The 239,369-nt window shown below is 38.3% G+C and overlaps 3 protein-coding genes and 1 pseudogene across 6 annotated transcripts; 2 read left to right on the top strand and 2 right to left on the bottom strand.

Annotated features, from left to right (window-relative positions):
• The first annotated feature begins 404 nt into the window (after window positions 1–404).
• Hltf (helicase like transcription factor) lies at window positions 405–73,013 on the top strand. The gene is made up of 24 exons (XM_057756711.1): window positions 405–598; window positions 1,662–1,869; window positions 6,231–6,397; window positions 7,493–7,626; window positions 8,393–8,490; window positions 10,513–10,587; window positions 11,599–11,790; window positions 15,533–15,628; window positions 18,932–19,001; window positions 20,131–20,227; window positions 25,486–25,565; window positions 26,507–26,593; window positions 30,021–30,118; window positions 44,776–44,919; window positions 45,952–46,090; window positions 49,467–49,602; window positions 51,065–51,244; window positions 60,627–60,751; window positions 61,713–61,891; window positions 63,303–63,428; window positions 63,810–63,922; window positions 64,345–64,525; window positions 68,807–68,887; window positions 71,012–73,013. The coding sequence occupies exons 1-24, from the start codon at window positions 579–581 to the stop codon at window positions 71,162–71,164; spliced, it is 2,979 nt and encodes a 992-aa protein (XP_057612694.1). The 5' UTR covers window positions 405–578; the 3' UTR covers window positions 71,165–73,013.
• Window positions 73,014–73,854: 841 nt separating this feature from the next.
• Gyg1 (glycogenin 1) lies at window positions 73,855–106,404 on the bottom strand. 4 transcript variants are annotated; one of them, XM_057756714.1, is made up of 8 exons: window positions 106,290–106,397; window positions 104,116–104,246; window positions 101,133–101,307; window positions 100,738–100,900; window positions 89,706–89,832; window positions 78,181–78,400; window positions 76,098–76,148; window positions 73,856–75,838 (listed from the first exon to the last, which is right to left on the bottom strand). In XM_057756714.1, the coding sequence occupies exons 2-8, from the start codon at window positions 104,154–104,156 to the stop codon at window positions 75,665–75,667; spliced, it is 951 nt and encodes a 316-aa protein (XP_057612697.1). In that variant the 5' UTR covers window positions 104,157–104,246; window positions 106,290–106,397; the 3' UTR covers window positions 73,856–75,664. The 4 variants fall into 4 exon arrangements, with proteins under 4 accessions (XP_057612698.1, XP_057612697.1, XP_057612695.1 ...); XM_057756712.1 differs by having other exon boundaries at window positions 73,857–75,838; window positions 104,116–104,251; window positions 106,290–106,404; XM_057756715.1 differs by lacking the exon at window positions 104,116–104,246 and having other exon boundaries at window positions 73,855–75,838.
• A 73,982-nt stretch (window positions 106,405–180,386) lies between these two features.
• On the top strand, window positions 180,387–183,168 carry LOC130866046 (nucleoporin SEH1-like; annotated as a pseudogene).
• A 24,496-nt stretch (window positions 183,169–207,664) lies between these two features.
• Cpa3 (carboxypeptidase A3) lies at window positions 207,665–233,978 on the bottom strand. The gene is made up of 11 exons (XM_057757154.1): window positions 233,898–233,978; window positions 233,647–233,722; window positions 230,742–230,866; window positions 223,780–223,882; window positions 223,573–223,674; window positions 221,926–222,027; window positions 219,950–220,060; window positions 218,808–218,898; window positions 217,663–217,865; window positions 214,688–214,772; window positions 207,665–208,241 (listed from the first exon to the last, which is right to left on the bottom strand). The coding sequence occupies exons 1-11, from the start codon at window positions 233,963–233,965 to the stop codon at window positions 208,054–208,056; spliced, it is 1,254 nt and encodes a 417-aa protein (XP_057613137.1). The 5' UTR covers window positions 233,966–233,978; the 3' UTR covers window positions 207,665–208,053.
• Window positions 233,979–239,369: the final 5,391 nt, after the last annotated feature.

Genomic DNA, 239,369 nt, shown 5'->3' with positions numbered 1-239,369 from the left:
GGGGCAGAGAGATAGTGGGCATCCTACTCAGGACTGCTAGGAGAGACCCTGTTAGGCACTCCATTAGATAAGGCTGGCTAGGGAGAGTTGGACCTAAGGGGACATCCCTATAGTTTGGGGCCAGTGGTTGGAAGAAGTCTTTTATGTGGCATGGAACCTTAAGCTAGGTGGCTCACTTTAGAGGCCTCGAATTTTTCCCGCCCTTGGGTCGCAAAAAAAAAAAAAAAAAAAAAAAACCCCGGATGGAACGTCCCGGACATCCCATTGCCTTTAAATTGCAGATTGGGGCAGAGCTTCCTATCGTCCCATATTCTGATTGGTTGGTATTCACAGTTTCTTCGTTTCGATTGGACAATCGTAGTGCTGATCACAAAAACGTCACTGGCCTCTCGGCCTGTTGCTGGACTTAGTGGGTGTCGACTTCTAAATAAACCGGCGTCAGGGTCTCTCTCTGGGGTCGAGCCTCGCTGTTCGGGTTTGCTTCCTGGTGTCTGGGTCTCGAAACCTTGCGGAGATTTTTCAAGCGGCTTGAGAGGTCCGGGGCGCGCAGATATCCCGAGGTCTCCGCGCCCGGCGCCATGTCCTGGACGTCCAAGAGGTGAAGGGCTGAGGGGGTGGGGCGGGAGGCCGGTGGCACTGCGCGGTCTTGAAGTGAAACCTGCGCTCCCCTCCTGGGCCATAGGTGCAGCTCGTGTTCCTTCCGCGGGTCGGTTGCGGGTGTGGCTCGCGGAGACTTGGCCAACTCGGGAATTTGCTGCCCGCACTTCGGGAAATCTCCTTCACCGATTGTGGGGAATCCGAAGCTCCATCCAGTTGGCTACCCTCTGTGCTCTAGGCATTGTTAGGAATTTCTGTTTTAACATCTCCGAGACAGCCCGACTCTGGTGTCTCACAGTAATGTGCACAAGCGTGCTAACATACAGAAGAACTGAAAGGGAAACTCGCAAAGGATAGCTCCGTATGCTTTTAGAAGAATGACAACTTCTAGGAGGCTTCCAGCAAAATTTTAATCATCTTTAATGGTTTTCATGCCCATTCCTGCAATAATTATCCTTAAGATCGAAGTTACCTTTAAAATAATAAGCTGGTGCATAGGTTAGCCTTCTATGATATCTGAGTTAAATGTATTCTGTTCTGAAGGAGTAAAAGCAGTGTTATGTTGAAGATATTTTCACAGTCGAACCACCCTTCGACAGGAGGCAGGAGGCAGAGGCAGGCAGATACCTGATTTCAAGATCTGCCTGCCTGCCTGCCTGTTCTACAGAGTCTCGAAAAACCAAAGCTAACAAACAAAAAAAAAAACAAAGCATGTAACAATAATTATGTTTTTATAAATGTTTTCTTCATTAGTTGGCATTGAAAACTTTGACATGCAACTCTAGCTTCAGGTATCACATACATTTTAATGTAATATAGTTTTCACCAGAAAAGAATTTCCAATATTTAACAGGTCAGATTATCCTGGTAGCTTTCCTCACTCAGTTCTTTTTAGGCAAGGTAATTTTTAAGTTATATTTGCCACATAACAAATAAAATGGAAGGAAGTGATTGGCCTGAAATACTATTTGATTCTGTTCTTTGAGAAATACTTGCTTAAATCTGTGGTTTTAATGTCTGTCTTTTTTTTTAATTATTTTTTTTTATTTTTATTTTTTTTATAGGGATCCTGATGGGAAGTATTTGCAGTCTGTCCAGTATGGAACCCATGGAAATTTTCCAAGACTTTCATACCCAACTTTCTTTCCACGTTTTGAATCCCAAGACATTATCCCTCCAGATGACTTCCTAAATAGTGATGAAGAGCCAGATTGCGTTTTTTTTGGAATTTTGAGAGGTCAAGTTGTTGGACTACGCTATTACACAGGAGTAGTGAGTATGAAGAGATACTAAATAAAATTGTGGTATACTTAATGGTTTTAACAGTAAATTATATTAAATGGTGATATATACAATTAATGTTTTACTTTTTTTTTTTTTTTTTTGGTTTTTCGAGACAGGGTTTCTCTGTGGTTTTGGAGCCTGTCCTGGAACTAGCTCTTGTAGACCAGGCTGGTCTCGAACTCACAGAGATCCGCCTGCCTCTGCCTCCCAAGTGCTGGGATTAAGTGACTGAAATATGTCACTCAAAGGCTAGTCAGAAATACCTTTACCATCTTTGATTAATCTTTTACATTTTTGCCATGCTTACAGTATATAAAGCACTTTTGCCCACACTGTCATTGATCCTTATAATTCCCAAGGTACTCTTCCTTAATGGAAGATAGAGATGGCTAAAGAAGATCTAGATGGTTAAATGGTTTGCCCTAAGTGCGGAAAATATATGTTGAATTTAGAAAGTGACTTTGAATCCATCAGCTTTTACTAAATAAGTTAATTGTTTATTTTTGGGTTCTTTCCTTTATTTTTGTAATCAGAATAACTCTTGTTCTTTTTTTCCTATGTTTCTCTATTCTCCAAATTGAGTGTGTGTATGTGTGTGTGTGTGCGCGCATGTGCAAATGCCCACGTGTGTAGGAGAAAGGAAAAGGGACAGATTGAGAATATATATAATTTTTTTCTGGACAGTAATCTTCATTATGGTCATCTTTGTTATTTGGATAATATTTCTAATATCTAATTTTTTACGAGAAAATTTCAAGCATAAGATCAAAATAAGATTCAGAGATTAGCAAGTATTTTCTGTATTTGCTTTATTTTTTTCTTTGGTCTTTTGTGAAAAATAGTAAATGTATCATTTTATATTAGTATAATTCAGTATATATTTCTTTACAATGCAGTTTGGGGGCTGAAGAAACGACTCAGCAGTTAAGAGCTCTTGGCTGCTCTTACAGAGGACTAGAGTTCTTTTCTCAGCACTCATGGCTGGCAACTCACAACTCCCTTTAACTACAGTTTCAGAGGTCTATGCCTTCTTCTGACACACATGGGTACTCATACATAAGCCCCACAACATACACACATATCTAAAAATATAACACATATTTAAAAAAATTAGTTTTTACATTTCATCTTCATTGAAAGAATTAACAATTATATGTAATAAGTTATCAATAGTTGGATTCTATTGACTATTTAAAATGTCCTTATTTTTATCAGGATTAAAACAGGGTTGATATATTCTCTCTGGCTGTTATAGACTATAAGGCCCACTCTAGTTTACTGTTACAGATTTGTGTGTCAAAAACAAGGTCTGTTTTGCAGAATCTTGTTAGTTTTGTTACTTTTCCTTTTCCCTTGTATATTTACGTTAAAACTTGCTAAAAGATTTTTTGTAGTTGTTGTTGGGGGAGTGAGTTTGAGACAGGCTTTAACTTTATAGCCTACCCTGGCCTGGAACTCACTAAGTATTCAGGGTGACCTTGAACTCATAGTAAACTCATAAAGGTCCACTTGTCTCAGCCTTCTGAGGACTTGATGGTTTCAGAACATTTTTTTCAGTATGTATAAGCTGAATTAATCAGGGGAAACTTTGAGGGAATTCTGTGTTTCCCATTTGTCTTGCTTTTCATTCTCTGTATTTTTATGTTGGAACATCTCATGTTGTTTAGTAGTTGTAGGAGATGTGCTGTCCAGGAGATTACTTAGGGAAGAGCAATTATTTCTTGCGTTTTTATAAATTCATAATTTTCGTTTTCTGCTTGAGCGTTTGACTAAACATAAAGGGCTTGTTTCATGTTTATTCTCTGTGTCCTAATGCTGCGCAGCCTGTGCTTAGTGAAGATTTGATATCGGTGGGATTTCTTTTCCCACTAGCTGAATTATAATTGTTTTACCTGATGATTAAAAGATATTATTATTATCTTGAAAGTCTAATAGTTTCATTAAGATATTTGTTCTATAAATTTGTTTCCGACTATTTCAGAACAATTCTGTGATTATAATTTTAAATGTTTGCTTTATTCCAAAACTATTTCTTCTTTAGAAGCTCCATCTTCTCTCATTTAGTCCTCTCTCCGGCTTGCTCTGTTTGCTGTTACCTCTATACTCTCTATATCTGCTACTGACTCTGAATATTTTTACTATAATTTTTCATTTTTCTGTTTTCCCCTATCTTTTATTTTTCTTACCATGTTTTTCCAAATACTTTGTTTTTATTTGTGTTAATTTTACTCCAGTCTTGGCCCTTGAAATATTTTCTTTCCTCTCGTCCTGTTAGCAATCTATGCTTTCTTCTCTGGGATCTTACTGCTGTCTGGCTCTCACATCCCTTCATGAGTTGTTATATTTCAGGTTTGCACTATTTCAAAATTTATGTTGTTTTTCTAAAGTTTAATTTTGTGAAGGATTAGTTATAGGTATTGATCTCATAACAGTTACTCATTTTTATCTTAGAATAATCTCTGTAACACTAGTTAACTAATAAGAATATATGCTGATTAAATATTTAGCTCATTTTCCCACAGTATTGTATTTAGGTAATGCATTCATTATTTTAAAATAGATAAAATGCATTGAATTTTCATACCATAACTTACCTTATATGTTCTATAATTTTTTCTATAAATGTACATATATGAATTGAAATCATACATTAATAAAAATAAATTCAAACAGAAAGTGGTTAGTTACACCCATTACAGTTATGCCACTGTTGTACCTAAGGGTATTTCTTGCCTCTCAGTAATTATTCCAATTTGAATAGTTCACAGCTGGCTAAGACTGTTGATAACCCCACCACCACTACCACCCCCAGAAGCCTCCATAGCACCTTCCTGACCTGTGAAAGCTACTCAACAGGGAATAAGTCAGGACCAGCGTCATTTCTCCAGATCCTGTGGCCAGTGTGTGGTGTCTTCACACTTGTCTTACCATAAAATTCTGGAGGGCAGCCAAGAACCAAGACAATATCATGTATTATTTTGGGAGTTTCTTGAAGGCCAGAATCATATATCTGGCACTGAACTTTAAATTTGTCAACCTAGGGTTTCAGGTATGAGCATAGTTCCCTGTGTAGAGTAACTCTAATTAAACTCTTTTATATTGAAAAACATCACACACACACAGTATGTATATGTATGTGTGTGTATGTGTGTATGTATAATTTCTGTGTTATTTTCGTTTTCATACATCCATCATGTTAATTATGTCTCCCCTAAACCACCCTGTGCTCTACCCTCTCTCATCCCTCTCCCTAATTAAACTTCCTAGTTATTTCTCTTTTTCTCTTCATATCACCTGACTTCTTTCTCCCACTATTAAGCACCCCTTATTGTCCCTTTCCGGTTTCCTGGATTGTGCAGGAAAGACACAAGTATAAAGACTTGATAATAAGATCCATATATGATTTAGAACATGTAATATTTGTGTCTCTGGGTCTGGGTTACTTTACCCAATATAATGTTTTTCATATCCATCTCTTGACTTGCAAATTTCATTTTTCTTTATAACTAAATAAAATCCCATTTTATGCAGGTACCACATTTTCACTCTTTATCACTTGATGGACATATAGGTTATTTCCATGTCCTAGCTGTAATGAATAGAGTAAATATAAACATGTATGTGTGCATGTGTCTCTGACTCAATCATGTAGGGGCACATATATCCAAAGTTTAGCTATTTTGAAAAATGTAGGTAGTATTCTCTTCTTCAAGGTAGACTTACTGTACCTTTTAAATAAGTTTTCTTTCTTTCTTTCTTTTTTTTTTTTTTTTTAAAGACAGGGTTTTGCTGTAGCTTTGGGGACTGTTCTGTTCTGGAACTAGCTCTTGTAGACCAGGTTGGCCTTGAACTCACAGAGATCCAGAGATCCGCCTGCCTCTGCCTCCCATGTGCCACCACTGCCCAGCTAAAACTTACTAGCTTCTTAATGAATATAAATTAGAAAACTAGAGTAAAAGAATCATTTAAAAATATATACTTTAATATTTCTGGTTTGAGCTGGGCCTCTAGCTCATTGACAGATTGCTTTGTAGTCTTTACCAAGCCCTGGGTTCAATCCCCAACATAATATAAACTGGGGGTGGTAGCACATCTTGTAATCTCAGCACTCAGGAGATAGAGGCAGAATGATCAAAGTTCAGTACTGTGTTTAGTTCAAGATCATCTCTGGCTACATAGCACATTTGAGGCCAGTTTGATACACGAGACCCTGTCTCAAGCCAGCAAGCAAAATACAAGGAAAAACTAACAATAATGTATATGAATGGGTATTCTAGAAACAGTACAAGGAAATCAAACTATTACTGTTCATATCTACATTAGTATTATCTTCTCCTTATTTTTACTAGGTAAATAATAATGAAATGGTTTCTTTACAACGAGAGCCTAGTAATCCCTATGATAAGAATGCGATTAAAGTAAACAATGTGAATGGAGATCAGGTTGGTCATTTAAAGCGAAATCTTGCAGCTGCCTTGGCCTTTCTCATGGACAACAAATTGGTACAACTGGAAGGGTATGTGCTTTTAGAGTTTGTTTTAGTAATTGTGATTTTTAGTTCTCTTTGAATATATACACATTTCCTGGGCATCTGGAAGTGTCGTGGCACCATACTTTGGTGCACTTTCAGACATGTACAGTTTTCTTCTTTGTTTCCTATCTAGCTATCAAACAGTTGTACACTTATTTTCTTATTATTACCGTGGAGAAAAACAAACTTGAAAATCAAACTTGCAGTTGTTCTTAGCTTCCCGCCTCATACTCCTGCAGATTCTGCATGGAGGTATGCCTTACCAGAGGCACTTCTGATTGTGGGGTGTTTTTCCTGCTGTTTGAAACGGGGTTTTGCTGGTAGAACCTGGCCTTGTACTCCCAACCCGGCCTTAGCCTCCTGTGTACTAGAATTAGAAATGGGCACCATCATGCTTAGCTCACTTGCACATTTTAGAGTTTTCTTCATTTCATACTGGAAATAAAATCGAGATATTCTATATAATAATTTTCTCTCTGAATGCAGAACTTAGCAAGAATTGTCTTTTGGTAAATGATAGATCCGTCGATTGGGACTTAGGAAGTGACTGCCCTTTAGCGAGGGCATATGCTCTGCCAGCTCTTTTGCCATTTTGTTTCTCATTGTGAAAATTTCATTTTTCATTCTTGTTACTTGTTCTCCATTAGTGTTTGTGATCTTATTGTAAATATTTGGGATAGTTATATCCTAATCCTAATGCTTTGAATATTCATCCCACCTGATTTGGAAGATAAATGGTTAACATCGCCTTTGCTTTTTCCTTTATAAATTTTTAGTGAACATTAGATGCTAAAACTATCCTGTCCGTTATATGCATTATTTTGCTTATTTTGCACTCTTGCATGTAAGTTGTCTTTTGTGAACTACTTTATCCTATCATCTCAAGTTTTTTTGACATCCTGTTATAAAAACACCTTTTTTTTCCTGATTGTTGATTTTGTTTCTCTTTCTGTTTTTCAGATTTGCTTAAATAATCCCTTTTTGTTTTAAATTTTTGTGTTTGAGTGATATATTGAATATATTCAGAATTAGTATAAAAATAACTTTCAGTTTTTTGTTTTTTTTCCTTTACTATAATAGAGTAGTTCCTTTTGGTGCAAATAATGCTTTTACCATGCCTCTTCATATGACTTTTTGGGGAAAAGAAGAAAATAGAAAAGTGGTTTTAGATCAGTTGAAGAAACATGGATTTAAACTGGCTTCCACATTGAAAGGTAAGTTTGATACTGTGAGGTTCAGGGATTGTAAAGTAATTTGTCTCTTTTAGTTTGGTTGACTAATGTAATGTCTGCAAAATACTTTAAATTATAACTCCTTTTTTTAGAATCTTTTGAAGAATTGCTGACGTTTCCTTTTATATTTCTATTGAAATGATAGATTCTGAGAAATATATCAATGTGTTTATTTTGTTACTGTCTAGCCATCATAGATTACTCATACAACATGAGATAGTTAATCTTATGGGTCCACCATTATATGTCCAAATCAGAACTTCATGTTTGTAATATAGATTCATCCATACACCAAAAAAAAAAAAAAAGCACACAAGGAGGGTTAATGTCCCCTATTTAATTTTCCCCAATATTAACCTAATTCTTTATTTTAAACATTTATTTTTAATAAGTTTTTTTAACAAAAGGAATTGTTTAGTAGGGAGTGAAAAGGAATTTGCTGTTCTCTTAGAATTTATTCAAATAATATGCAATTATTTTTAAAACGTAATTTTTTTTTCTTTTGTGAATGATTTAGTATTTATCTTTATTTTTTTAGCTTTAGGGATATATTTCAGTAGTAGATCATTTATATACTTTTTTATATTCTTTGCAGTTCTGGGACTATCCATACTAGGCAATTATTCTGACACTGAGCTACAACCCCAGGACTATGGGATTTTTAAATACTGTTTGGTATTTACATTTGTTCTGGTGCTTAATTTCTTCTTATTTGCTCATTTTATTTTTTTCTTTTTGGAAACTGTAGATTTAGGATTGAGTTTGGAGAATAGTTTGGTCTCTGGAAGATCTGGACCAAGATATAATATGCCAGCTCATGTTGCAGTACAGATGACAGCTGAACAGGTAAGCTTTCTGTTGTTTGTTCATTTTTATCTTGAGTCAAGGTCTCATGTAGAATTACCTCAAAATCATTTTTGTCTTAGTTGGGGTTTCTGTTGCTGTGAAGAGATACTATGACCACAGAAACTCTTAAAAAGGAAAATATTTAATTGGGAGGCTTACAGTTTACGAGTTCAGTCCATGGTAGAACATGGTGGCATGCAGGAAGACAGGCAACTGGAAGTGGTCTCTCACTGGGCATGGCTTGAGCCTGTATGAGAACTTAAAGCCTGCCTCCACTATGGTACGTACTCCAACACGGCCACACCGCCTACTAGTGCCACTCTCTTTGGGGGCCAATTTCTTTCAAACCACCACAGCTGTGTGGCTGAGAATGGCCTTGAACTCCTGGTCTTCCTGCCTCTGACTCAAATATTGGGATTAGAGGTTTGTCATCATACCTGCCTCAGGTATGTTTTTATCTTGTACTGTATGTAAATTTTTAGTGATAAAGGTTGCTGCTTAAAAGAATAAGATAAATATGTATGAGCTGGTATTAGTCATCTTTAGTTATGTTGTTAAAATTATAATGAAAACTACTGTATAGCGTATAGAATGTAGATACTTATTTACAAACATAATCTTAAAAAGCAGTGATAAGAATTATACTCATCCCTTTTAATTCACAGAAACTGGAACCATCCAATCACACACATACACACACACACACACACACACACACATACAGTACTTTTTGTATAGGATCACTGCATATCTCATATTTTAAACAATTTCTAAATTATATTATCTGCTATAAATATAAAAAGATGTGTAGTAGTTAGACTATTGTTTAGGGAATAGTGACAAGGGAAGTCTATGTAGAGAGGCTTAGTACAGACATAAACATTGCATGACACAATATTTTTGATTAATTACATCTATGAAAAGGAGGATGGGTTCACATTTATGCAGTTATACATACAGAAAATTATAGATACATTATATAGGTAATATTTTTGTATTTAAATTTTCAGAATGTCCCAGTGGTAACAAAAACACTAGAATGTGAGAAGTATTCTCGCTCCTCAGTAAGATTGCAAATTCAGTATTCAATAATTTAAAGTCTTTGATGTTATTATTTGATGTAATTATTTTGCCTAATTTGTAATCCAGGATGTTGTTAAACCAAGTTACTCTGAAAAAATGTATATGATGTTTGTTAATGTTAATATAAATAATTTGGACGATAACATTAAGACATTTTTATGACTGTCCAGCAGTGGTTTTAGACTAAAGCATTCAAACATTTTATATCTGTTTATCTACTAGATGTATTCTTTTTATTTCCCAAATACAATTTTCCTGAATGTTGAAAGGACATGAGCTTGTGCATGGTGGGCAAATTGTAAGCCACTTCTATTAAGCTGGCATGATGCTTTCTAGATGACTGCTATGTATTCATATGTTAATTTGTAAAGACACACAGTGTAAATTGCTTTAAACTGAACTAGATGAATTTAAATGATCAGCTAAAGTAGCCTAATATTGGATTTACCCTAACAGGATATTCTAATAAGTTTGCCAAAATAGTTTAAATGCTAGCAGAATCATAGAGTTCTAATGGGAGAGAGAAAATTGGCAATTTAACTTCTTTCATGTTCTAGATTCATGAAAATAAGACACAGGCAATAGTTCTCTGCCTAAACATGCAAGGTCATTTGTGCACATGTCATAGGACTTAAACTTTACTACTGTCCTTTCAGTATCTTTAGGATTAGGCCTTGTAGAGGGTTGGGCCAATGTTCTCTCAGCAGGCTATATCTATGGTCCTTTGTAGCTCTTTTGTATATTTATCTGAAATGAGTACATTTACTTCTATAGAAGAATCACCTTGTAATGCTTTTCAGTGAGTGATTTACTATCTCAGGTACTTATTTTATGTATGCTTCATCATTTGACTTATTTGGTGTTAATGATTTGAAACCTATAGATTACCTGTAATTTTCACTTTGTTTTTAATCAGCATTTATTATTTTTAAACTGTAGCTCAAAACGGAATTTGACAAATTATTTGAGGATTTAAAAGAAGATGCCAAAACTAATGAGATGGAGCCAGCGGAGGTACAGAACCTATGTATTTTTTAAAAATTGCTTTATATGGTATATAAAGTTTTATAATGACTTTGCTTTTCAAGTGTGCAATATACTTTGAGCTTAACCATATTCATAACCCATTATCTTCTCATTTCTCTCCTGAGTATTTCCATGGAGTGTTTTTCTGTTTTTCATGTCAGAAAGAATATGTTTATATTATGTATATATGGATATTTGCATACACACACCCAATCCCAGTATGAAAGAAAATAATGTGATGTGCGTCTGACTTTCTTTCTAGGCCTGGTCTTTATCACAAAATAAGAATGATCCAGTTCCATCTATTTTTCTGTAACACACATAAGTTTGTGCTTTAAGGCTGAATAAAAGTGCACGATGCAAATATGCTTCATTTTTTCCATCTCTTCCTTTATTGACAAATGCCAGATTAAACTTGTAAGAGCTCACTCACAGTGGATTATGTTTCCTAGGTACCTTCATATTGATTTTGATAGTGGCTGCACTAGCTTACATTTCCACTAGCATTGTAGAAACATTCCCTTTTTCCTAAGTCCTTGTGAACATTTTTCTGTTTGTTTAAAATTATACCTCTTCTCACAACAGTGAGATGGATTCCTAGTGCGTAGCTAAGGACATTGGGCACTGTTTCACATGTATATTGGCTATCTGTATTTTGCTTTTTTGGAAATGCCTGTTTTCTTCATTTCCTCATTTGTGGATAGACAGTTTCAATTTCAGAAAAGGATTCCAGAAACTCAAGAAATTATTTCTGGAGCTGACTCATTGAAAGCAGTTAATGGACTGCCAAGATAGTTTAGAAATTGGGGCAGTCTCTTTTTTAGGGTTGATATATTGAAAATATAAATAACTTAAAAATATAAACCAATATTTCATGTGTATTGAATTATTACCGTCTTAGTAATTTATACATTTAATATTATAAGAAAATAACTCAGGTTCTACATATGAAAAGGGTAAAGACTGACGATATTTTTCTTTATGACATTGCATTTGTAGGCTATTGGAACCCCATTGCTTCCACACCAAAAACAAGCTCTGGCTTGGATGATTTCACGAGAGAACAGTAAAGAACTTCCACCATTCTGGGAACAACGAAATGACTTATATTATAACACAATAACAAATTTCTCTGTAAAGCAACGACCAGAAAATGTTCATGGAGGAATTTTAGCTGATGATATGGGTTTGGTAATTTTTTTTGTTTTTACTTCAGTTAAGAAAATCTTACTTTGCAATTACAATTTTCTAAAAAGAAATTGTAAAATGGAAAGATGGGTGCCAATTTAGGACTGGAGTTTGCTTTCAATGTAGATGAAAGATACATATAAGTATTTTTTTTTAAGTATAGACTTCTAGGAAACCAACAGATGGATCAAAGAACAAAAAATAGTTAAAAATGAGTAATAAAATACAGTAACATTAATGAGTGTATAAGTGTATATTCCCAATTTTCTTTACTTATCAGAATTCAGTCCAACCTACCTTTCATACGGCTTTTAAAAAGTAAATGATAGCGTGTAGAAGGAACTGCAGGCTGTTTCCCGCTGCCCGGGAGGGCTCCTGGCCACCGCCTAGCTTTACCCAAAATAATTACACGGAAACTGTATTCTTTAAAAACACTGCCTGGTCCATTATATCTAGCCTCTTCTTGGCTAACTCTCATATCTTGCTTAACCCATTTCTAATAATCTGTGTAGCACAACGAGGTAGTGTCTTACCGGAAAAGATTCAGCATGTCTGACCTGGCAGCTGGCTCCGTTGCGTCTGTCTCAGAGAGGAGAGGCATGGCGACTGCCTAACTTCCCTTCTTCCTAGCGTTCTGTTCTGTCTACTCCACCCACCTATGTTCTGACCGATCAGGCCAAGCAGTTTCTTTATTAATTAACCAATGAAAGCAACAGATAGACAAATGACCTTCCCACATCAATAGTGAGTTTAGTCCCCATCATTGCAAAAAATAGTAGAACGTAAAGAAAGGCGCAGTTATTTCAGCTGAGGAGCTTGCACCTCATTTTGTGCTTTAAGAAAGAAAACCTTTGGTATTGGTAGTAATGTCGACAACAAGAGAGAAGCAATAGTCTCACAACCTTCTTACAACCTATTTAACTATACTGGCCTATTTGTTTCTTATTCTGCTTCTGCTGCAGACCTGCATCCTCAGCTACCAGAGAATGAAATCATCTTCAAGGACTATGCGGGTGACCCAATAGACTTTGAGGTTATCTGGTTGGAGGGCCTACCACCAGGCTAAGCTAGAACAAGTTAGCTGTCCCTACAGGTTCCTTTCCTACTAGAATATGAATACTGGCCTCATCTTATGACTTTATGTATGACCCCACCTTCGGTGTCACCAGGTTTGCTGAGAAATTTAGAAATAGTAATGCAGGTTCTGAGAAGTTTGACCTGAGTCATTGGACAGGTTAGACAGGAGCCATGAGATGTCAGGTGGTAGGTAGCACAAGAAACAAGACAGGTATCATGACAAGTTAGACTGGAGCCATGACAGGAGCCATGTGATAGAAGTGGACACAGGGAGTGGGACAGGGATGGGACAAGACCAATAGGCCTGATAAGGTAGACATAGGAAGAGGACAGAAAACGGTGTTGCCAGTGCGTAGAGCAGTCTTACATGCATCACAAAAAAGTGGTAAGCGGAAGACAGAGTTAGACCCCATTGATCAGCTTCTGCTTAGGTGCTCCTGGGGCTTCCCAAATAGAGTGAGGCCATGATGGGCAGTGACACTGACATGACCAGGTCACTTTCCTAGCAGTATCCATCCCCGTTCATAGGACTGTATTCCTGCTAACACTGAGGTTCCTCACTCAGAATCTAACAGCAGGACCAAACCTTGACTCCTCTGACCCCTGGCAGTTTTCTTACCTCCTCTTTACTTTCTTCCCTTTCTCTATCCTGCAGATAAATCTGGGCCTCATCTCTGTTAGACATGCATCCTACATACACGCCTACATATTTAACTCTCCATTCCTTGCTGTCTTTAGTAACAGTTTTGTTTTTGTGTTTTTTTTTTCCCCGTGGGAGGAAAGAAGATAATGTTATTTGAAATCATATTCCAGTTCAAACACTGGGTATGCAGTGGAGCACAGTACATATTTGTGACTGGGTACCATAGCCGTTCCTGTGGCTTTCGTCATAGAGCTTTCACTTTGAGCTCTCTAACTTTACAGTGTCAGGCATTAAATTAAATAGTTTTGAAAAATTTAAAAGGAACAGTAGATAAAATCTTAGAAGTAGCATATTTTAAAGATAATTCACATATTAGTTTTCATAATAATAATAGCAGCTTTTATGAGAATGCTGTCACTGTTTAGTTTTGCAAGTTGTTTTGATGTGTAGGTGCAGAAAGTGGCAACTGACTGTTAAATTGTGGCATTATTTAGTATGTTGGGATTGTGTTGCCTTTTTTCCTTACAGATAGTAATGTATTATTAGTTGCTTTTCTTATCTCTATGATACCATTTCTAACTTTAGAGAGGAATTTTATTTTATTTTTTGACTTTCAGTTCTGAAGATACAGTCTGTCATGGGGAAGATAAAGGGGCAGGAATTTAAGTGGTGGGCATCTTGTGCCTGTAGTCAAGAGGCAGACATGCATGCAGATGATAACCCCAGTCTATGGAATGGTGCCACACACAGTTACAGTGGCTGGCTCCTCCTACCTCATTTACCTAGTCTAGAAATTTTATTATGATTATATCTCAGAGGTTTGTCTTCCAGGAGATTGTAGTTCCTGTCAAGTTTACAATTAGTATTAATCTCATAAGTATTTTAAAAGCTCTTAAGATGATATCCTTTTAAGATGAAATACTAAAATCCAAGTATTTATTCATTAAAGGTACTAACCACTAGGCAATGATACTAACTTTATTATCATTACAATTCATCTATTCATGTTGCATATTGAATGTTTTACCTGTAAATGATTTTTTGAAGAGGCTTGCCCTTTGGAACATGCTAATGGTACATCTGCCACATATAGTGCATTTCATCATGAGTGTTGCCCCTAATCTTATGAGCAAAGAATTATATTCTTGGCAGTTGCTTTAGTCATACTATAATGCACAAGTTTTGTAACATTTTAATGTATTATTGAAAATTGAATTAACCCTTACAACAAATACTGTTGTTTTCCTTAAAGACAATGCCTTACACCTTACATTGATTACTTTCATCAAAATTCATCCTAGACACTTAGTCATTAACAATGACAGTTGTTCATTCTTTCAAGTAAAAATAGTATATGAATATATGCAAATATGCACGTAACAACAATTAATGAAAAAAAGAGGCCATGAATTTGAAAGGAAGATTTGAGCGGAGAAGATGATCTGATTATAATCTCAAAAATGGCTATGTAGCAGTGCCTGAGGACTGACAGTAAGATTCTTCTTTGGCCTCCATACGTATGTATACTCACACATGCACCTACACACACATAAATAATTTTGATCTTGCATTCTCCTGAAAGGGTATGAGGGTACCAGATTTTGGGGACTACTTTAAAATTACTACTTGTATTTCTGTGTTACTAACTATGAATACTACTATTGAAAGTAATGAAAGTGATTGTCATCATCTGCATATTAGAATTTTCATTATCTTTACTCTGAGGTTCAGTTAAAGCTATTGATATTAGTTTCATGATAAAATGATAGTTCAATGTAGAGTGTTCATCATTCAATAAAATGACATTTCTCTGCTGCTTATAGTCAAACATCTAGTAACTTATGTTAGAAGAAAAATGTTTTTAACTAAGTGAAATATTTATTTTTCATTAACAGTTATATTGTTTAATAATCATACATGCTGTGACTTTGACTGATACTATTTTATTACTTTAAAATATGTTTTGAAATGTTTTCTGGATGGATTTTAGAATCTGACCATTTGTCTTTGAAAAATATTTTGAAGGGCAAAACTCTTACTGCTATTGCAGTGATTCTGACCAACTTTGCTGATGGCCAGCCTCTTCTTAGTAACAGAAGTGAGAAGAATCATCCAAGAAAGGTAAAGAAAGTGTGTGCTAGGAAGGCTGCTTTACCATAGACATTTCTATATCATTAAAAGTAGTTGACACCTGATTAGTAATAGCTGATTGTTTTGAGGTGTGATTAATGATTTTTAAACCACTCATAAGTTTTCTTGAGGGATGAATGTTTTTAATCCCAGTACTCAAGGGGCTGAAGCAGATCTCTGAATTTGAGACCAGTCTAGTCTCCAAAGTGAGTTCCAGGTCAGTCAAGGAATACATAGTAAGAGTTTAGTTCAAAACAACAGAAATAAGCCGGGCGGTGGTGGCGCACGCCTTTAATCCCAGCACTTGGGAGGCAGAGGCAGGCGGATCTCTGTGAGTTCGAGACCAGCCTGGTCTAGAAGAGCTAGTTCCAGGACAGGCTCCAAAACCACAGAGAAACCCTGTCTCGAAAAACCAAAAAAAAAAAAAAAAAAAAAAAAAAACAACAGAAATAAAACAAGCAAATTAAAAAACCCCAAATATACAAATAAACAACCAAAAAGAGTATAAGTACCATATTTGTCTTAGTTCTGTTTCTGTGAAGAGCACGATGACCCGGTTTACTTAGCAAAAAACCATATTATAGTTCAGAGGGTTAGTCCATTATCACCATGGTGATCACGGTGGGGAGCATGGAAGTATGCAGGCAGGCATGGCAGTAAAACAGTAGCTGAGAGCTCGTTAGTGCTGGTAGATGGGAGGGAGAGCAAGAGCTAGAGCAAGAGAGTGAGAGAGGGGGGGAGGGGGAGGGAGAGAGACAGAGCAAGAGAGAGGGAGAGAGAGAGGGAGAGGGAGGGAAAGTACAAAAGAGAAATTAGAAATAAACAGTTATTCCAGTTCTCAACTGAAAATCCTCAAAGCCTGAATCAGAAAACAGCACAAAGATGCTTTCTGTATTTTACTTTTCATGTACACTAGTTTTCCTTAGACCTTATTATTTTTAATTTTTTTTACTTTTACTGCTAGGATCTCAGATATATTTATTTGTTTGCTTTTGTGTTGATTTTGCTATGAATACTACTGCTGTATCTATGGGAATAGCTATGGGAATTCCAGAAAAGAGAGTATGGTAAGGCAGCCTAATGGTAGCTCCAGAATCTTGGTTTTAAAATTTAGTGTGGGAGCGTTTTACTCTAATGTCAATCTCATGTCATGAGTTTTTTTTTTCCACACTAACATGTATAATTGAAAGCCTTTTTTGTGTGTGTGTGCATCTGTGTGTTTGTGTTCATTTGGAAAGATTAAGGCCAACTAATTTTTACTTTTTTAGTATAGTGGGAGCTTTTCCTACTTTAAGCAAATATCAGTATGTACAATTAGCTAACTAGGCAGGTTTTTTTTTTTTATTTTTTGTAATGTTTATACAAGATTTTCCTACCTCTCTTCCCACCCAACTTCATATTCTTTCTCTCAAAATGAAACAAAAAACGTAAAAAATGGAACAAGCATGGATTGGTGCAAGAAAAAGAGTAAGAGAAGAAAAAGATACTTAAACAAAACACTGATAAAAGCACATAAAAACATGACGTCCATTTTGTGTTAGCCAGCTGTTTCTGAGCATGGGGCCTGTCCTGCGATGTGGTTTATATACCTAATTTCACTTTCTTGGAATAAACAACTGATTTTCTTTTTCCTAACAGGAATGAATTGCAAACAGTTTCTTATATAGGGTGGGACTTTGTGCCTATTTCCTCCCCCCCATGCTGGGATTCTGTCTGACTCGAATGTGTGCAGGTCTGATGTGTGCTGTCACACTTTCTGAGTTCACAATGTGCATCAGCATTGTGTCTGGAAGATGCTGTTTCCTTGGAGTTATCTGACTCTTAAGTTGTTCTGCCTACTCTTCTACATAGACTCTGACCCTTGAGCTGAGAGGTTTGATAAAAACATCTCTTTGCCTGTTGTGCAACTCTTGGACATCAGAGAAACCACAATCCCTTCCCTGAAAGATAGATGGGTATTATCACAGAACCTTTCTTTTTGAGGCACTAATATTAGTAAAGCCACATTGTCTTCAAGACATTTTTAAGTCTGATATAACAGATATATGCCCTCTAACCTACATGAAAAGTTGTGTGTGTGTGTGTGTGTGTGTGTTTCTCCTGTTTGTTGGGAGCCCTTGATGTGAGTCAGCATATGACTGAGGATCTATATCTTGCTTTTAATGCTATTTGTGTTGGCACTTTCTCTAGCAGTAAACTGCTGTATATAAGCCAAAAAATAAAAGGAATAAAAAAAGAAATAAAAAAACATCTCATTTGGAGCTGAATCCTTCAAAATCTTTCACTTCTGTATGTTTACAAGTTGTATCTGTTTATTACCATCTATTGCAAGAACAAACTTCTCTCCAATGAGAATTGTGGAACACACTGATCTATGAGTGTAGCAGTGTGCCGTTAGGAGTTGTTTTATCGCTGTGTTCATGTGTCAGAATGACAGCAGTAGGTTTTCCCCTTGTCTCAGGTTCTGGGCTACTTCAGCAGTGCCAAGCATGGGTTCTGTTGTTGTAATAAGAGCGGCAGGGCTGCGTCCCCGGCACCCGGCCGCCCGCATGGCTAGCTTATGCCCCGAAATAATTGCACGGAAACTGTATTCTTTTAAACACTGCCTGGCCCATTAGTTCCGGCCTCTTATTGGCTAGCTCTTTCATATTGATCTAACCCATTTCTAATATTCTGTGTAGCCCCACGAGCTGGCTTACCAGGGAGGATCTTAACCTGCGTCTGTCTGGAGTGGGAGAATCATGGCGACTCACTGACTCGGCTTCTTTCTCCCAGCATTCTCTTCTGTTTACTCCACCCACCTAAGAGTTGCCTATCAAATGGGCCTAGGCAGTTTCTTTATTACTTAACCAATGAAACAACAGATAGAAAGATGACCCACCTCCATCATTCTGTCTCATGGAGTAGGTCTTAAATCCAATGTTAAAAAGTGGTTGGTTACTCTAATAACATTTGTACTGTCATTGTACTAGTATATTTTGTAAGTGTGTCATTATTGTAGCTCGCAGTGCTCAAAACTAGATAATAGTGATGATTCCTTTTCTACTCTGCTAGTGTGCATAGATCTTCCAGCTCCACAAACACTAATCATAGGTGTGAAGCTTCTCATCATTTTCAGTTTTTGCGATACTGGTGAAAAAAATTTAAATCTGTGTATATTTTTACCTCTATTTTCATCATTTTTAAAATAGTGAGAAATCTGTCAGAAATCTGTCAGCATTTTTAAGTAGACTTCATTATGTAAAGCAATAAAAAAAACTGATATTCCGTTGAAGAAAATGCCTTTTTACATAGGAACACAAGGACGAGACTGTTAAACTCAGAGGAAGTAATACCAACAACGAGGCCGATGGACTAAGCACAGGTGAGTTTTAATTGTGAATATGGATGTTTTTCTCACCTAAGATAATTCTGTTTTGGGTTTTGTAATATATAAACATTTAGGGTCTATTTTTCTAAAGAATGTTGTGAGGACTGGTAATTAGAAAAGTTTTTGTCAAAGTAACTGATTGGTTATTAGTATAAAACCAGTTAGAAAGGTTAGGGAAAATGTTTTTGAGAGAAAAATTTCTCCAAAGAACAACTTAAAGAAAAGAATAATAATATTTTGTTTTAGAACTTCATTGTATTTGAAAGCTAGAAAGAAATTAGAACCAACTCTGTAATCAAAGAAGGGAAGAGATCTGTGATGTTAGCAGTCATGACCTTTATACTTTAATTTTTGAAGCCAGATTGAAGTAGAGCAAGGCTAAAAATATTGTAGATTAGTGTGAAGAACAATAAAGGATAGAAAACATTCTTTGAGAGTAGAATTGAGTATAATTTTTGCTTTTTTATGGTAAGATATTTGGATATAGGGGTTAGAATAGTCCGTAAGCTTGTGGGAGAAAGTGAGAACTCAAGAATAATTACATAAGTTAGCATTCTTAAGCTTGATAGAATACATAAGCAAGTGGTGGTGGGTGAGAGGTAGGAAAATGGACTTATAATAGATAATGGCATCAAATTTTCATTGAAAATTAATGAAGTGCTCTGGGAAGAAAATGAGTTTGAATTTAGGCCAACAGTAGTGTATTACAGAACCTGGGAGGACTAAACAGTGATAATATATTTGAAAATATAAATTCATATTAGTATTTTATTAGGGTCTATTAGTGTCTTTCTGTTTACCCTTCTCTCCTATGTACATGTGTGTGGGAGTGTGTATGTATATAGTTTTTGTTTTTTTGCTTGTTTTTTTTTAATACAGAAGTAAATTTAGCCTCTGGGTTGGTCACTGACTATGGAAAAAGATATTTTTATTGCTTCATAAAAAATTGAAGGTATATCCCAGTGGGAAAATACTAGTTTAGGAAAAATGCCGAAAGAGTACCAGGAGCTTGAAAGGAGTAAAGTTATTAAAGCTTAATGTTGATTATGGAAAATCTAAGCTTTTTGGAGAGATGGTGCTATTTTAAAACAGCTTATTTACTCTGTGTGTTTCTTTGAAATAGAGTCATTCATATGTGGCGAAGAACCCATTATTTCAGAAGATATTCAGGAGATGAATAAGTTTCTCATATCAGAAGTGTCTAGCTTTTGCCCTAAAAGGTAAAGTGTCGGAGTTTAGCTACATGGCATGTTTGCTACACTCTTCCTCTGCATTCTTGTACGAGAAAGAGATGAGTACTATATTTCAGTTATAGTTTACTTCAAATACATTTCCTAATTGCAGATTACTAAATTACAATGACAGTATAGTGTTATTTTAAAAATGAAACATAATCTTACTCTATAAAAAATAATTTAATTCTTAAATCATGCTGCCAGTCTTTTCCTGCTTTTTATTTTAAAAGTAAAGTAATATTAATCTATACAATAAGTGGTTTATTTTTAACCATCGCTACCACTTTTCCCTTATTTCTTTCTTTTCCTTTCTCTCCTCTCTCTTCCTTTCCTTCCTTCCTCCCTTCCCTTTCTTCCTTTCTTTTTTTTGGGGGGGGGGGGTTCAAGATGGGGTTTCTCTGTGTAGCTTTGGAGCCTGTTCTGGAACTCTCACTGTAGACCAGGTTGACCTCTAACTCACAGAGATCCACCTGCCTCTGTGTTCCAAGTGCTGAGATTAAAGGCAATTGCCACAACTGCCTGGCCACTTGGTGAGGTTTTTTTTTTTTTTGACCTAGATTTTCTTGTGAAACATTAAGAGTCTTCCTTTGACTTTTGGGGATGCAGAAAGGAAAGCTTTTTGAAGGATGTGTTTGGAGGATTTAACACAGCTTTCTTTGCTTTGTTCAAAAAATTATTTGTGGAGCATTAACACAGACTAGAATCTAGGGAGAATTTGGGTAAAAGATACCATTCCTGTTTGATAATACGTTGAATCTGTTGACTTTATAAATTTCATTTACCCTCTCAACTAGGTGTAGGTACCAGACTTTTGTTATATAGTGTTTTCTCCCATCAGTGTACATGGATGTGATTTTGTGTCTAAATCTCTACTAGTAATTTCTCAGCAGCAGTCACAAAATATGGTGTACTTGATGATTCTGTCATTAATTCCCCTCATGAACTGAACTCAAAGCCATTACTTACTAGTTTTCTTTTTATTTAAGTTTTTTTCATTTTATTATTTATTATTACACATAAGTGCATGGCCATTGTATGTCTGTGTGCCACATTCATACCCAGTGCTCAAGGAAGCCAGAAGAAGGCATCTAATCTCTTGGAACTGAAGTTACAGACCTGTATGAACCTCCATGTGTGGGGAATTGAATCTAGGTCTTCTGGAAGACGAGCCAGTGCTCTTAATCTCTGAATTTAGCCTCATTTCCTTCTTATGTAAATGCCAAATCTTAAATCTAAACTAGTCATAAGCCTGTGTAATATAGCACTGTTTCGTAGACTAGATCAGAAAAAAGGAAATAAATATATAACAAGGAAAATATGTACAAACAGCACCCAGAATATGTACTATATAGCCAATACAGACATGCTTACTTTTCAGAATGATAGTATTTTTAGATCTTTTGTATATAGTTACATTTATACTATCTCATTGGTTTTCTTCTTATCCCCATTTTCCAAGTGAGGAAAGAGACATAGTTCAGTGATTTGCATGAAGTCATAACAAGTTACTAATAAAATGAGAATTAGAATCTTGGTAGTCTAATTCCAAAGTCCTTTGTTCTAAAATGCTTACTACACAAGGTTTATGAAATAATCATGTTTTCCCTTTGATAAGAGTTGGATATTTTTCCTCTTATTCAATTTTCAAAGACTCTATCAAGATTTTTTTTATTGGTTTATATTATACATACTGGTAGGCTTCATAAAGGCATTATTTTCAATACCAGATACCTTGGCCATATTCATCCTCCATCTGCTTTTTTTCACCTCCCTCAAATCTCCTTTCTTCCAATATCTTTTTTGCTTTGATATTATATAAATATGTGTGGAGAATTTTGAGTATATATAGCTTTATGTGTCTTTGTTCAATTTAAGTTCCACAAAATGAGCGAAAACATTTACTTGTCTGAGTCTGGCTTATTCTTGGCATTTTCTTGTCATGATTCATTTTTCTTTATGGCTAACACCCTATTGTGTAGATGTAACATGTCTTTCTTTATTAATTTGGCTGTTGATGGGACATCCATACTAGGTGCATTCTTTAGCTCCTGTAAATAACGCAACAGTAAGCACTGATGTGCTTGCATCTCCATAGTGTGTTAACTCAGTCTTTTGGGTATATATGCAGGAGTGGTATACCTGGACCATGCAGTAGTTCTGTTTTTAGCTTTTTGGTGACCCATTATGACTTCAAAAATGGCTACACTAGTTTACAGTCTCAGAACAACATACAGGCTCTCATTTCCCTTGCATCCCCATCAGCATTTATTTGTTTTGTTTTTCCTATCTTTTTTTATAAATTCCTTATTCTTGAGAATTTCATACATGCACACAGTGAAATATACATGCCCCCTTTTTATTCCTTGTGGGAATTGAATTTTCTCCTCAATCTGTCCTTCCTCCTCCTCTTCTTTTCCTCCTCCCCTTCCCCTTCTTCCTCCTCTTGATAAACAACTAAGTCTGGTTAGTACTGCCCATAGGTTCATTGGTATGGGACCATCTATTGGAGGAAGAAAGACCTAACAGTAGCCACAATCTCAAAAAAGAATGGTTCCCTTTCTTCTAGCAATTATCAGCTTCTAGTAGCTCCTCTGAAAGGGTGGGGCCTGGAGAAAATGTCAACCTATGTCAGGGTTTTGACTGTCCTTATTGTGTGCCTGTAACCACAGTTGCAATGAGTTCATGAATTTGATAGCTGTGTCATGTCCTCTCCATCTACCAGCTCATTGTTTTTAGCTCCTCTTTCCCAACATTTCATGAACTTTATTGGAGAATAGGGGATGACGGAAGTCCTTAATCAGGGATATTGGAGCTAACCCTTAGTCTCTTATTTTTAGCACTTTGATCAATTGTAAATGTCTGTATTGACTTCAATCCACTGCAAAAAGAAGTTTCCCTCACTGAGATTAAGAACATCCCAAGACTATAGCTGTAAACAGATAGTTAGAAGGTAATTTGACAATATGCCATTTAGCAAAACAACAATAGGTCCTTTGAACTTCCCAGCCAGAGGCTTTTGATCAAGATTTATATTCCCTCTCCACATCTACCAGTATCCACTAATTCAGCAGGGAGCAATAGGGCTCCTTGAACTCCTCCCCCATGTTGACTGAATATTGAGAGGATTAGTGCAGACACACTGAATCTCTATCTATCTCTCTAAAGCTATTTGTATATGTTCACTTGCAGACTATTTGTAGTCACTTAGTGCATGCAGGTGCAGACTGTCTTAGAGTGGTCACTTGTGTCTGTCTATACAGGTGACTTTCTCTATGTGGTCACATACCTAAGTATAGGTACAGAATATTTCTGAGCCAACACTTGTATGAGTGTAGGTAACCATCCTACCTCTACACTGTTAAATGTTTTCTTTGCTGTTTGGATTGGTGTTTTCTGGTGATAGGAGAAGCTTTGTGATATTAAGCTTCCTATGTTGATTGATCTTTGTTTTGTTTGCCTTGTATCCAGAGGTTGTGCTTTGTGGGCATTGTAACTATAGAAGTATCTGTCAGTCTGTAGACACTAGAAACGGATGTCAGCAGGGTTTCCAGTGGCAGGTGCCCTAGTTAACTTTTTTTTCCATTCAAAACTTTACACTTCCTCCTCTCCTTCCATTCCCCTCCCACTCCCTCACTCACCCTCCTCCCTCTACCTCCCTCCTTAAGAGAGGGCAGGGAATCTTGCCCTGTGGGAAGTCCACCCCCCCCCCCACCACCACCACCATCCAGGCCTAGGAAGCTTTGCATCCAAATAGACTAGGGTCTCAAAAAGCCAGTACATGCAGTAGAAACAAGTCCCAATGCCTTTATCAGTGACTTCTCAGTCAGTCCCCATTGTCAGCCATATTCAGAGAGTCCGGTTTGATCGCATGCTCCTTCAGTCCTGGTCCAGCTGGATTTGGTGAGCTCCCATTAGAACAGGCACACTGTCTCAGTGGGTGGACCAACCCCTCATGGTCCAGACTTCCTTGCTCATCTTCTCCCTCCTTCTGCTCTTCAACTGGACCTTGGGGGCTCAGTCCATTGCTCTGATGAGGGACTTTGTCTCTATCTCCATCCTTCACCGGACGAAGATTCTTTGGTGATATTCGAGATAATCATCAGTGTGAAAGTGGGGTAAGGCCAGTTCAGGCACCCTCTACTCTGCTGCCCAAGGAAGGACCTAGCTGGGGACATCCCTTTGGACACCTGGGATCCCCTCTAGAACCACATGTCCTACTCTTAAAGAACTAGTGAATCTTAGTCTAGTTCATTGTTCAAACCCTATTTCTACTACTTAAGAAATTTCTACACTGTGCTCTTAGTTGGAGTCCCAACCCCCACTGAGTGATTCTTTCCTGGCTGGGTGGCCAGGGAGGAACAAGCTATCGTTCCCCCAACAAAGTGTTTTGCATTTCAGGACTCAGAATAGTCCCCTGACCCTTGTCCTGGGCCATACCGAATGGAGCTTTGCATCTATTTCCACCAAGTTGCTAGCAAAGCAAAGATCTTTTTAAATGACTAGATTGATACCTCTGCTCCAGCCAAATATGAATATGTGCTCCCCTGAACTGTAAATCTTCTCAGTGATGTGTACTTTCTGTAAAGGCTTATTTTTTGTATTGTCTTTCGATTCTGCCTATCTCTGATGATTTGTACAGATGTTATACAAATTGGCTGTACAGATGTCTGCCCTCCTTCCTTTCTTTTTCTTTCCTACATTATCTTGTACTAAGAGTAGGACTGTCTGAAGGTCTGTTTGTCCTAAGCTGGGTCCTCATCCTGTCTAGTTGTTCCCAGTCCTCTGGAGAACAGAGAATGCCCCAGTTGGGACTTGAGTATTTTAGAATCAACTCTGGACATTCCTTTCTGTCCACTCCTGAAGCTAGTGTTTTCCTGTCATCACTCCCCTCACAGGACAAGTGGCTCTAGCAGTCCTTGTTTCACTTCCTTGTGAATTTAACAGTCTGTATGTGGCTGTCATCTGCCATCTCTTTTTGGTTCTAATGTTCCATCAGTGTTTTAGTTGAACTACTGAATACTGAATTCTATGTGAATGACTTTTCAAATGTAATCTTAGTAGTACTAGATTTTACAAATGCATAAGGGGAAAAAAAAACTTTTAGCATATTTGACTTTTGCTTGGCAAATCAGAGACTTTTTTGAAAGAATTTTTATAAAGTGAATTGGAGTTAAACAGTTTCTGTATTGAATGTGTTAAACATATTGCTTTACTACATTTTATTTTGTATCTTTCAATTTCAGAAGAAAAATTTCTATCGAGTACACTGAAAGCAGTGATTTAGAGAAAATTGAAACTAGTGAACTGGCACAGAAAATGAAAGGTAATATGACTTGGTTTGACTCTGTCATATATTCTGATCTCCTAGTGTGTCCAGCTTTTTAAAATTAATTAATTAATTAATTAATATTTTAGATAAGCTAAAAAATGCACAGTCAGATACTAAAAGTAGAGTAAAAGGTAAGTGTATATTACATCACAGTGTTTACATAATCTGCGTGTGAAGATTTTTAAAATGAAGCAATCATTAATTGACATCTTAGTTTGAAAGGTTTTTATCAATAGTATAAAATTTGGCTGCTTTTGAATTCTTCCCTGCATTTGAAGAATTTATCATGTGTTAATGAATTAAGTGATTTAAATTCAACGAATAATTTCAAGTTAAAAATCTAGTGCTGAATATTTAATCCAACTTGAATCAAAACAGTCATTTTCTTCTACTTACAATATCTTGCATAAAACATTGTATTTTTACACAGGTTTGTACAAGCATGTACACACACAAATGCACACACACACACAAGTAATGAACAGGTTTGGAGTTCCTTCTTGGCAACATTCACATTAAGCACATGTAAAAGAATGAGTACTATTTATTTCCTTCATCTTTATGACATCCCTTATTTTCAACTCCTGTTGTCTTTCTGGTTAGCTGAGAAATACATTTGGAAAACAGCTTATCACCATTGGACTGATGTGGAATTTGGCTGCTTCATACTGATATAGCTTTCTTTCCTGAGAGTTGAATCTGTTTGCATTTATCTGTTCCTACTTTCTCTTCTTTTAAGAGAAGTAACTGCTGGGGTGTAATTACATCTTATCTTTGAGCTATAGTCCTACGCTTAGTGTCATAAATGGCATTGTTATTTACCAAATACTATTTTTATTTAATAATATAATCTTCCAAGTTGTAGAATACTGAAGGTGCTTAAGGAGGCAGAGTAAAGAATTTTATGATTCTGTGATTTTTTTTCTTCTTATCAGAATCATCTAAAGTTAAAGAAGATACAACATTTGCTCATGCACTTACTTCATGTGCCCCTGTAACAAAGAAGAAAATGTTGAAAAAGGGTCAGTAAGTCTAGTTTTCCACTCCCCCTACCCTGTTTTGTTCTAGTAAAGGAGCAGAGTCATTTATGATTGATTTAAAGCTTAACTTGGATGAATTTAAAGACCTAAATTTAGTATGATTATGATTTGCTTTTCATTTAAAAATGTCAATAAGCTTTATTATAATTTTTATTTTATTCATAGAAAAACAACATTGATTTATGAATATGGTGGAAAAAGATAGAATGAAGGATGGGTGTCTGAGAGAACTGTATCTCTGTGCCTTGGTTTCCATATACAGCACAAAATCTTATTTCTGTGGCTTATTGAGCAGTCATGGGAATGCAACGAATAAAAGATTTTTGATGTTAAATGATACAAGAAGATGAAGTATGATGACATAAAAGTACGCTTGCATGTAGTCTGTCTAAAAATGGTATATTTTACCCAGAGAGGCTAGGTAACAGGAAGGGCCTAAGGGGGACACTTGGATTTCCCAGGGAAGGGGAAATGGAGGAGATCTGGTTCGACTAGGCGGTAGGTGGGCGTAGGAATTTGAGGGATCGAGTTGGGAGGTGAGCAAAGAGGAGAGTTTTGAGAAAGATGACTGGAAATGGAGGCTTTATGGAGTCCAGTAGAAGCTTGATGCAGAAGAAACTTCCATGAGTCTACAAGAACGGCCCCAGCTAAGACTCCTGGCAGCAGTGGGTACATAGCCTGAATGGGCCATCACCTGTGACAACCCAGGTTGTCATCAGAGAGGCTTCATCCAGTGGCTGAATGGGGCTGATTTATAGACATGAGTCAAACATTGGGCAGAATTTGGGAGTTCTGCTGAGGAGAGGGAGGAGGGATTATATGAGTCAGGGGGGAATCCGGGACATCAGAAACCCCCAGAAACAGCTAGTCTGGCTGATAGGAATTCACAGAATCTGAACAAACAACTAGGGGCCTGCATGGGACCAACACAGGCCCTCTGCATATATTTGACAGTTTTTAGCTTGGTTTGTTTGTCTGTTGGACCCCTGGCAATGGGAGCAGGGCTGTCGTTGGTGCTTTGGGCTGGCTCTTGGGAACCTATTCCTCATGCTGAATTGCCTTGCCCAGCCTGAATACAAGGGGAGGTGCTTGTTCTTAGGGCAGCTTGATATGCAATGTTCTGCTGATGCTCAGGGGAGGCCTACTCCTTTCTGAGAGAATATGGAGGAGGGGGTAGATCAAGGTAGGGGGGTGTGACAGAAAGTAAAGTGGGGGGAGGGAGTGGGAGGAGAGGGAGGGGACGGTATGGTCTGGATGTAAAATAAATTAATTAATAACAAAGGTATGTTTTGAACCTGTATGGATTAGGGGTTAAGAATACATACTACTATTTTAGAGGGCCCAAATTCAGTTCCTAACACAAATGCTTTTAACCCCAACTCCACGGGATATAGCTACTTCTTTCTGACCTCTTCAGGCATACACACACACACACACACACACACACACACACTTACACACATCATATGCACACATATAATGAAACTTAAATCTAGAAAAAATTAGAGAAAAATCCATCCTGAACGTAGGCAGTTCCATTCCATGGGCAGGTTCTGGGCTTAGTAAGGAGAAAGGGAGCTGCACATTTATTTTTCTGTACGTCCTGACTTTGGATGTTGCCGCCTCTATAATGGGCAATATATTCTCAGTTTTAAGGCCAAATAATTTCTTTATTTGCTTTTGTAAGGTATTTTATCACAAAAACTAAGAGAAAATTGGTACTGAGGAATGGTGTTATTACTGTGCTAACCCTGACTGGTTTGTAAGCATTTAGTACTGGTTTATAGAATCAATGTGGAAGGTTTTGAAGCTATGGGCTACATACATTCTTTAGACAAGAGACTAATGGGCCATTTTGGTGGGAATTTGGAAGATCAGAATTCTGAGAGACGTGAGAATAGTAGGGAATTGGCCCATCAGCTTTCAAAGGACTCTCTTGTGAACTGGGCTGGGCTAGCGGCTTTTTGTGTTTTATTCTGGCAAAGAACCTGACTTCATTCAGTCTGTGACTTAACTGTTTGGATGTGGCTGAATTAAAAAGCATTGATTGACTGATTATTTGGCACAGTAATTTTAAGAAAGGGTAACATTTAGGCTGTGCGATGGTTACTGCTCACTGCTCTTACACAGGTTGACAGAGAAAACTGCAAGGGGGCAGAAAAGTAAGACAGACGTGCAGCTTGTCAAGGAAGGAGTAAGAATTTATAGTTGAGGACAGCAGAGATATGGAGAGAGGGACTGTAATTGTTACAGAGATTAACAGCATTGAAGAAGAACTTTGCAGCTGTACTGGGATATGAGAAGTACACAGAGGGCAAGAGCTTACCCATTGAAGGCTTCAGTTTGTAACAGGGCAGGTGAGTTAAAAGGAGAGAGCCAAGACACAATGCCACTGTTCTCTGCTCCACAGCTGCCACCCAGAATAGTGTTACGTCAGGGTCAGCCTTAAAAGTACACGGAAGTGGTTGCAGCTTTGATCCAAGGGATCAAGCTACATTTTGAGCTGACTACGTAACTTGAAAGTGTTGTCCATATGATGCATAAGGAAAGGTTCGTGGAGGCATGACAAGGTTTCAAAAGCTGCTGCGGCTGGAAAGTGTGTGGAAGGGCCAGACATCTTGGAGGGAGATGTGGGAGGCCTGTATGGCCTTGGGTAGAGTGGAAGTTCAAGATGTTGGAGATACTACAACCTTAGGATGTTTGAGAGAAAAGCTATAGGGGCTCACAGTTAAGAAATTTGCCTGAGTTTCACAAGAACCTTTGAAGTATTGAACAGTCCTGGGGCTAGCAGAAAGTCTGTGAGGAATTTTAGAAATGAAATTAAATGCATTTTGAGATGAGCATGAAAGTTCAGGGGCCAGGGTGCAATATTTTGACTTAAAGTGATGTGCTTGTATGTCAAGTTGACAGGAGATGGAATTGTGATAGTTAATCTTTGTCACTTTGCTTGGGGTTAGAATCACCATAAGAATACCCCTGGTTGTGTCTATGAAGGTGTTTCTGGAAAAGTTTAACTGTAGAAGGACAACTGATTGAATTGTCCGGTTATAGTCCTCTGATATTTCCTGATAAATAATTACTGCTTAATTATTGGCTATCTATCTATCTATCTATCTATCTATCTATCTATCTATCTATCTATCTATCTATCTATCTATCTATCTATCTATCGTGACAGGGTTTCTCTGTGTAGCTTTGGATGCCCTGGAACTCCCTCTGTAGACCAGGCTGCCCCCAAATCATAGAGATCTGTCTGCCTCCTCCCCCTCCCACACCCCGTGCCTATTTTCTCTTTTTCAGTTCTTCTGGATTTCTGTCTTCATAGATGATGATTGTTAGGACTGTATTTAGATGAATACCTCAGTATTTAAGAAAACAGGTAAAATCTACCAACTCCTTGTTCTTTTAGGAGCATCTGTGATGGAGGGGTTAAAGAAATGTGACACTGGAGAGAGGTCAAGAGCAACACTGATCATCTGTCCACTTTCTGTGCTGAGCAATTGGATTGTAAGTCTAATGCCTGTCTGCTTAAAGTGGGATATCATATTTGTCTGTAAGAAAGGATTGTTGGGAATACATATGACCTTCATTTCACTTTATATCTGTTAAGTGAATTATGTTTGCTGAACTGAGTGCTTTTTCTATCAAGGCTTGTATGAGTAACTTACTAATTGCTAATGTAGACTTTGACTTGCACTTCTGTTCCTTCCATTCTTGTTCCAAGAGGAACATGTTTCTAATTTAATACTCCTATCATATTTAAAAGTTGAATTTGGAAATTGTGAGAATTACACTAATAGAAACCTGTAATATAAAACAATGCATAGCATCACTTGTGTTCCTGTCTGCTTGGTTTGGTCTGAATTTCTTTTCACAGATTTTTCTCACTTGATCCTCACCATTTTCAGTTTCCAGGTGGCCAACCTGAGAGGTCGAACAACTTGACTAAGACCATTCGGTCAAGTGCGCCAGAGAGCTCAGTGTGGAAACATTTTGACCCCAGAGTTTCTTGTGTTGAGGCTAAAAAAAAACCAGAAAGGCATGTTTTTTCTCCCAGCAGATTGTTTTCCTTTTTAAGAACATTTCATTGGAATAGGATCTTTGTATGTTACTTTTAAGAAGCATCCTGTTTTTATGTCCTTGTTTCATTTTATAATGAAATAGGATCATTTTGGAAGCATGTGAATGTAAATATCACCGAGTGTGAGCTTTCATTCTTGCTTTCTTCAAGGTATCTGTCTCCTGTTCTGCCCTATCTCAGGAAGAGGAAGTCCTGCTCTTCATAAGGCAATTGCTTTAATTTGTCTTATTCCATTTTCCCCACTTCATTTCTCTGTTCTTTTCCACCATCTCTTGGTTATTCACTCCAGGTTTTTCATGAAAAATATTCAGGTCTTCATTTTATATACTTTCTTTTGATTGTGTCTCACCTCGAAATTATTGCATTCCTTCCCTGTTATAGATAAGCTCTTGGAGGTTGATGTCTTCTTTGTGCTCTTACTCACTGCATTGGCTTCTGCTTCCAGTTGTCAGAATTGCATTGGGATATCCCAGGTGACTCATCATACCTACTCTCTTCTTTTTGATATTATATTCCTCTTTTCTTCTTAATATATATATTTTTTCTTGATTACTTCTTAGGCATTGACTTAATGCATTTCTTCTTCACATTATGTTCTGTTCCCCTCTACAGCATGACATCATTTTGTTTTGGTTTATTTATTTTAAAATAAATTATTCTTTCTCTTGACTATCTGATGCTGTGAATACCATTGGTTAATAAAGAAACTGGCTTGGCCTTGTAGGGTAGAGTAGAGCTAGGTGGGGATAGCTAAACTGCATGCTGGGAGAAAGAAGGTGGAGTTGGAGAAGCTATGGAGCCACCGCTAGAGACAGACATGCTGAAACCTTACCTGTAGGCCATGAGTCTCATGGTAAAATATAAAATAATGGAGATGGGTTAATTTTAGATATAAGAGCTAGCTAGCAATACACTTAAGTAATTGGTCAAGCAGTGATTTAATTAATACAGTTTCTGTGTGATTATTTTGGGAGTCTGAGAAGCTGGGAAACAAACAATTTATGTATCATTTTTCTCTTGAGGCATATGGGTTGTGGTATTTTTTCCCCCTCTCTATTATTGTTCCAGTAAAACTATGGTCTTTTAGATGTGTGGTTTGCCTTGGCAAGAGCTGTAAGTGCATGCTTATAATAATCATATAGAACAGTGTTTGTCAACTTTCCTAATGCTGTGACTCTTCAATCACAAAATTATTTTTGCTGCTACTTCATAACTGTAATTTTGATATTGTTATGAATCATAATATATTTTCCAATGGTCTCAAGTGACCGCTGAGAAAGGGTCATTCAATTCCCAAAGGGGTCATAACCCCCAAATTGAGAGCTTTCTTTCATTCTGAGTTTTATTCTTTTCATAAATATATATTGTTCCATTTCATTGCCACCCATTTGTTTCAGATTTGTAATTAAAAATTCATTCTCAAATTGAATTTCTTCTCTACCAGGTTATAAAAAATATTCTCTATGTTTTTATCTTTATTTCAGATTCTCCCTAAGTTTGCATATTTTGGCTTTTCTATTTTATGTGTATTTCTTTAGTTTATTTAATCTGTTGTTGAGTCTCATTTGCTATGGAAACTCCCTTTGGGGAAACCTTTGTCCCCCATTGTTGTATGTTCTTGAGCTTCATTTTTTTCCCCTCATGCTGGAGAGTACTTTGCACTTTTTAAAATGGAGTCACTGTGTATAGAAAGCATTGCGAATTTCAGGTAGCACTTCACCCCATTTCCATCCTGAGCTCTGCTATTCTTTGTCTTCTGGGTCTCATCCTCTTTGTTCTTCTGACTTTCTGACCGCCACTGCTTGGCTTCTGACTACATGTACAGTTGTTCTTAGGAGCTCTGGAGTTAATTATAAAAAAACTTAATGAGATTCTTATTTACTCAGGAAGACCCAAGAATTACCGGAGTGCAGTCATCTTTGTTTTACTCTTTTCTCCACTGGAGTACTATAACCTTAACTTAGAAAAAGCATAGTGTGGTTCTTTATTGTTGGCAGGCTCAGTCCCCGAGCACTTTGTTTTTCTTATTGTACACGTTCTCTTTAAAGATACTTAAAGACATCTTCCTAGGTACATGTGTTATCTAACTGTAACTTCATTTTTTTTTTAGAGTATCAATGTATTTTTTTTAATTAATTAATTTATTTATTTATTAAAGATTTCTGCCTCCTCCCCGCCACTGCCTCCCATTTCCCTCCCCCTCCACCAATAAAGTCCCCCTCCCTTATCAGCCCTAAGAGCAATCAGGGTTCTCTGCCTTGTGGGAAGTCCAAGGACCACCCACCTCCATCCAGGTCTAGTAAGGTGAGCATCCAAACTGCCTAGGCTCCCACAAAGCCAGTATGTGCAGTAGGATCAAAAACCCATTGCCATTGTTCTTGAGTTCTCAGTAGTCCTAATTGTCCACTATGTTCAGTGAGTCCGGTTTTATCCCATGCTTTTTCAGACCCAGTCCAGCTGGCCTTGGTGAGTTCCCGAAAGAACATCCCCATTGTCTCAGTGTGTGGGTGCACCCCTCGCGGTCCTGAGTTCCTTGCTCGTGCTCTCTCTCCTTCTGCTCCTGATTTGGACCTTGAGATTTCAGTCCGGTGCTCCAATGTGAGTCTCTGTCTCTGTCTCCTTTCATCGCCTGATGAAGGTTAATATTCAGGAAGATGCCTATATGTTTTTCTTTGGGTTCACCTTCTTATTTAGCTTATCTAGGATCACGAATTATAGGCTCAATGTCCTTTATTTATGGCTAGAAACCAAATATGAGTGAGTACATCCCATGTTCTTCTTTTTGGGTCTGCCTTACCTCACTCAGGATAGTGTTTTCTATTTCTGTCCATTTGCATGCAAAATTCAAGAGGTCATTGTTTTTTACTGCTGAGTAGTACTCTAATATGTATATATTCCATACTTTCTTCATCCATTCTTCCATTGAAGGGCATCTAGCTTGTTTCCAGGTTCTGGCCATTACAAACAATGCTGCTATGAACATAGTTGAGCATATACTTTTGTTGTATGATAGGGCATCTCTTGGGTATATTCCTAAGAGTGGTATTGCTGGGTCCAGGGGTAGGTTGATCCCGAATTTCCTGAGAAACCACAACACTGCTTTCCAAAGTGGTTGCACAAGTTTGCATTCCCACCAGCAATGGATGAGTGTACCCCTTTCTCCACAACCTCTCCAGCAAAGGCTATCATTGGTGTTTTTTATTTTAGCCATTCTGACAGGTGTAAGATGGTATCTTAATGTTGTCTTGATTTGCATTTCCCTGATCGCTAAGGAAGTTGAGCATGACCTTAAGTGTCTTTTGGCCATTTGAATTTCTTCTGTTGAGAATTCTCTGTTCAGCTCAGTGCCCCTTTTATGACTGGGTTGATTAGCCTTTATGGTCTAGTTTCTTGAGTTCTTTATAGATTTTGGGGTTGGTGAAGATCTTCTCCTAGTCAGTGGGTTGCCTTTTTGTCTTAGTGACAGTGTCCTTTGCTTTACAGAAGCTTCTCAGTCTCAGGAGGTCCCATTTATTCAATGATGTCCTTAGTGTTTGTGCTGCTGGGGTTATACGTAGGAAGTGGTCACCTGTGCCCATGTGTTGTAGAGTACTCCCCACTTTCTCTTCTATCAGGTTCAGGGTGTTCAGACTGATATTGAGGTCTTTAATCCATTTGGATTTGAGTTTTGTGCATGGTGATAGATATGGATCTATTTTCATTCTTTTACAGATTGACATCCAGTTTTGCGAGCACAATTTGTTGAAGATGCTCTCTTTTTTCCATTGTATACTTTCAGCTCCTTTGTTGAAAATCAGGTGTTCATAAGTTTGTGGGCTAAAGTCCGGGTCCTCTATTCGATTCCATTGGTCAACTTCTCTGTTTTTATGCCAATACCAAGCTGTTTTCAATACTGTAGCTCTGTAATAGAGTTTGAAGTCAGGGATGGTAATGCCTCCAGACGATCCTTTATTGTGTAAGATTGTTTTGGCTAACCTGGGTTTTTTGTTTTTCCATATAAAGTTGATTATTGTCTTCTCAAGGTCTGTGAAGAATTTTGATGGGATTTTGATGGGGATTGCATTGAATCTATAGATTGCTTTTGGTAGAATTGCCATTTTTACTATGTTGATCCTCCCAGTCCAAGAGCAAGGGATCCTTCCATTTTCTGGCGTCCTCTTCAATTTCTTTCTTCAAAGACTTAAACTTAAAATTCTTGTCAAATAGATCTTTCACTTTCTTGGTCAGAGTTACCCCAAGATATTTTATGCTGTTTGTGGCTATCGTGAAAGGTGATTCTTCTCTGATTTCTCTCTCTGCTTCCTTATCCTTAGTGTATAGGAAGGCAACTGATTTTTTGGAGTTGATCTTGTGTCCTGCCACATTTAAAGGTGTTTATCAGCTGTAGGAGTTCTTTGGTAGAGTTTTTGGGGTCGCTTATGTATACTATCATATCATCTGCAAATAACGACAGCTTAACTTCTTCCTTTCCAATATGAATCACTTTGATCTCCTTATGTTGTCTTCTTGCTATTGCTAGAACTTCAAGCACTATATTGAGGAGGTATGGAGAGAGTGGACAGCCTTGTCATGTTCCTGATTTTAGTGGGATGGCTTTGAGTTTTTCTCCGTTTAATTTAATGTTAGCTGTCGGCTTGCTGTAAATAGCTTTTATTATATTTAGTTATGACCCTTGTATCCCTAATCTCTCCAAGACCTTTATCATAAAAAGGTGTTGAATTTTGTCAAATGTTTTATCAGCATCTAATGAAATGATCATATGGTTTTTTTCTTTCAGTTTATTTATATGGTGGATTACATTGATAGATTTGCGTATGTTGAACCAGCCCTGCATCTCTAGGGTGAAGCCTACTTGATCATAATGGATAATTTTTCTAATGTGTTCTTTGGTCGTTTGCCAGTATTTTATTGAGGATTTTTGCGTCGATGTTCATGAGTGAGATAGGCCTGTAATTCTCTTTGTTGGTTGATTCTTTGTGTGGTTTTGGTATCACAGTAACTGTAGCTTCACAGAAGTAATTTGGCAATGACTCTTCTGTTTCTATATTGTGAACATTAAGGAGTATAGGTATTAGGTCTTCTTGGAAGTTCTGGTAGAATTCTGCATTGAAACTATCTGGTCCTGGGCTTTTTTTTGGAAGGGAGATTTTGATAACAGTTTCTAATTCTTGTGCAACTATTTAGATCATTCACGTGGTCTTGGTTTAGGTTTGGTATATGGTACTTATCTAAAAAAATTATCATTTCTTTTGCATTTTCCAGTTTTGTGGCATACAGGCTTTTGTAGTAAGATCTAATGATTCTCTGAATTTCCTCTGTGTCTGTGGTTATGTTCCCCTTTTCATTTCTGATCTTATTTATTTGCGTGTTCTCTCTCTGTCGTTTAATTAGTTTGGATAAGGGTTTGTCAATCTAGTTGATTTTCTCCAAGAACCAGCTTTTTGTTTCATTGATTCTTTGGACTGTTTTCTGTGTTTCTATTTTGTTGATTTCAGCCCTCGGTTTGATTATTTCCAGTCTTCTACTCCTCCTAGGTGAGTCTGCTTCTTTTTTTTCTAGAGCTTTCAGGTGGGCTGTTAAGTCCCCAATGTATGCTTTCTCTGTTTTCTTTACTTATTTATTTATTTTTATTCTTTTTTAATTAAAATTTCCACCTGCTCCCCATTTCCCATTTCCCTCCCCTCCTCCCAAATATTGCCCTCCCCCCACTTCCCTCCCCCTATCCCCACTCCTCTTCTCCTCCCCCCACTCCATTCCCCCTCCCTCTCGATACTGAAGAGCAGTCCAATTTCCCTGCCCTGCGGGAAGACCAAGGTCCTTCTATCTACGTCCAGAAAGGTGAGCTTCCAAACAGGCTAAGCTCCCACAAAGCCAGTTCATGTATTAGGATCGAAACCTAGTGCCATTGTCCTTGGCTTCTCATCAGTCTTCATTGACCGCCATGCTCAGAGAGTCCGGAATCAACCCATGCTTATTCAGTCCCAGACCAGCTGGCCTTGGTGGGCTCCCAATAAATCAGTTCCACTGTCACAGTGGGTGGGTGCATCCCTCGTGGTCCTGATTTTTTGCTCATGTTCTCCCTCCTTCTGGTCCTCATTTGGACCTTAAGAGCTCAGACCGTTGCTCCAAATTGAGACTCTGTCTCTACCTCGATCCATCGCCAGATGAAGGTTCTAAGGTGATATGCAAGATATTCATCAGTATAGGATAGGGTCATTTCAGGTTCCTCTCCTTAGTTGCCCAAGGTACCAGCTGGGGACATATTCCTGGACACCTGCGAACCCCTCAAGAGTCAAGTCTCTTGCCAACCCTAAGATGGCTCCCTTAGATAGGATATATACTTCGCTGCTCCCGTATCCATCCTTCCTATATCCCAACCATCCCAATCCTCCGAGCTCCTCCCATCCTCCCCTTCTCATATTTCTCATCCCATTTCCCCTTTGCCCCATGCCACCTCACCCGCAAGTTCCCAGTTTTTGCCCTGGAATCTTGTCTACTTCACCCTCTCCATGCGGATGACTATATGATTTTCTTTGGGTTCACTTTCTTATTTAGCTTCTATAGGATCACACATTATATGCTTAATGTCTTTTATTTTATGGCTAGAAACCGATTATGAGTGAGTACATCCCATGTTCCTCTTTTTGAGTCTGGGATACCTCACTCAGGATAGTGTTTTCTATTTCCATCCATTTGCACGCAAAATTCGAGAAGTCATTGTTTTTTACTGCTGAGTAGTACTCTAATATGTATATATTCCACACTTTCTTCATCCATTCCTCCATTGAAGGGCATCTAGGTTGTTTCCAGGTTTTGGCTATTACAAACAATGCTGCTATGAACATAGTTGAACAGATACTTTTGTCATTTGATGTGGCATCTCTTGGGTATATTCCCAATAGTGGTATTACTGGATCTTGGGGTAGGTTGATCCCAAATTTCCTGAGAAATCGCCACACTGATTTCCAAAGTGGTTGCACAAGTTTGCATTCCCACCAGCAATGAATGAGTGTGCCTCTTTCTCCACAACCTCTCCAGCAAAGGCTATCATTGGTGTTCTTGATTTTAGCCATTCTGACAGGTGTAAGATGGTATCTCAAAGTTGTTTTAATTTGCATTTCCCTTATCGCTAAGGAGGTTGAGCATGACCTTAGGTGTCTTTTGGCCATTTGAATTTCTTCTGTTGAGAATTCTCTGTTCAGATCAGTGCCCCATTTTTTTATTGGGTTCATTAGCATTTTAAAGTTTAGTTTCTTGAGTTCTTTATATATTTTGGTGATCAGACCTTTGTCTGTTGCAGGGTTGGTGAAGATCTTCTCCCAGTCAGTGGGTTGCCTTTTTGTCTTAGTGACAGTGTCCTTTGCTTTACAGAAGCTACTCAGTTTCAGGAGGTCCCATTTATTCAATGTTGCCCTTAATGTCTGTGCTGCTGGGGATAAACGTAGGAAGTGATCTCCTGTACCCATATGTTGTAGAGTACTTCCCACTTTTTCTTCTATCAGGTTCAGTGTGTTCAGACTAATATTGAGGTCTTTAATCCATTTGGACTTGAGTTTTGTGCATGGTGATAGATATGGATCTATTTTCATTCTTCTACACGTTGACAACCAGTTCTGCCAGCACCATTTGTTGAAGATGCTTTCTTTTTTCCATTGAATACTTTTAGCTCCTTTATCAAAAATTAGGTGTTCATAAGTTTGTGGGTTAAAATCAGGGTCTTCTACTCGGTTCCATTGGTCGACTTCTCTGTTTTTATGCCAATACCAAACTGTTTTCAATACTGAGGCTCTGTAATAGAGTTTGAGGTCAGGGATGGTAATGCCTCCAGACGATCCTTTATTATATAAGATTGTTTTGGCTATCCTGGGTTTTTTGTTTCTCCATATAAAGTTGATTATTGTCCTCTCAAGATCTGTGAAGAATTTTGATGGGATTTTGATGGGGATTGCATTGAATCTATAAATTGCCCTTGGTAGAATTGCCATTTTTACTATGTTGATCCTCCCTATCCAAGAGCAAGGGCGATCCTTCCATTTTCTGGTATCCTCCTCAATTTCTTTCTTCATTGACTTAAAGTTCTTGTCAAATAGATCCTTTACTTCCTTGGTTAGGGTTACCCCAAGATATTTTATGCTATTTGTGGCTATCGTGAAGGGTGATGCTTCTCTGATTTCCATCTCTGCTTCCTTATCCTTTGTGTATAGGAGGGCAACTGATTTTTTGGAATTGATCTTGTATCCTGCAACGCTACTAAAGGTGTTTATCAGCTGAAGGAGTTCTTTGCTGGAGTTTTTGGGGTCGCTTATGTACACTATCATATCGTCTGCAAATAATGAAAGTTTAACTTCTTCCTTTCCGATTTGAATCCCTTTGATCCCCTTATGTTGTCTTATTGCTATTGCTAGAATTTCAAGCACTATATTAAAGAGGTATGGAGAGAGTGGACAACCTTGTCGTGTTCCTGATTTTAGTGGAATAGCTTTGAGTTTCTCTCCATTTAATTTGATGTTAGCTGACGGCTTGCTATAAATAGCTTTTATTATAGTTAGGAACGACCCTTGTATTCCTAATCTCTCTAAGACCTTTATCATAAAGGGATGTTGAATTTTGTCAAATGCTTTTTCAGCATCTAGTGAAATGATCATATGGTTTTTTTCTTTCAGTTTATTTATATGATGGATTACATTGATAGATTTTCGTATGTTGAACCAGCCCTGCATCTCTGGGATGAAGCCTACTTGATCATAATGGATAATTTTTCTGATGTGTTCTTGGATTCGGTTTGCCAGTATTTTATTGAGTATTTTTGCGTCGATGTTCATGAGTGAGATTGGCCTGTAGTTCTCTTTCTTGGTTGTGTCTTTGTGTGGTTTTGGTATCAGAGTAACTTCAGCTTCATAAAAGGAATTTGGCAATGACTTCTCTGTTTCAATATTGTGAAATACATTAAGGAGTATAGGTATTAGGTCTTCTTGGAAGTTCTGGTAGAATTCTGCATTGAAGCCATCTGGACCTGGGCTTTTTTTGGTGGGGAGGTTTTTTATAACAACTTCTAATTCTTCGCGACTAACAGGTCTATTTAGATTGTTCACCTGGTCCTGGTTTAACTTTGGTATATGGTACTTATCTAAAAAAGTGTCCATTTCTATAACATTTTCCAATTTTGTGGCATACAGATTTTTGTAGTAAGATCTAATGATTCTCTGAATTTCCTCTGAGTCTGTGGTTATGTCTCCCTTTTCGTTTCTGATTTTGTTAATTTGCGTATTCTCTCTCCGCCGTTTGATTAGTTTGGATAGGGGTTTATCAATCTTATTGATTTTCTCCATGAACCAGCTTTTTGTTTCATTGATTCTTTGGATTGTTTTCTGTGTTTCTATTTTGTTGATTTCAGCCCTCAATTTGATTATTTCCAGTCTTCTACTTCTCCTAGGTGAGTCTGCTTCTTTTTTTTCTAAAGCTTTCAGGTGGGCTATTAAGTCTCCAATGTGTGCTTTCTCCGTTTTCTTTAAGTGGGCACTTAATGCTATGAATTTTCCTCTTAGCACTGCTTTCATAGTGTCCCATAGGTTTGAGTATGTTGAGTCTTCGTTTTCATTGAATTCAAGAAAGACTTTAATTTCTTTCTTTATTTCTTCCTTGATCCAGGTGAGGTTCAGTAGTTGACTGTCCAGTTTCCATGAGTTCATAGGCTTTCTGGGGATAGCATTGTTGTTGAATTCTAACTTTAATCCATGGTGATCTGATAAGACACAGGTGGTTACCGATATTTTTTTGTAACTGTGTAAGTTTGCTTTGTTACCGAGTATGTGGTCTATTTTCGAGAAGGTTCCATGAGCTGCAGAGAAGAAGGTATATTCTTTCCTATTTGGGTGGAATGTTCTATAGATGTCTGTTAAGTCCATTTGATTCATTACCTCCCTTAATCCTCTTATTTCTCTGTTAGGTTTCTGTTTGATTGACCTGTCCGTTGGTGAGAGAGGAGTGTTGAAATCTCCTATTATTAGTGTGTGTGGTTTGATGACTGCCTTGAGTTTTAGTAACGTTTCTTTTACATAAGTGGGTGCTTTTATATTAGGGGCATATATATTCAGGATTGAGATTTCATCCTGGTGAATTGTTCCTGTTATGAGTAAAAAATGTCCATCTCCATCTCTTTTGATTGATTTTAGTTTGAAGTCAACTTTCTTAGAAATTAGTATGGCCACACCTGCTTGTTTCTTAGGTCCGTTTGCTTGATAAACCTTTTCCCAGCCCTTTACTCTGAGTAGATGTCTGTCTTTGTGGTTGAGGTGTGTTTCTTGTAAGCAGCAGAATGTTGGATCCTGTTTTCGTATCCAATCTCTTAGCCTGTGCCTCTTTATAGGTGAGTCCATTGATATTAAGTGATATTAATGACCAGTGGTTGTTAACTCCGGTCATTTTTCCTTTCTTTCTTTCTTTTCTTTGGTAGTAGAGTTTGTGTGTTTCCCTTCTTCAAGTTGTGCTGGTGAAGGGTCTTTAGATGTCTGAGTTATTGTGGGCATTGTTGGACTCCTTGGTTTGTGATTTTCCTTCAATTACTTTCTGAAGGGCTGGATTTGTGGCTACGTATTGTTTAAATTTGTTTTTATCCTGGAAAATTTTGTTTTCTCCATTTATAGTGAACGAAAGCTTGGCTGGGTATAGTAGTCTGGGCTTGCATCCATGGTCTCGTAGTTTCTGCAGTATATCTATCCAGGACCTTCTGGCTTTCATGGTTTCCATAGAGAAATCAGGTGTAAGTCTGATAGGTTTACCTTTATAGGTAACTTGACCTCTTTCCTTTGCAGCTCTTAATATTCTTTCTTTATTCTGTATGTTTTGTGTTTTGATTATTATATGACGAGGAGATGTTTTTTTTTGATCCAGTCGATTTGGTGTTCTGTATGCTTCTTGGACCTTCAAAGGAATATCTTTCTTAAGGTTGGGAAAGTTTTCTTCTATAATTTTATTAAATATATTTTCTGGACCATTGAGCTGTACTTCTTCTCCTTCTTCTATCCCTATTATTCTTAGGTTTGGTCTTTTTATTGTGTCCCAGATTTCCTGAATGTTTTGTGATGAGAATTTGTTGGTTATGCTGTTTTCTTTGATGAGAGTGTTTATTTTCTCTATGGTATCTTCAGTGTCTGAGATTCTTTCTTCTATCTCTTGTAATCTGTTGGTGGTACTTGTCTCTGTAGTTCCTGTTCGTTTATTCAAATTTTCCATCTCCATCCTTCCCTCGGTTTGTGTTTTCTTTATTACTTCCACTTCGTTCTTCAAGTCTTGAACCGTTTCCCTTACCTGTTTGATTACTTTTTCTTGTTTCTCTTGGTTTTCTTGGGTATCTTTGAGATATTTATTCATTTCCTCTACCTTTTTGTTTGTAATCTCTAATTGGTTGTGGCAGTTTTTCACCTCCTGTTTAAGGTCCTCTATTATTTTCATAAAATTCATTTTTGAGTCGAATTCTTCTAATTCTTCTGTATTAGGGTTTAGACTTCTCATTTCGGGATTCCTGGATCCTGGTGATGTCACGTTGCCTTTCAAGTTGTTGGGGGAATTCTTGCATTGGCGCCTGCCCATCTTTTCCTTCAAATGGAGCCAGGAGAGGCCTGATGTCTTGGACCAGTCTTTGCTGTGACTAACTCTCTAGGTGTATCTCCTCAGTGTAGGGGCAGGAACCGTTCCCTTCCAGGTGAACTCCTCAACACCAAAACATGGATGCGTGGTATTCCAATGACCCGCTTAAAGAAGGCCGAATACAAGGGGTCGGGCGGGGTCCAGTAGAACACAGGCGACACTGCAGTACAAGCTGGAGGTGCCTGCGCTCCCTTTCGGGGGTTGCTGAGGCCTGCCCGCTGCTCTGGTTGGGTAGCCTTAGTGTAGGGGCGTTTGTGCTCTCTACCGGGACCGTCCGCCCCAGGATAGTACACACTCACCCGTCCCGATGAAACTTCTTGGCACCTACACAGGAACTCCTGGATGCCCCAATGAGCCAGGGACTAATGGAAGTAGGGCGCAGGCAGAGCAGGTCCAGCAGATCACAGCAGAGACTGCAGCCCCAGCAGCAGGGGCCCGCTTTCCCTGGCGGGGACCTTGAGGCCTGCCCTCTGGTCAGGGACTCACTGCTCTGGGTTGGTAGCCTTAGTGAAATGGCAGGAAACTGTGCCACAGCTAAGGACCTTGCAGACAAGGCAGGTTTGGGGGTGGGGGTGGGGGCGGGTGTGTAGGAGAGCAAGCCCTGCAGCAGGAGCTGGGGGAGGGGTGTTTGTGCTCTCTACCGGGACAGTCCACCCCAGGATAGCACACACTCACCCGTCCCGATGAAACTTCTCGGCACCTACACAGGAACTCCTGGATGCCCCAATGAGCCAGGGACTAAGGGAAGTAGGGCGCAGGCAGAGCAGGTCCAGCAGATCACAGCAGAGACTGCAGCCCCAGCAGCAAGGGCCAGCTTTCCCTGGCGGGGACCTTGAGGCCTGCCCTCTGGTCAGGGACTCACTGCTCTGGGTTGGTAGCCTTAGTGAAATGGCAGGAAACTGTCTTTCTCTGTTTTCTTTAAGTGGGCACTTAGTGCTATGAACTTTCCTCTGAGCACTGCTTTCATCGTGTCCCATAGGTTTGAGTCTCTTTATTTTCATTAAATTCAAGGAAGACTTTAATTTCTTCCTTGACCCAGGTGTGGTCCAGTAGTTGATGTTCACTCACTGTAACTTTAAAATGCCTGTAGACATCTCTTACTTGCACCTGTATGCCAATGTTTTTGTTCTGTGCTATACTCTATGTCGTCTATAGTAGTGGTTTTCAACCTGTGGATTGAGACCCCTTTGGCAAACCTCTGTCTCCAAAAACATTTATACTATGATTTATAACAGCACCAAAATTACAGTTATGAAGTAGTTATGAAGTAGTTTTATGATTGGGGGTCATCATAACATGAGGAACTGTGTTAAAGGGCCGCAGCATTAGTAAAGCTGAGAACCACTGGTCTATAGTGACCAAATATCACAAATAATTTTCTTTCTCACTTCTTTTCTCTTTGAGTCTTTTTTTCTATACTTTCATCACTCAGTTCTTCCAGGCAGTCATCTGAAGTATAAGGACAACACTATCTTCTCTCTTTTCCTCATGGCCCATACTTAAGTCCTATGTCCTAAGCTTCCTTCCTGTTAACTTTTTTCTCTTATACATGTCCTTTCCATTATTTTCAAGCTTTTGTTATTCTGGTCTTAGAGCTTCAATTCTCACCTTTAAGAATTTGCCAGCTTTATCTCCATGGCATCTTCTTGCTAGTCCTGTCTTGTCCTTTCCTTCCCTCCCTCCCTGCCTGCTTCCTTGCTTCCTTCCTTTCTTTTCTAGCTCAAAATCATCTAAGTCTGTTGTTTACAAAGAAAGTTGTTGGACTTTTAATTTAAGATTAAAGACATGCTAGATATACCTTTAATCCAAGTGTTTGAGAGTCAGAGGCAGGAAGATTATAAGTTTGAGAGTAGCCTGGGCTACATAGTAATGAAATGGCTATATAAACAGACTATATAAATGAAATGGCTGCTCATTGGTAGGAAAGGCTAATTTGTGTAACATGTTTTATATGTTTATCAGTTTTACGGTTTGACACAATGTGATACTTATTAATGTAGTTATCATTACACTTTAATTTTATATTGTAGAAAAACTGATTTATGATATTTCTGCTGGCACAGCTCTTTGATATACATGCTTGTTGTCTGAGGTTTCTGTCCTGCCTAGTTCCCGCAGTCATTAAGTCTCAAAGAAATCACACAGAGGTCTACATTAGTTATATATAGATTGGCCTAGTAGCTCAGGCTTCTTATTAACTATTATAACCTATATTAGCCCATTATTCTTGTCTATGTTAACCATGGGGCTTGATACCTTTTTCGGTGAGGCAGTCACATCTTGCTGGCTCTGTGTCTGTATCATGCCCCACCTCTACTTCCTGCCTGGCTACTGGTCAATCACCATTTTATTAAAAATAATAAGTGACAAGATAAAAGACCATGCTAAACTTGATACTCATCTGCTTCTTCCTAAAATATCTATAATTTTCTTTTAGGACCAATTTGGACAACATATAAAATCAGAAGTGCACTTTAATTTTTATGTTTATTATGGTCCTGACCGTATTAGAGATCCCACCTTGCTTTCAAAACAGGATATTGTTTTGACTACTTATAATATTTTAACTCATGATTATGGAGTAAGTATGCTAATAAATTAAGCTTTAAAAATATTTATTATGTTTTAAAAATTGTGTGTGTCTGTGTGATAGTGAATGTTGGTGACTTTGGAGACCCCTGTAGCTGGCATTACAGATATTTCTGAGTTACCTGATGTGGATATTAGGAACAGAACTGGGGCCTTCTGCAGGAGCAGCAAATGCTTCTAACCAGTACACTGTCTCTCCAGGCCTACCTGGAGAATTTTTAAAGGTTGAATTTAATTGCTCTCCATCATGTTTCTAAATTATCCCCAAATTCATAGTATATGCTCTCCCCTTTCTCTGTTTGAAAATGATTAAGAATGTCTATAAGATAACATGTTGCAAAAAAGGGTTTTACTTACTTGATATACTAATTTGGAAATGTATGTCATTTAGGACATTTTAGGTTAAAATTTTAAATTTGGGTTATATCTAGTGTTTTATCACAATTTATATGCAAAAAGAACTTTTTTGTTTTTTTAGTGATGAGTATTATCAGTTTGAAAATAAACCTTTTGTTTATAGTAGTCATTAATTAAGTTCTCAACTCTTTTCATGAGCCTGTTATTTTCCTGAACAATTCCAGTTATTTTGGACATACTATATAGTTAAAATCTTAATCTTCTAGAAAGAACATTGCCATTTCTATAAAAGAAAGTAAGGTTGTGACATTGAAAAATTCCTTACAAGGGATGTTTTTTCTATCACTGAATCTGGTGCAAAATTGTTCTCTGTATTATACATGACTCAGTAGATTTCTAAGCTTGGAGTAGGAGCTAGCTGCTTCTTAGTGGTACTTTGAGAAACATATTTAGTATCTTGTTCTTTGGTGCTCTTAGCTGTAAAATGAATGTAATATTCTAGACTTGTGGGCTTCACTAATTGTCTTTGGAGTACTTAACAGTACCAGGTACCTAGTAAGAATTGATAGGAGAGATCAGAACTACTATTATTTAACAAACATTTATGTATTATGTTATTTTCCTGTGCTTTTTGAAACCTCTTTGTAATACGAAACCTCAATTTCAGACTAAAAATGATAGTCCATTACATAGCATAAAATGGCTAAGAGTAATTCTGGATGAAGGACATGCCATACGAAATCCAAATGCTCAACAAACAAAAGCTGTACTTGACTTAGAGGCAGAAAGAAGATGGGTATTGACAGGTAATTATAGCATTCCTTTTTTTCTTTCATATAAATTTTATGTGTCTGTATATTCATATGTATGTGCGCATATATATGTGTGCAAGTGCGCATCCAACTGGTGGGCCTTCCTGTGGAAGCTTGATGGCTGTATCAGGTACCTTTTGGATCATTCTTTACCTATTCATTGAGGCATGGTCTCTTAGTTGAATCCAGAGCTCACAATACTCCTAGGCTAGCTATCCAAATAATTTTGGGAATTCTGTATTCATCCCACGCATGGGCATTACAGGCAGGCTGCTATGCACACACAGAATTTAGGTGGATTCTGTGGGTCCAACTCCATCCATCATAGTTGTGTCCAAGCACTTTATCTGCTGAGCTACCTTGCAGCTCTCATTTTTTTATATTAGTTTTTAAATTGATGCCTAAATATTATATTCATAACCTTAATGTGATAATGATAGATCATTGTATCATGTTCAAATTAGGGTATGTATGTGCATTATTTGTTTTTCTATTGTTAATCTTACTACTGTGCAATGTAACAGCAGAACTTATTTTTTCTGCCATGCTGTACCTTAATAACCATTGAGGAATCTTTCCCCTTCTTTCTCCTCCACTTTTCTCCTCAGTCTGTGGTAACCACTATTTTCTTTTAGTCTCTAAGAGGTCAATTTCAGGTTTTTTTGTTTGTTTTTTTTTAAATTACACTTGTGTGTTTAGATTAGATGACAACCTTGGTTGTTGGTATTCACCTGTCTCTTTGCTTAGGATAGAGTTTACAGCATATGCCAGGTTAGCTGGTCTGTGAGCATCTAGGAATTCTCCTGTCTCTGCCTCTCATTTTGCATTTTGTTGTTGGATCCCTGAGTTCACAAATACATGCTGCTGTGTCTACCTTTATATGGTTCCTGGGCATTTGAGTGAACTTTGCTACTGTTTCTTTTTTTCTTTGATGATTATTTTTAATTGAAAAAAAAAATTTCTGCCTCCTCCCAGCCTCCCATTTCCCTCCCACTCCTCTCCCCCTCCCCCCACTCCTCTCCCCCTCTCTCTCCAGTCCAGAGAGCAGTCAGGGTTCCCTGCACTGTGTGAAGTCCAAGGTCCTCCCCCCTCCATCCAGGTCTAGGAAGGTGAGCATCCAAACTGGCTAGGCTCCCACAAAGCCAGAACGTGCAGTAGGATCAAAACCCAGTGCCATTGTCCTTGGCTTCTCATCAGCCCTCATTGTCCGCCATATTCATAGAGTCCGGTTTTATCCCATGTTTTTCAGTCCCAGTCTAGCTGGCCTTGGTGAGCTCCCAGTAGATCAGTCCCACTGTCTCAGTGGGTGGGTACACCCCTCACGGTCCTGACTTCCTTGCTCATGTTCTCCCTCCTTCTGCTCCTCATTGGGACCTTGGGAGCTCCTTCCGGTGCTCCAGTGTGGGTCTCTGTCTCTATCTCCATCCATTGCTAGATGAAGGTTCTATGGTGATATGCAAGATATTCATCGGTATGGCTATAGGACAGGGCCATTTCAGGTTCCCTATCCTCCGCTGCCCAAGGAACTAACTGGGGCCATCTCCCTGGGCACCTGGGAGACCCTCTAGGTTCAATTCTCTTGCCAACCCTAAGATGGCTCCCTTAATTAAGATATATACTTCCCTGCTCCCATATCCACCCTTCCTCCATCCCAACCATCCCATTTCCCCAAGTTCCCCCCATCCTCCCCTTCTTACTTTTCTCTCTCCATCTCCCCTTACCCCCATCCCCCCCGCCAAGATCCCAATTTTTTGCCCGGCAATCTTTTCTACTTCCAATATCCAGGAGGATAACTATATGTTTTTCTTTCGGTTCACCTTCTTATTTAGCTTCTTTGGGATTACAAATTATAGGCTCAATGTCCTTTATTTATGGCTAGAAACCAATTATGAGTGAGTACATCCCATGTTCATCTTTTTGGGTCTGGGTTACCACGCTCAGGATACTGTTTTCTATTTCCATCCATTTGCATGCAAAATTCAAGATGTCATTGTTTTTTACCGTTGAGTAGTACTCTAATATGTACATATTCCACACTTTCTTCATCCTTTTTTCCTTTGAAGGACATCTAGGTTGTTTCCAGGTTCTGGCTATTACAAATAATGCTGCTATGAACATAGTTGAACAAATGCTTTTTATATACCAGTGATGACCATAGTTTTACAAAATAGTGCTACTAAAGGTTATTTGCTGTTGCTTGAGTATAATCTTAATTGTCAACAATTTCCTGAAATGCGTTGCTTTACTGTGTCTGATTTTTCCAGTACTATTTTGATGGTCAAATTAATGATTTACGTAAAGAGACAGACAAAAATCTATCAAGTAACAAACCTTTGAATCATGGATAATCCCCTTTTCTTGGTCCTCTCTTAGCTATTCTTACAATTAATTATCTTAGGTGTGCCTACCCATGGAGGCAATGCATTCTACCTTGGCGTCCATTACGACCAATATTCTTTTCTTTAAAAACTTAGAAATGAGGAAATGAAGGGTGCATGAATGCTCAGACATAAGCATTGGAGAAACTAGGGCTGTTAATCAGCAGAGTGGTCTCCTCAATGGAGGAAATAAATACCTGTTTTCCACCAAGATGGTTGGGAGTTAATGCTGTAAATAACCTGGTGATCTTTTCTGTAGAGCCAGACCTCACCTAAATCCCTCAGAATGTTTATTCTAGACTCTCCCTCTCTAGCCCTTTCTCTTTAGCTTTGTTTCTCAGCCAATAAGAACCATCCTTACTAGAGATGTCACATGTGGTTTATAGCCTGCTGACCTCCATCTCTTTCAGAGACCACACCAGATCCTAGGTCCTTAAAGCTATAGAACCCATCTTCATGGTCACATGTATTTTGTAAAAGAGTTTCAGTATACTCACTCTTTAAATTTCATTGTGCACGTGTGGGTGGGATGGTTGTTATCAGGAAACTGCTTTCCAAAATTATACTGTATTTAAATTTGTCTAAAATAAACTACCTGGTATCAGACTCCAGAAGTTTTGACCCAACACTGCCTAAGTCTTACTGACCCAAGTTTCATTCTTACCTCACCCTGGTTGTTTTCCTGCCGGCCATGGTGCTTGCAGGGACCAACATACACCAACACCAAATTATGTGAAAAAAGAAATCAAGACTGAGGAGATGGCTCAGTGGTCCAACATTACCCATGTGATGACCTGAGTTATTGTGTGCCTAGTACAGTGGTCAATTTCAACTACCGTTTGTCTCATTGGGCCAGGGGAATATTCTGCCTAAAGAGCTATAACTCAGTGGTAGAGTTCTTACTTAGCATGTGTGATCCCTAGTACCACAAAATCAATTTAATATTTAAGAGTTATAATGGTTTCCTGTTTTGTTTCTTTTTTTTTTTTTAGGTACTCCTATCCAAAATTCTTTAAAGGACTTGTGGTCTCTACTGTCCTTTTTAAAACTTAAACCATTTATTGATAGAGAATGGTGGCATAGAACTATACAACGTCCTGTTACAACAGGAGATGAGGGAGGACTTAGGTAAGTGAGTTTATGACAGCAGATAGCAGATATAGTAGCTACAGTACTGCAAACAGTTGCCACTTCCATTACCATTTTCATTTCACTTTCAACTTTAGTCTCCAAAACACATGAGTATGAGTGTCACTGCCTCTTAGAACCTAGTAACTTGTGTCTGGGGACACAAGATTTCTGTTTTGTGTACTTTTTCCCTATTAGCAAAACTGAAAGGAAAGGCAGACCTTTAGTTCTCATTATTTGTGACTGTTACCTCAAAGCCATCACAAAAACATTTAACAGTGATAGAAAAAGTTATATCCTTTGATGGTTCACTATGCATTATATTTTGATAACTTACAATACTTTTTTAGAGGTATTTTGTTTGGTATATAGTATATAGTGATCTCAAGATTTAAGGAACATTGCATATAGTTGATTGAGTGGGTACAGATAAAGGCAGAGTAAAGGAACGAAAACACTGATGGGTATTTTCCCACATACTTGGCTGCCCTGTTCCTAGAGCATTGATCGTCTCAATAGGATCTGGTACTCAATGGTGGGTCATAGTGTCAGTATAAAGGGGGTGGTCAGCATGGAAAAAAATAGAGATGTAATAGAGAATTATGAAAAATACCAGAGTACATTCTCTAAGTAAAGATATATGATGTATATGTATTGAATATTTATTTCTATTATGGGCAGATACCATCAAAATGTTTCTGATTCTGAGTTAAAGTGAAAATGATTCAAAATTGAAACTGTTATCTTAGGTGTCAAAACTGGTCACACAATTCCTGAGAACTATTTATGCTCTACTTATTCTCAGTTAAAAATTGTGTATTTTATTATTATGGGTAATATTCTAACTGGTCTCTTTTTTAAAATTTTGACACTGAGGAAAAAATAGCAAGATTACAGAGCCAAGAAAGACATTTTCCCCTCTTCTGAGTTTGCATACTTTTATTTTTTAGTTATTCATTAATTTATGAAAACTTCATTTGGATTCCATTTTATACCTTTACTTTTTATATTACATTAGATGGGATTTTTTTAACTCATGAGAACAGGATTACTTTGGATAACAGAATATAGGATCTTACTTACTTCTGTCTGCACTCTATTTAATAAAGTACCTTAGACTTCATAGCAGCTGCTTAGTAAGAATGCAAATATTGTACATTAAGTGGTGTACTTGATAAGAAAGTAGTTGAGGAATAAGAGTGTCAATGATGACAACAAAACCAGAAAAGCTTTGGAAAGTAAGTACATAGTATAGGATTATTAGTATTGTGTTGGTACAATTTCAGTACTTTTTTGTAATAATTTTTTATTTATAAAATATTCTTCTGACTAAAAGCCTAAATAAAGGATTAAAAACATTTAATTTATTAAAATTATAAATCAATAAATTCTTGTTTTCTGTTCTTTTTTGCTCAACTGATTTATAGATAGTTACATAATTTTTTTCTTTTACTTTGACTAGACGTTTACGGTCCTTAATTAAAAGTATTACACTTCGAAGAACAAAGACAAGCAAAATTAAGGGGAAACCTGTTTTGGAATTACCAGAAAGGAAAGTATTTATTCAGCATGTTTCACTTTCAGAAGAAGAGAGAAAGATTTATCAGTCTGTTAAAAATGAAGGCAAAGCTGTCATTGGAAGGTATGGAAACAGATTGCCATGTTAAATTTTTGTTTTTTTCTTTCTTTTTTAGCTTCTTATTAGCTGAATTACAGTTTTTTAGACATTTTAGCTATAAAGTCTGAAACGTATTAAAAACTATTTTCCTCCTGTGACTTATGATTTAAATTTTTCTTTTAAAATATAGTTGAATTGAATGAAACAATAGTATAATTTATCATGTAATTAATTTCTTGGGCTCACTTATATTGATTTCTGTCAGTGATGAAGAGCTTGCTCACTTCCATTTCCTAATATTTTTTTTGATATACTCCTGAACCACATCTTACTTTGGGCGGTTTTGTTTGTTTGTTTTATTTTGCTTTGCTTTTTTGGGTTTTTGTTTTGTTTTGTTTTTGTTTTTCTCTCTCTTTATCTATCATCTATCTGTCTGTCATCTGTCTGTCTATCTATCTACCTACCTACCTACCTACCTATCTCTATCAACTTTTCAGTGTAGTCTTCCCTTACTGGCCTACAGTAAGTCACTTTAGTACTTCTTGATTCCTTCCCTCTGCCTCCCTCACCTCCTATAAAACTTAATATTTTAAATTGCCTGCTTTATTTTATCAAAAATATAAACTCATTTTAATCTATTTGTATTTCTGTATATTAGCTACTTTTGCTTGAAATAGTTTGAGAAGAAATTTCACTTAGCACTGCTAAGATTTGGAACTTGGAAATCTCCTTAATTTTTTTTTCTTTAGCTTTCTTATTAAATCTGCTTTGTGCCTACCTCATTAAAGTGCCTCTGTTATGAAGAGTCCCCAGTTTACAGTCCTCTTTTGTCTTTGTCTGATTCTGATCTCTGTCGGCAATTGACAGCAGATAATGATGTTGCTTGAACTAGAATTATTCACCTTCTGATTCCTAATTCTTTTTGTCATCATTTCCTATTCTTAGATTTCTACACTTTGTTGTAAGTCACGCTAACATATCACCCATGTTTATAACACTACACAGAATACCAACCTACACTAAGAAAACCTTACTTTTTCAAAGATGGTTGCAAATTCAAATTGTTTACTTTAACTTTTTACCATCTTACTCTGTAGATACCCTCGCCTCACAGTGCTCTGGTTATGTTTTTTAGTTTCTTCTCAAAGATTTGGGATCAGCATTAGGAAGAGAAATTAATACTGAAAAGTGGTGCCTATAAGTCAGATCATTGCTTTGATAAACCTGGTCAAGTGATTTGTAAACCTTTGAATTTGTGAAAGGAATGTTAAGGAATTTGAAACTTTGGGCTAGAAAAGCTAGAATTGTTCTAAGCAGAGTGTAATGAGTGAACCATTCTGGTGGGAATTTGAATAAGATTGCTGAAAGAAATGTGAACAGTGGAGGCTCAGCTCATGAAATTACAGAAAGGAGTAAGTCACTTGGTGTGCTATTCTTTTTTTTTGCAGCAGTGAAATCTAGTAACAAAAACAACTTAAGGGAAAGGATTACTTTGGCTCACAGTTGGAAGTTACTGTCTACCACTACAGGGGAAGTCACAGTGGCAACAGCTCTGGGCAACTTGTCACATTGTTGCGTCTGCATACATAACCAATGCTTGCACTCCATTTTCTTTTCTTTCTTAAATCCAATTCAGGATCCCAGCCTGTGGATTAGTGTTTACCCACACTGAATTTATCTTCCACACAGTTTAACCTAATTAATATAATCTCCCATACACATACCCCTATAAGCCCAGATGAACTCTAGGTACTTGGCAGGGAGATGTGGGATTTAGTGTTTGCCCTGCTGGGTTTTGGTCTTTCTTTGGTCTAGTTTTTCCTCCCTTGGCAATGGAACTCTTTAGTCTGTGCCATTATATGCTTGAAGTATGTAACTCTTTTTTTTTCATATTACAGAGGCTCATGGTTAAATTATTGCTTGGGATTGAGAAGAGACTGTGTACTTAAACTTTCAAAGTGTTAGAACTGCTAAGACTGTGGAGACTTTTGAAGTTGGACTGAGGTCATTTTTTTCAAGATGTAGCTTTAATAAAACTACTTTTTTATTTGTTTTATTATAATGTAATTTGATCATTTCGCCTTCCTTTTACTCCCTCCAAAGCTCCAAGATAATCCTCCTTGCTATTTCTGGTTTTTTTTATTGTGTTTTTTTCACTTTACATACTAATCCCAGTTTCTACTCCCTCCCCTCCTCCTTCCTATTCCTTCCACCTTCTCCTCACCCTTAGCCCATCCACTCAGGGTAAAGCTTCCCATGGGGAATGAACAAAGTCTGGCATATCAATTTGAGACAGGACCAAGGCCCTCCCCACTATATTTAGGCTGAGCAAGATAGCCCTCCAAAAAGAATGAGCTACAAAAAGCTAGTTCACGCACTAGGCATAAATCCTGGTACCCCTGCCAGTGGCTTCACAGACTGACCCAGCCATGCCACTGTCACCCACATTCAGAGGGCCCAGTTTGGTCCTATGTTGTTTGCTCCTCTGTGAGTCTAGAGTCAGTGAGCTCCCATTAGCTCGCGTAAATGATTTCATTGGGTATTTCATTGGGTAGTCCCATCACGCTCTTGACCACTTCGCTCATATTATTGCTCCTCCCTCTCTCTGACTAGACTTTGGGAGCATAGCCCCAGATGTCTGCATCTACATCTGTCAGTTGCTGGATGAAGGTTCTATGATGACAATTAAGATAGTTATCAATTTGATTATAGGGGAAGGCCAGTTCAGGCAACCTCTCCACTATTGCTTAGGGTCTTAGCTGGGGTCATCCTTGTAGGTTCCTAGGAATTTCTCTAGTGCCAAGTTTTTTGTTAACCCCATAATGACTCACTCAAGATATCTCTTTCCTTCCTCTATCTCTCTGATGTGGGAGTGTCATATCAATCTGTTGATTTCATTGGTTAAGTAATAAAGAAACTGCTTGGCCCTCATAGGTTAAAACATAGGTGGGTGAAATAAACAGAATAGAATGCTGGGAGAAAGAGAAAGTGAGCTCAGATGCAGGGCAGCTCCTCTGAGAGACAGACGCCATGCTGTCTTCTCCAGAGCAGACACGATAAAGCTCTGACCCAGGATGGACATAGGCTAGAATCTTCCCGATAAGCGCACCTTGGGGTGCTACATACATGAACAAAAATGGGCCAAGCAGTGTTTAAAAGAATAGAGTTTGTGTGTCTTTATTTTGGGACATAAGCTAGCCAGGCAACCATGAGCCGGGCTGTGGGAAGAGGCCCACAGCTCCCTACTACAGATGGCACCCAACGTGGGGCACTAAATCTACAAAAAGCCTAAAAAAGCTTGAAAAAAAATACAGTAAAGCATGTTTTCTTGGTAGCAACAATTTCTTGGGTCTGCTCTGCTTGCTAGAAGCAAGTAAGCGCTCTCATCTAAGAGAGGCTTCCTGACTCAGCTTTAGCTCCCTACTACATCTCTCTGTTCTTTCCTCATCTCGACCATCCCTTTCCCTCATGTTCTCCCCTACCCTTTTCTTCTCCCACTGCCCTTCCACTCTCCCTTTTTCCCCACCCCCACACTCCCAATTTTCTCAGGAGAGTTTTACCTACTTCCCCTTCCCAGGGCGATCCATGTATATTGCTTTTAGGGTTCTCCTTGTTACCTAGTTTCTCTGGGGTTGTGACTATAGGCTGGTTATCCTTGGCTTTTCATCTATCTAGTATCCACTTATGAGTGAGTACATACCATGTTTATCTTTATGGATCTGGATACCTCACTCAGGATGTTTTTTTTTCCTTAGTTCCATCCATTTGCATGCAGATTTCAAGACGTCATGTTTTTTAACCATTGAGTAGTATTTCATTGTGTAACTATCACATTTTCTTTTTCCATTCTTTTTTTTTATTTATTTATTTTTATTGAAAAAAAAATTTCCGCCTCCTCCCCGCCTCCCATTTCCCTCCCCCTCCTCCCACCCCTCTCCCCCTCCCCCCACTCCTCTTCTCCTCCCTCTCCAGTCCCAGGAGCAGTCAGGGTTCCCTGCCCTGTGGAAAGTCCAAGGTCCTCCCTCCTCCATCCAGCTTTTTCCATTCTTTAATTGAAGGCATCTAGGTTGTTTTCAGGTTCTGGCTATTACAAATAATGCTGCTGTGAACATAGTTGAACAAAATGTCCTTGTCGTATTATTGTGCATCCTTTGGTTATATGCCCAAGTGTGGTATTGCTAGGTCTTGAGGTAGGTTGATTCCCAATTTTCTTAGAAATCACCATATTGATTTCCAAAATGGCTGTACAATTTTGCACTCCTACCAGTGATGGAAGAGTATTCCCCTTACTCTGCATCCTCTCCATTATAAGATATCATCGGTGTTTTTGAACTTAGTCATTCTGACTGGTGTAAGATGGTATCTCAGAATTGTTTTGATTTGCATTTCCCTGATGGCTAAGTATGTTGAGTAGTTCTTCAAATGTCTTTCAGCCATTTGAAATTCTTCTGTTGCAAATTCTGTTTAGAGCTATACCCTATTATTTAGTTGGATTATTTGGAATTTTGCTGTCTAAAATCTTGAATTTATATATTTTGAAGATCAGTCCTCTGTCTGATGTGGGGTTGGTAAAGATCTTTTCCCATTCAGTAGGCTGTCATTTTGTCTTATTGGCAGTGTCCTTTGCTTTACAGAGGTTTCTCAGTTTCAGAAGGTGCCATTTATTTATTGTTGCTTTCAGTGTCTGTGCTACTGGTATTGTATTATATGTAGGAAGTGGTCTCCTGTGCCCATGTGTTCAAGTCTGCTTCTCATTTTCTTTTCTATGAGATTCAGTGTGACTGGTATTTATCTTGCTGTCTTTGACCCATTTGAACTTGAGTTTTGTGCATAAGGATAGATACGGATCTATTTGCGTTCTTTTACCTATTGCCAGTTATGCCAGCACCATTTGTTGAGGATGCTTTCTTTTTTTCATTGTATAATTTTAGGTTCTTTGTCAAAAATCAGGTGTTCATTTGTGATTGGTTTAATATCATCGTCTTCCATTTGATTCCATTGGTCCACCTGTCTGTTTTTATGCCAATTACCAAGTTGTTTTCATTACTGTAACTCTATAATAGAGCTTGATGTCAGGAATGGTCAGGCCTCCAGAAGTTACTTTATTGTACAGAAATATTTTGGCTGTCCTGGGTTTTTTGCTTTTGTATATGAAGTTGAATATTGCTCTTTCAAGGTCTGTGAGGTGCTGGGAATTTTGATAGGGATTGCATTGAATCTATAGATAGCTTTTGGTAGGATTGCCACTTTTATTGTGGTACTCCTACCTATACAAGAGCATGGAAAATCTTTGCATTTTCTGGTATCTTCTTCAGTTTCCTTCTTCAAAGACAAAGTTCTTGTCAAACAGTTCTCTCATATCTTTGGTTGGTGTTACTCCAAGATATTTTATGTTATTTGTAGTTAATGTAAATGGTAATGTTTCTCTGATTTTGTTCTTGGCCTTTTTATCTATTGTATGTAGGAGGGCTCCAATCTATTTATTTATTTATTTATTTATTTATTTATTTATTTATTTATTTATTTGAATGGATCTTGTATCCTGCCACATTACTAAAAGTGTTTATCAGCAGTAGAAGTTCTCTCTGCAAATAGTGGAAGTTTGACTTCTTCCTTTTCATTTTGTATTGCCTTTATCTCCTTTTGTTGTCTTATTGCTCAGCTAGAACTTCGAGTACTATATTGAGAAGATATTGAGAGAGTGAACAGCCTTGTTTTGTTCCTGAGTTTAGTAGAATTGCTTGAGTTTCTATCCATTTAATTTGATGTTGGCTGTCAGCTTGTTGCATATTGCTTTTTATAATGTTTAGATTCATTCCTTTATCCCTGGTCTCTCCAAGATCTTTATCATGAAGGGGCATTGGATTTTACCTAATGTTTTTTCGGCATCTAATAAAATGATCATTTTTTTCTTTCAGTTTGTTTATATGGTGGATTACATTGATAGATTTTTACATGTTGAACTTTCCCTACATTTCTGGGATAAAGCTAACTTGATTTTTCTTTTTTTGATGTATTCTTGGAATCAGTTTGCCAGGATTTTATTGAGTATTTTTACATCAATGGTTATGAGGGAAATAGTCTGTAATTTTCTTTCTTAGTTGAGTCTTTGTGTGGTTTGGGTTTCAAGGTAACTGTAGCCTCATAAAAAGAGTGAAGCAATGTTCCTTCTGTTTCTATTTGTGTGGAACAATTTGAGGAATATATGTATTAGCTCTTCCTTGAAGTTCTAGTAGATTTCTGCACTGAAACCATAGGGCCCTGGCCTTTTTTTGGTTGGGAGACATTTGATGAATGCTTTATTTCTTTAGGGGTAATAGGTCTATTTAAATTTCTCATCTGTTCTTTATTTAATTTTGTTATGTGGTAACTATCTAGAAAATCATACATTTCTTTTAGATTTTCCTATTTTGTTTAGTACACGTTTTTGAAGTATGACATAATGATTCTCTGAATTTCCGCAGTGTCTGTTATGTCCCCCTTTTCATTTCTGATTTTGTTAATTGGGATGTTCTCTCTCTGCCTTTTGATTAGTTTAGATAAGGGTTTGTGTATCTTGTTGATTATACTTAAAGATCTAGCTCCTTTTTAATAGTTTCTTGGTAATGTTTTCTTTGTGTCTGTTTTATTGATTTCACCCCACAATTTGATTAGTTCCTGTTATCTACTCCTCCTGGGTGAGTCTGCATCTTTTTGTTCTAGAGCTTTCAGGTGTGCTGTTATGTTTTTAGTGTGAGATTTCCCCAATTTCTTTATGTGGGCACTTAGTGCTATGAACTTTCCTCTGCTATGAACTTTCCTCTGCTTTCATAGTGTCCCATAGGTTTGGGTACGTTTGCCTTCATTTTCATTGAATTCTAGGAAGTCTTTAATTCCTTTCTTTATTTCTTCCTTGACCAAAGGGTGGTTTAATTAAGCACTGTTTAATTTCCAGTGTTTTTGGTTGACTTCTAACTTTAAACTATGGTGATCTGATGAGATACAGGGTGTTATTCCATTTTTTTTATATCTATTGACGTTTGCTTTGTTAACTGAGTAGGTAGTCAGTTTTAGAGAAGGTTCCATGAGGTGCTGAAAAGAAGTTATATTATTTTGTGTTTGGGTAAAATGTGCTATAGTTAAGTCCATTTGAGTCATGCCATCTGTTCTATTATTTCTCTGTTAAGTTCTTTTCTGGCAGTCCTGTCCAGCCGTGAGAGTGGGGTGTGGAAGTCTTCTAATATTAGTGTGTAGAGTTTGATGTGTGATTTAAGATTTAGTAATGTTTCTTTTACAAATGTGGGTGCTCCTCTATTTGGGAGATAGATGTTCAGTATTGAGATGTCTTCTTAATGAATTTTTCCTGTGATGAGTATGATGTTCCTTTTCTATCTCTTTTGATTGATTTTAATTTCTTTTTTGATAGATATTAAGATAGCTACATCGTCTTTTTTCTTAGGTCCATTTGGTTGGATAATTTTCTTTTTCCAACCCTTTCCTCTGTGGTAAGTCTGTCTTTGAGGTCGAGATGTGTTTCTTATATGCAACAAAAGGATGGATCCTATTTTTATATTCATTCTCTTAGCCTGTGTCTTTTTATAGGTGACTTGAGTCCATTGATATTAAGGTATATCAAAGCAACAGTCACCAAGAATACAGAACTGGGCTTTTTGGTGGTTGTTTTTTCTTTGTTGGGGATTCTCTGAGAGGGTGAGGTTTGGAGAGAGAGGAATGGGGCTTTTGCAGGAGTGAACTGGAAGTAAGTTCAAGTTGAATAATAGCACCATTTAAATCTTTGGATTCTATGTATGTACTCTACCTTGCACACACCTTTAAAATTTTTTTGCTCTATGTTTTGTTTTTTGTTTTATTTACTGTGTCTTTTAAATGTTTTTCATTTACCCTCTATTGGTATTGATTTATTTATGATTCTAAATAACTAATTTTTGTTTTCTCAGTCCCTTTCCTTTCATATGTCTTTGTCAGTAGGTTTAATGTGTCATGATTTGAATTAAAAATGCCCCCATAGGTAATAGTATCACTCCCCCTTTAAGGGAGTGATACTAGTAGGAGGTGTGGCTTTGTTGGAGTAGGTGTGGCCTTGCTGGAGGAAGTGTGTCACTGTGGAGGTAGGCGTTGAGGTCTCAGATGCTCAAGCCAGGCCCAGTGTTGAATGGAGAGAGGGTTCCCTTTGTTCTGTCGTAAATAATCACACAGAAATTGTAGTCATTAAAACACTATCTGGCCCATTAGATATAACTTTTTATTGGCTAATTTTTACATCTTAATTTAACCCATTTTCATTAATCTGTGTATTGTCACCTGACCATGGTTTACCAGTGTCGCTCCCAGGCAGGAGATCCATGGCGTCTGCCACACTGCCCTTCTTTCCAGCATTCAGTTTGGTCTACTCCACCTATCTAAGTTCTGCCCTATCAAAAGGTCAAGGCAGTTTTTTTTTTTTATTCAACCAATGAAAGCAACACATAAACAGAAGAACCTCCTATACTAGCCCAGTGTGGCACTCTCTTCCTTTTGTCTGCTGATCCAAATATAGAACTCTCGGGTACCTCTCCAGCACTATGTCTGCCTGCGTGCCACCATGCTTTCTGCCACAACAATGGACTAAACCTCTGAATTGTAAGTCAGCCACGATTAAATATTCATAGATTCTCTTCACAGCAATAGAAACCTCAACTAAGACATAGTGTGACTCTTCCTTTCTCTGGTGGCTTCCTTTTCTTTGTTATAATCAGGTTTGTCTTGGATCTCTGGTGTTGACATACTACATCTTGTAAAATTTCTTTATCTTTGCCATGAACTCATATTGTTTGCTGGAACTTGTTCCATTGATGATCTTAAATCATGGTGCTGCTCACAGTCCTAATTTTTATTTTTTCTGTGGTTATAATTTTTTCCGTTGAGTCTTCTTTTACTGCCTCCTTTGTGCTATGCTGGTATTCAATATCTGATTATCTTGTCTTCTTTCTGGAATAGCTGTTTGTCCAGATCATAAAGGTCCTAGCTATGTCCTAGGCCATGAAACAATACCCAATTTTTTTATTCATAAGATTAGTGTGAATCCTTCTAGGTTTTATTGATGTTTATGCAACAGAGATCAGAAAGCATTATAATTGCTTATAAAATTGAGGATTGTGCTACAGCCTCCCTTCCTCCATGTGTGTGTGTGTGTGTGTGTGTGTAAATTGTACTAGAAAGTTCACCCTATTTCTGTTTTCACATGAGAGGTACTAATTTCTTTTCATTGTGTATACACCTCTTACTTTGAAGAAACAGCTGAGGATATTGTCAGTGCTTATTGACATTTTCATAGCTGATTTTTTTTCTTGGTTTCATTAAACACAGGGTGGCTTTTGATTCTGTCCTCATTTAGAGATATTGACAATGTTTGACATTTTATCTCTAGGTATTTTACTGAAGGTACTGTCCTTGCGCACTATGCAGATGTCTTGGGTCTTCTGCTTAGATTGAGGCAGATTTGTTGTCATACTCATCTTCTAACAAATGGCATATCTTCGAGTGGTCCCTCTGGTAAGGACATGTGATTGGTTCATAACATTACATTTGCTAAATATTTTAGTCAGAAGGACAGATTTTTATATGACTTGAATTTGGTCTGTTACTTTGATATGCCTTGCTTTAATTAAGATTTTTAAAAATTACATCTTTATTTTATGTGTTTGTATATGAATATGCATGGGTGCATGGATGCATAATATGGAGGTCAGAGGACAACTTGCAAGAATCAGTTCTTTCTATACCATGTGGGTCCTGGGATTGAGTTCATGTTGTCAAGCATGGTGGCAGATGTCTTTACCTGCTCAGTCTTCTTTCTGACTCCAAAAATTTTTTTATGAATGAAAGGAAGTGTGATGTCTTTGCAGGATTTCCAGATTATTCAAACTGGTTCTTTCTCATATGTTGCTAGTGTATCAGATACTATTTTATGCTTGTGTGATGTGAGATTGCATCTTCTGAATTTTTCTTAGAATTCCAAATACATGACATGTTTTACAAATGCTAGAATAAAGATTAAAGATAATTAAGCAAAGTTCTTTATATAAGAGAAACTAGGCCAGGCAGTGTTGGCACACACCTTTAATCCCAGTACTCAGGAGGCAGAGGCAGGGAGATCTCTGTGAGTTCGAGGTTAGCCTAGTCTACTAGAGCTAGTTCCAGGATAGGCCCCAAAGCTACAGAAAAACCCTGTCTTAAAAAAAGAAAAAAGAAAAAGAAAATAAGAGGAACTATTCAAGTTACATTACAAAGTTTGTTCTACATGAATTTTTTTTTTTTTTTTTTTTTTTGGTTTTTTCGAGACAGGGTTTCTCTTAGCTTTGGTGCCCGTCCTGGAACTAGCTCTTGTAGACCAGGCTGGCCTTGAACTCCCAGAGATCCACCTGCCTCTGCCTCCCGAGTGCTGGGATTAAAGGCGTGCGCCACCACCGCCCGGCTCTACATGAATTTTTGAGCCTCTTTTTTTTCCTTCTAGGAAATGATACACCTGAAGAACTGAGAAAGACGTTAATAAGGAAGATGAGGTTAATTCTGAGCTCTGGTTCAGATGAAGAATGTGCAATTTGCCTGGATTCATTAGCATTTCCTGTGATAACACATTGTGCACATGTATTTTGTAAACCTTGTATTTGCCAGGTCATTCAGAATGAGCAGGTTAGTTTTTGTTCAGTATGTAGTCAGTGCTTGATAGAGTGATGTAACTTTCTTTGGTGTAGTAAAAGCCCAGCCTAGTTCAGGGAATTATAATGTATTCTAATTTTAATTTAATGTTGCACCTTTCACAGTTAATTATTTATGTTGTAATAGGTGATGTATATCATGAATTAAAGGCATTATTTTTTGGAGGTACTACCTTTTAGTCAGTAAATTTCAGATCCTTGTGTTCAATTAAATATGTTAATAAAATGAGACAGTGAATTTAAGTTTTATAGTAGCCATACGTTTTAAAAGGTAAAAAGTAACATGTTTATTTTAATTTAGTCTAATATATTTAAAGTAAACTATTTGTTTTATTTTTTTCTTAAACTAATTTCAAAATCTGGTGATCACTCTAATCTGGCTTAGGGACCCGTCTCAGGGATCTGATTGACACATATAGCTCTTTGCCCTGTTGAATGAAATAGGGCTAGATTCTTTTGAGGACAATGTTGGGAACTGAATGGCACCTTAAGCAATCTTTCAGCTAATGCAAACTAAAACTATTTCAAATTGATGTAGACCATGCATTTGGAAAAATGCACAAATTACAATTTTAAACTTGATTAAGAAGTAAACATAGCTGTATAAACTACTACCCGTACGTACTTTTCCCCCTAGTCGTTTATCTTCTCCTCCTAAAAGGTGGTTCTTTAAATAGATTTTTAATGTATAAGCTTTTGTATCTTTTTGATTTGCAGTGATATTGAATATCTAGTTAAGATGTAATCTCATCAGATCTTGCTTTGAGTGTACTTGTAGTATTTTAGTACTATGGAGTTCTCAAGCTATTATAAGCTTTGTAAACTAGTTTTATAAACTCTTACAGTGGTTCTCAACCTTTGTAATGCTGCAACCCTTTAATACAGTTCCATATGTTATGGTGACCCCAACCATAACATTATTTCGCTGCTACTTTATAACAGTAATTTTGGTAGTGTTGTGAATTGTAATGTAAATATCTGATATGCCAAACATGGTCACAACCCACAGATTGAGAACCACTGAATTAAGGACTTTTTCTTTTGGAGAACTACATGCGTGTTTACTGTATTATAGTTATGTTCAAGAAATTATTCATCACATTTTATTTAGCAGCAAATGATAATCAGTGCTCTGAGCTTCTGCCATTAGTCAGGATTGCACTCTTTTGCTCTGTCCTTTATATATGTCTCTTACAACAAGAAGACATGTTTGTATGTTTGGAGTTCAGGTACAGGTTGATCCCAAGTAGACGTATGTGACAAAAAGCCTGAATAAAATTAACCATAAGGAATGTAGAACTTTCTATACAATACAGAAAATTTAGAAAATTTATATCTCTATCCTTATGACAAGTGTGGTTCACTCTTTGTTCTTTTGTATATAGCCACATGCTAAATGCCCTTTATGCAGAAATAATATACATGGAGATAATTTATTGGAATGTCCTCCAGAAGAATCAGCATGTGACAGTGAGAAAAAATCCAATATGGAATGGACGTCCAGTTCAAAGGTAAAGTACCCGTGTGCAAATGTTCTGTTATTTCATATTTAATGAGGGAATATCACATAATTAAAATAGTTATTCTAATTCTGCTTTAAGCCTGTCATTGCATATTATTTTGTTGCTACTGACTTGTGTTTATATTTTGTGTTAAACTTAAGATAGAAAAGAAAGGGATTTGAATTATTATGGTATTTTTTCAGTCTCTGTTCTTTTACTTTTGCCTTTTAGTTAAAGTATATAAAAACCCTTTCAATGTTGGAATTTATTCAGTGAATGCTGCATTATGTGAACCTGATTAAAATTAGTGTTTGCTAATAAATTTTAAAAACTACAATATTTGGACTTACCTTACCAATTGAGATGGAATCTATTTTTTTTTTTTTCTAGATCAATGCTCTAATGCATGCTTTGATTGAATTACGGACAAAGAACCCCAACATAAAAAGTTTGGTTGTTTCTCAGTTTACCACTTTCCTGTCTTTAATAGAAACACCACTTAAGTAAGTTTAAGTGTGTTTTACTTCACATAGGAGGATTTTGCTCATGTGTATTGTTTGATACCAAAAATCAAGGTTTTAATATTTTACCAGGTTTAGTCATTTCATCTTTTTTAAATGATATTTAATGTAACCACAGAACTTCTCCTGTATATAATCTATTAAGTCCCGAATTAATCAGGAAGTAATTGACTTAGTATTTGATAGATGGCTAGATGCATAGTATTGCTTTATTGAGAAATGAATGAAGGAATGAATGTGTAGTCCCTGGGAAGGTGCTTATCTAACTTGTGCAAGGCTTGGGTTTGACTGGTCTTTTACCACATTAATTTAATTAGGGAAGAATTTGGTTTAACTATAATGTGTTCACTATTTAATACTTTTTATAGTATAGTATTACCTATCTGTTCTTTTTTCCCCATTAGAGCCTCAGGATTCATATTTACTCGTTTAGATGGTTCCATGACTCAAAAGAAAAGAGTTGAATCAATTCAGTGCTTTCAAAATACAGAAGCAGGATCTCCCACCATAATGCTGCTGTCCTTAAAAGCAGGTGGAGTTGGCTTGAATCTTTGTGCAGCTTCTCGGGTGTTCTTAATGGATCCAGTAAGTACTTATACAGACTTTGCAAAATGTTATCTCCCCACTCCCATTTCCAAACAAAAACAAAAAGAAAGAAAGAAAAAGAAACAAAACCTGTTTGGTTGACGCCTTTGTAGTTACAATGAATTGTGATAAAGGTAACATTATCCTTATTTGCAGTTGAGGAAACTGGTGCACAGAAAAGTAAACAGAATTAAACAATTTACCCAGTATCATACAGTACTCTGTAAGTCAGATTCTGTGTTCTTAAGTACTAGTCTGTGCATTTCTACTCTTCTGAATACATAAAACATGCCTGTGAAAGTGCTTTTAAGATTCAGTAAGCAGCAAATTAATAAGTTCTTTCTTAGTGTTGTATGATAGAGACATTGGGAATCTGACTATGAATCAGACATAGTGGCTCCTATTGTGGTGCTGCCTCTAACTTGCCTAAACATTAGGTCAAATGCAGTTTTAAACCTCTCTCTTCTGAGACTTAGGAGTTCCTGGAGGAGACTTAAAATGTATATTTTATACATGTATTCTAGCTGATTCAGGTTCAGCTGTCCATCAACATGTTCTGGGTAAGTTTTACTAGCTGATAGTGGTTGTATAATTCAGGCTGTAGAGATAAGAGAGCCACAATTTACTCTGCACTTTTTTCACAAAGACAAATAACCTGAGGTTGCATACATGTAGGAGTGTATTTTTGAGAATGTATAGAATGAACTCTTTAGATATAAGCACCATAGACTGGTTTTAATTTCTAATTTTCTCAGTATACTATGAGGGCCAGGCAGTCCTGTATAATTTCTATGCATTGATATATTTATGATTTATGATTTTGGCTTGCTTCTTGAAATAGCAGATTTATAAAATGGTAGCATGTAGACATTTTACGAAGATAAGAATATTAGTTATTCTGGTAAGGCTTCCTAGCTTGATGCATGCGTCATGACTTTTTCTTTTTTAAACTGTTTCCTTTTTGAGGATAACCTTCCCAGAGTCATGTTGTACCCACTTCCATGGGTGCAAATTACGGGTAGCAGTGGTGAATATTTCCTTAGTGCTGTGGTCAAATCCAAAGTTAAAACTAAAGGTTATTGTTTTGGAAATCTTGTATGCTATGTTATCCTAACTAATTCAGGTATAATCCTTTAATCCCAGCACTTGGGAGGCAGAGGCAGGCGGATCTCTGTGAGTTCAAGACCAACCTGATCTACAGAGAGAGTTCCCGGACAGGCTACCAAGCTATAGAGAAACCCTGTTTCAAAAAACAAAAAACAAAACAAACAAAAACAAAACAAAAAACAACAAAACAACAAAAGTTTATTTTTAGAACAGAGTATAAAATTGTTTTTCGTAAGTTGGCCACTGAAGTTATGGTTTAAAAAAAGTGTCCCAATGTTTTATAACTTTTGTAGTAGATTGATTTTTACTGAACTTGCCACACTTTTCAATGTCATTTCTAACTTAAAAGCAAAAGCTAACCCCCAGAAAAATAAGACTCAACAACAAAAACTTGATAATTTTTACCTATTCATAAAGCATTCTCTAAATGTTGGAGTAACATCATGAGTTACCTTCTTAATCATTACATGTGAGGATGAGTGCTGTGTGATTTATATTGTGAGATAATTTAGATCTCTTTTTTAAACTACATTTGTATTTCCAGTTTATCATTGTTCCTAAAATAAAATACAGGCAATAGGAAAAATTGATTTCATCTCTTGGTATAATAACTTAAAAATATCTGTGAAATACAAGTAATTCATAAAGTTTTTAGAAAATTATAGCTGATATATCCTGAAGTCAAACTTCTATACTGGAAAATATATTACTTAAGTCATCAGCAAATTGACAGAAAAAGTATTTTTTTTTTCTTAGTCCCCAGGGAATTTAGAAGAAAATGATACCTTAAACATGACCTCATCTACATATGATTGTTTCTATTTTCAGCTAGTACTTGCTGTGTTCCTTTACCCCCAAATACTGTTTTCAGGTTTATGTGTTATGTGTTTTGGTATGTGCCTGTGTAAGTGAGTATGTAGACCAGGGAATAATGTTGGCTGTCTTTTTCTTATTGCTGTCCATGTTACTCTCTCAAGATGGGATCTGTCATTGAACCTGGAAGTTGCATTTTGTCCAGGCTTGCTGACCAGTGAGCTAGAATCCACTTGTCTCTGTCCCCCAACATTGATACAAACACTCGGAGTCATGCCCAGCTTCTCTGGGGATGCTGGGGATTTCAACCCAGGTCCTCATGTTTCCACAGCAAGTTCTCATACTACTGAGCCACTCCTAGCTCTTGCTTTCATTTTTAAGAATCTTCAAATTTAACTTTTATTATTTATATTTATGTGTGTCTGTCTTCAATGTGCCTAGCAGGTACCTGAGGAATCCAGGCAGAAAGCTTCAGATATTCTGAAGCTGGACTTACTGGTGGTTTTGGAATGTCTGAATGGGGTGTTGAAAACTGCATTCCAATCATCTGAAAGAGCAGCAAGCACTTCAACCATTGACCTATCTCTCCAGTCCCCAAATTTAACCTTTTTATTTTGAGACAGGGTGGAGCTTGCCCTATGGGTCTTGAACTCATAGAGAGCTGCCTGCCTCTATCTCTAAAGGGTGTGTGCCACTGTGAGGAGCAATATACTGGTTATCTTGACAGCAATGTCTTTTTTTGGAGATTGTAATATATATATATATATATATATATATATATATTATACAATACATAAATTATACACACCACATAATTATATATAATTACATGATTATATATGATACCATATATAATTATATATGATAACTATGATATATATTTTAATATATTATATATAGTATCATTGCTTCTTTCCCTTTCCTCCCTCTAAACCTTCTCATGTACATGCTCTCTTTTCAATTCATGGCCTACTTCATTAATTGTTTTATAAACATATATGTATGTGTAAATTCCTAAGTGCATAAATACAATCTTCTCAGTCTGTATAATGTCATTTGGCTGTGTATTTTCAGAAATTACAGTTTGGTACTAGATAATCCGTTGCTGTGCTCTTCCCTGTGTAAGACTATTTTTTCCACTCTCAGAATACAAAGGACTGTAGTCCTTTGTGTCTGGTTGGGACCTCTTTCCTCATACATATTAGCATGTCAGAAGCTATACCCATAAAGTCTCACCAACATGACTACCTCTATCATTTGAAGCCATTTGGCTGCTACTGAAAAACTCTGTAGCTGGGTGTTCTTATTGCTTTATTTCATCATTTTTTTCAGCCTTAGAAAGAACTCATGCACTTTTATGTTTCAGTTTTGAAGTTCAGGTGATTCCACATACATATGTTTGCATCCACAAGTCTGAGAGCTTTTAGGACTTTTGACTACCCTTGAAACTTTTTTGTATTTGTGTTTCATCAGTGGGAAAAGAAAACCTGCAAGAGGAGACACTTTTTCATATGGTGGCCATTTAAGCTATCTGAGAGAATGTATAAAATCACAAGGTGTTCTGTTCAGCTGGCAGATCATTATGTTGCTGCCCCCATGCCTGCCAGGCCTTTGTTGGGCACAAGTTGAACATCTCTTTTTGAGATGCTCTAAAACTTGGATCTGTTCAAGGACTGACTCAAACTTAAGAAAGTTTTGGCCCTTGGGTTTTTGGTTTATGGATCTATGTAAACATTCTAAAAAATCTGAAAAATTGAATTTTAAAACACACAGGCCTTACACATTCAGGTATAGGTATAGGAGGTCCTTCTGTCAATTGTGTTGCTTTTATTGGTTAATAAACCGCCTTGGCCTAGTTGATAGTGCAGAATTTAGGTAGGTGGGGAAAATTAAACGGAATGCTAGGAGGAAGAAGGCAGGGTCAGAGAGTTGCCATGGAGCCACCAGAGTCAGACATGCTGAATCTTTCCCGGTAAGCCGTTGCCACGTGGCGATATACAGATTAATAGAAATGGGTTAAATCAAGATGTGAGAGTTAGCCAGTAAGAGGATAGAGCTAATGGGCCAAGTAGTGATTTAATTAATGCAATTTCTGTGTGGTTATTTCGGGGCTAAGCTAGCCAGGTGGCTGGGATGAACAAGGAGCCCACCGTCTCTGCCACAATAAGATGCTAAACTACTGCTTAAGTTAATGGAATGCAGTAGATGGGGAAAAGACTGCCTGTTTTCACAGTGATTAGGAAATAGCTTTCTTCCGGGTACATTTGTAATCTGTGTTTGCATTCAATTGGAAAAAGATGAATACAGCATACTGAGATGAATGACTGGCGCATAGCAGTAATCATATGGTCATCTCCCTAGGCCTGGAACCCTGCTGCAGAAGATCAGTGCTTTGACAGATGCCATCGGCTTGGCCAGAAGCAAGAGGTTATCATTACAAAAGTGAGTTTTTAAAGCTACCTATTTTAAAATTATGTTTGCTTTTTAAAATTAACACAAGTATATATAATATATTATTACCATGATTGAAGTAGGATTGTGGAGAAATATAAAACTCACCCTGTTTCCTACTCCATAGCTTCAAACATGTTCAAAGGTTTTTTTCTCTGTAGCTACATACATTCTTAGTCATGTATATATCTCAACATAAAAAAATGAAAAAAAATTGGATAATACTTTATCATTTATAATATATTCTTTCCCCTTAAACATGCATTGAAGACTTACTCTCTATATCCATTTAGAACGATACTTTCTGGGGTAATATGTACACAGTTTACCATTCCAGCTGTTATTTTAAACACAGAGTTTTTTGCATTAGGAATGCTATACGATATGCAGTCACCATTACCATCCATCTACAGATCTTCTCTGTTGTACCTAACCGAATCTTTCTATATTCACTTTATATTCCTTTACACTTCCCATTGCTCCCCATTACCCAGCCACTCAGAACTGTCATTCTGCTTTATATCTGTGATTCTTAATCTTCATTAGCATCTGCAGACAGATCATGAATAAACAGTCTTAAGCTTTGTAAAAACATCAGTGTTGTCTTCAGAGGTGCTGTACATACATATTTGTGCACATATACCAGTATTTCTTCAGGGTAGATTCACAAAATTATACTTGTGGATTTAGAATTGCTATTTAAATAACTTGAAGTTGTCTTCAGTATAGGCCATGGAATGACAAATAGGGTAGGCAGGTTGGCCAGTAAATCCTAGAAACTTGCCTGCTACCTCCCCAACATTGAGATTTTTAGCATATTGTTCCATGCCTGGCTTTTTAAATGTCGGTTTTGCACTTTGACTTATGTTCTACTGACTGAGTCTACAAAGTTAGATATCTGATAAAGAGTCTCATTAATGTTCATTTTGAAAATTTCATTAGTTATCACTATTATTATGAATAATAGTACACCATTATATCCCACTAGGTGAATATTGAACAGGATTTATTAAATTTATAATTCCTTTGATAACTGTCATCATTGGAATAAGAAATCTTTTTGAATAGACACATATTAAATGCAAATCTAGTTTTTAAAATGTATTTCAGTAAAGTTCTTTAATACATCTTTTTTTGTTTGCAGTAACTAGGACATTTTACATTAAAGTGTTTGTTAGGAATACTTTATTACTTCACACTAAACGCTTTTTTAGGAAGTTTCTAGTAGAGATCTTGACTAAGACTTGGACATGCCTTTTATTCCTAGGTGAAGATTTTATTACTTTTAAGATTTTTATCAGAAATGTTGAATTTTATCAAGTTTCTTAATTATCTCTTGCCATATTGGCATGTACTTTCTCATGTACATAAAGACTTTCATTGTGGAAACTTCATTTGACTCTTAATATAATGCTGAATTAATTCTGATAATATTCTAGCTACAGGAATACCTATATAATTTGTGTTATTTTTCTCACATAGTGATGTGGGGAGTGGTATAACTTCTGTGATTTTAGCCATTTTCTTTGTACAATAAAATGACATTGAATGAGAAAGGGAAGCCATGCTTAGCTCCTACAGATGTTTTAAATATCCTCATTGCATATTGAGAAAGGGAGAGAAAAAAATTATATATATATATATATTTTTTTTAATGTGAAATAATAAAGTATTCCTATAATACACTGTAAAATGTTCTAGTTGCTGCAATAAGAAAAAAAAAGCTAACCTTAAATAATGATATTTGAGCAGGGAGAGGAGCAGAGAAAAATGTAGAGCTCAATGAAAATCAATTAAAAAATAATAGTTGAAATAGCAATAAGTTCATTGTAAACTGACCTGAAGGATATATATGTATACACACACACACACAAGTACGTATGTTTATATAATCTTTTGACTTTTAAATGTGGGTATTGCTGAAATACATTCTTTTAAAGTGGTATGTTTATTCCTTATGACTTTAGTGGGCAGTGTTGTTAGCATGTTAATCCTTTGTGCAGCTCAGGAATAGTCTAATTTTCTTAGTAATATTTTTTAAAGAGAATAAAAAAAAACCTTTATTTTGTTACCTGAAAAGTTCTTAACCAACTTCATTCATTTTTCTTCTTGAAGTTCATTGTAAAGGATTCTGTCGAAGAAAATATGTTGAAAATACAAAACACAAAAAGAGAACTTGCAGCTGGTGCTTTTGGAACTAAAAAACCAGATGCTAATGAAGTGAAGCAAGCTAAAATAAATGAAATCAGAACTTTAGTTGATTTATAATTTGTATGACTTTTGTAAGGTCGGGTTGAACAGATGCCTAAGTTTTACACATGACAAATACAGATTTAAGAATGAGGTATAGAACATATTTTTTTCCATATGAAACATTTTTTCTATTAATAAAGTGGTATTACTGACATATCTCTTCTATATATGAATCTTTTTTTAAATGATAACTTTCAATAGCAATAAGGTCCATTGCAAAATGGCCTAAAGGAGGTTGTCAAAGAAGTTCTTTTGCTCTTCAGCTTTTCCTAATGCCTTTGCTAAGTATTTTCCTACATCTTTTCTGTATTCCACATCTTCATACTGAAGTGTGGTCATAGTTTATACTTTTGACCAGAAGGTTAGTTTTTCTTTGATGGAAATATTAGGTTATTCACCAAAGTCTTTAATTGGTGATTCAGTGGGTCTACCATTCTTGTAAATTATTAACAAGTATGTATACAAGACTATAAGAAAGATTTTATTGGATGTTCAAAAGCTGTAGTTATATCCATAACCAAACCTTAAATGGAAGACCAAAGTTCAAGGGAGCAAGTTAATCGCAATTCTTATAGCTTCATTGAATTATAATTTATATGTGGTTTGCAGAATGTCTTTAGAAAAAATTAGGGACCTCATCAAAGTTGTGTGTTCATTTTAATGAAGTGGTGCTACATTCATTATTTAAATGTAGTCATAGATCACAAGCCGTAAATAGTCTTGTAGAGGTGAAAGAACCAGTTCTACCCGGTTTGTTTGGAAAACTTAAATAACTTGATTTAAATAGATATGTCTATAAATTGTTTTTATTTGTGTAGGGCTTTTGGAAATAACTTCATAAATTTTTATAAAACAGAAGACTACTATTGTATGTGAGAGGTGTGATAATTAGGATGGAAGTTGGCTGGATGACCAAAAGTAATTTCAACCCTTAAAGACATCTCAATCCTGAATTTTGTAAAAATGGCTTTGTGTATTTTAAATCAGAATTTAATTTTGGAATTTCACTAACTGATCCACACATTTTTCTTAACCCTTTTTCTAATAAGAAAACTTACTAGTTGCCACAGAATTATAGATGACGTTGAGTCATCTTAAACAAATAAGCAGTCAGGTTATATAATTAGTCATTTTATTTTCCTGTGGATTCTTTGAAATCCAGATAAGAGATTACTAAGAAATTCTTCATTGTTTATGGTACAGACTGAAGAATATCTGAGATTTTACTTGTGCTACAAGAGACGTAACTGAAAGAGATGATAGGTACCCTTCCAAGGTGTATGGCATATAGCTCACCCACTACCTGCTATTGCTCCAAGGGAATAAAATTAGCCAGCAAGAATCTTCTTAGTTCTATTTCTCATAGTAACAGGTGAGGTAGGCATGGTTTTCAGGAAAACATTTCTATCGGGGTGTAAGTGGACTGGCCTGCTAGGGTTAGGAGCCCCATGGCAGATTTTCCACCTTGTAAGACTACAAATCCAGTCTCATTACATATGGAATTATGGTTCTGTAGTACCCACACAGTGAAATTAAGTATTAACTGTTTCTGGCCCAAACAAGAAAGAAACCCACCTTACCTATTTTAATTACAGATAAACTCAGGCTCAGAAGTGGAGGCAGTGTGCTGCTTACCCAGAAAACTACAGTGCTATGCTTTAAAATATATTCATAGCAATCAGGTTATCAAGTAATTTTTAGTATATTAAATGGCATTAATAAAAAGTTAATTCAAGATGTATAAACCACTGGAATGAAAATATTTATGAAATGCTATTTTATTACTTAGAAATATACTGAAAATATTGTATTTATAATTGTTTCAAACTGGATTTTTCTTTAAATTTAAACTCAATAAAAAGCTTAAAAAATTTACCTTCCTTGGTGTCATCATTTAGTGACTATTTTCTTTTTAACAAAAAAGTCTCACTTCTATAAACATGTTCATTGTACATTTTTTATTGAATCACTTAAAAGTACTGTTACTGTAATTTACTCATCACATGTAAGTTTTGTGCAACTATTGAAATTCTCCTTCAGATCTTAGTATATATTTGAAGTTTATATAAAATACACTGATCTGAAATACTGGGTTACATTTAATCTCATTTTAAGAACAATGGGGGTTATTATAATAACTATGTGTAATAAATTATAGATTTTGTCCTTAAAAACTAAACATTTAAGACTATAAATAATCCTATTTAGTTTATTACCAGTGAGTATATTGCTCACAAGGGGTTATTGATGTAAGGGCATATTGATCACTTCCATAAATGTCCACCTTATATTTTGAGTTACTGCCTCTTATATAATCTTATTATAAAATTTCAGGGGTTTGTTGGTATTTTGAAAGTTGAACTGTCTGGAAACAATTTTGTAAGATTTTTTTCAATAAGGTTTACTTAAGGCATTTTTGAAAGATGAAGATGATGAAAGATGAAGCCTCTTAAAGAAATGGTAGACTACTTGGTGACACTGCAGCCATGTGCCTTGATATACCTTATACTTACTGTGCTATGTACTGTTTCTAACTCAACGTCAACAGACTTCACTAAATACCCACTATGTAAAATCTAATCATCATATGAGCTTTTTTACCTTAAACCTTAACTTCTTACACTGTATTAAAAATAGACAATGAGGCCAAGCGGTGGTGGCACACACCTTTATTCCCAGTACTCAGGAGGCAGAGGCAGGCAGATCTTTGTGAGTTTCAGGCTAGCCTGGTCTACAGAGTGAGTTCTAGGACAGGCTTCAAAGCTACAGAAAAACCCTGTCCTCAAAACAAAACAAAAATAAAAATAATAATAAAGAACGACCAACAATTCAGTGCTTGATTTCACAGAATTTGATGTTTATAAATCTTTTCTAAATTAAAAAATATTTCCAGTCATATTTTTTCCTATACACTTTATTTGGATTACATATTGCTTGGCCACAAAAATAGAGGTGGTCTTCTGTTTATTTCTAGCAGACTCAGAAGCCAAAAAGGAAGAGATGCATATGACTTAGCCAAATTACCTTGAAGAGGTTTGTGATTCCATTATATGATCCGACGAGTGGCAGTCATTTCAGTCCTTTGGTAAATGTTTCTTTTACTAGAAGATCATAGCAACTCATCTACCAGTCCAAGTGTCTCAGATATTTTATCACTATTATAATTTAAATAAGTAAGTTAAGGATTTCTTGTTATAGCCTCTGAGTTGCTTCCTAGTCATTCTTGTCTTAAGGTATCCAAACCCTTGTATATTCATTCAGCCACACAGAGTATGAATGACTGATATCTACAAGATATTACAGAAAAGAAGATAAGGACCATCAAATCTTGTTTTTCCCTTTCATGTTCTCTTATTTTCTTCAGCTTAAATATATGTGATACCTTGTTTTGGTTATAAAAGATTATTTTCGGCCCCATGCTTCACAGCTTGCCACTCATTGCAGCCTACACTCTATTGGTGCTGTGGGTCATTGCTCTAGGGTGACTGAATGAATGCATAGATTCAGGCACCCAGAAGTCTAACAAACATATTTTTATTGTTTTTCTTTATAAAACGCTAGAGATCACTGGGTCCACGACTGAGTCAGATAATTCTGAAAGATTACAGAGTAAAATTACTGATATGGCCTCATAATTTTAAGGTTTTAAGAGTCAAGCTCTCTGAATACTCACCAAGGATATAATTATATTTATAATTATATTTATAATTATAATATTATAATATATAATATCTGTTACCATCACTGGAAAATAGATTTAAATGTCTTAGATAATTTTTAAAGCATATACCAGTGTGAAGGTTTGTAGTTTTCAAACTGAGCAATTGCACATATTTTGAAAAATTACTGAATGATTTTTTCCAAGGGTGAGGTAGAGAAGTACTTAAACAACCAAGATATGTCAATAAGTCTTTATTTATTTTATATAATGCCACCATAGGTAACCATCAGAGAGCACACTGTAATTTTCAAGTAGACAGAACTGGAAAAAAGGTGAGCCTGCATGCTGCCTTCAGGGTGCATAGAAAACTGGTGAACTAACAGTAGCTGGTAGGCTTATGAATCACTCCACAGTGTTAATAAAGGCTGCTTTAGCCTGGAAATAGAATTAGCTCTCTGGCAGGCTTTGGGCAACTCTAAACTGCAGGTCTAATGAAGGGAACAACAAGCAAATATGGGACAGTGTCATATCTTGTTTGAAGTGAGATAGATGGACAGTCAAGTTCTGCACCTCTTGGAGAACCATTGTAATAGCTTAATGCTGGCTTTCCTTTACCATACATGTGGGCAACTGAAGAATTAAAGAATTCCTGAAAAAGTCTAGGATTAAACAGCACTTATCCATGTACTTTATAATGTCTGACCAGTTGTCACCTTTTATCCTGCCCACCTTCATCTGAGGAGGTTTGTTGAAAGCCTCTAACAACTATAACAGACTTTTCAACCAGCTTCACATACTAAGTATCAGAAATGTGCCTAAGACGTGGATGTGTCCACAGGGAAATGGCAGTGCTTCTACTGTAGGTAAGTGTCAAGTTTTCTCTTGATGTTATCAAAAGAATCTGCTCCCATGTAATCAGCCTGGCCCTGTTCCCACCGTTCCTTCCTTTCTTCTGAGGACATAGAAGGCTGTGTTGTAGCTGGAGTTTCCCCAATGGACAGGTGTGACAAAGCTCTTGAGACATGCTCCTAGAAAAGAGAGTCATCAGAGGTACCTTAAGAGCTGAACTTCCGATGAACTTAAAGAATGCAATAAACAGAACATGAGAAAAGCCAAAATGAGTCATCATGCAAAAACTGAAAAGTATTACATGAAACAAACAAACAAAAAGACAAGAATACAAGGGCCAACATGATTTTTTTTTCCCCTAAAAAATGAAGACTTCTTGACTTGGTGAAAACATTGGGAGAACACAGTAATTAGGGTTAATGTTTAAGTTCTGCATACCTTTCTACAGAAGCCACAAGAGAAAGCCAGTGTATAGACCAAGTCTGAAAGCTGCAAACAGTTCAGTAAAAAGTGTAAGATGGACGGACAAGGGAACACAAATCTCAATAAATTCTTGATCCGTGTGGGCTTGGAAAGGTTGAGAACTTAAACAAAATGGTTCCTCAGATACTGTGCTTCACAGAGAACTTACCCAAGAGAGAGACAGTGCACACTCAACTCATTGTTTTTATGAAGGAAAGCTAAGTGGTTTGAGGCTGTACCAAATTTTCCTGTTCAAGCTTTCATGTGGATTGCAAGTTGCATCTATTCTTGCAGCATCTGATAATTTGCTTGGTTTTAGACAACTGTTTTTGTTTCCCATCTTCACCTTTTCTTGACTTAAAATTCTCAGCTCTTGTGTTGTAGAATGAAGGGGACATGCAGCAAATCTACTCTACCTTAAATTAGGTTTTTATTGCATATGGCTTGCCAATCAATTAAATGTACCGAAAAAGACAGTCTGTGCTGACATTCAAAAACCCTAAGCTGAGTTAGTACTGGAACTCTTACTGTAAGAAGAATGAATAAAAATAGGCAATGCTTTTAACAGAAAAAAAATGGTAGAATAATTTTTCTATACTTGGTACACTGGGATAAATGTTAGAACTGTGTGTAATATATTGAAACTCCCAAGATTTTAAAGGCTTTTTGCTGATGTGTAAAATTATAGATGAGTATTTAAATGTACTTAAACTCCAAGGAGTTTCGGTATAGGGTTTTTACTGACATGTGAAAAACCATTAATCCATGTACGGAAATGTTCTAAAGCTCCGAGGAGTTTAGGCACAGAGCAAAATCAGAGTGCAGGCAAAGCAAGAACATGGACATCAGATCAGCCTTGCCTTTGCCTTCTAATTGGGTGTTAAAGACATGGTCAGTTTATCATTTTCTACCTCACAGCCTTTAAGAGACACGTCCCTAAGGTCAATCTTATGGAGCTAACCAAATAGATTATTCAATTAAAAAAATTCTTTCCTCTTCTGCAATCAAATATTATACTTAATTATTGGCTCTAGAGATAAATTCTCATAGAGATTATAGTCGTTCAAACATGGGTTTGAGTCCTAGTTGTTACTATAACCTTTTACATGAGTAAAATTCCAGACTTCTCTAAACCTTATCATTTATCTACAAAGAGGGGGGATATTAACAGTAACTTTTCAGTTGAATGAACTGGTTGTATTAAGCAGAGAAGGAATTACTATGTTGCTAGCCAGTGCTGTGAATAGGTATTATGATACAGGACTGATTAAGAATATGCTATTTATTTCTCCTTTTCTGATGCCTATATTGGATACTACCTCATTTATTGATTTGGTTTTTTGATTTTGGTAACTTAATATGTAAAATAACATTCTTCATCTTCTTCCAATTCATCATGAAGAACAAACCTTTAAAGTACCTTTAAAATCAGAAAACATGCTAATGAAGGTGGTTATAATAAAATTTACAAGTGTCATGTCCCTCCCAGAAAGGGATCATTTCAAGATCTTATGAGAAGAAAACAGGAAATTAATAATCCTACAGTATTTATTATTTATTATGTATTTCTATTGTAATTTTCACACAAAATCCATTTTTCTAAGCAGGCAAATAAAAGATGTAGTTAAAAGTTTGAGGCTCTAAGTCATAAATGTAATATTCTCCTCCGCCTCTCCCACCCAGTGCTGGAAATGGAAGGTAGGGCTTTCACATACTGTGTAAACATTCCCTTACTAGGCTGCATGCCTAGCCTAAGCACTCTTTCTTTGTATAGATTTACAATATTAGGAATCATCTAACCATCAGAATTCTATAGTTACAATGTATGGATATATAGAAGAATTCTGAAAGCATGTATTTATTGAAATTTCCCACACAATCTACTTCTGCTTTTAGGTGTTGTTATCATTTCCAAGCTCTAAGATGGCCATAGCTTTCCCCCACACGGTCCTACCTCTACTTAAAATAATACTGAATTGCTGAATTCTATCAAAATATCAAATTTTAAAAGCACAGCGCTGAATTTCCTGAAATAAAAGTGAAAACAAACAGAACCTACCATCGTTAGATAGGAAGAGGCATCTTTGACAAGGCCATAGTGTTGGAGCAGAGGTAAAACACTGGTGGTGAAGATGTCCCACCACAGGTTTAGAAACTCTGGGTGACTCACACTTGGGTCTTGAGATTCATATTTGACACTTTTTGTTTGGGAACTGTAAGTGTAATTCCATGGCTTGATTTGTCCGAGGAAGTGCACAACTTTGGCATTTGCACCAAACCTGCCAAATAAACAGGTAGAAAGGGTGAATGGATTGTGAGCATCAGCACCTTTTTCTATATGTAGCCTCAGTTGTGCACCTTCCATCCCGTGGTAGCATTTGGAAAGAAAACTATACTGTAAGAATAGGAGACACTCTGATAATGCTCATGCTCAACCTCCCAGGAGCTGAGCTCTAAGGCACACACCCTAAAGAGATGTATTTGCAATAGCAGACATCACAATGTCATAACTGCATTGCTTCTAGTCAAACTAGAAGCAGTCCATATCCATGTTTGGTGAAGTTACTGAAGAGTAAGTATGCATTCTCCCCTTAATCAACAGGTAATCCCCTACCTCATACTAAACATGGTCCATTTGATTTTATTTGGTCAATAGAAGTCAAGTGATTGTCTTTCGAATGTGCTTGTTTGTGGTTACCCTCTCTGAGAAGTAAAAACTCCTGCCAGCAGAACCATGTTGTCTGTAGCCTGCCAGTTTACAGAAGAACTGGAAACATAGGATATCTTTGACAAATCTGTGGCCTGGCTCCAATTTCAACTGGGAATGAATGAGAGCTATCTCTTCTGACCTGCCCAAACATTAAGTAGTAAAATACTTGCTTACAGGGTAATGTAGTCTTCTGATATATGTGGAATATGTAGAGTTTGGGTATATATACATGTTGCATAATTATATCCGTGTACTCATACATTTCCTGAAGTATCATATCCCTTTGGTGAAAACTTTGAAAATCCTAGCATTTTAAAAATATATAGTACATTATTATCTAAAGTCACCCTACTATGTTGTGATGTTTCTTGAGTGTCAGGTATATTAAAACCCTGCAGACTGGGGCTGGAGATGGCTTAGAGGATAAAACAGGTACTATTCTTGGAAACGACCTGAGTTCAGTTCCCACAACAGATCACAACTGTTCTGTGAACATGGAAGAAAAGTAAAACTGACAAAGCTCTTCCTCGAGGTTTGCTTGCTTAGTCCACCTCATGCCTTTTTTGAAAACAGATGCATGATATCTCAAACTCTTTATTTTACATGTAGAGTCTTTTTTTTTCCATCCTTCTCTCCATCCCATCCATCTTCCCCACTCTATACTTAAATGGATAGAAATCCTAAGGTCCTAAATAAGTAACTATTATATCCCAAGCACTATGTTTGGTTTATGTCCACAACAGGCTTTTTTCCATGCATGAAGATGGGTCACATAAAAATAATCAGTATAAGAAAGCAAGTCAGGGCCACGAGGGCCACACTGACATTAAGAGCTACAGGAATTCCAAGGCAATATAGGTAGGCTTACGAAAGAGGCTTTTGCAGGAAGTAAGGATAGGACAACACCTGAGAAAAATAGGCAGGATTCAAGTAATCATTTTCAAATATTCCAGTGATGATGAGGATGAGGGATTCTGTCTCAGAGATCTGATACGTGTGTGTGCGTGCGTGTGTGCATGCGTGTGTGTGTGTGTGTGTGTGTTACAGAGGTGGTGACAAGCCCAGTCTAATCCTAACAGTAGAAACTATGCAAGAAAATTCACATAAGGAAGCATAGGTCTTATTATTTGCCACTTCTGATGCAACTTTCCTGCTTTAAGCCATAGCACTAATTTTATTTTTCTCTATTACTCAAGCCACTAAATCTCTTTTTTTTTTTTTTTTTTTTTTGGTTTTTCGAGACAGGGTTTCTCTGTGGCTTTGGAGCCTGTCCTGGAACTAGCTCTGTAGACCAGGCTGGTCTCGACTAAATCTCAACATACATACTAACATTTACATTTTCATTAACCTGTACCTCATATAAATGCCGTACTGTTATAACTTGGTAGCAAAGATGATTAAAATATACTGAAACATTAGGTAGTAACTATCCTTTCTAACCTACTTGTCCTGACAGTTGACAGCTGTAAGCCATTGGGAGTCAGCTGACACATTTTTGAAGTACATATGTTAGACTCTGTTTAGCATTTGCATCATACCTCATTTAATTTCTAAAACAACTATATAGGGAAACAAAGGCTTAAACTGTCAAGGCTCAATCGCATGGCTGGTGACTGAATAGGCTATCTGGTCTCAGAGCTATTCTAAGACCAGATAGCCTATTACAAGGCACTGTTTGTTAATTTGTTAATTCCCCACCTATGGACAGCCAATCTAAGCAGAAAAAGGAATATGTCAAGTGTAGTCAAGGATTCTGCAATAGAAGTAACCAGTAGGGAAATTACTTAGACTGTTACTTAGAAGGATGAAGTTTATAACAAAGTTTGGGGAGAAAGGAAAAATAATGGTGTATCTTAGGTCCACAGTGGCCCACAGATAGATTGTGTTCAGCATCAATCATCTAAGGCCTCCCCAGCTGCTCTCCTTATCTCAGTCTGTAAAATGGGACTTCAAGCTGCATGTGGAAAAAGGACGTAATGATCCAACCCATCCTCATAGACTCTCCAGTCCTCTGCTGTGGGCAAGAATGCGCATTCCAGTTTCAGGTCCTGCCCACAACCTCCCTGGATTCATGTTGGGGACTGTGGTCTTCCTCTTAAATGTCAACAGCAATGGCATTTGGAGTTAGCATAGGCCTGTGTTTAATTGTGGTCCATATTCACAAAGCCATGTTTCCCATACTCATCAGCTAAATTACTATTACCTTTTGTAATAAAAGATCCTCTTCCTTTATAATATTTTCACTTATTCTACCCTAATAGAGGAAAAAAAACTGAATCCAATGGATACTTGTTTTATAGACAAAGCAGTCTTAAATTCTTAATAAGCTTGTTTGAAGTAGATGCTAAGTAGATGCTAAGATACTAGATGAAGTAGATGCTTGTTTGAAGTAGATGCTAAGATACTAGCATCTTAGATACCTTTCTAATGCTGAGAACCTTTAATCTCATGTTGTAGTAGCCCCCAGCTATAAAATTATTTTCATTGCTCCCTCGTAACTGTAATTTTGCTACTGTTATGAATCGTAATATAAATATCTGATATGCATGATATCTGATATGTGACACTGTGAAAGGGTTCTTCAACTCCCAAGCCGGGTCTTGACTCACAGGTTGAGAACCACTGTTCTAAGGAGTCTGAGGTATGGGTGATACTGCCTTTCTGACCTGAGGTAATGAATTTCTTGTTACAAGAAGATAAACAGGATTGTGAAAAATAGCATGGCATAATGACCACAGTTTCTGGCAACAAAGCAATCAAAATGTAGGATTTGAGTAGCTTTCCTAAAATGCTAATTGGGGAAGATTATTTAAGGGAAGACAAGAAATAGCCCCTGAAGATTGAGGAGTTTGGAGTAGAGAAAAGCATGGAAGAAGGAAGAATGGTGAAAGACCTCACTGACAGCAGCCAATGATTTCTGTTATGACTTCAGCTGAGGCCAACCTTATTTTGGTGCAGTACGGAGTCAGGACTTACATACTTGAGTAGTTAGATGAACTGCCATATACATAATCACTATCAAAATGGATAGCAGTAGAGAGCAAGAACAAGAGAACATGTTAGAGATGATACCTGTGTTGGTCTGGGCCAACCTAAGGACTCGTGAAGAGTGATGGAGGCAGAGGGGTGAGAAGGCAATGCTAGATGGAAAGCAAACTGCAGCTCAGGAATGGAAATGAGAACAAACTTGGCAGTTTTATGTTAGACAGTCATAGCAGAGAATGTTCTTGGAAATCATGTAGGGCTATCTTGGTATGAGGAGAACTGTCTGGGTCCCACACGGGCCACAAAAGTTTAGGTGATCCTTCACCTATATTTTAGTATGCCCGCTACAGCAGAATATCCAAGGAGTCTAAAGGATTTATTTATCTGATAGTCTACTATATGAAAATAATGAGCAAAAGGTATCAAACTCTGGTCTGGTTTTCCAAGGTTTTAATTCATCTGCATACAAGTTTCAGATAATTTTTCATGTGTACATTATGGTTATGGGGGAATGACTTAGAAATCATTTCCTATCCTTTAGTCATTTGTAAAAATCCAACAGAATCATATCAAAATAAAATAAGAGTAAGGTTATAAGTAAAAGGAAAACTGTCAGTCTTTTGAGACTTAGGGGTATGGGAATTTCATTCAGTAGTAACTATGAGAACATAACACTCACTTGACTCCAGATTATGACAAGAACAATAAGGTGGTTTCCTGACATACCCTGGGTTTATACACAAAATCACCAGCTAGGAATTTAAAAAACAAGTTTGGTACAATTGTCTCTAAATTATTAAGAGCCGTTTATTCTGACCCAGTAAGGGGATTTGTATCAGCTTGCATGCATTTCTTAAAATAAGTATTCTAATTTTAACTTGATAGAATCTCTAAAGAGTCATCCAGATCACAAGACATAGTTTGAACCCAAGCCAGCAACAATAGTGCTTATGTTAGCTGTTGAAATAATCCCTGTGACCTGATGTTACCAAAAGATCAGATGGACAATATATGCCTATTTCAGTTCAGTAGTTGGTAACAGACCTGTTTAAAACAGAAAGGAACTAATCCAGAAGGGTACACCCAGTAGCAAATTTATCAGTCAACTTTTTATATGCAATGTTCTATGAGATACTAAAGATAAGAAAGCAGTATTTGCATGGCTCCTCTGGGAACACACCAAAGATACCAGGCATTCTCTTGCCCACTCTACAATGGCTCATCACCACTCATTCCCATGCCTGTTCAGATTCACAAATGTGGAGACAGTTGCACAGCAGCTCTTCCCTCCTACTGATGAATACTCCTTTCCTCTCACCCATCCACAATCAGGAGTCTGGCATCATGGCTCATGCCTGGAATCTCAACACTTAAGAGTGAGAAATTGAAGTGAATATTGTTACAAGTTCAAGTTCAGGGCCAACTTGATCTAGTACAAGTCTTTTTTAAAAAGTCACAGTCAAGTGTCCACTAGGTATGGTTAGTTCTGCAGAGCAGTGATGCACCAAGTACAATAGAGATGTGAAACATAGAAGCATTCCTGTCCCATCCTCAGACAGAGATACAAACTACAAACAATACGACATACTCAGTTTTTCCTTGCCTTCCAAATGAACCCTCTCAACAGTGTCCTAGAAGTCAGAACATCAGGACTCAATGCAGACTTCATAGCTTTGATTGAGCCTTGTCAGCTGCATTGCCTGAGACCAGCATTTCTCCACAAAATCTCATAATGTCAAGAGGAAGACTCTCCTGGGACAGCATGTCCTCCACCTCTACCAACTGACTGAACATTCATCAATCCATCTGGAGCTTGCACCCACCTACCAACATCCATACACACATACACAACCATTTCCCTCATGTTTTTGAGGATGAAGTGTGCTGGTCCACTCTGAGCACAACCTTTCTGAGTATACACTAGATCCCTTCCTCAAAGACATCACTCCCAGCTCTCTCCTCAAGTTCTCTGCTTTATTAAAGACATCCCTCCATATGCCTTTCCTGTTGCTGGAAATATATTGTAATACCTTCTCTCTTTACAAAAAGAAAAAAAATATAATACTTTCCCCACTCAACTGCCATCACCTTTCTGTTCCTCTTTGAAGCAGGTATCTGGGAAAGCTGTGTACATTTACAACCTCCATTCCCTCAGACTCACTTCGTCCAGGATCTCCCCACCTCTCTACTACATGTACATTTGCTGAAGTCATCAGTGATCTTTATATTGTGTGCGCAGTACCATTTCTAAGGTGTCATTTTTATCTACAACAACACTTCACATAGAGTCTTCCTTTCTCTTGGAAACATTTTCATTGTGAGGCTTTCTACAATACCACGATTTCCTGGGTCTCCTGGCATCCTGTTCCAGGTCTTTTAAAGCACTCCTTCTCCTCAGGTTCAGTCTTCAGGAGTCTACCAATTACTGGTAATTGGGAATTCTACCAATTACTAGTCCATTGATGATATCATTTTATGTTGTGGCTATGAACATTTTATGTGCTAGCAGCTCTAATAGTCTTGTCTCATTCAGACCTATCTCCTGAATGTCTGACTCCTTTGCAATTAAATTTATTTTTTGACCATTCTACAGATGTACATATGGCCTTCTGATGCTCTCATCTCCTACTGTCTCTTATTTCTCCCCCTCGCCTTATACACTTCCCTCTTCCCTACAGATTGGCCACATTCATGATATTTATTGTTTGGGGACAACCCACTGAGTTTGGTCAGAACCATCAAGACTATGGGTTTGGAGCTATCCTATCCACTGGATCCTGGTCAGCTCATTGTGTGCACACCTAAAAATAATAACTCCCTCTTCCATAATCTCTCATTAGCCAGTAGTTCTGCAGTAAGTGGTAAAGCCCCAAGAGCTTTTTTCCCTACTCCTGGATGACACTTCACAGGGCCTGTCTTGTGTAGGCTCGAAGCAAGAAACCACAGCTGCTGTGAGTTCATGAATACAGAGGCTATGCCACATCTAGATGATGTCATTGTATAACCTTTCTTCCTACTTTCCAGCACTTACATTCCTTCCATCCCTTATTTTGCAATGTTCCAAAGGGGTAGTATAATTATCTCATTCAGGGTTGGGAGAATCATTTTATATCTGTTTATTCTACAGTTTCACTTAAGATATCAATACACACTTCCAAACTTCATACCTCCAACACCTATCCCCAAAGATCTTCCTACCTTATGAAATGAAGCATTTGTATTCTACAGACTCCACTGATCATATCTGACATCCCACCAGATACTTGATTTTTCAGAGGAAGCTTAGGTTTTATGTGAAATTCTTTAATTTTTTATATTGTGGTACTGGGAGTAAATCCATAATTTTTACACAATGACAACAGAATTTAATAAAATTCTGCATAACACAAATGGAAGATACATACAAGACAAATGAAGTATACAGCCTGAGAATTCAATATTTGTGAGAAAGGCTTATCTTCTATTTAATCGGTTTTTTTTCCTTCCATGAGCCCCTTTCTAATTCAGATGTCAGTTTTCACCCATGGTTCTGTCTGTGAGATCTCACTCTTTCTACTCCTTTTTGCCTATTACCGGAATGCCTCTTCAAGCTGGTTTGAGAGCATAAAGAGTGTGGCATAGCAATGGACTGTTTACCTAGCATGTGCAAGATGTTAATGTTTGCTTTCAAGAAGAATAGCATTAAAAAAATACAACAAACAAAACCTAACACGTAAAGGCTGAGTTGAATCTGATACAGAAACTTTCTCCATGTTGATGAAGAGTTGGGTGGTAGAGAAGGCAGCAGTAAGATCAGAGGCAGAATACCCAACAGAGATAACAGAGATAAACACTTAGAAATTAGGTTACATTGAGAAATGGGACTTCTGAAGTTCACTGTTAGTTAACAACACACATAAAAAAAGATCCAAAAAAAAAAAAAAAAGGATCAAGGTATCTGCAGCCATTACTTGGTTCTTCAGCACTGAGCTCATGTAAAGAAGCTCTGCACACTTAATCTGTTGCCAAATGGATTAGGGTTGATGCAAAACACATTCCAGGATCACCAAGAAAATGAATGGTGAAGTAAATCAATAAAAAGCTTGAGGAGCGACTCATTTTAGGATTTTAGGTAAAGATGTGGGAATGTAAAAAGAAAAAGAGTTCCCTGTTATAGTTTTGGTGAAAACAGTCATGGGGTGAGCCTGAGACAAGGGTGTCCCAGGGACCTTGGAATATCAACCAGAAATAAAAGAATAGAATTTCAGATGCTAAAGGGTCAAATTATTTCAGAAAAATATGATTTAAAATATATCTGATTGGGACTCAGCCATACTAAATCTTGAAAGTCTTAAGTCTTAAAAAGAAACATATATGAAAATCTCTGACAAGTTTAAGCAGTAAAGTCTGAAATTATCATTTTTCACTATACTCTATCTAAGGTCATATCTGAACTCAAGTCAATGGAGAAAGTGAAACTATTTATATGGAAATTATAAATTAGATTTTTAGTCAACTAATTTGACTAATAAGTTCCTGCAGTAGTATAAAGCAATACTAGGTGATTCTATACCTTTACTTTAGACATGTTTTATATAGCATGATAATCAGTCAGTGGATTAAAAAGAAGTTTAAACTGGCAGCAACACAGTGACTTTCAAAAGATTAATGGTATTTTTCCTAGTACTATGCATAAATCAAAGTCTCTACCATATGAATAAAAAAGGCTTTCTAATTAGAGAAAACAAGTTTTAAACCCATGGACACACACATATCACATATGCACTGTGGAACTCAAATTTATATATATATATATGTATATATATACACATATACTTAATTTGAATATATATATACACATATGTGTATGTGTATATCTATGCATATGTTATATTATGTAAAAGCTATAATTAAAAGCCAACTCTAAGCTGGGTGGTGAAGGCGCACACCTTTAATCCCAGCACTCAGGAGGCAGAGGCAGGCGAATCTCTGTTAGTTCGAGGCCAGTCTTGTCTACAAGAACTAGTTCTAGGACAGGCCCCAAAAACTACAGCGAAGCCTTGTCTTGAAACAAAAACAAAAACACAACAAAAAAGCCAACTCTACCTTAAACATTATGCTAAGCACAACAATATTTTGTCCAGAAACACATTTACAAATTGTCTCCTAATGCATACAATTAAAAATTGACTTTAAAATAACAAAGAAAGCATTTTTGTTCTCAAATAATGCTAAAAAGAATCTTCTGAAATATGCTACTTTTGGTTTTCAGAAACTATGTTTACAAAAGGTTATGAAACTCCTTAGTCTTTTTCCTTTTTTTTCCCTAGCCAGATGATATGCAGAAAGGCATTAGACTTACTACTCCATGGCTCAAATATATGTCCATTCCCATGAGGCCATCTGAATTGAAATTATACGTAATAGTACACATTTTTAAAAGTGTGTGTGTGTGTGTGTGTGTGTGTGTACTATGGGAGGCAAGCATGGGCCAGAGCTACTCAGCCCGGGGGAGCACCAGCCATTCTGAAACCAATGTGGGCTACAGATTTACAGGTCTCTCTGTAAAAAGCTATGGTGGCCCGGGGTTTTATGATAGGCTAATTCAGTCTAAAAAAATGATTTTGGCATTGATACAGTAACTTAAAATATAAAAGAAATGGAACTACCTACATCTTGTTATCCCTTTCCCAATGTAAGGAAACAGGGAAATGTCTATGAAGCTAAGTTTCTGGAAGAAAACCAAAAACATTTTCAGTCAGAGGGAAGGGAAAATGAGCTCTCAAGTACGGTTTCAGCATTCCTAACCAGGCAGCAGTCAGAGGAGATAAGATGTGACTTTGAGCAGTCATATGACAGAAATGAAGAACTGGCCCTACTGAGGGCAAGCTACCTGAGGGTAGCATAAACTCCTGTCAGCCTGCAAGCTGACTATTGGATGACTGATCCTGATTTCCTTAGTGTGCCATATACTCTACAGAAATGGCAAAAAATCAAGGATCTTGCCAGAGCCATCATGCACTGCACCAGGAAGAGGACATTATGACCATTTAGATCTCTAGCTGTGTTTGGGAAATTCACTTAGAGCACATGAAACATGGGTTCTTGGGCAATATGGACCAAAGCTCTAGCAAAAATAGTCCTTCTTCTTCCCTAGCACTAAGGCTAATCTCTCTGCTACTGTGGTAAAAAACACAAGGAGTGCTCAAGCAAACCAAGCTGTCCAAGAAAGGTGGGATCTGTTTGACATTGGCAAGTAAGATGGAAAGCAGATTAGACTAAGCCTCAGGGAACCAGAAGCATCAAGAACATTAAGTTCATCATGTTCAGGAACTGAAGCTAAATGGACGATGTCAGATTCATGCCTCCACGTGGTACTCACTGCAAAACACCTGCTCACTACAGAACCCAGAGCACTGATCATGCCATTAAAAATTCTTTACTCTTACATGGTTTTATTATACTCATTTTTTTAGTTGGATTGTAGCACCTGCTCTACTATAGACAAATCCAGCTATTGGGGGCCAAGCTATCATGTCTGTAGGAATATGCTTAAGTATCAGAAGTAGTTATGAGCCAATGAGGATTAAAATAAACCAGATCCATAATGGCATACAACACAGATTGTCTTTTATAAGCCCAAGGAGTGAAGAGACATTTATGGTCTTGGTGATGTTAAATCCTGAGCTACTTGCTTTACTCAGAAAAGGGGTATATTTAAGAGTCTGCCTATCTTATCATAGATGGAGGAAAGAATTGATTGCCTATCAGAGATATGCAAGGAAACAGTGAGAGAAAACCACAAAATACTTACAATCCTCATCTGGAGATGCTCACAGAGTCTTTCCCAAAAAGCAATGAAAAGGAAACATTACATGCTCATTACTGTGCTTCAAGATGTACAGAGAAGATTTGGATAACGAGATATGAGAGATAAATGCCCCCTTTATCCTAATCACTCAAGAATGCCTTTGCCATGCAGGGATGGGAAAGACTAGCTCAACTCCCAAAAGAGCCTCACTCATATCTTTGCCCTGACAGCTAGGCCCCTGCTCAAGAAGTCTGAATCATCTTCTCAGTTCAACACAGATGAGTCAGAAAGCTAAAGAACAGGTCTCAGGTCTTCACAGTTTGATAGACACTACAATGGGGTGGCACAAAATACCTTTTATGTTCAGTGCAGGCACATTCCTGATGGTTACAGCTCTCAATGCTCACAATAATTCCATAGAGACAACGAAGCAGAACAGGTCAGGCTCGAGCCTAGAATTAGCAACTGTTAGGTGGCAACTTTGGGATATGACCTGAGTGCAGTCAGTCGCAAAGTCCCCCTCTCAACCACAATAGCTGCTGCCTCTTCTAAGTCCACACAAAAACTTTGGAGAGGACTGTAGGCATCCTCTCTGTGAAAGATGAGGGGAGCCGGGCGGTGGTGGCGCACGCCTTTAATCCCAGCACTCGGGAGGCAGAGGCAGGCGGATCTCTGGGAGTTCGAGACCAGCCTGGTCTACAAGAGCTAGTTCCAGGACAGGCTCCAAAACCACAGAGAAACCCTGTCTCGAAAAACCAAAAAAAAAAAAAAAAAAAAGATGAGGGGAGAGAGAGAGGGGGAAGGGAGATCACAGCTCAGCAGCTAGTATGGTGCAGGGGATAGGTTTATGCCTTGTCTGTGGACTCCATGTTCTGTGTTCCAAACCAAAACAGAGAGGAACCCTGTTCCAGAAGGTAGAATGTCTCTGGGCTGCTTCAAGTATAGAGCAGTGGGTAATATCAAGCCTCTCAAAATTGCAGCCATGTTTCTTACAAGAGCAAACTTTCCTCAAAGTACCCACCTATTCTTTTTCCCCAAAAGGCAAAGTCCACTCCCCTCACTCACCATAACTGACAACAGTTAAGCTGTCTGCACTTACACTTTAAATGCCGGGAGGTAGGAGTATATTGAAATGCTGCTCAGGTTATACACAAATGGCAGGTGTTTCCTGATATCTGTCGTTGCCCAGTCACTAAAGTATGAATTCAGTAGGCCCTGGTCCCCACCTGAAAGAAAACAAACAGAAAAGAATTATTATAGTTTGTAAACCTCTAAGGCAGTGCAGGGATTTTACAGAAATATATGGAAAACTTAAAATAGATACTAATTCTATTTTAAATAATTCCTAATTATACCCTTTAGGCCATTTTGGTGGCAAATGGCTATTTTCTGATTTTTTCAACAAATACTTAAGGTATAGCTATCATATGTGTATATTGTACCAGGTGCTATGGAGGCAATGCATAAGATGGATATGGCCATTGTCTTCACAAGGGTCTGTAGTGCAAACGTGCTGATACTAGCAAATGAAAGTTTAAAAAATGATCACACATTGGGTCAGGACACAGAAGAAAAAGGACAAGCATTATAAGGGTACATGGGTAGGGCTCAGAAAATTTCCAGAGGGGAGCTGTACCTGAGGTCTACTGGGGAATACTTGACAAATGCAGGAGACTTAAGCATCAGAAGAAGAGGTAGACAGGGTAGAAATAGCACATACAGCACAGAGGAAGGCAGGAACATGAGGCTACAGAAAGACATGGAAGAGACCTAAGTGAAGGGGTTCTGGGGTGGTGAACAGTTCAATGGAACCAGAAGAATCATAGTATATCAGTTTTCAGATGAGATTTTCGACTTTTCCCCTACGATAAAAGAAGAAATGATGATGATGAAAAACCATCAGGGGTGTGTTGCTTACCTGGTCCGGACAAGTAGTAGCCAGTCATGGCTGTGGCTACAGTCAGCCATGACGTACCTGTTCAGCCCTTGGGGCAGGACTCCATGTGTTTATTGAAAAGTGAAGACAGGGCCATTCATTTTAAAGGAAAATAAGTGGGGCATGGTGGCTTTTGCCTTGAACCCCAACCTTTTATCGCGAGTTCCCCAACTGGGGAAGCTAAGGTAGGATTGCTTTGAGCTTAATGTCTACCTGCCAGGCCAATCCAGGCTATAGAGTCTCAAAAAGAAACAAAAGCAAAGCAGGGGCGGCAAACAAACAAAACTCTCAAAATACAATCTTCCTTTGACTTTTCTACTTTATTTTCTGAGAGTTCAGAAAATACACATAGAACCAGAGTTCTTGAGTTGACATGAGGTGTCTGTGTGTGGTGGGGGAGACATATGGATTACGTGCGTGTGATGCAGAGAGACAAATGGGCTCTGTGGGGGGGGCACATGGGATGTGTGTGTGGTGGAGATGGTGGAGGAAATGAGTCATATTCTAAGTGTGCAGCTAGCATCTGTGTATTTTTATCCTGTCCTGGGTCTGCTTTGTGTCAAGCTCCAGTATTCTCTTTCACCATTCAAAAAGCCCAACAGTTTATCTGTGCTCTTTGGTTTCCTTTGGACTAGAAGATTTCAAAGCTATAGATATCTGAGTAACTTTAAGAGATAGTAGTAAGATCTGAGCTTCTTATGTAAAATTCAAATGTGCCAATCCCCACTATGTATATCTTGTTCTTTCCAAATGCCATCCATCCAATTGACAAATCAATGGCTTTCACTGAATTGGAACTATAGGAACCTCTGACAGGTCCCATTCCTCAATAAACAACTAAAACGAAAATCAGAAATGTAACAGAATATGCTTCACTATTTCAAAGATACATGGATTGAATGGTTATGGCTCCCAAACTTACATGCTGAAACCCTAATCTCCAAGAGGAACTGAATCTACATCATAAAAGAGTGGTCCAGGAGGCCTTTCCCCCCTCCCACTATTTCAGGTTACTTCAGAAAGACAGTGTGTGAGAGCAGAATGTTGGCTCTCTATAGACAATCTACTTTCATCTGGACCTTGGGCTTCACAGCTTCCACAACTAAGAAAGGAAGTTCTGTTATTCACAGGCCCTTGGTCAATAGTATCCCTAAACTCCACAATAAAAGAGCAATACAAAGATGTTCCTATCTACATAGACAAGCATGTATTATGAGGCACAGAACATTAAAACCAGTAACTACACCATTCAGGGACTTACCTTGTTTTTCAGAAAGATCACAAAAATGAGAGCAAAACAGATACTGATGTCCAAGGACAGGGATATGCAGTCTTACAAAATTTCTTTTCTAAGTCTCTAAACAAAGACTGAGGAAATGTTCGTATAGCAGCTTTATTTATTATAGGGAACAACTAGAAATAGCCCAGATGTCATTCAGCAAGTATAATAAATATAACCATAAATAAAAAATGTCACTCAGAACAAAGTAGCAAACTACTGATGCATAGGATACTTGATGCATCTCAAGAATATTATGCTGAGTGAAAACCAGCATGACTCCACTTACATAACCTCCTTGGAGTGATAAAACCATAGAGGACATATTTGTGGTTGCCAATGACAAAAGAGAACAGAGAGGAAGCTTTATGAGTATCACGAGGGGCCCTGTTCTGTTCTTGACTGTGGTAGTGCTCACAAGGTACACATGTAGTAAAATGGAATAGAAATGCATCTATTCAGACATACAAGTCAGTGCATAAGTAAAACTGATGAAACTGGAATAATCTTGATGTACTGAATCAATGTTAATTCCTTATTTTAGGATTATATTATAGTTATATAGGAGGTAGTCACTGAGGGTAGTGGGGAGGGGTATAGGGAATCACTATTATTTCCTACAACAGGATGTGAATCTATAATTCACTCAAAATAAAAATAATGTAGAATAAACTACAAAAATACGAAAGTTTAAAAAGGGTCAGTGTAATTAAAATTGCAAAATACAGTAAGAAACTGTTAGTCCTTTGATTCTAAATTCCATAAAGATGGAGAGTTTGGCTCTTTTTGCTTATCACTGTCATCCCTCAAATGTCTTAAACCCTGGAAAACTATCCTGAACTAATGCAAGAATCTTCTAGACATTCCACATCAGAGAAGATGAAAGAACATCATACCATGGAGGGAGAGTAAATTAAGCTGCTCACTCATAGTTATTATTATACCAATAAACCAACATAAGACCATCAGCCCACTGTGTATTATAAAGATACATAGCTGCATACATTGTAGTTATAATGAAGACAGAGACATTAAACATAAAGGAATTAAAAAACAGAACAAGCCATTATATTAGGGGATTGGTGCATTATAGATGTTTATCCCTCATTTTTTTTATATTTTTGTAACCCAAAAATATCAATACAAAAGAGTAGGAATGAGAATTATGCTAAGACCTTTTAAAGCATTCTTTATGTATTCTTTTTACTACCAACAGAAAGTATACATATAAATAATAAAACAAATCAATAATAGAACCCTACACATTCACCATCCACGAGAGCATGAATGTTGCCTTCTGTGTCCTGTGAAGGCACACCCATCCAATTTCATTGCCCTTCCGACATGGTAACTTTAAGTTATAATTGCAAATGAAGCTCACAGTTATTATACATATGTATCCCTAGACAATATAAGCAGTTGCTCTTATTTTGAACTTTAGAAAACCACTTTGTTTCTCACACTGGTTTTGTTTGATTGTTGGCATATGTAGGGATCAAACCCAACACTTTATGTTCTTCAGGAAACCATTCTATCACTGAGCTACATCCTTGGCCCTTTTACTGCCTATTTATGCCATGGAGATTGTTCACTGGTTAAGGGTACTGACTGCTCTCCCAGATGACCCAGGACCCAAATCCCAGCACCCACATATATCTCACAATTGTCTGTAACTGCAAGAACTGATACTCTCACATAGACAAACCTGTAGGTAAAACACCAATGAACACAAAATAAAAATAATTTTCAAAATATTCTTAAAATGAATATTAGTTATATATATAAAGCATCAAAAAATCCCATGAATGTCTTACTAGCATTCTCATGTCCAAATCTGACCACTGTGAGCTTGAGAAATAAGAGTCAGAGCTGCTTGCCTTGGTGGTGGCCTCTGGTCACAACAGGTGGTTTCTGCTTTGTCAGAGCCCTGCAAACATACCTAGTTCATTAGCTGAGGGGAAGCTGAGGAGCATCAGAAAACAGGACAAAGGGCAATAAAGTTGAGGTGATGAATCAGTGGTGTCTATTATGCTGGCAAACCTGAAATACTCAGTAAGTGCTACGGCTACTGGAGATATGAGGTTTACCCGGCAACAATGGATTAACCCTGCATGACTTAGGAAAATCCAGGCACTTGGCCCAGGCATTCCTGCATTTCACCAGCATCAACCCATTTAAACCAAGAAAAACTAATTTAACAACTCATGTTACAGCTCTTTCCACTGTAAAAATTTTTTTAAAAAGTAAAAATTCTTAATGACAAAAATATATAGATGCCATAAGACACTGATGTGAGCAAGAATTACACATTCCCAGTCTGAGGCAGGGCCTCCAGGTCCAGAGTCTCCTTAGCACGCTGATCCTGACAGAATCATGACTGTATAACTATCTGCCAAAGCACCCACGAGCTCTCAAATACTGTAAGTTTTAGAAAGACCAAAATCAAAACCTGTGCTATTTAGGACTTTTCTTGCTTCTTCAACTTGGTATTCTGCTTAAAGGCTAAAATAATTTTTGAAATCTCGAGTGAATGAACCCATTATCGAAATGCAGGTGAGAGCAGTAACATCTAAAAACAGCAGGAAGTTTCTGACAGCTGCTGATTTTGAATGACAGTCTCTTTGGGCTGTGCAGATCAGAGTGAAAAGAACACAGCTACGGAAGACCTGAATCTCTTTCACTTTTTCTATAAAATTGCAAAGGCACTAGAAGCTATGTCTACTCAGAAAAGTGCATTTTAAGTAATTAATCCATAACATGGGCAAGATAATAACTATTTTTCTGTTTCTCTGGAATTTATTCCAAAGAATGTTGTAGTATGGGATAATTGGGAAAGAAACATAACAAAACAAACAAATCAACAGCAATAGTCCTCTCTTCCTTCTTCTGTACACTGAGTCATATTTGACAAAGACTGGTCAGCCTTGGCATTGAGACCAGCTCAGAGCCAATAGGCAAGCTACTGCTCTGAACTTTTAACAATGGTGGATTCCCACTGCTACTTAGATGGCAGGGCCCAAGGTGCATCCCTCACAGTACTGTAGAGAAATGAGAAGGTAAAATAGCTAGATTGAGAGTCTGCAGGCACATAACATGTTAGTTCCTCCTTCTGTTTCTCACAGGTCCTTCATTCTTGTTACAAAGAATGGCAGACAGATGACTAAGAAAATGGCTCAAGTGTAGAAGGAGGAAAAAAAAAACAGCTCTTAAGACATATATGTACTTATTTATTTTGAAATGTCTCAATCCACTGTTTCTGGGGACTAAGTACAGTATAAATCCAGATTAACTACAAAGATTAGATAAGGTACACCAAATCTGGAAACCATTTTAAAACATGATCAGAATCTAAGGGTATCAATGAGAATTGAGAACCTGCAGGGATAGAAACTTTCCTACAGATGCTAAATTCAGCTTTAAGTAAAATCAAATCTAATATTCTGCCACAAAAATGTATTCTCTACTTCCTCCAAAATTTATTATAAACACAAGTTCCAGTATATAAATTACAAGTGTAGGGTACTTTGGTTATAATAAATAAAGCAAGTATCAAGATTAAACAAATAAACGATAGGGCTCTAGATTGAACAATATGAATTGTTGCATTGAGGTTTTAAACTAACACATATAGATACACAAGCAGCCTTAATTTAGAAGTCTTTAGAGCCACAGGGGGAGAAAGTATATTCCAGAATTCGTGCAGACTGCTTTCAGATTTAGAGTTCAGTCTACCAGCTTCACTTCATCTGATGAGTGCCTGCAGTTGCATGATCTCTTTCTCTTGTTAACAGGCTTGAACTTCATCTTCTTTCTATGAAATGCTTGTGTATTGTCCTCTGAAATCTAATGGACTTTCATAATATTGTCCAACTTTTCAGAAAACTTTAATGAAAAAGCAATTTCAAAACAGTTTAAAAACACAAAATACTTAAGACTTGCCTCTATGGAAAATTAGATGCTAGTCATGAATGAGGTATGTAGTCACTAATTCTAAATTCTGATACTCCAGATACTTGGGAGAAACAAGAGAAGTCAAGTATAGTTTGCCATATTAGGATTCTTCTCATGGCCAAAGGCAATTGGTAGAGGATGTGACTGAAGGCTGATGATTAGAGGAATAGCAGGCACATTCCTTGTCATCAGAAGGGCTTAAAAGCAGCTTCAAAAGCTTAGCCATCATCAGCCCATGTGGCTTGTCAGGGACACCATGCTCCAATCTTTTGAATGTGAGCAAGAGATTAAGCAAGAATGCCAAGATACTCGGACAAGTACAATCACCTGCTAACACACAATCTGTGATAGCTGATATGAGAAATGGAAAGGGGAATCCTGGGGTATCAGAAGATGTACACAAGAGAAAGGAGCATCTGAAAACGTTTGCCTCCATACCTACGTTGTAACACCTAAATAACAACAAAATCTGAGATACAGTTCCACTGTGTGGGCTGATCTGGAACTTGCTCTGCAGACAAGGTTACCCTTGAACTCACAGAGGTATGCCTATCTCTCCTGAGTGGTTGGATTAATGGTGTGTGTCATCATGCCCAGCAACAAAACTATTTTAAAACATTAAAAATGTGTTCATAAGCCGGGTGGTGGTGGCGCACGCCTTTAATCCCAGCACTCCGGAGGCAGTGGCAGGCGGATCTCTGGGAGTTCAAGGCCAGCCTGGTCTACAAGAGCTAGTTCCGGGACGGACACCAAAGCTACAGAGAAACCCTGTCTCGAAAAACCAAAAAAAAAAAAAAAAAAGTGTTCATAAATTGGGCTGGAGAGATGACTAGTAAGAGAATGTGTTGTTCTTCCAGAGGACCTGGGTTCAACTACCAGGACCCACATAGTGATTCTCAACTATGAGTAACTCCAGTTCCAGGGGATCTGATGACCTCGTCTGATCTAGCTGGGCACCAAAAACACATGTGATACACATATATGCAGAACAAAGCATTCATACACTAAAAAATAAACAGATCTTTAAAAATTTTATGTATATATTAATAATTTTATAAACTATAAAATATATTAAAATGCAAAAAAATCATAGTTACTGCCAGAAGACGGTTATTATTTATAAGTAAATATTTTATTGGTATTAGGTATAAGTTCCATTAATCACTGTCAAATAGGCGCTGATCCAAGTGAATACACCTGAGACGGGCCGGCTGCTAAGAATGGAGTGACATTTTATGTAATAAACAGTAAGGACTACATAAAATTTAGGAATACACACCTCAAGTGGAAAAAGCTTTTTAGTGAAGATTACTTAGTTTACTATTGAATTTAAACATGCTGAACAGCCGACTGTTTAACTTTTTCACTTCTAACACCAGGAAAAACTCATTCCCTTGCCAGGAGCAAGTGAAAAGAAGGCCAGTGTCTGCAAAGCTGTAGTTAAATGAACCATGTTAGCAGCACAGAGAGAATCTCAGCGGTTCAGGTCCTGCAGAAAAAGCAGAAGCACCTCCCAGAAGAACACTTTGCACACAGGAAAGCTGCTTAACAGTGAACCCTCAACTCCTAGTGCCTCCACAATATACAGGGCAGCTTGGTTTCCAGCTGTTAACAAATTTCCTTTTAGTTGTGCCCTGCATAATTCAGTATGACATGTGACTATTGGCAGCTAAACTTCCAGCCATGACATTAGAGGCTAGATTCTTTTTATATGATGAAAATCATGTGACTTTTAGGCAGCTGGCAGGCCATCAGATATGTTTTAGAATCTGATTCTTTTTCAGAACTTGACAGTGGTTGTGCTGGCTTTCTGGGAAGATTAAATTTCCTTCAAATAGAGTAAAGGAAATGGAAAGAGCTTCACCTAAAGCAAAAGTTAAGACACACAGTCGAGTTTTGTTAAAATCACTCCCTTCTTTCTTTGCAATGACAACTGTCTTCAGTGTAAGGAGAAGAAATGTTCTAAATGTGAATATTACCACCTTTCCATTCTATTCATGATAGGAAAATGATAGCAGCTAGATGCAAATCAGTAAAGTGACACCCTTTCATTTATTGGACCCAGTGAACAGTTAATATTTTCTTAAAGTTGCTTAAGCAAGACTCTCTCTTTCCTCTCTCTCTCTCTCTCTCTCTCTCTCTCTCTCTCTCTCTCTCTCTGTGTGTGTGTGTGTGTGTGTGTGTGTGTGTGTGTGTGTGTGACTTGTTAGTATGGGTATGCACATGTGCATGTAGAGGTTCAAGACTGACATTTGGTATGTTCTTCAATTGCTTACCACCTTTCCTTTTTTGAGACTAGGTCTCTTCTCTCTGATCCCGAGGCTCATCAATTACACTAGGCTAGCCTGTAATAAGTTCCAGAGATCCTTCTGTCTCTAACCCCCCTACTGATGGGGTTACAGAAACACCCCAGCACTCTAAAATTCCCCTTAGCTCCTTACATGCCTTGGGAAACTAAACTCGGGTCATTATGACTACAGGGCAAGCACGTTACCCACTGATCAATCTCCCCAGCCTGTCTGGACTTCTCACAGGTGCAGTGTGTAAGACGCGGACATAGAACAAGCTTTTTAACCTCAGCAACCTTATCAACCTGTTGATATGGTGGGTTGTACAGTTAAGTGTGAGGTGCTGTCCTATGCACTGCAAACTATTCAGCAGTGGCATCAGCTTCTAACCTTCAGATGCCAGTAGCACAGGCTTTGCTCAGCTGTGACAACAACCGTATGTATCCAAGAAGCTGCAATGCTGAGGCACGATGGGCTATGTAACTAGTTTAGATACACTGAGATTCCCTGTCCCAAGAAAACAAGTAATCCAGAAGTTGCCACACATCCCTTGGTTTGAGGTGGGGGGTGGGAAACAGGGGGTACTATGAGTTTTCATTCCTAGTGGAAAACTGCTAGCTCAGGATGTACATAAGCCAAATAGTGAACCAAGACTGAAATTTAAATTATCTGTATTCTTTGCAATGAAATTACAAATAGCTGCAAATTCCAAATCTTCAGGCAAATTACTATACAGAATTTGATCTCTATGAAGAATAAAACAAAACCAGTCTGTAGAAGGAGCTGCGGGCAGGCCTGCTTTTCGTCCCGCCTGGCTCCCGCATAATAGCTTTACACCCGAAATAACAACACACAAACTGTATTCATTTAAACACTGCCTGGCCCATTATATCTAGCCTCTTCTTGGCTAACTCTCATATCTTGCTTAACCCATATTTAGTAATCTGTGTATCACCAGTCTTACCGGGAAAGATTCAGCATGTCTGACCTGGCGGCTTGCTCCATCGCATCTGACCAGAGAGAAGAGGAGGCATCTGGCTCACTTCCCTTCTTCCCAGCATTCTGTTCTGTCTACTCCACCCACCTATGTTCTGACCTATCAGGCCAAGCAGTTTCTTTATTAATTAACCAATGACCTTCCTACATCACCAGTCTTATTGTGTTTAATTTGAAATACTGTGAAGTTTCAAGCTTGACTTCAGCAATTTAACAAGTTCAGCTTAACCTTTGAGACATTTCAGATTTTTTTAACTTTTATAACTAATTAACAAAAATGAATCTTTGTATATCTACCTTCAACCACTAGCACTGAAATCACAGACCAATCTTGTACATGGTAGCTGGGAACTCGAACACAGGTCTTTATGCTTGCATTGCAAGGGTTCTTACTTACTAAGCCAGCTCCCAAGACTCAAAAATAAATCTTCTGTTGATACCTGGGGCTGAACTATAATGAGAAAGGCTAGTTCAGCTTATTCTGAAACACTCATTTACTTCAAATTCAAGATATGTTCTTAGAAGAGAAAGAAAGAAGCTTCTGGAGGGGGGTCTGCTACAGTGCCCAGGCTTCTGGCCGTGATCATGTTTCCTGCTTACAACTCTGCCATAGTGTCAAATGTCTGATACAAAGTGACTACTGTATTTGCATGACTGAGACCACACCAGTTCCTCTCCTATGGCCTTAAGATCACACATCTAGCCTATCTCCAGAACCCATCTTCATGGATAAATGACAGTGTTTTAAAGAGTTTCAATGTAATTATGCCTCACTGTGCACATAGAATTGTGTTATATCAGGAAATATTTTTCTAAATTGCACTCTACTTAATATTCCTAAATTAACTGCCCAATTGTCAACACTCTAGAAGTTTGAACCAGATTTTCTTCTTGCCTCATTTGGATTACACTGCCTGCCCGGGGGTTTGCAGAGGCCTATATCACATACAGCCATAGATATATAGTTATTATGCACTTAGTCAGTGTACACTCATGAAGATACCATTTTGCTTAATACATAGACTTTTAGAAAAAAATGATACTTTGGAAGTAGAAATGTAGAAGTTATTTATATAAAATTTGTTTTTAATGACTTACTAAAGAATGGCTACCAAATTATCAGGCTGTTTTTTATGTTCTCACAGACATAACACTGGATTCTTGTTAGCAATGACTGCCAAACACTTTGGTATTATACTCAGGTTTAAAAACAGAAGTTATTTTTCTTTCTTCAGTGTTGGGGATTGAGAAAAGCAAGCTGCCACTGTGCTTGACCTTAGCCCTAAGACAGAAGTCATTCCAAACCTCACTCGTTTAGATAAAATAAGTCACTTAAGGCATCTACGTGGATCTGGAAAAGTACTTACCTAGCATGACAGAAGCTTGGTTTGGTCCCACCACTGAGCAGCAAACCCAGTTGTGGTGATGAATGGCACTTGGGGAGGTAGGAACAGGAGGATGAGATGTTCAAAGTCATTCTTGGCTACACAATGAATTTGAGGTCAGGCTGGACAATGTGAGACTCTGTCTTAAACAAAACAAACAAACTTCTCTATTTTTGTTTATGTTACTCTGATGCACTCACAACAAAAATTTGCTTGAGTCTGTGTATGTGTGTGTGTGTGTGTCAGAGAGAGGGGTCTTACTATAGCTTATCAAATACATGATAGCAGATACATACCATCAAAACTACCTTGCTCAGAAGCAAGGCGCAACAGCTGGTTGTATGTTTCAATTGAGGGTTGATAGACAAAGACTCCAGAATTGAAGCAGTCAGGCCACCCTGGATCTGGTGCTGCTGACAATTCTTCTCTTTCAAAAAGATCATCAATATTTGAGAGGACCTGATTCAAGAAAGAGAAAAACAAAGAAAGGCATTACAAGAATGCTTTACTTATGCACACCTTCCTAGTTTCTCCCTGTCACCCAACACAAAAGATGGTGACATCTGTAAGACAGCCTGAGATTACTTCCCTTCACTCCTTGACACTTTTTATAATAGTGGTTTTATTTCGCAAATGAGTGACGGGTCTCTATTATTATGCATATCCTTTCAACCCTTAAAGTCACACTCACCAAAGTATCTGCATCCATGAACACACATTTGGAATACTGAGTAAGTGACCAGCAGTGAAGTTTTGTCAGTGTGATGCCCAATTCAGGCCTCTTCATTAAAGTTAGATGAGCAGAATCACCACTGTCCAAGACATCTACCATGATGACTTCATCAAAGATAGTCTCTAAAATTTTTCTGTAAAAATAAATTCCAGAAAATGTCACTCACATAGAATCTTTTGAAAGCACATGACCCATTTACTCTAAGACTGTTCCATTACAGCCCTACCCATCAATCATAAGACACTCAGGTGCTTTGTCATTGATGTTGGGTCCAGCCTTATGGGGTTCATACTTTCCAGAGGAGAGGAGTGTGGATTGAGGAAGAAAATAGATAATAGACAACAGAGTCAGGAGGGCATCCAGTAAATACTGTGATCCATCTCTAGTTTATTATTCAAAGTTCTTATATACCCCAATCCAAAAGGGGGGAAGGCAAAACACTCCCTTGCATGATAGAACAAACAAAGCAATTTCCTCCTCACCTCTCAAAACAACAAGTAATCATACCCTAAGTCAAAATATCCTTTTGTCAAAGCAAAACATCCTGTATCCACACTGTAGGACAAGCATCCTGTTCTTTTGTGTAACCTTGAAGGAGCAAGAATAGGTCTGAACTCTCTGACCTTTAATCAAAGTAGAACAGATTCATTTGTGGGCTCCAGCATATCATATACCATATCCCTTAAATGTGTTGATTCACCCCAGAACATCTATGTTCATGTGCACATATAGTTAAATCCATGAAGTAATGAAACTGTTTATGGTTCAATTTGTCTTAAGAAATTATCACAGAAGAATTTTCTTTCTTATTGTGTCACTGAATACCTGGCATGCTGTGAAAATACCTCTGAAAAATGTGAGAAACATTTATGAGTATATCTCTGTAAAAGCCCATGTGTTTGACAGCGACATTTTATTGGAATTGGCTTGACTGGCTTTTGCATATTTTAAATAAATGGTGCTGGATAATGACCATATAATATATGAGATAAAGCCTATAACTAATCACTTCTCCTAGAGTAATAAACCAATAATTTCCTGTGTCTGTACTGCTTAGATTTGTTTTGTTTTGTTTTTTGATTTTTTTTTTTTTTGTCAATTTGACACATGCTAGAGTCATCTGGAAAGAGAGAATGTCAATTGAGAAAATGTCTCTATCAGATTAGCTTCTAGGCAAGTCTCTAGGGGAATTTTCTTGATTGCTGGTAGAGATGAGAGGGTCCAGACCACTGTAGGTGGCACCAACCTTGGGCAAGGTCATCCTGAGTGAGCAAGCTAAGAAGTAAGCTAGGAAGCAGAGTTCCTTTATAACCTCTGCCTCAGTTCCTGTCACCAGGGCCCTGAAGTCCTACCCCGATTTCCCTTCATGATGGACTATCAGTTGTAAGTCAAAATAAACTCTTTCCTCTGGTGTTTACCACAGCAAAAGAAGACATACCAGAAGACGGTGGCGAGGGAGGACACAGTGTAACTGCTCTTAATAAGTGCTTAGCACTTACTTGGTCATAATTGACTCATTTTGGCCTGTGAGATTTAAGAGTTTTAAATGTTCAAAATTACCTAAATGTGTGTATGTGTGTGTGTGTGCTCATGTATTTGAGTGAACACACACAAGAGCATGTTATGTGGAACTCATTGGTCAATCTAGGGAATCATTCCTCAGGAACTATCTGCCTTGTTTTCTTGTTTTGTTTTGTTTAGAAATCTTTTCTCATTGGGATCTGGGACTTACTGATTAGGTTAGGACAGGGGGCTAGTGAAGTCCAAGGATCCACCTCTCTCTGCCTGGTGATGGGATTACAGACATACAGACAATCACCACCACCATGCACCACTATGCCCAGATTTTTAGAGTGGTGCTGAGGATTGAACTCAGGTTTGCATGTCTTTAGTGGTATGTTAATCAAGTAGGCACAACACCTAGAGGAAAAATAAATGATACAAACATTTAACATATTCACAGAAGAAAACTGCTGTTGCATTTTACCTCGCACGTTAGATTAAAAATACATTTTACTTCACAAAGTAAACTTGCTCTTTTTTTCTTTTTAACAATGATCAGTGGTACCAATGACTTTAGGGGATCACGGTAGTGGGATTCAAAATTAAATTTGGATGTTACACAGTTCTCAGTAATGGAAATATTAGAAGAAAGTTTTCTGGACACTTTTCAAGAGCTATTTAAAATCAGTGTCATTAATGTGGAAGATACATATACATGCATATGCACATATGTATAACATCTTGTTTGTAAAGGCTCTTGGCCTATGTTTTCATTTTTAAAATGTAAGGTATTCTCAATTTTTAAGAAGGCTAGGTTACTGTAAAAGTAACAATGCTACTGGCACACCAAGATATTTTTAAAGTTAATACCCAGCTATCACAAAATTGAATTCTAAATATCAAAAGGAACTAACCCAATCAATAAGTAAGCAGCTTGTACTCCTCGGTGTGTCTCCTAAAAGATCCTGTAATAGTTTCAGAAAGCCTAATAAGGATTTTATTCTAGCATATGTAAAGATCATTAGGTGACAAATGTCAGCTGAAAGTGGAGAAAATTGTTCAATCTTACCTGAAGATTTCCTTCTTTACAGGAAACAGTGCAATTCTAGCTTCATTTGGGGAAAAGAGTGCAAGTAGAGATAACAGACATAATTTGGCAGGCTCACCCTCAGAAGACTTAATGAGGGGGAAGTTCTCTCATTCCCAAATAGAATTAGGAAGACAGAGGCCAGAATGACACTTCCCAGGAGGAATCCTGGAACATCTCCCAAAAGCTAAGAAGAGATTTCAAATTCAGAGTCTTTAGCTTAACATCACGTATCTGTGTCTACCTAGTGCTCAGCTCCCTAGGAAGGTATGGGTCAGTGACCACTGACTCCAGAAATAGGGAAAGGATGTTAGTACCCTAATGACAAAGAGACAGGCAGGTAATCCTCACCTCATGGATTCTGAGACCTGTGGGGTGATGAGTACAACCATCCTCCTGGTAGTTCTTTGCTGTTTCAAAGATGAGCCCAGGACAAGGGCCCCTTTGGCATAGGCATCGTTTGTAGTCAGCGTCACAAAGGCCTGATCTTAATACAAAGAAAAAGAACCATATCTCAGCTAGAAAAAGTCTTTCCCCAGGTCTACTTTCAAATAATAGTTCAGCAAAATCATCTCCTCAGAGGTCAACTTTCTATGTCAGTGAGGCGGCAGTCCCTTTAGTGGGACAACTCAAGCAGCCATCCAGGAATAGGCCAAGACTGCAGTTTAGCAGGAATGCCAGATAAGCTTCAAGAGGCTCATCAACCACAAAACTCAAATCCCAGTTAGAGTCTAGACAAATTCTTAGATTAAACTGTAGTTTAACACAGGGTGAAGCTTAGGAAACTGGTGGGAATGAGGAGATCACAAAGCATATGTCCTTTCTTCTATAAGGTCTGATGAGTGGTATTTTCACCCAAGCAAGAGCTCTATTACCTACCACCCTAGAAAGTAACTAAGCTTCCCACAGTGGCCTTGTCTCTTAGTGACCAATCACTGTTGGTGAGCTTAGAGGCAAGCTCTAGCAAATCTGTCTCTTGCTGTCTCCTGTGTCTCTCTCCTCTCTTCTCTTTCCTTTCCTCTCACTCCCAAGCTTCTCTAAGGATCCAATTCCCATGCTTCTGAATTCTTCTACATATATTTCACAAGTGTTCTACCAACAAGCTACATCCCTAACTCTGATTATTTTGAGATAGGGCCTAGTTGTATAGACCAAGCATTTGTCCTGCCTCTTCTTCCCAGGTACTAAAATTACAGGTATAAACCATAGCCAGGCTCCGCTTCTTTGGGACAATGAGCCACATGCCACCCTCTCCCATATTCTCTTGCTCCTCTAACAGAGACATGAACATACATGCCAATTTCCCCAAAGCCCCAGCACGTTGAAGGCAAACATGTATTCTTTCCCCTCTGAACAATCCTCATTATACCAGACTTTAAGATTTTTTCCAGGCTTTTCCTGTGATCTAAGGGGATTTTAACATTAGTTGGTTAAACTCTGGCAGTGGTCCTGTCAAGAAGAAAGTAAGGGGATTTTGTCACTGTCACTCTCTGACTCAGGTTTCCTCATTTTCCCTTACTCATTTTCCAGTGTAGAAGTTAGAAGCAATGAAAATTCATCTGAGCAGGGAGAGTGTTGTAGACTGTCTGGTGGGCCAGTGCATTCCCCCAGTAGCTGACCTGAGAGCCATTTTTACTCATACTGTGGGGCCAACTTTCAGAACAAGCCATCACATAACTGAAATGTAGAAAGTTGTGAATTCCCAGCTCCAGTCAATTATATTCTATAATCACAGCTGAAGCCTATGTCAACCTCGGCCTGTACTGCTTCTGTTATCTTCAAAACATTCGGAGACACTAATGATTCAAAACCATTTTGCCCCAAGAGTACTTAATCTGAGCACAATAAATCAGGCTTTAACCCCAAAGTGGCCCAGAATTCAGGAAGTGGAAAGTTTTATATAAATAGGATTCAGACGTTACAGGTGACAATGCTTTGCTTTCCCAGATTAAATTAATAAAAGAAGAGGTCAGATGTTATAAACACCAAACTTAGCTAATCCTACAAATGGAAGGGAAAGACCAATGACAGAGAGGTGCTTTAACCTTCAGATGGCAGGTCAGTCGCTGTCATAGCCCAGGCTACACCTTAAAGTGCGTGGAAGAATCAATTACCTCTATGTGCCCAGTCCTGGGGGCATTCACCCAGGGCCGGACACCCTGCAATGCAACAAGTGGCACCAGGGCCTGCCCAGAGCGCTAGCCGGCTCCTGTGTAGCCGCACCCGGCCCCAGAGGCCTAAAAATAGGCTCGGCGCGGAGGCCAAAGCAGGGCCGCAGCCTGGCGTTCCCGCAGGACGCCAGCAGTTCCCTGACTCGGCAGCCCCGAAGTCAGGGCTCCGGGCGACCCCGCAGCGCCCCGCGTCGGCCCCACCCCACCAGGCCTTCCCCGGACGCAGCAGGCGGAAGCAGCCGCTCTGCAGGCTGCTGGCTCAGCAGCCCCGGCAGCTGCAGACTCCCGCGGCTCCCGAGCTGCCCGGAGGTCCCCGGCGCAGCAACGCTGCGGAAACCGGTCACGCAGGCGTACCTGTCATAGTGCGGAGGGCCGGGTGGGTCGGAGCAGCCGGGTGCCGGGAAAGGACCGCGGCTAGCGGGGAGGGCGGGAGTCCGCAGCCCGCCGCTCTTATAGCGGCCGTCACGTGGCCGCGCAGACTCACGCTCAGGCTGCATCCTCCGCGGTGCGCACCGCGGGAGGGGCGGCCCTAAGAACAGGCGGGCTGCTGTGCCCAGAAAACACCTGTTGGGGGCTGCTCTGCCTCCAATCCTTCCAGGGCCTGGGAAGGGAAGGATCAGAGCTATGAGACTTGTGTCATGAAAATGAACGGTTATGAACCTGCAACTGACCAACCCCCCTGACAAGTCAAGTGGGTGGCAGTAGTTCATTTGAACTGCCTAAATAGAAGAGATTGTTTACTTCTACTCACTCTTTTTCTTCAAACAGACTCTGGAAACTTCCCACACTGTCACAGTGGTTTTGTGGCACTAACCTAAAAAAAAAAAAAAGATAATTTTTTACCAAATATGTACTCTTCGTGCTGGTTGTTTTAATCGATTAGTAAGTGTTCTATCTAACAATTTTATTTACCAAATCAAGGGCGTAGAAGTTACGTATTGTCATATACCTGTCGGTTTCTAGATGGTGAAACCCGCAGGCTTAGAAAAGTTTTGTTTCTTTTTGTTTGTTTTGTTGTTGTTGTTTCGAGACCGGGTTTTTCTGTAGCTTTGGAGCCTGTCCTGGAACTAGCTCATATAGACCAAGATGAAAAGTTAAGTTACTTTGCTGTAAGTCGAGAGGCAGAGTTTAGACCCCAGCAGTTTCAAATGAACACACTGCCTTAGAAAGATCTGGCGTCTCTGGCATACTGGTTCTGGATAACAGGTACTAAATTCCAGTAATTCTGTTTAGGTAATTCAGTTGTTTCAGCTAATCTGTTTCACAAATCTTCAAAGTCAGTTTGTCATTTCAGGGAGAAGTTGAGAAATAGCTTTCTAATGTAGCCACACCTTGCACAATTTTCCATCACACCCACTCAGCCAAAGCACAGTAGTGGATCAGCAATGATGGTTCAGTGCTCTGAAAATCATCTCTCAATAATGAATGGTGACCATATTAGTTCAAAATGGGGAACAGACGTGAAAGGATAAGTCAAGGTAGCATTGCGGTCCTCAAAATAGTTCTTAATTTACCGTGCATGCTTCATTTCCAATTTTTCGACTTTATATTAGTACAGAAGCATTAAACATCATCAGAAACTACTGTGAATTTTGATATTTCATTGGCTAGTGATATGCAATACAATATTCTCCCATGATGCTGGACAGCTGCACCAGCTACCAGGGAGAGATGGGATCATTACGGCAAACAAATAAATGTTGCTCTTTTGCTAGGCTATGGTATTGGATGCAAAATGTATTAGGATATTCTAGATACTCAGAAAGGGTCTGTGTGGATATACAGTCCCATAGTAGTCATAAACATGGGGCCTTGTCTACATCACTGCTCCTTGATATGTGGGCCTAGACCTTCTCCCCAAGACTTAACCTGAGCACTTTTTAAGACATAAACTTTGGGGCTTAATTCCAGATATTCTAGAGTAGAACCATTTTTGAAAACTACATTCTATTTTTAATTGATATGTATTAACTTAGTACATTTGTGTGGTAGTATTTGCCATTTCAGTAGGGATTATAATATGTAATTATCATAGCATATCTATTACCAGAATACGATTATTTTTCTTTTATTGGCAATGTTATGGCTCAAACACAGGGTTTCGTATACACTAGGCAAATGCTGTACCACGGAGCTATATTCCTACCCCAAACCGAAGATAATTATTTTTATTGTAGTTTGATATGATTCCTGACCTAAACTGAATCCCTCCCTCAGTTTTCTGAGTCGACTCCAGGAATGCACATGGAATCAGAATCTTAAGGTCAGAGCCCAAGAACTGGTTTTTCAAGTATTGTCCTTCAAGAATCTCTCTTGTTTCCTTCCTAATCTCTCCATGTCTACTGTGGCATGAAGGCCAATGGGCATGTGAGGAGGGACGTCCCAGTACTTGGCATTAACCTTACTTTCAGGAAACAGAGATGCAGGGCATAAGGAAAACATAGTTTTCCATCTACTCAAATCCTGTATGCTTATGAGAATTGCACTCTTTGTGAGCTGTAAAGGCTATGCTTGAACTCTACTCGAGTGGAAGAAGGGAGACAGAAGTAGGTGCTTCACAGTCTGAGTTGCTCTTTTCCAGGATAACACATGGGCCATTTTTTTTAACTCAGGATACCTCTGCCATTAGTATGACTCTTGACCCCCTTCTGCTCCCAGCTGAGTGTCTCAGTGTGGGCTTTTCCAGGATACAGTATTGGAACTCAGAAGGAAAAGCCAAGAGGCACAAGACAACAGGAAAGTGAAGGAGTTGGACTTAGGAACAGCTCCTCTTTTTTTGATGTAACTTAATGATATATTTGCATAAAGTTTACAGATTTTACTGAGGCAGGCTAGAAAAACAGAAAATAAAGGGTACACTGGAAAGGAAAGAGGGCTTTCACTGGGTTCTTGTTTGCAAGAACCTTCACTACAGCTGATAAAAACAAATTACTTGCCAGATAATGCTACAATTTTAGGACATCCCAAATAAGGATGTGAAAGACAACAATGTATTTATTTGGGAAAGGAGTATTTGCAACTTTGTATCTTACTATATTAGCACTCCAATCCCATGTCAAATCTAAATAGACCTCTCATAAAACCATTCTATGTGCTATTGAGATGGATCAGTGAATGAAGGCACTGCCATTCCTAACAACCTGAGGTCAATACCCAGGAACCACAAGGGAGGAAAGAGCTGACTCCTGTAAGTTGGCCTTGGATCTCCATAATCACACTTTTGGCAAGTTTACACCCTCCCTGCTTCCACAATATACTAAATAAATACATGTAATTTAAAAATTAAAGCACAGAAAAAAATTTAAATTCTATTTATGAAAGAATGTTTTTACATAAATAAATAAGCTTTTATATTTTCACTTAATTTCTGAAATCTACTGATGTTTTAAGTTTTGCTTAATCTTCAAGTCTTGTTGTAAATTATTCTGTTGAAACATGACCTTAGAAAGCCACAGGATCATGGATACAGCCATTGTAAAGACAATAAAGTGCACATCTCCCTTAAGAAGTCCATTCTGTCACTTGGGCATGCCTTGTTCTTGTCCCGAACACTACCCTATTAACCCCATGCTTAAGATATATGCTAAAATTTTCCTTTTTTACAAAAAGATTCCTTTTTTTATTTAGCTTACTTTTATTTTATGTGTGTGTTTGCCTGCTTGTATATCTGTGCACCATGTATGTGCACTGCCCATGAAGACAGAAAATCAGGGTCAAATTCCCCCTGGAACTGCACTGGTAGACACTTGTGATTACCACATTAGTTCTGGGAATCAAACCCAGTTGGCTGGAAGAGCAACCAGTGCTCTGTAGCATGAATTCTAATTGGTATTAATAGTAAAAACCCAGAGTCAGATATAGGCATTAATGCTGAAGATCAGAGAAGGGAGTGACCAGTGTCTATGCTATCTACGCTCAGACCCAAGGAGCAATCCTGTCTCTACGAATCCTCAGACTGCATCTCCAGAATGCATCTGAGCTCTTGTCTACTTATATTCCTTTCTCCACCCAGCCACTTCACTTCCTGTCTCTACCTTTCTGGTGTTGGCATTAAAGGTATGAGCCACTACCACCTGACTCTGTTTTTCTTTGAGAGTAGATCAAACTCATGAACTCATAGAGATCCATCTGCCTCTGTCTCCTGGGTGCTGGGATTAAAGGTGTGTGCCTGGGCTCTATGGCTAACTAGTGGCTCAGTTCTATACTCTTATCTTTAATGATCAGATAACTGAAGTTTGTGATCTTATTTGTTAGATGACAAGCAAAATATCACTACAGTGCTCTTAACCTTCCGAGTCATCTCTCCATCCCCGAAAAATACTTTTTAATCACATTCAACTCTGTTTCACACTGATTTGTTCTGAAGTTCTCCTCTGTGATGAATCCAGGAATCTGACTTCACTTGAGTCAAGGTCACAGAAGCAACACAGAGCCTTGCCTACATCCAACCGTGACATTATCACTTTGAACAGAATATGAACATTTTGAGATTGTTGTTACAATCATCTCCCAAATGGTATGACAAATAAGTGATCCTGTTGCCCGAGTTATCTCTGCATTGAATTTCCATTGGATGAGGTATCAAAATCTTTAAACTGTAACATGCATGTCAATGGACTGGAAATCCTATTAGAATACAGATTTTTTTTTAATTCAGTTGCTAAAGGTAATTATCCCAGATAATCTCTAGATCAACTTTGACCAAATTTGTATAATAAGATGATGAACATTTTGATTTATTAGACAATGGAGAAAATATGTAGATAAATTCTGAGATCTTAATGTATTGATTTTCTTGTGAAAATTGAGCTAGCAAATTAAAAAGGATTGAAGCTATATTATACATGGATATGCCTAAGTATTAACTTATTAAAACTATGTTGAAGGAAATTATTTAGCATATTTTATTCTTGGTTGTCAATTTGACTGTGTCTGGAATTAACTAAAATTCAAAAATGGAGATCATACCTCTGAAGGATTTTTACATAATGGGAAAATCCATTTTGAATCCATATATATGTGTTAAGATAGAGTTTCACTGTGTAGCCCTGTCTGTCCTGTAAAACACTTTGTGTATCAAGCTGACCTGGAACTCAGAAATCTGCCTGCCTCTGTCTCCCAAGTGTTGGGATTAAATGTGTGCTCCATCACTACCCAATTTTAATCTGGATCTTGAGGTTGGAAGACATATCTTTAATTCAGATCTTGTGGTGGAAAGACACGCCTTTAACCTGGGCCACACCTTCTACTGGAAGCCTATATTAAGAGCATGTAATAAGGAAGCTATTGCTCTTTGCTTGCTTGCCCTCACCTTGTTAGCAATTTAATCCCTTCACTAGCAGTAGAGCTTAATTCTTCAAGATTCCAGAATATACTGAAGGTTAACAGAGACATCCAGGCTTGTGAACTGAGAAACTACTGGATTCTGGAACTTTCTGTTCATAGACTGCCATTGTTGAATTTAACTGGACCACAGTCTGTGAATCATTCTAATATGTATGTATATATGTATGTATGTAATGTATGTATGTATGTATGTGTGTGTGTATGTGTATATATATATAAAGAGCGAGAAGAAAGATTCATTCTATAAATTCTCTTAATCTAGAGAACTCTTAATAATATAGATTTCGGTACAAGAATTGTTTCTAGGGCAACAGAAGTATGAAGATGAATCTTTTATGTATCTGACATAGACCTTTTCAATTTGTGAACAACTATAGTTACCCAATCCTCTCCAGTTACTGAAGGCTCTCCTGAGAGCTCAGCAAGTACTGATAGCCCATTGTGTGCACTAGTTTAAAAACTTTTTTTTTTTTTTTTTTTTGGTTTTTCGAGACAGGGTTTCTCTGTGGTTTTGGAGCCTGTCCTGGAACTAGCTCTTGTAGACCGGACTGGTCTCGAACTCACAGAGATCCGCCTGCCTCTGCCTCCCAAGTGCTGGGATTAAAGGCGTGCGCCACCACCGCCCGGCCACTAGTTTAAAAACTTAAGGCGATAAATATGTTTGATTATTCTGATTCACCAACTGGAGGCAACAATGGACTTGGTAACTTTGTATTAAACTTTTGACAGTATATGGGAAAATGAGGAAATGATGATTTTTTTTCTCTTAGTATCTCTGCATAAATTGACAAAGGAAAGGAATGGGCTTTGTGATAAAATTAACCAAATTCTAGCATGGAAGGTGAAGGACAACATTGGACTCAGTGAAAAAAATTGGCTCTCTTCAGCTGTAAATAAGCATTCTAAATGTTTCTAAACATGTTCTGGAAGGGAATCTTCTCTCCAGCAAGCACAGAAGTCAACTTGTAGAAAATCAAACAGAAGCCCTCACTATATGGTTAGCTGAACTACAGCAAAAATTTAACTTTCAGTCTCTGAGGGTGTTGGTGGTTAAAATCAGGGCCATAATTGGTAAAGAACAGGATCCTGTAACTTCGGATAAGGATGTTTGGAAGGATCCTACTGAAGCTGAGAATTTTGAACTCTCAGATTCTCAAAGGTTTATCTTACCTGAAGAAGTCTCTCTACCCTCAACTCCACCCCCTTGAAATGTTGCCTTTTTCATCTCTGAGGAAATTAATCCCTCATTCTCAGCTAAAGCCGAAGCAGCCTTCTCTGAAGGCAATTCTAGGCAAGACAATACTGATGTCGCTCAGAATCCCCTAATAGTTGCCTCTGGCTTATAACTGGACTTAAGGTAAAACAGGCTCCTAGAGGAGAGGTAGAAAAAAAAGTGTAATCAATGAGAAGGTATGGTACAGTACTAAGGAGCTTAATGAGTTGGCTAATTCATTCAAGCAGAAGTCTGAGGAATATGTGCAGGAACAGGTTTTAAGATTGTGAGATGAAAGTGGAGGGAATATAAACAGGATCAGGCTGAGTTTATTGATGTGGACCCTCTGAATGGAGATTCTAGGTTTAATACGGGAACTAACACAGGTAAACAGTGTAAAACTTAGTTTGAATGGTTGACTGAAGCATTTAGTACAAGATGGCCTGCTGAAAAGGAGTTGGAGATGTTTGAAATTACCTGGTTTATAGCTGATGAAGGGATTTTTTAAGGCTCAGGGAAACTACAATGCTAGAGTAACTATGATGTGTAAATCCTAATCCTCCACAGTGGGAAGGCCCAGAAGACATGCCCTTTACTAATCCTCTAAGACACAAAAGGCGAGAGGGGCACAAGCATGTTAGAAAAGTTTTGTTGTTGCTCTTTTCCTTGTGCCAGACATAGGTTTGGAGAGACTGCTGCTCAATTGGACAAATTAAATGCAATGGTAAACCCTGAGGTAGCAGGGGCCAAGTGGCAGCAATTGACTTACCAAGAGGAAAGGTGATTGTCATTATCACAATGGGCAACATAGACAAAACAATGTTTTTAATGGCCTAATCCATAAAAACACAGACAAGGTGAATTTTATAGTGGCAAAACTTGTATGAATCTTTGGGACTGGCTAATTACTCATGGGGTTTCCAGGCATGAAATAGGTAAGAAGCACTATTTCTTTTCTGTTTTATCTGTATAAGCAAAAAAAAAAAAAAAAAAAAAAAATTTCAAACAAATGAAAGAAAGACTGTATTGTATCTTGGCAAAAGGCAGTCTCAGTCAGTAAATCAATTTCCAGACTTGAACCAATTTACAGACCCAAAATTCATTGAATGAAAGGGTGCCCAGGTACCTCTGAGTTAGGATCCTGATAAGACACCTAGAAGTTTTTAATTTAGCCTTTCTCCAGTTCTTCCCCAGAAGGACATACAGCCTTTTACAATGGTAACTGTATAGTGGAGGGAAGCAAACAATCAGACTTTCCAGTGTCTGTTGGATACTGGTTCTGAATTGATGCTGATTTTGGATCATTCAAGAAACATTATGGCCCTCCCGTTAAAGTAGGGGCTTATGAAGCTCAGATGATTAAGGGAGTTTTCAATGATGTTTAACACATAGTAGGTCTAGTGGGTCCCCCAACACATCCTGTTGTTATTTCCCCAGTTCCAGAATGTACAATTGGGATAGATATATTTAGAAGTTGACAATGAAACATGTGTCTTCCAACCTCAAGATCCAGTTTAAAACTGGACATTGGTTCCCTTACCTGTATGTTGAGGGCTATTATGGTTGCTTCTGCCAAAGAAAATAGTGAATCATAAACAATGTTGCATCCCTGGAGAAACTGCTGCAGTTAGTGCCACCATCAAAGATTTGAAAGATGTTGATGTTCCCACCACATCTCTCTTTACCTCTCCTATTTTACCAGTGCAGATGACAGCTTCATCATGGAGAATGATAGTTGACTATCAAAAACACAGTCAGGTAGTAAATCTGATTGCAAACCAGATATAGTGTCCTTACTTGAGCAAATTAACACATCTCCTGGTATATGGTATACAGTATTGATTTAGCAAATGCCTTTCTCTCAGTACCTGTCCATAAGTTTCACCAGAAGCAATATGCTTTTAGTTGGCAAGGCCAGAAATAGAGGTATACTTTTTGTTTTGTCTCAGGGATGTAGTAACTCTCCTGCCCTATTTCATGACTTTTAGTTAGAAGGGATCTTGATCATTTGTTTCTTCCACAAAATATACCGGTGCACTATATTGACAACATTATACTGATTGGACCAAGTAATCAGGAGGTAGCAACCACTTTGAATCCATTGGTAACACATGCGTGTCAGAGCATGGGAAATAAATTTAACCAAAATTCAAGGACCTTCTACCTCAGGGAAATTCTTAGGAATCCAGTGGTATGGGGCATACAAAGATGTTCCTTCTAAGTGAAAGATAAGTTATTGTACCTGGTTCTTCGTACCAATAAGATAGGAGTATAATGTTTAGTGGGCCTACTTGGATTATGGAGACAGCACATTCCCCACTTTGGTGTTTTATGCTGGCCTACATACCAAGTGAGTCAGAAGGCTGCTAGCTTTATATAGGTCCTGGAACAGGAGAAGGCTCTTCAACAGTTCCAGGCTGCTGTGCAGGCTCTACCACTCAGAAAGTATGATCCAGCAGACCCATTGATACTTGAGATGTCAGTGGCAGACAGGGACTTTTTGGAGCCTTTGGCAAACCCCCATGGGTACATCACATAAGAGACCTTTAGGAGTTTAGAGTAAGACATCATCTGCATACAACTATTCTGCCTTTGAAAGACAGCTATCAGCCTGCTATTGAAACTTTGACAATGGGTTACCAAGTTACTATGTGACCTAAACTGCCCATCATGAGATGGATGTTATCAGACCTATGAAGTCATAAACTAGGATGTATCTATGAAAGTGATATATACAAGATTGGGCCTGAGCAGGTCCTGAAGGACCTAGCAAGCTACATAAAGAAGCTGCCCAAATGCATATGGTTTCTACTGCTACAATACCGTCTGCTACCAAGCATTCACCTATAGTCTCATGGGGTGTTCCCTTTGACTGACTGAGGAAGAGAAGACTAGGACCTGGTTTACTCATGGTTTTGCATGTTATGCAGGCACCATGCAGAAGTGACAGATGCATCACTAAAACCCCTTTCTGGGACAACCCTGAAAGATACTAGTGAAGGGAAATCTTCACGGTAGACAGAACAGTCATACAGATAGTTTGGAAGAAAAGATGACCAGATGTGTGATTGTTTACTGATTTATGGGCTGTAGCCATGACTGACTGGATGGTCAGGGACTTGGAAAGAACATGATTGAAATATCATTGAGAAAGACATCTGGGGAAGAATTATGTGGATAGATTTCTCCAAATGGGCAAAGGATATGAAGATAGTTGTGTCCCATGTAAATGCTCATCAAAAGGTGACTTCAGCAGAGGATGAGTTCAATAATCACCTAAGTAGAATGACCCATTATATGGACAGTCATTCTCTTTCCCCGCTGTTTCCACCATTGCTCAATAGACACCTGAACAAAGAGGCTATAGTGGCAGAGATAGGGGTTATGCATGGGCTCAATAACATGGACTTCCACTCTCCAATGTTGACCTGAAGGACCTAGCAAGCTACATAAAGAAGCTGCCCAAATGCATATGGTTTCTACTGCTACAATACCGTCTGCTGCCAAGCATTCACCTATAGTCTCATGGGGTGTTCCCTTTGACTGACTGAGGAAGAGAAGACTAGGACTCAGCCGCTACTGAGTGCCACATCTGTCAACAACAGAGACCAACACTGAGCCCCAGATAATGGTGGCATTCTTGGGGGTAACAGGTCAGCAATTTGGTGGTAGATTAACTACATTGGACTACTTCTTCCATGGAAATGACAACACTTTGTCCTTAGTTCTTATTGGATGCTGTTCATTCTTTCCCAGTCGTCCAGATTCCCCAAATCATTATACAGGAACTATATTATTTAAATCACTGCTTGGCCAATTACTTAAGTGTATTGCTAGCTAGCTCTTATATCTTTGGTTAATCATTTCTATTATTTTATATTTTATCATGAAGCTCGTGGCCTACCAGCAAGGTTCTGGCTGGCTGCTTGCTTCCTTTTTCACTGGTGGCTCCATTGCTTCTCACAGCTCCACCTTCTTTCTCCCAGAATCCAGTTCATTCTGTGCCTAGCTCTATTCTACCATATCACAGTCCAAAATAGCTTCTTTATTCATTAACCAATAAAAGCAACACATATATAGAAGGCATTCCCACACCATTTCCCCTTTTCTGTTTGAATAGAAAGGAAAGTTTTAACTTTAACATAGTAAAATTACATACAACAAAACAACTATCAAGCAAAAATTACAGTTACAATATTTATATCTATTTTATCTTTTATCATAACTAAGGAAAACTATATTTATTCTTCAGCTCCATCAAAGACCAAAGAAGGATATAATATTACTTAAGTAAATAGGAACTTACATTGTGAGCAACTTCCAAAACTCTAGAATTGAGGCACCTCACTGCCTGGACAGTCACCCATAGTTCTTCTGAATCATTGGAGCATCCATTCAGTCTACAGTTCCATAATATCTGGCAGACTTTTCCATGAAGCAGGAAATCTGGAGATTTGTTCTGCCTTGTAATGGCAAAGTCCATCAGTTGCTCTTTTCTGTGTCCTGCAGAATGTCTGGCAGACTGTTTTAGGAAGCAGAAGCCCCAAGTAATTGTCTCATTGCTATAGAGATGAAAAATTTGCTTTGGTTTGGATCTTGGTTTATTGATACAAATTTAAGGGCAATTTTATTATATGTATATGTATTTCTGATCTTGATTAAGGTATTGTGTTTGTGTATTCATTTAAAAATACAAAGTATAATTAAGAAATATGTTAATAGATAATCATCTATAATAGTCAAGCTTATAGTCATGTTAGTTAGATTTTCTAGATGTATAGAGACATATTTCAGTTAGATAGGTATTCTGCAAATCTTTCAGAGACTTTCATAATATGCCATTTAAAATGTTTTAATAACTTAGGGCTTTTCATGACAATGAGACACATATACTCCTGGCAGCACAAGATACTTCAAGAGGAAGATGGGTAGTGAAGAGGCTCTTTATGGAGTTTGCTAGCCATTTGGCCAAGAGACTGCTCTTGGCTGGACTGCTTGATAAACTGGACATGTAGGACCCACAGAGAAATGACTCCTGAACTTGCATAAGGTGAGATGGTCCTTCATTGTTCCTGCTACATGCAAGAGTCTGCTAGATGTTCTGTAGGACACAGAAGAAACTGACTGACAAACTGTCAATATAAGTGGAACTGTCTTTGAAATTTCCTGCTTCATGGAAAAGTCTGCCAGATACTATGGGCCAGTAGGCTGAACATGGATGCCACAACAATACAGAAGAACTTTGGGTGACTGTCTGGGCAGCAAGATGTCTCTGTCAATTCTAGAGTTTTAGAAGTTGCTTCCAATGTACTTCCTGTTTACTTAGGTAATGCTATATCCTTCTGGAGTCTTTAATGGAGTTAAAGAATATATATAGTTCTCCTTAGTTATGATAAAAGATAAAGTAGATATAAATATTGTAACTGTAATTCTTGTTTGATAACTATTTTGTTGTATGTAATTTTACTATGTTAAAGTTAAAGCCTTTTTGTTTAAACAGAGAAGGGGAAATGTTGTAGGAGGTCCTTTTGTTTATGTGTTGCTTTTATTGGTTAATGAATAAAGAATTGCTTTGAGCCTATGGCAGGGAAGAACAGAACTAGGCGGGGAGTTTGGCTGTATGCTGGAAGGAAGAAGACAGAGTCAGAGAGAAGCCATAGAACCACCGAAGCTGTAAACTTTAGCCGGTATGCCACTGTCACATGGAGTTACACAGATTAATAGAAATGCGTTAAGTTAATATAAATATTAGCCAATAAGGAGCTAGAGCTAATGGGCCAAGCAGTGATTTAATTAATATAGTTTCTGTGTGATTTCTTTGGGCCTAAGCAGCCTGGAACAAATAAGCGGACCTCCCACCAACATCTCACCTTCTTTAGGCAACTTCAGCAGTCATTTTTCTATGGGTCCTGCATGTTCAGTTTATCAAGCTGTCCAGGCAAGAACAGTTTCTTGCCAAAATGACTAGTAAACTCCATATGGAGCCTCTCCAATGCCCATCACTTACTGGAAATGATACTTATTCTGGTTTTAGATTTGCTTTTCTTGCTTGTATTCTGCCCAAACCCCCATCCATGGACTTATATAATGTTTGATCCACTGACATGGTATTTTACACAGTATTACTTCTGACAAGGTAATTTACTTCACAGTTAAAGAAGTGTGACATTGAGCCTGTGGTTATGAATTTAACTCGTCTTACAATGTTCCTCACTATCCTGAAGCAACTAGCCCAATAGAAGGATAGAATCACCTTTTAATTAATTAATTTATTTATTGTTTTTTACTTTTTCGAGACAGGGTTCCTATGTAGCTTTGTAGCCTGTCCTGGAACTAGCTCTTGTAGACCAGGCTGGCCTCAAACTCACAGAGATCCACCTGCCTTTGCCTCCTGAGTGCTGGGATTAAAGATGTGCACCACCACTTGGCTTAGACTGACCTTTTAAAGATGAAGAATACCAATTAAGTGACAGAAGCAAGAATGAATAGACAGGATTCTCCAGATGGCAGTATATGTTTTGAATCAGTGTCTGATATATGGTACTCTTACTCGCATAAACAGGATCCATGGATCCAGGAATCAATGAATAGAAGGGAAATAGTTACACTCACTACCACCCCTAGTGACCACTAGGAAAGATTATTCTTCCTGTTTTTTCAACCCTAAATTTTGCTGACCTAGAAGTTTTGGTTCCAGAGGGAAAACTGCTCTTGCCAGGAGCCACAGCAAACCTTTCACTGAACTAAAAACTCAGACATTCCCCTGGCCACTTTGGGCTTTTAATGCTGTTAAATAATCAGGCTAAGAAGGAATAACAGTGTTACAAGGGGTGATAGATCCAGATTATCATGAAGAATTTGGATTGCTTCTCCACAATGGATGTAAGAAGGAATATGTCTGAAGTGCAGGAGTTCCTTTAGGGAGTCTTTGTGTTATGCATGGTGCTACCGTGCCCTGTGACTAAAGTTTATGGGAAACTATACCAGCCTAAAACAGGCAGGATTATGAAGGGCACAGACTTCATCAGTAAGGAAGGTATGGAAGAAGAGCCATGACCTGATTAAGTGGTTGCAGAGGATGGAGGAAATGCAAAATGAGTAGTAGAGAAAGGTCATTCTAAATATCAGCTAAGACCATGTGAAATGAAGATTATAACTGATATGAGTGCTTCTGTTTTATTTTTGTTAGGAATAGATTTGTACATATATTTGTTTTCTTTCAATTTCCTGTCATGTGTTATAACATCAGTTAAGAAAATATTAATGGTTGCCACACTTAAGTTTGAGATACGAGAAAGATGTTTCCCAAGGTCCATTGCCACTTTTGTAAATTTATAATGAATATGCATTTGTATGAGGGATAGTTATATCATGTTAGATAACTATGACCTGGTTAAATATATAATGCATGTACAATTATTCGTGGGATAGTTATATTAACTTTAGGCATTACTATGACTTGGTCATTGTTTTTCATTTGGAAATTAATCATGACATAAGGAGATTTGCTTGTATGTCAAGGTGACAGAGAATGTATTGTATTGGCTATTTTTGGTTTTTAACTTGACTGTATCTGGAATGAACTATAGTCCAGAAATGGAGTGCACACTTGTGATCTGGATCTTGAGACTGAATTATACACACCTTTAATCAAGATCTGGAGGCTGGAAGGCACACCTTTAACCTGGTGCATACCTTCTGCTGGAAGGCTATAATAAGGACAATGAAAGAAGAAAGTGTTCATTCTTCACCTTCTTGTTCTTACCTTGTCCATTACTTCACTGGCATTGGGGTCTACTTCTTTGGGGTTCCAGCATATACAGAAGACCAGCTAAGACACCCAAACTTGTGGGCCTGAGCAGCTATCAGGTTCTTGGACTTTCTATTCACAATTCACAACTAGGCATTGTTAGACTTCAGCCTATAAGAAGTCCTTTTAATAAATTCATCCTATAAATTCTGTGACTCTAGAGAACCTTGACTAATACAAGTATCTACCATGTTCACCTTCATGGATAGGTTTTTAGGAAGTTAAGTCTGCTAAAATTTATATGTTGGAAACACATCTATAATCAATAATGTTAAGAATTACATTATTGGGTATGCTGGCTCCACACTGCATGAACAGACTTTGAGTTGAAGATTTTTTCTTTGCCAGCTTAAATCAGATTTTAAAATGTGCTGTTTAGCCTGGGATCTTCTTTGAATACTATAGAGCTCAAAACTTCACAGAAGTTGTCACTCTGTTCTTCTATTGCCAAAATATTGCTTCCAAAAGCTTAGTCACAGCTCACCATGAGCATGTGTCTAGCTTCTGCCATTACCCAATACTTAGGAGAATTGATAGCATCTAACCTCATTGGACTTACCCATAAACCCAAATATGTACATTTTCACAAATTCTGTTGGTGTCAATCATATCCAGTGACTTTCCAAGGTGATTGCTGATCCAATCAAGTTAATGCAGAAGATAAACCATCACAGGGCTTTTGAAATGAAGAACTCAGATAGGAAGTGTATCAAGACTGATGACTCATGTTTACCATAAACATTAAAAAAATAAACTTGTACTGGCTTCAAGGAGTTGGCAATCAAACTTTCAGGATTAGAATTTAAAAACTATTAGTGTTTCCTCGGTTTAAAAATTAATTGAAAAAACTAGCTATTTGTGGCAATATATAGAAATGGGCTTAAAACTGACTTAAGATAGATGTATTAGTCCATTTTGTGTTGCTATAATAAGATACCCGGTCACTTATACAAGAAATACTTTGCAGCTCATAAGTAAAGAAGTATGCTTGGCTTAGAGTCCTGTGATTGAAGGGTGCAACAGCCAGGCAAGGGAACCATGGCTTCATCACAGTAAGACAAGAAAGCAGGAAGAGAATTTGTCTTCAGTCTTTGTCACTTTTCTATCACCATAATAAAATGCCATGACAAAGGCAACTTATAGAAGGAAGGGCATATTTTGGCTTTGAATTCCAGAAAGATATCCATCGCCATACATATGAAATCACCTGGTACAAGGTCAGGAACCGCTGAGAGCTCAAAATTTCAAGCTACATGCAGGAAACAGAAAGAGGAACTCAAAATGACATGGGTGTTTTGAAACCTTAAAGCCTTCCTGCAGTGACATACTTCTTCTAGCAAGACCACACCCAAGCCTTTCAAACAGCTAACTGTAGTCACAGGCTGTTCAATATTTCCTGGCTGCCCAGACCCAAAATAATCACACTGAAACTATATTAATTCCAACACTGCTTGGCCTATTAGCTTACATTTCTTATTAACTAACTCTTACATCTTAACTCATTTCTATTAATCTATGAATCACCACATGGTTGTTGCTTACTGGCAAGGTCCTGTCTATTGTCTGGCATCTGTCCCCTGTGGCAGCTACACGGCTTCTCATCAACACTGCCTACTCTCTCTTTCTCTATTTGCTTGGAATTCCCGCCTTTCCCTATTCTGCACTGTAATAAGCCTAAAGAAGCTTCTTTATTAACCTATATTATTCACAGCATAAAGAGGTGAATCCCACATTAGCTACCAATTGGGGATCAAATACTCAAAGCCCAAAACTTAAGGGGGCAGCAAATCCAAACCCCCACATCATGTGCAGAAAGGATAGAGGCAATGGGTACTCTTGATCTCTAGCTTTCTCTAATGAGAATATATAGAGACAAGAGACTTGGCTTATTTCTGAAAAATAGTACTAATCCAATTATGAAGGTGGACTGCTCATAACTATCTTTCACTAGGTCACCACATTTTAAAGTTCTTCCACTATATCATTGCCACCTTTAGATCCAAGCATCCAAAACAGGAATCTGATTGACAGATCATATCCAAACCACAGCAAAAAGATTTTAAGCCCCAACCATCTCTTGCTTTATCAGCTACAATGAGAACTGTCATACCTGGAAGAGTAGTTAAGTGTCAGGGCCTCTCACTGGACAACCCTACTCTCTAGGCCCTAGACTCCCAGGGGCACATCCCATGTCCCTCCCCCATTCTCTGAACCCTGTGAGACCTGGCAGCAGCCTCTGCACACCACCAACCATCTTCCACCACATCAGCTACTACCAGAACCATCTGCACTTAAGAGAGGATGTGAGTGTCTGGGCTCCCAGATGGACAGTCCTACTCTCTCAACACTAGGCCCTAGGGACACAACCTATTCCCTTCTTCCACCCTCTGAAGCACCAGATACCTGGCAACAGCCTCCCCACAACCCTACCTAACCACACCATACATATCAGGAATCACCTGAGACACATATCCATCCTATATCTAGAAGAAGAGTGATTACCTAAGGCAGAAGCCCAACCTACATTGATTGGAGGAAGAGATAGATGGGTAGACAAAAGTATAAAAATGCATTCAACGACACATAGAACAATAGAGTATAACCAGAAATTAGTGGTTCTACAGCAGCAAGACCAGAACATCCCAATGTAGATGAAGCAGAAGAAAATGACCCTAAAATTACTTTATGAAGATAACAGAGGCCATTAAAGAGGAAATAAAAAAAAACTCCCTTAAATAAGTAGAGAAAAGACAAAATATTGGAAGAAATCAATAAATCCCTTTTAAAAAGTCAAGAAAAAACAATCAAACGGATGAAAGAAATAGTTCAAGACTTGAAAATTGAAATAGAGGCAATAAAGAAAACACAAAGTGAGGAATTATGGAAATAAAAATTCTAGGTTAACTGAACAGGAACTATAGATGCAAGCATAACCAACCACCAGAATACAAGAGATGGATGAGATAATCTCACGTTTTAAATTTACGATAGAGGAAATAACTTCATCGGGCAAAGAAAATGTTAAATCCAACAAGTTCTTAACACAGAATATACAGGAAATCTGGGACATCATAAAAAGATCAAACCTAAGAAAATGAGTGAAAACACAGAAGAATTTCAACTCAAAGACAAAGAAAGTATGTTCAACAAAATCATAGAACAAAAATTTTTCCAACTTAAATGAGGACATGCCTGTAAAAGTACAGGAAACCTACAGAACCCCAAATATAGTGGATCAAAAAAAGTCTCTTCACCAAATAATAATCAAAACTTTAAGCATACACAATAAAGAAAGAATATTAAGAACTGCAGATGAAAAAGGCCAAGAAACATATAAAGGCAGACCTCTCAGAATCATACCTTATTTTAAATGGAAACTCTGAAAACCAGAAGGTCCTGAATAGACATTTTGCAGACACTAAGAGACCAGGACATATGATAGCCAGCAAAGCTTTCAATCACTATAAATGGATAAAAAAGAATTTTCATGACAAAACCATACTTAAACAATATCTATCTACAAATCCAGTCCTATAGAAAGTACTTGAAGGAAAACTCCAACCCAAAAAAGCAAACTATACCCACAAAAACACAGGCAATAGATAATCCCACAGCAGCAAAATAGAAAGAAGGAAAACACACATACAGTACCAACAAGAACAAAACCAAAAATAACAGGTACTAACAATTGATGGAGGAAGGTCATTGGTTAAATAATAAAGAAACTGCCTAGGCCCATTTATAGGCCAGCCCTTAGGTGGGTGGAGTAAACAGACTGAATGCTGGGAGAAAGAAGCCGAGTCAGGAGTCGCCATGATTCTCCCACTCCAGACAGACGCAGGTTAAGATCCTCCCTGGTAAGCCAGCTCGTTGTGCTACACAGAATATTAGAAATGGGTTAGATCAATATGTAAGAGCTAGCCAATAAGAGACTGGAACTAATGGGCCAGGCAGTGATTAAAAGAATACAGTTTCCGTGAAATTATTTCGGGGTATAAGCTAGCCATGCGGGCGGCCGGGTGCCGGGGACGCAGCCCCGCTGCTCTTATTACAACAGAGTGGCGCCCAGCGTGCTAATGAACTCCACGTAAAACCTGAGAGGGCTTAAAAAGGACACAGAGAGAATTTAAGACAGCTTTTTGTTGTTTGTGGGTTGCGTGCGGCAAAGAAATTGTCCTGACTCAGCAACAGGAAAAAACTGGCTGTTTTAAAATGCCGGCTTTCTGGGTTGTGCTGCCATTGCAATCTCTGTCTGGCTCCTGCGGGAGACAGAGCTTTTCAATGGAGCATTTGGAGTAAACTGCTACGATTTGTTTGATGGCAACTAGACTCACTGTGTGCCTAAAAGGAAGTCATTTTGTGCTGCAGCTCAGAGGCACAAGCAGCTCCACCATGCTACTGGTGCAATGTACAAGGATCAGAGGCACGAGCGGCTCCGCCATGTTGGACTGGGCGGGGCAAGCAAGCAGTACCTGTTTTTGACCTAGGAATGTCACAGCTTAGATTCTTAAGTGCTTACCGATTTAAAAGCACAAAACAAACTGCTCCTGGATACTAAAAAAATTAGATTCACAATAAAACTGATTCAGACACTGTTGGATGAATGTATGTAGGCTTGAGACAAAAAAAATATATATAAATAATAAAGTTAATGTCTTAAAAAAGGATAAAGTCTTTAAAGAGACAGAATACAGATAGTTATAGATTAAAAAAAATAAAGAAAAATAAGCCACGTAAAAATGGAAAATTCACAGAGAGTCTGGATTCTTTGTATTATTGTGTTTTCTTTAAAATTTTTGACTATGAAGGAGCTAACTACAGAGAGACATTTCATTATATGGGCTGCCAAGCTAAACCAGAATGGATACAAGGGTATTATGATTTCAGAATATGGGTCTAAGGATATGATGCTTTGGAGAGGGTCTTCTTTTGTTTTCACAGAGGATGAGACTCTGTGGATTGCAGCTATCCCAATGTGGTATGATAGACCACGCCCTCCTGAAAGGTTGCTGTGAACACCTTCAGAAAATTACTTCACTCAACTGCTGACTGAGATGACCCTGACACAGGTTACACCATGAAAGATCTGAATACAGCGCCCCCATTCAGCAGGAAGCAGTTTGGAGAGAAAAAACTGCGCCCATGTTCCTGAATATTGTTTATAACTGTTCTTTTACATTTAAAGGGGGAAATGATATAGATATGAATAATTTGCATTGGTATGGATTATAAGGTCAATTTTGTTATATTTCTAATATTGATTAAGGTATTGTGATTGTGTAGTTCATTTAAAAATGTAACGTATATAGGTTGTTAATGGATAATCATCAATAATAGTCAAGCTTGTAGTCATGTTAGTTAGATTTTCTAGATATATAGAGATATATTTCAATTAGATAGGCATTCTTCATATCTTTCAAAGACTACAGAACATGGCATTTAAAATATTTTAATAACTTAGGGCTTTTCATGACAATGAGACACATCTGCTCCTGTCAGCACCAATCTACTTCAAGAGGAAGATGGGCATTGAAGAGGATCCTTATGGAGTTTGATAGCCACTTGGGCAAGAAACTGTTTTTGCCTGGACTATTGCATAAACTGGACACAGAGAACCCGCAGAAAGAGGACTGCTGAACTTGCCTAAAGGTGAGATGGTTTTTCGGGGTTCCTGACTCATAAAAGAGTCTGCAAGACATTCTGCAGGACACAGCAAAAAGTGACTGAACTGTCTTTGGAATTTCCTGCTTGATGAAAATGTCTGCTGGATACTATGGGCCTGAAGGCTGAAGATGGATGCCTCAACAGTACAAAAGAACTTTGGGTGACTGTCCAAGCAATGAGATGTCTCTGTCATTTCTAGAGTTTTGGATTTCTTGTTTGCTTAGGTAATATTATATCCTTCTGGAGTCTTTGATGGAGTTGAAGAATGGGTAGATAGTTATAGTTTTCCTTAGTTATGATAAGAGATAAAATAGATATAAATATTGTAACTGTAATTCTTGCTTGATAACTATTTTGTTATATGTAATCTTACTATGTTAAAGTGAAAGCCATTTTTTGTTTAAACAGAAAAAGGGGAAATGATGGAGGAAGGTCATTGGTTAAATAATAAAGAAACTGCCTAGGCCCATTTATAGGCCAGCCCTTAGGTGGGTGGAGTAAACAGACTGAATGCTGGGAGAAAGAAGCCGAGTCAGGAGTCGCCATGTTTCTCCCACTCCAGACAGACGCAGGTTAAGATCTTTCCTGGTAAGCCAGCTCGTTGTGCTACACAGAATATTAGAAATGGGTTAGATCAATATGTAAGAGCTAGCCAATAAGAGACTGGAACTAATGGGCCAGGCAGTGATTAAAAGAATACAGTTTCCGTGAAATTATTTCGGGGTATAAGCTAGCCATGCGGGCGGCCGGGTGCCGGGGACGCAGCCCCGCTGCTCTTATTACAACAAACAATCACTGGTCATTAATATCTTTTAATATCAATAAACTCAATTTACCTAACAAAAGACACAGACAAACAGAATGGATACAAAAATAGGATCCTTGCTTCTGCTGCATACAAGAAACATATGTCAATTTCAAAGATAGACATTACCTCAGAGTAAAGAGTTGGGAAAGATTTTACAATCAAATAAATCTAAAAAACAAGTTGGTATAGCTATCATAATATCTAACAAAAAGGACTTCAAACTAAAATTAATCAAAAGAGACAGAGAAGGATATTTCATATTCATAATAGGAAAAATCTATCAAGATGAAGTTTTAATTCTGAACATCTATGCCCCAAATACATTACAAATGGATACCCACATTTATAAAAGAAACATTACTAAAACTTAAATCACACATCACATTTCATACATTAAGGATGTGAGGCTTCGACACCCCATTCTCACTACTAGACAGGTCTTCCAGATAGAAACTTAATAGATATATAAAGGAACAAACATATTATGAATCAAATGGGCTTAACATACATCTACAGAACATTCCACCAAAACACAAAAATATATCATCTTCTCAGCACATCAAAAAACCTTCTTTAAATTTGATCACATACTTCACAACAAAGCAAACCTTAACAGAAACAAAAAATCGAATAACTCCCTCTATCTTAATGGATCACCAAGGCTTACAATTAGAATTCAACAACACTAATTGCAGAAATCCTACAAAATCATGGAAACTGAACAACTCTCAACTGAATCACCATTGGGTCAAGAAAGAAATGAAGAAATTAAAGACTTCCTAGATTTCAATGAAAATGAATGCACAACATACCCAAACTCATGGGACATTTTGAAAATAATGCTAAGAGTCATAGAAAACATTAACAGGTTTAGGTGGGGCTTGTATTTTACTTCCACTTACAACATTAGTTAACATCTTCTGAAAATTCTAGTTTGACCTGATTCTCTACTAAATTCAACCAAGTCTGTTCTGTTCTTGGAAAGAGACAAACATTAAATGACTACACCCAGTGTGAGGCTGACAGAAACACCCAAGAGGTCAGCAAAGTAGAAAAGAAACATGCACATGCACGTACTTCTGGGGGACAGTGAATAGGATGTAGAACTCTGGAGAGAAACTAAATATAGGCGTAGCAGGGGTCATAGTGTGGCCATAGAATCTGAGCAGCTGGGGACCCTCTCACATCTGTCTGGGTCTCTATCTCATTCCACTTAGGTTAGTCAGACAAAATAGACTTGATTTATTCCACCAACTGGCTTAAGCTGTTCAGGTCTATGTGGAGGACAGTTTGCTGTTCCAGTCAGTCCTTGAGCCTTCATCAGAGCTCTCTCTGAGCCAGCTTTCTTGAAATATCCAATAAAGCAAAGAGCTAGAAGTCACTGTGTCACAATAATTTGGTGCCTACAGTGATTGAGAACAGAGCTGTGACTCTGAACCAGCCAATTCACAAGTCCTTATTGAGCACAGGAGTCCTGGTACCCTCTAGAATAAAAAGAAGTACTCTTACCCCGGAGGAGTAGATGTCTGATAATAATCATCTTGAGGGCTGAAACTAATAAAATAGAAACAAAACAATACAAAGAATTAAAGAGAAAAAAGAATTGGTTCTTTGAGAAAATCAACAAGATAGACAAGCCTTGATCCAAACTATCCAAAAGGCAGAGAGAGAATATCCAAATTAACAAAATCAAAAATCAAAAGTGGAACTAACAAAAGACATTGGAGAAATCCAGAGAATATTTCAAAAATCCTGTACTCCACAAACCATAAAGTGAAAAAAAGAGATGATTTTCTTTATAGGTACCACATACCAAAATTAAATCAAGACCAGATAAAAAAAGTTAAATAGACCTATAACCCCTAAGGAAATAGAAGCAGTCATAAAAAGTCTCCCCCCCCCCAAAAAAAAGGCCAGGATCAGATAGTTTCAGCAAAAATTCTACCAGAATTTCAAAGAACTGATACCATTACTCCTTAAATTGTTCCACACAATAGAAACAGAAAGAACAATGCCAAACGTTTTTTTATAAGGCTACAGTTGCCCTGATATCCAAACTACATAAAGACACAACTAAGAAAGAGAATTATAGACCAGTTTCCCTTATGAACATTGATCCAAAAATACTCAATAAAATACTGGCAAACTGAATCTAAGAAAACATCAAAAAAGTCATCCACCATGATGAAGTCATCATCACAGAGATGCAGGGAAATGAAACTCACTCAAGATAAGCCACCATATAAACAAACTGAAAGAAAAAAAAACAGATGATCATCTTGTTAGATGCTGAAAAAGCCTTTGACGAAATCCCGTACCCTTTCATGATAAGTGAATTGGAGAGATTAGGGATACAAGGAACAGACCTAAACATAATAAAGGAAATGTACAGCAACCCAACAGTCAACATCAAATTAAATGGAGAGAAACTCAGTGATTCTACTAAGATCAGGAACAAGACAAGGGTTTCCCCTCTCTCCATATTTATTTAATGTACTATTTGAAGTTCTAGCAAAAGCAATAAGACAACAAAAGGAGATCAAAGGGATACAATTTGGAAAGGAAGAAATCAAACTTTTGTTATTTGCAGGTGCTAGGATAGTACAAATAAGTGACCCTAAACATTCTACCAGGGAACTCCTACAGCTGATAAACACCTTCAGTACTGTAATGGAATACAAGATTAACTCAAAAAAATCAGTTGTCCTACTCAGCAGTAAAAAACAATGACATCTTGAAATTTGAAGGCAATTGTATGAATCTAGAAAAAAATCACATCCTGAATGAGGTAACCCAGACCCAGAAAGCCACACATGGTATGTACTCATAAGTGGATATTTGTGATAAAGCAAATGATAAACCAATCTACAATCCAGAATCCCAGGGAAGCTAGGTAGCAATGAGGACCCTAAGAAAGACATGCATGGATCCACCTGGGAAGGGGAATTAGATAAGATCTGAGAAAATTGGGAGCATGGGAGAGGGGAAGGAAGGGGGGACATGAGGGAAAGAGCTTGTTGAGTTGAGGAAGGGACAGAAAGGGAGAACAAGTAATAGATATCTTGATAAAGGGATCCATTATGGGGTTAGGGAGAAATCTGCTGCTATGGAATTTCCCAGGAATCTGCATTGTTCAAGCAATAGTGAAGTGCCTGAAGTGACTTTTCCCTGTAATCAAATTGATGATTACCCTAATTGTCATCATAGAACCTTCATCCAGCAACTGATGGAAGCAGATGTAGAGGTTCACAGCTCAGCACTTCAGAGCTCCCAGAATTCAATAGAAGACAGCGAAGAGTGATAATATGAGCAAAGGAGTCAAGACCATGCTGGGGAAACCTACCCAGACAGCTGATCTGGGCTAGTGGGTGCTCACTGACAGTTACGGAACCTGCAAGAGACTGAACTAGGCCTTCTGAATGTGGGTGATAGTTTTGTGGCTTAGGCAGTTTGTGGGGCCACTGGAAGTGGGACAAGGATTTATCATCAGTGAATGAGCTGACTTTTGGAGCCCATTCCCTGTCGAGTGATTCCTTGATCAGTCTAGGTACAGGGGGAAGGATCTTTATCTTGCTTCAACTTGCCAGATTTTGCTGACTTCCCATGGGAGGCCTTACTCTCTCTGAGGAGTGAGTGGGGGTGTCATTTGGGAGGAGCAGGAGGAGGAGAGGGACGGGTAACTGGAATTGGTATGTATAATTAGGCTCATTTTTGATTTAAAAAAGTAAAATATTTTAAAAAGCTGTTTTCTATTGACTTAATTTGTCATTTTTGAATATGTATGTCTTTCACAGTTATGTTCAAGTACTTGATTTGTTTTTTTTTTTTTTTCGCTTCTTGAATATCTGTTTGCCTGTTTTGACAGAACTGTGATCCTGACATCACAAGTCACACACAGACCTTGGTCTCAATATATGGCAAAGTATAGTCGGAGGCCCTTCATTTGTTCCAGCAGCTCAGATCTGAAATAATCACAAAGAAACTATATTATTTGCAATACTGTTTGTCCAATAGCTTAAACATATTTCTAGATAGCTCTTCTATCCTAAACTAACCCATCTCCATTAATCTGTGCATCACCATGAGGTTGTGGCCTACTGGCAAAGTTTCGAGGGGCTCCAGTAGAGGTGTCTGTCTCTTGTAGCAGCTACATGGCTTCTCACTGACTCTGCCCTCTTTCTCCTAGCAATTCGTTTAATTTTCCCAGCTTGCTCTACTCTGCCCTATCATAGGCCAAAGCATCTTCTTCATTCATTAACCAATAAAATCAACACATATACAGAAGGACTTCCTACATCAGCAAAGGATGATTGACTTTGAGCTCTTTATCCTTCTGCCTCTATCTCCCATGAGTTAGGACTATAGGACCAGAGATGCAGGGCTGGTTCAACATATGCAAATCTATCAATGTAATCAACCATATAAATAAACTGAAAGAAAAAAACCATATGATCATTTCATTAGATGCTGAAAAAGCATTTGACAAAATTCAACACCCCTTTATGATAAAGGTCTTGGAGAGATTAGGGATACAAGGGTCATACCTAAATATAATAAAAGCTATTTACAGAAAGCCGACAGCTAACATTAAATTAAACGGAGAAAAACACAAACCGAGGGAAGGCTGGATATGGAAAATCTGGGTAAATGAACAGGAACTACAGAGACAAGTATAACCAACAAAATACAAGAGATAGAAGAAAGAATCTTAGACATGGAAGATACTATAGAGGAAAAAAACTCATTCATTAAAGAAAATAACAAATCCAACAAATTCTTCACACAAAACATCCAGGAAATCTGGGACACCATGAAAAGACCAAACCTAAGAATAATAAAGATAAAGGAAGGAGAAGAATTACAGCTCAAAGGTCCAGAAAATATATTCAACAAAATTATAGAAGAAAACTTTCACAACCTAAAGAAGGATATTCCTATGAAGGTACATACAGAACTGGACTGGATCAAAAACAAAAACAAAAACAAAACATTCACTTCCCATATAATAAACAAAACACAAAACATACAGAATAAAGAACAAATATTAAGAGCTGCAAGGGAAAAAGGTCAAGTAACATATAAAGGGAAACCTATCAGAATTACACCTGTCTTCTCAATGGAAACCATGAAACCCAGAAGGGCTTGGATAGATGGGCTGCAGACACTAAAAGACCATGGATACAAGCCCAGACTACTATACCCAGCAAGGCTTGCATTCACCATTGATGGAGAAAACAAGATATTCCAGGACAAAAACAGATTTAAACAATACATAGACACAAATCCAGCCTTACAGAAAATACTAGAAGGAAAACCACAAACCAAGGAAGCCAACAACACCCGTAATAAGACAAGCATCTAACAGCCCTCCATCAGCACAACACAAAGAAGGGAAACATACAAACACTACCACCAGAAAAAATAACCGGAGTTAGCAACCACTGGTCATTTATATCACTTAATATCAAGGGATGCAATTTACCTATAAAAAGGCACAGGTTAAGAGAATGGATATGAAAACAGGATCCAATATTCTGCTGTTTACAAGAAATACATCTCAACCTCAAAGACAAACACTACCTCAGAGTAAAGGGTTGGAAAAAGGTTTTCCAATTAAATGGACCAAAAAAAAGTGTGTGTGACTATATTAATATCTAACAAAATTGATTTCAAACTAAAATCAATCAGAAGAGATGCAGAAGGACACTTTATACTCATAACAGGAACAATTCATCAGGAGGAAGTCTCAATCCTGAGTATCTATGCCCCTAATATAAAAGCACCCACATATGTAAAAGAAACGTTACTAGAACTCAAAGCATACATCAAACCCTGCACTCTAATAGTAGGAGATCTCAACACTCCTCTCTCACCAATGGACAGGTCAACCAGACAGAAACTTAACAGAAAAATGAGAGAACTAACAGATATAATGAACCAAATGGACTTAACAGACATCTATAGAACATTCCACCCAAATAGGAAAGAATATACCTTCTTCTCAGCATCTCATGAAACCTTCTCAAAAATTGATCACATAATTAGTAACAAAGCAAACATCCATAAATACAAAGAAATTGTAGTAACCACCTATGTACTATCAAATCACCATGGAATAAAGTTACAATTCAACAACAATTCTACCCCCAGAAAGCCTACAAACTCATGGAACCTGAACAGTCAAGTATTGAACCACCCCTGGGTCAAGGAAGAAATAAAGAAAGAAATTAAAGTTTTCCTTGAATTCAATGAAAAAAAAAAAACTCACAAAATACCCAAACCTATGGGACTATGAAATCTGTGCTAAGAGGAAAGTTCATAGCACTAAGTGCCCACATAAAGGAAACAGAGAAAGCACATATTAGAGTCTTAACAGCACATCTGAAAGCTCTAGAAAAAAAAGAAGCAGACTCACACAGGAGGGGTAGAAGACTGGAAATAATCAAACTGAGGACTGAAATCAGCAAAATAGAAACACAGAAAATAATCCAAAGAATCAAGGAAACAAAAAGCTGGTTCTTAAAGAAAATCAACAAGATTGACATACCCCTATCCAAACTAATAAAATGGCAGAGGGAGAACATGCAAATTAATAAGATCAGAAATGAAAAGGGGGACATAACCACAGACACAGAGGAAATTTGGAGAATCATTAGATCTTACTACGAAAGCCTGTATGCCACAAAATTGGAAAATGTATAAGAAATGGACATCTTTTTAGATAAGTACCATATACCAAAATTAAGTCAATACCAGGTGAACAATTTAAATAGACCTGTAAGTCACAAGGAATTAGAAGCTGTCATCAAAAACCTCCCTACCAAAAAAATCCCAGGACCAGATAGTTTTAATGCAGAATTCTACCAGAACTTTTAAGAAGAGCTAATACCCATACTCCTTAATGTGTTTCACAAAATAGAAGCAGAAGAGTCATTGCCAAACTCCTTTTATGAAGCTACAGTTACCCTGATACCAAAACTACACAAAGACTCAAACAAGAATGAGAATTACAGGCCAATCTCACTTATGAACATCAGCGCAAACATTCTCAATAAAATACTGGCAAAATGAATCCAAGAATACATCAAAAAAATTATACATTGTGATCAAGTAGGCTTCATTCCGGAGAGGCAGGGCTGGTTCAACATATGAAAATCTATCAATGTGCCCTAACATACAACAAAAGTATATGCTCGACTATGTTCATAGCAGCATTGTTCATAATAGCCAGAACTTGGAAACAACCTAGATGCCCTTCAATGGAAGAATGGATGAAGAAAGTATGGAATATATACATATTAGAGTACTACTCAGCAGTAAAAAACAATGACTTCTTGAATTTTGCATACAAATGGACGGAAATTGAAAACACTATCCTGAGTGACTTAAGCCAGACCCAAAAAGAGGAATATGGGATGTACTCACTCATATTTGGTTTCTAGCCATAAATAAAGGACATTGAGACTATAATTTGTGATCCTAGAGAAGCTAAATAAGAAAGTGAACCCAAAGAAAAACATATAAGCATCCTCCTGAATATTAACCTTCATCAGGCAATGAAAGAAGACAGAGACAGAGACCAACATTGGAGCACTGGAATGAAGTCTCACGATCCAAAGGAGGAGCAGAAGGAGAGAGAGCATAAGCAAGGAACTTAGGACTGCGGGGGGTGCACCCACACACTGAGGTAATGGGGATGTTCTATTGGGAACTCACCAAGGCCAGCTGGCCGGGGTCTGAAAAAGCATGGGACAAAACCGGACTCGCTGAACATAACGGACAATGAGGACTACTGAGAACTGAAGAACAATGGCAATGGGTTTTTGATCCTATTGCACATAATGGCTTTGTGGGAGCCTAGGTAGTTTGGATGCTCACCTTAATAGACCTGGATGGAGGTGGGTGGTCCTTGGACCTCCCACAGGGCAGGGAAACCTGATTGCTCTTTGGGCTGAGGAGGGAGGAAGACTTGATTGGGGGAGGGGGGGAAATGGGAGGTGGTGGTGGGGAAGAGGAGAAATCTTTAATAATTAAATAAATAAAAAATAAATAAATAAAAAAAGAAAATCTATCAATGTAATCCATCATATAAATAAACTGAAAGAAAAAAACCCATATGATCATTTCATTAGATGCAGAAAAAGCATTTGACAAAATTCAACACCCCTTTATGATAAAGGTCTTGGAGAGATTAGGGATACAATAAAAGCTATATACAGCAAGCTGACAGCTAGCATCAAATTAAATGGAGAGAAACTCAAAGCCATTTCACTAAAATCAGGAACAAGACAAGGCTGTCCACTCTCTCCAAACCTCTTCAATATAGTGCTTGAAGTTCTAGCAATAACAATAAGACAACATAAGGAGATCAAGGGTATTCAAATTAGAAAGGAAGAAGTCAAATTTTGTTATTTGCAGATGATATGATAGTGTACATAAGCAACCCCAAAAACTCTACCAAAAAACTTCTATAACTGATAAACACCTTTAGTAATGTGGCAGGATACAAGATCAACTCAAAAAAAAATCAGTTGCCCTCCTATACACAAAGGATAAAGAAGCAGAGAGGGAAATCAGAGAAGCATCACCTTTCACGATAGTCACAAATAACATAAAGTATCTTGGGGTAACTCTAACCTAGGAAGTGAAAGATCTATTTGACAAGAACTTTAAGGCTTTGAAGAAAGAAATTGAAGAGGATATCAGAAAATGGAAGGATCTCCCATGCTCTTGGATTGGGAGGATCAACATAATAAAATGGCAGTTCTACCAAAAGCAATCTATAGATTCAATGCAATCCCCATCCAAATCCCAACAAAATTCTTCACAGACCTTGAGAGAACAATAATCAACTTTATATGGAAAAACAAAAAACCCAGGATAGCCAAAACAATCCTATACAATAAAAGTACTTCTGGAGGCATTACCATCCCTGACTTCCAACTCTATCACAGAGCTACAGTAATGGAAACAGCTTGGTATTGGCATAAAAACAGAGATGTTGACCAATGGAATCGAATCAAAAACTCGGATATTAATCCACAAACCTACAAATACCTGATTTTTGGCAAAGAGACTAAAATTATACAATGGAAGAAAGAGAGGATCTTTAACAAATGGTGCTGGCATAATAGGATATCAACATGTAGAAGAATGAAAATAGATTTATATCTATCACCATGCACAAAACTCAAGTAAATGGATTAAAGACCTCAAAATAAATATGACCACACTGAACCTGAGAGAAGAGAAAGTGAGAAGTAGTCTGCCACACACGGGCACAGGAGACCACTTCCTACATATAACCCCAGTAGCACAGACAATCAGAGCAACAATGAATAAATGGGACCTCCAGAAACTGAGAAGCCTCTGTAATGCAAAGGACACTGTCATTAAGACAAAAAGGCAACCTACTAAATGGGAGAAGATCTTCACCAACACCGCATCAGACAAAGGTCTGATCTCCAAAATATATAAAGAACTCAAGAAACTAGACATTAAAATGCTAATTAACCCAATTAAAATGGGGTACTGAACGGAACAGAAAATTCTCAACTGAAGAAGTTCAAATGGCCAAAAGACTCTTAAGGTCATGCTCGACCTTCTTAGCGATCAGGGAAATGGAAATCAAAACAACTTTGAGATACCTTCTTAGACCTGTCCGAATGGCTAAAGTCAAAAACACCAATGATAGCCTATGCTGGAGAGGTTGTGGAGTAAGGGGAACACTCATCCATTGTTGGTGGAAATGCAAAATTATGCAACCACTTTGGAAATCAGTGTGGCGGTTTCTCAGGAAAGTGGAAGTCAACCTACCTCAGGACCCAGCAATTCCACTCTTGGTAATATACCCAAGAGATGCCCAATCATACTACAAAAGCATTTGTTCAACTATGTACATAGCAGCACTATTTGTAATAGCCAGAATGTGGAAACAACCTAGGTGCCCCTCAATAGAAGAATGTATAAAGAAGGTGTGCCGCATATACACTTTAGAGTTCTACTCAGCAGTAAAAAACAATGACATTTTGAATTTTGCATACAAATGGATGGAAATAGAAAACACTATCCCGAGTGAGATAACCCAGACCCCAAAAGATGAATATGGTTTATACTCACCCATAAGTGGATTCTAGCCATAAACAAAGGACATTGAGCCTATAGTTCGTGATCCTAGAGAAGCTAAATAAGAAGGTGAACCCAAAGAAAAACATATTTATCCTCCTGGATATTGCAAGTAGACAAGATTGCCAGGCAAAAGTTGAGAGCATGGGCGTGGGGATGGATGAGGGGAAGGAGAGATGGGTAGAGAGAAGGGAGAAGGGGAGGATTGGAGAGAGCTTGGGGGAATGGGGTGGGTCAGATGGAGGAAGGGTGGATATGGGTACAGAGAAGAAGATATCTTAATGAAGGGAGCCTTTTTAGGGTTGGCAAAAGACTTGGCTCTAGAGGGGTTCACATGTGTCCAAGGGGATTTCCCCAGCTAGGTCCATCGGCCGCAGAGGAGAGGGTCCCTGAACTGGCCTCCTCCCATAGACATACTGATGAATATCTTACATATCATCATAGAGCCTTCATTTGGCGATGGATGGAGATAGAGACAGAGACCCACATTGGAGAACTGGACTGAGCCCCCAAGGCCCAGAGGAAGAGCAGAAGGAGGGAGAACATGAGCAAGGTAGTCAGGACTGCGAGGGGTGCATCCACCCATGAAGACGGTGGGACTGATCTAATGGGAGCTCACCAAGGCCAGCTGGACTGGGTTTGAATGAGCATGTGATCAAACTGGACTCTCTGAATGTGGCTGAAATTGAGGGCGGACTGGAGGCCAATGATAATGACACTGGATTTTAATTTACTGCATATACTGTCTTTTTGGGAGCCTAGTCTGTTTGAATGCTTCCTTCTTAGACCTGGATGGAGGGGGGAGTACCTTGGACTTCCCACAGGGCAGGTCACCTTGACTTCTCTTAGGACTGCAGAGTGAGGGGGATTGGGAGTGGGAGGGAAATGGGAGAATTGGAATTACTGTTCAGGCATTCTATGTTAAGAGTTGTATTTAATTTCTAAAGATTTAAAGCAAAATGTGAAAAAATTGTACTAAACTTTATCCCTGAGCACTCTCGGTGAGACTGGTCATGCAAGCATCTACAGCGCCATGTTCCTCAAGCCTGTTTTTCTTGTAGAGATGTTACCCTATCTGTTTTTTCCAGTGTATATTATGTATTTTATTTTATTGAGGGTGGGGTAGAATACTTGCCATTTAAGAAAACAAAGAGAAAAATTTAAAACCCCAGAAGTTGGAGGTGGGGGATCAGTGAACATGAACCTGGCTGGCAAAGCCCAGCCTCCTACTGCAGCAGGCACAGTGCTCTGAATGAAGAAGCCTTACTCCCTGCACATTCCCTCATGTTCCACATGAGTTCAGCAGTGGACATATTCAAGTTCCTCTTGCCTTTTCAAGGGGATTAGGAAGTCAGGCAAGGAAAGTATTTGGCCCTGAAAAGATGGGCTCTATTTGTGTCTGTCCTGACCATTCAGGAAGAAGTCTAGAAGTGCACAGTCATGGTCACCTCATGGGAATGTGTGGCAGATGGCCCTCAAGATTGTCCACATGGAGTCTTTGCATTGCCTTCTACACATCGACCAATGCAGTGGTGAGGATGGCCACTATGTATCAATAGCCTTATGTATCAATACTGTTGTACAAATTGAAGAGAGTGGCTCAGTCCAGAACTGACCACTCTGACATCAATCCATGGTACCTGAGAGCACCTGCTGTCACACTTGTCTATAACATCACCTTCATTACCCTCAGCAGCAAGAAACCATGAGACCCCTTCATCTTTATGTATGTGAAGAAACCACACCTAGCAGTAAGGGGCATGTGTCCTGGGCATTTTAATGTGTTCAGCATCTCCCTCATCCATGCCAGGTCCTTGATCAGTCCTGGCACAATCACCCTACCCTCTTTTAAAACATCTCAGAAACTTGAAGGTGATGCCTACAATCACATAGGAAGTACCCCTACTTCCCTTCCTCCATGCCTGGCAGAAGAAACTCAGATAATTTTTTTTACTTGAATATTTGCCCATTTTGGAAAACCTTGCCATCATGTCAATTCTGAAAAGGAAATCAAAACATATTCACTGACTCGAGGCCTCATCTGCATCATGAGTTCTGTATGAATGTTTATGAAAGCAAGTGCACCATCCTTCCAGCTGGCTGTCTCTTTCTTTGAACTGCCTGAGCAGTGACTTTAAGACAGAGCTTTCAGAGTATTTCCCTAGTCTCCTAGTACTATACATTATGTCATCAAGTGAGTGAAAAGAATTTGCTGACAGTTATTTTGGAATGAGTGAAGATGGGAAAGGGAATCTCAAGGGTTTAAATGAACAACATGAGCAACTGACATTTACACTGGTGAGGTGAAGAGTCCCAGCATGGTAGGCAAGTTAAAGCTTCACCTTATTTTATTACACAGCTTTGTTCTATGGTTCTACTGAAGACTAATATTAAGTCTTTCTTGCCTACTTCTGCAGGCAAGTTGGACAAAACCAACCCTCCTACTTACAGTTCCCTCAGGATGTTTGCCTGTGAAGAAAACCAGTTCAGAGACCCTGGAAGCTCTACTATGACAGTGTGTTCTAAAGCCCAACCAAATCACCTGTTTGCATGTCTGAGAGCCTAGATAAAGCTATCTTGGCACTGCCACCAGAAGAGGGTTGAGGTAGCCGGGTGGTGAAAAAGAGCTCTTTCTTTCACACCTGCTGATGAGGATGACATTAGTACCTCTATGGCCATCTTCATTCCATTCCTCAACAGGCTATGCCACAGAGGTCTGTTCAACACCAGAAGATTTAATGTAAGAAGAATACCGCAAAGTCCAGCAGACAGTGAGGTGAGAATTAAACCCTCCACAGCTTCCTACACAATGCAAAGCCATTCAACAGGTCTTCTAATCTTGGTGCAGTTCTCTTTTCCAGGGCTCACGGGGGCTCACGGTGCCCACATTCAATCCTAACATGGTGTTCACTTATGAAGCATGGAGGTTGTGATCAACTGTTGGTACACAATAACCTGGAAGTTTAATAAAAGAAAATTGAAACAACCTATAAGTGCTCCAGATACAGGATTCAGTCATATAATAAGAGAGTTCCTAGGTCCTAGAATTAAGTCCAATACATTTCCCTGATCACTGTTGCTGTCCACATGCTGGTGGTTTTGAAGAGGTCCTGAACTAGAGTCAGGAACAGTTGTAAACTGGCTCCCGAGAAGCAATTTTGTCTCTGTAATGGATCTTCTTTCTTCCAATTCCATTCCTGCACCAAGTTTCAGGCAGGTAGTGGTGAGAGAGGTTCTTCAGGAAGACCTGGAACCTACTGGGTTCCCCTTAAAAGAGTGGAGCCCACCCAGTGCAGCTCACCCATGTCTGGATCTTTGGGGTTTGACTGTTTTTTTTTTTTAACTGTATGTTTTCTAAAGTAACTTCCTAAATTCAATTTTATAGCCCATTGCTTTGAATAATGCTTTATGTAGACCAGAAAACCTACATCTAGTCACCTTTGCAACTTGAAAACATTCTGCTCAACATTTTCATGAAAGCAGAGTTAAGCACTTTGTAGTCAGATATCTAGTAGATATCCAGGGTTCAGTATCTTTTTCCCTAGGAAGTTGCTAGACCCTATCACGTTTGAATAATTTTGTTAATGGCTTGGCATCTTGGGTACTTATCCAGCATGCCTTTCAGAGACATTCAGACACATCCAGGAGAAGTCAAGGTCATGAAATAGAGCCAAGAATATTAAATATTTATGCCCCTGTGTAATTTGGCTACAAGAAACAAAACCAATTTTTGGCCAGACTTTAGCAAGATGAACTGACAAATGCAAAGATGCACATTTGAAGAGAATTCTCAGTCTGAAATCTTGGTCAAATCATGTACACCACATTCACACAGACAGCTTGTAAACATTCTGCATGCGAGAAAGATGAAAGCATTTGGTAACAGCTTTTTGAAAATCAAAGACCGAGGAGTATTCTGGATTCTTTAACTATCAGAAGAGAGTTCTCTATCTAGTGCAAGTCACCCCTAGCTTCTGGAATCAGTAACACCTCATTTTGGACCTAGATATACTGAGAACAGCATTAGAAACATGGGGCAATAAGATGCTGGCATATCTCTGAGGACTTTTGTTCATGTACTTTGTATTTGAACGGATACTAGCCCACCTGAGCATGGCTCTGGCAGGTCTTGCCTTTTCTCTCATTCCCTCTGCCTTGCTAAGAAGCATTAGATCACACTCCTTGACCCGACACCAAGACCTATCCTCTCATTTGGCCACTTCTCTCTCCTGAGGCTGAGTACCAAAGTCCAGCAATCAAAGTCCCTTTTTGGTTCACCCAAGTAACAGCCCAATTGAAATCAAACACCTCACCCTATCATGGGGTTTCCCATTTTACATTTTACCTTTATAAACCATCATTTTTCTGAGTGTCACATCTGTCTCCATCTATCCAGAGACAGTTTTTTGTCCCTTTAGGCCAAATACCCCCGCTCACTTCCTCTTGTTCCCTTCTGCTTCTTTTTTTTTTCTTTTTTTTTTCTTGCTGATTTTTTTTATTAATTAATTAATTTAATTATTAAAGATTTCTGCCTCTTCCCCACCACCACCTCCCATTCCCCCCCCTCCCCCAATCAAGTCTTCCTTCCTCCTCAGCCCAAAGAGCAAGCAGGTTTCTCTGCCCTGTGGGAGGTCCAAGGACCATCCACCTCCATCCAGGTCTAGTAAGGTGAGCATCCAAACTACCTGGGCTCCCACAAAGCCATTACATGCAATAGGATCAAGAACCCATTGCCATTGTTCTTCAGTTCTCAGTAGTCCTCATTGTCCATTATGTTCAGCGAGACCGGTTTTGTCCCATGCTTTTTCAGTCCCCGGCCAGCTGGCCTTGGTGAGTTCCCGATAGATCATCCCCATTGCCTCAGTGTGTGGGTGCACCCCTCGCCGTCCTGAGTTCCTTGCTCGTGCTCACTCTCCTTCTGCTCCTCCTTTGGATCGTGAGACTTCAGTCCAGTGCTCCAATGTTGGTCTCTGTCTCTGTCTTCTTTCATCGCCTGATGAAGGTTAATATTCAGGGGGATGCTTATATGTTTTTCTTTGGGTTCACCTTCTTATTTAGCTTCTCTAGAGTCACGAATTATAGTCTCAATGTCCTTTATTTATGGCTAGAAACCAAATATGAGTGAGTACATCCCATGTTCCTCTTTTTGGGTCTGGCTTACCTCACTCAGGATAGTGTTTTCAATTTCCGTCCATTTGTATGCAAAATTCAAGAAGTCATTGTTTTTTACTGCTGAGTAGTACTCTAGTATGTATATATTCCATACTTTCTTCATCCATTCTTCCATTGAAGGACATCTAGGTTGTTTTCAGGTTCTGGCAATTACAAACAATGCTGCTATGAACATAGTTGAGCATATACTTTTGTTGTATGTTTGGGCATCTCTTGGGTATATTCCCAATAGTGGTATTGCTGGGTCAAGAGGTAGGTTGAACCCGACTTTCCTGAGAAACCGCCACACTGCTTTCCAAAGTGGTTGCACAAGTGTGCATTCCCACCAGCAATGGATGAGAGTGCCCCTTTCTCCACAACCTCTCCAGCAGAGGCTATCATTGGTGTTTTTGATTTTAGCCATTCTGACCGGTGTAAGATGGTATCTTAATGTTGTCTTGATTTGCATTTCCCTGATTGCTAAGGAAGTTGAGCATGATCTTAAGTGACTTTTGGCCATTTGAACTTCTTCTGTTGAAAAGTCTCTGTTCAGCTCAGTGCCCCATTTTATAATTGGATTGATTAACCTTTTACGGTCTAATTTCTTGAGTTCTTTGTATATTTTGGATATCAGACCTTTGTCAGTTGCGGGGTTGGTGAAGATCTTCTCCCAGTCAGTGGGTTGCCTTTCTGTCTTAGTGACAGTGTCCTTTGCTTTACAGAAGCTTCTCAGTCTCAGGAGGTCCCATTTATTCAATGATGTCCTTAGTGTTTGTGCTGCTGGGGTTGTACGTAGGAAGTGTTCTCCTGTGCCCATGTGTTGTAGAGTACTTCCCACTTTCTCTTCTATCAGATTCAGTGTGTTTGGACTGATATTGAGGTCTTTAATCCATTTGGACTTGAGTTTTGTGCATGGTGATATATATGGATCTATTTTCATTCTTCTACAGATTGACTTCCAGTTTTGCCAGCACAATTTGTTGAAGATGCTCTCTTTTTTCCATTGTATACTTTTAGCTCCTTTATCGAAAATCAGGTGTTCATAGGTTTGTGGGCTAAAGTCAGGGTTTTCTATTCTATTCCATTGGTCGACTTCTCTGTTTTTATGCCAGTACCAAGCCGTTTTCAGTACTGTAGCTCTGTAATAGAGTTTGAAGTCAGGGATGGTAATGCCTCCAGACAATCCTTTATTGTATAAGATTGTTTTGGCTATCCTGGGTTTTTTGTTTTTCCATATAAAGTTGATTATTGTCTTCTCCAGATCTGTGAAGAATTTTGATGGGATTTTGATGGGGATTGCGTTGAATCTATAGATTGCTTTTGGTAGAATTGCCATTTTTACTATGTTGATCCTCCCAATCCAAGAGCAAGGGAGGTCCTTCCATTTTCTGGTATCCTCTTCAATTTCTTTCTTCAAAGACTTAAAGTTCTTGCCAAATAGATCTTTCACTTCCTTGGTCAGAGTTACCCCAAGGTATTTTATGCTATTTGTGGCTATCGTGAAAGGTGATGCTTCTCTGATTTCCCTCTCTGCTTCCTTATCCTTAGTGTATAGGAAGGCAACTGATTTTTTGGAGTTGATTTTGTATCCTGCCACATTACCAAAGGTGTTTATCAGCTGTAGGAGTTCTTTGGTAGAGTTTTTGGGGTCGGTTATGTATACTATCATATCATCTGCAAATAATGAAAGCTTAACTTCTTCCTTTCCAATATGGATCCCCTTGATCCCCTTATGTTGTCTTATTGCTATTGCTAGAACTTCAAGCACTATATTGAAGAGGTATGGAGAGAGTGGACATCCTTGTCGTGTTCCTGATTTTAGTGGGATGGCTTTGAGTTTTTCTCCATTTAATTTAATGTTAGCTGTCGGCTTGCTGTAAATAGCTTTTATTATATTTAGGTATGCCCCTTGTATCCCTAATCTCTCCAAACCTTTATCATAAAGGAGTGTTGAATTTTGTCGAATGCTTTTTCAGCATCTAATGAAATGATCATATGGTTTTTTTCTTTCAGTTTATTTATATGGTTGATTACATTGATAGATTTGCATATGTTGAACCAGCCCTGCATCTCTGGAATGAAGCCTACTTGATCATAATGGATAACTTTTCTAATGTGTTCTTGGATTCGGTTTGCCAGTATTTTATTGAGAATTTTTGCGTCGATGTTCATGAGTGAGATAGGCCTGTAATTCTCTTTCTTGGTTGGGTCTTTGTGTGGTTTTGGTATCAGGGTAACTGTAGTTTCATAAAAGGAATTTGGCAATGACTCTTCTGTTTCTATATTGTGAAATACATTAAGAAGTATAGGTATTAGCTCTTCTTGGAAGTTCTGGTAGAATTCTGCATTGAAACCATCTGGCCCTGGGCTTTTTTTGGAAGGGAGATTTTTGATAACTGTTTCTAATTCTTCGCGACTAACAGGTCTATTTAGATCGTTCACCTGGTCTTGGTTTAGGTTTGGTATATGGTACTTATCTAAAAAAGTGTCCATTTCTTTTGCATTTTCCAGTTTTGTGGCATACAGGCTTTTGTAGTAAGATCTAATGATTCTCTGAATTTCCTCTGTGTCTGTGGTTATGTCCCCCTTTTCATTTCTGATCTTATTTATTTGCGTGTTCTCTCTCTGTCGTTTAATTAGTTTGGATAGGGGTTTGTCAATCTTGTTGATTTTCTCCAAGAACCAACTTTTTGTTTCATTGATTCTTTGGACTGTTTTCTGTGTTTCTATTTTGTTGATTTCTGCCCTCGGTTTGATTATTTCCAGTCTTCTACTCCTCCTGGGCGCGTCTGCTTCTTTTTTTTCTAGAGCTTTCAGGTGTGCTGTTAAGTCCCCAATGTATGCTTTCTCCGTTTTCTTTAAGTGGGCACTTAGTGCTATGAACTTTCCTCTTAGCACTGCTTTCATCGTGTCCCATAGGTTTGAGTATGTTGTCTCTTTGTTTTCATTAAATTCAAGGAAGACTTTAATTTCTTTCTTAATTTCTTCCTTGACCCGGGTGTGGTTCAGTAGTTGACTGTTCAGTTTCCATGAGTTTGTCAGCTTTCTGGGGGTAGCTTTGTTGGTGGCTTCTAACTTTAATCCGTGGTGATCTGATAAGACACAGGTGGACACTGATATTTTTTTGTATCTGTGGAGGTTTCCTTTGTTTCCAAGTATGTGGTCAATTTTCGAGAAGGTTCCATGAGCTGCAGAGAAGAAGGTGTATTCTTTCCTATTTGGGTGGAGTGTTCTATAGATGTCTGTTAAGTCCATTTGATTCATTACCTCCAACAATTCTCTTAATTCTCTATTAGTTTTCTGTCTGATTGACCTGTCCATTGGTGAGAGAGGTGTGTTGAAGTCTCCTACTACTAGTGTGTGTGATTTGATGTCTGCCTTGAGTTTTAGCAATATTTCTTTTACATAAGTGGGTGCTTTTATATTAGGGGCATAGATATTCAGGATTGAGACTTCATCCTGCTGAATCGTTCCTGTTATGAGTATAAAGTGTCCCTGTCGATCTCTTCTGATTGATTTTAGTTTGAAGTCAGTTTTGTTAGAAATTAGTATGGCCACACCTGCTTTTTTCTTAGGACCATTTGCTTGAAAAACCTTTTCCCAACCCTTTACTCTGAGTAGATGCCTGTCTTTGTGGTTGAGATGAGTTTCTTGCAAACAGCAGACTGTTGGATCCTGTTTTCGTATCCAATCTCTTAGCCTGTGCCTTTTTATTGGTGAATTGAGACCATTAATATTAAGTGATATTAATGACCAGTGGTTGTTAACTCCGGTTATTCTTACTGCTTTTGGTAGAAGAGTTTGTGTGTCTCCCTTCTTTGAGTTGTGCTGTTGAAGGGTCGCTAGATGCCTGGGTTATTGTAGGCAGTGTTGGCAATGTTGGATTCCTTGGGTTGTGATTTTCCTTCTATTACTTTCTGTAGGGCTGGATTTGTGGCAACGTATTGTTTAAATTTGTTCTTATCCTGGAATGTCTTGTTTTCTCCATTGATAGTGAACGATAGCTTGGCTGGGTATAGTAGTTTGGGTTTGCATCCATGGTCTCTTAGTTTCTGTAGTACCTCTATCCAGGACCTTCTGGCTTTCATGGTTTCCATAGAGAAGTCAGGTGTAAGTCTGATCGGTTTACCTTTATAAGTTACTTGGCCTTTTTCCTTTGCAGCTCTTAATATTCTTTCTTTAATCTGTATATTTTGTGTTTTGATTATTATATGGCGAGGGGACTTTTTTTTTTGATCCAGTCTGTTTGGTGTTCTGTATGCTTCTTGAATATTCAAAGGAATATCTTTCTTTATGTTGGGGAAGTTTTCTTCCATAATTTTGTTAAAAATGTTTTCTGGACCTTTGAGCTGTGCCTCTTCTCCTTCTTCTATCCCTATTATTCTTAGGTTTGGTCTTTTTATTGTGTCCCATATTTCCTGAATGTTTTGTGATGAGAATTTGTTGGTTTTGGTGTTTTCTTTGATCAGTCCGTTTATTTTCTCTATGTTGTCTTCAGAATCTGAGATTCTTTCTTCTATCTCTTGTATTCTATTGATTATGCTTGTTTCTGTAGTCTCTGCTCGTTGACCTATATTTGCCATATCCAGCTGGTCCTCAGTTTGTGTTTTTTTCCTTGCTTCCATTTCAGTTTTCAATTCTTGGACTGTTTCCATTACCTGTTTGATCGTTTTTTCTTGGCTTCCCAGGGTATCATTTACGTATTTACTCATTTCTTCAAACTTTTTGTTATACCTCTCATCCATTTCTATGAGGGCGTTTTTTACATGTTGTTTAAGGGACTCTATTGCTTTCAAAAAGTCAGTTTTTTCCTCTTCTCCTGTGATAGGGTGTTCAAGTCCTTGTGTTGTAAGATCATTGGGTTCTGGTGTTTTCATGTTGTTTTTCAGATTGTTGGGTGAATTCTTGCCTTGGCGTCTGCCCATCTCCTCTTACCGATGCTATCTATTGGGTTTGATTTAATTGTAGCGGGGCAATCTGTTCTCAGTGCGGGCTTCACTGTTTCTTGCCCGCACTATCCTGTATCCAGTGCCTCCGCCGCCCGGGCCTGCCTGTCGGTGCCTCCGCCACCCGGGCCTGCCTGCACGCCGGTGCCTCTGCCGCCCGGACTTGCCTGCGTGCTGGTGCCTCCGCTGGCCGGAACTGTCTGTGCGCCGGTGCTTCCGCCGCCTAGGCCTGCCTGCCGGTGCCTCCACCACCTGGGCCTGCCTGCGCACCGGTGCTTCCGCCGCCTAGGCCTGCCTGCCGGGCCTGACTGTCGGTGTCTCCGCCACCCGGGCCTGCCTGCACGCCGGTGCCTCTGCCGCCCGGACTTGCCTGCGTGCTGGTGCCTCCGCCACCCGGAACTGTCTGTGCGCCGATGCTTCCGCCGCCTAGGCCTGCCTGCCGGGCCTGACTGTCGGTGTCTCCGCCACCCGGGCCTGCCTGCACGCCGGTGCCTCTGCCGCCCGGACTTGCCTGCGTGCTGGTGCCTCCGCTGCCCGGGCCTGCCTGCGCGCCGGTGCTTCCGCCGCCTAGGCCTGCCTGCCGGTGCCTCCGCCGGCCGGAACTGTCTGTCTCCCTTCTGCTTCTTCCTTGTCCCTTTTCTTCTTTACTACCAAACCTCTTTAAAATTATACCTGTGAGATCATTTGTTGCTGTTTTTCGGCCAGAGCCAGCCACTTTAACTACCCCCCTGGCTTAATAAAGACTTTTTATGAAAACAGGTGTTTGGGTGTGGTTTTTGCCCAATTTGGGATATGAAAAGAAGCCCCTGCTATACAGGAGTCCCCTTCAGCTTTTACTTTTAAAGAATGAGGTTCACCAATATTTAAAGTCAGATTTTTCTAAAGAAAAAAACACTTTTCCAAATTATATCAGTTTTTGTTAATTTTCTTTCTCTGCATATTTTCCTAATTAGTTTTCTGTCTTGTTTTACTCTTCTTTCTTTTTATTCAAGAATCACAACCAGAGAATATTAGTTGTTTCTTAGTTCATCTTTCTTTTCAGAAATATGACTTTGTTTTATTATTTTTAAATACATTTTACTCCCTTTTTACAAGGCTTCTTGTAATTTTTCCAGATTCTTAACCTCACAATAATGGCAATGTTTTGTTTGTTTGTTTTTTAATTTTTAAAGCAATCTTCTTTTATATACCATTCCCAGTTCCCTCCCCTTTTTGTCCTCCCACTTCTCCCACCTTCCCAACACCCACCCCATATCCACTCCACAGAGAGGGTGAGGCCTCCCATGGGAAGTCAGCAAAGTAGGAACATCACTTGTAGCATGACCAAGACACCCCCTACCTGTATCAAACCTGAGCAAGTTATTCCTCCATAGGGAATGGACTCCAAAGATTCAGTTTATGCACTAGGCATAAATATTGGTTCCTCTGCTAGTGGCCCCACAAACCACCCAAGCTGCACAACTGTCACCCACATTCAGAGGGCCTCTTTTGGTCTTACACAGGTTCCCCAGCTGTCAGTTCAGAGCTAGCGAGCTCCCACTTGTTCAGATCAGCGGTTTCTGTGGGTTTCCCCATCATGATCTTGGCCCTTTTGCTCATAATATCACTTCCCCCTCTCTATGTCTGGACTTCAGGAGTTTGGTTCAGTGCTTATCTGTGGATCTCTGCATCTTCATTCATAAATTGCTGGATTAAGGATCTATGATTACCATTAAGGTTGTCATCAATGCGATTACATGGGAAGGGCAGTTAAGGTACCCTCTCCAATAGTTAGAGATTCTTAGCTGGGGATATCCTTGTGGGTTCACGGAATATTTTCTGGTGCCTGGTTTCTCACTGACCCCATAATGGTTCCCTCTTTCAAGGTATTTCCTTTCCTGTGTATGCTTGTTCTCTGTCATGAGGGAACTTCCTGATCCCGCATGTTCTTTTCCCTGTACGTCTTCTCCCCTCCCCACTCCCTTACTACCCTCATCCCTTCACCCATGATACAAATTTACTAAGGAGATCTCTTCTACCTCCCCTTACTGGGGGAATCCATGTATGTCTCTCTTAGAGTTCTCCTTGGTTCCTGTGTTTTCTCGAGTTGTGGGCTGTAGGCTGATTATCCTTTGCTTTATGACTAATATCAACTTATCAGTGAGCATATATGATGTTTGTCTTTCTGTGTCTGGGTTACCTCACTCAGGATGTTTTTTTCTAGTTTCATCCATTTGCCTTTGCCTTTAAATTTCAAGATGTCACTTTTTTTTTAAACTACTGAGTAGTACTCCATTCTTGGTTGTTTCCAGGTTCTGGCTACTACAAATAATGCTGCTATGAAAATAGTCTTTGTAGTATGACTGCTTCTATTTCCTTAGGGGCTACACGTCTATTTAAAATTTTGTCTGTTCTCCATTTACTTTTGGTATAGGATAGTTATCCAGAAAATTGCCCATTTCCTTTAAATCTTCCAGTTTTGTCTAATACTAGTTTTTGAAGTATGACCTGATGATTCTCTGGATTTCCTTAGTGCTGCGGATTAATGCTCTTGTACTTTGTAAAGATTTGCCAGTCATCTTGATTTAGTAAAGTGTTAATTGGCCACTAGACAGGCAGGAAAGTATAGGCAGGGTGACCAGACTAGTAGAATTCTGAGAAGAGGAAAGGTTTAGTCTACAGTCACCACCCAGAAGCAGAGAAAGCAAAATGAAAATGTTGTACTGAGAAAGGGTCCCAAGCTATATAGCTAAACATAGATAAGAATTATGAATCAATTTAAGTTGTAAGAGCTAATTAATATTAAGCCTGAGGTAATAGGCTGAATAAGTCTCTCTGTTTCATTGGGACTGAACAACTACTGGACCAGGCATGATAGAAACTTTGAGTTACAGCTCATTGTCAGTTGTTATGTCCCCCTCTTCATTTCTGATTTTGTTAATTTGATTATTCTCTCCATTCCTTATGATTAGTTTGGATAAAGGTTTGTCTATCTTGTTGATTTTCTCAAAGAACCAACTATTTACCTTATTGATTCTTTCTTTGAATTGCTTTCTTTCTTTCTATTTTATTGTTTTGAGCCCTCAAGTTGATTATTCCCTGGCATCTACTCCTCCTGGGTGTGATTGCTTCTTTTGTTTCTAGAGCTTTCAGTTATGCTGCTAAGTCACTAGTCCAAGATTTCTCCAAGTTCTGTATGTAGACACCTAGTGCTATGAACTTCCCTCTTATTATTGCTTTCAAAGTGTCACATAAGTATGGGTATGCTGTGTATTCATTTTCATTGTAACCTAGGAAGTCTTTTATTTTCTTCTTTGTTTCTTCGTTGACCCAGTGGTGATTTAGTTGAGCATTGTTCAATTTCTATGATTTTATAGGATTTAGGCAGTTATTGTTGTTGTTTAATTCTAACTTTAAGTCATGCTGATCCGATAAGATACAAGGAGTTACTCCATTTTCTTGTATATGTTGAGGTTTGCTTTGTTACCAAGTTCATGGCCATGTTTTGAGAAGGACCATGAGGTGCTGTGATGAAGGAATATTCTTTTGTGTTTCAGTGAAATGTTTTATAGATGTTTGATAAACCTGTTTCAGTCATAACTTCTGTTTGTTCCTTTACTTCTCTATTAAATTTTTGTCGGTCAGTTCTGTTTAGTGGTGACAATATGGTGTTGAATTCTCCCACCATTAGTGTGTGGGGTGTGATGTATACTTTAAGTTCAGTAATGTTTCTTTTACAAATGTGGATACCCTTGTATTTGGGACATAGATGTTGAGAAATGAAATTTCATCTTGATGGATTTTTTTCTGACTAATAGGAAATGTTCTTCTTCATCTCTTTTGATTAATTTTAGTTTGAAGTCTATTTTATTAAATATTAGAATAGCTACAACAGCTTGTTTCTTAGGTAGATTTGATTGGAAAATCTTTCCCAACTCTTTACTTTGATGTAATGTCTGTCTTTGAAGTTGACATATATTTCTTTTAGTCAGTAGAAACATGAATCCTGTTTTTGAACCCATTATTCTAGCCTGTGTCTTTTTATAGGTGAATTGAGTTTATTGATATTAAGAGATATTAATAATCAGTTGTAGAAGGGAGCTGTGGGCTGCGTTCCTGCCACATGGCTCCCGGCCACCTGGCTAGCTTATGCCCCGAAATAACAACACACAAATTGTATTCTTTTAAACACTGCCTGGGACATTAGCTCTGGTCTCTTCTTGGCTAACTCTCATATCTTGCCTAATCCATATTTAGTAATCTGTATAGCACCAGTCTTACTGGGAAAGATTCAGCATGTCTGACCTGGAGGCTTGCTTCATCGTGTCTGCCCTGGAGAGGAGCGGCATGGCATCTGCCTCACTTCCTCCCAGCATTCTGTTCTGTTTTCCCTGCCTACATATGTTCTGACCTATCAGGCCAAGCAGGTTTCTTTATTAATCAACCAATGAAACAACAGATAGATAAAGACCCTTCTACATCAATCAGTGATTGTTGTACCTGTTATTTTTGGGTTTGGTGGTGGTGGTGGTATTGTGTGTTTGTGTTGGGTTTTGCTGGTGTGGGATTATCTACTGCGTGCTTCTATGGGTGTAGTTTGTTTCCTTGGGTTGGAGTTTTTCTTCAAGTTTTTTCTGTAAGACTGGATTTGTGGACAGTTATTGTTTAAGTATGGTTTTTATCATGGAAAATCTTTTTTTTCCACTTATAGTGATTGAAAGCTTTGCTAGCTATCTTAGTCTGTCCTAGAATCCATGGTTTCTCAGTGTCTGCAGAATGTCTATGCAGAACCTTCTGACTTTCCATTGAGTTTCCATTGAGAAGTCAAGTATAATTCTGAGAGGTCTGACTTTATATGCTACTTGGCTCTTTTCCTCTGCAACTCTTAATGTTCTTTCTTTATTCTGAATGTTTAGTGTTTTGATTATTATGTGACAAGGGGATTTTTTTTTGTTGTTGGTTCAGTCTATTTGGTGTTCTGTAAGCTTCTTGTACTTTCACAGGCATGTCCTTCTTTAAGTTGGGAAAGTTATTTTTCAATGATTTTGTTGAATATATTTTTTGCATGTTTGAGTGAGACTTCCCCTTCTATCACTAGTACTCTTAGGTTTGGTTTTTTATGGGGTCCTAGATTTCCTGGATATTTTATGTTAAACGTTTATTCGATTTAACATTTTCTTTCAAATAATCTACTTCCTCTATCATTTCTTCAGCATTTGAGATTCTCTCTTCCATTTTTTGCATTCTGTTGGTTATGCTTGCATTTGTAGTTCCTGATTGTTTACCCAGATTTTCCATTTCTAGAATTTCCTTGATTTGTGTTGTCTATTTTGTTTCTATTACAATTTTTAAGTCTTGAACCATTTCTTTCACCTTTTTGATTTTTTTTCTTGGCTTTCATTTCTTTCTTTAAGGAATTTGTTGATTTATTCCATTTTTTGTTTGTTTTTTCCCTCTACCTCTTTAAGTAAATTTTGCACTCCCCCCTTTAACAACTGCTAACATTTTCATTAAGTTATTTTTAAGGTCATTTCTTTTTATGGTTTATCTGCATTGGGATATTCATGTCTTGCTGATATATAAAGACTAGCTTCTGGTAGTTTCATATTACTCTTTATGCTGTTGAATGTGTTCTTACACTGCTGTCTGCCCATTTCTTCCTTGAGTGAGTGCAGTTGAGGCCTGTGCTTCAGGGAATCCCTCTAAGTCCAGTTCCTGTAGGTGGGGCCTGTGTCTTAGATGGACTCTTCCTCCAGGTTCAGATGAGTCCGTGCCTCTGGTGGACACTGATATGTCTCTGAAGATCTACCAGGTGTAGGCAGATCGAAGGCTCTGGATGGTGCAGATGCCATGGGGATTGTTAGAGGTTTGAGGAGGCTAATCCCAGATCTCTGTAGCTTTGCCGGGTGGTGGTAGGGCTTAGGATGTGCCCCCGAGGGCTAGGGCCTAAAGAGTAGGGTCCTCTGGCCTGGGTCTCAGACACTCACCTCTCCAAGTCTAGGTGGATCCAAGGCTCCAATGGTCTCAGATGCCCTGGGTTTTTTTTTTTTTTTTTTTTGTGTGTGTGTGTGTGTGTGTGTGGCGGGGGGGGGGTCTGGGGAGGTTGTTCCTTTAGGGACTAGGGCCTAGAGACTAGGACTCTCCAGCCCAGGGACCCAGACACCTCTTTAGGTGTGGGTGGGGCCAAGGTTCAGGTGTTCACAGATGCTATAGGAGGTGTTTGTTGGTGAGAGAGGCTGCTCCCAGGTCTCTGGGGCTTTGTTGGGTTGAGGTGGGATATGCCTTCAGGTTTTAGGGCCTAGAGGTTTGGACCCTCTAATCAGGAACCAGACACTAACCTCTTTAGGTATAGCCAGGGTCAAGGCTCTGATGATGACCTTAGATTCCCTGGCGGAGTCTTTCTGGGTGTGGGGACAATGATCACAGGTCTCTGGGGCTCTGCTGTGTGGGGGTAGAGCATGGGATGTGCCTCAGGGAACTATGACCTAGAGAGTAGGACCCCCAGACACTTCACTTTCCAGGTGCAATCAAGGCCAAGGCTCTGGTGGTCACAAATGCTGATGTGGATGGTAGGGGGTGTAGGGGCTGCCGCCAGGTTCCTGAGGCTTTGATGTGTGGGGGTGGATGATGCATGTGCCTCCAAGGCCTGGATCTAGAGAGTAGGGCTCTCCAGTCAGAGACAGATACCTACCTCTTTTCTTTTTTTAATTTTAATTACATTTATTTACGTGTGTGTGTGTGTGTGTGTGTTGGTGTTTGTGTGTGTGTGTGAGAAAGCAATAAAGAGAGAGAGAGGGGGAGAGAGGTGCCATGTAGGAATCAGTTCTCTCCTTCTAACCTTGGATTTGAACTCATGGCTTGACCACTTTTGACCTTACTGCTAAGCCATCTCTTGTTCCTCTTTCTATGGGGTACTTAAATTTCTATGTATGAACCACTATTGTTTTAGATCCAGAACTCATACTCTGGATTTAAAAGTTTCCAATGCAGCAAGGCACTCATTTTAGTGATAGCCCTCATTTAGAAGTAGATGACAAATCCAGGCACAAACTAAGTTATTCTGCAGATTTTCACATGTGGGGTTATGGAGACTGTCCAGGTGCTGAGAAGAAACTTGATGCTCCAAGATGCTGTAAGCAGGCCTGACCCTGGACATATCCACGGAAGTCTGATTGTTGTTGAGTTCACTGTATTTTGTCAGCTTGCACTTGTCAGAGCAAGGTAGATACTTGTCAACATTATTTGTCAGCTGAGGAGCTGACTGGGTAGGAGAAGGGGAAGAGAGGGAGGGAATAAAATGCCCCTAAACATATTTTAAGGTAAAATAAATGTTATTTTCCTTACTGAAGTCAGGTTGGATTCAGTAATGACAAGGAGAATGACATGCAGAGAAGTTTCAAGGGCATTTCTTACTCATTGCACTGCAAACAAAGCTTGAATATGTGCAAACAGTACACTGACTGCAACTTTGGGTGTTGGTGGAGAGCAGATACTGGGGCGAAAACCAAGCTGAAACTTTAAGCATTTTGTTCCATAGAGATCCACGCATAATAATGTCACATTTTAAAAGCTGTTGTTCCTTTATGGGGTGCCCTGCCTTATGTAACAGCTGCTATGGCAAGACTCTTCCCAAAAGCTAGATAACTGATCGTCATGTTCTTTGAAGACCCCTAACAGCTGCTTCCTGCTGTGGCACATTCATGACATCCTCAAATGCCTTGGCAGATGTTTGTTGCCTCAGTCATATCAGTCCCACTAACTCCTTTAAATACTCAAATTCTCAAATACATTCAAATCCCTAACACTGCCATTTGGTCTTAAAAAAAAAACAAGTGTCAAGTCTCTTGCCAACTCTAAGATGGCAGGTGTCCAGGGAGATGTCCCCAGCTGGTACCTTGGGCAACTGAGGAGAGGGAACCTGAAATGATCCTATCCTATACCGATGAATATCTTACATATCACCTTAGAACCTTCATCTGGCGATGGATCGAGATAGAGACAGAGACTCAATTTGGAGCAACGGTCTGAGCTCTTAAGGTCCAAATGAGGAGCAGAAGGAGGGAGAACATGAGCAAGGAAGTCAGGACCACGAGGGGTGCACCCACCCACTGTGACATTGGAACTGATTTATTGGGAGCCCACCAAGGCCAGCGGGACTGGGACTGAATAAGCATGGGTTGAAACTGGACTCTCTGAACATGGCGGACAATGAAGGCTGATGAGAAGCCAAGGACAATGGCACTAGGTTTCGATCCTAATACTTGAACTGGCTTTGTGGGAGCTTAGCCTGTTTGGACGATCACCTTCCTGGACCTAGATAGAAGTGGGAGGACCTTGGTCTTCCCGCAGGGCAGGGAATTTGTACTGCTCTTCAGTATCGAGAGGGAGGGGGAATGGAGTGGGGGGAGGAGAAGAGGAGTGGGGATAGGGAAAGGGGAGTGAGGGGAGGGGCAATATTTGGGAGGAGGGGGAGGGAAATGGGAAACGGGGACAGGTGGAAATTTTAATTAAAAAAGAATAAAAATAATTTAAAAAAACAAGTGTCAAGACAAATAGAAGTTTTTTCTAAATATTTTATTGTCATATGATAATTGTGCATAATAGTGATTTAATTATGACACTTTCACACGTGTATGTAAAATATTGTATTCATATTCATCTGAGGCTTTCTTCTCTTTTCTTCTTCCACTCCCAATGATCCTCTTCCTCTTCACAACCAATTTCCTACTTTTCTGTCATTGTGTGTGGGGGGATTCCTATCACTTTCATTAGAGTTGTTATAGAAACATGAGTGAAAGATCATCTTACTTAGTAGGTGCATTATTAATGGCCCCTGTGCTGAAGAGTGCATTTCTTCTTTTTCTCCCTTTCTTAGCAACAATAAACTGCCTATTGGCCTCAGGAAGGGGCAAAACTTTGTGAGCCTCTTCCTTCTTTATAAGGGCTTCCTTTTTAAACAGCAGATTGTTAAATACATTTACCCAAAAAAGGACAAAATGCATGCATGTCTACAAATTTGTTTTTAAACTGAAGGAGGCAATTTTCCAAGTGACTTCCTTTTAGAGGACTAAATACAGAATCATCAAATCTGTAGAACTGCCCATCTATAAACCTGCATCACCACACCAGAAACATGAACATGGTATCTTACGTTAACAAAGGAAGTTTAATAGAGAGCAACATTTAGCTATTTTTGACACAAAATTCAAAATAGGTTTTGGAAAATATATTAGTAAGTTTTCTCATCCTTACGCTGTGTGTGTAGGTGTGCATGTGCCCGTGCATGTGTGTGTCAAAGGTAACAGAACAAAGCAGAGTGGAATGAAGAATTAACAGAGTGTTTTTTTGGAAATAATTTTCACAGTATAATTATGAAGCAGATTGATAAAGCTTTGTGAAATTATATTAATTAATTCTCTGTCTTTACATTTTAGAAAGAATGCCAGCATTTTCCTTTCAAGAATTTGGAAAGATTAGAAAAGGGTAGTTGCCAATTTGATTACCTTTCTAGTAATAAGCAAATGAGGATTACATGTGACGGAAATTGTGGGCTTAGCCTATGGCCTAGAACATATTTGTCTCAGCAAAGCTGAATAGTTAGTTTTCAATTTATGTTGTTTTTCCTTTAGGTAAGTTAAATAAAATGTTTTATTAAAAGCTCGTACACATCCAAAAATCTAGTTAAAAAGAACTAACCAATATATTCTTCTGTATTACACACTCAATGCTGACATGGCTCATGTTCAAGCATTCCTTATACCTGATGGCATAAAGCTGAAATCTTATGTGGACATAGAGGTAAGAATGAGTTGTAGGTAGGCAGCAGTGGTGCATGCCTTTAATTCCAGCCATCAGGAGGGAGAGATAACAGGTATTAGTGAGTTTGAGGTCAGCCTGGTGTACAAAGTGAGTTCCAAGACAGGACTATACAGAGAAACTGACTCAAAAAGGAAAAACAAACAAAGGATGAGTTCTATTCTTTTGTCATCAGAAAAAAAATCATTCTTTTAAAAATTATTCAACTTTTAAAATGAAATTTCTATTTTATATGTATGAAATTGGTTTATTTTGACTGAAAATCAAAAGATTCAGACATTAGGAGTATAACTTGCTTTACAGATCTCAAGAATGGGATACATGAGTTGTATAAAGTTTCTGGGCATACCTCTTTCTCTTTCACATTGTCTAAATGGTCTAAATATATGATTAGGAAGAATTAGTCATTTCATAATATTTCTCAGAAGCAAAAGATATTTTTGCTGTTTTTAAAAAAGATTACAGGCAATAATAAATGTGTGTCTTGAAAAAATGCATTTGTGAGAGATTTAAATTTTTACTGCTTCCTGATTAGATGAGAATAGTTAATTCCAGATTTTGCACAGATGAAAGTATATTACACAGATACATTAAGGATTATACATTGGTTTTTCTTAGCCAACAGTTCTAATATCCTCCCTCATCACTGTCTTTAGGAATCAAACCATGTGGTTTGGGGTATTTCTTTATCAGTCCATTTGAAAGTAAACAATATTTCTTCTTTGAAATTTGGCAATCAAATGCTTCCTGCCTTATAATACAAAAAAACATATTACTGTCAAGCATTAAGAACATGTGTAATCTGAGAACGTAATTTATGAAAATCTACTTGTCCTTCCCTTTCTAATTTATATTATAATGAGGAATTCAATGAGCTCACATAATGAGATGTACACTTCAGGAACTTTCATTCATTTAATCAGTATCTCTGAGTTCCAATTCTTTTCTTTTCTCTCTAGTTGTTTTTGACATCAGAATCTGCACAGGGCTGGGAATATGGCCCTATCAGTAAAGTACCTACCTGAGTGATGAAGGAGGGTCATCTGTCTATGTGTTACTTTCATTGGTTAATAAAGAAACTGCCTTGGTCCTTTGATAGGACAGAAAATTAGATAGGTGGAGTAGACAGAACAGAATGCTGGGAAGAAAGAAAGTGAGTCACAGACGCTATAGCTCTCTTCTCCAAGATGGACGCAGGTTAAGATCCTTTCCATTAAGCCACTACCTCGTGGTGCTACACAGATTACTAAATATGGGTTAAAGCAAGATGTGAGAATTAGCCAATAAGAGGCTACAGATAACGGGCCAGGCAGTATTTAAAAGAATATAGTTTCCATGTAATTATTTTGGGTGTAAAGCTAGCTGGGTGGCGGGACATAGCTCGCTGCTTATTCTACACCTGAGTTCTCCCAGGACTTACATAAAAATAGCAGGACACAGAGGCCAATTCTAGTGCTTGGGAGTGGAGGCACAGGCTCATCCCTAGGACTTACTGGTTATCATAGTTAGCCTACATGGTGAGCTTCATCACAGTGAGAGATGACATTCTGTGTGGACAGCTTGAGTTGTCCCCTGGTCATTACATGCATATGCATCCTTATACTATGAACAGATGTGTACCTGTACACAATAAACCTGCACACATGTGAACACATACACACAAGCTAAACAAAAGGCTATAACTATTTTTATTTGTAAAAATTTTTGCATAATAGATGTCATGAATTTGGTACAATAGGTAAAAACAAACGATATAAAAATGATTTCAGGAGGTCAGAGACATCAGACAAAATATGACAGTGATCACTATGATCTTAGGAAAGCACTGGGTACTCGTGACATGGTCTAATCATCAAATAAGTGTGTCCTAGGAATCATAGCTAAGGTCATTGCTTATTCTTATTTTAGTACAGTAAGTCAGAGAATAATTCCCTTGGTTTTCCAGTGCTATGAACTTTTCTAAAATTATTGTTTTTAGGTGGTTTGAATTTATATTACCTGGTTGAGCAATGTTAGAATTCTCTAAAATCAGATAAACATGTCATTAATTAATCCAAGGCATGCTGATTGAAGGATTACATCTTGTTAGAACCAGAGTTAAATTCTAAGCTTTACATTTTGAATCTAACTATCTGTTTGAATTTTCATTATGGACAGTTGAGGAAAAGAAAGAGTGTGACATAGTGAGAGTCATGATGAGAGGCAGTGAAGGCAACCCAGCATTGGCATTGATCTGTTGCTTTCACCATGAATGGTTAAGTTGAAATATTTGACTTTTTAGGCGTGTGTACATGCTGACCTAATTTATCATTATTCAGAATGATGTAATTAAAGTTGTGGGCATGCTACAGGACAAAGTGATGAGAACAGGTAATATATAATTCTACTATTTCTGGGCAATGTTCTAATTTTCACAATTCTCAATGGTTTCTCTCTGAATCCCCAATTTCCACTTTACCTTCTAAGAATCTCATCATGTTCAAGCCATTCATAGAATCTGCTCTACAGACCTCTCATGTTTGTATTAACCCTAAATCACAGTTTCTTGTCAAAAAGTCTCTTCAGAACAAATCTGAAGTATATTTCTTTGATACTGTCCATAAACATCCTTAACAGTTTTACAACCTAATTTTGAGTCTGTAGCTGTATTAGTTTTTGAAATGACCAAAGGTCATCTGTTATTTAGACATAATTTTTCCTGTAAATACTGTAGGGGTGATCTGTTTTCCTCATTAGTTTTTAATAGTTCTTTTTTTTTTTAGACAGTGTCTTGTCATATTTTTGAACTGATAGGAAAGTGGCACTCTTCGGTTAGCATCCCCACTATTTAGACTACAGAATGTGACAGTATGTCTGACTCCAGACTATGTTCTGTAGTAGGAGGACTGCTTGTTTGTTCCTGGCTGCTCAGCGCTGGAATAAACACACAGATGTTGCATCCGCCTCGGACCAGCAAAGAAGACACAACACCGGACTCTTCTTTCAGCAGTTTATTCAGGAACCTTAACAATTCTTCGAATAATGGGGAAAGCCAACCCATAGCTAAAGTAGCCCCTGGTCAGCCAGCCCCAGCAAGCTATGTGGGAAAAGCGGATAGGTCTAGGTACACGGAAGCAAGCCACATTCTCAGCCTAGGCCATATATGGGATGGTATGTGACTGAGACCACCTTCTCAGTCTTAACCATATATGGGAATAGTACGTGACTTAGAGCACATTCCCAAGAGGGGGTGGTGATGGGCAGAAACCAGCACCACCCTCATGGCACTGCACAATGCAGCTCTCTACAGTTCCCCTTTTTTTGTTTTAACGCTACAGGTAAGAGTAATGGCCTGCTCTCTGTGAATCAGGAGCCTTGCACTGATTCTCCCTGAGTGTCTTCCAAGCAGAGAGCACCAGATCAGCTCGATGCCATTTTCCAGAGGTGGGGTCTTGGACATCAACCCACATGTAGCAGGCATGCTCTTCTCAAGGTTGGTGGACAGCCATCCTTGAGTGCAGTGCCTTGCCTCACACCCTGAATGCGTCAAATTATTGTTTCATGGTAGCTAACCATACATGGGGAGATTGGCCAGCCTCTAGGGCTGCAAAGGCTTGAATGAATATGGCTGCATCGCGACTCTGAGAACCTCTAATCCGACAAATCCACCACAGACAAGCTAGAGAGACTATCACCATGAGACCAGTTAATGCTCCTAAACCTGCCCATTCCTTCAAATGGTTCATTGCTGCGGAGATCCAGGTAGAAAGTCCTTCAGCCATTCCAGCATCCACCTGGGTAGAATTCACAGTGAAAATGGCCACCCTGAGCTGCTCCATCATTGTATCAAATTCTCCAGTCCAATTACCTAAAAGATAACTAGATAATTGTTTAGACAAGTTTGCAGCATGGGTAAAATTCTCGTATTGTATGCTAGTCACACAAAGTCCAGCATATTTCCATTGGCAGCCCAGTTGAGCCAACTGCCAAAGAACATCAATTTGCTCCTGTACCAAATCAATTCTCTGATTTACCACTATCAATCCTCCTTTTAATTGTGCATTAATGCCCTTTTGAACATCCAGGGCCAATGCAACGTTGGCTGAAAGATTATTCAAAGTCTGCGCAGTCTGCACAGTATGGCTCATGGTAATCGCTGCCGTGGCAGCTCCAGCCGCAGCCAAGGAAACGGCAGTTATGATGGCAGCGGTAATTCCAAAATTTCTTTTTTTGTCTGAATAAAGTCATGGCGTGAGGAGCATCCACGGGAACGGGTACCCACGTGGCATACGGGTGACGATCCAAATCAAGGGATAGGAAAGTCAAATCTGTGCCTGAGGAGCCAAAGCCTTTGTCTCCCCTTTCCGTGGGGCAGGCTTCAAATTGCCCATGAAGGCTGGGAAGGAGAATGAGCTGAGCAATCCGATCACCAGGAGAAATTGCAGAAATGCCTCTTGGGGACTCTACCATAATTTTGACTACCCCAGTATAATCCAGGTCTATAATTCCAGGATGAACTCTTAGGCCCCTCAGTGTTGTGGAGGACCTCTCTATAAGCAGTCCTACTGACCCTGGGTCAAGAGGCCCCCTAAAGTCTGAATTAACCAACTGGACCCCCATCTGGGGGGTTAATACGATTCTGGTGGTGGCACGGAGGTTCAGTCCGGCTGAACCCGCAGTGGCTCTCCGTGGTCCTTCGGATGTGGGAGAGAAGGCCACACCCCCTGGCTCTTGTCTTGGTCCTGACTCTCGACTGCCCCATATATTTGTGGGCCCTGGGTGCGTGGGCCCCGCTGCCCGGTTTTTGGACGGGAGCCTATACTTGTTTGAGGTAAAGGCTGGCCATTTATATCTTTCACTGAACGGCATTCGTTTGCCCAGTGTTTCCCCTTCTTACACCTGGGACAAATATCCGGTTGAGCTAGACGATGGCCAGCAGGCCCCTGAGAGGCACCTCCTCTCTCTGGGCACTGTCGCTTTAAATGTCCTACCTGGCCACATTTAAAGCAGGTGCTGGAAACTGATCTTTTTCCTTGTGTTAGTTGGACCACTGCAGCTGCTAAGCCAGCGTTGGTGAGCGGTTCTCCTAACTCTCTGCAAACCTTCATCCATGCCTCAAGGCCTCGTTTTTTGTAAGGAGTTATAGCATTCCTGCATTCCTTTGTACATTGCTCATATACCAGTTGTTTTATCAATGGCATGGCCTGATCAGGGTCCCCAAAAAGTCTGCCTGCTGCCTCAACCATGCGAGCAACAAAATTGGAGAATGGTTCAGTAGGGCCTTGTATGATCTTGGTAAGATTGCCATTTACTTCTCCTTTGTTAGGCAAAGCCTACCAGGCTTTAATGCCAATTCTATTGATTTGCTCGAAAACTTGAATTGGATATCCGGTCTGGTGATTGGCAAAACGACCCTGACCTAGCAACATATCTCTGTCCCAAGCAGCATTCCCTGCTGCTAGATTGGCAGCAGCCTCCTCATTTGCGAATTCTATTAAAAAAGCTCTCCAGTCTAAATATTGTCCTGGGCTCAGACAAGCACGAGCAAGTCCACTCCAGTCACTGGGAGTCATGCAATATCGACCCAAGGCTTCTACTTGTGCCACCGTGAAGGAGGCGTTAGTCCCATAAGTTCTCACAGACTCAGCTAAGGAATTAATAATCTTAAAGTCTAGAGGTTCCTCATATCTATTTCCCTGTGGATCTTGGAACACTGGGTATGCAAATCGCAGCTCAGTTCTCACCGCCCTCCAGACACCCCGAGAGAATGAGCGTCCGGAGCTACCTTGACCCCCTCCCACATAAGGAGGGGGAGCCACGGGTGTCGAGGGGTGAGGTGTTAGGGCTTTCAGAGGCTTTTCTTCCTTTTTTCTTTCCCTCTTTCTTAATTTTGCCCTAGCCAATTTTTCCATGAACGCCTGTAGCTCTTCATCTGACTCATCTGATTCTGGATCTCCCTCTTCTGGCCCCTCTAAGTCAGCAAGGTCTGGGTACAGTGTTCCTCGCTTTTGACAATTTTTTTCACTGCCTGCTTTCTCTGACTTTTCTGATCGTTCTTCCTGCAGAATTTCTAATACCCCCTGCCCTTCCTTAATTGTTTTACTGCAGCGCTCATCCTCAAGACAACTTTCTATGAGTTGCCAAACAGGTCTCACACCTCCTTTAAGGGTTCCCTGTTCATATGCAAATTTTAAATCTCTTCCTAGTTTCTCCCAAGACATTATTGAGAGGCTCCCTGAATCTGCGAACCAAGGTGCAATGGTATCGCATTCGTTTAGGAATCTCTCTAAGGTACTCCTTTTAATTTTTAAATTCTTAGAAAGAAGCAGCTCATTGAGAGCCAAAAAAAAAAAAAAAAAAAAAAAAAAAAAAAAAAAAAAAAAAAAAAAAAAAAAAAAAGAAGCGCCCATAGTTAAGCCTGTACTGTTTTTTCTTTAAACTCTTACTTTCGGCTCACCACTCTGTGAACTTTCCCCGCCCTCTCTTTGTCTTCAGAGGAGAGTGAAACTGCCCGCCTTTATCACTATCTGTGAACTTACTTCCCCCACTCTCTCTTTATTTACAGAGAAGAGCAAATTGCCCCGCTTTTCACGAATTCCCAATTTATCTGGGAACTTATTCCTGCCCTCTCTTAATTTACAGAGAAGAGCTAATTACCCGCTCTTGTCGCGGATTCCCAAATCCTTTGGGAAGTTTCCCCCGCTCTCTCTTAATGTGAAGCGCAAATTGCCCCGCTTTTGTCGCGGACCCCAAATTACCTTGGAGCTTACCAGCGCGCTGCCCTGCCTGCAGAAAGTTCTGAGTCCTCAGTGAGAGGAGATTACTCCCGGTACGGCCACCACTTGTTGCGTCCGCCTCGGACCAGCAAAGAAGACACAACACCGGACTCTTCTTTCAGCAGTTTATTCAGGAACCTTAACAATTCTTCGAATAATGGGGAAAGCCAACCCATAGCTAAAGTAGCCCCTGGTCAGCCAGCCCCAGCAAGCTACGTGGGAAAAGCGGATAGGTCTAGGTACACGGAAGCAAGCCACATTCTCAGCCTAGGCCATATATGGGATGGTATGTGACTGAGACCACCTTCTCAGTCTTAACCATATATGGGAATAGTACGTGACTTAGAGCACATTCTCAAGAGGGGGTGATGGGCAGAAACCAGCACCACCCTCATGGCACTGCACAATGCAGCTCTCTGCACACAGAAACAATATTATTTAAATCTCTGATAGGCCAATTACTTAAGCATACTGGAGCTAGCTCTTATATCTTTGGTTAACCCATTTCTACTATTTTATATTTTACCACGAGGATCATGGCCTACCTCAAGTTTCCAGATAGTAACTCATGTCTTTCCCCTCTAGTAGCTCCATGGCATCTCCTGACTCTGCCTTCTATCTCCCAGCGTTCAGTTTACTTTCCCAGCCTATCTCTGTTTTTTCCTGTTATAGGCCCAAAGCAGTTTCTTTAAAAATCAATGGTAGTCACAGCATACAGATGGGAATCCCACATCACCTTCCCTTTTTTGTTTAAATAAAAAGGAAGGTTTTAGCTGGGCGATGGTGGCGCACGCCTTTAATCCCAGCACTCGGGAGGCAGAGGCAGGCGGATCTCTGTGAGTTCGAGACCAGCCTGGTCTACAGAGCTAGTTCCAGGACAGGCTCCAAAGCCACAGAGAAACCCTGTCTCGAAAAACCAAAAAAAATAAAAGGAAGGTTTTAACTTTAACATCGTAAAAATATATATAACAAGACAGGTATCAAGCAAGAATTACAGTTACAACATTTATATCTATATTATCTTTTATAATAACTGAGGAAAATTATAACTATAACTATGTATCTATTCTTCAACTCCATCAAAGACCGCAGGATATAATAATACCTAAGTAAAGAGGAAGTGCATTGTAGGCAACTTCCAAAAGTCTAGAATTGACAGAGTCATCTCACTGCCTGTTCAATCACCCAAAGTTCTTTGGTAATGTTGTGGCCACCCATCTTCAGTTTACTTGCCCATAGTATCTGGCAGATTTTTTTCATGAAGCAGGAAATTTCAAAGACAGCTCTACTAATATTGGCAATTTGTCAGTTACTTTCTTCTGTGTCCTGAAGAATGTCTAGCAGATTCTTTCATAAAGCAGGAACCCGAAGAACCATCTCACCTTTAGGCAAATTCAGCAGTCATTTTTCTATGGGTCCTACAAGTTCAGTTTATACAGCATTTCATCAAGCAGTCCAGGCAAGAGCAATTTCTTGCCCAAATGGAGCCTCTTCAATACCCACATCCTCTTGAAGTAGTTGGTGCTGCCTGGAGCAAATATGTCTCATTGTCATGAAAAATCCTAAGTTCTTAAAACAATTCAAATGCCATATTCTAAAGGTCTCTGAAAGATTTGAATAATACCTGTCTAACTGAAATATATATCTATATATCTAGAAAACCTAACTAACATGACTATGAGCTTGACTATTATCGATAGTTATCTATTAACCTATATTTCTTAATTATACATTACACTTTTAAATGAGCTTCACAAACACAATATCTTAATCAAGAGCAGAATACACATATAACAAAGTTGATCTTAAATTTGTATCAATAAACCAAGACCCATACCAATGCAAATCTCTATAGCATAGCCCCCTTTAAATGTAAACAAACATTTATAAACAATATGTGGAAATTTGGGCATAGTTCTATTCAAACTTTTTATTAGGTAAAGTATTTTGGGGGGTATTCACAGTGACTTTTTGGAGGATCTTGGTCCATTAGACCAGATTAGTCTGGAATTAATCTGCAGGTTCTTATCTTTTATGGAAACAAAAGCAAACCTCTTTCCAGATTAACATATCCTTAGACCTAGATTCTGAAGTCATGATTCCTTTAAAATATATAGGTTGATTTAACTTAGCAGCTCATACAATGAGATATCTCCTTCACAGTCAAAAAATTCAAAGAAAACACAATAATATACATTTTCTACCTTTTCTACAAGTATAATATTTATTTTATTATCTTTATTGCTTTAATCTATGTATTTTTTTTTTTTTTTTGGATTTTTCGAGACAGGGTTTCTCCGTAGCTTTTTTGGTTCCTGTCCTGGAACTAGCTCTTGTAGACCAGGATGGCCTTGAACTCACAGAGATCTGCCTGCCTCTGCCTCCCAAGTGCTGGGATTAAAGGCGTGCGCCACCACCACCTGGCTCTATATATTCTTTTATATTACATTTACTGTCTCTTTTTTCTTTCTGTTTTCTCTCCCAAGACTATGTACATTTTTTAAACACACTGTGTCTCATTTAGAGGTCTTTTATGTTGGAATCTGTCTTTATTGTGTATCTGTAATCATATTATGACCAAAAACACCCTTTTTATTAAAATGGTAAGCAGACTTAGTTAGGGCCAACATGGCCCTGCCTACTTGTTCCACTCAGTCCAACATGGCAAGGGGTATGTTTACTGTCTCTGAGAGCCATTTTTTGGTGCACAGCAGGTCTATGCTACCATTAAGCAAGTTGTCGCACAGACACCATTTAAGTGCTCCATAACCAGACCACCTGAAAGAGTTTGAGCCATTTGTGTTGGTGAGTCTGGAATCTGCAGCTTGTTTTAAAAATGAAGCTGTGCAGTTTTTATTGCACCTCCCTTGCAAACAGAGCCTATCTGAAAACTTGCTGCTAGCAAGAAACTGCCCTTGGCTCCTGTTTTTGTGTGTCTAAAAGCCTTTAAAAAAAACTTTCTTGAACTTTTATGTGGAATTTTTTTCCCCATGCTGGTGCACCAATTTGTAGTAGGATGACTGCTTGTTTGTTCCTGGCTGCTCAGTCATGAAATAATCACATAGAAACTGTATTATTTAAATCCCTGCTTGGCCAATCACTTAAGCTTACTGCTAGCTAGCTCCTATATATTTGGTTAAGCTATTTCTATTATTTTATATTTTACCATGGCTTACCAGCAAGGTTCCAGCTGGCAGCTCGCATCGTTCCCCTCTGGTGTCTCCACGGCAGCTCCTGACTCTGTCTTCTTTCTCCCAGCATTCCGTTTAATTTTTCCGCCTAGCTCTGTTCTTCCCTGTTATAGGCCCAAAGCAGCGTCTTTATTAATCAATGGTAATCACAGGATTATTGCAATGGTAATGGTAAACACAGAGGGGAATCCTACATCAATGTTCAAATATTCTATTTTCTACCAAACAGATGCTAGATGGGACAAAAGGAGATGGTAGTTACATGAAACAGAGTATGAGATACCTTCTGGCAGCATCCAAATATATCCTGAGATCACAATTCCTGTGAGTGTCTGTAGGGATAAGCCCCACCCATTAGGGGGCGTGTTCGCCTAAGGCTAATGTTTACTGATAAATCTGCCAGGCGTGATCCCAGCAGCCTTTTTTTTCTGCTTTCCTGTTCTCCACGGGAACCTGTGGTCCTGTAAGTCTATTTCCCCATTAAAGCTGTATATATTTTTATAATCTGTCTGCATTCATTTACTTCGTTATATTTTGGCATCCAACATCGGGCTATTTTGCCCCTGCCCCGGCACGGGGGGTGGGGGAACAAGCTCGATCTTTTCCAGCCTTTGCGAGCAAGTTAGCTACCGGAGCTCAGGAAGTGAGATTGGGCGAGCATAGCCTGCTAGCTTTCACAGTGCGCTCCCGGCTTGCTTTCCCTTCCCCCACTCCAGGCCACAATACAGTCGCAGAGGGGCAACCCCCACTCAGCCCCTGAGGCCTAGCCTGTGGGCCTGCCCCTTCTTTCAGACTTACTAAGGCCAGAGCACGTTAATCGCTCCCTGCCTGCCTTGGCTAAGCCCCACTGCCTGAATTAACGGAAGCACCTGCGGTTTTGAAGCAAAAGCCGCCACAGCAGCAAACAAAGTGACCCCTTCCATGACCGATCTAACTTCTCAGGCAGTAAAATAATTTTTGTTTTGAGTTAATTGTTCCAGACCGGCTCTAGCTTAGACCATGTGGACTCAGGTGCATTTCTTTTGCCACCACTGGCAGGAAAATATCATTACAGGTAAATAATTTTCTTTTATAAATAAGAAAAATGTCTGAAAACATTACCATTCAAAACCTTAACAGCCTTTTCGATTGTACCATGTGGGAGATTTTACAAGAAGTGTCTGTCAGCCCACAGATATGGATCTTTCTGGGATTCATAGTTTTCCTTGGTATTATATGGTTTGATAATAGAAATATGATAAAGTCTTTACGAGACGAGGTTGAACACTTAAAAACAATTGAGAATGACAACAATCTTCTCAAGAATCAGTTTGAAGTTCTCCAGGCAGAGAACAGATCTTTGTTTAACACAACTCGACAAACTGAACAAAATTTAGAAGAGGTGCAGGCTGATGTCAAGGAGAAATTCATTACTATGGAAGAGGGAACAGCTGATTTGGATCATAAGCTTCAGTCCCTTTCTGTAAGAACTGAAACATTAACTGAGAGAATCAAAACTGCTGAATGTGACAATCGGATTTTGTCTAAAGCTTATGACAGATTGGTGGAAAGATTGTCAATACAAGAAGGCACTGTTTATGCTATAAAAATTATGTCCAAAGATGAGATGTTATCTCTAATGGACAAACTTCATACTTTAGAATCCTCAATGAAGGTTTTGGATCATAATTCTGGACAGGAGATTCAGACATTGCAGAAGGCAATGGTGAATAGAATTGAAAAGATTGAGGAATTTCTAAATTCTGATGAAGAAGAGCAAGGGGTAGAAAGGCAAATTTTAACTACATCTGTGGATAAATCTCTCCGGGACAATTCCCACAAAGCTCTACGTACAGTTCTACCTGCCTTTCTAGTAGTAACAACAGAGAAAGTGGTTGGTTCCAGAAACTCTAGGGTCATCAAGGAAGATACATGGGAACCTGTCTGTATGAATGATCTCAAAGAAATTAAACAGGCTGTAATGACTTTTGGGATGCATGCCTCTTTTGTTAAAGAGATGCTAAAATCTTGGGCCATGACAAGAAAAGCAACTCCCTCTGACTGATTACAACTGAGCTCTGCTGTACTTGAGAGTGGACAGCAATTGAAATGGAAATGCTTATTCAGGCAAGAGGCTAGACTTTTAGAACAGCAGGAAAGAGCAAAGGGAATTGAGATTTCCCTAGATCAAATTCTAGGAGAGGGGCTCTTTTCTGACCCTCAGGAACAAGCTAATTTGAATGAAAACACACTCTCCATGTGTACTACAGCAGCCTTAAGGGCTTGGGACAGGGTGCAAGACCCAGGACAGAGAATGGAATCATTTGTCAGAGTTAAACAGGGTCAGAGAGAACCCTTTAGTGATTTTTTACAAAGACTAACTAAAGCTGTACAAATAGGGATATCTGACCCAGAAGCAAGACATATAATGATCGAGTCTTTGGCTTATGAAAATGCAAATGTGGAATGCAAAAGGATTTTGGGGCCTTTAAAGCTCAAATCAGCACCCTTGGAAGAATGGGTCTTACATACACTGAATGTTGATACATTTGACTACGGCACTGAAGCATGGCTAGAAGAAGGAATTTCCAATGGTAAAAGGAGATATCAGAGTACCAAATGTTTTAATTGTGGCAAAATGGGTCATATGAAAAGGAATTGTAGACAACGGATTTTCAGAAATAATAATAATAATGCATCTTCTAGAAATAACAGAAATAGGAGGACTCAGCCTTCAGGTTTATGTAGAAGATGTAGAAAGGGCAGATATTGGACGAATGAATGCAGTTCTACAAGAGATAGACAAGGCAACCTGATATAGATGGGAAACATGAGAGGGGGGACCTCACAGGCCCCCACGGCAAACATGGTTCAGTAATTTCCAGTTACTGCAGAGAACGTGCCTCTTCAGGACAATTAGGAAGCCTCATGCCTACTGTTACAAGCAATAATGATCAGAAAGATGAGTTCTGTGTATTTTGGCAAACTTCTAACTGATCAAAGACCAAAGCTGAGAGTGTGTGTAAATGGCATTTTTATTACTGGCCTGCTGGACACAGGTGCAAATGTAAGTATCATTACCCCAGAATCTTGGCATCCGTATTGGCCTCTTCAGAATGTAAATGTTCAGCTCCTGGGAATTGGAAACCTATCTCGAGTAAGGCAGAGCACGAGATGGGTTGAATGTATAGGACCAGAGGAACAAATAGGAAAATTAAGGCCATATGTAGCCAATATTGCGAAGAATTTATGGGGTCGTGACCTATTACAACATTCCTGCTACTTCTAGAGCCTATATTTCTAAGAATAATATTAAAAGATATTACAAAAGGAGAAAACTGGCCATTCGGGCTGTACAAGAACAAGCAATTGATGTCCCTTCAGAGATACCAACAGTCTTGCCTCTAAAGTGGTTGACTGAGAAACCAATATGGACAAAACAATGGCCTTTAGCTGAGGAAAAGTTACAGGCTTTAGAACAGCTGGTACAAGAGCAATTAGACGCTGGACATATAGAAGAATCTACCAGCCCTTGGAATTCTCCTGTATTTGTGGTTAAGAAAAAATCAGGTAAATGGAGAATGGTGACAGATCTCAGGGCTATCAACAAGGTTATTCAACCTATGGGCCCTCTGCAATCTGGAATTCCTTTGCCCTCTTTATTGCCAAAAGGATGGTCTCTCATAGTTATTGATTTAAAGGATTGTTTTTTCAATATACCTTTACAAAAAGAAGATAGAGAAAAGTTTGCCTTCACAGTGCCTACTTATAATAATTCTCAACCTTTGAGGAGGTACCACTGGGCCATCCTCCCCCAGGGTATGTTAAACAGCCCCTCCCTGTGCCAATATTTTGTGAATCAACCATTGCAAATAATATGCAAGAAATTTCCCAAATCGATAGTATATCATTACATGGATGACATTTTGTTATCCGATTCAAACATGGATACCTTGAACAGACTGTTTGAAGAAATAAAGATACTTTTACCAAAATGGGGATTGCATATTGCTCCTGAAAAGATCCAGAAGGGAGATTCTGTTAATTATTTAGGTTATAAAATAGGTTTGCAAAAAATTAAGACACAAAAGGCACAAATTAGGAGAGATCGCCTACGGACTCTTAATGACTTTCAAAGACTGTTAGGAGACATTTCCAGTCTACGACCAGCTATTGGGATAACACCTGATCTAATAATTCATTTGATCAAAACCTTGGATGGTGACAAAGATTTAAACAGTCCCAGAGAATTAAAGGCTGAAGCAGAAAAGGAACTGACAATGATTGAGGAAAAATTACAACAGGCACATGTGGACAGGGTAAATCCAGAGCTCAATTGTATTCTCGTCATACTACCATCAAAAATTTCCCCCACAGGAATTTTAATGCAGAGAGATGATATTATCTTGGAATGGATCTTTTTACTACATAAACCAAGTAAGAAACTGAAAACTTATGTGGAAAAAGTCTCTGAGTTAATTATAAAAGGCAAGCTGAGACTTCATCAACTAGCAGGCATAGACCCAGTAGAAATTATAGTGCCTTTCACTGCTGATGAACTAAAGAAATTATGGGAAGATAATGAACCATGGCAAAGAGCTTGTGATAATTTTTTGGGAGACATTAATAACAACTATCCAAAAAGCAAGAGGCTTAACTTCATAAAGAGAACTTCTTGGATTCTTCCTCGAATCGTCCATGATGCTCCAATAACTGGAGCCCATACATTCTATACTGATGCCAATAAATCAGGGAAGGCAGGTTACAAATCAGAAGACTTGGGTAAGGTGGAACAAAGTCCTTATGATTCTGTACAGAAGGCAGAATTATATGCCATTCTTATGGTGCTAAGGGATTTTAAAGAACCTATTAATATAGTTACTGATTCACAATACACAGAAAGAGTTATTTTACATATTGAAACTGCTGAATTTATATCTGATGATACAGAACTAACCTCATTGTTTATCCAGGTACAAGATTTGATTAGGAACAGGCTTTTCCCTATGTATATAACACACATCCGATCCCATACGGGTCTGCCAGGTCCTCTAGCATAAGGTAATGCAGAAATTGATTAATTATTGATTAGTAGTGTGCTACAAGCCTCTGAATTTCATGAAAAACATCATGTTAAGAGCAAAGGTTTGAAGAAAGAGTTTTCTATTACATGGCAACAAGCTAAGGAGATTGTAAAGAAATGCCCTACTTGGTCTTTCTATAACCAAATGCCACTGCCTGCAGGGGCTAATCCAAAGGGCACCCAAAGGAATGAAATCTGGCAGATGGATGTGTTCCACTTTGCAGAATTTGGCAAATTAAAATATGCTCATCACACCATTGACACTTATTCAGGCTGTCAGTGGGCAACGGCTTTAAGTTCAGAAAAAGCTGATTCAGTAATCACTCATTTATTGGAAGTCATGGCTATCATGGGTATACCTACACAAATAAAGGCAGATAATGGTCCTGCTTATGTCTCTAGGAAAATGAAACGGTTTTTTGATTATTACAATATCAAGCATGTTACAGGTATACCATACAATCCGACAGGTCAAGCAGTCATAGAAAGATCAAATCGAACTATAAAGGATATGTTGAACAAACAGAAAGGGGTGGAAAACACCCCCAGAAATAGGTTACATAATGCTTTGTTAACCTTGAATTTTCTCAACGCTAATGAGAAGGGAACATCGGCTGCAGAAAGACATTGGATAATGGAAAAGTCTACTGAACTAAATCAACCAGTTTATTTCAAGGATGTGCTGACCTCACAATGGAAGCCGGGAGATGTGCTGCGTTGGGGAAGGGGATTTGCTCTTGTCTCCACAGGTGAGGAAAAATTGTGGATACCGTCAAAATTATAAAGGTTAGTTTTGATGAAGAGAAGCCACTTGGAAAAGATAAATAACAATTCAATCACATGGATGGCGATCATACTGATGGTAAGTAATACAGATAGGTTGGGGGCAGGGTTCTCTTCTTATCTCCACAGGAAAATACCCATCTTCAAAGAATTTAAGGGACCCTGAATATTAATTACTGATGGAGGGACATGTTCTGTAAGTATTAATTTATATATTTCCCATAACAAGCAACAGATTTTCCTACAGTAACCTTTGAAGTTTCCAGGATGAAGATGGGGCCCCACGACATCAACTCAATCTGGTTTTTATGACGTCTTGAATTTTTTTTAAAAGCGCTAATATTAGACCTGTTTTTTGGTACCGACTACACGAGAAAATTTCGAATGGTGCACATTTTTGACAACACTCTGGCCGGACCTTCTCAAAACGCTCAGAGACTAGTTACAATTTTCTTAGGTCAAAGGTTAAATTGAGAATTTTACCATCATTTGCTTTCACAGGACCCCCTAAGAAGAACGTTGCCCCCATGTCAGCTAGAAGCAATCTTAGAGGACGACATCCCCTCTCCCAACAGAGTTTGCCCTCAGGGTTAGGGACATCTTTTAGTGGTTGGTTTAGGGTTGAGGGGATGGGGTGATATTTTATGGAATTAGGCATATTTTCAAAAAAAAAGATTGAGGATTAACTGGTTTTATGGGATGATTGGCATTTGTGAATTACTGTTTATAGAAAATTGTATTGGTACTGTTTCTTGTATATTGATATATTGAATATTGAATGTGAGTGTTCCTACCTCTATTTTTGTATGAGTATGATTATAACTTTGTCTATATTGTATTGATACATCTACCATATTACAATGTACATTTCTACCTCTGATACTATTTATATAATGACATTGTTTACAGTGGAAGATCATTGTCTTCATATATTGCAGAGTTGTTTATTCTTTTAGTCTTCAAGTTAGATAGGTATTGAGAATTATATGTTTGTCATATTTATTTTTAGGTTAATCAGGTCTTTTAGATACATAGAGCTTATATTTAGTATAGATAGTATGATCTTCAGCCTCTTCGAAGCGTTGTAGAAAATGGCCTTTAATCTAACCTAAAATTCTGTGCCAACGAGACACAATTACTCCTGGCAATGCCACTCTACTCCCGAGAGAACGTTGAGCACCAAAGACACTCCACTGGGAGCTTGTCTTCTTGGCAGAACTGGCCTTTGTGTTAAGAAAAGCCCATACCTCAACTTCTGACAAAGATACAGAATATCCAAAAGTGGATGAAACAGGATTGTCTTATCCTGCCAAGACAGGGTAGGATAGTTCTAAGAATGGTATGTCAGTTATGTTAGGCCTTAGCCAAAGTTGGTTGACTCAACATTGCAAATGAGACTTTGGGTGATTGCCCAGGTAGTCAGTTGTCTCTGTCAATTGTTGCACATTTTGGATATCTCTCGTTTGTTAAGTAATATTTATTCCCTTCTCAGATCTTTGACGGAGTTGAAGATGGTATAATTGTAGTTACTCTCTATGTTATTTAGACTCCTTGAGATAGAATGTTTAGCAAAACTTTTGTTCTCAATATTGTTTGTTATATTTATTATTTGTTATTATTGTATATAGTTGTATTTGGTTCCTTTCTGTCTTATTTAGACAAAAGGGGGAGATGTAGGGATAAGCTCCACCCATTAGGGGGCGTGTTCGCCTAAGGCTAATGTTTACTGATAAATCTGCCGGCATGATCCCAGCAGCCCTTTTTTCTGCTTTCCTGTTCTCTGCGGGAACCTGTGGTCCTGTAAGTCTATTTCCCCATTAAAGCTGTATATATTTTTATAATCTGTCTGCATTCATTTACGTCATTACAAGTGTCTGTGATTCTTCAGGTCAGAGGTGACAGTATGCAAATCTCATACATCCCAGACAAGGCATTGGAATTCAGTTTATTTTTTTAGTTAGTTTTAGAGACCACTTGAGGGATCAGTGTGCATCAGAAATTTTCATTTACACTTGCAACAAAAGACAATCAGAATCCAGAAGGAAAAGGAGATAGGTCTGTAGGACCATTGGGGTTAATTTAATAAGAAGAGGATGAAAGGAGTGGTAATCAGCACAGGCAGAAGATACTATCATGCTTGGACTTGATGGAAGGAAGACTTGATCTTAAGGGGCTAGCCCATGGAAGGACAATATAAGGAGGGAGATTGTCCAGACTACTGTGAACTCATTTTCAAAACACTGTGATTCAGTTAATTTCTTGGTTGCATTCACTACAATATTCCAGATTGCTAATGTTTCCCTCTAAAATAAATCTGATGAGACTTGAGGAATGTGTTTGAGAAAGTTATTAATATAATAATGCTTCTCATTGTCAAAAACTCAATCTGTGTTTAAAAGCTGTTGTGCATGACATATGTTACATAAATTAATTCTTTACATGGTTCATTCAAGTTGGCATATCTCGAATTTGAATCTTACTTTATCTGGTTCTATGGTAAGATTAACTTCATGTTATAGAAGAAAAAAGTAACTTAGAAATATTAGGCAAGGCAACAAATGTTGGGACATGATATAGAGTGGAGGGGAGATCTGACCAAAATCAAGTAAGTGCTGTCAGTCAGGGGGGAGCCAATTTTAACTGAATGTAGACAAGTTCTGATGCTGCTTGTACTTACTAAAATTCACCGGCTGAGTGGAAATCATTTATGTGAGTTATAGGATAATGGGAATTGTGAACTGGCACAGTGTAAGCCATATACCTTTACTTGGAAATGGTAGACAAGGTGTGAAGCTGTGAGGAAACAGCATAACTGAAGCCTTCAGCTGTTGGGGGAGGAAGAAATGGCAGTCAGTGTGGGAGGAAAGGTGATAGATTAAATGTTTGAACGTAACATAAATGAAGGATAACTTCTATGAGTTTCTGGGACTCATTAGCTCTTTCCCTGGGCATTCCTGACAATGTTTTATGCTTGTAGAGGTGTAAATCCCAGGGAGCCTCTGTTACTGTAGGAGGAAGGGTCCAACACTTTACTTCTTGGACTTCCTTGTAGACCATTGAACTTGAGATCCAGGCTGGATGGAGTTCATACTTGTTTTTCTCTAGCCTAGAACAGTATGAAAATGCAAGTCACTTGGGAGGCTAGCTGTGGAGGCTAGCTGTCTGGAGAAGTCAGATCACTACTGCCCTGGAGAACTGTGACTATGCCGCATAAGTGGATATCATAGATAAAGACAGAGACATTGCACTTTCTTTGCGAAAGGTCACATATCTATCTTACAGAAATTAAAGTCTTCATTGTGCCACATGACTCATTTCTTCATTTTTACCAATCTTGTCCATTGGTAGAAAGATTATGACATGATAAAGAATCATTCATCATTCCAGTTTCTCTCAAATTCTGAAGGTTTGAAAATTATCAGGCCTGACAATGGTCAGGAGTTGTGTAACAGCTTCACCTTGTGGATGGAAAATGTAATTGTTAGAAGCTATTCACATCCAAGTGTGACTTCAGTGAATTGCTGAGTTTGGGGATAAAGTCTCTAAAGCCACAGTTAAGATTCGGTGAGACCACGGGAGTGGGACCCTACCCTTATAGAACTGCTATCTTTTAATAGAGTCTTCTTCCCCTCCCATTCTTTTTCCTTGCTGTCTTACCTCCTTTGTTCCGTTTCCCTCTCTCCTTTTCTATCATCACCCCCCTACCCCTGGCTACATAATTCCTCACAGACATAAGGTTGAAGCAGCAGCAGCTGATTATAAGCCAGCAGGAGTGGCCTTACCAGATACTGACTAGATCAGTGAGAAAATATAGTTTTGTTGTTTATAGCATTTTGATTTTTAGGTCAACACTAAAATAATCAGTCTCACTTTTTATATGCAACCTCTGTGGATTCTGTTCTGTGAACTTGGAAGTTAAGAGCAATAAAGATCCTATTACTCTGCTTGGTCTGCTTGCAGATGAAATACAATCATAATTAATCTTAATAATAAAAACCCAGAGTCAGATACTGGGGTAAAAGCTGACAGATCAGAGAAGTAAAGGACCAGCCACAGTCACCTCTTACCTCTCTCACTGCTCAGACCATAAAAGGCCAAGATCTTGTCTATGCCCCTCCTATCACTTCCTCTCTCCATCCAGTCTTATCACTTCCTGTTTCTCTGTAGAGACCTCCAGATCTCTATGGTTAACTAGTGGCAAGCTCCACCTTCTGATTTCCAGGCAAGCTTTATTTGTCAGAAGACAAACAAAATATCACAACAGGCAGAGACAGACTTTTTAAATAAAGGACTTGGCATGAGTAATGCATAGTCTGATATCAAAGGATTGTGATGACAATGGATAAGATGTGAGGGAGAATACAACAGTCTTTTTTGTGGGGAGAGAGCTGCCTTTACTTAATGTTTTAATTTTATGTATGTATGTATGCATGTATGTATAAATGTGTATGTTTTACTTGCAGGCACCTATAGGCAACATGTTTGTGCAGTAACACAGAGGCTAGAACAGGGTGTTGATGATACTCTGGAACTGTGGTTACAGAGAGTTGTGAATTACACGTGGGTTCTAAGAGATAAAACTGAGTCTTTTGGAGGAGCAGCCATTGCACTATCTCTCCAGTCTAGAGATAACAGTACTTAAAACATTCACCCTCTGACTCCCCAGGAGGCATTGCACAATGACTAATAGCTAAATCGTAATCCCCCAGTCCTCCTTCTCCAGGGCAAGACTCCAGTCCCAAGACTGGACAATGGGACAAGGTTAGCTCCCAGAGCTGTTTTTACCATGGAAAACAATGAAAGCTGCCCTTCCCCAGCACTCATCCTTCTACTACAGCCATCATTTCTGGTCCACATGATTCAGTAGTTGTTTTATGGTAAAAACCAAAAGGTGAGTCAGATTTTTAGGGTGATGCTTCTCTCTAAAGGTTAGTTCCAGGTCCCCATGCCTCTCCACTTCAGAAGCTGTGTAGGGTTCTGGTTGGCCCATCCTGTACCAATAGCACAACTCCTAGTCATGAGCAGTGGAATCTTTCCCACAAAATATGAGACTACAAATAGGTTTCTGACCATACATCATCTCTACAACAAATAGGCTTCTGACCATACATCATCTCTACAATGGAACTCTTACCCCAAATTCCTACTGTCTGCTCAAAGTATGAGCCTTCACTCTAACTTTTGCACCCCACATGATCACACATTACTTCATAGTGTTAAAGATGAGAGATGTTTGATGATTGAAAGTTATTTTGGTTTTCTCATATTAACATTGACACTGACTGAAAGGATTATGCTTCATCAAAATGACTACTTGGGGAAACTGACAGGTTGGAATTTATTTAAAACTGAGCTTCAGTCTGAGTCTTATCTAAATGTCACACAAAGTTACTTATTCTTATAAACATTGATGGCTCTTCATAATATTTGTGTATGTGACTTCTTCCTGTGAATTACCACTGCTTTTATTTATGACTGGGGTGGAAGGCTCAGTCAGTATCTTCAGAAATGTAGCCTCTGATAGGTTGACTGCCCATGGTACAATTAATGGTCTTATACTAATACATACATTGGCAGCATAAAGTAGAATCAATAAGATTTAAAGTGACACATGGAGTTGGCAAAGAGAAGAGGTGGAAGAGTTATGGGGGTGTCTCAGTTAGGGTTTTTGTTTTTGTGAAGAAACAATATGACCATGGTAACTCTTATAAGGAAAGCATTTAGTTGAAGGGACACACAGTTTCCTAGATTTAGTTCATTATCATCATGGCAGGGAGCATGGCAGCATAAGGGCAGACATGTTGCTGGAGAAGAAGCTGAGAATCCTACATCTTACAGGCAACAGGAGGTCTGGGTGGTATCCTGGGGCAGTTTAATGACCCAGTATATGATCTCATTAGGTGTAAAGTTACATGTCTCAATTCTTGCATTAGAAATACTGGTGAGATAAGAAGCCCATAGTGGAATCAGGATGAACCTGCTAGACATAAAGTGTGATTTCTAAGTTTTAAATTTTAAGTGCATTTCTAGACTCTACTAGGCAATGAGTCCAGTTGTCACAGGGATAATGAGTCAGAAGGACTTCTTGTGTCATTAGTTAAAGGCCAGAAAAGATTCAATTTCTGTGCTGGATCCTTTTGGGACCTTGAACTATACCCCAGCCCCCAGGATAAGCTGAAGGCTGTAGGACCCCTCTTTAGGGGAAGTATTAGCTAATGAAGAAACCTAAGTTACATAAAGTTGCTGACTGCAGCCCATTCCCACACCCAACTTCCCCTATCATCTGGGTGATATCAGCTGGGTTATATCAGCTGGGTAATATTTCAAGCAGCCCCTGCAGATAGCACAGGGTCAGCAGATGTCTGAAGGGTATAACCAGGGGGGCTGTCTATCTCCCTTAGATACTAATAGTCTATCAGGAGCTAACAGCTGAGCTTTACCTCACCTTTAGCCAATTGTGATATAGGATACATTGTTTTATAATTTGAGATTGTAACCTTGTGATTGTTTTGTGTTTTTTGTCTTTATAAACCCCAAACAATAGTAGATGGGGTCCTTCTCCCTCCATCTGCTTTGTCAGACTGTGAGGCAGAGTACCCGTGCTAGCCTGTACCTAATAAATGAAACCTTGCTTTTGCATTTGGAAGTGTGGCTCCATGGTGATCTTCTTGGGCATCCTTAGCCACTACTGTTTCTCTTCTGTTGGTAACCCAAGTGAGTTCAAATTAAAAAAGAAAGCCCATTTCTAAAAATTTCTAGCTCATCTACATTGTCCTGTTCTCTCAGGGAAAATTCCCATTATACTAAAGGAGCTTATGTCTTCTACCCTCTCCTTAATAATTTCTCCACACACTTTTATGACTCCTGGCTTATTGTGATTCTCTCTCAACTCTGTTAACCTTTTTGCTGTCATTCTTTTTTGGCAGGGTTTGGTTTTTCAAGACAGGGCTTCTTTGTGTAATATTCCTAGCTGTCCTGGAACTCACTCTATAGACGACACTGGCCTTGAACTCATAGAGATCTTCCTGCCTCTGCCTCCCATATGCTGAGATTAAAGGTGTACCCCATCACTGCCCAACATTTGTTATCATTCTTATAGACACTGATGATTTAGGATTTTGAGGGTTGTGTTTAAGAACATTGGATTTAGGATACTGTGCTGATTAGTTTTGTTAACTTGACACAAACTTGAATCATCGAGAAATAAGGAGTCTCAGCTGAGAAATTGCCTTTATCAGATTGGTCTCTGGGTATGTCTGTGGGGCATTTTCTTAATTAATTATTATTGATATGGGTAGTATCATCTCTCAGCAGGTGGTTATGGGTTTGTATAAAAAAGAAAACTGAACAAGCAAGTAAACAGCATTTCTACACGGTATTTGTTTCAGTTCCTGTTGGATTTCCTGACCTGATGGTTCTCAATGATGGACTGAAACATGGCATTGTAAGCCAAATAAACCCTTTTGTTCCCAAGTTGGTTTAGGTTAAGTGTTTTATCACAACAATGAAAACAAACCAAGACAGACATCTTGGTTTAATATGGAATAATTTTATAGACTAATTTAATTTTACAGCTTTCCTTTTTTTTTTTTTTTTAGTTGTCTTATTCACTGTTATATTGCTATGAAGAGACATCATAACCAAGGAAACTCTGATAAGAAGAAAGCAGCATTTAATTGGGAACTTCCTTACATTGCAGTGGCTTAATACATTATCATCATGGTAAGAAACATGGTTCTAGGGTCTGGGGGCTGCTGGCCCCACCGCCGCCCTCTCGGAGGCGGGCTGGGCAGACGGCGGCCATGCTTATGGCGCGCAGGATCGCGGCGGACCACAAGGAACTCATCCACGATGTGTCTTTCAACTTTCACGGGTGCCGGATGGCCACCTGCTCCAGCGACCAGAGCGTCAAGGTCTGGGATAAAAGTGAAAGCGGAGATTGGGATTGCACTGCTAGTTGGAAGACACACAGTGGATCTGTGTAGCATGTGACATGGGCTCATGCTGAATTTGGACAAGTTTTGGCTTCCTGTTCTTTTGACCGGACAGCGGCTGTTTGGGAAGAAATAGAGGGAGAATCAAACGATAAACTTCAAGAACAGAGTCACTGGGTGAAGAGGACAGCTCTAGTGGAGAGTAGAACATCTGTTACTGATGTGAAATTTGCTCCCAAACATATGGGTCTGATGTTAGCAACCTGTTCAGCAGATGGTACAGTAAGAATATATGAGGCTCCAGATGTTATGAATCTCAGCCAGTGGTCCCTACAGCACGAGATCTCATGTAAGCTGAGCTGTAGTTGCATTTCTTGGAACCCTTCCAGCTCTCGTGCTCACTCCCCCATGATCGCCCTGCAGTCCAAATGCCATGGCCAAAGTTCAGAGTTTTTAATACAATGAAAACACCAGGAAATATACAAAAGTGGAAACTCTTATGACCATCACAGATCCTGTTCATGATATTACCTTTGCTCCAAATTTGGGAAGATCTTTCCATATCCTGGCAATAGCAACCAAAGATGTAAGAATTTTCACATTAAAATCTGTGAGGAAAGAACTTACTTCTTCTGGTGGTCCCACAAAATTTGAAATCCATATTGTGGCTCAGCTTGATAATCATAATTCTGGAGGGTGAGTTGGAACATTACAAGAGCAGTACTAGCCTCCTCAGGAGATGACGGCTGCGTGAGGTTGTGGAAAGCTAATTACATGGACAATTGGAAGTGTACTGGTATTTTGAAAGGTAACGGGAGCCCAGTAAATGGGAGTTCTCAACTGGGAAACTCAAATCCTCCACTAAGCTCAAATATTCCAAATCTTCAGAACTCACTAAATGGATCTTCTGCTGGCAGAAAGCACAGCTGAGTACAAGCTAGCTGGAGTAACTTTGCTGTTTGGCTGATTGTTGCATGCACACAGGAATGGAGATCGAACTCCTTTTCCCCTTCCCCAGCGCCGTTTGATCTCTCCCAAGATGCACTAGCAGCCTGATCACTACTAAACACAGTCCGAAAGGCCTTTAAAATTTCAGTGTATATAATTTTTTGTACAAGTCAGTTTACCGACACTATAAATGGAAAGGCTTTTTGTTGAGACATGATCACCAAAACAACTTTTTGAAATGTTCTTTAGACTAACTTGGGCTTAAAAAAAAAACAGAAAAGATTGCTACTATCCTCATAAACTATTGGGAGGAGGAAAAATACAATATTATTCCATTTGGAGAATATAGGGATATGTCTTTTATTTTCTAAAACAATAAGCTGAAATGATGAGTTTTTATAATTTTAATTTGAAAATTGAACAAATATTTTCATAAAGATTGTTTTGAGTGCTAATTTGTTTACCTTTTGTAGAATTGCTTTATAGGTGATATTATCTACACAACTGGTTTTTCTTGTAATTAAAAATACTAGTAAAGGAGCAGATAATTAACGTAGCACCAGAGTTCAGATAAAATGGTTTGTAGCTAAACATCACATTAGCATTTGCTACAGTTTTTTTTTTTTTGGTAGTAAAATAGTGGAAGCACTTTTAAATTTTCATCCCGTCCTCAGTAAAGAGATGGCTGTTTCTATTATGTGCATGAATGCTGATGGTGTGCTTCTATACAACTTGGTTTCCTTTTAGACAATTTGGAAACAGAAGAAGAGTTGACATTTTGCTGAAAATTTGCATGCAGTTGAAATTCCATGTCTTGGGATTTTTAATGTGTTGCTTCAATGAATTCCTGTCTTCTAAAACTCTTGACTTTGATAAAGTTATGCACCTTTTTATTTACTAAATTGCATACATATTACAGGTAAGTTATAAGATGGCAGAATAACAGACTATAATTCTTTGAGCCTTTTTAGACATCAAAATCTGTAGTGATTCTCAGTTTTTTTGCAGGAAACCAAAACTGTTCAATGTTATATTTTTCAAAAGCATGTTGCAGTAGCCAGCTTCCCAGTGTGAGAGCGTGTTCAGGTTTGTTCTCAGTATCATGTGTACACTAAACAGTTGTGCCTGCTGCTGCAGCAAATACAGCTGTGCTCCAAATGGAAGGCATATTAGATTTGTAAATTACGGAATCAAATGAGATAAGGCTTTAAATTTATAAAATTAATGTCTCTCTGTAACATATGTACTGATAATTTTTTGGCACTTTAACTTTAACAGATTTTTTTCTCCCAAATTTTTATACTTGCTTAAGCAACCTTGATTTAAGTGAGAGTCTTGATTTATACTATTATGTTCCATTGGTTTTGGCATGAATATACAAACTTTTTTCCTTTTTTTTCTTTCCAGCATGTGTTCTCTTCTTTGGTTCTCTTTGTATTTACTGCTTTTCTCTTTTTCTTTTGTTTCCACCTCCCTCCTCCCCCCTGTTGTTTTTGTTTTGGTGTTTTGTTCCTGTCTTCATTATTTCAGGTATTTCTTTCCCCCTCTGGATTCCCCACGGGCTGGATCAAGATGGTCCAGTTGTGCCCAGCTCCTTCCTCCTCCTGCTCCTCTGGTAGAGCACTCTTGCGATGCCGACACTGCCAACCTCCAGTACCTCTCTCGGCCTCTTAATCCCTTACCTGAGAATGAATGGGTTTAAAACACTGACTAAAGGCCTTGTTCAGATGCTTGTAAATGCTTTTATACCGGGCTGCTTTTTTGTTTTTCTTCATTTTCTTTCAGAAGATCCTTCTTATTTAGGGCATGTCTTGTATGTAACAACTGAAGTATTTGGAACCAAACTGTCCTGCACCAGGAAATCCTGGCTTCGCTAGTTGGTTACCTCTGAAGAGATGAGCTTCAAAAAAAGCAACACTAACTGTGAAATATTCCCGTATCTGATTCAAAGTGCCTGTCGTGTAAATTCTGTGTGGAGTTGTTACTGTAGAGTTCAGTTTAGCCTGTTTATAGGCAGCTTTATGTGAAAGCTTATCATTGTGGACTTCACTCTGTATTTCAGACAATAAGAAATGTTTTTAATTTTATAGGTTGATGTTACAAATGCTTGTAAAATAAATCATTCCTGTGTATAAAGCAGCAAATCATAAGGATATTTTTGTTTTTGTTTTTTAAATGAAAATGCCTTTCATTACTTGGAATTACTGTTTAAAGCTTTTGTAATTATTCTCCAAGTAGATTATTTAATAAAAATATTTTAAAGGAAAAAAAAACAAAATAAAAACAAAACAAAAACAAAAACAAAAAACCAAAAAACCCAAAACCAAACCAAACCAAAACAAAAAAAGAAACATGGTTCTAGAGCAGTTGCTGAGATCTACTTCCAGATATGCAGTCAAAGAGAAAGCGGGGGCGGGAGGGAAAGCTGGGTTTGGTATAGGTTTTTGAAATGTCAAATTCCACCCCCACCAGTGTTTAAACACCAAAACTATTTAGTAATATTGTTCCACTAGGAGTCACTGTGGCCTCAGTGAAACCAGTCCAATCATGCCCACAAACTATTTGGCTACATAACTATGACTATCAACCGTCTACCTGAATGTTCCTCAGTTCTTTCTGGTAATCATTATCAGAAACAGTAGACATACATCAGTTTCTGGAAGACAGTTTCTTCCGTCAGAAAGACTTTGAACCCTTCACCTCAGGGCAGGAGTTTCCGCTCGTTGTTGTTATCTGTGACACAAGGGTTCCTCCATCTTTTTGCAGTGTGTATTGAACTATTTTGTGATTAGCTATTTACAGCTTTTTGCAGTATGGTTTTTGCTCATTTCAGCTACTACATTCCCACACTTCCTATGCATTTCTCTCAGTCAGAGGTAGGTGGTGGATCCAGGAATACCATCCCTGAAAGAATGACTGAGTGAAGGAGGCATTCAGGGATATCCTCAGCCCAGGGATGGTATAGGATACTGCTGTGGGACAATGGTCTTATACCCTGTAAAGATTTGTCACTTGTATTGGTTTTATAAAACACTAACTAGCCAGTAGACAGGCAGGAAGTATTGGCAGGGTGACCAGAATAGGAGAATTCTGGGAAGAAGAAAGGTTCAGTCTGTAGTCATCACCCAGAAGCAGAGTACTATGGTGAGAATGCCTCACTGATAAAAGGTACAAAGCCATGTGACTAACATGGATAAAAATATGAGTTAATGTAAAATGTAAGAGTTAATTAATAAGAAGTCTGAGCTAACAGGCCAACCAGTTCATAGTTAATGTAGTCTTCTGTGTGTTTCTTTGGGACTGAATGGCTGCAGGACCAGGCAGGACAGAAACCTCTGTCAACAATTGGTGCCAGTGTGACCAACTAAATCAACTGAAAACCTAAAAGAATTCCCATTTTGGGGTATGATGCTCACAACCTACTTCAAGTCTGGAGGCTTCTGTGCCCATTTGGGATCAAGAAGAAAGAAGCTGAGACCATGCCCATGGCTCAGCACTCTCTGCCTGGGCAGGCAACAGATCAACTCTATAAGGCACGCGTAGGCAGGACAGCATGGAAGATTTGGGCTGCCATACACAGAGGTATTTCCAGAACACACAGTGAGTTGCATGGTAGATTTAGCTTTTAGTTAGATAAAAAGTGTTTATGTGCTGCACAATCAGAGTTGAGGTTAGTGAGGACAGCTCTCACCCAGCAGTGTTAGAGTAAGCAGTGAACTGCCTCTGCCATATTGAAAGCCTGAGAGAGGCAGATTCAGCATCCAACATTATCATTTTAAAAGTGCTCCTGATCAGAAAATTATTACAGATATTCAGTAAAGACAAATTCACGTGTAAGATGGTATCTCAGAGTTGCTTTGCATTAGCATTTTCCTGGTGGCTAAGGATGTTGAACATTTCAAGTGTCTTTTGGCCATTTGAGATTCTTCTGTTGAGAATTATCTGTTTGGTTCTGTATCCCATTTTTTAATTGGGTTATTAGGAATTTTGATGTCTAATTTCTTGAGTTCTTTATATATTATGGAGATCAGTCCTAAGACCCTAAGCACTAGAGGAGAGGATGCCCAAACTGGCCTTGCCCTGTTATCATACTGATGGATATCTTTTTTTTTTAAGTCTGTGTTTACAAAAATTTATCATCTGAATCCACATTTCTGATCAGACTCCAGAGCAGGGGAGAAAAACTGATGAATATCTTAAAAATCAGAACCTTCATGTAGCAACGGATGGAAACAGAGGAAGAGAACCACATTGGAGCACTGAACTGAGCTCCCAAAGAACAGTTGAAGAGTGGGAGGAATGAGGATATGAGTAAAGAGGTCAGGATCATGATGGGGACACCCACTGAAACAATCTACCTGAGCTAATGGGAGCTCACCTACTCCAGGTGGGAAGGAATAAGCATAAGTTGAAACTAATCCCTATGAATGTTGACAGTTGCATGGCTTGGGAAGACTGAGTGGCCACTGGAATTGGTACCAGGATTTATCCCTACTGCTTGTACTGGTTCTTTGGGAACCTATTCTCTTTGAATGAATACCTTGCTCAGCCTAGACACAGAAGGGAGGGCCTTGGACCTCCCCAAAGCAATGGGTCTTACCCTCTCTGAGGAGTGGATGGGACATGGGGTGGGGGGGGGTAAGTGGAGAGAATTGGAGGAAGGAGGTAGTAGGAACTTGGATTGGGTATGTATAATGAAAAAAGTTTGTTTCCTTTTTAAAAAAAGAAAAAAGAGAAGAAAAAAGACATTTAGATGTAAAAGACCTCTAAATGGGTCATAGTGTTGGATAAATGTATGTAGGCTTAGGAGAGATAAAAGATACTTAATGTAATGGCGTAAATGAATGCAGACAGATTGTAAAAATATATATATAGCTTTAATGGGGAAATAGACTTACAAAACCAGAGGTTCCCGTGGAGAACAGGAAAGCAGAAGGGGCGGCTGGGAGCATGCCCACAATCTTTATGAGTAAAAAATATCCCCCTGCTAGCAAGGTGATTGGCTGGGTCTCCCCTACAAGTTAAAAAGTAAATGATTTTAAAAAATAAAACAAAAACTTTAAAGACACAGAGTATAGACAGTCATAGATTAAAGGAGTAAATAGAAAAATAAGCCATGCAAAGATGAAATATACATGGAGGATCTAGATTATGTATATTATTGCATTTTCTTTAAATTTTTGACTGTGAATGAGCTAAATACAGAGAGACATCTCATTGTATAGGCAGTTAAACTAAACCAACATATATATTTTAAAGATTTCTTGACTTCAAAATTTAGATCTGAGGACATGTTGCTTTGGAAAAGAGGTTCTGCTTTTGTTTCCACAGAGGATGAGAACCTGTGGATTCCTTCTAGACTAATATGGTTTGATGGACTAAGAGCCCCTAAAAATCTCTTTTAGAAGCTGATGACCCAGATGACATTTCAGAGGACCTCTGATGGAGTTTTCTCTGAGTGATACATCCAGAACAGCCTCAAGACTATTGGTTGAGATGATCAAGCTTCACAGAATATTCTAATAAGAACTTGATCATATCCTAAATTTTCTTTAGGGCCCCATAAGATTATCAGCACCCTCAGTAAGCAGAAAGTAGTTTAAAAACTACACCCAAATTTCCAAAAGTAGATTATGGATATTTGTCTTTGTTTAGAGTATTGATTATAAGTTGTTATGGATAATGGTCAAAAAAAGCAAAATAAAGGAGATTAGATTCAGAGTACTTGTTATAAAAAATGGAGGAAGGTATTATGGGACAATGTCCTTGTACCCTGTAAAGATTTGTCACTTGTTTTGGCTTAATAAAATACTGATTGGTCAATAGACAGGCAGGAAATATAGGTGGGGTGACTAGAATAGGAAAATTCTAGGAAGAGGAAAGGCTCAGTCTAGTCAGCACTCAGACACAGAGGATGCAAGATGAGAATGCCTCACTGATAAAAGTTACCAGGCCATGTGGCTAACACAGACAAGAATTATGGGTTAATGTAAGATGTAAGAGTTAATTAATAAAAAGCCTGAGCTAATAGGCCAACCAGTTTATGCAGGCCTCTGTGAGTTTCTTTTGGATTGAATGGTTGAAGGACCCGAAGAGGAAGAAACCTCTGTAAACTGGATGCAAGTTTCCATGTACTTGTATCCCAGAACAATAAATCACACGCATAGCTAGAAACAGAAATAGATACAATTTATTAAGAAAAAGGTAGACAGCGTCTAATAATGGGAGTTAGAGAATAAGTTGTGGCGGGGTGCCATATGTTCAAGAAGATACAGGGATTAAGATCCTTTATAGGACATTTACATACTACCTGGCTCACCCTCATTTGGATATAGTTGTTGTGTGATACTTCGTTTGTTTCTGATAAATAAAGCTTGTCTGGAGATAATAGAAGAGAGCTAACCACTATTTAACTATAGAGACAGGGCAGTGGTGGCACACACTTTTAATCCCAGCACTTGGAAGGGGGAGACAGGAAGATCAGAAGTTCAAGGCCATCGTGGACTACGTGAGATTGAACCAGTCTGAAGGAGAAACAGTACAGGGCAGTAGTGGTGCATGCCTTTCATTCCAGGAAAGGGGAGACAAGAATATAAGGACAGTAGAGATAGAGACAGGATGTCTGCCTCCATTCAGTCTGAGGATTCATAAAGGTAAGAAATTTCACTGGTGGCTGCTGCTTTGCTTCTCTGTCTGATCTTTCAGTTTTCACCCTAGTATCTGAAATGGATTTTTATTTAATAAGACTAATTAAGATTGCCCTTCATATATGTCTTGTTCTTCTCTTTTTCTTTTTCCCCTTTGTTTTTTTTTCACATAGGATTTCTTTTCTTTCTTTCTTTTTTTTAAGATTTTTTAATTTATTTATACAGTATCCTTCCTGAAGGCCAGAAGAGGGCACCAGATCTTATTATAGGTGGTTGTGAGCCACCATGTGGTCACTGGGAATTGAACTCAGGAAGAACAGTCAGTGCTCTTAACTGCTTAGCCATCTCTCCAACCCTCACATAGGGTTTCTTTGTGTAACTCTGGCTCTCCTGGAACTGGCTCAGTAGACCAGGTTGGCCTTGAACTCAGCAGTTCGTCTTCCTTTTCTTCCCAGGTGCTGGGATTAAGGCCTGTGCCACCTGCCTGGCTTCATTTACTGTTCTTAATCATGTTCCATTTGTTATGTGTAGCTCAGGTGGGAGAAGGGTTCCTTTAATTTTTCCTCTATCAGAAGTCTCACGTGCTAGGATAAATTGTGACTTTGTTGAACATGTGACTTCCTTAGGAATCATTGAGGACATTTTTCTGTGTGACTTTCTGGTTTGTAGAATTTATACTGGCAATGTTCCAACGTCTGAGTCTTCACAGATTCTCTGAACAAGACAATAGGTAACCCGCTACAGAGTAGCCTTTCATTGTCCCACACCTAGTTTAACTGGGAGCAAGAGCCTCCAAGCTGTCCATTCTTTTAAATATTACATTTACTATGTTTGGCCTCCAAGTTTGTTTTTGAAAATCCTGCAGGTCATTTATACTAACTAGGCTAAAAGAAAGCACATCTGATTTCTTTTCCCTTTGATAAAACAGACCCACTTAGAGGATGATATTGAATCACAAATTTTCAGTTATTGGTCATTTATTTTAAAACAATTGACTTCAACTTTCTGGTGGTATTGTACAAGGCCAAGATAAGATAATTTTTAAGGCTTTGATAATTAATTTGTCCCAATTATGGAGAATACACCAGAAAAGAAATCAATATGTCTTATTTAGGGTTTACATTGCTACAAGTAAAGACCATGACCAAAATAGCACATTGGGGAGGAAAAGGCGTTTTCAACTTCCACATTGCTATTTATCAACAGAGGAAGTCAGGATAGGAACTCAAATAGGACATGAACTCAAGCAGAACAGGAACCTAGAGGCAGGAGCTAATGTAGAGGCCATGACCATTCTCATTGATCACTAATTAAGAAAATGCCTTAGGAAGCATTTCCTAAACTGGGGCTTCTTCCTCTGATGACTCTAGGTTCTGTCAAGGTGACATAAAACTAGCTAGTACACAACAGGATTTAAAGTGAAGAAATAATCCAATCTGGTTTAAATGGTCTACTTTTTCTGACTCTTACAAGTCAGGACCCATAAATTGCCTGGAAATCAGCAGTAACACTTATCACTCAATCTTGCGGCTACTATGCAGTTGAAAAGCAAGGTTCAAAAGTTTACTGGGAATGGGCCTAGCATATTCTCATCAACTCTGGAGATACTTTAGTGATGACTAAGTTTCTGAACTAACAAATCTCTGGACCCACAAATTTCCTGAATCAAGCATCACTTTAAAAAAAAAATCAATTAAGAGACAGGATTTCCTCTTTCAAATGTTGCAGTGTTTTTCCTCCTGCTAGGATCTGGACTGATTTGGAGAAATCTACAAGAGTTAGTTGTAGACGTCCATAGGCCATGCTGCTGTTGGTTACCATGTTGATGTGAGTGGCCTGTGCAGTCACCCGAGGCCATGTAATGTAGGCATGTGCTGCTGCTAAAGGCCATGTTTGGAACTGTGGACCTAAAACAGCTGGAGTCTATGTAGATGTTCATGATGTGTGTTTCTTCCAAAGTCCAGATGGATACCTGTGGTCTCTGCCCTCACTTGAGGCCATGTTGATGTCTAGCAGCCATGCTGCCACTGGGACCACACTGATATGAATGGTCTATGCTGCCGTGGTGACATCTGAGCCTAACCTGCAGCTGAGGGTCATGTCTAGGTCTGTGTGTGTGGGGGGTTGTGCTGACGTGCATGGTTCATGTTGCCACCAAAAGCCATGGAAAGCTGGCCCTTGGCCTGGGTACCAGAGGGTTGGTCTTGACCCTAGTGAGCAATCTCAGTTGGAGAACTAATCCCTCCTCCTAGGAGAACAGGTTTCAGTGTCATGGTCATGAGATACTTGGCCGTGAGACCCTTGACAGCCCTGGGAAAACTGTCTTCCAGCTTGCCAGCCCCTGCAATAAGAGAACTGGCCTGCACATGAGAGATCTGCCCCACGCCTCACCATCTGTGCAGGAAAGCTGTGAGGGAGAACTGGCCCTGACCTTCACCTGAGTAGAGACCCAGACTGACCAATTCAGTTACCACCCAGGACCACATCCAGGGCCTTGAGTTGGATCACTTCAATATCTACTTCACTTATTACCTGCTGGAGCACATGAAGGGATTGGGCTCCACAGAATCTCCATGACTCAGGACAACAGCAAGATATCCAGGAGAGGTTTCAGTAAGGATCTAGTATTGATGGTGTACCAGAAGGCCTTGAATCAGCAACTCATCACAATGAACATTTGCTAATATGGCTATTTGGGCAAAAGGATAGACTTGGTTGACACATGGGTTGACAAATGAATATGTGATGGAGCGGTGGAAAGGATGGAGAAGCAAAACTTTTTTCTTTCCTCTTTCTCTTTATTTTTAAATTATTTTTGTTTTTGAAATTTTCTTTTGTGGAGGCTGAAACATGAATAATAAAAACCTAGAGACAGACATTAGGGCTTAAGATGAAAGATCAGAGAAGCAAAGCAGCCAAGTTCTTACCTCTATGAAATTGTCAGACTGAAAAGAAAGTGAGTTCCTGTCTTAAACCACCTTCTGTTCCTCTCTAGTGCTGGGATTAAAGGTGTGCACCACCACCACCCAGCCTCTATGGCTAACTAGTGTGGCTGCTGGGACTAAAGGTGACTGCCACCACTGTCTGGCCTTGATGGCTGACTAGTGTGGCTAGCTTTACATTCTTATTTTCAGACAAACTTTATTTAATAAAACACAAATAAATTATCACCATTTACAAAGGCTACAAAGGTGGAGGGTGGACATGGAAGTACTGGGAAAGGAGTTGGATTGGGGTATATGATGTGAAATTCCCAACGAATCAATACGATTTATGTTAATGTCAAAAATATGTGTTAAGTATGCTGAAGTGTGGCTCTCCACAACCAATAATTTCTGGTGGGGGGTGCAGGTAGGTAAAGACTCAGTTTTTTTTTGGGGGGGAAGGGCTGTCCACTGTGACTTTGACCATGCTCCAGTGAGTATATGGACAACACAAATTGGATTTTGTGTTCTTTTGTTCTCTTTTTTCCTCCTTTTTTTTTTCTGCAGGGAGGAGGGTCACAAGTGGTGGGGTCTGACCTGGGAGGACTAGGAAGTGAATGTGATCGGGGTGCATTATGTGATATTGTAATACAAGCGGCGGGGCTGCGTCCCCAGCACCCGACCGCCCGCATGGCTAGCTTATGCCCCAAAATAATTACACGGAAACTGTATTCTTTTAATCACTGCCTGGCCCATTAGTTCCAACCTCTTATTGGCTAGCTCTTACATATTGATCTAACCCATTTCTAATATTCTGTGTAGTACCACGAGCTGGCTTACCAGGGAAGATCTTAACCTGCGTCTGTCTGGAGTGGGAGAATCATGGCGACTCCTGACTCAGCTTCTTTCTCCCAGCATTCTCTCTGTTTACTTCGCCTACCTAATTTTCTGTCCTATTAAAGGGGCCAAGGCAGTTTCTTTATTACTTAACCAATGAAACAACAGATAGAAAGATGACCCACCTCCATCATTTCCCCTTTTTCTGTTTAAACAAAAAATAAAGGCGTTCACTTTGACATAGTAAAATTACATATAACAAAACAGTTATCAAGCAAGTATTACAGTTATAATATTTATATCTATTTTATCATAACTAAGGAAAACTATAACTATCTATCCATTCTTCAACTCCATCAAAGACTCCAGAAGGATATAATATTACCTAAGCAAACAAGAGATCCAAAACTCTAGAAATGACAGAGACATCTCACTGCCTGGACAGTCACCCAAAGTTCTTTTGTACTGTTGGGGCATCCATCTTCAACCTTCAGGCCCATAGTATCCAGCAGACATTTTCATCAAGCAAGAAATTCCAAAGACAGTTCAATCACTTTTTGCTGTGTCCTGCAGAATGTCTCACAGACTCTTTCATGAGTCAGGAACCCCAAAAGACCATCTCACCTTTAGGCAAGTTCAGTAGTCCTCTCTCTGAGGGTTCTCTGTGTCCAGTTTATGCAACAGTCCAGGCAAGAGCAGTTTCTTGCCCAAATGGCTATCAAACTCCATAAGGAGCCTCTTCAGTGCCCATCTTCCTCTTGAAGTAGATTGGTGCTGCCAGGAGCAGATGTATCTCATTATCATGAAAAGCCCTAAGTTATTAAAATATTAAATGCCATATTCTGCAGTCTTTGAAAGATATGAAGAATGCCTATCTAGCGTAAATATATCTATGGACATCTAGAAAATCTAATAACATGACTAAAAGCTTGACAATTATTGATGATTATCCATTAACAACCTATATACATTACATTTTTAAATGAACTATACAATCACAATACCTTAATCAAGATTAGAAATATGCATATACATATAACAAAATTGACCTTAAAATCCACACCAATGCAAATTATTCATATCTATATCATATCCCCCTTTAAATGTAAAAGAACATTTATAAACCATATTTGGGAACATGGGCGCAGTTTTTCTCTCCAAACTGCTTCCTGCTGAATGGGGGCGCTGTATTCAGATCTTTCATGGTGTAACTTGTGTGTCAGGGTCATCTCGGTTGGCAGTTGAGTGAAGTAATTTTCTGAAGGTGTTCATAGCAACCTTTCAGGAGGGCGTGGTCTATCATACCATATTGGGATAGAAGAAATCCACAGGGTCGCATCCTCTGTGAAAACAAAAGAAGACCCTCTCCAAAGCATCATATCCTTAGACCCATATTCTGAAATCATAATACCCTTGTATCCATTCTGGTTTAGCTTGGCAGCCCATATAATGAAATGTCTCTCTGCACTTAGCTCCTTTACAGTCAAAAATTTTAAAGAAAACACAATAATACAAAGAATCCAGACTCTGTGAATTTTCCATTTTTACGTGGCTTATTTTTCTTTATTTCTTTTAATCTATAACTATCTGTACTCTGTCTCTTTAAAGACTTTACCCTTTTTTTAAAACATTATTCTTTATATATATATATTTTTCTCTCTCTCAAGCCTACGTACATTCATCCAACAGTGTCTGAATCAGTTCTATTGTGAATCTGTAATTTTTTTTTTCAGGAGCATTTCTTAAAATATTAAGCAGTTCTTAAAAACCTAAGTTGCACCATTTAGAGGTATTATGGTACTGCCTGTGTCCTGCCCAGTCTAAACCTTAACTGCGCTGTTATTATGGTAATTACGGTAGTTCCTGCCTGAGACCAGCAGAGTTCCGCATGGCGGAGTTGAGCCGCTCCTGCCTCAGAGCCATTTGGTGCCCCTGAGCCACACACAGTTCCAGGCACACAGCAGTCCACATTGCCATCAAGCAAGCCATAGCACTTTACTCCAAATGATCCATTTAAAGACTCTGTCTCCTGCAGGAGCCAGACAGAGATCGTGATGGCGGCACAGCCCAGAAAGCCGGCATTTTAAAACAGCCAGTTTTTTCCTGTTGCTGAGTCAGGACAATTTCTTTGCGGCACGCAACCCACAAACAGCAAAAAGCTGTCTTAAATTCTCTCTGTGTCCTTTTTAAGCCTTCTCAGGTTTTACGTGGAGTTCATTAGCACGTTGGGTGCCACTCTGTTGTAATATGAGCGGCGGGGCTGCGTCCCCAGCACCCGACCGCCCGCATGGCTAGCTTATGCCCCAAAATAATTACACGGAAACTGTATTCTTTTAATCACTGCCTGGCCCATTAGTTCCAACCTCTTATTGGCTAGCTCTTACATATTGATCTAACCCATTTCTAATATTCTGTGTAGTACCACGAGCTGGCTTACCAGGGAAGATCTTAACCTGCGTCTGTCTGGAGTGGGAGAATCATGGCGACTCCTGACTCAGCTTCTTTCTCCCAGCATTCTCTCTGTTTACTCCGCCTACCTAATTTTCTGTCCTATTAAAGGGGCCAAGGCAGTTTCTTTATTACTTAACCAATGAAACAACAGATAGAAAGATGACCCACCTCCATCAATGTGAAATTCCAAAATAATCAATAAAAGTATTATGTTGAAAAAATCAAAGAAACCAAAACCAGTTAAAAGATAGGATTTCTTGTCTTAGATGTTACATTATTTTTCCTTCTGTTCAGATTTGGAATGATTTGGAGAAATCCAAAGAGTTATTTATTGTAGCCACAAATGTGTTGCGTTAGAGGCTCATAGCTACAGGAGAATCTGCAGGACCCCGTTCATACATTGTATAACATAACTGGCACAAAACCAGAGGAACCCACAATGAAAATCTGTTACTATCCCCTTATTTTGAAATAGGAACTATATTGACCTAACTACATGAAAGTTCTCTCCCTACTCTTACCTATCTTGGAGTAGAGTCATGAAGGCAGCTGGTGCACAGTGCATGTCCTATTATTTCCCTGGATTCCTACAATGGAGGCACAGTTGCAGGATGCTGCTATAGCTTAAGCTTCTATCATTTCTCAAACTTCCCCTATAGCTAGCTTGCGCAGAAACTGGGCTTTAAAATATTAGCATCTTTTCTTTCTCTTTTTTAGTTATATTTTTATTATTTAAAACACTTTAAATTTAAATATGTTTTAATTATATTTTTACTCTCCTTCAAGTCCTTCCAAATCTTTTCCTCCTCTCTACCCCCTGAAATGTTTAAGTTATTTCTCAAAAATCAAACAAAAATCCAATACAATAATCCCTAGCTAAGAAAAACAAACATCTCCCAAATAATCCAACAATCTGTGAACAAACAAAAGTACACACATATGCATAAAACAAAACTGTGGAGTCTGTTATATGCTGGGCAGTTACTCCTGAATATGAAACCTGTTCTAGAGTGCTTGATATATCCAGTGTCATGCTATTAGAAAAAATTTCCCCTTTCCTAGCAAGTATAAGTGACAGTTCAGTTGTTAACTTTTACCATGTGGCTTGATATTTATTCATTTACTCATTTTTTAAAAATATAACAAAATAAAATATAATAAGATAAAACAGAAATTATCACATCAAAATTGCACAAGAAAAATAAACTGAAGGAAAAGAGCCCCAGAGGAGGTACAAGAGTCAGAGACCTTGTTTCATAAACTCAGGAATTCCATAGAACAATACGCTGAACACCATGATATATACCCGCAAAGACTTGGTATACACCCTATGCATGCTGTTTCAGTCTCTGTGAGTTCTTATAAGCTCAGCTAATGTTAATTTAGAGGATCTTGTTTTCTTGGTGTCCTCTATTCCTTCTGGCTCTTACATTTTTCTGCCTCCACTTCCTGGGGTTCCCTGGTTTCTGATGGAGGGCTTTGAAGGTAACATTCCATTTATAGCTGAGTGTTCCAAGGTCTCTCGCTCTCTGCATAATGAAAGGCTATGGATCTTTATATACATATATATATATATATATATATATATATATATATATATATATGTGTTGCCATCTGCTGCAGGAGAGAGCCTCTCTGATGATAGTTAAGCAAGGCATTGATATATGAAAAATTGCAGAACATTACTAGAAATTATTTTATCATTACATCCACCCCCTCATTTTATTTTTTAAAATTTATTTATTTTAAATTTTGTGTTTATTTTACATATCAGCAACAGTTCCCACTCTATTCCCTCCTCCCACTTCCACCACTTTCTTCCACCCCAGCCCCCATCCACTCACCAGAAAGGGTAAGGCCTCCCATGGGTAGGCAACTAAGCATAACACATCAAGTTGAAGCAGTACCAAGCCCATATCCCCTCCACCAAGGCTGAGCAAGGCATACCACCATAGGGAATGCCATACTATTCCTGCATGTTTTCATCTCCCAATCCCTCTCCGCTACCTCTCTGTCACCCCTAGTTAACTCAGGAGATCTCATCTATTTCCCTTTCCTAGTATTATCTATGCATATCCCTCTCAGGGTCCTTCTTATTGCTTAGCATCTCTAGGATTGTGGATTGCAGCCTTCTTATCCATTGCCTTACATATAGTATCCACTTATGAGTGAGGACATAATGTGTTTGTCTTTCTGGGTTTGGGTTACCAGTTAGGATGAATTTTTCTAGTTCCATTTATGTGCCTACAAATCTCAATATGTCACTGACTTTTACCACTGAGTAGTACTCCATTGTGTAAATGTATCACATTTTCTCTCTCCATTCTCTGGTTTAGAGACATCTAGGTTATTTCCGTGTTCTGAATGTTACAAATAATGTTGCTATGAATATAGTTGAAGAAATGTCTTTGTGGTCTGCATCCTTGGCATATATGCTCAAGAATGGTATGGTTGAGACTTGAAGTTGATTGATTCCAAATTTTCTGATAAACTTCCATACCAATTTTCAAAGCACTGTGCAAGTTTGCATTCCCACCATCAGTGAGAGAGTGTTCCCCTTACTCCACATTTTCTTCAACATAAGCTGTCATCAATGTTTTTGGTCTTAGCCATTATGACAGGTGTAAAATGGTATCTCAGTGTTGTTTTGATTTGCATTTTCCTGATGACTAAGGATGTTGAGTAATTCCTTAAATGTCTTTTGAGTACTTGAGATTCTTGTGCTGAAAGTTCTGTGTTTAGAACTGTACCCCATTTTAAATTGATTTATTTGGTTTTTTTATTTTTTATTTTTGTTTTGGATTTTCGAGACAGGGTTTCTCTGTAGCTTTTTGGTTCCTGTCCTGGAATTAGCTCTTGTAGACTAGGCTAGCCTTGAACTCACAGAGATCCGCCTACCTCTGCCTCCCGAATGCTGGGATTAAAGGCATGCACCACCACCGCCTGGCTTATTTGGTATTTTGATGTCTGGTATCTTAGATTCCTTATATATTTTGGAGATGAGGCCACTGTTAGATGTGGAGTTGAAGATCTTTTCCCATCCTGCAGGCTGTCATTTTGTCTTATCTATCATATCCTTTGCCTTACAAAAGTTTTTCAATTTTAGGAGGTCCCATTTATTGCATGTTGCTCTCAATGTCTGTACTACTGATATTATATTTAGGAAGTTGTTTCCTTTGCCAATGTGTTCAAGACTACTTCCTACTTCCTTCTCTACATATTCAGAGTATCTGGATATTCATAAATCCTGTATAACTGAATTTATATTGAGGTCATTGATCCACTTGGACTTGAGTTTTGTGCATGGCAATAGATATGAATCTATTTTCATTCTTCTATATGTGAACGTCCAGTTATGCCAGCACCATTTGTTGAAGATGGTTCCTTTATTCCTTCTTTTTGGCTTTCTTTGTCAAAAATCAGGTGTACATAGGTGCTTGAATTAATGTCAGAGTCTTCAATTTGATTTCATTGATCCATATGTTTGCTTTTATGCAAATATCAAGCTGTTTTTATAACTACAACTCTATAGTAGAGCTTGAAGTCAGGGGTGGTGATACCTCTGGAAGTTACTTTATTGTAAGGACAGTTTTAGCCATCCTGGGATTTTTCTTGTTCCATATGAAGTAAAGTATTGTTCTTTTGAGGTCTATAAAAAATTGTGTTGGGATTTTGATAGGATTGTATTGAATCTGTAGATTGCTTTTGGTAAGATTTCCATTTTTACTATGTTGATCCTACTTATCAAAAAGCCTGAGAAATCTTTCCATTTTATGATATCTTCTTCAATTTCTTTCTTCAAGATTTGAAGTTCTTGTCATTCAGGTCTTTCACTTGTTAGGTTACTGTTATTCCAAGATATATTATTATTTGTGGCTCCTATAATGGGTGATGTTTATCTCATTTCTTGGTCCATTTATTATTTGTACATAGGAGGGCTACCAAAGTTTTGGAGTTAAACTTGTATCCTGCTAAATTACTGAATGTATTTATCAGCTGTAGAGGAGATCCTGGTAGAATTTTTGGGGTCTCTTAAGTATACTATCATATCATCTGCAAATAGCAAAGGTTTGACTTCTTATTTTCCTATTTGTATCCTCTTGATCTCCTTTTCTTGTCTTATATCTCCTCGAAATTCTTTTCTTGTAGTTCTACCTACAACATCAAGTACTATATTGAATAGATTTAGAGTGGGCAACCTTGACTTGTTCCTGATTTTAGAGAATTCAGTTAGTTTTTCTCCATTTAATTTGATGCTGGCTGTCAGCATGTTGTATATTGCCTTTATTATGTCTAGGTATGTTCTTTGAATCCCTGCTCTCCCCAAGACTGTTGCCATGAAGGGCTGATCAATTTTATTGAAGGCTTTTTCAGCATCCAATGAGATGATCATGTGTGTGTGTGTGTGTGTGTGTGTGTGTGGTTTTTATATGATGGATTACATTGAAAGATTTTCATATGTTGAACTCTCTCTGCATCTCTGATGTGAAACTTTACTTGATCATGGTATATTATTTATTTTTGATGTGTTCTTGGATTCAGTTTGCCAGTATTTTATGAAGTATTTTTACATCAATGTTTATGAGGGAAATTGATATGTGATTCTCTTTATTTATTGTATCTTTGTTTGGTTTGGGTAGCAGGGTAACTGCAACCTCATGAAAGGAGTTTGACAATTTTTTATGATTTTATTATGTGGAGCTATTTGAGAAGTATTAGTCTTCTTTAAAATACTCATAGAAGTCTGTGCTGAAACCACCTGATGCTGGGCTTTTGTTAGTTGGGAGACTTTTAATGACTGCTTCTATTTCCTTAGGATTTCTAGGTCTTTTTAAGTTGCGTATCTGGTATTGATTTCATTTTGGTACATGGTCCCTATCCAGACAATCGTCCATTTATTTTAAATTTTCCAATTTTGTGGATTACAGGTCTTTGAAGTATGACCTAATGATTCTCTTGATTTCCTCAGTGTCTGTTGTTATGTCTTTCTCTTTCATTTCTGATTTTGTTAATTGGATAATCTCTCTGTCTTTTGGTTAGTTTACATAGGGGCTTGTCTATCTCATTGATTTTCTCAAAGAACCAACTGTTTGTTTCACTGATATTTTTGTATAGTTTACTTTTATTTTATTGATTTCAGTTTTCAAGTTGATAATTTGTTATTGTCTCCTTCTCCTGGGTGAGTTTGCTTTTTTTCTAGAGGTTTCGGGTGGGCTGTTAAATTGCTAGTGCGAGATTTCTTGGAATTCTTTATGTGGGTGTTTAGTGGTATGAACTTTCTTCTTAGCACTGCTTTCATAGTGTTACATAAGTTTGGGTATTTTGTACATTGATTTTCACTGAATCCTAGGAAGTCTTTAATTTCTTTTTTTATTTCTTCCCAGTGGTGATTCAGTTGAACATTATTCAGTTTCAATGATTTTGTGGGCTTTCTTTAATTTGCGTTGTTGAATTCTAACATGGTGATCTGATAAGATACAGGGTTTTCTTTTGTATCTTTTGAGATTTGGTTTGTGACAAAGTATTTGGTAGATTTGAGAGAAAGTTTCCTGAAATGCTGAGAAGATAATTTTTTTGTGTGTTTGAGTAGACTGTTCTGTGAATGTCTGTTAAGCCCATTTGAGTCATAACATCTGTTAGTTCCCCTTTTAGTCTGTTAAGTTTCTGTCTTGATGTGGGAGTGATTTCTTTCTAATCTGTTGCTTTCATTGGTTAATTAATAAAGAAACTGCCTAGGCCCATTTCATAGGCCAACCCTTAGGTGGGTGGAGTAAACAGAACAGAATGCTAGGAGAAAGAAAGCCGAGTCAGTGAGTCGCCATGATTCTCCCACTCCAGACAGACACAGGTTACATAGAATATTAGAAATGTGTTAGATCAATATGTAAGAGCTAGTCAATAAGAGACTGGAACTAATGGGCCAGGCAGTGTTTAAAAGAATACAGCCCGCCGCTCCTATTACAACACTGTCTGGCAGACCTGTTCTTTGGTGAGAGTGGGGTGTTGAAGTGTATGAAGTTTGAGGTGTGATCTATGCTTCAGTAATGTTTCTTTTACATATATGGCCCTTGTATTTGGGGCATAGATGTTCAGAATTGAGATTTTATCTTGATGAACTTTTTTTCTGTACTGAATATGAAATGTCCCTCTCCATCTGTTTTAACCAATTTTACTTTGAAATCTATTTGTTAGATGTTTGGCTAGCTATACCAGCTTGCTTCTTAGGTCTGCTTGATTGGAAAATTTTTTCGCAAGCCTTTACCCTGAGGTAATGTCTGTCTTTAAAGTTGAGGTGTGTTTCTTGTATTCGGCAGAGGGATGAATCCTGTTTTTGTATCCATTCTATTAGCCTGTATCTTTTAAAGGACACATTGAGTCCATTGATATTAATGATATTAATGATCAGGGATTGCTAATTCCTGTTACTTTTGCTTTTCTCATTAATAGTGGTAGTGTGTGGGATGTGTGTGTGTGTTTCCCCTCTTTGGGATTTTCTGGTGTGAGGCTACTACCTGTGTTTTGTGAGTGTAGTTTAATTTTTTGGGTTGTAGTTTTCCTTCTAGTACTTTCTGTAGAACTGGATTTGTGAATACGTATTGTTTAAATCTAGTTTTGTCATGGAATATCTTGTTTTCTCTGTATATGGTGATTGAAAGCTGGGCTGGCATCTGTATTCTCTTAGTGTCTGCAGTACGTCTGTTCAGGACCTTCTTGTTTTCAGAGACTCCAATGAGAATTCAGGTATATTACTGATAGGTCTGTTTCTATATGTTACTTGGTCTTTTTCCTTTGCAGTTCTTAGTATTCTTTTTTATTATATATGTTTATTATTTTGATCATTATGTGGTGAGGGGACTATTTTTTTAGTCCAGTCTATTTGGTGTTCTGTAAGTTTCTTGTAATGTCATAGCCATGTCCTTCTTTAGGTTTGGTAAGTTTTCTTCTGTGATTTCATTGGATATATTTTCTGTGCCTTTGAGATGTAATTCTTTTCCTTCTTCAATTCTTATTATTCTGAGGTTTGGGCTTTTCATTCATGGCATCCCAGATTTCCTGCAGTTTTTGTGCTAAGAATTTGTTGGATTTAACATTTTCTTTGACCAATGAATCTATTTTCTCTATTGTATCTTCAATGCCTGAGATTATCTCTTCCATCTCTTGTATTCTGCTGGTTAAGCTTGCATCTGTATTTCTTGTTCATCTACCCAGATTTTCCATTTCCAGAATTCCCTTGGTTTAGGTTTTCTTTATTGCCTCTATTTCACTTTTCAAGTCTCGTCTTGAACTGTTTCCTTCACCAGTTTGATCGATTTCTCTTGGCTTTTTTAAAAGGAATTTATTGATTTCTTCCAATTTTTTTTTGTCTTTTCTTCTATCTCTTTAAGGGAAATTTTCATTTCCTCTTTAAGAATGTCTCTCATCTTTATAAAGTTATTTTTAAGGTCATTTCTTCTGCATTAGGATGTTCTAGTCTGCTGTTGTAGGACAACTTGGTTCTGCTGGTTCTACATTTCTCTTCATATTGTTGAGTGTATTGTTGCACTAGTGTTAATGCGTCTCTTCCTCCATTTGGTGCATGTGATGCCTTTAGCTCTGAGACTGCTACCTTCAATTGGTGCAGGTGGTACCTGTGCCTCGAGAGGTAGCTTATCATCTAGTCTGTACAGGTGGAGTCCTTGTCTCTGGGGGTTATTCTTCATATGATTAATGCAGGTAGTGTCTTTGTCCTGGAGCCTCACTTCATACAATCTGTTCAGGTGGTGTCTATGTCAGAAGCCTCCACCAGTCCAATCGATGCAGGCAGTGTCTGCGTTTCTAGGAGCTGCTAATGCCAGGGAGGGTGGTTGGGGTTGGCAGGAAGAGGTGGCCTTGTGATTACAAAGCCCAATTGGGATATGGTGGTGGAGAGGCCTGACTACAGGTGCCTTGCCTGCTGGCAGGATAGTGGGGCTGTAATCAGTAGGGGAGAGGTCTGGGGCCTAGAGTTGGTGCTGTCCCAAGTGGGAGACCATTCTCTCAGCACTTTATACAGTCAGTTCAGATGGTACCTGTGTCGTTAGGAACTACTGATACAGAGGGGAATGGTGGATTTTGAAATGTAATGGGCCTTGTAGATTACAGGGTCCAATAGGAGTGGTGGTGGAGAGATAGCCTGCAGGCACCTTTCCTACTGACTGGCTAGTGGGGCAGGGGTGGGTGGGAGAAGGGCCTAGGACTTAGAGTCTTACCTGTCCTGGTGGGAGACCCATCACTTAGCACTTTGTGCAGTTGGTTCAGGCAATGTCCCTGTCTCCAGGAACCACTGATGCCATGGGGAGGAGGATGGTTCTTGTTTGTCATTTGTATATAGGGGGACTATAGATTTTTTTTGAGTTAATCTTGTATTCTGTTACTTTGATGAAAGTATTGTTGTAGGAGTCTTCTGGTGGAATTTTTAGGGCCATTTATATATACTATTATATCATCTAAAAATAAAGACATTTTGACTTCTTTCTTTCCAATTTCTATCCCTTTGATCTTCTTCAGTTGTCTTATTTCTCTAAGACTTCAAATACAATATTGAAAAGATATGAAGTGAGGGGACAATTTTGTGTTTTCCTGATTTTAGTGAAATTTCTCTAAATTTCTCTCCATTTAAGTAGATGTTGGCTATTGGTTTGCTATAACTGCCTGTATTATATTAGCCTAGCTGTTTCCCTGCCCAGAGTCAGTTTCTTTTCTTTAGATTCTCAAGATCAAGCTTGTTTTGATTCTTGAAGCTGCAATTATAGTGTGGGGTAAAGGGACACCCTCAGTGGAGTGATAAGCTTTACAAGAGTAGATATGTAGCCTGCCAGTCCATTCTCAGAGTTCTCATGAAGGTTTATGGTGCGTCTCTTTTCCAATTACTCCAACCTAAGCATCCTGAGGCAAACCTTGATAGGCGAAACAAAGACTGGTTTCAATCTCCAACAGTCATACTCATCCTTACCCTGGCTGGAGTTTTGACTAATTGCTTACACTTACATTGCCTCTGTTCCAGAGATAAGTCTGTAGTCCTTGTTTTGAGCATATTTGGGCTTTGGTCTTTTACTTCAGCAGCATAAAATCATTCTTTTACGCTCTTCTGAAGGTCCAAATGAGGAGCAGAAGGAGGGAGAACAAGAGCAAAAAATCAGGACCACGAGGGATGCACCCACCCACTGTGACAGTGGAACTGATTTATTGGGAGCCCACCAAGGCCAGCTGGTCTGGGACTGAATAAGCATGGGTTGATTCCGGACTCTCTGAGCATGGCGGTCAATGAAGACTGATGAGAAGCCAAGGACAATGGCACTAGGTTTCAATCCTAATACATGAACTGGCTTTGTGGGAGCTTAGCCTGTTTAGACGCTCACCTTCCTGGACGTAGATAGAAGACCTTCGTCTTCCCGCAGGGCAGAGAATTTGGACTGCTCTTCAGTATCGAGAGGGAGGGGGAATGGTGTGGGGGGAGGAGAAGAGGAGTGGGGATAGGGGGAGGGGAGTGGGGGGAGGGGGCAATATTTGGGAGGAGGGGAGGGAAATGGGAAACGGGGAGCAGGTGGAAATTTTAATTAAAAAAGAATAAAAAATAAAAAAAAAGAGCAAAAAAAAATCCTAACTTGTTTGTATAAACAGATTTGACTTGTTTTTTGTTTTTTGTCTTTTTTTTTTTTTTTAATAGAAACCTGAGTTGCCATTCAGGTGAGCAGTGCATGGGTGGAAATTTTCTTTAGGTCTAAAGCTCAAAGCAATTCTTTTTTTCCTTGAGTTATTATTTCCATAGCCTTAAGAACAGATTATCTGCAGTAAATGAACAGTGAGGAGTTGAGAGCAGTTAGAACAGTGATTCTCTAACTTCCTAATGCTGCGCCTCTTTAATACAGTTCCTCATGTGTGGTGATCCCCAAAGAGAAAATTATTTTATTGCTACTTGATAACTAATTTTGTGACTGTTAAAAATCTTAATGTAAATATCTGATCTGTGAACCCTGTGAGGAGTTCAACTTATAGGTTTAGAGTTACTGAGTTAGAGTATAAATGAAGGAACAGAACCATGTTTGAGACTTCCTGTTCCCATCATCCTGGCACACATCTTGGAGGTTGGAAAGAAAGCTGGGATTGTAAAATGAATTCAGTGGTATGGGAAAATCTAGGGGTGTGGTGGTTTTTCTGGCACCCAGTGGGTTTAGGGACCACATAAACTTCATGATCTAAACAGAGGCTCCTCCCAGATTCATAGAAAGAATCTGTTGAGGGGAAGGAGACTGATGAACCAAGGAGACATGTTTTGCTATCTGCAGGTTGTGCAGAGACCTCCCAGGATGTAGTTTTTGTGAGTTGTCCCTGTGTTGAGTCATCTGCTTTTGAGTCATTTCTACTCCTATATATATCCCCTCACCAATACTCCAGCTAATCATGACAATAAATACTTATTGGTTCACTAACTAGGACTCCAGTGCAGTTGTTACTTTAGTCTGTCACAGGTTGCTTATTTGGGGTGAGTAGACATGTGTGTACATCATTGTGAGTGTCACCTCCCTTGGAAACGTTTGTCACACAATAAGGACAAGTACAAACGTGTTTGTGTCTACTTCCTGGACAGCTTAGCAAACAGTATAGGTGTGGATCTTAGTTTGGAGGGCACTCACTGATGTTTCCAGACTGTGTCTCAGGACAGTGCTAGGTTTTTTTTGTTGTTGTTGTTTTGTTTTTTATGTAAATTTGACACAACTTGAGTCATCTGAGAAGTGGAACTACAACTGAGAAAATATCTTTATCAAATTGGATGGTAGGCACATCTGTAGGGGCATTTTCTTCATTAGTGATTAATGTGGGAGGACCCAGACCACTGTGGATAGTGCCACCCTCAGCGGGTGGTCCTAAGTTGTATAAGAAAGCAGTTTAAGACCAAGCCATAAGAGCATTCCTCTATGGCTTTTGCTTCAGTTTCTGCCCTGACTTTTCTTCATGATGGACTTCAACTGTAAACTGAATAAAACATTTTATCCCCAAGTTGCTTTTTGTCATGTTGTTTTATCTCAGTACCAGAAAGAAAACTAGGATGGAAGGCATTTTCTCCAAAAGCACAGGACTATGAGGTTTATGGCTCTTTACAGGTAATTTATATAGCACCTACTTCTCTCACCCATGGCCTTTACTGACCCATGCTCTGGTGTGTTTGGCCCAGATATTCCTCTCTCTGTCTCTGTCTCAACTGCCTTCCTTTCCCCTAATTCCCCCTTCCCTCCTTCTTGCCATAAAATTATTCTGCAAAAATGGAAGCTACATTTTTAGACTAAGTACAGACAGGGCATCAGCAATAGCAGTAGTGCAGTGCAAGTAGAATAGCTGTGAGGAGGTTTAAAGCTACAGAACAGGGGTTTGTCTGGATGGTTTGTAAGTATTGACTAACTTGGTTTTCTCTTACAGTAGTTTTTAGACTAAAGATGGAAGTATAATTTGAGTTTATAGACAGGAGGAGATATGACCACTTTGATTAAGAAAGACCAAGGCTATGATTAAACATCGAACTTATTCAAATTTTAATTTTATTTTTTCTCCAAATATAGAACATTTATTTTCTGTTTAAAAAAATGGGGGCACTGATGCATATTTAAATAAGTTTCCTGCTTTGGAGGCAGCCTCAAATCCATCTCTTCCTGTTTTCTTCAGTATAATCCTGAGGAATGTGTTAGTAGTATGTTACTCCCTGGCCCTCAAGCCTTACTTTCCCAAACCCATTAAGTTTGAATTTTAATTAGTATCTTAAGACATCAGAAGCTGTCACATTCATCAAAATCAAGCTTCTTAAACAGACCATGTATCAGAATATCCTGATAGAAACAATATGTATTAAACCCAAAATAAAATGTCATTCCAATAACATTTAACCCACCATTGCAATGAGCCTTCAACAATAAAAGAGTTCATTATGATGAGTGTAGTGGCATTAGATAGCATTAATTTGTTTTCCATATGCTCAACTTGATTTTTAACTGTAATATGGAAAGTAAAAGGATGTGTCATAATTGGCCCTCAAAAATGCTGGATGACAAATCCTATCCCAGGTCGAAGGTTGTAACTAAGTTTACTTGTCACGGCAGTCATGTTCAAAGGGTCCTCTCTCCGAGTGGTTGAAGCACACACGGAATGTGTGATGGCTATTCTTGGTTACCAATTTGACTACCTCTGACATTAACTAAAACCAAAAAAAATAAAAAAATAAAAAATAAAAAAAAATAAAAAAATAAAAATGGAGGGCATATTTGTAGGGATTTTTGCTTAATTTGAAATAGAGAGATCCACTTCTCATCCAGATCTATGATTATGGGTCCTGGTGAGCTGCAGGTCTGGAGACCTTTTACTCGTTGTTATTACTCATCAAATAGCTGCATATTGCCCACCTCTGTGTTTGACTTAACTTTGTAGTGATCATTAGATAAAACCCTTTAAGGATTTGAGCTTCCACCATCCTAGAGGCTACGAATATCCTAAGGTATTATATGAAGCCCACAACAGAGATTTTTATGCTCTGCTCTGGACTGATGACCCGAGTCCTACAAACACTTTTAAAGAAACACCAAAATTCGTGACTTTTTTGTTTTATTTCTAGAAAAATCTTATGAAATTGTTACCATTTTAGAATGTTGTATTTGGGACAAACAGAATTTATGTTCTTTTTCCACGGTCACTAACATTTGGCTTGCGAATAAACTTTGTCTTTAATTGAGCTTTGCAGTTTTGTATCAATATAATCTAAGGGTGTCCTCTCTCTCTCTCTCTCTCTCTCTCTCTCTCTCTCTCTCTCTCTCTCTCTCTCTCTCTCTCTCTCTCTCTCTCTCTCTCTCTCGTCTTTCCCTTGGTCTACATGACTTTTGTTCACCAACTTGCATTGGCTGTATTGACTGGCCTTCTTTGTATGAACTGGGAGGGCAAACTATTTCAGCTGTGTTTGTAAATTGCCAAATGGTGTTGTGGAAGAAATTTTTCTATGAATGCTGCAGATTAGATTAAGGTATTTTTAGTTAAATGAACACTGTACTGAAGGAAACTGGATTGCTTGCTTAAAACTCTGAAATTCATCTCTCCAGGAATTATTTTATTCCTTCCCTTGTTCTTTGCCATTTTGAAGATATGAACAATGTTCACTTTTATCAGAAAAATATATATTTGAAAGGCAAATTATATATTTTAAAATTGAGAATACAGTTTCCTGTCATCAGATTGAAGAACCATTGACATCAATATTTGTTAGATTATTATGGCTAACAAATAAAACTATTGTAAGACTATCAAGATGATTAGACTATTAAGACTAGTTAAGAAATCCTGGGAACTTAGTTTATTAAAAACAGAGGATGCCTTTGTAAAGCATCAGAATGTAATCTGTTTAGTTTTCATTTTGTTAGCACATGGCATGAAGGAAGTCAATCAGATTCTGGAGAAACAATGTTTTCATTTCTTTCCCATGCTCACTACATATCACTTCAGAGTATTTAAACTGTGTTTATTACAAGGCTAAACAAAGAAGAAGAAACATAGTTCAATGCATTTACTCAAAGTTATATTGTTTTGGTACTATTGGAAGTAAATAAGAACATGAAGAAATCAATGCAGTACTTCATGAGCAAGGAGAGGATGGATTCAGGTGATGCAGAAGTTTGCCTTTTCAGGGAAAGCTTCCCTGAAAGGATTAATTGTACATTCCAAATCAAAGGCAATTCATTAGGAAGATTGCTTGAGGATATACTTAGCAATAAATTTTACGCAAAGCATGGTTTCCTTGCATGTTGGCTTTATCTGGGATTCTGGAAGAAGAAAACCAAATTTGCCTTTATCACGGAGCTCAAAGGCAAATGTGTGCTTGATGCCTGCTTTGTAAGCCCAGTCTAAAGAAGAACCTGATGTTGGATCTGCAAAACAGAATCAGTAAATATTTCATTAGAGGCAAGATTATTGTTTTAAGACATGGAGATCGTTGATGCAGAAGAGGTGGCACAGTTGGTAAAGTATTTGCAGTTTAAAGACTTGAGTCCTGAACTTGGATTCTCAGCACCCATAAAAAAGTCAGATATGGTGGCTCATGCCTGTAATGACAATGTGTTGACAAGATCCCCATCCCATCAACCATAGGATTGGTTGACCATCCAGTTTCACCAACTGGTGAGTTTCAGTTTCCATGAGTGGCCTTGTCTCAAAAAAATAAAGTATAAAACACTAGAGAAAGAAACCCAATGTTGGCTTCTGGCCTCCAAACTCAACACACACACACACACATGCACGCACGCATGCACACACACACAAACACACACACTCAAAATTGCATGTGTTAAATTAACAATAAAAGTATTTATATGTATGGGTAATTGCAGTAATGTCAAAATAGTGTAAACAGTACAGAAGGCACGTACAATCTACCATATTTTTTAAATATGTACCACATTCAAAACTTTTAATTTTTTCTTTCCTTTATTACTTTTAAAATTAGTGTTAATATATAAAGTGATTTCATTATGAAATTTTAATATATATCTGCCTTTATAACTTTTTCACACTTTTGATATCCATCATTTATGCTCTCAGAGAAAATCCTTTAGAGTTGTAAGACCAAGAATATTCAAGTTAGTTACTTTAAGGATATATTTAATACTCTAATTTTAAATTTTATATCAATTTTTTGAAACTTTACTAAAGTTGTTATTATTTGGAAAGATGCTTAAAGATATAAACATCTATAGAGAGGTTGCTCTCAATGTGTATGTGTGTATATATTTACAGTATGTATGAAAATGCATGCTAACTATAGATGCATACACATACAACATACTGTAAGTGCATGTATGTATTTTCCTTTATGTAATGCAATAGTACTTTCGTGTGTGAAATCACTGATGTTTTATGATACACTTAATTGATACCAATATTTTAAGTTTGGAAAAGAAGAATTTAAAGATTTTATAAAGAAAGAAGGGATATTTGGGTGGGAAGGGTTACAGTTTAATTATTCAGTAGCTACTTATGGTCACTCATACGCCCAATAGACTTTACATGGGCTGAGCACAGTAATGAATCTATCTAATTCCAATAGTACAGAGATTTAAACAAGAGCATGGTGTGAGGCCAGTGTGGGCTACATTGTAAGACCTTACCTCAAACAGAAAAATAAACAATGCCCAAAACAAACTTAAAACAAAAGCACACTACCTAGCCAACCAAAACAAACCCAGAACAATACATTTATTTGTCCAAGAGAGGACAGGCAATACAGAGCTACCAAGGTGACTTGTGGTTTCAGGATCTTGTAATTTGAAGGAGAGACATAAGGGTAAAACCTTAGTGCAGAGCACAGCTGTAATTGCCTCAGGAAAGGAGGACTGCTTGGTAAAGATTTGAAAGAGAAGCAATGTTGTGCTTGGTGAGCAGGACTCATATTCAGACATGTCAAATTCCACTTTCATTATGCAGATCATATTAGGGAACTAAAGAAAGAGAAATATAGAAAGAGGTGGAAGTAGAGAAAGACATCATTCTGGCAGGTGAATACCAACAGTGAAAAATCGAGGCGCATTTTAGGGACCTGTGAGGTCGGTTTGGGCTGGAGTTAATTAAGCAGTGAGTGGGAAATTTTGTAAATCTTATAGGTTCAGACTGTTTTTTGAGAAGCAATAGGCACTTTCATATTCTTTATACTATATGCAATAAAAAGCCTTGGTGAGAAAGTCTAGACAGCAAGATGGTAGGCACCATGAAGTGGAAGGCAGAGAGAGCTAGAATAGAGACAACACGCCAGGAATAGCAATGGGGTAATAGCCTAATTTGATAAAACTATCTAAAATTTCGATCTATGTAGTGGGAAATATCTGTATTGCTAACAAAAATTGGGTGAAGTAAGGAAATGGGAGGACCAAAGAAGAGAAAGGAGGTGGCATTTGGCCTTATTAGGGAGACATTTGGGAAGGAGACTGGGGAAGTCAAACTGTTACTAACCAAGTGTTATGTGCAGACATGATGCATATATACTTAGGATTATTTCCTTGTTGGTGGATGGATCTCTGGTTTTTCTCTGATACTATCTGATATTTAACATAACTTCCTCTTTCATTTTGCTTAATTTTATCCTTTTTATTTCAAGAAGTCTATATATTTAGATTACAAATCAGCTTTTTATTGTTTTTATTCAGCTATATAATTTTCTCTGCATCCCTCCCTTCCTTACCCTTTCCTTCTACTCTCTCCCATGATCCCATGCTTCCAATTTATTCAGATCATGTCTTTTTCAACTTCACATATACATTAGATCCATGTGTGCCTCTCTTAAGGTTCTCTTTATTGTCTAGGTCCTCTGGAATTATGAATTGGAAACTTTTTTGCCTTATGTCTAAAAGCCACTTATGAGTGGCTTTACATAAAATACATATAATATTTATATTTATGGGTATGGGTTCCCTCACTCAAAATGATGTTTTCTTGATCTATCTATATGCCTGAAAATTTCAAGATGTCATTTTTTTCTGTTGTGTAGTACTTCATAGTGTAAATGTACTACATTTTCCTTATCCATTCTTTGGTTGAGGGGCATTTAGGGTATTTCCAGGTTCTGTTCATGACAAATAATGCTGCTATGAATATAGTTGAGCACATGTCCTTGTGGTATGATTGAGCATCCTTTGCATATATATCCAGTGGTATTGCTGGGTCATAAGTGATCTCAGAAATTCTACCAAGGAACTTCTACAACTCATAAATATCTTCAATAATGTAGCAAGATAAAAGATTAACTCAAAAAAATCAGTAGCCCTCCTTTACACAGATGATAAATGGACTGAGAAAGAAATCAGAGAAATATCACCCTTCACAATAGCCACAAATAAAATATCTTGGAATAACTCTAACCAAATAAGTGGAAGACCTATATAACTAGAAGTTTAAATCTTTGAAGAAAGAAATTGAAGAAGACACTGGAAAGTGGAAAGATCTCCCATGCTCTTGGGTAGATAGAATTAACATATTAAAAATGGCAATCTTACCAAAAGCAATCTACAGATTCAATTCACTGCCCTTCAAAAGCAATCTACATATAGATCCAAAGCAATCTCCATCAAAATCCCAGAAAAATTCTTCACAGACCTTGAAAGAACAATAATCAACTTCATATGGAAACAACAACAACAACAACAAAACCAGGATAGTCAAAACAATCCTGTACCATAAAGGAACTACTGGAGGCATCACAATCCCTGACTTCAAACTCTTCTATAGAGCTAAAGTGCTGAAAACAGCCTGGTATTGGCATAAGAACAGACAGGAGGACCAATGTAACCGAATATCAGTCCACACACCTATGAACACCTGATTTTTGACAAAGAAGCAGAAAATATAAAATGGAAAAAAGAAAGCATACTCAACAAATGGTGCTGGCATAACTGGATATCAACATGTAGAAGAATGAAAATAGATCCATATCTATTGCCATGCACAAAACTCAAGTTCAAATGTATCAAAGACCTCAGCATAAAACCAACCACACTGAACCTCATAGAAGAGAAAGTGGGAAGTATACTTGAACACAATGGCACAGAGGAACACTTCCTAAATATGACCCCAATAGCAAAAACATTGAGACAAACAACTAATAAATGGGTCCTTCTGAAATGAGAAGCTTCTGTAAAGCAAAGGACATGGTCAACAAAACAAAATGGCAGCCTACAGAATGGGAAAATATCTTCACCAACCCCACATCAGGCAGAGGTATGATCTTCAAAATATACAAAGAACCCAAGAAATTTTCCATCAAAAGAACAAATAATCCAATAAAAAATGGGGTACAGACCTGAACAGAAAGCTCGCAACAGAGGAATCTAAAATGGCTGAAAGACATTTAAGGAAATGTCCAACATCCTTAGTCATCAGAGAAATGAAAATCAAAAACAACTCTGAGATTTCCTCTTACACCTGTAAGAATGGCCAAGATCAAAAAACTGATAATAACTTATGCTGGGGAGAATGTGGGGTAAAGGGAACACTCCACCATTGCTGATGGGAATGCAAAATGGTACAGCTGCTTTGGAATAGAAAATTAGGAAACAACTTACCTGAAAACCTAGAAATAAGTTTCGTATAGATGACACATTGATAATGAAAGTGATTTATCTTGAGTCTTTATACAATGAATTTTGGAGGAAATAATAATTTTTGATTCAATCATGGGGACATATTATTATATTGTGTATGAAGATATGCATATGTCTCTATTATCTACTAACCTATCTGTTCTCTCTACTCCGAGTGTACTATTCTTTCCTCCTGCACTTCTCAGCCTTTTTCTGTTATTATTTCCTTTGTATTTCGAAAGATTGCTTTAGCAGTTACTTAAAAGTAAATCTGAAGGTAACAAGTTCTCTGTTTCCTGTGTCTATTTCCCACTTAGTTCATCTTTAGTACCTAAGTTAGCCAGTTCTTTCTTTTCAGCATCTGAAATTACATTGTTCTTTTTGATCTTCATGGTTGCAATGGAAAACAGTCAAATAAATGTTTTTGGGTAAGTCATAACACACTTGTCTTTGAAGAAGTGTATAGGAATCAATTCTAGTTCCATGGCTATGAAGTGATAACTCAAATACTTAAATCAACTTATAACTATAACTCCTTTTAATTTTTCCTTATATTGAAAACAGATTTTTTTCTCATGTAATATATCCTGATTGTTTTCCCTCTCTATACTCTTCCCATTTCTTTCCCAATTCCCCTTCTATTTGGATCTACTCCCTTTCTGTCTCCCATTAGAAAACATACAGGCTTCTAGGGGATAATAACAAATAAAATATAATAAGATAAAATAAAATCAACACATTGGAATTGGACAAGAGAAACAGTGAAAAAGCCCTAGAGAAGGCACAGGACTCAGAATTTTAACACTCAGTAATTCCATAAAATTATTAAGCTGGAAGCGATAATGTAAATGCAGAAGACCTGGTGCAGACCCATGCAGGTCCTGCCCATGCTTCTTCAGTCTCTGTAATTTCATATAAGCTATGCCTATGTAATTTAGAGGATATTGGTTTTTTGGTGTCCTCCTTCCCTTCTGGCTCTTACACTCTTCTTGCCCTCTCTTCCACAGTGTTCCCTGAGCCCTGAGGGGAACAGTTTGATGGAGACATCCTAGCAACTATAACTCCTGCTATAAGACAAAAAATTATTTTGATACACAGAGTTTGGTCTTTGGAAAAATAAAATAATGTTTTGATTGTTCATTTTATTAGTTGAAAATAAGAAAGCTTATTTTCACAAATAAGTCACAAAAACCAAATAAGGAAAGTCATATGCACAGCAGTGAGGACTTTTGTTATAACTTAACTTTGTAATTCTCTTGCCAGTCTTTGTAACTGGGAGGTAATATTTGCTCATGGTTTGGTGTGTTTTGTGAGGATTAATTTAGATCATGAGAATTAAGTGCTGAGCCTGGTGGCTAGCAAATTAATTGACAAACAATTACAAATGATACTTAGAACACATTCTGAGACTTGACAAGCTATTTCCTCCTGTTTTTGAGAATGGAGGTTTGTATGAACATAGCCATGCTCATTTTAACTTATTGTTTGTGGCTGCATTTGAATTATAATTCCCCCAGTTGAGTAGTCTCAACAGAGCCCATTCTGGTATTAAGGTCAAAACAAATAGCTGACCTTGTGGGAAGTTCATTGATTCCACGTAGAAAGAATAAAAGATAAGAAAGTTCTGTAAGGCTAAGCAAACTAAGTAAAAAGCCAATAGCAATGAAAGTCTATAATTTTTTTACATGTGTATAATATTAAAGAATTAGAAATTGTAGTGAGGATCTAAATAAAAGAACTCAAACCTTACCAACTCCTTTCCTACTATACCACATATATTCATTTACCTGTAACAGGAAGAATGGATCATAGGGAAAAGAGATTATGAGTCAACACATGCACATACCATAGATTAAGGGGAAGACATTACTAGAATTGAGACAAGGACAAAGGAGAGAAGAATTAATTCAACTTAAATAGATGAAACTAGATGTTGCCTCTGCCCCAATTAATTCTTGTTTTGGCAAAGATTAAACATTACGTTGTGGAACAGAACAGTAGATGAAGTAAGCTATACATTTCTATTGATTTAATAGTTTATCTTAATTTTATAGGTTTTTAGAAGTTCATTGCTATTTGTTCCACAAACTGTCCTAACGCAGAAGACAGGCAATCCTGCCTTTCAGGTGCACATATAATGTAGAACCTTTTGCAACAGCTGGAATTTATAATCTACAAATTTGATAATTTTATTTACTAATAACATGGACATAGATAAACAACCATAGTAAATGAGAGGAAAAACTTACACATTGTTGATGCTATTGGACCATAGGTGTAACGGGTTTCATATCTAGTTGAGAGAACATCAGTTGCAATTCTTGAGACCTTTAACTAGGGAGAAAAGTGAGATTGGATTACAGAATACTATATGAACACATTTTTTAGGAGTTAAAAACCAATTTTATAGGTTATTTAGTATTGGAAGATCAAAATAATGTAAATGACTAGGTAAGAATATTATCAAAGTTCAATCAATCAATTATATGGAATAATGTTGCATTTTATCTCTTTATCCTTTTAAAAAATAGTTTAAAGATTTATTTATGTAAGTATATAAATGTTTGAATGTTTTGCCTATATGTATGTGTGAGCATGCCTGGTGCCTATGGAGGTCAGAAGAGAGTAACAGATTCCCTGTAACTGGTGTGAGAGGGCCTTCTGTCTGTGTGTTGCTTTTATTGGTTAATGAATAAGGAACTGCTTTGAGCCTATGGCAGGGAAGAACAGAACTAGGCAGGGAAAGCTAGGCTGTATGCTGGAAGAAAAAAGGGTGGAGTTAGAGAGTAGCCATGGAGCCACCGAAGACAGATGCTGGGAACTTTAGCCAGTAAGCCACAGACACGTGGTGATACACAGATTAATAGAAATGGGTTATATTAATATGTAAGAGCTAGCCAATAAGAAGTTAGCACTATTGGACCAAGCAATAATTGAATTAATATGGTTTCTGTGTGATTATTTTGGGTCTAAGCTAGCCAGTCAGCTGGGAACCAACAAACAGTTCTCCTCCAACATGTAACTGAAATTACAGACGGTTGTGAGCTACCATGTGAGTTCGGGGACTCAAACTCTGATCATCTTAAAAAACAAGTGCTCTATACAGAGAAATTATCTTTTAGCCTGGTGTGTCCTTTCTTTCAGATTCTCTTTTGGATTCATATATTCAAAAATTATTTTCTTCCATCCCTTTCTCTGTAATAAGTCCATTATTGATACAAAACTTTCTCTACTTATGTAATAGAAGAAATGTAGTTGATTCATTTTTTTAACTCTTCATTGACTAAACTTGTATGTGTCACGCATGTGTGGGAATCTAATATAGAATACTGCATAATAGCCAAACACTTGACCACTGAACTGCATCTCTAGTATAGCTTACTCATCATTAAAATGGTCCTGTTATATTAGGGTTTCTCCTGGCATGGCACTTATTCATATTTAATCAGTTGTTTGTGGTAGGAAAGTAATTGTTGAAGTGAATGCTAATGAACACAGTATTTAATATATTTGAACTCCAAATGAATGCTTTCCATTGCTATGTATAAATGTATTTGATTATGGAATTTATTTTACTTAATATATAAATAAATATGCTGCTGTGTAAAAACTTTCAATTTACTCAGAAAGATTTGCTATGTATATCTGTGTGCATTTTCATCCTTACCTTCCTTTCTGTCATATATGCAACTGCCTTGCTGTATCTGCACAATTTAAATAACTTATGGGTTCAGTTTCTTACTAGATTGGATCATACACTACAGTGCAGTCACAGAATACTAATGTATTTTCTTCATGTATAGATGGAATTAATGGTTGCTTGAATCTCAGATTTAGCTAATATTAAATGCCACTGCAAAGAATACAATTCATCTTTTAATAAAATGCATGCTAAAATTTAGAAAGATGTAAATAAACATATTAAGCAATATCTGTACTATGGTTATAAATGATCACAAGCGAATCTAATAGTTTTGACTAACTGGAATTCATTTTGTTTTACATGCAGTTTTACTGTTGTGAATCAAAATCATGCTCATTCATGTTGTGCAGTCCTTCAAGATTTTCTTTGACTTTCTCCAAAAACAGTGCTCCTTTATGTTTTATATAGACTCACTGACAAAAATGAATACATAAAATGAAATAAAATTTTAAATTAAAAAAGAATACAATTGAGTGATGTCAAGATAAAAATTATGACCCAAATTTCTCTTAAGTTGTTTTGAAATGTCTGAGTCACAGCATTAACTATTTCTCCCACTACTATGTAATTTGGGACACCAGAACTTGTATGCTACCCATCTTTTCTTCTACAGTAATTCAAGAGAGTTACCTATGTGTGCAGGTTAACTATGTGTTTATGGTGTTCTTCCTAAAGCTTATATGATCAAATAAGATGCAGAGAAAGAAAAATAATGTTAAGTGGATCACTGACTTGAAATGATATCATATTCTTACTGACAGAGCACTATAATATTCTTGTATTTTCTATATAGTAGAAGAATTTATTTTTTCAGATTATTAATAGGGAAAATTATCTTGGATCTCTTTCTGTACGGTGTCCGGAGGTTAGAACTAGCTGCCTCTGCTGCTCAATTAGGCTTTTACCTTGCATGGTTTTATAGTATAACCCAAAGAAAGTATTAAATACTATTGTGTTAGAATTCTATTTTACTGCATATATTAGAATTCTATATCTAGATCATTCAATATTAGAATTTTATTCTGGTTGGTCTAGATTTCTTTTCCTTATAAAAATTTTCTTATAATCACATATAATATTTTATTGTGTTTATAACTATCAAAAAATATTTAAAGATTTAACTACAGAGTAAACTTCACTAGCCCTAATTTTTTGGTATTTAAAATGTGAGGTCTTGGTGTGGTGGCAAAAGTGTATTTTTAGGATTTGGGAAGCTGAGGCAGGGTAGATGGTGAGTGTAAGTTGAGGCTGGGTCACATATTGAATTCAAGGCCAGTCTGAATTACATACTAAGACTTTGTTTCAAAACAACCAACCAAACAAAGTGAAACCATTTCAGCATACTTCAAAGCTGTTAAAAAATAGATTAAAAGTTAATGATGGTGTAAATGTACACACGCATATGTGTACCTATATGTATATATAAACACACACACACACACACACACATATATATATATATATATATATATATATATATATATATATATATATATATATATATATGTATGTATTACATACCAGATCATCATAGTTGGGAGGCAGTTTGGATGTATAGCCATACGGAAATAATAGCACTTGGGAGTAGGAATGAAAAGTGATATAAGCCTTGATTGAGTTCTTATGTCTTCGAATGAAGTTAGTGACAGCTTTTGTCTCTTTTTCAGACTCTGCTGCAGGGCCCCTGTATACATGCAGGCATGGGTTTGCGGTGTTTGAAGAAGCTACAGAAGAAATGTGGATGAGATCACAATGCGCTGTCCACTAACACCACCCTTGCCTCTTTTGGTTCACCCAAAATTTAAGACATGAGATATCTCTGGTTACATGGTCAGAGGTTTTGTGGACATATGTCCCATAGACTGTGGAAATATTCTTAGCCTTATTTGTCATCCTTTTTCAGGTTATAGTAAAAACACAAGCATCCCGAGGCTTAGAGCATAGATCTACACCAGTTTCCATTCAACCCCAGCTCTGACTATTGAGAAGTGGTGTAAATCTCCTGTCTTGAGCCCAGATTTCTTCAGTTTCTTTCAGGAGAAGTCTGTCTATTGATTAACTGCTGCTATTTCAATATTCATTACAGTAGAATAGAGTTAAAAGGTATGGTCACCTTTTACAAAACAAAATAGGTAAAGAAAAAAAATGCACAAATTGGGGCAGAGGTATGGTCTCTCTAAAGTCTGCAATGATAAAATTGTGTGTGTAGAAATGAATGCATCGTCTGAAGTAACAGGTCTAACTGGTCACTGTATCCCTAATACACCTTTTAACTGCTCTCATCCCCAATTATTCTTCATTGAACAACTGAAGCATCATTACTTGTATGTCAGTTTTAACCACTGGTATTTCTCAACTTCTATAAAGTTAAAAAGTGGTAAGGCCCCAAATCATCCAAATCACCAAAATATCTGTTTGTGTGTGTGGTTTTTTTTTTAATGTTCAGTAAGAGGTGGCTCAATAGATATGCAACATTTTTTCCTGTTTCCTCCCACAGAAAACCTTCAAAATCTTTCCATGGTACTGATGATTATCTTCTATTTAAGAGATAAGGAAATCAACACTAACTCAGGGGATCTCTATTATTGCTGAAATAAATAGGTAGTTTATTTAAACTCATGGTCTAAATGCAAAATCATTTTCTTGACAATAAATCTGCAACTCACAGTTCCATGAAACATCAAAGTTCCTGTTGAGGTCAGTGCCAATGCAGGTAGAATTCTTGTTCTTGGAACGGTTTTTTCTCCACATTCGGTCCTGCCAGAAGGGACATCAGAGTGTGGACACATGTGCAGCTGCACTATTCAGTGTTACCATCTCAGATTCTCTCAGTATGTGTCTACAAGTTTATTTGAAATCTCTATAGCTAACCTGGTCTCCTTTATTATAATGAAGTGCTTTCTTACAATATCTAATTTTTAGACACAATTTTTAATCTTAATGTTTTTAGCATTGATAAAAAATTTTCCGTAAGTTTATGGAAAATGGTTGATTAGTTTTCTGTATTATAAAATGACCTTTACCTGCCTTGGAAAGAAGCAAAACATTCATATTATTTTAGTAATACCCTTGCAACCAGAGCATTACAGTTGATCAATGGACAGAACATAAGAAATTTGGGGATGATCAGCCCAATAGTACTTTCCTAAGTGGGATACCTGTATCATACCTTTCCCTTTCCTAGGGGGAAGAGAGATTGGAAAGAATGTGAAGAGCCTGAAGAGGTGGTTGACAACAAGAAAACTGTTTTCTAGGTACAACTGGGCAGACACACGTGAACTCATGGTGACATGACAGCATGCACTGGATCTGCACTGGATACATCAGACAAAAGTTCAGCATCAAATGGGGAGGTGGGCAGAAGTCCCACCCTAACTGAGGAGCTATTGACATTTGATTGCTGCTGGGAAAAGAGAGTCAGTTTTCTTTAATGACACTGAGTATATCAAGCACTCCAGGGCAAGCCCCATACTCCAGAGTAGTCGGCTGATACAAACTGGACTCCATGTTTTTTGTTTGTTTGTTTTACTTCGTTTTTTAAGACAGACAGAAAACATGAAGTTGGGTGAGTATGGATGTGAAGTGATTCTGGAAAGAAATGATAGTGGGGAATAAAGAAGATAAAAGTGTATTGTATGAAATTCTCAAAGATTATAGAAAAATAATTCTTAAAAATCTAAAAAGTTACTTTTCTGATTTGGAATCAAATAGTCACCCAAACCTTAAACATAATAAACAATGACACATGTGCATTAAAATCAGTGACTAATAAATTTCTTAAGTGCAACAAATGTATATAGAGCAGTACCTGAGTCCATGACCAAATATACCCATCTACATTGAATACAGGCAGAACGTAAAAAGTCATCCGATCCAAGAGTTTGGTCATGATTCTGTTTTTTCCATAACTCTTAGTGGCCTAGAGGGGATAGAAAGTGAGGTTGCTATTGAGAAAGCTAGATCCTATTAGCCATAGCTACCACTCTTTGAGTTGTTTTCCAAGGTTACAAGATTTTAAACAGTTTTAAAAAGTACATAAGGATAAATGACCCATATAGATTATAGGGAAAAAGCACTTAATAAATGCAGGGACATGTACTGAAATGAACATTCTTCAAAGGTTAACTTAATTATCCATAATAGAAACTGCCAGATATAGCCTGTATAACCGCAGAAAAATACAATCAAGTGGAAGGGGATAATGCCAGGTACTTGACAAGGTAATTGTCTTGTGTCCCTTAAATAAATATAGCTCAAATCTGTGAACCTAGAGAGACAGGAACATTGGAGAAGATTCATAAATATGACTGAAGAAAAATCCTTTTCTGTGCTGTAGATTCAACCCAAGTTCTTGCACATACCAAGCATGTGGTCTGCTGTTGATTCATACCTCCAAACCAGAGAAATTCACATGTTCATGTGTGTACAGGTGTGTTGTGTTCACCTGGGAGTGAAGGCCAGAGATTGACAGCAGATTCAGATGTCTACCTTAATTTTTCTCTATTCTCACTGAACTCAGAGCTTGAACATTTAGCAAGAGCAAATGCCAGAAGACACCAAGGATCATTTGTCTCTGCCTTATCCGAGTCCCCTCCCCCAGTGTTAGGATTGTAAGCATGCACTTTGCCCATTATTTTTTACATAGATACTGGGGGTTGAATTCTGGTCTTCATGCTTGTGTAGCTAGCACTTTTCTGACTCAGTCATTCTTCTGGTCTCACAAAATTAATAAAAATCTCTGGCAATAGTATATGCTTCCTAGCAATCACAAAACATTGGGTTCAATTTCTAACAATAATGATAAAACAGAAATTTAAATGTCACAAATTAAGAAAATTGGCCTGTCAGTGTTTCTATTTTCCGGCATAAATTCCAAAAATTATATGAGCTTTCTGTAGCTATCAAATTTCTCAGAAACAAAAACAAACAAAACCCCTCCCCATTCTTGGAAAATTCCTCTCAGGACATGTGCATGTATATGTGTGTATGTGTTTCAGAGACAGAGACGGAGACAAAGGGAAAGAGGAAGTGTGTGTGAAGATCTCACCATGCAGCCCAGAACAGCCTCAATCTAGTTCTTCTGCACAGCTGTCCCAGGGCTGAGATTGACAGCATGCAGGAAATTCCTTGCAGTCATAACACTTTGTCCTTGTTTGTTGCTTAAGAGGGGGTTTTGGCCTTTAGTTGGAATTGTCAAAATAACCAAAGTTGTAAGTCAATACTATGCAGCATCTTTCCTAGTGAATGTATCTGTGGGTCCAACAATCAGTGCTGTGGGTGTTCCAAAGTGCTATGTGAAACAGTTGGTGGAGAAAGTTAACATAGGATGTGTCAAATACATTGTCAGTAGATATTCAGAAACATACAAACTAGATCTGTTAGTATAATACAAGCTGTTTCTCAGTTGAAAAGAAGTTAAGTAGGAAAACCCCAAGTTTGTATATGACCAATGAAATAAGTTAAGCAAACTAAAAATTTATGTTCTGAGGTTTATCAAAGAAAAATTTTCAGTTTATAGCACAAAAGAGGTATCAGATTATTATATAACTGCAGGATAAATGTCAGTATTACAGCTAAAAGAAGGTGTTTTCATTATCATAAACTTTCAGGTAGAGTTTAAGGATTTATAAAATAATGAATAAAACTCAGGCCTGTATGTGCTGCCAGAGGAAAATGGAGATTTCTCTAATTAGGTGGAACATCACACTTTTGGAAAGGAATGTTGTCAGTCAGTAAAGTCTGGAGACCAGTTAGAGAGAAGATGATTGTGATTGCTTCACTTACCTGATAGACAAACCACTGACAGAAAGCTGGGGAGACCCATTCTCGTGCATGAATGCCACAGTCCATGAAGATAGCCTTTCCTTCTCCATCCTTTTTCCCAACCTGTTAAAATAAGGGATTATTTTGCATTGGTTCACTTTTTAGTTTCTTATCATTCAGTAATTCATATTCTCAAACAATTATTTTCCTTGTCTGTTGTTGAATATGAACCATGCTTATGCTTACTGTCCTCAGGGAAGATGATGGCAGCTATTCTATCTATACATAATTCTTCATCTATTACAGGAAATTTTTTTTTCAAAAATTTTCCCAAGGTTTCAAGTGGCTTTTAAGGTTTTCTAAAAAGCAAACAAAACAAAAACAACACAGTCAGGGGATAGAAAGATCGTTAAAGTACTGCTCTCACAGTGGGTCTGAGTTCTGTTCCCAGAGCCCATATCTAGTGACTTGCAACTGCCTGGAACTCCAGCTCCAGGGCAACTGATTCCTCCTTTTACTCCCTTGGATACCAACATTCACATGTACATATTCACATGCAGCTGTCCAAGCAAATACATCCTATTAAGGATAAAACATATCTTCAGAAAATGAAATACAGTGTCAGTGAGAAGGCTCAGTGGATAAAGGCACTTGATGCTAAGCCTCATGACCTGAATTCAGTCTTTAGGAATCATATGATGAAAGGGAAGAACTGACTCTGAAAGTTGGCCTCTGTCATCTACATGTTCCATGACATACATGCAACTACACACATGTACACACAAACACACACACAAGTAATAAAAAATTTAGAACCTACAACCTCTTCTTGAACAGGATGTCACATGCATACCTGTAATCCCAGAACTCCTGAGATTCAGGTCAGCCTGGGGTATGCAGCAAACTCAAAATTGTATAAAAAAAGTTATGTACCCACAAAAATATAAAAGCAACCACACTATATATTGTTTCCCTTACTCCATTGTTAATGTTCTGTGCTAAGAATTTTAAAGATAGTTCATAAACTGGAAGCATTTAGCCTGGGGTGTGGCCTGGTACTGTATGTTAAGTGGCCTGATAATGTATGTTAAGTAAGGTACAGGATCTATATCTGGTATTTGAAAGGCTTCTGTTTTAAATAGAGTTTAGATTTAGTTTGGGTGGATGGAGACACTGATTAATGGAGATATATGATGTGGATGCCTTCCTAGCTATTAATGAGCTGCCAGGGAGCAGAATCTTTATGTCTACAGAGTCTGGTAGTAGTTGGGTGGTGGTTCCTTCATGGTTCCTGAGCTCTGATAAGCTCTGGTCTTACACATGCATGATATTTAACTTTTTCATCATGATATTCATTCACTAGATTCTTTTCATCTCAACAGATTGGAAAGAGGTGTGTAGACAGGGACACTGCAAACCATTATAACAGAGTTATCCTGTGAAATATTTCTTGGTTTTCTCATTATGAAATCTCTAGTAAGTGCATATTCCTATGTTTTTGATTGCATCAGAGAGTGTAATATATGTTCTTGAATTGACATCCAGAGTTTAAACTTTCAAACAATGAAATGATTTCCAAATTTAAATTTATCTCAGCTACCACTAAGTGACTTTTGTGCCCATGTTTTAAGACAACAAGCTAATTAATGGTTCTTGAATTATTTTTACCTTGAGAACATATAACGGATTATCTTCAAAAGTTGATCCAATTTTGATTCTTGAGACCATTTCAGGATATTTCTCTACAATTTTTTCAGTCCAAGAAACAATCTTAAGAACAAAATCCAATTCAAAGAATTAAAATAAAGGAAAATTGCCTTGGGCAAAAGAACACAGTCATTTAAAAAAGACTATACTAGGCATTGTACACCATACCTTGCCCCAGTCATTGTATTTTGCATAGCTGTGCCTGCCTGAGACTTCATTAGTCACATCAAACTGTTTCTCAATCTCTTCTTGTAGATCATGTATCAGAATTCTGTTGACAGCAGGATGATAAAATACATTTATCACATGAACATTTTATCACAGGAAAGAGAACATTTATCTTTCATTTGCAGAAAAGTGCCTCTTCCTCTTCTCTATCTAAAACAAATCCCATTTCCTGATTGCTCTGCCCTAGTCATCTCCTTTAAACAAGTACTGTGTGGCGTCTGTTCCCCCATCTATCTGGGCTATGTATACCATTATGATAGTTCTGGATTCATGTTGTTATCCAGAACTTATAACAACCTTGCCCAGAAGTAAAGATTATAGTAAATGTACATTATACATGACATTTCAAAGAATTTGTATGTAAAATAATTCACTAATATGGTTGATATTGCTTATATGCTTAAGTAGTAATATTTGCTCTATATTTAGTTAAATAAAAGTAATTATTTCTACTACTTTTTTTCACTTACAATGAACTAGTGACATGTTTGAAACCACACATCTGACTTAGACTTTATCTATATAATGCACCTAGCTTCCAAAGTACACACAGGCACATCTGTATCACACAGCAGCAGTGAGTATTCTCATGCACAAATCTACTAAACAGATTTTATTGTTTAGCTTTTGAAATCTAGGGAGAAAGTCGAACAACAACAATGATGGCAATAAAACTGGGAATTCAGCATTTAACACAAACCAAGTATTTTTCTAAACTTTTATGCTTATTAAGTCACTTCATCTTTACAAGGAATTCTTACCCTCATTTGACTGATGACAAAACCTAAGGCACAATGTGTTCAAATATGTTATCTAATGATAGAGCTAGAATATGAGTGGCTAGGGTGATTTTTGAGGGGGTAAAAAAAAGAGTCAGAAAAAGTCATTGAGAGGGTAAAACTGTTGGGGTCAAAAAGCTTATGCCTCCACTTTCAATTTTCATCTCTTCTTGCATCAACTCATCTCACTATTTCCAAGATCTTGTAGACAGGAGTATTTCTGGCCACATAAGGTCTGTCTGTATTGAAATTTCAGTGTTGACCTTTCTCCCAAACTTCTAAACACATCAAACTACTAACTCTTAAATTTTCTCTTGTACTCTGTTCTAAATGTGTTTAACATGGTCCAGATTCTGTTTTATATACATTGTTTGATCCTGTTAATATTATTACCATATAACAAATAAGGAAGCTATTGCTCAGAAATACTACATGCTTAAAATCTGTAACTTTTTACACATTCATTTGTTTATTTATTGAGTGTGTGCATGCATATGTGTGTGCATGCATGCATGTGTGTTTTGTGTGTGTAGAGGCCAAGGGGGACTTGTAGGAGTCAGTTCTCACTTCTCATGTGGATGTCTGAGACTAAACTTAGGCAGACAGACACATCAGCAAACTCCTTTACTCACTCAACCATGTTGCCAACCCTGTAGTTAAAGTATCTGTGTATTTGGAGTTGGGAATTAGAATCCAAAATACTTCAACTTTGTTTCAACAGTGCTATTTTCATTATGTGAATAAATATTTTAATGTATTTTTTATTTGTGGATTTACTATCCAGGATCATGAACTTATTCTTGAACTCACGTGTAGACAGAGTCTGCTTGTTCATTTCCTGGCCACCCAGACCCAAATAATAACACAGAAACTGTACTAATTACAACATTGTTTGGCCAATAGCTTAAGCTTATTTTTAGATAACTCTTAAAATAACCCCCTTTTTATTAATCTATGTATTGCCATAGGCTCTGGCTTACCAGTGCTGGCATGTTATTCCTTTGGCAGCTACACGGCGTCTCTCTGACTCCACCTTCCTTTTCCCTCTATCTCTGCTTGGAATTCCCACCTCATTCTATTCTCCCTTGCCATAATTTCAAGGCTACTTTTAGAGAGTATAAAAGAAAGGTGAGATATCTATGGGCCAATGTCTAACTGCCGTGTGTGTGTGTGTGTGTGTGTGTGTGACAGAGAGAGAGACAGAGACAGAGACAGAGACAGAGAGAGGCGGGGGGGAAGGGGGAGCTTGTTGTTAGCTTGTTTTGTACAACTGATACGTATTCCCTTGATGACTATGTTATAGCAGTGCTATTTTACAAATATACTTTTAGATTTTATAAAGTTGGATTTTGATAGTTTCCTAATTGGGTTACCATGTGCATTGAGCTCTGGATTTGATGACATGGATTTCCGAATGTCTGAGGAATATCATACAGTGAAAAATAAACTTTATGGTATAGACTTGTTATTTAGAGAGAGGAAGAGCATCTGATAAGGGCCTTCAGTTCTCCATTGCACTGAATGTGTTTGTGTGTGAGAGCTTATGCACACACATGACCATGAATGACCTTTCGTCTTCCTGAGCTAATGAAAGGAACCAACCCTGTAGAATCAGTCACTCCTCATAAAAATCCTGTAAAATAGCTCCTTTAATATCACATTTTAAATAGTGACTATAAATAAAAAACCGACTTGGATGAGCCTGGGCACAGGCAGTTTTGCTTCAGAATGTTTTTCCTACCATTCCCCTATTCATTTTTATTTTATTTTTATAAACCATGATCTTTATCTCTTGCAGCCAAGCTCACATGTCTAAGAAACAACAGTTGTATGCTCAGAGTAGGAAGAAAAGTGAATGGAATAGCACTCTAAGTAAGTCATTAGCTTTATCTGATTGAGACAAGTATTTAACATGACAAATTTACATTTGAAACAAAAATTTGTATCTGGATGAATATTATTAGGTAATGAAGCATCGACCTAAAGTGTTGAATGTCTCTGTGTGAGTTTATATACTTGTACCTTGCAACTCCATATAATCTTGTGGAGTTCTTATTATTTATTTATTTATTTATTCTATTTATTCTATTGTACCATCTAAGTTTTATTGAATTAACAGCTTGTTTCTGAATTAATTTTTATGAATAACTTTATTTTCTAATTTTAATTTTTGATCAAAGAAAAGAGTGCTAGTGATTATCTCAATGTGAAAAATTATTAAAAAGACACATATGATTTTAGCTGTGATTGAAATATGGTATCTGCCCCCCCTGGCTCCCAATTCAGTATGTGTATTTTTCCCATTAGCCAGTCTGCTTGGGCTTCTTAGTACATACTTATTATTTTTATCTGTATTTGATCTTTATGACTTTGTAAAAGTGTAAATAAAAAGGAACTAACAAATCAAATCAAATCAGTTTTAGTAGCTTAATTTTCTGAAAATTAAAAAATACCAAGCGTAGGTTCCTTAGATTGAATAATGGTCCGTGTGTTCTGTTTAATATAGAGTGTCTAGGCTAAGTGAATTATTGTGTCCAGCCAATTTCTGCAGCTTTAGTCAGCCAAGCGTTTTTCTTAGAACTCTCCTCTGTTATGGACTGACACCAAGTAATACACATAATTCATATGCAAACAAAATTATGTACTTGGGTACAGAATTTTAAATGTTTTTTGTTTTTTACCAATAGCTTTTCATATTTATATTCATGAGGAAGATATTTAATTACCTGGCTTACACATGTCTGAAACTAAATTGAGACACTTTCTAGAAACACTGTAGTAAGTAGGTAAATCTAATTTTAGTAAATTGTTTAGCATTTTGCTTCTTGATACAGGAAACAAGAAACCCTCTGGGTGTCAGATGAAGTGACACTTGTGAGGCTCTCATTACAAGGCCACTTCAGATAAGAGAGGCCTGCAGGACCCAAGAGGGGAAGGACAGTATCTGATTAGATGCATGATGTCAGCCCCTTGCCTCAGTCTTCCAGTGGTTCACATCACCATCTATGGTCATATCAAACATTGTATATTTTGTCTGCGTTAGAAGAGTAATAAGGAAAACAGAACTCTTCATTTTTGATCCTGCTGTTCAAACCAGATTATATAGAATTTGCCTGAGCACTGCTGTGTTTTAGTTTGGGCTAGTTTCTTTGTGAAAATTAAGTAATACTAGGAACTGATATCAGGTCTTTATTAATTATGTAAACTGAAGGATGTAGCCACTGAAGCACAAATCAAAAGTCAGAAGTTTGGTTATGTAGTAAATCTATATAGGGAGACTGGAGTTGTATACGGCTCATGGTTCTTGTTCAATCAATTATAATTTCCTTTTACTGTTCCATGAGGCAAAATGACTTACTCCTGTAACTTTTGTTATTTGAATATCTCTCTTTTGCAGTTTAAGTCTTGTTCCATTATTTTGCTTTTGTTGAGGTCAATTTTTCTCTCCTAAAGAATGGAGTTAATTTATTGATCTCTCTCTCTCTCTCTCTCTCTCTCTCTCTCTCTCTCTCTCTCTCTCTCTCTCTCTGTGTGTGTGTGTGTGTGAATGAGTATTTTTTATATATCAGGTCAATTTAAAAAAGAAGACATTCTGATCATTACAATTAGTCCATAAATCCTGACCTGTCATCAGTTATGATGACATGCTCTTCTTAGGCTGCCCTGCTTGTTCACATCTGAGCCTTCTGCTTCTGGAGCTGGAAGATGTAGGCTGTTGCCATTTATTCAGATCAGAGCAAATGTAAGATGAAGATGAACTGACAATAACCCTATCACCTCCATAAATGTACTCCAATAGTCTGAAAGAAACTGTGAATTTTATCTTCTATACATAGTACTTTAGTGTTTGGCAGTCCCAATTTTAAAATAGTTTCATTGTATGGATGTAACTGTAAAATATTTACTGAAGGAAGTAACCCATATCTAGAAAGACAAATACCAAATGTTCTCTCCTACTTGTGACCCAATTCTTTACACGTGAGTAGATCTGGAATAAATGCAGAAGCCTGGAAAGTAAAAAGGGAGAGGAGGATAAACAGGGAGAAGAGCTTAACCTGAAGAGGTTAAAGGGAGAAAGCAGAGAAAACTAAAACACTAAAATATTTGAAAAAGCTGTAGAAAATCATATTGTTTTATTAACTTATTAACAAAACCCTAAGTTCCAGACAAGGGAAACATCTCTTCATGTTGTTGGTCAGGGGATACAAGTTATACCCTTCCAAGACAATATAGGCTATTCGAAGGTAAGACCTATTGCTGAAGATACTACACACTTCAGACACATGACTTTCTGGAACTACCTGGAAACATTCTCTCTGAGGATTAGATTGTATAATATCAGAAGATGTATGCAAGCTTCTAATGGAGAGAAACAATCAGCAGTCATGAATGTTTGAAAAAAATCTATGAACCATAGCAATGATCATCTGGCAAGATATCCCCTAGTAATACTTTTATCTTCCTTCCTGTCTTCCATTTTTCTTTCTTGCACTTTTTATGGTTGTTACTATTTGTTTTTTTGAGACAGGGTCTTTCTATGTAGAGCAGGTTGTCCTTGAATTCACAGAGATTCTCCTGCTTCTCCGTCCAGAGTGCTGGGGTTAAAAGCATATGCTACCATGCCAGGCCACTGGCACTTTTTTATTTATTTATTTATTAAAGATTTCTGCCTCCTCCCCACCACTGCCTCCCATTTCCTCCCCCTCCCACAACCGATTCTCCCTCCCTCATCAGCCCGAAGAGCAGTCAGGGTTCCCTGCCCTGTGGGAAGTCCAAGGACCTTCCAGGTCTAGTAAGGTGAACATCCAAACAGCCTAGGCTCCCACAAAGCCAGTACGTGCAGTAGGATCAAAACCCAGTGCCATTGTTCTTGACTTCTCAGCAGTCCTCATTGTCCACTATGTTCGGCGAGTCCGGTTTTATCCCATGCTTTTCCAGACCCAGTCCAGCTGGCCTTGGTGAGTTCCCGATACAACATCCCCATTGTCTCCCACTGGCACTTTTATATTAAGGATAAACAATAGCTTTCTAGTTGGGCTTAAAGCCAATTCAGTAGAAAGCAATTCATTACTGATACTGTAGACCTAGTAATTTCCTATGGCTAGAGAGGTCATAGAACCTACCTAGAGCAGTGGTTCTCAACCTTTCTAATGCTGTGATCCCTTAATGCAATTCTTCATGTTGTGGTAACCCCAAACATAAAATTATTTTTATTGCTACTTCATAACTGTAATTTTGCTACTGATATGCATTATAATGTAAATAATTTTGGAGACAAATGTTTGTCCAAGGAGTCACAATGTGCAGACTGGGAACCACTGCCCCAGAGGAAGATTTATTACTGCTACTTCTTCTAAATCACTATAGCTTTTAACTACATTCTAAATCCTTATACATATACCCATAGACTTAGCTCACCAAAGAAGCTTCATTTTGCAAGAAATGGAATCTTGCAAAGATCCTCAACTGGTAAACTGTGGGGTGCCCAGCCCTAGTTTGGACAACTGGGATACAATCTTTTCAACTAGGTTTTGAGGACTTGGAAGAGAAGGTGTAAGAACTGTAAGAACTACAGGATCAGGATTTCTGCTGAAAGATAGTGACTTAGAGACACAACCAGTTTCCTGCACCTGTGAAATCCCAACAATATAATTGTCTACACAAGGCTTGCATAATGACCATAGCAGTCAACATACCAACATGGATGGGACAAACTTTGCTAGTTGAAGAGCTACAAAAAGTCTATAACTGCTGAACGAGAGATGATCACTTTTCTTCAGGGAAGAGGCCCTTGATAGGTTATATAGTCCTATGTGGTCATCCCTAAATACATGTACCTATGAACAATGCTAAGTGATATCAGCAAGGATGTGTGTGTGTGTGTGTTTGTGTGTGTGTATCAATAATTATAGAAGATGATGTGATGAATTCCAGAGGCTGTGGATGGAAGGACCCTGGAAGAATTGGAGGATGGAGAGAGAGGGTGAAAAATGATGGAAATACAGTGTACACATGTATAAAATCTACCCTCAAAACTTCAAAGATTTGTAAAACATCCCCAAAATTTCAAAGTTACCCAAACTCTGATTATGAATCATAAATGGATATTTCTCCAAGACTTACTCATAGTTCATTTTATGTTGTTCCAAGATAGACTGGATAGTTTGAGAATCCTTCTCACTAACTCGGAAATCCATTGTCATATTAGCAGCGACATCATGAGTAGCATCTGGATACCAGAAATCAAGCTGGGGAGACAAGCCCATTGTTAGCTCTTGGTTTGTTTGTTTGATAAACATGTACGTATTTAAAAAGTTGAATGTGGCCATGCACACCTGTAACTTCAGAATGGTGGGGAATAAAAATATGAGCATTTTCAGGGCTTGCTAGTTCCTGGGTTTAGGGAGAAATCTTTTCTCAAAGAAAAGAAGCAAAGTAATAAAAACATTTGAAGATTTCTTCTGGCTTCTGTTTTTAGATGGGTATCATACATGCTACCCACACACAGCGGAACATGCACTACAGTAAACACAGATACCACACACACACTGACCACATATTATTCACGATAAAATGGTGTAGAGTTCTGTGTAATGAATAAGGTAATGAAAAATTTTTAGACAAATGTATTTAAGAACTATTTAATATCAAGGAGCAAGAAAGAAAATTATACTAACTAGAATTTTAGGACAATACATTTATCAGAGAAAATAGAAGAGATAACCATTTTAGTTAATCTCCCTTTACTTCTATCATTCTGGATGTGAACAAAATTATTTCATAACTGATTTAACCACAATTGGCTATAATCCAGCTTTTATAATTTTCTGACTCCTCCCATGTATTTCTCTGTGAATTCTGGAATTTCTGGAAGGTTTGTATTTGTCAAGAAGATACACTTTATTAACCTCTTTTAATTTTATTATTTTAGTAGTACATCCTTGATCAAGTCAATAGAATTGATTGTTTTTTAAGTGTTCCTTAAGGAAAAAAATGTGGCCATTAGGATTCCTTGGTGAGTACTGTGGATATAGTGAGGTGAATGTGCATTCTTAGACATCCTGAGATTTCATAAGAGATGGTTTCCTCTTTACTATGTTACCACAGCTGAGAATCTCAGCACTTTGATGAATAAGCAGATAAGGAAAGCATTTTGGTTAAAATAGAGAAAAAACAATTTCATGGTTCTTTAAAATAGCTGTCATTTTTGAAGCCAAGTGAAGTACAAATTCCCAGTCAGGAGATGTGAAGGAGATGCTCAGTCTCTATCACCACACTACACCTCCGAGTTGTGAAGAAGATGCCCATTCTCCACCATTATACCCCACCTGGGAGATATGAGAACAACATCCAGTCTCTATCATCACTGCAAGATTGAGACATGTCCAAGTCGCATTTGATGTCTCTTAGTAACATTGCACGTTAGCTCTTGTACAGTCCATTATGGGACAACAGGAGATTTTTATGAACCAATCAACACATCTGTTTATTTTGAAACATCATATAAGTTGGACGCATCACCATTACACAGTAACAAATCTGTGTTAAAGCAAGAAAACGTGGGGGAGGAATTTTAAGATCAAAGAACGGTTGTGAGCATTTATTAAGCAGTAGATGCAGGGGTGGATGCCACAGAAGTGTCTTACAGGGAAGTTGTAAGAAGAGGTTTAGTGTGGCAGACAAAGCCAAATATGCATATTTCCACCATGTTAGGTAGCAGCAGAGGAAGGGGAGAGTGTCCTAACAAAAAAAGAGCAAGGCCGATCTGAGTCTTGGAGAAACAAGAAGACTCAGCCAGATAAAAAATATTAGAAAATAACATTCCTCATGAGAAAACACATACAAGATGGTGAAATTGTAATGTCCACGAAACTCTAGGGTCAGGAAACAGAGAGGAGGGTCTTGTGCTTGATAATAAAGAGGCAGCCAGGTGGCAAATCTTGGAGGGCACTAGCTAAACCAAAACCCCCAGAAAATGCTTTAATAGTTTTTTTTTTTTAAAACAAAACCAGAAGCCTGTGATATCCATTGCTGCTGCTGCTGCTGCGTGCAAGATTATAAGCTGTACATCACAGAAGAAGAAGTCGATGCCCCATGAGCATCTGAAACTTGCCTAAAGCCACAAAGTCAGTTTAGCTAGGATTTGAACCCTTGCATCTGGCTCTGAACAACAGGCTGTCCTCATAAACATTTTCTAATTAGGAAGCACAGCTGTCAAGTTTTAAGATTGTGGAAGGTGGAACTGAAACACTGGATGCTGGTGTGTTAGAAAAGGAACAACAGAATTGCATAAGAGGCAGGAAGGACTTGCCATTGACAGCACAGAGGAGGTGACCGTGTGGGTTTGAGGAATGCTCAGGAATTAGAACTGACAGAATTCGGCTGATTTGACTGAAGAGATGACTGTCACTAGAATGAAAGCCAGGCTTGGTTCTGGGTTTAAATCTGATTGTAATTTTGGCCATTTAACTTACTATCTTTTTGCTTCCAGTCCAGTGTTTTAAAGGTGTTACATTGCAAATCTACTGGTAAATATAAAGCAGAAGGAAGGTGACTGGGACAAAGAGTCTTGTGTAAAAGACTGAACCAGTGATCGAGAATGTTCCCTTTTCTGTTGGAGTTTAAGGAACTGCTTTACAGTTAAGAATTTCTTTCGACAGAGGACCCACTCTTGGCAAAGAACTTTACAGTCATCAGTTTGTACTTGAACAGAAGTCTCCAGGAGAAATTGGAGCAGATACTGTGGTGGGCTGATGCAGAATACAGACAAGAGGGAATGGGGGCAACGAGAAAGGTGCCAACAATGTCCCGTGATTTATATATTTATTAAGAAGTGATCACTTCTGAATCTGGAAGGAAAAGCAGTGTACTATTGAAAGAAAATAAAGTGGTGTATGATCCAAATGGTGCCTGTCATTTCTACTTGTTTGTCAGTCTTTGGTGTCCCCGTGGTCATTGAAGAGAAAATAAAAAGAATATCTCTTACAGAATAGAAAAAAAAGATGTAACAGTCTTATGAATGTTTTACCTCAATGATTTGGGTCAAGTCCTTCAGGACGCTTGCTTGCTTTCCATCCTGGGGCTTCACTCGGAATACCTTCTCCCTTCAAGTAAGCGAAAGACAAAAATCAAAGAAGCAAAAATAACGAAATAAATAAACAAACAAAAAATCAAAAAACTAATAAAAAAGACAAACTAAACAAAAACTGACTGGATTGTAAAGACATATTCTTCATTTTCTTCTCAGCCAGAGACTGGATCAAAGGAAGGAAAGTTTACCTGTCAAAGCGAACATGAGCAATCACAAGTGTGGTAGAGATCACAACCATAAGCAAAGAGAACTTCATGGTTGTTCTTTGCTTAACCTGACCCTTCTACTGGTTTTATACCTCAGCTTTTATCTCAAGGAGCAGCTGATTTCCTCTGGGGTTTTAAGGGACGAACTGTTCTTCCATCTCATGCTTTTACAGTTGGAGGGTGGGCAGGCATGTGACTATGAAGGCTTCTCTCAACGTTTCAACTTTTTTTTTTTTTTTTCAAGACAGGATTTATCTGTGTAACAGCTCTGAGTGTCCTGGAACTGCTTGATAGATTAGGTTGGCCTCGAAACCGCTGCTTCCCAAGTGCTAGGACAAATGGACACCTTTTTTTTTTTTTTTTTTTTTACTTTCTTGTTTATAGGACATATATACTTCTTAGGGAAAGAATGGAAAGAAAATTACTTTAGCAGGTAAATTGCCCAAAGTGATAAGATGGAGCTATTCATAGAGCTGGGACAGGAACTTAGTTTTGTTTGTTCTAAAATACTAGCTTCTTAGTAAGCTTTAACTGAACAGCACATAAAATCAATTCATATTTTTAAATGCAAAAATATTAATATAGTTAATTTTTATGTTATGTGTATATGTGTGGAGTGGAGTTTGTGAATACCATCATGTGTGGGGGAACCAGAAGACAACTTACATAAAGAACATATTCTATCCTTCCATCATGTGGGTCCCTGGGGATTGGAACTCAGGATATGCGGCTTGGTGGAAAATGCCTTTACATTGAACTAATGAACTGGCTTCTATCTTCATCTTAAAACTTACAATTATAATCTCAAATGAATTTGGGTGACTGCCAGAGAACTTTGATGCATAGTCTTAAGTAATGAAACTTTATAGAGTTATGGTTTGTTCTCCTCTCCTCTTGACCACTCTCTCCCCTTCCCTTCCTCCCTCCCTCCCCTCTCTCCCTCCCCTCCCTCCCTTCCTCCCTCCCTCCCTCCTTCCTTCCCCTCCTCTCTCTCCCCATTCCCTTCTTTCAGGTGGCAGAGACAAGTTACTGCTATGTAGCCTAGGTTAGCCTTGAACTCAGAAACTTCCAGTCTCAACCTTATCAGTGCTGGGATTACAAGTGCATGATACCATGGTAAGCTTAATTATATATTATAATTATCAAAATAATAATATTGAAAGATGTCCTTATTATCTGAGAAAGAGTTAATACTCCATACAAGAGTTTCTTGTATTCACCCAAGAATCTTGTCTAAACTCTGAAGATAAGAACAAGGAAATTCTTCCAAATGCTCTTTTTAAAAATGTCTTATTGGTCAAGGTTGTCAAGGTTAGAAACTCTCAGAGCAAAGGCTTACTCTGTTGCTTTTCCCTGAAGATGTATTTAACAAGGGCAAACTAAAAAGGAAAAGTTGTTTTTAGATTTAAATCAATACAAACTCAGAATGGCTCCTATAAAATGGCTCCTAAACCTCTGCTGTATTTTGAGCAGTATTTTGCCTTTGTTCCTTGTCAGTAAAATAAGGATGCTAAAAAGATGCTGATGAATGATGGTTGGGGTTAACTGTGATAGTGTATGTAAGGGAATTGGCATCTGGTAAAGGACTATGCAGTGAGAACTTATTTTCACGTGCTATGAATAGAGATTTACAGCTGGCCACTGTCAGGGAGGAACTGATTGGTATCAACATGTATTATGTGGTAGAATCAAGCAGAGACAAGAGTAAGCTTTAGGGGTGAAACCTCTGAATTTATGTTGATGTCTCCTACTTCAAGAAATGGAACAGTTTTTTTCTAGGCACTTTATCTTCAGGTTTAAAAACCTCTAATTGATCACTGAAAATAATTTTACACATTATAAGAAAGAAAGAAATCTTCTTTAATTCTGGCAGTCTAAGGTATTTATTATTATTATTATTATTATTATTATTATTATTATTATTGATCTTTAAACTTCGCCACCAAGCGTGATGACCTGAGCTGAATCTCTGGGAACCACAAGGTAGAAGGGGAGAAATGACTCAGCCTGTTGTGAGTATCCGAGTTTTCCTTGTGTACAGTTGGGAAGAGGCTTGATTTTCCTAAGGATCCAGATGATTTGAGGACAGTGGTAATCTCATGATAGTGCTCTGATAATAAACTAAGTGCACTTTGCCTGTTGATAACTCCATGTTTCTGGGTAATATTTTGGCCCACCATACATTCAGTGTCACTGCCCCCCACCCCACCCTGCCAATCCATTTACCCTCGAAGCAAAGGACAGCAGATATCAAGAATATTCAGGTACTCAGAATTTGTTATTCCTTGGTGGGAAGAGTTCATTGTAGCCTCCTATAGCCAAATCAAAGTTTATAAAATGGCTTGTCCTACGTGGAGAGCAGGAAGAATAGCTGTGAGAACTCATGTTATCTCGAGATGGGCTGTGACATGTAGGGGAGACCCAGCCAATCACCTTGCTAGCAGGGGGCGGGGTCCCCCGAGGATATTTTTTACTTATAAAGATTGCGGGCATGCTCCCAGCCGCACCTTCTGCTTTCCTGTTCTCCGCTGGAACTTCGGTTCTGTGAGTCTTTCCCTAATTAAAGCTGAATATTTTATTATAATTTCCGTCTGCCGTTCATTTATGCCGCGTCAGTGTCAGACTGTGGTATTTCACAGGATAAATGTTTAACACTTCACATAGCAATAAGGTTTTGTCCTTTGGAGCTTCAGCCTCCTTGGATTTTATGGCCATGCTCATCTCTAAGCATATGTTAAGATATTGCTTCATTTTTCCTGCTCTCTAACATTATTACCATCAAAGGAATGTCATGGAAAATGGAAGAGAAAGTTTCTCATAAGTTAGAATATTTCTAAAGATTCTCCTTATTAAATTTAATTCATTGAACTGCCAGAATATCTTTAGATTTCTCACTACAGAGTGCACTGGGAGAAAAAAAAAATAGATTAAGTTGTAGTTTTTGGATTTATTTATTTTTTCCTATGGTACTGGAGTTAAACTAAGAGATTGGATTCTGTAATTAAAAACAATGTTGATTGATAGATTGTGTGCTTGCAGAAATGTAGTGTGTGGAGATCGGGGCATAATTTTGTGGAGTAATTTCCCCCCTTCCACCCTGTGGGTTCTGAGACTTTGTAGAAAATGTTCTTATCTACTAAGAAGTCTCAATAGTCCAGAATGGATCAAAATAAGCAGAGTACCTTGTACATGCTATAGAGAAATTTGTCTTCATTAGTTTCAGACAAAGGTAGCATTTTTCTAAACGAATATGTAAGTGTGTGAGGCAGGAGTGACATCTGCTCCTGAAACAGCTTTATAAAAATCCATGTGGCTTCCAAATGAACTTGTTAAGTTTTAAGGTTTTTTAACCTACAAAATCTGTCTTTGATCAATTCATATGGTTCATTTACAAAGCCAGGGGAGTACATATACAGGGTGTTAGATATACAGAGATTACATAAGAGGGACCAGAAATATACTTCTATTTTTAAATAAAATCATGACAGACAATAATTTAGCATAGTCAATAATGGTTATTTTGAGAATTTGGAGCAGGAATGGCTGTGGTGTGGAACTGGGCTCACCAAGTGGAAGAGGTTAAAAGAGGAAAAAAAAGCTTTCTCATGAGCTGAGCATGGGTGCTCATGCACGGGCAAGGATAAGAAGGGGTGGGTCATTTAGGCAAGAGCTCACTGGAACGATGTATTGGGAAGGAGTGAATCAGACTTTTGCATTTCCATTTTTTGATATATCTTAAATGCACATAATTCTTAGCCAACTACCGGTTAATTATCATTAGAAAGAAAATTATAACAAAAATGGTTTGAGTGTAGAAAATCTCAAATACTCATACTCCTGACAATATTTGCATGTTTGCTTTCTTATTCCTTACTATCCTTAAGTTATCTTGCCAAATTTTAGAATAGTCTACATGTATTCTTTGACATTTCAAAAAGCATTCGGGTTAAGACTTTGGAAGGTTCTTATTTACCTTCGTGATTTGCATATTTTGCTTTGCTGCATTCTTTAGTTAGGCATGGGTATTATTGGCCAGAGGCAAGGTAAGAGAGTGTCCTGTGGATCAGGAATTATGTCATTGCAGAAGAATTTCACTCATAACTTCAGCTGAATTAACTCTCAAATTTACAACAGCAAGCTATAACTGAAAAAAAAAAAGATGAGGGAAAGTTTCTTTTTTTTTTTTTTTTTTTTTTTTGGTTTTTTCGAGACAGGGTTTCTCTGTGGCTTTGGAGCCTGTCCTGGAACTAGCTCTGTAGACCAGGCTGGTCTCGAACTCACAGAGATCCGCCTGCCTCTGCCTCCCAAGTGCTGGGATTAAAGGCGTGCGCCACCATCGCCCGGCGAGGGAAAGTTTCTTATACACATTCATGGGAATATACATAACATACATATGCAAGTAAATATATATTCAAGGGGATTTGCTTTTTGCGCTTAAGGATCTCTCTCTCAAATGAAGGATTCCTAATTGCTTTGGTGATTGATGAATTTTAGCAGTTGTTCTGCTGCCATCTTGTGGATTATCAGGGCATTAGTCAGTCTTCGGCTTGACAGTTTTTCCTTAACCTCAAATGCCTGTGACTTTAATCGATTTTTGTATTAGAACATTTAAATTTTAATATATTATGTTCATATTGTATTGAATATAGAATCTTATTTTCCGTGGCACTACATGTTTTTTTTCTATAAAACACTCTCAAATTATAAATTAGGTATATATTACTCTACTTTAAAAATTGAACTTGGTGTGATATATGTTAGTCCACTTTTTCCTAATTCCAGAAAATATCAATTCATGTGTGATGCATAAGTTGTAGACTGGCTTTTATCTCTTTTGTTGACCCAGCTGGTTTAACGAACATCTCTTGTCTTGATTTCAATATGTTGGCCATAATCATCTGTTCTAAGAAGACTGTGGCAATGTCATTCAAAACTCATCTTTTCCTTAGTTTATCATGATTCTCCATGATTCTAAGCTCAGTGCCTCAAATTTCAACACAGGTGTTGGCTCTGTGTGATTTAGTCCTTCTCTCCCATCCCAAGTTTACCCATGTCCTCCCTGCCAACTCTCCCATTTCCTTACTTACTGACTTTCTTCCATTATCTTTAGAATGATCACAGGAAGTTGTTTGTCAATTTGTACAACTTATTGTGACTCATTTACCCATACTTAACATGTCTTAAAAGCCTTTTCCCCACAGCAGGAAGTACACATCTTACATGTTCTTTTTGAGCAGTATAACTCAAACAGCTAATTATTTTTATAAGTTTTGTTATTTTGTCAATTAAAATCACTAATTATTTTAGTTGATTACTCATTAAATGTCTGTCTTATCTAATGGCCCATAAATACAGAATAGGAAGATGTATAATCATTCTCTTTCATTGTTCTGTCTTCAATTGCTTAATAAAACTCTCGGAATGCTATGAATATTTCATTATGTCACTTGAATG

Source organism: Chionomys nivalis, chromosome 24, assembly GCF_950005125.1.
Source record: "Chionomys nivalis chromosome 24, mChiNiv1.1, whole genome shotgun sequence".
Lineage (NCBI taxonomy): Eukaryota > Metazoa > Chordata > Mammalia > Rodentia > Cricetidae > Chionomys > Chionomys nivalis.
Note: the sequence above shows the minus strand (reverse complement) of the source record. Positions and strands in the feature narration are given on the sequence as shown.

Coding starts and splice junctions, on each gene's coding strand:
- Cpa3 (XM_057757154.1), bottom strand. CDS start 233,965: ATGAAGTTCTCTTTGCTTATGGTTGTGATCTCTACCACACTTGTGATT. Junction 233,723..233,897: donor GCTCATGTTCGCTTTGACAG/GTAAACTTTCCT, acceptor GCTTACTTGAAG/GGAGAAGGTATTCCGAGTGA. Junction 222,028..223,572: donor ATCCGTTATATGTTCTCAAG/GTAAAAATAATT, acceptor TTATTTTAACAG/GTTGGGAAAAAGGATGGAGA.
- Hltf (XM_057756711.1), top strand. CDS start 579: ATGTCCTGGACGTCCAAGAG. Junction 44,920..45,951: donor TTTTAACTCATGATTATGGA/GTAAGTATGCTA, acceptor CCTCAATTTCAG/ACTAAAAATGATAGTCCATT. Junction 61,892..63,302: donor AGGTCATTCAGAATGAGCAG/GTTAGTTTTTGT, acceptor TTTTGTATATAG/CCACATGCTAAATGCCCTTT.
- Gyg1 (XM_057756712.1), bottom strand. Junction 89,833..100,737: donor TGAGCAAGGTAGTTTTGATG/GTATGTATCTGC, acceptor GTTTTCTTTCAG/GTGGGGACCAGGGCCTACTG. Junction 76,149..78,180: donor CCTCTTCCTATCTAACGATG/GTAGGTTCTGTT, acceptor AACTGTTTGCAG/CTTTCAGACTTGGTCTATAC.